This window comes from Melopsittacus undulatus, chromosome 5 (assembly GCF_012275295.1).
Source record: "Melopsittacus undulatus isolate bMelUnd1 chromosome 5, bMelUnd1.mat.Z, whole genome shotgun sequence".
In the NCBI taxonomy this organism is placed as follows: domain Eukaryota; kingdom Metazoa; phylum Chordata; class Aves; order Psittaciformes; family Psittaculidae; genus Melopsittacus; species Melopsittacus undulatus.
Window position 1 is genome coordinate 54882807 of NC_047531.1, and position 225935 is coordinate 55108741.

The 225935-nt window shown below is 42.8% G+C and overlaps 4 protein-coding genes across 10 annotated transcripts; 3 read left to right on the top strand and 1 right to left on the bottom strand.

Moving 5' to 3' along the window:
* The first annotated feature begins 3762 nt into the window (after positions 1-3762).
* Positions 3763-23584, top strand: AMN1 (antagonist of mitotic exit network 1 homolog). The gene is made up of 7 exons (XM_031044925.2): positions 3763-3893; positions 6769-6901; positions 9956-10100; positions 12167-12384; positions 20554-20610; positions 21759-21870; positions 22506-23584. Exons 1-7 carry the CDS (start codon positions 3832-3834, stop codon positions 22577-22579), a joined length of 801 nt encoding a protein of 266 aa, XP_030900785.1. The 5' UTR covers positions 3763-3831; the 3' UTR covers positions 22580-23584.
* A 2720-nt stretch (positions 23585-26304) lies between these two features.
* Positions 26305-34157, bottom strand: ETFBKMT (electron transfer flavoprotein subunit beta lysine methyltransferase). Of its 2 annotated transcripts, none has more exons than XM_034062884.1 (5): positions 33949-34157; positions 31599-31660; positions 30883-31311; positions 28102-28232; positions 26305-27225 (listed from the first exon to the last, which is right to left on the bottom strand). In XM_034062884.1, the coding sequence occupies exons 3-5, from the start codon at positions 31203-31205 to the stop codon at positions 26861-26863; spliced, it is 819 nt and encodes a 272-aa protein (XP_033918775.1). In that variant the 5' UTR covers positions 31206-31311; positions 31599-31660; positions 33949-34157; the 3' UTR covers positions 26305-26860. The 2 variants fall into 2 exon arrangements, with proteins under 2 accessions (XP_033918775.1, XP_030900781.1); XM_031044921.2 differs by having other exon boundaries at positions 33944-34157.
* Positions 34158-48714: 14557 nt separating this feature from the next.
* DENND5B (DENN domain containing 5B) lies at positions 48715-164684 on the top strand. Its single transcript, XM_034063027.1, has 21 exons — positions 48715-48826; positions 104072-104181; positions 108880-109546; positions 120126-120313; positions 123810-124346; positions 125721-125952; positions 128014-128164; positions 138891-138984; positions 142297-142428; positions 143224-143376; positions 143881-143959; positions 145168-145249; positions 149846-149974; positions 151255-151376; positions 153531-153676; positions 155358-155476; positions 156589-156776; positions 158429-158511; positions 158670-158796; positions 159589-159763; positions 160715-164684. The coding sequence occupies exons 1-21, from the start codon at positions 48715-48717 to the stop codon at positions 160896-160898; spliced, it is 3810 nt and encodes a 1269-aa protein (XP_033918918.1). The 3' UTR covers positions 160899-164684.
* Positions 164685-182477: 17793 nt separating this feature from the next.
* On the top strand, positions 182478-198955 carry SINHCAF (SIN3-HDAC complex associated factor). 6 transcript variants are annotated; one of them, XM_005144385.3, is made up of 6 exons: positions 182478-182577; positions 192643-192790; positions 194898-194997; positions 195937-196063; positions 197432-197582; positions 198263-198955. In XM_005144385.3, the coding sequence occupies exons 2-6, from the start codon at positions 192663-192665 to the stop codon at positions 198423-198425; spliced, it is 669 nt and encodes a 222-aa protein (XP_005144442.1). In that variant the 5' UTR covers positions 182478-182577; positions 192643-192662; the 3' UTR covers positions 198426-198955. The 6 variants fall into 6 exon arrangements, with proteins under 6 accessions (XP_005144442.1, XP_030900826.1, XP_030900822.1 ...); XM_031044966.2 differs by lacking the exon at positions 182478-182577 and adding an exon at positions 182625-182642; XM_031044962.2 differs by lacking the exon at positions 182478-182577 and adding an exon at positions 182938-183067.
* The last annotated feature ends 26980 nt before the right edge of the window (positions 198956-225935 follow it).

Genomic DNA, 225935 nt, shown 5'->3' on the forward strand with positions numbered 1-225935 from the left:
AAAAGAATGGCACCAACAAGCATGAGGGGGAATGTTTTCCCCACTGGACTTGGAAACTAGCCAGACTGTCAGGATGCCACAGCTCTGGGGTGGTAGCTTGTGACACCAGATGACAAGAGTCTCCTCTCATGAGGTGAAGAGAAGACCCTTTATTGAAATACAGCTCAAGTTTTATAGCCCCTGCCCCAGCCCCACAAAGTGCAGCACAGCAACTTTTGCTCCCCTTATTTCTACACAAAATATTGACCACAAGATTATGACATTATTCCTTTTTCTTTGCACAGGCTTATCTCACGTTAGTCTTATGATCACATTATTACAAACACAGTGTCTACACATTCTGTTTTTGCTCAGAGCCAGTTCCTCGTTCTTTCTCCTGGTTCCTTTATTTTTATCTCTCCCAAGGCCTGCCTCTAACCATCTGTATGAAGTTCCAACCACTGCTTGTGATGGAGACTAAGCTGCATCCATCCTCCACAGTAGCTATTGCTGTGAACTCTTTTATGAAGCCTTGGGTGATATGGTTTAGTGTGAGGTGTCCCTGCCCATGGCAGGGGGGTTGGAACTAGATGATCTTAAGGTCCTTTCCAACCCTAACTATTCTATGATTCTATGATTCTCTCCTCTTATTTTCCTTCTTTTCTCTCTTCATCTCTCTCTCTCTCTTTGGAATTTGCAAATTTGTTGTTGTGCAAATACAGTTCCTTGGTGCTTGACTCTGTTTTGAGTCTCAATTCTGTTCCCGAGAATATAAGCAAAACTATGCTCAGGCCTTTGACCAGTATGTGACACTTTCTCAAAGCCCAAGCCATTAGTGTGAGTTCAGTGGAGGTAGTGTAATCAGGACCAAAGCAGTTTTGCCTGGACAAGAGAATATGGAGCTAAGAAGATATTAGAAGTAATAATGGATCAAATTAGGACACTGATAATAAGAGAGCAATTGCAGGCTCATAGGAAGGAATTAGGCATAGAGTGACCTGTTTGTATTTTATATTACAACAATTAAGCTCTTATTACTCCAACTAGTTCTTCAAGCACTGCCTTACAATGATGTTTCTAAGAGTGGTGAAGACTGCCTTGTTGACTCATCAGGCCAACACAGCTGCAGCCATGTGATTTGCATTAACAAGAACTGTGATGAATTATCCACAGAAGCATCATAAATGTTATTTTCAAACTTAAATTATGCAGTGAGACCACTCAGCTTCAGCTTGACCTCAAAGCACATAATGGAACATATTAAACTGGCTGCATCACTCTGAAGAACTTGGAGCGGTTTTATATGGAATAATTCAAGAAAAATCTGAACTTCCATAGGAACTTAGGAACTCCTTCATACATGCTATGGGCTAAAAGGCATTATGTAAGGAGAATACTGCAATCTGTAGACAGTGAACAGTCACAAGATCTGTAGTAAAATAAATAAATAAATAAATAAATAAATAAATAAATAAATAAATAAATAAATAAAAGCCATTCTGAAAATTTCAAGCAGTGTATGACAGAGAAATAAGATGGGATGGATGAAGAGCTGACCAAGAGCTTATGGATCAGCATTAAAGGGAGGGCAGGGGCAAGGGATATTACAGTGGGGGTCTACTACAGGCCACCAGCCCAGGAAGACTGAGTGTGTGAGGCCCTCTATGGACAGGTAGGTGCAGCCTCACATTCACAAGCCCTGGTTCTCTTGAGGGGCTTCACCCACCCTGGCATCCCCTGGAGGGGCAACACAGCAGGGCACAAGCAACACAGGGGGCTCCTGAAATGCATTGATGATAACTTCCTTCTTCGAGTGACAGTGGAACGAACAAAGAGGAGGCCTGTTTCCTTTTGCTTCTTCATGAAGGGGTTGACAGAAAGCTAGTGCTTGAAGGTGGGATAAGAAAACTAAGGGAAATGTTGTGTGTTCTTAATAATTATTAGGAAATTGGTGCTTCCATAGTGTTAAAGCAGTGTCACCTCTTAAAAAGATGGTCATACAACAAGGAGAAGAGAGTGATGGGATATTTAGTAAAGGACTCCTGCATGTAGAATGGGAATGCTCCCAAGCAACTCACAGATGGCACACTAGGTTCTTGCTACATGTACCAGGCAGGGTGCAGCAACTAAGATACAATTAGTTACATTAAGCAGATGAGAACCTGGTCTCCAAAACTTGCTAACAGTTCACTATTGTGTCTTAACACATCCCAGTTTCCTCTCATCTTGCTTGCACTGCTACTTTTGCTTCTTTACCCACAGCTTTCTTCATCATACTGGAATTCATCACTACATTTACTTTGTTTCCCTGTATTTTTCTGTCCGAGAGCTGAATCAGCTGTAACATGTCGCTTTCTCTATGTCCTCGTTCACGTAGCCAGTCTTTAGCAATACTCTCCACACCAAGGCATTGATTACTTCTGAGGGGGAGAAGCAGATGCTTAGTTCTACTGATAAGGGACAAAAGCACAGATGTTTGGTCCTACTGAGAGGTGGGGGAGAAGCAGACTGGGCACAGACCAAACCTTAAGGCAATGTCTGAAGGTTAAAAGGTGAAAAGTTTAAGAAGAGGAAGACTCATTTACTTCATCTTGAAGACCCCTACCCACAGAAGGCAGACTCATTTACTTCATCCTGAGACCCCTGCCCATGACCAGAAGGGGCACTGCGCAGGTGCAAAGGACCTTCTGGCTCGTTATAATATGAAGCGGGGTAGATAATAAATATGTATAGGCAGATTGAGCAACTTCATGTCTATGTATACCTTAAGAGAATAAATGTAAAGGGAAAACAACCCTGAGGTGTGCATGCTTTCGAGGAGCTACCCCCATGCACCTCAGTGCTGAATAAAAGCATACCTATTGCCACGTGAAAACTATGCCTATTGTAATTGTGAGGTATTACCTTGTGAGTGTTATGATAAATGTTGGGATTGTGGAAAAAGGTTTGTTTGTAGTGCCTAGAATGAAAGCAGCATCTAATAAACAATAATAGGATAAAAAGAAAAGGGGGGATTGTAAGAAACTATGGACTAGGGTATTGTTTATTAAGATTGATGTTAAGCCCAATGTAAAGATAAGATAACCGCCAGATGTCCAGGAAATCGCTTATGCAAACAGCCAACAGACACTGCTTGTGCAAGATAAGATAACCGCCAGATGCCCAGGAACCGACAGAAACAGGAAGATGTACAAAAAGGGGCTGTTTGAACTGCTCAGTACGGCAGTTGGTGGAGCGCAGACTCCCCTGTCGTCCAGTGCTGTTTTTGCTCATATTCTACTTGCTATAATTAATAAAATTTTAATTGGATTATTATCCGTTGTGGTCTCAATTTATAACACCTACTTTACAACTTTAACTAGTTGTGGAGTCTATTCACGCATCACTATCGAGACAGAAATGTAAAAGACAGAAGGAAAAAGAAACTGAATTGCAAATAGCAAGATATGGCAGGCAGCAAGCTCTCGTCTCTGCAGATTAATGGAAGTTAGGAAAACCGGTGCTGTGGTATGACTGCAGTGATGTCAGCTATGAGGGAAACTGGTTGAAACAACTGCACCCCTTGCCTGAAGGCTGCTGATCGCCCCAAGTCCCCTTGTGCTTCTTCCCGATTCGGGAAGAACTCTGTCCCCAATACTAAGCGCTGGAAGTGGGGCGAGACTGACACTTTGTGCGAGTTTTGGGACTTGTCATGCTGCTTCGTGAGTCTCTCACGCCGGTCCTCGCCAAGACCCAGGGCGGGCCGAGAGCAGGACTACATCTCCCGTCATGCCTGCAAAACTGCTGCCGCCATTTCGGTACCGTCCCCCGGAGCCGTTGGGTCCGGGCGGTGCTGCGTTCCCCGCCGCTGCCATGAGCCGCCTCAGCGGCGGTTGGGAATGTGCCGGCGAGGAAGCCGAGCTCCTCCTGGACCTGTGAGTTCCGTCCCGACACCCTGCCCCTGTGCCCGCCGGCCCCCTCTCCCTGCGGGAGGCCCGGCGGGTTCCGGGCCAGAAGGGGGGGTTAGGCCGCTGCGCTCACAGCGGGGCCGCGGCCTCAAGTAAACGCTTCGCCGCTGAGGCAGACCGCGGGGCCTCCTGTGGAGAGCCCGGAGGAAGGGTTTGGACAGGGAGGGCAGGGTTGGGCAAACCTTTGGCAGGGGTGGCACAGTGGATGACAGGGTTTGGTGATGGCGACAGGGCAGGCGGCAGGGTTCAGTGGGAGTCCCAGGAGAGGGGACGGGGTTTGATGGAGTGCCAGGGTGAGTGATTTGGTTTGGCAGGGGTGACAGCATGGGAAGAGTTCCAGGACAGGTGGCAGGGTTTGACAGAAGTGACAGAGCTTGGCAGGTAGAGAATGGGATGATCCCTGGCAGATCTGGATGTGGAGGGATGGGTGAGGATCCCTGGCTTCACCTGGCCCTAGTGAATCCACTGAATGGTGTTTTCTTTGTGGTTCTCATTATGTCAGATTCCTCTGTTTGGGAGGGAGTTTGAGACAGCATAGGAATAAAGTATTTGATTTGACAACTGAAATTAGCTAGCAAATAATACAGGCAGACTTTTATTCATTTTAAAGCACTGGATATGACATTATAGTTCCTCTGGTGTAGCCAACAAGTGGTTTAGTTTCCTATAAAGTAGAATAACAGTGAAAACATTATTAAAATGGTTGTTTAAACTGTAGAGCAGTAATGTACCCTGAGAATATCCACCAGCTCTTTGAAAAATAATATGATTAGTCTTAATAAGCTTTTCTCAAGCTAAAATTAAAATTATGTGGCAAGAGAGTTAAATGTAACCGGATGATTTGGCACTGCTTACAGTGATTTCCATGTATCTGTATAGATTTTGAAGTATTTTCTGCAAATTTGAACCAAGTAAATAAGTCTGTTTGGCCCCTACTCAGTCATGGCTGTGTTAGCCACTTAGTTATCTTCAAGGGGAAGAAAATTAATCTAAATTTATACTGAGTTTTTAGATACCACAGTTTTTACGTACTACAGTATATGGTGACAGTTGGCCTCCTTCAGGATGAATTGACAAAGAAGTTCATTTACCCAGTGGCCAAAAGGTAGCATCATATGAAAATATGCATTTAGCATGTGACTGAAGTGTGTGCCCTTGTATGATAGAGGACTGCTTGCCCATTCACATGGTATCCATCATACAAGAGGGAACAGCCACATGGAAAGTGCACACATAGCTCCCCGAAAGGCTCAGAAACTATTATTTGACTCACCCTAGCCAAAGATAGGTGCTGTTTTAACACTGAGGAGGTGCTGGTTCATTTGGGATCCCCACAGGAAAGATGTGGGTTTTCAAGGCTAGTTAACTGGTTTATTACATAAAGGATAGTAGAAAACATGACAGCAATCTGCTGTTCCTTCTGGCACTGGGGACCCTGGCTATGGCAGCATGAGACAAGCCCTCTCACACTGAGCAGCATACTGTTCAGATCCCATCTGGGGTGAGGTTCACACTTCCTACAGTCTTTGGAGCTTTGATGAGATTTTCTTTTAGGAAGTAAACAGCTGTTCTTTATTTCTGCAGTTAAGCAAAGGAATGTTACATGTAGGTGTGCTGTTTAATTTCAAGACAAAGAACGTGGGTGGTGTAACTTGTTTGAACAGGCACTGACTCGGAGTCATGTACAGACTTCTCAGCATCAGTTAGCCAAGTTCATCCAGCAGTCACCACGGTTCGGTGAAGATTCTGCATTCTTACACATCTCCAGGGGAACAAGTTGAAGGCAGTCGGGGTGTGTGCTCAGGTTATGTAACAGCAACTCATGCTGATACACTACAAGCCAGGCTTGTGTTTACACTCTGCTTGGATTCAGCTTGAAATCAGTGTCTTCTAGTTAGTGTCTTCTGCAGTGACCTGCTAGAGGTGCCCTGACTGTGCTGTGCTAACGTTAGTGGGTTTTTAAATGTGCTTCCACACTGGAAATCTTGCTTCTTTCTTTGCCACACTTCAGACTGCAGAGCCTTAATATTTTGACCTCTCATGAATTTTCAATTGATATGAATTTAATTTGTTGTGATTTGGTGGCAGTCTGGTGCCAGACAAGGTTTTTTTGAAAAAAAAAATTGTCACTTGGGACTCCAGAGTTGTGGCTTGTATGCTAAATCTCGTTTGGCTTAACTCTAGGCTGCTGCTGCCCCCTGCCCTCAGCCACTTGTTCTGGCAGTACTATTTCTGTGACCTCGCAGTTTCATTATTAATACAAAAATTAGTAAAGATAATACTAAGAAAAATTTATATCTCAAGTGACAAACCTCTGTCATCAGATCTAGTTTTAAACACAAAGTTAAGAGAGCTGGGCACAAGGTTAACAGCACAATTCATGTTAAGAGTGCTATGAACTAGGCAGTGAACAAAATACTGTATCTGAAAATATCTCTTTAACGTTTTTAGCTGAGGTGAGTCAAAAGTGTTCCTTCTCTGGAACGACGTGTCCTAACTGAAGGTTGACTGCCTACCAAGTGGAGGCTTTGCTGGTAAAAAGGCTTTTCTTAGAGCTTGTGAACATATGACCAACAAACTCATCTTGTGAGCTGTGTTAGTGATTGCAGTGAATGAGGCTAATTTATGCCTAGAGTTGATTGGATAACACTTTCCACAGAAGGATCAGCTGATTGACCCCAAAGGGCAACAACTGAATTGGTGGTAGCATGGAGCAGCTGGAACTCATAAGGTTTGAAGGCAGCATAGCCAGATGCCGAAGATGACATCTTATGGCTTGATTGTTCTAATTCTAATATGTAATGCCATTTTTTTACTATACTGTAACTTTCCTTTATTTCAGATGCCTTCAGTGTTTGACAAAGAACCTTTCCAGATACGCTGCAGATATTAAGTCATTGCCACCCAACATAAAGGATAAACTGATTAAATTAATGAGTAGTCAAGGGCAAATAACTGATTCAAATATCAGCGAGGTAAGAACCCATTCAAAACTGTACTGTCTGTGCTAGTTAATACACAAGAAAGAACTGAACTAAAACTTTACATTAGACAACAGATAAATTCAGGCCTGTTTACTGTGTGTCTACAGTTTTTTTCTTAAACTTCATTAGCCTTCATTAACCTTTATTAGTAGTAATAAGATTATGTTTGTAGCGATAAGAATGTTCTCTGTTCAGTGACATGTATCATTTCTTTTCAGTATGGGAAACTAGACTGTTGCAAACTAGTTTCTGTTTCTGAATGTAGTATGTTTCAAGAAGCTAGTGCATAGTTTAGTAACAAAAAGATTTCAAGAACTTGTTAGATTTCTTTTTTATTCTATTGACATTATGCACATGATCTCCATATTTCAAAGGATTAAGATTTAAATAAATCATATGATGATGGTAGGGCTAGAAATCTACGGTCAAATTTTCTCATCTCTTTTGCTCACTGATGTATGCCAGTTTTTTTCAAAATGAAACCAGTTAATGACTTTTGTTTTAGCTGTACATTCAGGAGCACATCTATTTTGGTATCTCTCTACTGATATCTTGTTTAGCCTCAAAAGGAGGTGAGAGAATTGAGGAAAGCTAAAGGTTGGCCTTAGTGAAATGTAAAATGAATGACACCCTGTTCATCCCTGCTTTGACCTGTAACTTGGAAGAAGCAAATAATATCAGTTTCTTAGAGTCAGAATAGGGAAGCCAAGACTAGAGGCGGAATCAGAAGTATTGTGGAAAACTTACGAACAAGAAATTTTACCTTTAGTACACACTATTTTTGGATTGTACAAAATAAGTCTGGGTAAAAATCAGAGTCTTCTTCATTTATCTTATTTTGGAAGATTTGAATTGACACAATTTGGTTTAGGCTATCTTTTCAGTAAGTAATCCTTTCTAAGCATCCTAAGAGATACATATAATTAAAACCACATGATTGTGTGTGTATAAATGTGCAAAACCTATTAGGATATCCTTAGTCTGGAGGTAAACTAGAGAGTTTAAGATACAGTCTTTTCCTCAGTTTGTAAAGTCTCATCTTTCTTGTAATTCAGCTGTGCCTTCTTTGGAGGCTGTTTTCCATTCTGGCACTGGGATGCTCTGTGCTGGTTCCTTTTCTCATGTGTTTTTTCCTTTCTCTGTTCCTGCAATTTTCTGCAATTATATCCTTAGCTGTCATCACTTTTCTTAGACATGTTATACCTTAGCTCTATTTGCTAACAGTTTCCAGGTTTATTTCACTTGTACGTTTAAAAATACGCTGGCTGCCTCTTGAATTCTGAACTCATAGCATTTCTCCATTCCAATTTGCTCTGCTGTTTTCCTGTTCTTTCATCTTGCAGATATTTTTGCTGCTTAGCATAGCAAAAATGGCTTATGTTAATTAGCTCTTCTTACTATTCCTTGTTCACATCATGTATGACTGAAGTATTTTACATGTGACACATCTGCAATGTTTCAGTTAGTCATCCATACAGATACGGAATTTTCTTTCTTTGCTGTTACATCTATCCTGACCTTTTCTTTCATAATCTTCATGGTACTGTAGCTAGGTCTATTCTCTCGGAATTTTCCGGGCTGTGTTATCTCATTTGCTTTTATGTATGTCCTTTCTATGGTGTTTAAGTATTTTGCCTAAGGTTAAAATCTTCCAGTAGAAATTCTGTTAAGTTGCAGTTATGTATAAACTTGTATTTCATCTCTTACCTCCCTGTTCTTTCCCAGATTTGTGTTATCATGCATTTTTTTTCCCCTTATTCTGCTTTTTCCTTGGAGCAGCCTTTCGTGACACACATGCTCAACTCCTTACTCCAATTCGCTTTTACTATAAAGATCTATAAAGCCATTCAGCATGTGTCCACAAGATATAAGTCTATACTTCAATCTCCTGAACTCTGCATCCAAACAATCCTTATTCTATCTAAAGTTCCATTTTCTTTGAGACATACTAGATTTTAGCTGTCAAAGCTCTCTGAGGTCTGCCATTCAAAAATCAGAAAGTTTTGCTTGTTTTTCAAGACTTATTTGTCAGTAAAGATTTTAGCACCTTATATGTTGCAAAACATAAAATAAGTATTCCTTGTTATATCTTCACTGTGCCTCTTAGAATGGTGAACCCAAGAAAGAAATAGGCCTTTAACAAGCCTGTCAATTATGCTGTTACCTTTGCTTGTGTATGGAAATCTACTGTATGCTTTTACCCTTGTTAAGCAAGCTGAACGGAGTAATACAAAGTAATGTGAAAATCTGATTTAGTGCTTGCTTGTTGTTCTGAAAGACAGCTCAATGAAGGTATAGGTTATTTGCACAAGAGGGAGCTATGAATAGTATTTATTAAAACGTAGTGAGAATCCTTGAAAATTAAATTAGAGGTTATATATATGGTTATTGTTACTAAAATCTGAGGATTTCCATTGCTTTGGGTCTAAATTTCATAAATGTCCCCTTGGGAAAGATTTCACAAAATCCAACCTATGGTCTTATGGGAGTGAAAGAGCCTATTTGTTGAGGATTTGGTACCTCCTCATGGTATGATAATGGGATTGCTTGTTTATGAGAAAAAGAGCCTGTGTATAGGTGACAGAAATACACTGGGGCAAAATATCTTTCAAATTTACCCTTTACTGTTCAGCAGATGTAAGTTTCGATTGCCATCAGTATATTTTTACACTCAGATTACTGCCATCAAAATTGTAAGACTTTGAAGGTGTTACCCTCGGTAAACACAGGTGAGCTAGCAGAAGCATTAGTGATAGCAACAGCACCATCAAAACAGTATTTCCACTGTTTAAACAGTAGTGTTAATGTGCTCCTACTGTAGATATGATCACGGAAACTGAATGTTCATGCTGTAGGGGATGAACAGTTGTGGCAAATACCATATTTTCTTTAGAATTTTTATTTCCTAGAACTGATAACTCCATCACCTAGTGAATATTTTTTAAAAGTTCTATGTGATGTCTAACATTATGAGGTTTTTAGATAAAAATAGGTATGTTCTATGACATAGCAGAGTTTGTCTGAAACAGTAAGTTTTCATTACAGGTATTGCACCCTGCTGTAGAGTCTCTAGACCTTCGAGACTGTGATATTTCAGATAATGCATTACTGCAGCTTCATAACTGCAAGCAGCTGAAAAAAATTAACTTAAACTCCTGCAGAGAAAACAGATTTGGAATCACTTCAGAAGGTATGTTGTCTGTGCACAGGTAACAGGGATCTTAATTCTGTTTCATTTTTCTTGCTAGATTGGAGTAAGTTGCAAAAAATGTCTCGGGTAAATGTTGCTTAAAAGAATCCCCAGTGTCACACCAATACTAATTACACGGTTGTGTAAATTACAGGCCTGGAGCATTGATTAGCTTACAAAAGAGAGCTATCAGGTTACTCTCGTGATAGTTTTCTGGTAAAACTATGCTACGTTTCATAATCTGTTCCACTTCATCATAATTATTCCTTCCTCAAAACTTGTTTTAGAGCCTTTCCAATACCACTGGGATTGAAGTTTCATCAAATGTGTTTGTTATTAAATAAGCTTATAGTGTTTTCTCTGAGTTAAAAAGACTTGACTTGTTTTAGGACTTTAGGATTTCAGGTGTTACAACTTGGAAGTGGAGGTTAAAAGTACCAGGAGCTATTAGCTTAAAAGAATTAAGCTTGCTGAATTCTGTTTCCCACACGTTTTGTTTTGGCTTTTTGGTTAGACTTACTCCTTGCTCCATGATTTACTCATCCTTATTGAAAATTGAGGCAAAATACTCATTTACAGTTGAGCTAATGTATACCATACTTTAAATCAGTCCTGGTTTGTATTTTCTTACCACTGCAAACTAGTACACATTTTAAGTGGTTAAGCTTTTAAAAATGGATTTTGTTGATTTTCAGTGTCACCTCGTTGTACTTTTTGACCCCTGAGATGCAGTTTGTGATTGTCTTCCTCCATGGCTTCATCTATCCACTGATTTCTAATATGGTTCTTAAGGTACCAGCTAAACCTAAAGCTCTTTAGGTATATCTTTCATCTGTTTGGATAGAGGTTCCTGTTCACTTTGCAATTAAAACTGAAGTCTCATTCTTTATTGGCAAGTTCCTAGTCCACCAAATTTTACTAACTCTCCTTTTAAATTGAGCCCTTTTTAAATTGAGAGTCAGTTATGAAGCCTTTAAGCTGGAACAGTTCTTTCTCACTCATCTCAGTTTTCATAGAGAAAAAAAAAGAAATTACTTAAACCCACCCCATTTGCATTACCTTTCACTAATTTAGTACTAGGTGTGTGTGTGGGGGGGTGTTGGTTGGTTTGTTTGAGTGAGGATTTTTTGTTTGTCTTAACAATCCTGTTGCCTGTCACATGTACGAATATCTGAGCCCTGTCATTACTAGAAAAGATTTGCTCTGTAGGTTGCACATGGAATGTCTCATGTCCCTTAATACAATATTCAGTGGTATTTCTTTGTCAAATTCAGCTACCGCTACTGTCTGTTTTGTTGCTGTTTGCAAAGTGGTTCTGACCCAAGTGTGTGCTATTTTATCAATGCTTCTTTGGAGTTCTTTCATAGAAACATGATAATTATAGGGGTACAGAAAAATACATTACGTCTGGATAGATAAAAATAAACAGCTGAATGACATTAAGATATGTTAGTATCATCCTTACAATAAAAGTTCCTTTCACAGTTTGCATCTGCAGTTTCTGTACTTTTACTGACTACCAATATTTTGGTCATTACTGACTGTCTGGGCTTTTAGGGCACCAATGGCAATGACTGGTCTCACCTGCCAGATCTACCTGCACTAACTGCCAAGGGACGTCAAGTCCTGGCCTCAGCCATGTCATAGGTGTACCTGGTTTCTGTCCTATTTCTGAACTATTGTTTTGATTTTTTGAATTGACCTTTGATATAACTTCTTACCTCATTTTTTACCTTGGACCTAGCACTACCATTAGTCTGCTTTCAAGCTATTGGCCTTTTCTTGTGCACTCACTGAGTTGATACCTCATGTATGTAAGATCTCTCAGGTATCCCTCTGCACTACAGAAGGGAATTCAGAATTTAGAAATTTTAATCAAATCTGGCATTGTTTGTGGTCATTTTCTTATTCGTGAATTAAAAGAAACCAACTGCAAAACTGAGTCTGCTGGGGTGGCATGAGATGAAAGTTGAGCAGTCAATGACCAGAGGACAGCATATTGAATTCAGCATGGTGATTATGTAAAAAAATGTGTAATCCTTTAAATTGCTCTGTTTCTCTGACAGGTGTGATAGCATTGGCCTTATCCTGTCCTTACTTGCGTGAAGCATCTTTTAAAAGGTGCTGTGATATAACTGACAGCGGAGTTCTTGCTCTTGCGCTCAACTGCCGGTACCTACAAATAGTGAACTTGGGCAGTTGTTCAGGCATCATGGATGCATCTCTGCAAGCACTAGGAGAAAACTGCAAATTTCTTCACAGCGTGGATTTCTCATCTACTCAGGTAGCTATGGTGGCAATTGGCCAGTTGACTCCTATTTGTTTATTTTGTAAGATTGTCATGATAAAGTTGAAAAGGGATCTTTTTAGCTGTACTCTTGACAAGACTTAGGACCACAGGTCCTTCCAATTTCCTGCTTTTAAGGAAGAAGAAAGACACAGTTTGCATCTTGGTAACCACAAAAAAACCCCACGTTTTGATATTACAGCATGTATTGTGCTCCAAACATAAACTTTATATTAGACTCAACCTAATAGTGGAGATCTTTTTTTTTCAATATCTTTATTAAGAGCAATAATTTTTTTTCAAGTTGTAGAGTAATCCAAAATATTTCATTTAAAGAAAGTAGAATCTTGGACAGATTATCATCTGCTTTTAGTTAGAATAAACTGACCTGAATAATAATAATACAGGATATCAAACAATATAAGCCCCTAGTAGAAATAAACACTGTAATTAGTTCTAGTTCAGGAGTGACTGTGCTTTTTGAATGGCTTGTCAGAGTTACGGAGTTAACATGGAAAGAATGACATTTAAAATGTCAGAAGGGGCAGGTAAGAGAACTTTAAAACAGTATTCAGCATAAGAAGGGGAGCTCAGCTACAACAGCAATGCTGTAACATACTTTATAATTACAGTAAAATAATTAATTGAGGGAAAGGATTTTCTGCTGTAGGCATCTGATTGACTGTGATGGTGAGTGATTATGTTGAATGTGAGTCAAGCACAGAGAATTTGTAATGAAGTGTCAGATTTGGAAAAAATCTAACAGGTTCTCATTTTAGATGCTATTCTTTCTGATTTTGCAGAAGTAGGGCATCAAAAGTAGTTTTTATCTTTTCCTTGGTAATTTTTATTATTAACATTTAACTCTGTTTCTTCAGACTTTCTTCATTACTTTTTTGCTCCTTTGCTTCTCCTTCATAGGAAATAACTAAGTTTCCCCATTTTCCATGTTTTAAATGAGATTAGAGCTTCTTAACTAAACATTTCTACATTTTTAGTTCTTTTCTGATAATAATATCATGATGATACACTAGAATTCTGATTTTTATTTGACTAATAATAAATAGAAACATATACAAGATATAAATGAAATAAGTGTAAAATGAAGCAGAGAAACTATGGATGTTTCTTGCCTATAGAGATTGCGAGGCCTAACCATACTCTTGTGTCTGAGTGCCAGAATGCATAGTAGAATTATCAAGTCCAACTGGCAAAGCTGTATGAAAGAATAAGATAGCAAGAACATTGGAAATAAATGAACAGGTGAAGGAGGACACAGCTCACTTGTAAGAACATGGAAGCAGATGTGAGCTAGACCACAAAGGGACTAAATGCTTCAAGGTGATGTAACCATTTTTAAAATAGGTCTCACCTGGTGCCTGCAGAGATGAAGTACAGTAAGTAGAGGGTATGGAAGTGGTGCAGGGAAGGGAGGGTACTTTGTTTTAACACAAAACTGGTTTCATACTCTCATAGAATCATAGAATAGTTGGGGTTGGAAAGGACCTTAAGATCATCTACTTCCAACACCCTGCCATGGGCAGGGACACATCACACTGAACCATGCCACCCAAGGCTTCATCCAGCCTGGCCTTGAACACTGTGCCAGGGATGGAGCATTCACAACCTCCCTGGGCAACCCATTCCAGTGCCTCACCACCCTAACAGGAAATAATTTCTTCCTTATATCCAATCTAAACTTCCCCTGTTTAGGTTTTAACCCATTAGCCCTTGTCCTATCACTGCAGTCTCTAATGAATAGTCCCTCACCAGCATGCTTACAGGCCCCCTTCAGATACTGGAAGGCTGCTAAGAGGTCTCCACGCAGCCTTCTCTTCTCCACGCTGAACAGCCCCAACTTTCTCAGCCTGTCTTCATATGGGAGGTGCTCCAGTCCCCTGATCACCCTCGTGGCTCTCCTCTGGACTTGTTCCAACAGTTCCATGTCCTTTTTATGTTGAGGACACCAGAACTGCACACAATACTCCAAGTGAGGTCTCACGAGAGCAGAGTAGAGGGGCAGGATCACCTCCTTCGACCTGCTGGTCACGCTCCTTTTGATGCAGCTCGGAATACGGTTGGCTTCCTGGGCTGCGAGCGCACACTGAAGCCGGCTCATGTTCATTTTCTCATCAACCACCACCCCCAAGTCCTTCTCCACAGGGCTGCTCTGAATCTCTGCCCAACCTGTAGCTGTGCCTGGGATTCCTCCAGCCCAGGTGTAGGACCTTGCACTTGTCATAGTTAAACTTCATAAGTTTGGCATCAGCCCACCTCACAGGCATGTCAAGGTCCCTCTGGATGGCATTCCTTCCCTCCAGTGTATCAACTGAACCACACAGCTTGGTGTCATAGGCAAACTTGCTGAGGGTGCACTCAATCCTGCTGTCTGTGTCACCAACAAAGATGTTGAACAAGACCAATCACTGAGGGACATCACTCGTTACTGGTCTCCAGCTGGACATTAAGCCATTGACCACAATTCTTTGTGTGCGACCATCCAGCCAGTTCTTTATCCACCGAGTGGTCCACCTATCAAATTCATGTCTCTCCAATTTAGAGACAAGGATGTCGTGTGGGACAGTGTCAAACACTGCACAAGTCCAGGTAGATGACATCAACTGCTCTACCCCTGTCCATCAGTTCCATAGCCCCGTCATAGAAGGCCACCAAATTGGTCAGGCAGGATTTCCCCTCAGTGAAGCCATGCTGGCTGTCACCAAGCACCTTGTTGTTTTTCATGTGCCTTAGCATGCCTTCCAGGAGAATCTGCTCCAAGATGCCAGGCACAGAGGTGAGACTGACTGGTCTGTAGTTCCCCAGGTCATCCAATTTCCCCTTCTTGAAAATGGGGGTTATATTTCCCTTTTTCCAGTCATCAGGAACTTCACCTGACTGCCATGATTTTTCAAATATGATGGCCAGTGGCTTTGCAGCTTCATTCGCCAGCTCCTTCAGGACCTGCAGATGGATTTCATCAGGTCCCGTGGACTTGTGTACATTCAGGTTCTTAAGATGGTCTCGAGCCAGATCCTCCTGTACAGTGGGCCCAAGGTCTTCATTCTCACAGTCTCTGCATCTGCCTCCCAAGACTTGGGTGGTATGGTCAGTGCATTTGCCAGTGAAGACTGAGGCAAAGAAGTCATTCAGAACCTCAGCCTTCTCCAAATCCAGGGTAGCCAGTTCTCCTGATAGCTTCTGGAGGAGGCCTGTGTTGTCCCTAGTCTGTTTTTTATTCACTACGTACCTATAGAATCCCTTCCTGTTATCCTTAACATTCCCAGCCAAGTTTAATTCTGACTGGGCCTTAGCTTTCCTATCCCAGTCCCTAGCTTCCTGGATAACATCCCTGTATTCTTTGCAGGCCACCTGTCCTTGCTTCCACCTTCTATAAGCCTCTTTTTTCCTTTGAATTTTCCTCAGCAGCTCCTTATCCATCCAAGGAGGTCTCCTGGCCTTCCTGCTGCACTTCCTTCTAGTTGGGATGCAACACTCCTGAGCTTGTAGCAGGTGATCCTTGAATATCAACCAACAGTCTTGGGCTCCCCTGCCCTCTAGGGCTATATCCCATGGAACCTTACTAAGCAGGTTCTTGAAGAGGCCAAAGTCTGCTCTCTTGAAGTCCAGGGCAGTGAGCTTGCTGCACATTCTTCTCACTGTCCTGAGTACCTTGATTTTGACCATCTCGTGATCGCTGCATCCAAGGCTGCCCTGGAGTCTCACATTTCCAATGAGCCCTTTCCTGTTGGTGAACACGAGGTCAAGCATGGCACCTCTCCTCGTCGGCTCCTCTGTTGCAGAAGGAAGTTGTCTTCCACACAATTAAGGAACCTCATGGATTGCTTGTGCCGGGCTGTACTGTTGCTCCAGCAGATGTCAGGGTGGTTGAAGTCCCCCATGAGAACAAGGGCCTGGGAGTGTGAGGCTTTTCCTATCTGTCTGTAGAGTATTTAATCTACAGGTTCCTCTTGATTAGGTGGTCTGTAACAGATCCCCACAGTAATGTCTTCCATCACTGTTTTCCCTTTAACTCTGACCCACAAACTCTTTTAACTGTTCACCTGTTCCCAGACAGATAGTTCTAGCCTATCCTTAACATAAATAGCAACTCTCCCTTCCCACCTGCCAGGCCTGTCTTTTCTAAAGAGCCTGTAACCTTCCATTCCAACACTCCAGTCACAGGAGCCATCCCACTATGTTTCTGTGATGCCTATTATATCATACCCCCGTTGACGTACACACATCTCGAATTCCTCTTGTTTGTTCCCCATGCTATGGGCGTTTGTATAGAGGCATCTGAGCCGAGCTCCAAATGAAGCCGGCTCATTGGCTGGAGCAGCTGGAATATCACTACATTGTTCTGAGCATTTATTATAGGTGCTGGCAACTGACTGGGTGTGTTGGGATGGAATGATGCCCCCCTCCCTCAGCACATCTAGTTTAAAGCATCCTTGACAAGTCTGGCAAGCCTCCTACCAAAACAGCTCTTCCTCTTCGTTGTCAGAGCAGCTCCATCAGCCTCCAGTAGGCCTGGCCTACAAACTTGGGTCCCATGTTCATGACACCCTGTGGGGTTCTTAAAGGACCAGGGCCACCCGGTGAGCGATCCCAGTACCCTAAACCTCAGTGTGTCTCTGTAATTTTCCAGTAAGGATGCTAGTAACCAGACTTATGATCCTCTGTATTTCTGGCCAACATAGCCAAGGCCAGTTGTCTTGTTATTCATGATGTATCTCTGTAACTCTTCACCAAGGACGTGCGGATGTTGGTTTCCGCCAAGGTTGTAGTTCACCAGTGTATCTTCTAGAACAGGCTAATTAGCCACAATTATGACATATCATAAGTATTAGTTTAGCTTTGTAAACTGTAATAACCTCTAGGTTAACCAATCATATCTTGCTAACCGAGGCTGTTACATAATGTAAGGGTATAAAAAAAGCACTGCATCCAAATAAACTTTGGCAACTGCTTGATCACACTGATCGTTTCCGCGTTGTCCGTGACTCCTGCGTCTACAACACCCGAACCCCAAACTCTGGCACCACCCTTTTAACCATTTATTAACCTGTCCAATCCTCCTAGCTTTTTTAAGGTCCTCCCCTGTATCCTGGAGAATTGACAAAAAGACTCTCTGAGCTCCAGAGCCTCTAACCACCTCTCCCAGTGCTCTGTAGTCCTTCTTTATACTCCCCAGGCTACTACTATCTGTATTGTTAGCACCCACATGTATCACTAGAAGCAGGTAATAGTCCGTGGGACTTACTAGAGCAGGCAGCCTCTCTGCAACATCCCTGATCCGTGCCCAACGTAGGCAACACACCTCACTTGCGACCAGGTCAGGCCTACAGATGGGTGCCTCTGTGCCTTTCAAAGTAGAGTCCCCCATTACTACGATCTGCTGCTTTTTCCTGGTGGCACCAGTAGGGAACTTCTGTACCAGTGCACCAGCTGGCTGTTTCTGGTGCAAGTGCATTTCCTCATCAGCCCCCTGCAGGACAGCAAAGCGGTTCTGGGTGGGTACAGCAGATTTAGGAGGAAGCCCCTTGCTTTTAATTGCTCTCTTCCTCCTTTTGTTGTTTTTTTTTTTTTTTGTTACTAATTCCCAGCTTCCCGGGTTAATGGCTTCCTTCTTTCCTCCATGAGTTAGAGGGGAATCTTGAGGCCCCTGTGCTGTTTGGTCCTGGAGCAAGCAGTCCTGCTTCCTCTCAGCTTCCCTGACATCTTGCAGCTTACTGACAGCATCCCTCAGCTCAGCCACCTGCTGGAGGAGGACCTCCACCAGGGAGCACCGAGTGCAGCCCTGCCTGTTCTGCACCTTTCCCTCACCAGACCAGTGCAGGCACTCTCTACACTCCGAGCTCCGTGCTGCAGCCTCCCTTCTCATCGGCTCTGTCTGGGTGCCTATGCTGGCCATTGCCGGGGCAGCCAGAGCAGAACTCCCAGACTGGATCCTGGTCATACAGCAAGTGCTCACCATCCCGCTCACCTGCCCGTGTGAACTGCCACTGTTATAAAAATTTCGTCTTAGCCATGATCTAATCCAATTTATTTTATTTACAACTGATTCATATCGAGAGGCAATAAGCAAGCAGTGCTGGGTGTGCCTGGGAGTCTTCGCTCCACCAAGGATGCACCCCGGGATCTTTGGAGTACAGTCTCTTATACTTCTCAGTCTTGGTTTTTAGCCAATCCGTTGTCTTCTTTACCCGAATGCCGACGTGGCCCCTTCCCTTTGTTCTTTTCTTGTTTGCTGGGGTCTTTCTCCGGTGAAGACGTTGCTGAATTTTCTTAATAATGTATTAACAGAAAAATGCTTACAAGCTTAACTGTAGTCTTAACATTTTGTTCTATACCTCATATGGTTATTTGCCGAGTACCCAAGTTTGCAACATCCTGTAACAAAATGTATCTCTTGGTTATCTAACCTCCTTAGGCCAGTCAAACCGTTAAAGGGAAGCCTCCTTTGAAAAACAAAGCGATTGATTAGGAGAGATTATCCCCTTTGTTTCTCCTTATTGACAGGAGCACTTATGGTAATCACGGTCACAAAGGAGGGCTGGTTTCACACAAAGTGCAATGGCACAAGGACACCTAAATTCCTGACACGAATCATTCCTATATATTTCACACCACGCAAACTGCCCTGTTTGCCACGCTCCTGGTCGCTTGTGCTCCCTGGGGCAGGTTCTGAACCAGTCAGGGCTGGTACTGCTCCTCCTGGAGCTGCCCCCTTGAGCCCCTGCTCCCATCAGCTGAGCTGTCGGCTCCTGGGCAAGTCCTGTTGAGGACTTGAGGCTCTCTCAGTGGCTCTCACTGCTCCTGGATGCTGATCTCCCCTCAGCTCCAGTGCTGAAAGCGTACCATATACCCACAAGCAACAAGATGGTAGCATTCAGATGATCTCTCTGATGTTCTGTCTGGTCCAGGTTTGTTTTGGTGACGTGGAGATACTCAGGTTGGTCTTAGATTGGTGACCATTGGTTTTGGAAGTGTCATTTTATACCCTTTGGGAGCTGTCAAGTAATTACTCTCTCCATTCTGTCCCACTTGCGGGAATTAATAGAATTTATTGATTCACTGCTCTTTGTCTCCTGGTCTGGGTGTCTTGAGCTAAATGTACTGTCATCTTGATGACCTGCTAAGATAGGTATTGACAATACCTAACAGTTCTTACAGGTCTTTATATGCCTTCATGCTGGAACATTCCTGTCCTCCATTTGTACTGATCTGACCCTTTCTATTATACTCCTGTAAGGCAGACTGGTAATAGAGGGCCAGAAAGCAATTGCAGCAACAGGAATAACCAAACCTTTAAACAGAAATGGAGCCTGTGGTCTCTGGATTCTAGCTGTCCAATTTGGCCGAGCCTTGCTGTGTGTATTTGATGGCTACTATTCCTGCCCTCTAATACAAGCTCTGTGAAAAAGCCTGTGTGATGAATCTGACATCCAATCCAGCTTTCAGAGTGAAGAAGAAGTTTAATGAATTTGGTTCCTGGAAGCAATCAAATAAATTGCCCTTTATTGCCTTTCTAAGGAAAGGAAGGTCTTTTGTCTCTCTCCTTGCTCTTGCAGGTAATCGTTGTTCCATCAGTTAGATAAAACTTTTAGAGCAAGTGCATGATAACTGCTGTAAGGCTCCTTGTTTGAGGAATTTTCTTGTGTAACTGTTTTGCTTCAGATAACAAAGACAACAGATAAACGACTCCTGTGATTACTTTTTTGTCTTTTTTCCCAATCCAAGAAATTTCATTAGTATCTGCAGCAGTCTTGAAAACAGGAGAAAAATTAGTCTAGGTAGAGCACAAGCGCTTTAAGCCTTAAGAAATTAAAAACTGACATGTTCTGACCCTGATACTGTGGCTACTGTTCAGTGAGGCAAGGAGGCTGCAGGAACAGCAGTGGCACAGTTGGAAACATCTGTTTAGAAAGGCAGGCTGGATCACACAGCAATATAATACAACAGTAGGTAACAGACTGAAAAAGCCATACTTGGATAGTTTTCTCTACAAGCTTAGTTGGGAAGAAAATCCTGTAATGTTAAGTGTATTCAGTGACTGTAGGGAGAGAATAAATTAATAACATTTCCGCACACCCCCAAATAGCTGTGTTTGAAAAAATGAGCTTTAATCTGCTGTATTAATAACAATGTGATTTTTTTCTCTAGGTAACAGATGATGGCGTTGTAGCACTAGTAAGTGGAACGTGTTCAGAGAATTTAAAGGTAACCTAATAAGAAAGAAACTAATTAAAGCAATTGCCTGCATTTTAAAGTTATTATCAATATTACTTCTGAAGGATAGTTTTTATTGACTGATGTTTGCCTTTATGTACACACTTGGCCTGATCTTGGTGATGAATTGAATATTTTCAATCTCTGTCTCTCTGTAGCCATGCCCCAGACTAGCTTTTTGAGAAGCTCAGTCTTTTCAAAATGAGTTTTTTGCTGTTTAATGTAGTATGCTTATTTTAACTCACATTTCTTTCAGAGAGCTGTATAATAAATGCAAATGAATGCTTAACTTTTTCCCTTGATTTCTGTGTAGTTATTTCTTGATTCTGTTGAACACTAAGGCAGAATTTTTAATGTGAATAATTTCACAGATACAAGAAATCAGTTAGCAGCTCTGCACAGATAAGTCTCTAATTCGTGAAAGCAACTGTGAAAATGAAGTTGTCTTTGCACAAAGAATATCTGGACACTGAGACAGTGATAAAATGTTGAAGAGGCATCCCATACCTCTTACCATAAATGATCAACTTTTCTATGTAGTACATATCTCTGTATGTGTTTACTTTCATAAAGAGTGGTTCTGAATCCAAGCTATGCATTTAGAAGTTAAGATGGGAAACAAGTCACACTTACTAGCTTATAATAAAAAAAAATATAAAAAAATCCCAACCCAAACAAAATACCAAATCTGGGTCAACTGACAGTATTAATAACCTGGAAAAATAGAACTGTTACTGTTTTATTTGGAGGGCAAACAGTTAAATTTGTTTGGGTTTTTTTTTTTCTGGCTAATTTTGTCTACTTTGGACAGTCTTTTTAGTCTTGATTCTAGTCTTCATAAGTGATGTAGTACAAGATGATACTATCTTTCAGAAAATAGCAGTGAGATATTTTTATAGACTGGAATTGACTTGAAAATGTCTTTGTCTTTTAGCTGGTTATACCTTTAACTGTAGCAAAACATTGATTCCAGCTGTTCTAAACAACCCTGAGATTATGCAGATAGCCTTCATAAGAGGCATAGTAGGTCATGATTTCTTCTATGTGGGAATCTCTGAAAATGGTTGGACAAAGGAAAGGTCTGCCTCCAAAATGATGGCTGCCCTAACAGGCTTTTGTAACTACTATTTTCATAACAGGAGATCCACATGGAACGCTGTGTGAATCTGACTGATGTCGCTGTGGAAGCAGTCCTTACTTGTTGTCCGAAAATACACATTTTTCTGTTCCATGGATGCCCTTTGATAACAGGTAGGTCAAATCATGCAGGGAGCAAGAAGAGTAGTTACTTCCTGATAGTATCTTCTTGCTGTCTGGAAACACATGCTACACTTTGTAAATAATCCCAAACAAATAATAAATTAATAATCATACTGTGAGATTTCTCAAAGCAAGGTGAGAGTTTTGCTTTGATATATGGAAACCATTAGAGAGGGAATTTTTGTTGTTTTTGAATTCGGATTTTTTTAATTTCCTTCCCCCCTAGCCCAACATGCTGATGAAGACCCAAAGTTGATGATAAGACTTTGGAAACGTGTTAGCGTCTTAAACTCCTCTTCTATTCCAAAAGTATGCAACAGTATCCATTCTAGAAACAGTGGAATGGAGATGGACTGGTTGGCCTAAAACAAATTTAAGAGAGGTTATGATATATATTGAGTTTTTTAAGTTTGGTTGGTTGGTGATGTATTGCAATTACATGACTGGAGAGAAAATAGAGTAGTTTTGAATTACTACAGGTGTATCTGAAGTGCAGTATTGTAATAGCAAATTACAATAATAAGCATAAATGCAGATATGGCGTTATTCTGCTGTTAACCTAATTTCTAAACACCACTTACGTATATTCTGAATGAATAACAAGAAATTCCTTGATTCCTTTACAGATCGTTCCCGAGAAGTTTTAGAACAGCTGGTCATATCAAACAAAATCAAACAAGTAACATGGACTGTTTACTGATTATTTATCATGTATGTATGAGTGTAAAGTTTACAGCTGGGAGAGCTCTTATGGAAAACAAGCACCTTGGAGAAATAGCACCTTGGTGACTTTTGGACCATCAGATTGCTTCCCTCCTTGTTCCCGCCAGAGGTCTCCATCGCCATTCCAGTCCTTGCCTGTGAGTCTTGGCTTTCCCGTTGTCTCAACTTAGAGTCCCGTCTGTCTTTGCATTGCTACCCATACTTCAGTAAGAGGAAAGTTAAACTATAATTGATATTACACTATCATCGCTCAGCCTCCTTCAAGTATGAGATTTGGCTACTACTTTGTATCTTTTACCATGGCAGTTACATATACAAACCAAATTTAAGTAAGTCTGTGTTCTGAGTTTGTAGTCCGAGAGGGTAGTTGCAACTAAAAGTACCAACCCAAACATTATGCTGGAGTGTCTGTAAGGTTGGGACTGTAATCTGACAAAAGTCAACAGATCTAACTGGTGACCGGAGGTTGCATTAACAGCAATGCAAATGTATTTTTAGTAAGAAATAGTCTCCTTTTGCTGGGTCTGGAAAAAAAACTGTAGGTACCTTTTTTTTGATGTTACTGCAGGTTTCTGTTCTTATTTTCTAATACTTGCTGGATTTTTATACATCAAAAACTACAGTCTGTGAACATGTAAATGTAAATATAAACTTTGAAATTGTTGTGGTGACTTAATAAATTGCAAAGTAGTAGCTATGACTGATTAAAAAAATCTTGTATATGGGCAAGTACAAAAGCTCTGGCTTTTGCCTAAGTTGATTAAAATCCTTCTAGGGAACAAAATGCTGGTCCTCATAAGCATTGCTGTGAGTGAAATAGTACCAAACTGAATGCGTACATGAATCTCAGGATGGTAGAGTTCAGCAGAGTATGTGTTCTGCTGTGTGTGGTTTATTATCTTTCCAGTGGCCCCAGAAGCTGAAAATAACAACCACTTATATATTGTTCAGCTGTGGTCATAATAAAGAAAAAAAAATCTTAGAAGTGTAAAATGTGTTTGTTACATGATGACAATTAGGAGTCATGTTCATCGGCTTTCTTGGAACAGCATAACCTCTAGTGGCACTTTTAGGATTTTTTTACATTAAGCTTTAGAAAATGTTAGCAATTTTAGCATTATACAGGGCAGATGACACTATGTTGATATTCTCCATCTGGAAGTAGCAGGGTTTAGCTAGGGTGATCTTACATTGATCTGATGACACTTAGGAAGCCGCGAGTTTAGGCGGCCATAAGGAATATGTTTACATTATAACTGTCATAGCCACAGTTACTTAAAGTCTTGCAGAAATAAACCAATCTTCTACTAATATATTTAAAATTCAGGTCAAACTGCATGGAAGATAATAATATGTGTTGCATCTGGTAATATTAAAAGATATTATGATGTCTGACAATAATCTCTGTTCTTCTGTTGATTATATGGTTTATGGAAGAGCAAGTTCATGTGGCAAATTTGTTCAAGTGTAACTGAAAGCATAATTTTCAAACTCCAGTGCCTAAATGCCTGACTTCTGCTGCATGCAGTGCCATGTCTCAGCCCAGTGATGAGTACATTCCTATGATACCTATAGGTATAGTGGCATTAGTACAAACCATTCCTGCAAACAGGAGAAGTTGGTTTTGCTACATTAGCAACTCACAGCTGAAGGCTGTAATCGCAGTGACTCCTTGGACCAGATTGAGCCCTAAGAACCTAATCTGCCACATTTTATTCCCTTTCTTGGCTAAAGAGTACTTTATTGGATTGCCCAGTGGAATCCCTCTATCAGTCTCAGGGCCCATCATTTCTTTTAAATCCTGGACATGAGTTGGCAATAAATTTGTTTTGCACTGTTTTTCATATTGATCCATCTAGCTGATTAGGTGGCAGCAATGACACTCTCAGTAGTTGTGACAAGTAAAGAATAAGGATCATGCTGCCAGCCCTGGCTTCAAGAAAACAACGGCAAAAAAAGTAAAACTGTGAGCTAACTCAGGTGGGAAGGGGCCTAAGTTTTCTAGTTTAACTTCCTGCCCAAAGCAGATCCAGCTCAGAACTCAAATCTGCTTTATTAGGGCTTTATCCAGCCAAGTCTTGAAAAACTGAAGGTGACAGAGCCTTCACAAACTTTTGAGGCAATTTGTTCCATGGCTTGACTATATTCATGGTGGGAAGATTTTCCCTTCTATCCTGTTTTGACCCTCTTTTGCTTTAGTTTACAACCCTTCTCACTGGAAGAGCCTGGCTGTCATCCTGCCAGCCTCCTCAATAGGTATGGACAGGCTGCTTGTAGGTCCCTTGAAGCCTTTTCTTTTCCAAGCTGAAGAAGCCTGGCTCCCTCAGACCATTATTGTAAGATGTGTAACTACAACACAGTGTGGTAACTGTCATCAGACTCATCTCAAGTGCTGCATCCAGAAAGAAGATTCTAAATGGAGATGGTGTAAAGCAGATAAAGGTGTAAGAGCACCAAAATTTTTTATAGCAAAGGACACTTACAAAAAAAAATCTATCTGTGGGACAGTGCTACTGCTAACCTCACTGCCTGAGTGGTTCTTTTTCCCCTTGTTAATGTAAGTTTGGATTTGTCAGGTTGAAGGCAAATGCAGTTTACACTGTGTCCTTAAATGTGCATGTAGATTTACCATCTTCTCCTATCACCTCTACTAAATGTGTAACTTAGTGGTAGATTCTTATCTGTGCTTAAAAATCTGTACAACACTGCAATGAGTTACCAACATATTTTTAGGCTTGAAAGTTTAACATAAGTCATGTTAAATCCTTCAGTGTCAGAGCATGTCTGTCTGCTTATGTGTTTATTACTAGCATAACTACTGGAATATTTATTGATGCAAGTTAAATCACAGTCATTTTCAACAAATGTTTACAAGCATTGGGTGAAGTGGGAGAAGAACATCTGGTATGCACTTATCACTTCATATTCCCTACTGTTTGGATATTGTTACTGTTGTATGTTGTTGGGTGAGCACTGCAGAATACTTACTGTATCGAAGATTAAAGTTTGCAAACCTCCTGTTTGGATAGGTATGAAAACTTTTAAAATTATATTTTGTAACCATGTACATTGTGAATGTGTTCCTAAACCTCCTACTTCATAAACACCATAGTTTTCTGAGGGAGCACCACCTGCTTTTTTGTTTTTATAAGCTTCTATATCACCTGGTATTTGGATAGGTGTAGGTGCACTGTGTTCAACTCTGCAGTTACTAGTTCTTCATCACTGCTTGTCCAGTAATTAACTACCAAAGGTGACAGTTGCTGCAGAAATTCCTGAAACCTTGGTTCTTCTTCAGATGGCTGCAACCACAACCTCGGGCCTGTGTTTTAACCCTGCAGAGGGTTCTTCCTTGGACCTAAGAATGATTCTAAGGCTCCTTCTTCAGTATCTCCTCCAGAGAAGAGAAAAATAATTCTGACGTTTTAGTTCCTGTTTTTATTTAATAACTTTCTGTTAAAAAATGTCACAGAAGGAAAGATTTCTTTATCGTCACCAGCTTCCCATGGTGAGAGATTGCCTTTTTGTACCCCTACAAAGTCAGAGAATGTAGATCATTTGACCTACTCTCTAAAGGATAAAGTTACCCTATAGCCATTATTATTTAGTCACTTCCTACTTAATAAAAACTTCCAACTCTAGCTCCAGTTCAAGAAGCGTAATTTAGATTTGCATGCTGAATAATCACTCTGGCAGCTTAAATGAAGAGAAAACCTTTTATTATAGAGGGGAGAGGGGGAAAGAGTTAATAAGTTACTTTTGACATTCAGAAGAGACACCTCAAAAAAGAGCAAGGCACTTTGAGCACAGTATGAGCTAATACTTTAGTGGAGAGTTTTATGAAGAACAGCAATAATTTTTATTGTAATTAAGCTGCCGCAGTCTCTGAAAGCAGTTCAGTAATACTTCAGCCACCACCTTTTACGCCACAGCAATATGCTGACATCCAATGCATTTCACAATAGCGTCAGATAGCAAAACATGGATAGACATGAAAAACATCAAGCATGCAAACTCTTTCATGTTACTTGTCTTCGGATTTATACTTCAGAGCAGACCCCTTTGAATACAGTTTGCATGTAGTTTTTACCTCAAATAGAGCAAAAGCCTCAATGATTATGAGCAAAATCAATACAGAGAAGGTACAGTAATCTACTTTGCATCAACAGTTGTGCTCCATGTTGAATTCCTGGTTTCAGTTTACACACTTACAAAAATAAAAAAGCCAAGTGAGACAGAATTCATTAGAAAGCCAGCTTCAGCAGCTTTCCAAGCTATCTGAGGGCTGATAGCTCCAAACGATACTTGATGTTAATCCATTGTTCTCTTGTCTAGTATACTCGGGAAGTGAATATTCTATGACTTTGTGTAACTGACTGTGAATGCGGTGGCTTAAAAACTGATGCCTGCCAGGGTCACCAATCAGCACTTCAGTTTGCTGTATCCTGATGCATTTCCTCAGCCAGTGATGTAGACCATCAGCAAGCTGTTCATCGTAAAACATATCTCCTAGAACAATGAGGTCCCAGTTGCCAGCCTCTGAGTTAATGATGTTCTTAATGGTGATGGGGAAGGGATTCAAGTGGTTCAGTTCACAGTTCATGATCATTGCTATTCCTGCAACTAAAGATAAACTAAAATGAAAATTACATATTTGGATTCTTCCACTCACGCCCCATACAAATTTCCTTTACACATCTTTCGACTTCATCTCTCTAGTATATTTGTTTATCCTATCTAGGAACTTGCACAGTTTTCATTATCTGTCATAAAGTGATAGAATTCTACCCTCACTGCACTACGTCATGACGTAGGAAAGAATATTCCTGGAAAGGATACCAGTGAAAACCAATCACAGAATTGAAACAGAATATCCCAACTGCTGAACCCAGGACATTAAGGCAGGATGCTTAATTTATGTGTATACTTCCTCCCTAACGAATGTGTAGCTAAGTCATAGAATCACAGAATAGTTAGGCTTAGAAAGGACCTTAAGATCATCTAGTTCCAACCTCCCTGCCATGGGCAGGGACACCTCACACTAAACCGTATTACCCAAGGCTTCATCCAACCTGGCCTTGAATAAACTGAATTCATAAGTCAATAATGGGAAAACTAAATGGGGGGTGAAGGGGAAAGGCAAAATCTAGCCCTAAAACATGGAAGGGCAAGAAACTGCTATGGTCCTTCAGAGAAGCCAACTTGTCACCTGTGCTTGGAGTTCTCCTCCAACCCAGCTGTGATGGTGTACAGGCAACACTCAATCGGAGCTTTCCTGTTTGTTCACTCTACAGAGCTAGGGAGATATACTCAGTACAAGAGAGGCAGGTACAACCCAGCTTCCCATACTGGCAAAATCCATTCATCTTTTTAGCATTCTTAGAACTCTCCTTGGAACATGAATTTCTCCCCAGTGGAGGAAAGAAACTTTGGTGTTAAATGTGCTTTAAAAATTAACAAATATCTTTACATAGAGATGAAAACAAAAAAAGGCCTTACTAGGGTCAATGTCATTAGCAAGGACTTGGGATGCACCACTCATCACAGCAGCTATTGCTGTTGCTCCACATCCACTTCCAAGATCCAAAACTGATCGTCCTTTAACAACACCTGGATTATCTAAAATATACCTGAAAAAAAAACCCAAAGTTCAAGCACTGAATGGAATTATGCAGATTTCTGTTTTACGTTACACTGCATTAAGAGTTCTTGTCATGCATGTAATGAAGCATGGTATCTTAAGAACATGACTCCACAGGTGCAGCTGGTAAATGGCTCCTTCTTTGTAGCTACTGATATAAAAATCAAGACCCATCGTCTTTCTCCCCTACTTGTCCTCCCCAAAAAAAAACCAACCCAAAACAAACAACAAAAAAATCCAAAACCCAACAAACGCAACAACAAAAAAAGGAAAAAAAAAGAAAATAATTGATCCAAGTAAGCAACATTTTATTTCAATCAGCTCCTTCTCTGACAGGTGAGCTTATCTAATACAAGGACACAAACTGCAAGGTGACTAAAATGCTTGGCACCAGATTCAGGAAAGGAGGATCTGTAGAAATTAAAAGCAATCTGACTGAAGAAACATGAAGATATATTTGCAGTTGAGTATTGTACCCATCAAAAGACAAGGCCTACCCATTGCCCTAAAATACTGCTTATGCACCTTCTTGGAAGAACAAGAACTTACTTTTCCCAAGCCATGCAGACACAGATGCAAATACTTGTAGTCTGCTTAATGTTGCTCCTGAGTTAGGAGTAAGCAACTGAGATAAAGCAGCAGTGAGCAGAAAGGGTATCTTCACCCAGCTGCTAACACCTGCCAAGAGGAATCCACAAGCAAAAACTTCTGGGCTGGAAATGGAGAACTGACAGGAAGCAAGCAGCAGTTACTGCTAAGCACTATGGATCATCTAGCCATTACCAAAGGCTCACAAGTTAAACAACTGCTTTGAAATTCAATCTTCTGCAAAGGGGAAGGCCTTAAGTGAAGGGGGCAAGATCCCTAGGTGACAAGTCACTGCAAATTGCCATAAATTCACTACCAATTGCTGTAACTTCTGTTAAGGATTCTACTTCTGTGTTGTGTTCCAAGATGGAGGATTATAGCTGATTCTTTGCACAGGGCTATGGGTTTTGCTGTTGCAATGCAGAGAACTGTAATGGAAATGTTAAGATTGGTGTAAATGGCAAACGGATGGAAAGGTCAGAACCTAGAAGCACCAGCAGGAATGGCAGAAGGAGGCCTAGTAAGATTGTCAAGTGTTAATGTCACCTAATAGCTACAGCCTAGCACATCTGTATGCAGATTCCTAGGAACCCAGCTTGGGAAAACAAAAGACAACCCACCCTCATACTAAACAGTTCAAACCATTAAGGGACAACAGCAGGAAGGTCAAGACCAGGACCAAAGATACAGAACACCTAGATCAGAATAAATCAGGAGACATGAGGATGGCCTGACATCCTACACCTCTTGTCCTACGTGTTATCACAAGAAATCCTACCAGTGTAGATACGCAGAGCGTGGTGCTTTTGAGTATGTGGTTATAAATCTACTAAGTGAAACTGTCTCGGTTTTAATGAAAGTTACCTTCTCCCATGGCATCCACACAGCACATTATGCTGCCACTGGGGACTGCTGTCTGCCATGCTGAGTTAACAAGGTGCCTTGGGTTTCACCAAGAGGAATAGCTTGAAATGGGAGAGTCCTGATGCTATCGAAATGCCAACCGTGAAACCAGCACAGTTATGGAAGCAGCATGTTTTCAGGCTCCTTTTTTACTTTTCCAAATTATGTAGCTAGTTTCTGACATCTCCAGTACATCAAACGAGTGCTTAAACACAACGAAATGTCAGATAATTATTATTGCTACCCAAATGTCTGAGCATATGGATCATACAATGACAAAATGTAGATATTACCTTACCTAGTTTAATCATGCAATATTTAGGAGCACTCAGGTTCATCTACATGGCAGGCTAATCAAGTCACAACTTACCTGTAAGACTCCTCTTTCTCCTGGTTAAAAACACATTGCTTCTTATGCTTTCTGACAAAAAAACAGTAAAGCCCCAATTCAGATCCTTCTCTTTCATCTATGTGGGGGATGTCTGACAGCTTCTTTGCTGTAGCAATTATAAGGTTTTGCTGCTGTTCAAAGTGAGAGATCTGATTTTACAGCATAAAAGAACTCTAACTAGTTCCTGGAAATCAGAAACATTAAAGACATTTTGACAGTAAGCAGCCAAAACCGAAGTGTGGCTTCAGATGTGACTAAGAGACAGCTACAATAAGGATGCTGAAATCCTACATGAGGGTGATATAGGCTAACCAACACTCCAAGTGCATCAGCATAAACCTATTTTTCTCAACAGACCATACCATAAAAAATAATAATTAAAATAACCAAGCCCACATGTTATGACAAAACAGCAATCCTCCTGTTCAGAGTGACAATGAGTGATAAAATACCTTACTAGGTTTTGATTGCACAGCCCTCCACAGCCCCAAATTCAGCCCTGTTGTCAACACATGCATCGCCACTGAAGAGAACAGACTTCAACCCAAGAGCTCTAAATTATTCTATATACAGCAGGTGCTGAACCTTTGCCAACCAGCAAAGGCTGAGCCTCTCCTGTATAAGCAAAGGAGTATGGATAATGCACTCTCATGCAGGGCAAATACACATCATGAGGAATCACTACAAACACAGCTAGGTTTGACATCCTGGCCCACAGCAAACTGGACTTAGAACGTCAGTGGTGCATGCTGGTTACCTGGAGAGTGCTTGGCCTCCTGGCCAGTAAATTGCCCAGAATGGGTCCCCATAAGGCCACAGGTCAGGTTTTTCCTTCCAGAACCTGCAGCGAGGTGTGAGGAGGCGCAGACGTATTTCTGGTGTGAGGTGCCCACTGCTGGTGACCTCCGTGTTCTCCTCCAAAAAGGCTCTAACCTCGGGGTCCAGAGACTTGCCGGCACTCCAATGGCTGCAGCGCTTCCAGCGCAGAGAGGGGGCTCCTCCCCTCCTGCTCCTCCAAGCCTTGGCAAAGGTGTCCTGCCTGCCCAAGAGGAGGAGATGCTTCCAGCTGCGGAAGGCCATGTTTCCCCAGGACTGCTCAGAGCACAGCTTATCTGAAGCAGATGATGAAGCAGAAAGCTTGAAACAAACTCACAGGATGTTGTTTTTCATAGCAAGATGACAATTCCTAAAAGGAGAACAATGTCAGTGATGTTTCTTCATTCAAGGCTGTGCACCAGCAACATTTTAGGAAGGAGGTGCATGTGCTGTGGTATGACCATGAATGCATGCCTTGCCCCTTCTTAAAGAGCCTTTGGAGTTTGAAAGAAGGGCATTTAAGGAAGAAGGTAACAAGACACCCTTTCAGGAGTGTGCTATGAACATATCCAGTGAGAAACAAGCAGCAGGATAGCAGACAGAGCTAAAAAAAAAACCTTGCAGTCTTTTAACATTTCCCTGCACACAGCAACCTACCCCATTTAAGGTTGTTATACTGAATCTTAAGATTCTGCAGTAGAGCTCTGGCATTGCAGGACCTATGGACATAGCAAAAGTTATCAGTAGGTTGCTTGAAAGACACTGTTAATTACAAGTATTATAAAAACAACAAGTTTTTCAAATGAAAGCATCTTTCCAAAGGCAAGCAATTAAAAGATTTCCTCAACAGATATTCCTCTTTCTCTCTCAGATTTGGCAGGCTGCCAGCTCCTAAATGAAAAGTGAAAATAAATAAAAAAAACCACACCAAGAACTGATCTTAATCAGAATGCTCCTGACTTGTTGCATTTCAGTCTGTATTTTAAAGGCTCCGTTAGTCTTATGGAGCAATAGTCACGTGTGGATGTTCTCTGCTATAGAAGAAAGGATAACTTCAATCACTGTAGCCCACTCACTGTGGGGAACTATAGAAACATGCTCTGAGCTGTCTAGAGAGAAGATGAATCCAACATGTTTTTAAAAATTAAGTTTTTAGAAGGTGAGACAGACTGGATGAGCTCTCACTCAAAGGCCTCCTGACACCACTCAAGACCAGTTTTCAGGTCAGAAGCAGTGAAGAAAAGGAGAATGGAGGATTGGTATGTCAGAGTTTATACTAATTTAAGAATCAGGAGAATGGAGTGTGAAGAGCCACAGCTCTTGGCTGAGTGGCAGCACTTTATTACCCACCACCCCCCTGATCTTTCTTACACTGATCCTGCGACTGCTCCTCCCAAGGGGTGGCCTGAGGAGAGAGCAGCTAGTTTTCTGCCTTGCTGCTCACACCTCCTTCTTCACCCATCCTCCAACATTTACGTATCTTTTTCCTTCCTCATCTTGCTCTCTAATTTCTTTTCAGTCACTGGACTTACTTGCTCCAGGGCACAGTTTTTGAACCTCCCCCTAAGCTGATGACCAGAGCAGTATTTGAGGCCTGTACTTCCACAGCAGCAAGACTGTAGGTATAGAGACACAAGAGAAACTGCACTCGGTAGTTTGTGATTGTTTTCTCTCTCTTCTGCAATGGTTTTCATGAAAAAGCAGAATCATGCATCAAGAAAATCAACTTCAGCCTGCCCCTGCCTGTTTTTCACAACAGAAGAACTGTGGCCAGCTTCACCATCTAGAGCTATGAAGGTTGTCCTTAAAAAATAATGAGGCAAAGGGACAACAGGAAAAATATGCCAATAAAACAAAATCTTAACACTTCATGTTTCACTGCTTCAGTTTTTGTCTGTAGTAAAAGTTCATATGTATTTACTGGCACTTTTGCTGTGCACTGGCCTGTTTTAGGTACTGGTTTAGTTTGAGTGCTTATTGGAATGTTAAACCATGAACTTCCCTCCCGCTACACCTTGCTATTCAGGCTGGTAGTCCAGTTCAGTTTTTTGCTTAAGTCATTGGTTAAAAGCTTTATATTTTGATTATAAATAAATACATGTGACTGAACACTTCGCAGTTTTCCACACTGGAGAATGCCACTCCACAGTCCATGTAATTAATGAACATAATTAATGAATGCCTTCCTTCTTGAAAGCAGGGCTATATAATCCTCACTTGCTTGAGGGAAGCATGAAGTTAACTGAAATCAGAGCTGTAAATCCTACCAGCTAATGCTATATACTGTTTTTTTTTCTCCCATGAATTGTTACAAAATAGCAGGGCTGAGATTCAGTAGCACATTACCTTGCCTGTCACAATGATTACTCTTTTCAAATGAGTTTGCATAATCACAGGATGGTTTGGGTTGGAAGGCACCTTAAAGCTTATCCAGTTCTAGCCCATTTGCTACAGCTTCTCTGGGCAACCTGTGCCAGTGCTTCACCACCCTCACAGTGAAGAATTTCTTCCCAGTGTCTAATCTAAACCTATCCTTTTCAGTAGGGGTAGAAAAGTCCCTGCTAAGAGCTGCCCTCAAAATGCCAAACTGAGTTTATTCAGTGTAGAAAAGTGTCAGAACATATATTCTTTCATTTGACAGTCATGGCCTTCCCATCTTATTGGGAATGAGTGGATGAGTATAACACTGACAAAAGCCCCCCCCCCCCAAAAAAAAACACCAAAAAACAACCCAAAACAAACAAAAAACACACCCCAAACCAACCAAAAAATCCCCTCCTCCCCCCCAAAAAAACCCAAAACAAACAAACAAACAAAACAACCAAAACCCCCAACCAAACGCAAACCAAACACCACCACAAAACCCCAACCAACCAAAACCCTGTACAATTTAAGCTTTGAGCTTTTCCCCTTTCCTTCCCCCCCGGTCGGCAGAGCAGGCAGCAGGTGCCTTCCACACCATAACCACCCCAGCCCATGCTTCCTATTGGAGGCAGCCAGACCTAACCGAGGCCAAAGGCCTCCCGCTGCACCGAGGGAGGCCAGCACCGCGCCACCACGGAGCGCCGCGGCACCGAGGGACCGCCTGCGCCACCGTGAGGTCCCCGCTCGCATTCAGACGCCCGCAGCTTGTCACCCGGGCCGGGCACCCCCGCAAGGGCACGGAGAAGGCTGGCACAGAGACCGCGGCCTGCGCCGCCCCAACCCCCGCAGGCCTGGCCGCACCGCCAGCGCCACTCCCCGCCGGGGCGGGACCGCTACACGGGCCGGGGGGAGCGGCCGGCCCACACCTACCTGCTGCCGGCCGCCGCCGCTCAAGCTCCGCCCACTGAGCGGGGCCGGGCCGAGAAGGGGCGGGCTCCCGCTCTCCCTTAAAGCGGCAGCGCTGGGGAGCGGACGGTACCAGCTACGGCAGCTTCGCCTCGAAGCGTAAGCGAGTGCCTGGGGTTGTCCATTTTCATCCCGCAGCGATTCGGGCCCTGACCCTCCCTAAATGTAGGCCAGTGATGGGCATCATGTGCTTACTCTGCTCCTGCTTCAGTGAAAGTGCTTTTAAAAAGGCTTGTGTCAATGTGAACTAGGCCTGTACTTAAAAACGTTAATAAAAATACATGTGGGAAAAGGAGTAGCAACACATACTCAAATTTGACAGCAGTAAAAATGATATTTTATGTATTTTTCTTCCTTTACACATCATACCCGGGCCACCACCTCAGCTGGCATAGCCCAACTAATCTTCCCAATCTCTTTGAAACAGCAACAGCCACCAAAGGATGGTGCCGTCAGTGCTCCAAAGTCACTCAGTTCCTCAGGCAAGCTGGACGTCTCTTTTCCTCTCCCTCTACATGTGTCTCTCCCCCATGCTCCATCCATCCCATTAATATTTCTACTGCTCCAAAGATCCCTCCTCTCCAGTGTAGACAGGAGGGAAGAGTTCTCCCCAGCAGCACTATGGTTGTTACTTTAGAGGACACAGCCCTGCTGCAAGTCACTGCCTGGCAAGCCTCCAAATAGTGGCGGCTCCTCTGAGGCCACAAGATGCATTTTCACAAGGTGGTGGCTGCGACCCACTGGTGGCTGGACAAGGAACCAAAAAACCCTGATGTCCCCCCAAGTCCTCCACAGAGGGATCTCACCAGACAGATTTGTGGGATCTCCCCCATAGGTGGGCCCGGGGAGGCCATACAAGCACCTTCTTACACCAAGGGGACAAACGTGGTTTTCTCTGGCTTCCCTATGGGACAGTGTCCCAGATTTCACATGCTGCGTTCTTAAAAGGTTCTCGTACCCCGCCCCAGCTGACTATCCTGAATTCTGCAGCGCTCAGGGTGGCAGGGTTTAAATACCTGAATGTGCCCTAATCTCTGAGGTGATGAGGCCATCTAGTGATCTCTCGGCTTATTACAAGTCAAGAGTGCTCTCCAGGGTGTGAAAGCTGCTTGTAAAGCAGGAGCTTCTCTTTGAAGATGGGTGATCCCCAGCGTCCCGAGAGAAGGTGGTCTCTCCATGCTGGGCTGCAGAGGGGCCAGGATGGAGGAGGTGCACTGGGTGGAGGCCAGCGCCCAGGCAGAAGCTGGTGTTCACCTGCCACATGAAGGAGCCTGAAGTCCACAGACACATTAAGCTCTAGGGGTACTTGAATGCCTTTTACTCTTGTAAAGCAGGAATCGTGCTCAGTCGTCTCAGAAATGATCCCCCAGATTATATAAAGGTGCAGATATTTGTGGTTTAAGGTCAGGAAAGACATTATTTCTTGAAGCTCTTAGGGGAACCATGATGTTTCAAAAGTCTTGAGCCTTTCAGCAGCTCTTGTGGGTCCTCTCCAAGGAGGGAGACAATAAAAACACCATAATACCCAAAACTGTGCATAAAATGTGCAATTCAGGATGCAGGCCTTTGTGCCGTCTAAATACTCACCACCATGCTAGGGATAAAGAACTTGGTAAGGTAACAGGAAAATCTTATCAGCATCAGCTCAGTGTGCCAGGTAAGGTGTGTTAACAGCTTTAAGCATACTGACAGGTGATGATACACCTCTGCCTTGCACTTTTTATTTTGTGCCTGAGAAGGTTCTCAGAGAAACCTAAAAGGAAAGCTTTCACACCTGGGTCTTCAGCCTCTCTGACTGGGTATTTAACAGGTAACTTCTCAGGCCTGCTTTTTCTGCACTCCTGATCTGTGGTATTAGTTGGTAGCTATATACACCTCAGTGAAGTCCCTGCTCTCTAACACGGACCAACATCATGCTCAGGCAGTTAGTAAAAAAACACCATCCCTTAGCTGCTCCCATCTTAGGGATTGCTGAAGTTAAAAAGGAGGGGTGAAATCCTTGCTTCCCAGTTACATTGGCTGCAGTGTTAAAACCAGAAACCCACTCTTTCATATTTAACTACCAATATTTAGTTACTATTATATAGACTCCTAGCATGACATAAGAAAACTCTGACACCACTGGTAGCTCCCACCCCTCTTGTAAAAGCTTAAGTGAATCACTTAGACTTTCAGAACATGCTTTGTGTTGATCAGTTCTGCAAAGTATCAAAGTCCTTGTGAGAAAAAAACCCCTTTTAATTTCCAAAGGCTTTCTGCTTTAGGTGGGGACATACTGAGAATTTCTGCTGCTCAAATGCATAGTATATTGTGCAGACAACTGCCATCACTGCTGGAATTTGCTCTGAGGACAAGGACATCTTTGATCACAACATAACATTGATTTAGTGTATCATGGAGGAGTACAAGACGTGCAAGATGCAGATGCAGAATAGCATGCAGGAGGCTTCTGCGTTTCAAAGGGAATTAGCGGATTACTGGCTGATGGTAGGACTGCCCAAGTCTCTGGGGAAATCTTGTATGAACCAATTAACCACAAAGAAACAAAAGTACTCAAGGACAGAGAGAAGAGGAAAGCAGAGTGGAGCTACCTCCACATTAGTAATTAGCAACACACGAATCTTTATAGATATAAAAGGAGGAAAGCAGACCTGCAGTTTAGCAACCAGGTGATCATCCCAGTTCACCCTCTCTTCCAGCTGGTACAGCTGAAACTCTAGCCTCTATTTCCAGACCTCCTTTGTTTCAAGGCCAGCTGCCACAGTTTGCTTAGCAGAAATTCACAGAGCAGGGAGAGGGATGGGTTCAGAAGTTAGTAAAAAGCATCCCAGCAACTCAATATCCACAGTTAGGGTTTTCACACATCAGGATCAATTTGTGGTTGCCCAGAGGCTGCAGAAACAAGTCATAAAAATGTAGCTGGTGCATTAGCTAAGGTAAAATTGAAGATGAGAGCTCTGGCTAGGTGAGGGAGAGGCAATTCAATTATTCTGTTGTGCCTTCAGCTAGAATCCACACCTAGTCATTTCAGAATCACAGTACATCTTTTTTTAGTTAAGAAATAGATATCCTAACATAACAAAAATCACACATTACCTGTAATATCTGCTGAAAGCATTAAATGCATTTTTCATAGGATTATCTTTCCTGGCTGCCTTACCAGCTGTATTAGGTTAGGAGCAGGAAGAAGAGGCAGCTGGCAGAGATGAAGACATCAGGTACCTTCCAGCAATGAATGTAAGAAGGGGAAGCTGGAAGCTGCAAGCTGCAGATTATTTTGGGGGGTGGGGGGGTGGTGTTGAGGTGATGGAATGTGGAGAAGCTGTATTAATATGATCCTTGTGCTACAACAGATGCAGTCCTTTTGATATGAAGAGTCATTGTGAGAGCCTCAATGGTAAAGACCAAGAAGTTAAAAGCTATTGTCTCTCAGTATGTTCTTGATTCTGTTTGTTGTCTATATGTGCAATGTGCAATGATAGCATACATGGCCTTAGCTGGTTGCTTGTGCACAAGCAGACATGAGAGCCTTTTTATAGCACAGATGAAGATGGAAAAGATACACAAAGATGGTTTGTGCTTTTCTTTGGTGTACAGTTTGGATACTTGGTTTGTTAAAACTAGTGTTTGGATGCTTGGTTTGATGTTAAAACTATAGTGTGCATGTCTTCAAGATCCTTTTTTCCATAGTTGAAGTCTCTTTGAACTAGCAGGACTTTGGCTCCAATGTATCTGTTACAGTAATAACACTCTGGTTCCTAAGTTTCAGGTCTCAGTGACATCTTGCCGTGGAGGAAAACCAGATAGAAAGCAGTCCAGCCTGATGAATGTACTTGTAGCTAATGAACACATCCAGAGATATATCCTGTAAAAGCAGGTACTCTGCTGGCTTTACTTGCACAGTAAAAAGACTGCAGCACAGGCAGTGGCTAAGAGGAAGCCATCACATTGGCACAGCCATTTCTGGTGTTATTAACACACTGCAAAAGAGGTGGCGGTGATGGGCAGTCTGCAATGGGCTTTGTTTGTTGTTCTCTTCAATATTCCATAAGCTGAACTATCCCTGTTGTATTGTGCTGCTGTGATGCTGCTATTGTCATCTGTAGTAGGTTTCTGGATGCCAGTGTCCTGTCTTGGGGGGGTAGGGGCCTGGAATCATTGCAGTTTCCAGGAAACGTTTGGGTATTCCCAAGGTCTGGATTAGTTCTGGAGCTAGCCCAAGGTGGGACACAGCTTTAGGGGGAAGAAGACCTGTAAATGGAGTTGAGCAATGGCTGTGCCTGATGTCATAGCCTTTATCTGGGGATTTTTGTTTGGGTTTGGATTTTTTTCTGTGCTTTCCTGCAAAGTGCTGGGAGAGGATGATGGAAACTGAGTGAAAATGGGCAGCCAGAGAGAGGGGCTGCTTAAGCACTATGGAGTCTCTCCAGACAATCTGTAGCTGCCTAAGTTTTCTTGAATGAAGCAGAGACATTCTCCATGTCCTCATCCCTCCTAACTTCCTATGACAGGAAAATACATCCTGTTCACTTTCCCTGCGTGGCTTGGCTGACATTCCTTCCACATGTGACATACCAAGGGCGTTATGCAAGCCTTATGACTTGAGCATATTTATTAGACCTCAGCTTTTCCCAGACAGACAGAAACGATGTCAAATAACAGAGCTAAGACAACATTTTAGTCTGAAGCATGGCCACCAATTGGGACCCTAATGCAAAAGATGTTTCCCAAGCTTAGCTCTCTTTGTGGCCAGGTAGGCTGGATTCACTGTTATGTTTAAACCTATGATTAATTCCTTCTCTATTTCCCCAGGCAGAGCAATTCCTGCAGCTGAGTCCAGGAACAAAGTCTGCAGCTGTAGTATGTTTGGTTACCTGATTTTAATGCTCATGCCAGCTTGTGTCAGGGATAAAGTAAGCAAATCAAGTTTTCAAGGAGCTGCATCAGTTCACAGCAGCTGGTTGTTTTTGTAATTCCAATTTCTTAGTTTCCCACTGGTGCTCAGGGCCTGGCACCAGCTGGACTCTTCTTTCATATTCCATGTTGTAGTCTGCCAAATATTTGGATTCTTCCAAGGGACCTGGGAACACAGGAAACTATGGGGATTTGAGACAGACAAGATGGATAGGTGGTGCTCACTTGAGCCTCTAAAGGAAGCTGTTTGCCAAGGACCAAATACAATATGCCTTCCCTTTTGGCTGATGTTTGCTATTGCATCTTTGGAGGGTTTCAGGTTCCTCAAGCAACTTAGTTGTAAGTCAGAGTAATGCTATGTCAGGAAGTCTGCTCTTCACTATTTTGCACTAGTATTCAGAATACATGGAAAACAAGTGATACTGCTGCAAGGGTGCCCAGATGAATGTAAACAACTCCTCTGCAACACCAGACAGCACCCTCATATGATGAGAAGGTTGGAGCTCAAGTTCAATGTGACCACGGAAATAATGGTTACTATTTATGCACATGGAGGCATGGGAAGGTCACAAAAGTCTGGAATAGGATTCTGTCTTTGAACTTCTTACTAGCTTTCAAAGTGTTAGTTTCACTGCCTTTCCCATCCATACTTCTGCAGCATGTCCTCCAAAGGGGTCTTTGGCACACCTCTTCTTACAGGCAACTCTGTCACTTTTGTATCAGCAGGTTTGACCATACATGACCAATGGTTGGACTTGATGATCTTAAAGGTCTTTTCCAACCTAGATGATTCGATGGGGTTTGCATACAGAACAACTTAAACTGACATTAGCCCATGTATAATATTTTTGTGCATTTCAAGCTTTTCGAAGCTGGGAGCATTGGCAGTGCACTGCAATTTTCTTCACTGCAGCAGAAGACAACACCCAAGTGGTGCTCTGGGAGTAGGCTTGCTTCCAGATGGACCTGTTACCTGCAGGGCTCAGCAGGTTGTATGTGGGGGCTGCTTGGGTGCTTCCTCGTCACAGTCCAGGAGCTCCTGATAATGAAGGCAGTCTGATGAACCCCCAACCTTGTGCTGTGTGATCTCTCATCTCTGGTTTTATCGGCTCTGGTGTCAACCTTCACACAAGCAGCTGATACCAGCTGGAGTGGGAGCAGCAGTGTTGTTGTGACCCTACAGCATAACTCTGCAGCTTCAGCACTGCTAACTGTGATGGAGCCAGGGCAGGAGCAATTGCAGGCAGACTTATCCTCAGTCTGAATAAGTGGCCCAAGAATAACAGAGCAGACAGGCTGTCATCTTCCATACAAGAAAGTAAGCACTTCCATGACCAAAACCAGCATGTACCAGCTGTATGTGCTGGCTGTCCTTGAGGGCCCTGCCCACACCATGGGGCTCTCCCCACACTCCCTACAGTCCAGGACCATACTACAGCACCCCTGGGGCTGTCAGTCCCTGCCATAACAATGCCATATCAAGGCTGGTGTCTGTCCCCCCACAGGCCTGCCCTGCCCATCCATGGGCCCTACCAAGCCACAACTCTCTCCATGGCCACCCCAGGGCTGTGTTCCCATCCTGGTTACCCTGGTTCCTGGCCCCCACCCGTGGGCTGACATCAGAGTCTGAGAAGCTGGACACCCTGATGGTACCTGGCACCAAAGAGCACTGCTGCTCTCTTGCCTTCACTCCTGTCTGGTAGTACTGAGAACCAGGAAGCCGATGGCTCTGGTTTAGCCTGGGAAACACTTTATTACTGAGATTTCCCAATAATGGCTGTATTTCAGCCTGGAGGGAGGTACTGAGCTAGCCCATCACCACATCAGACAGTGCCAAATGCTCACAGCCCCAAAGGACATGCTTGATGGGAACTTTGGGAATTGCTCAGCATGGATCCAGGCTTAAAGAAGTTGTGGCTATTGGTTTGCAAGGAAGGCACTAAGAAACATGATCCTCAAGGAGAAGCGAATTGCTTTGATCTCTGTCCTGTTCTTCTGTTCAATGTTAGAGCTGATTTCGAGAAAAGCATGAGCCCAGTAAACAAATGCAGAAAAGCTACAATCTAGCTGTCGTCAGTAGGAAGTCTCCTAAAACAGCAAGTACTTCAAGGGGTGATGTGCTGTTATCAGGCATGAAAAATAAGTAGTAGAGAGATATAGCTGAATCTGTGGATGTATATGTTTAGACTTCTGCTAAAATCTCTAGGAGAGAAATTAAAAAGGACCCCTTTAAAGTGCTTTGATTAGCAAGAACTACTTTTAGATTCAAAATATAACAACATGGCAATGATGTGAACACGTGTTATGACAGAGCACACAGCAGAGCAGCAGTCCTTGCTAAATGACAAAATTCACAATGCATATTCATTGCAGGAAATACTTTTCATCTGTCCTTGATCTTATGTTGTATATTGGCTATGGATTTAGCGGATTTGGATTTCTTTAGCGTGCCCTTGGGCTTTCAAGAGTGTTAGGATGCATTGTAATGGAGATGTGGGGTGTGTGGCACTTCTTACTGAATAAGGCTTCAAAGGGAAGTTTGGAAATTGAAATCAGGGAAGCTGAAATCAGAATCTAATTACATTTTGTACAGAGGCCAAAGGCATTTTGGCAAAGAGCTTACCTGCTCTTCATGGTCAGACTTTGACCAGAGCATGTGAAAATGTGGGGTTGGCTCATGCTCCCACTGGTATCAGCAGACATGGGACTGCCTGAGCTTTGGAAACTGAAATATAGGAAAACAAAACTTGTGACTAGGCTTTGAACACATTGCCATTACTCATGTAGATGTGACAGCTTGAGTGCATCTTCTCTGGAAGCTTTCCCAGCACTAGAGATCAGCTGGTGGGGAGCACAGACCACAGACACAGCTCTGCCTGACCCCCCGACACCACAGACAATATTGCTGTGGGTATGTGGTCTAAGCATCTCACCAGGATCTCCTGCCTTTCTCCTTGCTACAATACATACCTATGTTATTTTTAAAAGAAAGAAACAAACAAAAGGCCATAGTTCTTATGCTTTACATGGGCAGGTATATTATGTTGCAAGTCTTTTACCTTCCTGGGTCTTTCACAAGCAGACAGATTGTAAGATACTGGTGTCCCAGAGCACTGTAAACAGAGGAACTGGAGTTTAGAGGCAGGGAAACAATCTTCCTCAGCAGAGAGCAAAGATTATTTCAAAATGAAGAACAGAGGCTTATTGTCTGCACTGAATTCCTACCTGATCTCAGGTCTGGTGTGAAAGGCATCTGTCAGTGGATAATGGCATTGGGATGTGTGGGCTGGAAGGACTCAGTGTCAGGGCTGCTGCCTGTGTAGAGTTGCATCTGCTTCTCGGTGTGACGCCATCAGGGCCAGCTTTGGGAACAACAGAGCTTTGTGCCTGGCAGATGTTTGGGCAGAGGAGGAGCAGTATTTCCTTTCTTTTCTGCGGGCACAAGGAGTGCACTGACCTGATTTCCAGGAGGCTGGTGCTTCTGTAAACCAGGCTACAAGTGATTTGGCCAAGGTCATGCAGTGAATGAGAGATGCTGTTGGAGATGGATGGAAATCTCTGTGTGGGTGCTTTGGCTTGCTGGTCCCAGTGCAACACCTCCATTAGTGTGTGACATGCTAGTGATTTATTCCAGCAGCATACTTTGCTGATTAGGTTTTATCTCCATAGTGGCTGGAACAGTCTGTGTACCTCCTATGTCCAAAGAGCAGAAGGTGTACCTCACTCTGAGCAAAATACAGTCTTTGACCTCAGGGTCTTGGCACTGAATCATACAAAAGGTAATGGCTGCATATGATCCTTCTCCTGACTTCATGGGGTGGGGGAAGGAAAACCTCTACCCAGTCAGTTGCTCAGCAGGAAAAGGCACATCTTGCAAGCTCTGTATAAAAGCATAGGCAGAAATGGAGTGAAATGGCAGTCTCCACCACAGACTTTTGCGATTCTGTGCCACTGAACACTTGGAGAGGAAAGGGCAGGGTGGCAAAGGGCACAAACCTCTAGAAACTGGGCACAGCAACTATGGAACTTGCCCGGGAGTTGTTTCTGAGGCAGTGTTCAAAGTCTATGTGCCCTATCTGCCTGTGGTGTCATTGCCAGTTCCTCACAAGAGCTGAACCCTTGAGAAAGCTGATTGAGGCTGAGGAAGGTTTGAAACAAGGAGGTGAGGTCAGGCCTGAAGAGGAAGGCACCTCCTCGGCAGCGCACTGAGCTGTGTGCTGCAAAGTCTTGCTGGCAGGATCACAGCCGTGCAAATAAAGACAGGCAATGTAGTTCCGTGCTTGGCCTTGGTTAAGGACCTGTTTTCTTGTTACCAAGAATTTTTTGTGAAGGAAGCAGAAAGAACATAGGGCCAGTCTTGGGAAGGAGAGGGGAAGAAGGTGATTGAATCATTTCAGTTGCCTCTTGAAACATCTCCCTCAAAAATCCTCTCTAATGAAAGCAGATATGAGTGGAATGTGTCTATATGTATTTGCAATGCAAGAGCACATGTAGGATGGATAAAAGGAATAAAATGCAATGAGCTACATTAGGGAATTAGAGATTTTAAGCATTTAAATTTTAAATCACTGGAAGCTTTAGAGATCCTATAGCAGAGATGCAGGAAAGTTGTCATCTTTTACACTGTTACAAGAGGCCAGTACAGAAGACGAGCTACTTCCTATAATGGTATTACAATTTGATTTAATATTAGAATATGTGCCTGTGGTACCTGCTTTCTAAGCAATGATGAATTGCACTGGAAGAAACAATCTTTGCTTTATGCCTTCTGGCTAGTGATTTGGTTTATTGGGTTTTAAACCCTAAGGCAGCCAATATTTTTACCAGTGATTTAAGTCGTCTTCTTGCATAAACTCAGAGAATAAAAATCGCTTTCTGTATGAGCCTTGCTGTAACATTTTCCATGGTTGGTTTTTTTTTTTCTTCCCTTTCTGCTATATGCTCTTCTCCACTTTGTGCCAGAATGGCTTCAATTTTGATCTTAAAGTCCATCCTTGTCCCATTTGTTTTAGCTGACCATTCATACTTCACACTACTCATATTCATACTTCATACTTCTCATTAAGTAGCTCACAGTGCTGTGAACTGCTCAACTGAAAGTTAGCTGGAAGTAGAAAACTGTTCTGAGTATTACAAACATTCATGTTGGATCTTAGTTGTTTTCTCTCTCTTCCACCTGGCAAGATCTCATGACACCATAGGCACTACAGCAAAACAGGAGAAGCTTTCAACAGGAAATCAATGTGGCTTGGCAGTTGGTGAAAGATCTTCTGCAGGAAGCTGTCGAGCTGTGTGAAGGAGTTGGGCAATTCATCACCAGGAGCGTGATTTCCAAGTCATTGAAGGAGGAAATAAAGAAGAAAATAAAAATTGATGCAACACCATCACAGCAAGGAGAAGGGATGTAACCTTTAAATAGCAGGTTTTCCCCACTTCTCAGAAGCTTTGGGCATTGGTTTCTTACAGAAGTAGGACAAAGAGCTTGACAAGCCTGTAGGCTGATCTTTTATGTCAGATCCTAAGGGCAGGGGGATGACACACTTGTTAGCATTTGACCCAGTTTAAACTAACAGGTTCTGAGAAACAAAGGCTCCCTGAGAGGTTAAAGAGAGGGAAAGCTGAACCAACTTGATATTGAGAGAAATATTCACCACAACTGAAGACATAAGTACCTGAGGAAGAAGAACAAGTCTGCCAAGCCACAAACCTTCCCTTGCTGTTGCACCACTGGTAATCCTGCTGGTAATGGGACAAAGCTGCTGCCACAGGGAAGCAGATGAAAGTGAAACGTCCCAGGCAGTTCTCCTTTATGCCAGCAAGTTTCTGTGCTTGTCCCAGTCTGAAATTCTCAATCCTACCATACATGTTCCTCCAAGGAACAGGGATAAGAAGCTCCTAGTGCTCTGATGGTGCTTTGTGGACTGCTGTGCCAGGGGCAAGGCTTATTTCCCCGGGATTATTGTTAATATGCTTTGAATAGGGGACATCCAGCACATCCATGCTCCTTGTGGAGTTTTAACACCCTTTGTTTGTAAAAGGAAAAAATACTCATAATCCCACCAGTTACCTCTGATCATGCCAGATGAGCCTCACAGCACAATCCTATCAGTCACTGCCTCTTCCCAGGCTGCAAAATGCTTTTCCATGGCATTTGGCTGATTAGGGAGCATGTACAGCAGTTCTTGATGCCTTGGGTCCTTGTCTTTGTTATCCTCTCTCTCTTGCAAGAAGCACCACAGCCCCTTTGTGGACCTGCCTGTGAATGCTGTAAAATTTAAGCAATCAACATTGCAAGCAGAGCAGAAGTGTTTGGTCTGTCCCTAAAGCTGGGCAGCCCTTCTAGAGAGGCACTAGTGACCAGTGCAGGATGATTTTGGATAGTGAAAAGACAACAAAAATGCTGAGATTCTGGAAGAAAAATAGTGCAAAAAATCTCAGTATGGAGAAGAGGCAATCATGGACATTGAGGGACTACTGCAGCGTTTTCCTGTGCTGCACATCATAAGATAGTGTTAGGTGATGGCAAATGATAGAGAAGGTGTCATTGCACTTTGTTCACATGACTGATGTGGGAAGACTTCAGGCCCAACAGAGCATGGGGTGGGCACAAAGCTCTCTCGGGTGCTGCAAACCAATATAACTCCGCCAGCTCTGCTGTGCTGTGCGCATTTCCTCCAGCCAAAGGCAAAGCCTTTGATGCCTTTTCCTGGGAGCAGTTGTTTATACCTGGACAGAAGAAGGAAGCAGCTTAAAACAGATCTGGCTGTATTCCTACACATTTTGTGCTGACATGAATGTAGGGAAAGAAGACCAGTGGAAAAATTAGATGTAAATGGGTATCCTGTCCAGTTCTTGGAGTGGAGGAAAGTATTGCCACTAGGCAGGAAGAAAAAAGTCTTGGTGTCATTAAAATCCTGCAGCTGAGCTCTGAAATTGTTTATTATAATCAATATTGTTGTCCAGTAAGCTAACTAAAAGCCTATTTTGACTGTTAAAGTCTCCTAAGAGTTACTGATTCCTTGGGATGAGAGCTAGGATGGAACTAAAGAACATGACAGTGAAGAGCTGCCCAATGGCAGCATGCAGTGACTAAAGTTAGACCAGCTTGGAGGAAAAGACTGGAACAACATAGATGGAGGAGTTTAGATGAGAAAAATACAGCCCCAGAGACATGGAATGATTTATCAGAGTCCAGATGCACTTGGCACAGCTAGGTCTACTGGCACTGCAATTTTATCCAAACAAAAAATACTGTCCTATGCAGAAGGCAGCTAAACCAAAACAATCTAGAACCACTTGCTACCCAAGGTAAAGAGGTCAGGACCATTGTGTTAAATTTTGGGTCAATGTTAGAAGCAGTCCTAACTCATACATCCTTCAGAGAGCCTGATGAAACAACTGTTTTGGACTGGCTGGAGACAACCATGCCATCAGGCCTCCAAAAAAGAAGTGTACGATAAGAGATGAAGAAGGTACTTCTCCACAGTAGGAGCAATTCGCTTTGAATGAGACTGACTTGTCATACTCTTATCATCTGACCTAGAGCTGAATAAGCAATTACATACAAGTTAATAAGCAAACCAAGCTACGTAAAATAACCTAGCCCTCAGTGCAAAGTTGAGAAAACAGCTGGTGTCCTAGCAAATTACTATGTGGATCTAGCAAGGTTCAGCTTGTTATGCCAAGTGCTGCAACCACCAGAATCATTGAAAGTGATAAAGTACTCATCTTCTTTTTCCTTGGATATTGGAGTTAGTTCTTGCCTGCTTTCAATAGAGCACGGTGGGAAGCTGAGAAATAAAAAGGCATAAAACTTGTTAATTCAAAAGACAGAAGAGAGATATATGCTGATCCAGGTGTACTGGATGAAATGCTGCAAGGTTCCTTGCAGCCATTTCTTTATAAAAGGTGCTTGTTAAATAAGGACAAGCATAAATCATAGACAGGAAAAATGTGGCTCACATTCCTGAGAGGAAAGAGAAAGAGGTTAAAAGAGTCCACAGTAAGCACAGAATGAGACTGGAATTATTACAGACTTCATGAACCAAGACTAGTAAACAGATAAACACCGAAGAATGAAATTGCATATTGAACACTACCCACAGCATCCTAAAGTACACATATGAAGGATCATTGTCATAAGCAGTGATCTTATCAGTTTGGGGAAGAAAATTTCAGAACTTCAAGAGAATCATTTTTGTCCCTTTGAAAGGAGGTGCCACTCCCAAATGGGTCTGCCTGTGCTTTGCCATCATAATGGGAGGAGTTTTAGCAACGAGAGTAAAATAATACTGATTTCTCCCTGGATGCGGCAGAGCAGGTAATAAATCTTCAATAAACTGTGAATGAAGCAGCGTTTCAGAATTTTGCTTTGAAACAGGGTGCATATAGCAAAGAAATAGTTCTCCATCCTAGTAATTAGGTCAATGCGATTGCCATCAGTCATGGTGCAGGGATGGAGACCCCACAAAAGCCAGCCCCCCTCCTTCTCTGTCAGCAGATCCTTGCCGAGGTGTGGTGCCTGGGGGGGGAGGGGTGGTGGTGGTTGTTTCAGCACTTGAGTCAGGAAGACAAAAAGCCATTTCCCCCTGCAGGATTCCCACAGAAAGTGGTCAGCATAGGGGCTGGCCTCTGGGGGTGGCCTGGAGCACAAGTCTTATGAGGATCGGCTGAGGAACTGTGGATCTTTAAGCTGGAGAAGAGAAGCCTCAGGGAGGAGGACCTTATCACTCTCTACAACTACCTGAAAGGAGGAAGGAGAGAGGAGGTGGCTGATCTCTCAAGTAACGGATGATAGGACAAGAGCAAACAGCCTCAACCTATACCATGGGAGGTTTAGATGGGATGTTAGGAACAATTTCTTCACTGTAGAGGGTGTTCAGGCGTTGGAACAGGCTGTGCAGGTCAGTGGTGGAATCGCCAATTCCTGAAAGTGTTACAAAATCGTGTAGATGAGGCCCTCAGTGACATGGTTTAGTGGTGGACTTGGCAGTCCTGGGTAACGGTCAGACTTGCTGATCTTAAATGTCTTTTCCAAACTAGGTGATTCTATGATTCTCTTTCATATTCAGACAAAAGCCATCCCCTCTGCTCCCACCTGAGGGGGGCGGGAGAAAGAGGCAATAAGCTTGAATCACATAACCCGAGAACTGTGCAAAAAAGAACAAAACCACAACGCCCCGCAAAGCCTCCCGGAGCTCTTCCGCATCCCTCACACCCAAAGTGCGGATAACCTTCCGCTAAGGCCCCGGAGCGGGAGCAGGAGAAGGCACCGCGACCGCCCGGGATTTAAATGCCCCGCGGGGGGCGGGCCGGCAGCGTGGCTCCGCCCGTTCCCCCCGCCCCGTTCAGCTGACAGCGGGGCCGCTCGCTGTCCGCCCGTCGCCGACGGAGCTGCTGCTCGGTGCCCGCCAGCTGCGGCCTGCGCGTCCCCGCAGGGGATGGGGGGCGGCGCGCCGTGACCGGCCACCCGGGCGCGTCCCCGCCGCGCAGAGCCGCGCTGCCGCAGGGAGCCGCCGCCGCCGGCGGGATGAGCGGGAGCGGCGCCCCGGGGCCCGGCGCGGCTCCTTGCCGCTTCGCCCACTACTTCGTGCTGTGCGGCATCGACGCGGAGAGCGGGCTGGAGCCCGACGAACTGGCAGGTGAGCGGCAGCGGCGGGGCCCGGCGCGCTGCGGAGGCCTCGCCGCACCCGCACCGCTGCGGCTGGCCGCGGCCCGGCGGGCTTTGGGGATCTGGTGCCTCAAGATGTCTGCGCCCCCCGAGGAGGGGCGAGGGGAGGAAGAGGGAGGAAGGGGGTCTCCGAGCCGGCAGGAGCCGCTGCGGGCGAGCAACTTTGGAAGACGAAGCGCTCGCCGGGTGGCCGGGGGAGCATCCACCGAAACGCAGCGTTTGCCGGTCGGGCGGCAGCCGGGATGCGCCCTCCCCGCAGGCAGGGCCCCTCCACCCGCTGTTGGCTCTGGTCCCTAATGGTGGAAGGGGAAAGGGAGCTCCCAGCGGTGGGCTGCGACCGGGGGGAGAAGGGTACCCGGGGTTACGGGATTGAAGGGAGCTGAATGACCGAGGTTTCTCTTGGGGCAGATGGATAGTCTTCCCTGTTTGTGCTGGAAAAGGGGAAGAATAGGATGTGGGATCTGGGAAGAACTGAATAAAATAAGAGAATCACGTCTTTAATTATGTTCCTTTATTCACATCTTATGTCTGTCCAGAAAATATTCTTCCTGCATCCTTCCTTCTTCCTTCACCCCTGAAAATGTTACTGAATCTAAGAACAAAATTATTACTATGGGATCTAGCACATTAACCAGAATGTTTATTTTTGGAGGGTTCATGACTGGATGTGAGCTGATTATGTTGGCATAAGGCAGTATTTCTTCCTAAATGTCACTTTTGTTTATATAAAGGGAACTGTTTAAGTCGTGATTTTACACAGAGAACTCGATTGCCTGTAAGTTTAATAACGAGGCTGAATGCATGGGTGCTGAATGTTTCCTCCTTGAGTTAGAAGTCTGAAAGCACGTAAATGCTTACAGTTTGCCATTCCTATGGGCTTGCACTGCAGGCGAACGGGTGAGTGTGGCCGAAGCTGAAAGCAGCGATGCTGTCACGGTGGACACCTCTGGGGGTGAGATCACGGTAGGGTCTGTGCTGCTGTTGGGTCAGGAAACACCTTGCCTTCTGGTTGTGTGAGAGAAAGGCTTGGTCTGTACTGATCATTGTACCCTGGTTGAAGTTCGTATGTTTGTCACCTGTAAAAGAGCACACACTAGAGGTAGCCCATGGATCTACAAGTTGAAGCATTGCTTTAATCTCTGCTTTCACACGGGTACTAGTGACTTCAATTGTATGTTTTCAGTTTTGCTGCTTTTAGTAGCAAACTCCTGCCTCGTGAGCCATCTCTCATCTGATGGCATACAGGGTTTGGTTTGCATAATATGACCTAGTGGGGTTTCAGCTACTTAATCTCTGAGTCATCTCAAACTCTTCTATCTGAAAATAAACTATTTTTAAAGCGGTGCTGACTGGCAGGCTGTGCCTTCCTTCATGAGTACCCAGACTTTCAAACTTGGCTTTTGCTATTTCCCAGCGAGATGTGCTGGTGTGTTCTTGGGGAGTGCTACTCAAGGATAGCCGGAATGTGGTGGGCTCCTGCTTGAAAACAGGACTCATCTTTTATGGTCATTCAGTAGGTTTAGTTGAACTGCTTCAGCAACACTGAAAAGATTTCAAAGCTAAAGGAAGTCTCCCTCTTCATTTTTCATTAAAGGAAAGACATTTTGGCACATCTGGGATACTCCTATTTATCAAATAGAGCACAACTGTGAATAATTTCAAAGAGAAATTGCCAGAAATAGTTGCTTTGGAAGAAAGGGGGGTTCTTTTTAGTCCTTCCTCCCTATAGGAAATAACAAGCAGAAATATTGTCAACTGGTTTAAACTAGGCAAGGTCCAGCAGTATGGCTTGAGCACACAATAACTGTTGATAGTGCAAATTTGGGAGGCACTCTCAGTACCTAGGAGTGTTGGGATATGATAGAGGAAGAAGTGGAATAACAGAAACATGATGGGACTTAATATCACCACTGAGCAATGTAATATTTTTAGGGACTCATGACAAGAGTTCCCTGCTATCAGCTGGGAGCACAGCAGTTGGAAATGTTAGAGAGGAACAGGGAGTGCTGTGAGCCACAAATATAATACAGCCATGGAAAAATTAACTCTGGTTTTAGATGTATCCTGAGGGGAGTATTAATGCCACTGTAGGCAGGCAGTAGCGAGATCCCTTCTAGAAATCTGTGTTACAGGTTTCAAAACCCAAGTTACTACAATTGAATTCATTGCCAGAATAGGTGGGGAGGAAGATGCTTGAGGAAACAGAAAGTCTATTGTATCACAGGAAACATGGAAGTGAAGGCAATTTCTTTCTAAAAGTGCTCTTACAATGTTTTGCAGAAAGAAATGATCCTGTTCTTTCAGTATTAAGCTGTGATAGCTTTACATCGTGCTCTCCTCATGCTTAAAGAATTTGTAGAGGTAAGTCACAGCATCAATGCAGAGTTGCTGTGACTTACGTCACCGTACAGATCATACCCGATTTAGCAAAAAAAGTAATCAAGAACCTGCTTACCTCCACACGTATGAATCCCTTAGCAGCTGGCATACACACAGCACCTTGCTTAAGCCAGGTCTGACCTAATGGAGCTGTGCCAGGGCTAAGCAAATCATGAGAGGGAATGAGCTGAGCATGAGAGGAGCTCTTCTGCAGGGCCTCTTCTGTGAACAGAGAAGCACAAGTTACAATATCCTCGAGGGATTTCCAGCTTCCAGATGGACTCGTTGGTGATGAGCTGAGGCACTGGCACCTCGCTGGGGTACGTGGTGTGCTAAGGAGCTGCCAGTGAGTCAGCTCTGGTGTCATCTGGAGCTCCCTGACCTGCGCCCTCCCTGCGCTGGGGACAGCCCAGGAGCCACCCCTTGTGAAGGGTTTCCATGCCTGATAGATTAAACACAAAACCTCTTTCCATGCAAATCCTCTGCAGTAAAAACAAAACCAAACAAACCCCCAGCTAAAAAGTCATCTACTGGGTCAGGCATGAAGTGAACTGTTTCAGTGATGCTCTTGGAGGCAGGGTGAAGAACTGTGTTTTTAATTCTTATTGTAGAGCTGTTAGGTCTATTTACAAATTGAAATAAAACCAGTTTTAAAGTTGCATTAGGTCTCGACATGCCTTTAGAGAAGAATTACTTGCTTTATACATAGTTTCTCGTTCCTGTGGATGCTCAGCACTTAAAATAAATTTGGTAGATGAGGATTTTCTACCTTTGGTTTTTAATGGGAAATTGCTCCACAGCTGACTTCTCAAATGGATTCAGTTGGGGTTTTAAAATTAATTAGTTTTGAAAAATAAAAAGCTGTTTACCTAATTATTCAACTTGGTACTGTATACAAGCATGCAGCAAAGTAGCGTATGGACTATAATACTGTCAAAACACTTGTGGAACCATCAAAAAGCTGTCAGTCAAGGATGGAAGAAAAAAGTCTCTGTAGGAACATAGTTTCCTTTCCTCTCTCATGTAAACAATGGTTAGAGAGGTCAGTAAAGAAAAACGGGGTTTTTGATATGAAGTATCTTGAAAAGCATGAAAATTTCAGTATTGGGCTTTGTGCCCTGTTGAACTCCACTAACATAGGATGAAGGGAGCTTTTCTCTCATATTCAGGGTTGATGGAAAATACATTTTGGTTCACTTTCAGCTTCATGCCTACTTCTTCCAGCCATTTTGAGGCTGTATCAGTCTTGGAATTGCATGAGCTTAAATGAACTCATTATAATAGATATGTAACATTGCCTTAAACAAAAAGACCTAATTGTTCATTAAATTGTTTCTATTAAATATTTTGTCATACTATATGAACTTTATCAGTGTATGTGCAAGGCATGAGATTTTTCTGACTGTAGTGGATTTTACATTTTGCTTTGAGAGCATGTTAAATTTTATAGTTTCTTGTTACAGAGTGTCACAAACTACAATTTAGCAAAATCTAGAATATATATGACTCAGTTAAGAAGAAAATTAAGTGTCTTTTACTGGGGAAATTATTTAGTGCTCTGGAGGAAAGTAGAGAGAGATTTAGGGATGGGAGTTCTGTTCCCAAGTGGAAGGTCTGTTCTGTGCTCCATTGAGGATGCTGTTGCTGGAGCAGTTTGGAAGGAAAGAGGATGCAGTAAGCTGGCATGGGAACTGGGGCCTGAAGGGCCATGTTGGATGGTGCTTCTGCATCTCAGAATGTGCATGTTGGTTGAGTTGTGGTAGCTCTCTTGGTGTGTGAAATGAAAAGGCTTATAGCTGATTTTTCATGCATAAAACATAAAATATTACCTTAAAACTCTACAGTGATGAGACATTCCATTGTCTTGTCTGGTAACATTTTGCATTGTCCAGTTTTAACCATTGCATAATATAAAAATAAGTTCCCCTATCTTATTGGCCTGACACAATGTATTCTTTAAAACTGTAGAGAGCTTCATTACTCTACTTTTAAGATCAAATTTATTTTTTCTTTTATTTCTGTTCCTTTATGATGAGCTAAGCTGAGAGTGCTTACTGGCCATGCTCATTGGAAATGCTGAGTGCCTTGGGGAAAATAAACCCTATTCCTGCCTCATGCTGTTTCCCTACCAATATGCAGGTATCAGGTATTAATTTTCCCCAGTGAAGCGTTACTTCAGTTCATAGTGTTGGAAGCCAAACAGGGCATGCTGCAGTCTGGCTAACTGTGCCTCTTATCTAGAAGGCTCTTATTTTTAGAAAGCTGAAAGACTTTTGTGTCCTTGTGTGCTCTTGGCACCTGTGTGCTCGCGCCTTGCAGAGTCTCCCCGCAGCCTGTGCACTTATCCATCGCGCTTCCTTCGTGCCGAGTCACCCTGCAGTGCCTGGTGGCATTACTACAGAGATACAAATTCTCGTGTAGGTGGCTTTTCTGAAAACAAGTGACCGTGTTTTTTCCTAGTTAACTGAAAATAGACTGAGAAATGTCCCTTGACAAAGGAATTTCTAAGCAGTTGAGGTTCCTGTTCATAAATTAGTTGTTGTAAATGAAAAGTGACTACAGGGGTTTTGGTTTTCCTTTTTTAAGTACAGTCCAGTGTTGCAGAAAGCATTTTTTTAGGCATTATCCAGGTTAAGTAACCTGGATGCAGGTAAGAGTGGTACAAGTAAAGAAGATGGCTTATAACATATGGCTTCACAAGACTTAACTTGCCCCTCAGAAGCAGTTGCAATAGATTGCTGAGAATTTCTGATCATTATAGGGCTTGTGAGAGGGATAGAACTCAAGCATTTTTCCTGCTCCCCTTGGGAAGCAGCTCTCAAATGCACCACTCAGTCTTCTGAATTCATGGCTAGAATAAGCAAGTCTTGTGGATGAAGGACTGGATGGAGTAGCTGTCTTATGGAAGTAACTGTTGTAAATTGTCATAATAAACAAGAAAACACTGGCTAAACACTTAGGAAACCTGTTTGATAAAAATCTAATCTGGGTTAATATTTTGTTCATGTAAAAACAGTCTGCTTAAGTGTTGTGTTTCTGGTTAAAGAGAGCATGGAGGTAATCCCTGCTTGAGTGCAACCTCAATGCTGAAGTGGAAATAATAGAAACAATGTTTTGTGTCTGCTTTCTTCAGCATCTTTAAAAGTGGTAACATGGATAGTTGTTGTAATGATTTACTTAAACATGGAGGATTTTGGTTGATTGGGGTTTTTCTTGCTACTGGGGAAAAATAGAATTCCATTGCAACAGCATACAGATTTTTTTTTTACAGATTTCTGAATTATACATTAAAGACTTAGCTTCTGTAGGAGGATTTCTGCAGCCAAAGGAAACAGTGCTTTCTATAAAGAATTGTCGATATTATTGACAAGTATGATCTCCAGTTACAATTACCTTTAACAAGGAGTAACTCTCTTGCCTACTTGGATAACAGAGTATTTGTGGAATTGCTAATGGCTGTGATGTGTTATGCTTTAGTAATAGCACTTTCATTCTCTGTATATGCCAGAGAGACACTGGGTGTAAATGCTCCCCCAGTCCTGGTGTGTCTATTCTGTTATACATTTGCCTTCATCTAATTTTTTGTTTTACTATATTCCTTTGAAAATAAGGTATTGATTGGGTTGGAAAACCATCATTATTCCTATCAATAGCACAGACTCAGTAATGAGAAACCAAAGAGCATTTCTTGTACTTTTTTTGCCAGGTAAGCTGCTGTTTTAATTTCCACTTAGAAAGACAACCCTCTTTCGCTCTCAGAGGCAGTTTCACTGTCAGCATTTGTTGTGGTAGCACCAAAGAAGAAGGTGTGACCACATGAGGGCTGTGGAAATCCTGGTAACTGGCCTGTTAGTATTGCAGTAGGTAGCCTTTTTCCTTAACGCAGTGTAAGTAGCAGTTGTAAGGAAAGTGCTGGCAGGCTGAGCTGCTGCTGTCCTTTACAAGAATGACCTAAATCCAACCCTAATCTTGTTCCTGCACATCAGTTTGAAGTTGCTGCTTCCATCCTGGTGGCTAGTGGTACAGTGGTGCAGTGACTGGTGAGAGCCCTGGTCCCTGGGACTACAGCTACCTGCCTCAGGCAAAGAGCATTAGCAGGCAGACATGTACGTGTCCTGAAGAGTATGGCAGTGCCAGATCAGGATCATTGCGGCTGGATGTTGGTAGGGTGTGTGAGGAGATGCGGTGATTTGAGCCTACGCTGGAGGGGAAAGTCCCTGTTGCCAGCAGAGAGAGGCTCCTGTGTTGATGTCCACCTCTACAGTGGTCCTAACAGTGCTGGAGGATGGTAGCATCTGAGGGAAGGAGATACCCACCCCTCTGAAAATGGAAGAGCAGAAACTGAATATGTCAGAATTGCTTGTGACAGTTTATGACTGTAATATTGATTTCTTTGCTGTTTGCCCCTGAAGCCTTTCTGTCCTCGCCAAAGAGATTTCCCAGCGCAGCAGGAGCTGTGCCAGCACCCTGACACCCTGCCCACAGCATTCCTATGCTAGCCTGGAGCTTGCCATAGGAATACCTCAAAAATAAGCTGCTTCAGGAGAGGCTGAGATGAATCCAAGCTGGCAGGACAAGGGTCTCAGGGCTCTCTTGACTGCCTTTTTTCACCTCCTAGTCATGCACTAATCAAGTTGTCCTTAATGCCAGCTTGTCCCTGAAACTTGCTGGCAAGAGTACAGCCCGCAAAGCCTTGGCGTGCGCTGACACTGGATATGTGGCTGGCACGCTGCTCCCTGCTGCAGTTGCTGATCTGTTGCAATGAAGGTTGGAGTCAATGAGAAATGTGAATGAAGGGGGGGGGGGGAACCCACTTTGGTCCACTTGATGCTATGGTGTTTGGCTGATGCTATCTGAGGTCATGTAGGACTGCTTATGTATGTGAGAAGAAGATTACAAGTAGATTGTTCAGCCATCTCTTGTGCACATGGAGAGGAACTGAATGTATGAAAGTCAATATGTGAACCTACATAAAGTCTGCGAGTGTAAATAACTTATTATTACTTCAGTATCTACCTCTTGACCAGGAATAGCAAATAAAATATGTATGGTGGGGAAACTTTCAAACAAAATTTCTTTGAATAGCAAATTTCAGTGTGGAAGCAGGAGGCCTTTACTGTGTTATTTGGTCACATTAGCCATACTGATAATCTCAAAAGTAATTAGGGAAGAAAGGGTGATGGATCATCACAATAAAAGGCACATACTGGGGAGATGACCAATGTGTGACAGACTGCTGAGGTGTCAGATGCTGGCATGGATGGAAGAAGCTTCTGTTACACTACCAGTATGAAAATATAAACAATTTATGCTCCTAGCTTGGAGTCAAAGGTAGTTTTACTTGGCTCAGATCATTATATCTTAGCTGAGAGCTTTCTCATCTTTCTCATTAGGGTGTCCTAGGCTTGATGAAGATGCCTGGTTGGAAATGTGAAGCCATGCTCCTTTGAGGTGTGAGGTTTTGCTTCCTCCTCCTTTCTCCACCAACCCAATCAATCCATAAAAAATAATATCAAATCATCCAAACAGATGCTGAAAGAGTGAAAGGGAAAGGGTATTCCCTTGCTAATACGTACTCCATGTAGTGCTGGTTGAAGGACTTTGCTAGATCTCAGTGACCTACTTTGAGTGATAGTATAAAAAATAACACTGAGTAGAATATAGGATTGAGAGGAGAGGTCTGGTTTTGGTGGATCTGTAGAGGAAAGTTCTCTCGCAAAAGAACAGCCTTCACAATTTCATACAAAAATGTCAGCAGTTCTTGCGCTCAGAGGCAATTTAAAAATATGTCAGTCTTGAAGTGTGAGCTCCCTTGCTTCCGCTTGGAGCATGAACTTGGCTTCACTTTACAGTCATGTTATTCATCAAATTGCAGTAATAATTCTGGGACCTAGTAGCAATCAAAACCCCAAACAAGCTTTATATCAAATGGAGTCAAATCATGCTTTGAAGGGGTGTGAGTGGTAGGTTGCCGAGCATGAAAGCTAGAAGAATCCTCGGTCCAGCCCCTTCTTGGTATTCTCTTGTCATGTTAAATACTAACATGTGGAAGGGTAAGGAGGATTAATCTGAAACAGCATTCTGTGTAAACAATGACAGGATTAGAAGGAAAGGGGGGGGGAAAAGTAAAGCTTAGCTGTCATGGGTGGGTAGAGGCTGTTGCTTTTCATGGGTGACTGAAATTATTTGTATAAATCTGCATTTTCCACTTAGCATCTCTATAAACCTATGCTCATTTCCATGCATAGCTATTTCCATGTACAAACTGATTGGCATGTGATGTAATGCAGTGTTACCTGTGTTAGCAATAACTATAATTTCAAAGAGAAAGCAAGTGTCACCATGGATGCTGCTTACATGGGGCTGTCCAGGTATAAGAATTGCTCCCAGTCTCTTGTCACAGAAAGACAAGAGACTGAGCTCTTTGTAATGGAACAATGAAACCAATCGCTCACTGAACTGGGAATTTCTCAATGAAGTATTGATCCAATAGGTCAACCAGTTTGCTTTGGACTGACTTGTGGATGGATTTTTAGCAAAGAATGGCCACGTTCCCAAGTCAGCAAGGGCCTACGTGGAGCTTGACCCGAACTGAGGATGAAGAAAGCTATGGGTAAAGAAGCAAAAGTAACAATGCAAGCAAGATAAGAAGAAACTGGAATGTGCTAAGATACAGAATAGTGAACTGTTAGCAAGTTTTAAAGGCTAGGTTCCCATACCCTTAATTTAACAAAGTGTATACTAGTTGCTATGTGCTACATTGTATATGTATCCAATCTTAATACTGCAAGCCATTGAATATGTATCCACTAATACAGCAAGTTATATTGTATATGTATCCAATATAATACACCAAGTATCCAATTATAATACAGCAAGCCATTGTAAGCAGATACAGACAGCAGTGTAAAAAGGATAGATGCTTTGTAATAAATGGCTTTTGTCTGATCACATTGATCTCTGACTGAGTCCATTTTTCTGTGGCACTGACTGAAGTTTGGGATGCAGCTGGAACCTGCTGGGAGAGGATACTGCCCTCATGGTTGAAATAGGTATTGCTTACACTAACTTTGGATGTCTGATGGGTTCTGGAGGCAGGTTCTTGCTGGCCTGCAGACCACCTGGAGGTCCAAATCCCTGTTTAGGAGCCTATCCTCTTTTTTCTCCAGGTTGCTGCTGAGATGAATTCAGTCAAATGGTGTAAATACTTTCTGCTGGGCCCTCTGGTCTCCCGTGAGATGCTTAGGAAAGAGAATTGGGATTTATTTTTTAAATTCGAACTATGAAGTATTTGAGTAAAGAATGAAATATACAATTCAAGAAATATTTGGCTTTTCATTGCTGAGGGAGGGGCAGATTTGCTGATTAGTTATTTATTCACACAATTGTGTTTTTTCATGAGCATTCCCACTGGGTATTCTTGATTGGTTTATGCACTGCAATACTCTGACATGAATTTAAAATTATGAACAATTCTGTGCTTAAAAACAAAGTGTCAGCTCTGTTAGCATAGACTTTCTCTCAGGTGTGATGCTGGCTGGCATGGGGAAAGATGAAAGGCTGTTGTATGGTTTATAGAATGGGACTTTTTGTAATGCAGATATTGTGCTTTCTCACTTTGTTTATTCTTCCACTATAACTATTTGAAAATAGCACCAAGTATCTGGGGAAGAATTCTCACCTTTTATAAAAAGAAACCCAAACCAACCAAACAAAAATCCAAACAAAACATGAAAACCACTCAAACCCCTAAAATGTTGTGTAATCATATGAAGACGAAATGGCTGGTTGTGACTCACGGTGCTTAAAAACTGCCAGGTGCTTTGTAAAATGACTGATGGTGGATGTATGCTCTGTCACAGAGCTTTGAAAGGGTGTATTCTGCTGTACCTTTTGCCCTGTAAACACTTCAAGAATGTCAAGGCCAGCAAGAATGGTACTATGGGGCCTTTAATGCACCCATTTTCAGGTTGTCAGCCTTTGTCTCTACTGACTAGTGTTATGTATCTATTAAGAGAGAGTATTACATCTGGAAAACAGGATAGCGGCTATTCAGTGCAGATGAATTACATCTTTAGCCTTTTCCCAAGATGATGCTGTTAGAGATAGGTTTGTCTTACTTGGCATTTGCAAATATGTTGAGTCTTTCTGGCTTTAGTGAGTGTGATAACAGATGTTGTTTGACTCTTAATTCAAGCAGGGATGTGTAGTCTAGTGTTTCTATCTCAAATCAAGGAATGACTAAGAGCTAAAGAATCCTGGTATAAGGAATGCTATTAAGTAATCATTTTTTTTTTCCTGTGTAAGTATGAACATCTGCATAGGGTGAAGCAGCTGTGGTCTGCTGCTGCATTTAGCAAAAGAGGAACAGTGATGGGAGATGTTAGCTTTAATAATAGCAGTTCTGGTTAATAACTTATTATCATTTCTATGCCTGTGTCTTTGTTTCCTTTCTTCCTAATGCTGCCTGCAGGGTGGTGAGTTGGGAGGGGAAAGAGCAAGCCCTGTTGAAAATTGCTCTGTCTAACACTGTTAAAACAGCAACAAAAAAAAACCCTTCTAGCTTAATGCAGGCTGAACTTCCCATGAAAACTCTGCCTTAATGAGCTCAGACCCTTCAGCCCTGCTTTGTCCCTGTCAGCAGGTGAGAAAGAGCTGAGGTCCCTGGCGTGGATGCCCTGGCTGTGACCCAGGGCTCAGGGCCCTGATTAGTTCAGCTCTTGTGCTTTCAACAGGAGTAAGAATGAGAAAACATCTTGTCTTGGGGCCTACATGTATTCATGTTCCCTGCCTGCAGGTCTGTGCTGGCACGGGAGGAGGCATTTGTCCAGGAGCTGGGAGAAAAGGCACAGATTTAGATCTGTCCCAGAGCTGAGAATGAATTGCTCGGAGCAGGTATCACAGTGGAGTGTCCAAGATACATCATATTTGATAGTGGTGAAGATCCAAAAATGATTTGCAGTTCAAAATCTGTCTTGGGTTTCAGTTATTGGTTTTTTATCAGCACTTCATGCCAATGACTGCTGACTGTGTCCCAGCTTTGCTTGTGGTACACTGGTAGAAAGCTGACGCTAAGCGGGAGACCATCTGTGTTGTTAATACTATAGTGTTATCACACTTGAAACTCAGCTTGTGATTGATAACATGATCACACCAGACTTGTTTTTTCTTAAAAAAAAAGTCAAAAAACCAATACTCCAAACCAGTCTGTATCCTTATCCACAAACTTCTGAGCACACAGATCAATTTAATTTTGTCAGAGGTGAAATTGTAAAGATAAAGAGTTGTGTTTTTTTTTTTTTTTGCTAAGTCCCTGCAGCTAGAGCAGAGATCCTAATTAACCTTCCAATAATACAAAGGCTGTAGGGAAAGCCACAGCACTTTATAAAGCAAGAGAGGCCCATCCACGTGTGTATCCTGGTAGGCTAATTGGCAGCCACGTAACTTGGATTCAGGCAGAGAGTGTGTTGTCCCATGCCCATCTGGTGGGTTGGGGAAGGAAGGGTAACTTGTGGTGCTGGGGGGAAGGAGGGGAGATCAGAGCTAACAGGCTTGTGTGAGCAAAAGGAGCTACAGATGAGAGGTCCTGGTGCCATGTAATTCTTAGTGCTTTTCACCCATACCTGTGAAACCATACAACTGTGTTAATGCCATCATTCTTAGTCTTTCCTTCTCAGTCTGGAAGAGTATTTGTTAGGGGAACAAATCCTGCTACAGCTTCTACAGTGTGATAACAGGTGGTGAAAGCAAAGCTACATCTGGTTGTTCGCTGGGTCCAAATCCTTCTTCAACCTAAATGGAAGGATATAGGAGCTTGGCTATGCTGGTGCTGTTGCATCCAAGAGATGTGCCTATAAAAAAGCACCTTCCCCACCGTCATTGCTGCCCAAATCCACCAAATGGGAGATACAGCAGCAGAATATGCTGGGGAAGGGTTTTTTTTACTTTTTTGTTCCTCCTTCATCTTTCCCCTTGCCACATTTAAAAATAAATACACTCATCCTCGTGCTTTATTGTTTCTAAAAGGTATTCTGATCTTTCCAATAATATTGTTAAGAACCAACTGTATTCTGATATATTAAAGTGCTAATGTTGCATAGGGAGTCGTAAAACTGTATCCAATGCATTAATTTTTTAGTAACATTAGTAAAAGGCAGTACAAGGGATGGCTAATCACTCTGCATATATGAGTTGTCTTGGAAGTAAATGGCAATATTCATTTGAATCTGGCCACTCAAGCAGCCTAGAAGGAGATGGCATTGCCCTGCAGTGTAGAGGGAGGTTGGCAATCCACGCATGATTAATTTGCTGATACCAAAGTGGCATCACTCTATGCTTCCAGCAAACTTGTAATAGATGAAAGCATTAATGAGCCCCTGGGTAACTGAGACTATGCTTGGGGGCTATGGGTGGAAATCAGAAAAGGTAAATGTTGCTGACTCAGTTTTTCTTTCTTGTGTTCCCTCTACATATTTTTTCAAGTATTGCTTAAGGAATTGCATGTTAAAGTGAGCATTTAAAAAAGCCTCTTCATGTCACTAGCAGTAGCAGAGCTGTTTTGTGTGGGTTTGACCGGCTGGGTTATTTAAGCCTTTTTTGTTTCTGTGGACTTTCTCTACCTGAAATTTGGATGCGAAAGAGTGACTCTTGGTTAGTCACTGGCAGGCTATGCTGAGTCTTAACGTGTTACAGAGAGAGGTTGGGGCCAAGCCTCCCTCAGGGTCGGCCAAGTGGGCTGCTAAGCCATCTTTTGAGCGGATTCAATTAACTGGCTAGTAAGTGTGTAGAGGTCTCTGAGGGCTGATGGTAATTTCCAGAGGGTTTGGAAATTATTGTAGCCTTAAGAGAAACCATTTCAGGAGGCTAACTTAGCTTTGTCAGGGTTGATTGTGTTCTATTTTCACTTTCTGAATATATTTTATAAGAAAGAGATTGCAGCTAAATTTAAGCAAATTCTTGCATTTGGGACTTAAATTTCTGCCTTCTTTTCTTGCTTACTGATAATGGTCTTGCTAATGCATTTACATTCTACCCCTAAAATTGTATTATCTGTTTCATTTTGTGGGAGGTCATTGGTTTCACAATATTGTGTAAAACTGAAACCAAATCCTCCTGTCTGCAGCTGCAGTGTTAAATAGAGCATCACTGTCATGTGGTGAGCATGGCTGTCAAAACACTTCGGGCAGAGTGGGTAACATGAGCAGTTCTTCTATGCTTAAATATTTATAGGAGAAAATGCAAACTCAGAATGCTGCCAGCAGACAGACGCACTGCTTAAATATATTGTTGTGTTGGTGAGGGCATGAATCTTTGGGCTGCAGCTTTAGGAAGAAGATAGTGAGTTGCTGCTCCTTGCACATGGGCTCAACGGTATATTTTTTTCTGCACATAGATATGTGAAGAAAAGGAACTGGGAGTTTAAAGCTTCAGAAGATAAACAATAGCTCTACACACAAGTGGTTTGCCTGCCAGCTCTCCCGAAACAGACTCTGCCTACTGGTCCTGTGCTACAACAGCAAAAGCTCCGCACAAGCCCTCTCTCGCATGCCTAGCCTTAAGGGCCAGCATGTCTTTATTTCAGGTCCTCTGGTGCAAACAGGTGTCGAACTGCAAGCAGCGAGATACTGAGGATAAAACCATGTAATTAAATCTGGCACTGTAGTATAGTAAATCTCCTTGGTATTCTTTAGCTTCCTAGACGCCTTTCGAGCAATACATAATGGCTGTGATTAATGACTATTGTATTGTCTTAAATAATAAGCTTGAGCCTTCAGATAGGTGACATAATTTAGCCTTAATGGGCTTCAGCATCATGTGTTTGATCTCAATGCTTTGAATTTCAGCATCCTTGTTGCCATGTCCTTGAGAGATTGTTTTATGCGGAAGAAAACAGCAAAGGGGGATGGAAAGCAATTTCTATGAGAGTGTGAAGAATCCAACCAGTCTGTTGCTCTGAGGACATTGACTTTTTTGTTGAATCTCATTTTTAAATATGTACAATAAGAGCAGTTGGATTGCTCATAAACTGGACCCATTCTTATTTAGAGGGATTTTGTCTTTGACAAAAGTATTCCTTGCTGGGAGGTGTCTGCTGACAGTACCAGTGATGGGTGTTTCCTTTTGTGTGTCAAGATGCACCGAATACCCATAGCCAGGAAAAAGCTTTTCAATCCTTTCCACACCATCACCCCATCCATCACCTCCTCAGCAGGCTTCTCTGTTGTTTCCTTCCTTGACTGAAGGCGTCAGTTCTTTGATATGAGCTCCTCTTTCTTCACATTTCTCTTTCCATTGCTTGGGTTCAGCTGACACAGGAGGAAAAAAAAACATCTTACTGTCTTCCCTGCAGCTACCTGTGAAGAGCTTTCCCTGTCTGTGCTGCCTATCTGCACAGCACTTCAGCAGAGCTGCGAATGGGGGGGCTGAGAAACTACAAAGCACAGCAGACCTAATTATTCAGCTAGCAGAAGGGCCTTTCTTTCCTGCTCGGGATATGTGCTCTTGACTGTGCGAGTAGTTGACTGACATAGCGTGCTGATTCCAGAGCCGTTGCACAGCACTGCATAATGCTTCAAACCCAAATCCATCCCCCTTTAGGCAGCCTGGCCCAAAGGGGCAGCCCTAACGGCAGATTTTGGTAGGGCTCATAAGTGAAGGGTCAGCGCAGACTCTCCCCCTTGTCATTATTTTTGTGAGGTTGGGTGCGGGAAAGGGATTTAAAATCCTTCACCCCTTTCCTATTAATTCTGAGTCATTTTGTATGGTTTTGCATTGTGGTAGAAAGAAACATAATGGATTTGTTAGGGTCAGTGCTTCACAATGTGACGGTTGACTTTGATGGGCAATAGGGCCTAGTTTGCCACTCCAGACAAAGGATCTGTAGGTCTTGCAGGCTGCCATCTGTTTCTAAAAGCAAGTTTTTGTGGAGAAGGGATGCAGCTTGCATGCTGAAAAAGTTGGTATTTTTCTGAGAATTGCTGAGTCTTTGTATTTGAGCTTTTTATTTCAAAACCAAGTACAGTTTATTAATAGCAGGATTCCCTTTGTGCTCTCCCTCAGGCAAGCTGGACATCCAAATAACATTAAGGACAGATTGATGTCTTGTAAATGACTTGTATTTTAGAACGCATGTTCTCATCCCCCAAGTGTGTTCTACTCTCCAGCCCCCACCCAAGCTCTCTGAAATGCAGTATCTGGCTGCATTCAGGTTGTTTGCATTTTGATTGTGCTACATAAGCATACAAGGCACTGATTAGATGAGAAATCATGTTCAGCCTTTGTCTGCCTCTTCACTTGTGCTAAAGCTTTGTCTTGTGCTCTCTTAAAAACAACAGAAAAAAAACAGCTGATCATATTCTGCCCCTATAATCCAGACTGAAAACTCCTACTTTCCTGCAGTGATTCCACTGCAGAATCTCTTAAATAAAGCAGTCAGCCAACCTGTAGGGCTTAGACATGCTGACAAGTACGATCTACTTCCGTGCCGTGCGTTAATCTGACTGTTAATGGATTGTTTCTATGTATAACTACTAGAGGTAGAGCAGAGCTGCACAATCCAGGTCTGGAGGGCAGGAAAACATCCTGCTGTAGGATTTAGCAAAAGTAATGAGTAAAGCCTCTGAAGTTTTTTTCTTTCCAGCTGGGGATGTACAGTACTGCCAGAACTGATAAAGAGGTCCTGGATTGCAGTCCTGTCCTGCCAGGTTTCCGTATACAATCTTGTCCTGATGCAACATAGTGGGAGGAGGGGAGTGTTAATCCAGTCCTTCCTAACACTCTTATGGTGCATTTTTCCTATTTTATTATGGAGAGTGACCGATGTGGCTGCTGTGGCTGTGCCACAGATATACAGATATACCACTGAATGCAGGACTGGAAGTGCAGCGCTCCCTTGTTGTGGCAAGTGAGCTAATATGCTGCTGATGAATATCACGTTAAGAGTGTGGTGGCTGCCAAAAGAAACTGGCCCCCAGACACAATAGCCTGCATACTGTGCCAGAAGGACCTGCCTCCATAGCCATTCCATGCATCTCCGCATCCTCCTGCAAACCAGCATTTGCCATTGACACTTGTTCTTTGTTCCTGACGGTTGCCAGCCACCAGCAGAAAGCTGGCAAGCCACGTGGGGACTCGTGCTCCCATTGTTGGAGTGCTGCATTTCTGGCCGTTCCTGGAATTAACCTTTTCTCCAAACTCACTCTCAGCCCTGGCAAGTAACATGGGGCTGGGGGGGTGGGGGGGCTGCCAGCTTGCCTGCACTGCCTGCCAGGGGGAGAAGGAAATACGGCCATCAGCTGGCAAGCAGCACCGCCAGCTCTGATTCCCTGCCCTGGCTTTCCTCACTGCTTGAGCAAAAAGGCTTTTCTTCCATGCACGCAGCTGTGAAGAGAGGAAGATTTTTTTTCTTTTTTTTTTTTTTCTTTTTAGGGAATTAAATGACTAAAATGACTGCCTTTGATGTGGTGGCCTGGTTCTGTACCAAGCTTTCTGCCAGATTTTCCTCCTAAGTCTGTTAGTGCCTCCTGCAGAGCAGCCGCTGACTCCTTGTGGAAACCGTGCCAGTGGTGTGGCTTTGCCTTGATCAATTCTTCACAGCCTCCACATTTATTCCTCATGGGTGGCACTCTTCAGGTTTCATCTTGAGAGGTGAAGAGAGCACCTATATTCCTCAGAGATCCCATGATCAAACAGGTCAGCACTATATTTGTGCTGCAGGTGGTGGTGTGGAGCCCTGATGTTGGAGGGAAGGCCACTTCCAGCTCAAGTCCCTTGCTCAGAAGTCTTGCTTCTGAGGAGTTGAGGTCTTCGAGGTCCAAATGGTGGCACAAGAAGACTGGAAAACACTCCAGATAAATACATGAGGCCCAGAGAAGCAGCATTCCTGACAATTAAGTTAGATGAGGGTGTACCCAGCTCTTACATAAAGAGCAGAACTGATACATTATAGGCACTCTGATCACAAGCTGCTTCTACTACTGGCTTCTAGGTGCTCTGCCTGGCTCTTTTGTGGAGCTCAAATATTTTGCCAAGGAAGGGCTTGTCAAGTCCTGCCATGTAATCTAGCCATCTGATATGCTAGATAGCTGATGCTGGTGATTTTCTTCGGAGACATGTGATGGCTCAGCTATCAAATGTATGCCTCAGGAGTGAGGCCATCCAGCTTACCACAACTCCTTTCAAATAACAGAAAAACTTCATGTCTGCTTTTAGGTGCAATAGTGCCACAGTGTCGAGTCCTAAGACCTGTATGGCATCCTTAGCAATATGCTTGAGGAAACCCAACGTTTTCATGCAGTATCACATTATACCAAAGCTGAGAATCTTTTGTTTTTCTTCCATCAAAACGCAGGGTGACACAACAAGCTTCACAGAACTGTCTTCAGCAGCTTAAGGATTAAAACTGAAAGGGTTTGGTTTAATTTTCATAATGGGATGCAGTAGTCAATGGTGGTGTGTCAAGTACTTCTAGGTGGTTATGAATATATTTTAAATGAGTGTTGAGTTTAAGAAGCCAACATGCCTTGTGTGGCATGCTTTAGTATGAGGTTTCCCTTCCCATGGCAGGAGGGCTGGAGCTAGATGATCTTAAGGTCCTTTCCAACTCTAACAATTCAGTGATTCTATGCTCTTTATGGTCCATTTATGGTCTCCAGCCTTTTGGCAACAAGAATATATACTGCCCCTTAGTAGCTGTTGAAGTTGCTGCCGTGGTAGCTGTATGATCCTCTGTATCTCCTCTTTTTGTGTGTCCTTTGTGTCATCTACATTTACAAAGGTGAGGGGTAGAGGAGAGGTAAAATATCTAAGAGTGGGGACAAAAATGATGGAAACATTATTAATAGAAATAGCAAATGATTTAGTTGGCTTAGCCAAAGTAGGTTTGGCCCTATTAGAGGAGAACTTTTCGGCTGTACTTAATTGAATTTGCCAAACTGGAACAAGCCCTGGCATAGCAGTTTCAACCCCTGCCTTTGCTAGTCAGCAGGATTCAGATCTGTGGAGAGGTGATGAAAAATGCTTAGCAAATGCCGTGTGAACTGGAGAGTCAGTACTGAAATGCCTTCTTGACCTGGTGTTGATGGTGGGTCATTTTCTTCTCCTGAGTCAGGTTGGGACATGTGGGCACATGTCCAGCACACGAGTGCATTGCGTACCTTGGGCAGTGTGTGTTGCCACTGCAGGGATTTTCTTCCTTGTGGAGGACTATGTATGTGATTGGCACTATCCTGGCAGGTGCCTGCACAAGCTGTGCTCTGGAGAATGCATCTGATCTGATCAAGCCTTTATGGAGATGGAAGACTGAAATTACTTAGGAGCTGTGAGAGGAAGCCAAGATTCCCATATCCCATTACATGGGAGCATTATTTGTCTCTGGAAGCATATGGGTATAGTAGAGGAGTCTGAATTCTAAATTTTAATCCTAGTGGCATTTTAATTTTAAGAGGCATTGACTGTAGGTCCCAAGGAGCTTTATGTTCTGTCTTTCCTGCAGTCTACTGGAAAAAATGTGTTATTTATACATGGCAATGAAAGCATTGGCTGTGAAAGCTGCAGATATTTACACATACAGTTGTGTGGTTCTGAACCAGCTCTGCGCTGAGTGGTTTCAGTCTGCCTACTGGGATGGCAGGGCACTAACATCTTACCAAATTAGTTGGTACTTTAATTGGGAAGAGGAGGAGCAGTGAACAAATGAATGCCTTCCATTTGAGTTCATTTGAAGCTGTGGTCGTAGGAGCTGTTTTGGTTTGATAAACTTGATAAACCTCATCTGTTGTAACAGTGATTTCAATTGGAGGAAGATAAATTGAGGTGGAGAAGGAAATTGGAGGGCACAGGCTCAAGCCTGAGCAGGAAGGTTGTTTTAATAACCTTGTAAAATGCATGTTGCTTTGGTTTGGGATGAATGCCAACTTTTCAAAGTTTTTAAGGTAAAAAGGAAGAGAGCTCAAGTTATTCAGGTATATTTTAGTATGACATTTGAATATACTTGAGATGCCTCTGAGAAGCAAGCCAAGTTTCCACCAACAGAGTAAGACAGAAGGCTGTGTAACTTCCTTGTGGAAACAGGCAGGCTCTCTGCTGGGTTTGTCTTCTCAGTCATAGAATGGGAGCTTTCTGTTTGTGCTATCCAAAATAGAGATTAGTCAGATGTGCTGACAAAAAGGAGGAATTTAATGCAGTCAGGGGAAGAGTGATGTAGTTTATCTGTGGGCATGGGTGTGCCTCTGTGGGTGTGTGAGATTCCTGCCATGGATTAAGTGAGATGTTGGACCCAGAGGAAATGACTTTAAGTGCAATGAATAATGTTTGGAGAGCTGAAGAATAGGAGGCAATGAACACAAGTCTCTTTCTAACTTAAGGTTATCTTTTAGGTTTGTTTTTTGCCTGGTGAACCACATTAAAATAGCCCAGATACAAAGCATGAGGTTAAAAAGTACGCTAAAACTGGAATACAGACTGCTCTTTGGAAAAGCAAACTTGTGGAAATTTGTAAAAGAGAAGTCTGTAGTCTAAGAAACAGGTAAAACCAATAAGAGACCTGATAGCTTTTCAAGGTTACAAGGGAAAAGAGATTATCAAACAGAAGAGTGATGAGTTGGTGATCCTGAAAGTCAAATAGTTTTGCAACACTGGCAAAAAAACCTTAAAGCAAATATGCACAATGCCTGGGCAGCTGAATGATGTTAGCTGTTCTTTCTCTAGATCAGTGGGGAAGCATGTGTGCACCTACAGATGCATGTGCAGATCTGGTTCCTCCCTTCCATCACAGCTGAAGGGACACCAGATAACCTGGGTTGTTAGAAAACGGAGTTTCTACTGACTCACAACTCTGTGACCCTTTTCCCCTTGCTAGATGAGAATTCAGCAGAGTTTTCTGGTAGTACTAAATGAGAGACAATGGCCTTAGGGGCCAACGGGTACAGCTTCAAGAGGAATCATGGAAACTTAATGGCTTCTGGTGTGTGTGTTTTCAGCACCATATCTGTATAATAATCCTTTGCATGGGATGTTCAGTCAGTGATATGAGCAAAGAAGTCTACTTCATTTGGTGCCAGGTGCCTTGCAGATGAAGAACATGCAGTGCCTTTTTTTTGTGGCACGTGACAACTGACTCTAATGATTGGTCATGAGCCTCATTATTCCAGGAATCCTGTTACTCCACTAGGAGTGGTTGCCTAAATTTCTTTGAACTTTTCACTAATGTAAAGAGTAGAAATTTTGATGCCTGGTTCCCTAATTTCACTAACAGTGAAGCACAAACCAAGAACTCAGTCTTTTGGGGGGTTTGTTTAGTTGTGGTTTGTTGGTTTGGGTTTTTGTTGGTTGATTGTTTTTTTGTGTGTGTGAGTTTGGGTTTTTTTTTGGTGTGTGTATGTGTGCATTCATGAGAAGTCAAGATTATGTTCTTAACTTCCTTAGGGCTCTGAATATAAAATCTGTATTTCAAAATCTGTGAGGTAAGAAGTAAAAAGACATAAATGGGAGTGATTTTGATAAATGTTTCTAAGAGGATTTGTTGAGATAAGTGATGTATAGGGGTTACCCCACATATGTGCATATACTTGTACTACAAGTATATGTTAAACCTCTGACAGACCAAATCACTGTATTTCTCAAGTGGGTACAGCATTTACGTTTTTCTTGCCATATGGCTCTGAGACAGAGTCATTTACAACAAGCTTGTCCAGAAGGCTTGGTTTGTGCTGTGAAAGCACAAGCTCAGTTACATCCACGTTCACTATAACGTTCAGTGATCTTAGAAACAACTAATGGCAGACAGCTGTCATTTTTCTTTCCTTTTGAAGTTAGCAGGCAGCATGTCATCAACCAAGATGGTGCTTTTCAGGGCTCTGTGTTCTTTGTGCAGGTACCACATAGTTCTGCAGGGTGATGAGTGGCTTCTGAAATGGCTGCAAAAGCTGTCCATTTATTGGAGCAGTGAGTGCAGACCAAGTTAGCTGTTTTGGTGCAGGGGTGATGGTTGCTGCAGCACTGGCGAAGCAGTGGTTGGAAGAAGAGGTGGCTTGCAACTGTTCATGAGGATTTTTAGGTAGATGTGTGGTTTGATGAGGACTGGCCTGCCTGGTGACTCTTAACTGCACAAAAAGCCTTAGCTGAACTACCACGTTTAAAGTCTTGTGGTGAGATCATGGAACAGATTTTGACAGTTTTCAAAGGCTTCAGTCCATTCCCCGATATCTGAAATTTTTTCCCTCAAAACCAATTTTCAAAACAAGTTTTTTTCAATCTTTGGCTCTTATTGGAGTATTAACAAAAAGGAGAGAGTTATCTGAGGGGCCTGTAAGCTTTTGTTTGCAAGAGGGAGTGTTGCAGAAAAGGCTTCAGGGGACTTGCTCTGACAGAAGTAGATACCTTTCAGAAGAGTTCTCTGCTCTAGAAGCTTTGTCTTTCTCTACAATACATAATACATCTAGTAGGAGAAAGGTCTTGCAACTCTCTGCCTTCTGTCTTACCTTGTTGAACCTCCAAAGAAAAGTAGTTTCCTTTTTCAAATGTACCAGTTTAAGTAAGACTGATCATAGTTGTTGCCATATGTTGTATTATGAGGTTAAATTTAGTTGGAAGCCTGAATTTAATTTAAAAGCTAGGTTATCTCATTCAGGCAAGTGTACATGTAGATTAAGTAGCTTGAGCTGCAGATGCTGATCCATGCTGTGTCTCAATGTCTACCTAGATCACCAAAGGGTCAACCTGATGCTAAAGAGGATTCAGAGTTCTTCCTATTACCCACTAATTGCATGTAGCTCATGTAGCAATTCGTTTCTTGGTCAGCTGTACGGTCCATCTTGTCTAATAGCTGGCATGTGCTGTTGCTATGGTGTATAATTCATCAACAGTGTTATAAAGTAACTCTCCTTAAGGGTGCACATCTTCATGGTTACCCTTTGGAAAGTTTGATTTACATACTGAAATAGCAGGGGGCTTGTATGCATGCACGTGCATCCTTCAGCTGAGCCCCGCATGCTGTGGTGGGCACACATGAAAAATGGCCAGTCAGCTTTTCATCCTCCATTGATATCAAAGGGAGGTTTTGTTTTGCTGTCTCCTATGTACCTAGAACTCTTCTTTTCCTGCACATCCCAGCCTGTGGAATAATTCAGGTGATGTCCAGTTTGTTTGATGGATATGGTTTATCACCATCCCCATATTACATTTCTATTACAACTTCTAGCCTTATTTTGGAAAGTCATGGGGGGAAAACATAGCTTGTTGAGACATGATATTTTTGGAAGCAAGAGAGAGAGGAGGATGTAGCTATTTGGATTGCTTCCTTGAGGCTGCCAGATTGTCTACACTAGTACAGTCTTCAGAAAGCCAGATTTGGCATTTGTGAAGAATATGCTTACTGCTCTTTTACACAATTTCAGGAAACTATTCCAGCTCAAGAAGGTGCTTGGCCCCTCCAGTAGTCTGAAGAGACTGCAGCAGCAGTGTGTGCATTGCCCCTGAGAAGGAGCCAGTGCACCCTGCCATTCTGGAAACCCATCTCACATGGTCCAGTAGCCTCTTAGTGCATGGTTACTCATGCTCAACAAGCGATGGTCCTTTAAACAGACGCAAGAACATGAAGAAATGAAATATGAAGCAGATTCAAGTTCAGTGTAATCACTGCGTTAATCAGAGCTGCCCTGCTATTTAGCACAAAATCAGTTGAAACAAAGTAACGGATTCATCAATATGTATTTCATTCATTTGCAAATGATTCCATCAGTATTTTGCTCTTTGATGTATTTATTTTATCCAGTTTGTTACATAGCTATTATATCTCACCAGGCAGTCTCAACCCTCCATAGGAGGCAACTTGCTATGGCAGGAGTCAGTTTATCAGTGTTTTTGCTCACCACAGGTCTGCCAATGAAGTATACAAATAGTTTTTATAGGCTTGCAGTTTGGACTTGCCTATAAAAATTCCTGGGAAAGCCCCCAGAATCCTTCTAGGAAGAGCAAAAGAGAGCTTCTAGGTCCCTTTTTAATGTGGTTTTACGTTGTGTTTGGCTGAGCATTCAGCAGATCTGCACCTCTGTGAACCTGGCAAGCAGTGGCACAGGCTGACAGAAGAGATTTGGGGGTGCTTCCCTTCAGAGTCCTGCACTCAGGCTACATGTTCTTTCCTGCCATTCCCTTCTTCCCCTCTCCTTTCTAGGCAGTATCCCTGAGCTGTCCCTGAAGAGGAGTAGTGATACTAAAATCTTGTTTTCTGATGAGAATTAATGTGTGGTCTCTGTGGGGTCAAGGAAGAAGCAGGTCCTCTGGCCAAAACTCTCTTCACAGAGGGGATATTAATAAGTACTTTGGCTATTTAAGGAAAGCTAAATGTCCTACTGGTTATGGTGGTTGCCTACAACAAATCTCTCATGGAAGAAAAGTAGAAGGGGAAACTCTTTGAAATTGTGTGGGCAACTGGCATGGGTGCGATTGGATGCTGTACAACTTCTGAATAGCTGCTCCTCGATTACTCATTGTTGATGACATTACATATCCTTGCAATTTAAAATATAAGTTGATGTATCTTTTCAGTGTCATCCTGGAGTTCATATTCCAAGGTTTTACCACAGCTTTGGTTTACAAGGACAAACCTTTTGGTTGTATTGCAAGGCCAGTGTAAGGTCTAAGGGGCTGTGTGAGGGAGTGCATTCTCCTAGGGCAGAACACAGGTCACTGCTTTGCTGTGTCTTGGAGAACTGCAGAACCTGGCTGAATAAAAAGCTTTTGCAGGTTGCATAACCTATTTGGTACAGCATGCCACAAGATAATGCACATAGTGAAATATTAATGTAGAACTTAAAAATCTTGCTTTAAAAGCTTGTTAAACTTTGATTACAACAAGCATGGTTTAGACACCTCATTAAAGGGTTAGAAGTTGATGTTCAATGTGCGAGTTCAAGCAGAAGATGGTTATCCTGAAATATGCATGCAAACAGGATTTCCCCTGCCCTTCTCCTTCAAAATAGTAGGGAGGAAGCATCAGAAAGTAAAGTATGATTTTAGCAGTGCCAGCCTCAGAAATCTGTGTGGATTTAAGTCACTAGGTTCATATTCATAAAACAGCTTGCCTCAGGAAGTAGAAAGCAATTGTTCATCACTTTCTCCTTAATAGGGCCCATAAATCTTTCTGACCCTATGAAAGCTGCAGAGCACAAAGGAACTTTGATTCTCTAACACAGTTACAAGGTTCAGCATGAGATTGAGGAAGTCCCTGTTCACAGTCCCAGGATTGTCCCTGTATTTTATCCAGCTGTGGATTGATCACATATTTCACCTGACATTAAGCTCATCCCAATCAGATGCATGATATCACCAGGGACCTATGAAGTTATAGGTACCCTACAAGTCTTGGCTTAGGCAGGAATGATATTTTTCCCTTACTAAAGTGTTGTCAGTGGCATGGCACCATTTGAAGTAAGGCATAATCCTTGATGTAGGCTCTGAAGTATGTATGTATTGTGAAGTATGAAGTATGTAGTGATTGATTTGGCAATGTTTTGGAGCACCCCATTTGCAGCTAGGTGGTCCATGTCTCCAATGTGGATAACCTGGGCACTACTGTATATATCTGTAAAAGGGCCTTTTATTCTTAGTTGTTGCAATTATGGTTCAGTGTTTCTGTAAAACTGGTAGTTCTTTTCATTTGATCCTTTATTTAAAAATAATAAATACTTTATATAGATATTCCTAGTATATTGCAGGGATGACTATTACAAAGCAGTGAAGAGCCTCAGGCTCTTCAGGTGCAAGCTTCTCTCACTGCAGTAGTTGCCTTGGTGTAAATTATAAATGCAGTCATGTTGATTAGCAGCATATTATTGGACTGCCTTGCAGTAGCATGTGAGGAGGAGAGAATGGGAGGGAGTGGTATCCGCCTGAGAGGAAGTTGTTGGCTACATATTTGGAAAACCCTGCAATTACCTCTTTGTAAGCCACCTAAGGTAGCTATGGGAACCCTCTTTCAAAAAGAGGTAATTAAATATTTTTGTCATCCTACATTTCAGGTTGGTTTTCACATATTTCATTCTTCCCTTCGTTTCTTCTGTGTCCTAACAGTTTTCTTTTGCCAGTTTGGGGTCTTTAAATGCTCGTGTCTGTCTTCTATTGTTTTTTTTTTTTTAATTGGTGCACATTAAAATCTCTTCTTTCTTTAAATAAAAATGGCCACTGTTCAGAAATTTAAAACTTTTGCCTGCGAAACCAGAGACCTTTTCCCTCAACTATTTAACACTGGTGCTGCTTGCTTCCTTTTCCCCATATCTTCCCCATCCTCCAGGTGTCTTTGTAAGAGAAGACACTGAAACCATCTCAGAGGTGTCTCTAGCCTACCATGCAATGTACTGGAGTTTGTGGAGACTTTTATATTGTAATTAACTTGTACACATTTAACATGAAAATTTTATATGTGAATCTGAATGTAGCATCATTTACCATCTGTAAATAAAACAAGGACAGGGCTTTGCAATAATAATGTGACTTGTTAGTCAAAAGAAAGGTGAAAATCTGAAACAGATGTCTGAAATCCTTTTGTGGCATACATAAATAGATTCAGCTGCACAAGTGCTTAGAACAACAAAGAGACAGGAAATAAAAAACTCTCTTAAAATAAACCCCAAATTAGCAACAAGCACAGCTTGTGGCATCAATTTCTAGCCAATGTAAACCTTCTTGGTAGACCACCTGTAGTCTCCTCCTGACAACAGTCCAGCAGTAAAGGCTGCTGGCTCTGGGTTGGATGTGAAGAGCGTAAAGTCAAACAAGCCTGTATTTTATTTGGTTTCTCTAATGCTACAAAGATCCTAATTCTGAATCTCTGATTAAAGCTCTGAGCCAATTAGAGGTGACCAACATTATACAGAGCATAAAAATACTGGGGTTTTTCCACATTTCTTACCGCATCAGCTGTACTTTTGTAGAGACTGATGTTGTCTCAAGCACTCCTGAAAATCTTGATTACTGCAGGCAAATCAGAGAGTGGCCTGTAGGGACAAAGCCTCAGCATTAGTTAAAAGTGGACGTGTGTAAGACAGACAGGAGAGCATGTTCGAGCAGTAGCGATAGATAGAAAATCATAAGTAAGCAGTGAAATGATAATGATTAAAGTTATGAGAAAAAGGATATGGATGTGTGTGATCCATGCTAAATGCTTGACAAGTATTTAAGGCATCTTGGAGAACAGAGTATTCATCTCTTCCTGCCTCCTCCCCAGCTGGAGCCCACTGAGCAGGGACACGGATGAGAAATTAAGTAGCAAATTCTGTTACCTAAAATGTATGTAGATGGTTACTGAAACTGCATTTTATATTCTGCTTCATCTCTGATGTGGCCTCACGGAGGTCCCTTAATTTTTGTAACTGCTTGGAATATTTCAACACCCCTTCTGAATTAAAGCAGCAAAGTGTACAGATAAGACTATTTATATTTTTATATATATATTTATAAATATAGTATATTACTTACAGACTGTACCAAAAGATTATTTACTTTTTCTTTAGATTGTGGCCATAATAGTTGACTAAAAGTGATCATATTTGATAATTTGTCTAAAAGGGATGTTACGCTTTCCTGTTATGTACAGGCCTGTCCCTTATAACAGATGCAACATGAACATGCTCCCATCTTTTCTTTTTGTCCAGTTGTTTACTGTGGTACAGTGTTTTAAATAGCTGTTACTGAATAATTGAATGTGTCTCCAAATATGCTTTCAGATGAGTCTTACTGCTAATGTGTGAAAAGTAACAGATGCTTAGGGTAGAAGCTATGTTCTCTAGGAGAAAGGTTTGAGTCCATAACTATACGGCATACAGGTGCACCCTTTTGATTTGTAATCTTTTTATTTCACTTGCTCCTGAGTGCTTCTTTTAGCATCCCTAGTCTAGTTGGGCTGTGTATCCAGTTGGCTTTGTTCCTGTGACTGGATTTCTTTTAAGATATCTGGCTTGTGGTTTTTGTATTTCTTGAAAGAAAGATGATGAGCCAGAATTGACTCATTTTATACTTTGAAGGATTAAGTAAAATCTGGGATATAAAATTTGCTGGTTTGGGTGAACATTACAGTGAAGCTGTTGTATTACTGCAGATCGTCACTGTTCATCAAGTAATCTTGTTGCAGTCCATTAAACAAAATGACAGCTACAGGAAACATATGGTTTCAGTTTTAGTGGCACAGTGTGTTAAGCAATCAGCAATTTGTGTTCTTAACCTGTTTATTGAGCCCCAGTTTTAGTAACCTCCATCAGTAGGGTTTGTTTGTTCTAGGGTGGCTTGTGTCAGGCTTCCCCTTGCCAATTTATTGGCAGGGCACTGCGTCTGTTTACAATGCAGATGTCTGTCTCCTACAATACAGTTGTACAGTTCCCATTCAAATTGAGCTCTTTTCTAGAGCCGTTTGAATGTTTTTAATATTCAAGCCCACTGCAGTCTCATAACTTAACCTACCAGCTGAAGTGAAGGCTTTTAAATGAGACTCTTCACTGCTGTTCCTATGGTTACACTGGAACAGAAACCTGCTAAATAGGAGCCAGAAGGGCACAGAAAAATCTTCTAGTAACGGTTGCTATCATTATTGCAACACTACAATTTCCAATTTATTCTTTCATTTTCTTTGCAATATTTTCTCTCTAAGTGGAAGCCTGTCTTTCTGAGAATTAGTGGCTGCTGCTGTTGGAAAACAGTAGCTAGAAGAAGATGGAGCCCCACCCCCTGGAAAGAGGTTTTTGTTCTGCTCACAAGTGGATTTATTCCACTCCCCTTCTATCAGTTAGCTTAATTTGAAAAGTGCTCTTTATGTACAGTTGTAAGAGATCATCCCTTGGTTAGCTGTAGGTGACTTGAATGCAAACTATGAACCAGCATCAATGTACAACTTCCTATCAGATGGTGGGAGTAATAAGGGTATGTTAACTGCTATTGTGGGGAAATAATATGTATTTAAAGCAAACAACCAGCAGTTCCTTGAGCGCTGGAACAAACAGAGCCCAAGTCTCCTGTGGATTTGCCTTGTGCATGATTGATTTTTACCATCTGAGAATGAGCACGAGCCTTTCCTTGCAGCTGGGGCATTTTGTGGTGTTTCCTTCACATTGTGTCTCCAGGGGGAAAGCACACACAGCAGTGCTATTGGGAGCTATGCCGTTCTTTTCCCTTTCTTATCTCCACCCTATGCCCACTTTTGGGTTGAAGCAGAGGGAAGTCTCCCCACTTACCCAGTTTTGCTGTCTACTTTTGCTGGCACAAGAGCATATCTGGTTACCACTGCAGTGTTTGTGTGCTCTTCCCTTGGGCTCCCTGGAAAGGCATGTTAGGAGGTTGGGGCACCAGGCTGCTCCTGCCTGGATGTTAGAGAGGACATATCAGGGCTCCTGTGGCTGCTGCAGACCTGCAGTGCGAAGATGCTTGGCAGTAAGCAATGGGACTGCCCCATATTCATCTTGGCCCTCTCCACATTAGTGAGAAGGTGGGACAGCCCCTCTCCATCTCTCCAAGCAGGCAGTTGGCTGCTCCTACAGCATCTGCCCACTTTGGGTCTGCCTTGAGCTGCCTCTCCCAAAGAGTGCTTTCCTTTGCCTAACTTCCCTTGGGCAGCAGATTGAGATGTCACGTCTTTTATCTCACTAACACGTTGAACTCAGTTTCCACGAGGGAGCGGAGTGAATGGTAGCTGTGGGAAGGCGTGTTATCAGCTTGGGAACTGACCTCTTGGGGCTTGTTCTGGTTCCTGTTTAAAAGCATTGCTCTTGTGAAAACGTCCTCAAGCCCTGTGGCATGAGAGCAGGCTGAAGTAAGCTTTTGTACTGCAGTTAATTAGGCATCTATATAAGTAACACTTGAGGACACATTAAAACAGAAGAATGTTTATTCTAGTTGTTCTCTGAATACATGAGTTTCCCTTGCTTTTTATATTATTGTAAAGGATGGATAGAAGATCATCATGAAAGAGGAGCAAAGCAAATCAGACCCTAATGACATAATGAAGCTTGCTTTCTCTTTTGTGATACTGTTTGTGACTCAAGCCACATGTAGTTTGGAAGAGTTGTCAAACTAAAGGAAAAATCAGAGTAAAGAAATACAGAGTTGTAACAGAGACTTTTGGGAGGACTGAAAGGAAAGTGGCAGGCCTACAAATGGTGATTTAGGGGTCTGCTTCCTTCTCTGAATAATTTCAAGCGGTGTTACATAGCATGGTGCCTACTGGAGCAATCCTTTCTTGTACCTCAGTGGTAAAGTGTCAAGAATAGCTGGGGCCAGTGAGCTTAGAAGTAGCAACAAGCTGTTGGGGCAGTGGGAGAGAAAGCACAAAGCAACAAACTGTAGTGATATACACCTATTTTTCAGTCGTGCTTTGTGATAAATGAACTGCTCTTAGTAGTAGACTCTGCCCTTTGAGTCAGAAGCTTGGCTCTGACCTGTGGATGTTACCTGGCAGTGGGGTTGGGGCTCCAAGGAGATAGGGGTGCTCTGATACCCCTACTGTTCTGCTGTTGCCAGGGAGCCAGCCTGGCCGTGGACTGCCATACACCCACTCAGCACCATGCTGTTTTCTCCAGAATATCCAGAGGATAGAAGGTTTGGCATAGTTGTGGTGCTCTGGTGGCCTCGTTTCTAGGATAGTCACCCTAAAGATAGGGAATATCTTTTGTCCATCACTTGGCTTGAAATCTTCTCTGTTGTGAAGCAGCTTGAGGTAAACACTGAAGATTTTTTTCAATTGGTAAATAAATCACAAGGTAGAAATGCAGTCCACACAATTGCAAACTTGAGTAAAACAGATGAAAAGAGATAAAAGGAAAAGTAGAGCTATCATTTCCTGAGCTACCTTCTGCCAACCAAATACCTGGCTGTCCCACCATGCTTTGGAGATCCTCATATTCCCCCTAACTACCCTGATCTCCCTAAGAACCAGCCAGCTGTGTGCTGGTCTAGTGCCTGGCTAAGCCTTATGTACAAGTCATTAGAGTTTTCTGTATGAACCTTATAAATGTGTATGGAGTGTAACCACGACAAATGCATCTTGTATCCTATGAAGTTTCACTTGAGACCAGCAGTGACTGTAGTCAGTCACTTGGGGTGACAATTGGTTTGAAGGTGACTTGTGCAACTTAGTCATAGGAAATAGCATGGGAAAGTTATTAACAAAACCTCATTTGAGTTCTCTGAGGGTCAGTGGCATGATGAATACATTACTTTTCCTGTGCTAGATCAGAGACTTCTGCTAAGCTTCATCTGTAATAATGTTTTAGTGGAGGTGAATTTCCAGCACTGGCGCAGTAAATAACTCTGCCATGGTAAATTTACTGCACCACTCAGTGAGGGATGCTGACTGCTGAGACTGACCTTTCTCCCCAGTCTGCTGCTTTCAGGGAAGTGAAATTATCATTCCAGAAGCTGGTAGCTTATTGGTGTTCGTCTTGAGATGCTTAAAATCTCCTTCAGTCTTTGATACAGTTATCTTTATGCAAACACAGTCTAAGTCTTGGAGATAAAATGGGGAACTTCAGAAAAGCTGTTAACTGCATGAATAAATTCTGAATTTAAAATTAGTACCACTTCTGCCTTGTCAATATACAGACATACACAAGTTCACTTTGTACATCCCCCTCCCCTTCTGTGTCCATTTTTGTCTTTTAAGAGAGTTTTTTTCTTCTCGGAGTCATGAGTAAGACTGGCATTTTCTTTTCCCTGTGTGTAAAAGCTCTCTGTTGAACAGCTGATGGAGGAAAGGTGTTTAAATTGTGACCTAGGGCTGGTTTCTGCATGGCCAGGTCCTTCTATACTGAGTTCCCCAAACAGTTTTAAATGTGAAGTTCCTATGGCTGACATCTAGACATTGACAGCTACTGAGAAATATCAATTCCTTATGTTTTCCTGCTGGGCAAGATTTAATTCTAAGGCAGGCCATCTGAGTTTAGTGAAATCCCTTCTCTTGGCAGGATTTTGATGGGAGTTGCTTGCAGGGATGATAAAGTAACAGCTTTAAGGTAGTAGCTCTGGGAACTGTGTTGTGATATTGAGACCCCTACTTTGCCCTGTGAAGGGTGACATGCTGCCGCCTTCTGTAGGTAGCCAGATAGGTGGAAGATACTGTTTATTGCCAAAGATAACTGCCAAAGTCCTTCAGGCATGTGCTCTACTTGTTCTTAATGAAGCGGAGAAAGGCACTACCTTTTTAGTCAAGGTGATACAGTTGTTCTAGAACTTGGGTACCATACCTGAGTGGAGAGGAGAGACATCTTTTATAAAATGGGTAGGATGTAAGAAAATAGGTTGATTAGACTTTGTGGATTTACTCACTGATGGTTATTAAGGAGCATTCCCATGCATGTGAAGCTGGACAGGGAGCAGGCTCCGGGAGTGTTGGTGCACTGACTGAAAATCCAGACCACTGGGATACGTTTGGGATCCTTCTTGCATGTCTCCTTCCAACACACTAATGGTGCACTTCTTTTTCTTGTGTGTTTGTTTTGTTGGTGCAGTATGTCATTTTTCTTCTTTTCATTTTCCTTCTGGGAGGTGGAAGAGGGAAATTTAGACCCAGTCACTCTCCACTCCAGCAAGGAAAACAACTCCAAACTGAACAAATTTTTCCTGCCTGAAGGCAGGTGTTCTACCTCTTACACCACGTTAAAGTGGATCTTTGCTATTCCCTTAAAAGAAGCTTGGTTTAATGCCAGCACCACACGGCCACTGGCTCACTCTCCTCCAGAGTGGTGGGGGAGAGAATTGAAAGAGTAAAAGTGAGAAAACTCATGGGCTGAGATAAAGACAGTTTAACAGGTAAACCAAAACAAGGAATTTGTTCATCGCTTCCCATGGGAGTCAGGTATTCACCCGTCCCCAGGAAAGCAGGTTTCCATCACACATAGTGGTGACTTGGGAAGGGTCATCACTCTGAATGCCCCTCCTTTCCTTCTTCTTCCCCAGCTTTATATGCTTGAGCATGATGTCATTTGGTCTGGGATGTCCCTGTGGTCAGTTGGGGTCAGCTGCCCTGGCTGTGTCCCCTCCCAACCTCTTGTGCCCCCCCAGCCTGCTCACTGGTGGGGTGGTGTGAGAGGCAGAAAAGGCCTTGACTCTGTAAACACTGCTCTGCAGTAACTAAAGCATCCCTGTGTTATCAACCCTGTTTGCAGCACAAATCCAGCATAGCCCATACAAGGTACTGCAAAGAATATTTACTCTATCCCAGCCAAAACTAGCACAAAGTTACAGCTGCATTTTGTGAGAGTACCATGCTTATAAAATGCTTGAAACTTGCTTGCTGGATCAGGCCATGCAGGGACTGGAAAATAGGCAAACTGGTGCCTAACTGTAGCTAACGTAGACAGAAGCTTTGTTTCTGGTGGCTGACGGAGGAAACGTGATGGGAAGGAGAATCCTGCAGAGCTGGAGGTGCCCAAGGGATTTTCAGGTCAAAGGAGGAGTTACTTAACAAATCCATAACCCCCCAATCAGTGAGCAGCCAACCCTGCAAATGCCAGAAGACAGGCTTTTCATATATATAGAAGGAAAATCCTGTGGTGCTGTATCTACTTTTGGATATGGATTTAAAGTTTTTCATAGACCACAGAGCTCAGTGGTGTTACTTTTCCATTAAATCCATTTTGTAAGAGCCTGAGTAATACCAGCCTTGCTGATGATTAGTTTGTGAAAGCAATTCACGTGCAATTGTTGCCTCTGTGCATGTGCTGTCTCTGGGAAGATGATGGATTCTGTAATTCATGTCAAGAGAGCTGTGTGTCATTCTGAAAACTGAAGGGATGCTCCAGATCAAATCAATAGATCACTCCTGAGCAGGAAACCTTGCAAATAGCATTTTAAAAACAAGAATCAAAGCTAATACTTGTATGCAGGTACTTACTGACAGCAGGCTGATAAAGACATCTTATTTTAGAAACTATCTTAGCTTTGTTTTGATGTTCTTCATAACATCCTGAGGTTGGTGAGTCTCCAATTTTACCTGTGGAGAGCTATGTAAAAGTAGCCCAAGGTGCTCCCCAAAGAAGTGTGTGTTTAAGTGATGATGGAAATTTCCCTTCATACTACACTAACAAACAAAAAGCATACCCTTAACCTCTTGCTATTCAGGCAGTTTCCACACCTATGCGTAATACAGTTTTAGCTAAACCAGAAAACAGGACAATGAGGAAGATACAAGCACCTTGTCAAAAAATAACTTGGTTGTTTTTCTTCAGATTGAATCTTTCTCAACTCTCCCTTCTTACCCTCTTTTTCTATCTCTAAACAAAGAACAGCAGTCTTCTAAATGAGTCTTTATTTATACTGCTTCTCTCAGTCTTGGTGCATCCTAATTTTGCTCATGTTGTGAGGCCTGAACAGTGTATTGTCAGTCTTAATGGTTTTGCACCTAAAGACTGTCTGTCTTTAAATATATACAGAGTGATTTTAGAAAACACGTTGAGTTTTGCTTTGGCACCAGCCTTGGAGATGCCTGTGTGCCTGATAAGCTTTATAGTGGTGCCCAATGCCATAATACAGGCATCTTAAATTAACTGGACAAATGCAGATTGATTCCAGTCTTTTGGTATAGCAAAAAATTGAATCGGGAGGAGAAACTGGTGGTGAAATTAGGGCTTGCTGCTTCCTTAAGGGCACTGGGGGTTGGGGGGCTTATGGAGGCTCAAGGCTTACCTCTTCCTAGTGCTGGGGGAAAAAGACATGGGGAATAATGTTCCAAGTATGCACTGTATCCCACTATCTGTCTGGCTGTGGAAAAGCCTCTGAGGGCGTTCTGCTTGTAATCTTCCCCTCCCGAATCCTTTCTTTTTAAAAATCTAGCTCTTAACCTGGGCTGGGAGGTTCACTTTACATAAAGCTTACACTTATTATACCATGGCTTATTTGAGCCCAGGCAATGAGGCCTGACCAAGTCACATTTGCTCCTTCAGAGCCAGGCTGGCATCACTGGCTTTTAGGATTTGCTCTGTCCTTCTGTCTCATGCTGGGCTAATTTAGCCTCATCTTGGTAAACAAGAAAAGGGTCCTTACTCAACAGATTTGAGCTGGAGTGACTGCAGCTGTCGTCTGGTCTGTGTGCAAACCAATTTTGTTCATTCCCTTGCCTGGCAGGAAGCCTGCACCAGAATTGTGTCGGGACTAATCAGCATTAAACCAGTGTCAGGAGGGCTGTGGCTCACTGCCCCGTAGCAAGGCAAGAGCAACAAGGCTGTGCAGGAGGGATTAGTGTAAGTCCTGCCCGGGATGCAGCTGTGCTAGGAAAGGCACCAAAACTGTAGGGAGTATTTTTCTTGGGCCTTGTGAAATTCCCTAGCCAACTGCCAGAAAAGTAGCTTCCCATTGAGCAATCTGTGTTATTTACTGTATGTGACCATAAATATGAAAGCCAGGAGGGAGAAGGTGCAGTGTCTGTGGAGCTGTAATATCCAGGAGATACAACTGTAGAATGTTGGGATTTCCTTTTCTGGAGCAGCAAGGTGGCGAATGAGTAAGTTCAGTGTGTGGTCTCCAGCCAAAAGATGATGTTAGGGGTGCTGCTGCTAGTCTTACGTTATACCATAATAGATGTGCTAGTATGAAACTAGTATGAAGGCTGGGAGGTGGAAATATTTCTGAGAGACCTGAGGCTTGGCAAGGGATGATTCATAGATCTTAATGCCTCACAGTCTCTGTTTTCCTGGCTGGTATTTATTTACACTGCAGGTTCAAGGGTGCCTCCTGGTTTGCACTGAAAGCATTAAATCAGAGAGATCCCAACTTAAGCTTTTTGCTCCCGAGATGTTGAAATGTTGATGTCTCACTTTGCTCTCCCCTCCCTGGAGTTATTGAATTGTCTTTGCAGCTTTTCATCTCAGGAATTATTTTTGTCTTGCTCTGAGAACCATGATGTAGCTTTGAAGTCGGCCCTGCTTTGAATAGGGACCAAATGACCTCCAGAGGTCCTTTCCAACCTGATTTTCTTCTGATCCCCTGCTTTCATAGGTACATGGTTTGGATGATCGTATACCTAAAATTCTCCAGCTTCTTTGACTTTGTTAGGGGTTCATATGCTTGTGTATCTGCTCAGCTTTAGTCATCCCTTCTCTGATTGTAGGTATTACACTTCGTTGTATAACCACATAAAATGAGTATGCACTTGTGTCATCCACAGCAGGCACAGCCATGATCTAAATGCCTTTTAGGCCTTCTAAACCTTTAGGTAAATCTGCTCTGCCTAAATTTACATGTCAAAACTGTTTTCTTGTGCAAAGCTAAGCCCAAATGAACTTTTGAACCGTGTCCCTGCCACATGTTATGTGTGTTTTTGTTGTTTAGGCAGCTCATTTAGGGGGAGCAAGCAGACCTTCTGGTCTAAGATGCTCCAATTAATTATAAGCTACGCAACATAAGAAATCCTCCTTCTTAGAGAAAAATCATTAGCAACAAACCTGTCTGAGATGAGTGAACTGAGACCCAGGAGCAGTGCAGCTTTGAGTACTCTCATCAGGAGAAAAATCCTTCAGGCTTTGGAGAGCAAGGGACCAAAGACCTCAGCTTTGCTTTGTGCTTACTCATATGTGAGATAGATAGCACCGGTGGGGATCTTGGTGAGATTCCTGCTGCTTTGGGTGAGAGGGTGTGACAAGATACAGCACTGTGCTACCAAAGCTCATGTAAAGCCTGAATGCCTCGCCATCGAGGTGTCCTCAGGCAGTGTCTGATGGCAGGGAGCATTTAGTGAGCGTGAGGTTATTAATTAGGCAGAAGACTATTAGCTACCAGCACTGCTTTCTGAAACAGAAAGCTTTCCTAAAGGGAGGTGAAATGGCTTGGGAGAGACTCTTCAGTGGGAGTAAAAGGTTAAAATAAACAACCAAGCAAAAAATCCCAAAACCAACCTGATTTTTTTGAAAGCATGGTATCCAGCTAGGTACTAACAGAAATGAATGGGATTTCAAGGGAGCCTCCAATGCACATCTTGACTAGCTGCTGAAATGGCTGTTCCTCACATGTGTGTGTAAAATACATGTGAACCTCTACAACTTTGCTACCTCTGATTTTTATTTTGTTTTTCCTCATGATGGTGGTGTTTTGTGGGTTTTTTACCAGTCCTGAGTGAGAGAGACCTGGCTGTTGTGAGAGGGCAGATGGGCAGGATCATGGTCCCTTGTCACTCTCACCTTTCTCACTGCAGGACAAACTAGACCATGGTGTGCAGAGCACTCCTCCTTTCAGGTTTTTCCTTTTTGTTTTCCCTTCTCATCTTCTAGCAATACCCTACCTGCCACATTCATGCTAATGATACATCTCATTCTTTCTCTGACAGAGGTGATTGAAAATAGCTGTTTACATTGAGGGAGGAGGGGCAGTAACAAACTAGATTTGCGGCAACCCAAGCCCACTTTTCTATCTTTAAAGACTGGAAAAAATAACATTTTTTCCTGAACAAGTTATTGCTTTTTCAGAGTGTCTCTGTTAGACTCTGGATCTTTAGAATTACTTTCCCCAATGCAGTTGTTACACTTGGATTCGGGGTGGGAGGGGGGCGGGGAGGGGGAGGCTGTTCTTCATTATAAATCATAAGCCCTGTGCTCTGCCGATAGCCAGTGGCTTCAGGCTATTACCCTGAAATTGCCACCTCTTGCCATTTCTAATGCAAGAGGTTGGGTTTTTTTAATTCAAGGTATTTGACAAGTTTGAGTCCCCTCCCTGGGGGAGCGCAGATGGCAGCTAAAGGGATGCTGGAACAATTCCACTCCTACCTCGCTGATGGCAAACCGGGTTTCAGGAGAGAGCCGTGAGACTCTGCAAATCTGTTTGAACAGATCCAGTGTCCCTGGCAAACATGGAAGGGATCTGATGCACCCTGTAATGCCTAGTGCTGTGGTCTGATATCCTGTCTGCCTACCCATGCTCTCCTGCTTGGCTGTTATGTCCAGGGCTCCCCTCCTGTCCAGATCTTATTTTCTTGATTTCTAGTGCTCTTATGGAGCACATGTAATGTTAAACCAATCTTAGTGTTGTAGTGTTTTGTTTTTGTCCTGCCCCACAACCTGGTACACATCTCCAAATATCATTATTGTCTACTACAAGGGTATTTTTGCATTTTGTGACCTTTTTGAAACTGTGAGAAGAGGGGAGAATTTCTTCCTATGGCATGAAAAGGTCTGCCTTACAGACCAGAAAGACACCTTGATATTCTAGGCTTGAGGCTAGGAAGGAACTGTCAGCTAAAACACGGCTGAAATGCTGTTGAGTCTGTCTGCTTGATGTCCCAGCTGGAAACGTCCTTTTTCACAGTACAGGTTTACCCTGCAGCAACTCCTGAGCAGGTCCTGGAGGAGCTGGAGCATCCTGCAGTGCACTGCTGCCTCTTCTGCCTCAGGGCATCCTGTGCAGAGCTGCTGTGCTTGTCAGGGAATTAATTATTAATCTTTGAGAAGGGCTCTTCAGGGAAATTCGACCTGGTGCAGCTCCTTTATCCATTTTAAGGACCATGTGTGCATTTCAAGTTTTGTGTTTGTCCAGCTCACAGAGATTAGGGGTTGGAAGGGGCAGCTTGGAGTTGAAACATCTTCAGGCAAAGCTATTTCAAAGTTTGCAGTCTGACTTGGGAGTTTTTCTTTATGAATATAATGCTGGGAAAAGAAGCTATGGTCAAAAGCTTTCCTTCTTAAAACTGTATAAATTGCGTAATATGTTAAAAAAATACACACACATGCACAATTATAGAATCATAGGATGATCTAGGTAGGAAAAGACCTCTAAGATCATCAAGTCCAACCATTACCCCAGGACTGCCAAGGACACCACTAAGCCATGCCACTGGGAGCATCATCTACACAGTTATTGAACGCTTCCAGGGACGGTGATTCCACCACTGCTCTGGGCAGCCCGTGCCAATGCTTGAGCACCCTCCCTGTGTAGAACTTGTTCCTAATATCCAATCTGAACCACCCTTGAGACAGCTTGAAACAGTTTCCTTGTCCTACTGCTTGTTACTTGGGAGAAGAGACCAATCCCTACCTCACTACAACCTCCTTTCATGTAGTTGTAGAGAGCAATAAGGTCCCCCCTGAGTCTTCTCCAGATTAAACATCCCCAGTTCCCTCAGCTGTTCCTCATAGGACTTACTCTCCAGACCCTTCACTGGGCACATTCCAGCTCCAAAATGTCTCTCTTGTAGTGAGGGGCTCAGAGCTGAACACAGGATTCGAGGTGCAGCCTCACCAGTGCCCAGTACAGGGGGATGATCACTGCCCTGGCCCTGCTGCCAAACTATTTCTGATACTGGTCAGGATGCCGTTGGCCTTCTTGGCTGTCTGGGCACAAGCTGCTCATGTTCAGCTCTGTCAACCAGCACCCCCCAGGTCCTGTTCCACCAAGCAGCTTTCCAGTCACTCTTCCCCATGCCTGTAGCACTGCATGGGGCTGTTGTGGCCCAAATGCAGAACCCAGCACTTTGCCTGTTGAAGCTCATACCATTGGCTACAGCCCATTGATCCAGCACATCTAGATCCCTCTGCAGATCTTCCTTTCCTCAGCTGATCAATGCTCCCAGCCAATCTGTAGACTTACTGAGGGTGCACTCCGTTCACTCATCCAGATTGTCAATAAGGTCCTTAAGGTCCCTTCCAATCCAAACCATTCTATGATTCTATGAAATAATCCATTGCAGCTTTTTCTTTGGTTGTAGCTAGTGCGGTTAAAGCTGCAGAGCAGCTCAGACAATTTTCTTCTACCTTTTTCTCCTAATTGCTGGTATAGATTGTTCTTAGAAGCCACTGCAGAAGTTTTGTGCTGGGGATCTTTGCAAAGCTTTGTGTTATTTTGTGATTGGAATGCACTTCACTGTATCTTGCTTACTGAGCTACATTCACATAGAATATGCTGTTTCTCAAAAGGGTACCATTTCCAAAATGTTAAGCAAAAGAAAGGTTAGGGAAAGGGAGAAACTGACCTTCTGTCAGGACAGAACATGTACTGAAATAAGTGCTTGTGCTTCTACAGGTCAACGCAAGGTTGTTATTAAATGCATTTTCAAAGCAGAAACTAAAAAGGCTTAGGAAACTTAAGTTATTTCAGATCACGTTGATTGCATGGCTTCTTCAACATGCCCTGACAGTTCAGTGAGATGAAGCAATATTGTCTGCCTAAGAAAGTGCAAACCTCTGACAGAGAGTCCCCCTGGATGACTACTGAAGAGTCATATGAGTATGTGTGTTTTCTTTTAGGTAAGGAAAATGCACTTTGTTCTAAACTGGGAAAGGAGCTGTACCTGTACAAGGATTGGGTTTTACAGCCATTGAGTCACCTGCTCAAGATTTATCCCTGTGGGTTGCATCAAAATCCACCATCTCTCTAGACATGGAGGAAGGGATGGAGAGGTGGGAAGGTGATGTGGGATACAGCCATCAAAAGACTGTTACAAGTGCATCCTCTGTCCTCACTGCAAATGGGAAGTGTTACTGTTCTGAATAAAACAGGGCTCAGTGCTACTCTGCAGCCTAAACCAGCTTTGTGGGAAAGCACCAGTATAAGAATGGGAACAGGAAAGGTGAGGGGGGTACCTGAATAAACACTCCAAAGAGTTCAGGTCTCTGAGACAGATGGCAAAGGAATGTTTCTTTGGGGAAGGATTAACTTGGGAAGGAGTTAACCAGCAGCACCACAAGAGCAAACAGTTCCTCAGGCTGTTTATAAATTGATACTCAGATGCCACAGAATACAGATTCAGGTTGAAATTTCAGATTTCCGTGTTAAAATTAGTCACATTCAGGCTGTCATACTGGTATAAACAGAATAAACCTTGCTGAATTCAAAGCCTGGGGTAGAGTCCTACTTTAACAGGCAGGCTTTTTCAGAAGCAAAAGGAGTGCATTTTGGAAGCTTTGTTGTTTTGGTTCATAAATGAGCTCAGATAGAAGTTTGAATGTTTTGTAATTATTTCATGACCCCAGAATTTGCAGCTGTAGGATGTATGTGAGTTCTCAGATTCCTTTAATCTCATGTACATACATAGTCTTTTTGATTTCAAAGAGGAATTCTGTTCCCCACATGCACTGCCTGTTGTGACAGCCCCATTGGACTGATTTTGCTGTATACACGTGAAGCCCTTGAAATATTCATTATGGTCTGCGGTAATCTAATATTAGTGAATCATCTTACAGTCCTTTACAAGAAGGTCTGTTTTTCAGCCTGATACTAAACCTGCAGGCTTTATTTAAGCAAATATACTTGTGCCCAGCTAGCCTCTGCTTAGCTTATTGCTAACAGCTGTGTAACTGCTGAGATCAGCATCTTTTATTGTCACAAATATTTATAGTTTTGGTCTTTCCTCTTGTGTGTGCTTCCTACGTAAGTGTCAGGAAAAAAATGTGCTTCCTTAATGTAAGTATTTAATGCAGCTCACACAGACCTGTTAACCTTTGTATTCAGAAGGTATCCATCAGGAATGCTCTCAGGGTGTTTGCATGTTGCAGAATAAATGACCAGAAACCTGCCAAAGCCTGAAGAGATATGCAAATGTCTGTGTCTCTTTAATCTGACATGTGTGTATCCTGTCTGATTGGAGATGGGAATTCTAATCCCGTGAGAGCCATGCAGAAACTCATGATGCTACGGCAGAGCTGTGAGGAATTATGAGCCAGCTGGTGTCCACGTTTGAGGACTGTCTCTATTTTAGCTTGGGCCACTTTGTGAAGCTGGAAAGAGCCCCAGGTGCAGGGGACAGCTTTTAAACCTGTAATGGAGCGTCCCTGCCAGTCCCCTCACTTTGGGAAAAAGGGAACGTGCACATGTTTGTGGTTGTGAATACATTATACATGTGCTCTCTCATGTTGAATAATGTTGCTTAGTTTAATAGGGAATGTGAGTAGCGACTACTGAAACCTATCCTTGCAAACCAGAAATAATGGTTTCCTGCCTTGATTTGAAAGAATAACAACTTTATTCAAAATGATTATGCTCTTGTTCTCTGTGACATGATGCTCAAATTCAGCTTTCCTACATTGACACACCAAGACACTGTCATTTTAAGTTGTGCTGCTATACCTATAAATTGTGTTAATTCTGTTTCCTTCTGCATGCACTTGCCTGCATTTATGACACCTCTCAGACCTTAGTACACACACAGAAACCATAAGCATTAAAGTATGTTCAGATATGGTGTGATCTGTTCCTAATCCAGCCTTGATCTGCTCAGTATGAAATACTCCATTTCTAATGTATATTCAAACAGTTGCTGAGGTTTCCAGAACAGCATGGTATGGTTTGCTTCGTTACATGAAGCATTCTATTTAACTCTGTAAAATTCCCCTTTGTGCAAAAGGAAAGTGTAAAATACCGTAACATATCTCATACAGAAATAACAGGAGTCTTGTGCAATGGCCAGGAGGGCTCTTGTGTCTGTTCAGGGGTGGCTTTAAATGCCTTGGGTTTGAAGTATCCTCTCTGTAGTCAGTGACAACACACGCTTATTTAAAAATCAGAGCAGCAATTACGTGCCTTCTACCTGTGTATCTTTATCATGGCAATCAACTTGGGACCCACGCACTACAAGATCAGCGGATTAGTGGTAAAGAGGAAACATTTGCTTAGATGCCAACTAATTTTAAGGTTATTTAGATCTCTGTTCCCTGCTGCTTGCTTCTCTCCTAGCAGGGTGCTAAAATAATAGACAAAATATATGCTTTGGGTGAAAGTGGACTTCAGTCTCTTACGCTCCTTTTTGTGCATTGCTCCTCTTTCACAGTCCCACTGGCTCTTTTCAGCCCTCTTTCAGACCAGGAAATGTGCCTTTTACCATTCTGTGGCTCTCCACAGTCTTCTTACCTTTAGGGTTTGAAAGCATCCCTGAAACGTGTGTTGTTTTTACATGGGTATCCACTGCCCTACAGAGGGATTTTTAGTGAAGTGGCCTTGGAAATTTGAGGGGAGATGGGGTGAAACACTGCTTTTCATTGCTGGGCTTTGACAAAGGAGAGACTTACAAGATACACAGCCCTTTGCACTGACCCCTTTTGGTTGTTTTGTGGGACTCCACCTGTGTTCTTTAAGAGATTGATGACACTGGAAGGTGTATCCCTGGGGTTTAAGGCTGGGTTGTTGGGAGAGGAGAAACTCCAAAATACACTGGGGAGCGTACCCGAGATAAGCCTTGAAATTGTATTTTTGGGATAGAAAGTTCAGGACCGCACCTGCAGAATCATCTCCACTTCCAGACATCTGGGGGAACAAATGGGACAAGGGAAGAAAGGGTTTGAGGTGTAGGGGCATGTGCGAGCTGAACCCTGAGACAATTATTTTTCTGGGCTTCTCAATGGAGATTCACCTTTACAGAGGTGCTTTGGCACCTAATACTCCGCAGGGATTTAAGGCTCTCCTTTTTAGGGAACTGAACTAAATTGAGAGGCATGGTGGAAACGCTGCTATGCTTTGAGGTTTCCATCTGGAATCTATTTTGGATCCAGAAATTAGTATTGGTCCATGCCTTTCGATTTAAATCCTGACACTTTACCATGGCATGGTGATTGAGTCCTGGTTTCAGTTTTCTGTATTTTCAATAGACTTGGAAACTGGCCACAAAATGGTCAGAAGTGATAAAGCATAAATCTGATTGTTTATGCTTTGTCTGTATTTAACTAGTCATGGTTTACTTAAGGTTTACTTAAACATAGAGAATATTTTTCATGTGGTTTAGATGTGCAATTACTGTGCACTGATGGCTTCTTAATGATCCCTTGTGTAAACTCACTGGCAGCAGCCTGTTCTTCAAACAGCTTCTAAATGCAGGTGGTGTTGATCAAGACATGTAGGTTCCTGCAAAGATGTTTGTGGCAGAAGAGGTATTTTAATTGAGTAGTTCCAAGATCTGATCCTTCTTTCAAGATGATGGTATTTTTGCCTCTTAATGCTTTTAATTGACAAAGCTTCATTGTTGTTTTTTTTCCCAAAGCTAATAAGAACTGCATCATACAGTATGTTGTATAAATGTCTTGTGCCTCCAGTGGCCAGTTTGCCCACAGTAGAACCATTTGCAGCAATATGCTGATCTCCAAGTATTGTAGTACAGCTGGGCTGAAACAGCTGAAAACAATCTCCAGATTGAAATGGTTCCTTGGGTAGCTCTTAAGTGACAGTATCAGTCGTAAGTACCAATACTGCTGTGTGGGCAGTTGGTACTTGTCTGCCTGCATCTTCATTCCTGCTCACCACCCTTCTTCATCCGGGAGCTCTGGTAACTTCCAGCCTTGCCTGCAGGTTCTTGTGACTTTTCAGCATGCAGAAAGTTTTTGTCCTTTCTTCTTCTGAAAGGATTCAGTTGTTGAAAACTGGCAGAAGATGGGCTCTTGGAGGCTGTCATAAGGACAATTCTATATTGGCAGCAGCTTAAACAGCAGTTTCTCAAAAAACCCAAGACAAAATCAGTTTGTGCTACACAAGGGAGTGTTTCTGCTTTGTGCCGATAAAAGAGCTTTCCTGACTACAAGAAGCAAAGTTCCTTCTTTGCCAGCCCCTTTTTCCATCAAAACCACATATAACTAAATTTTCATAAAACTTAGCAGCTGCAGCCTTTGATAAACAAGTATTGCCTTGCTGTAACCCTTTGCTTGTAAATGGTATGCAGAAAAAGTAACTTGGTACAGTGAGGAGATATTTCAGTGTCCACCCTCTCTAAATCCACCTCTTGCCCCACTGATAACACCAGCTGTTTAAACTTCACAGGTGTGGGCTGGCTCTTCAGGAAGTGTGAAGATGCTGTCTGTGCTCAGGGTATTTCAAGTAGCCAGCTTCAGTGCCACTATTGGGTTGTGTGAACTGTGCTGTTTGAAGAAGAGCCACCTTCTGAAACTGGGGATAGCTTCCTTCTGGTCACCACAGCCTGTGCTCCTGGGGAGTGCTGATTAAAAACCAGTCACAGTCCTTGGGACCCTCCTTGTTTCTCAGCACCGAGGAACAGCTCTTGGGGACATCAGGAAGCAAGGGTTTCCCTTAAAGCAGAGAAGTCTATTGCCCAGTGTGACAGTGCTAGGTTCAGGGAGCTGAGGCCTTAAGCTTGTGCAAGACGAATAAAAAGAAAGCTGCTAAAGAGCAGAACCCTAAATCAGGCACAGCTGACTATTCAAGCTGCAGTATGGGCATCTTTGTGCTCTGTTTATGTCAAAGTTGATTAGTGCTGAAAATTGCCCAGGCCAAATGAAGCTTCTTTCTTTTCTTGTACTGATTTGCAGGCAGAGCTTAATTAGGGTGGCAGAAGGTGTTATCAGTGAGTATATTCACACTCTGCTGTGATATAAACATAGCTTTGATGAAACTGCTTCTAACTTCATGTAACAAAACACCTGAAACTTGCCATCCTTGTGTGTGAGGGGAGACTGATATTGGTTCATGATGTTATGTGCATTGCAGAGATGTTTAAAACTATCTTAACACAGCCCCATTTAAAATATAACTGAGTGTGCTATAATTGTAAAAATAAAATCCCAAAGCAAAATTTACTGAAAAATTCCCCTTTCTTTCCTGCATTCTTACACACAAACCTAAACATTGATAGTACAGGGATTTTTAGGATGACATGTTCTGGTTGTGGTTTGTTTTGTTGGGATTTTTCTTTACTCATCTCCAGAAATACCAGCTGTAATAAAGCAGATCTTGGGACAGGACTGTTGTACTACCTCTGTCCCAGTGGAGTAGAGGACAACACCTGCTTTTAAGGTACATTTGCATTGAAAATCATGTTTGTGAGTGCCTGTTTCCCAAACTAGTCTGAGAATGCAGCATCTTGTTTTAACACAGAAATTTGGCACATTTGAATTAGATCCTGCCCTTGTAAATGAGTAGAAAACGTAAGTATGAAAGGGATCCTGTGCAGAAGGCATGACTGGATACCTCATTCTGTGTTCAGTCCATGTTCATGCTTTGGCATCCTGCTGTGTTTAAGAACCTGAACTGATGTCTTGCTCTTGCTTGAACACTTTTCACACCACCAAGGTTAATGTTCCTCTGGGAAATGAGAGATGGATTTCAAACCCTTAAGTTCCATGTGGTTATGTATGTTGCTCATTTTCTATGTAACTAAACAAAATGGTGTTAGGCTATCTAAGAAGAATGATGCAGTTCTGGTGTCCTCAACATAAAAAGGACAAGGAACTGTTGGAACAAGTCCAGAGGAGGGCCACGAGTATGATCAGGGGACTGGAGCACCTCCCATATGAAGACAGGCTGAGAAAGTTGGGGCTGTTCAGCCTGGGGAAGAGAAGGCTGCGTGGAGACCTCCTAGCAGCCTTCCAGGGTCTGAAGGGGGCCTACGGGAATGCTGGGGAGGGACTCTTCATTAGGGACTGTAGTGATAGGACAAGGGGTAATGGGTTGAAACTTAAACAGCAGGGGTTTAGACTGGATATAAGGAAGAAATTCTTTACTGTTAGGGTGGTGAGGTACTGGAATGGGTTGCCCAGGGAGGTTGTGAATGCTCCATCCCTGGTGGTGTTCAAGACCAGGTTGGATGAAGCCTTGGGTGATATGGTTTAGTGTGAGGTGTCCCGGCCCATGGCAGGGGGGTTGGAACTAGATGATCCTAAGGTCCTTTCCAACCCTAACTATTCTATGATTCTACATATGAAACTTAAATTTAAATGAACTTTAAATTACAGTTTGGACTGTTTTCTCCATTAGGAAAAATGCTTATTCGTTCCATATCAAGTATTAAAAATTAATAGCAGATTTGTGTATAAAGTGCTATAAGAAATAAAACATCTCACTTCCTGTATATAAACAGGATAGACCAAGGAGCTCTGGGACGTGCTTTCTGTATACCACCTAGTAGTGGTTTAGGAGCTCATGCTTGGAAAGACTGCATGGCAGCACGAACAGAATAAGTGAATTCCTTATACCCTAATTTCTAGAGAATATAAAAGTCCAAGGCATAAAAAATTCCCTGTAAGTATAGGCCCAGTCTTATATTCATTCCACTGCTTCCTGCTGATAAATCCCAGCCTTTGCAGACAGACTCCAAGGTGATTGTGTAGGATCACTGAACCTCGGATACCTATTTATCAAACTCCCCCCCACCACCACCACAAAAAATCACCCAAGCTGATGTAATTTAAGTCATGACTTTAAGGATTTGACAAGATTATGATGCAGTTTTATGTAAAAGGAATGGCGTAATTCTCACTTGTTTGCTAGAGTAGTGGGGACTCTGTCGTCTGTTGGCAGCTGGGACTTGTGGCTATTTTAAGAGCTGACATTGTTGGTGCTGTACAATGTTACTCTGTAGGCAGATAAGTATTTAATCAAGGTCAGAAGGAAGGGATCATGGCAAAATAAACTGCTCATGTTAGAGCCTTTTTCTCTTTATTTAGACTTGTGCAATATTCTTTTAGGTGAACAACTGTTTTTTAAAGGGTTTTTGAAATACTGAACCTTTTCTAAGTGTATTTAGTTTGTGGCAATAGTTATATTCCATTGCACTGTATTTGTATGAAGAATCAGGCTGTACAGCAGTGGTCATGGCTCTGCATTTATATCACTGTTGTCAATGATATTCTTTCATTTGACTCCTTGTGCAGAAGTTTTTGCATACCTTCTGTGACTGGTTAGCCATATGATTGATGATGATAAAGGGTCATAATACTGAAATGGGTAGCAAAAGCAGAACCCATGCCAGTTCATCTGGTTGTACATCCCTTCATGAGTTTTTCCATCTTTCATTTTTGCTCCTCCTATTGCAGAGGTTCTGGCTAAGTCTGTGGAAGCTTGGTACCAAATTCACTTCGAATGATAATGTTGTAAAGGACTTTTGGAGAGAGCTGTGAGGGCATCCTGCTAAATAGGCTTGTAAGGGCAGTGTAGGCATGGGCCATTAGCAAGGGAAGTCTTGAGCTTTGGCAATTGTTTGTTTTGTTTCCTTTAATTTAAATATTTATGCAACTTTTAAGTTCAAACAGGTCCAAAGTAGAATGAAATAGCCTGAGACACCTGGATTGGGAAAACATCATCCTGCACCTTGAAATGTGGGTTACCTTCAGGTGCCTCCTAAGGAAATGAGAAAATTATCCTAAAATACAAGTTCTCTTCTAAAAATCTGTATTGAAAGCACTCCTGTGCCCTCTCTCAAGGGCTGCCTTCACGGGAAACACACACTTGGCAGCGCTTTCTGGGTCCTCTGAACTGGTGCTTGGATTAACAGCTGAAGTAGGGGGTCGTGGTGGAAACACGCTGAATTCACACCTAGAAACTGAATGACCAGAGAGGCCAATGGTGTTGCAGCTTTAACATGTGTTTCAGGTTTATAAAAATAGGTTTAATTTGAGAAGGATTGTGTAATGCTGCATTGTGGAGTGCAAATGGGATTTGGGGGTTTTATTTTTTGACAAAGGAATGTCATGGTGTCTGTGAAAACAGTTTTGTTGTTTGGCAGGAGATGAGCAAACCAGTTGGAAGAAAACACAGACGTGTTAGTAGGATGCTTTTCTGTTGAAAGTGCCTACTGGGGTAGCTTTTACTGGAAGAGATTAGAATTGTTCATCCATGTTCTAAAGAGAGTTTATTTATTCAAATTTTAGTCTAAAACCAGCCTGTTATGATGAATAAGGCTATTAGGTGACTTCAGTAAGCCCTGAAAATGGCATGCAGTACAGCATGGAAGGTGTAGCAACACAGCTAACAGTGTGATACTAAAGAAAACATTTTATGTTTATGCCACAGTGTTCAACACCAGTTAAAGAGATGGTGTTTTTTTCCCCTGCATTTCACAGGCTCTGGAATGTCTCAATATATGAACAAAGATGTCTTTCATAATAGGGAAGCTGTATGGCAGCATGCTGTTTGAAGTAGCAGAATTTAATCTTGTTACTAATTTTGACAAGTATTTCTACAATGTCTGTCATTGCATTCAACACCTTTGTAGTAATACAGTTGTGAAGGGCTTTATTTATCACATGGGTTTACCCTTTGCCAGTAGTGGGGGGGAAGAAAAGTTGCAAGGGGGAGTGTTTAATGTCTGCTTCACATTTCTTCCCTTCCACAGTATATTTGTATATATTTTCATTTTGTTCATACTTGCTTTTTTTTATCTCTGTTTCTTATGTTGTGTAGTCTTGTACAAATGGCTAGAAGCAGAACTCCATGGCAAGAGCTCAGATACTCCAGACAAAACCTCAGGTAAAGAGGGGTTAAGGACAAAACAATCACCAGGCCCTCTCTATCTCTTTGTTTTCAGTCTTCCAACTCCCCTTGAATCAAATTAAGGATCAGAGTTCAAAACTGAAACAAAAATTCCTGGACTTTTTCATTCTTTTACCTAATTTAAATCAATATCTGGTAATTTTTGTTCTGTTTCTTGAAGCTGTCTTGGCAGATGTGCTTCCCCTTTCCAACAAAGTGCCACTACTGGTGTCAGGTGTCTTGGTGGCTATACAATATGCTGGATTTTTTTGTGCTCGATAAAGACTGAACAATACCTTGTGTGAGGCTGTATTGAAGGATACTTACCCAGCAATCCTACTAAGCTCAGTTATGTGCATTTGTGAACAAAGGGTACTGAAAGGTCCAGCTTCACCAGTTTCTGCTACAAAAACCCAAAGGTTCCTGACACCTCAAAGAAGCATGTTTTGCAGTCTAGATTTGAATAGCAATGTTAGTGGGGTCCACACAGACATACACCAAAAAAAGCCAAATAATTTAGATGTATTGATAGGGTACACAACCACTATGGCTGCCTGCTTAACTATGATCCATCAGTTCCTTTACATATTGACATGCAAGAGGTAGGTTAGACCCTGCTCCCTCCCTAACCCCTGCAAAAGCCACCACCATCTTACAGACAAATCAGATCTTTAAATTTTGGAATGAAAACTGTTTGTCTGCCTTGTCCCAGTCCTCTCTTCCATATAATTTCCCTCCTTTGCTGTACGGTTATGAGAATATGTGACCACAAATACTACCTTGAACTCCAACTAGCCTGCCGCTGCCACCTTGGTATCCTGGTGAAGCCCAGAAGAAAAACAGCAGAGAACACTTTCTGCACTCCTTAAACTAGCCAGTTCCTGAACCTGCCAATTAACAGCCTAGTCACTCCCCAGCCAAGCCCTGTTATTCCTGTTCCCACTCAGACGTTGTATATTACTTGATTCTAATGCAGGGTCATGCAGTTATCCCATAAGCTTAACCAAGTGCAGTCTTCAGGGAAAGAACATAGCTGGATGTGCTGAACACTTTTAATTAGAAATAGCTATCAAAGAGGCTGTCACCATGAGGTGCATAACTGTGCTCCCAGTACGCTCCTCTAAAGGAACAAAAGATATTTTTATTCCTGTAGTCACAAGCATTCCTCTCCGCGTTCCAGAACTTGGAAGGAGCAAGAGATAGCTCACATTCCCTGGACCAGAGGGTATGGGTATGGGTGGAGGAACATGTTGCCTATTTGGAACATGTGCTTGTATGCCTCTATAGCTGTGATAATTAGTTAAAATTTAAATATGATCACCCACACGAAAGCCATAGTGACTGACAATCTCACAAGTGTAGCTGCATTTCCCTAGTAATTGTATCCTTCATCCAAAACACAGATCAGGCTTGTTTTTCTAATTTTGAGAAATCTTTTCATTTTGGAATGAAATTAGCACAGTTTTCTTGATCTAGCATCCATCCCCATTTGCTTTTAATTTGAAACTAAATCTCCCTTTAAAAATTAGTGCTTTCAAAGGGAAGGCACAAGTTGTTTCAAAGTTCTGTCACATAGGCTGTAGTATCCAGTTGAAATGGAACTTGAGTCTGACACTTTCTATGCAATTTTGAAAAGTACTTGAATGACTTTTTATGTTTAATATTCTGAAAGGGAAAGGGTTTCATTCAGAGTTTTTGATTTGCCTTTGAGAGGCAGCTTCCACGACGAGACATGCTGTTTGCATGGAGGGTGGCCACACATCAAGTACCATGTTTCTCTCTGTATTCATAGTACCCTTATCTGGCCATGAATGTTTTAGAATACGGATTCAATTTGTGTTTGATACTTGCTTCATTTTTAATGTGCCTTGCTAGTCCTGTTTGGGAGGTTAGCAAGAAAGCACTTAAAAGCACATAGTTGATTTAATGGAAATTCACTGTTTGCCTAGAATAACAGCTAAATAAATGTTCTTTGCCACATGTGACTCAGCAGTTCACAACTACCAAAGCTGAGAGCTGATAATATCAGGTACCCTTCAATCCAGATCCCTTCCCTCATGTTTGCCAAGAAGTTTTGCTCTCTGTGGTTATCTTCCAGCTACTTCTCAGTGTGGAGCTGGCTGTCACAGTCCGTATCCCTCATCTCAGTATGGTGAGAGTTGGGCTATTTCCTGCTAGTTTGGCCAAAGGATGGCATTTCACCCTGACATGCAGGCTGCTTTCTGTCATATCCTTCTACTTCTTCTTTCCTGAATTATGGATCTCCTCTAAAAGCTTGCCCTGCCTGGCTTCCCAGGAGGCAACTGTGTATGGAGGTTGCCATGTTGTGTCCTTTCAAGCTAATGACCAATTGATTCACTCCAGTGTGGTTTCATGGCTCTTCCCTTTTGTTTCATGATCACTGATTGAGAAAATCATATTTTCTCTGTGTGTGTGTGTTTTATTTATATACTTTTAAAAACCACTGGTGGAGTAAAATGCAGACCCTGCAGAGACTCTGCAAAGGTGAGTTCTTTGTGCCAGTTACTTTTCTGGATAAAATGTGTCCATGTTGTCAGCCTACAAGGGCATTTTTTACTGCTGGTTTTGGGAAGCTGGGTTTCTTAAAGCAGTGCTTGTGCTTCATTAACAGAAGGTTTTAGCCGTATCTGTTGTTGAAACAACTGGATGGGTATTTTCAGCAGCATATAAATTATTGGTTATTTCCAAAAGCCAATTGAAAGCCTCAATTTTTCATTATTACAGTGGATTATTAGCAAATACTCCTTGTTCTCCTCCACTGGTTCCAGATGCTGCCAGAGTATTGCCTGTCAAAATGGAGGGATGCATTACAGGGAAAATGTGAGAGGAAGGCTATCCAATAACAAGAACTGCAAGAAATCAAGGCCTTCCTTGCTCTTACATCTCCAGAGATGTAGTTTTTGGTCCAACTTGGAAACAAGTACAACTTTCTCTACCAGATAAAGTTGTTAAGGGTTAATTACTAATTGAGCCACCAAACTAGGGGAGGATAGTTTCCCAGGGAGAAGCCTTCCAGGACCACTTCCCTAATGTCTCTGAGCACTCTGACACGCTTCCAGAGTCTGCCGGTGCCACTTTGATGCCAGAGGACAAGTTAAGGCAAGACAGCAGCTAGCACCATGCAGCAACTGCCCTCTATGCTCCGCCACAAGCTGAAGCTGTGCTACCAGAACAGATAGGTAACACTGCCTGCACATACCCCTCCACTTCTGGGTGCTTGTGGAAGTTATTTAGGAGAAAGCAGGTTTACTGTCCTACTCAATCTAAGCACACAGAGCCACACTCACTGAAATGCTGCATCTTAGGTGTGCTGAAGGCAGGGCTCTCCTGAGCATGACCAGAGCACAGGGCAAAACCTTCCTCAGTTTCTGTGGTGCCTGTGAGTGAGTGCAGGCATTATAAACAGTAAATGACATGATTAACGTGCATTGCTGCTGCAGTCCCAATTACAGTTATGTGCTAATGCCAAGGTGATTAATCATTTAGTTGTTGACTGTCATCACTGGGAGCTATTTTTCAAGCAAAAGGTGTTTTTACAACACCCAGAAGATGTAGGGTCAAAAACTGGCCCCCACAGCACCTGTGAAGGGCTCAACCAGTGAACTGCAGCTGTGATGAGTGCCTCTGAACCACACAAATTACCCAATTAGCATCCACCAGGTTACAGTAATGGTTTGTCACAGTAAAAGAAACCTTTAAAGAAATTTGGACTCCAGCAATTACTTGCTGTTAGTGGTGCAGGACTTAATGAAGTTATCCACATGCTCTTCGAACATTTAATAGAAACATCCAAACAAATTTAGCATCAAATACCTGCCTGTCTGCTAATTCACAGTCGTCAGGTAAACTGTCAGATGTGAGAAAGATTGAAGATCTAATTGGGAAGTAACCTCATGCATATTTATTTGATTATGCAAGCCCATTAATTACTGTTTGATATTAAGAATTAAAGATGTTGCCAGGTATGTTAAAGTGTATACCTGGAGAGAGAGAATTTTTGCTGGCTTTGCTTGTTGGTTTCTATTTTGTGGTGGATGACATTATATCTTTATCTTTAATGCCTCCACAAAGAACATCCAGACCAAAATAAGAGGTTGTTCTGCTGTCATGTTCTGCCAGAGTAATGATCTCTGGTGTTCTATACTTCAGTCTGAGCTTTGTAATGGAGCATGGAGAAGATGTTTGTGGAGCTTGTGCTCTGGACTGCCATAGCAGCTTATAGCAAGTCTGGTCCAGCCTGGCAGATGTTATCAGCTAAACCCTGTCATGTCTTTTAATTTGGTCCAGGTTAGCTGATACATCCAGTTTTCTTTATTTCTGTGATGCATCAGCTTTTGCTAGATTCCTGGTTTGCCTCAAGCAATTCCAAAAGCAGGCTGGATTCCCCCGTGAAAGCTCCTCACATAGAATCACAGAATCACTTAGGTTGGAAAAGACCTTTAAAATCATTGAATACAACTGTTAACCTAACACTGCCAAGTCCACCACTAAACCATGTCCCTGTGTGCCACATCTACATGTCTTTTAAATACCTCCAGGGATGGTGACTCAACCACTTCCCCGTTCCAATGCTTGGCAACCCTTTTGATGAAGAAATGTTTCCTAAAATTCAATCTAAATCTCCACTGGCACAACTTGAGATCATTTCTTCTTGTCCTGTCACTTCTTACTTCAGAGAAGAGACCAATACCCACCTTGCTACAAGTAAGGTCTCCCCTGAGCCTCCTTTTCTCCAGGTTAAACAACCCCAATTACCTCAGCTGCTCCTCATTTTACATTTCCATTTATTCCTGCCCAGAAAATACGGGTGCAGCGTTGCATCATCTCGAACTTTTTCTCCTCCCAAGCAGAGAATATTCTTGCAGAAGCTTATTTACTTTTCTCCCCCATGGTTACGCACCAAAATCAAGCGAGACCAATGCAGTGCTACGAAAAACTAATGCTGCAATGTGCCCGAATCCTGTGTTAAAAATGAGCTGTTGTATAAAAACACCTGTATCTTTAAAATCTCAGCGATGCCTTGGAAAGAGAAAGATTTTAAACCCTTTCTCTGAATTCATCTGAGAGCGAGTGCTGTTGGAAGGGCTGTTTACCTCTTCTCCACCTGGCTCGTGAGCTCACTCAGTGCAGCCGCTGATACATCAGGGAGACGTGCAGTCCCAGCACAGCTGAGTCATTCATCTCCAGGAATTTCTGCCTGCCTACACAAGCCCTCGTGGAGGGGAGCTCCAGCACAAGCCTCTGCTTCCCCTTCCTGGCCAAGCGGGTGGCTGGCATTGCTGTAAGGAATGCCTGACCTTCACCTCCTCTTCCTCCGCCTGCCTCTTGTGCAGACACTGCCGTGATGTCCCTGGCATTGCAGCCCCTGAGGGACAGCACAGATTCTGCCCTCTACATTGAACATGTGTTAAGAGATTCATGCAATGAATGGTTTTCATCCCTCCTAAAACTTTGCCTAGATAATTTTTGCCTTCTGAGCTGCCACTGTGTTTTTCTGTTACCTTTTGTTCCCCACAATTATCTGCAGATCCTAAATTCTGCCAGGCAAAGACTGAAGCTCTGCTTTCAGGTATCAGTTTGTACAGAAATTTCCTTGTATTAATTCACTCTGAGCCAGACTGTGCTTTGCAAGGAGCAAAGGGCATGTGCCAAATGGCTTGTGGCCTCGGAAACCTTCGGGTAGCTGCTGAGCTGTGAATCTTGCAACATCACTCAGAGGCTGCTTGCTGCCCAAAGGTTGAGTTGACATATGCAATTCAGCAAGCACAAATTGTACTCCTGCAGTCCGTTACCTTCAGAGGGGGGTTAGTGAGATTAGTGGCTTGCAGTTTAGCTTTTCTGCAGGAATATTGCCTTTAGAGCTTGCCAAGTGATTATGTTTTCATCCAAAATAACCTCTCATTAAAAACCTTTCATTCATTCATTAAAGAAATACATAATGAAATATAGAGGGGGTTTTGTTTGTTTGTTTTAATTTTTAAGAAAGGAAATTTGATTCTATTTCAGTAACATTTTTAAAGTGTTGCATGCTGTAGGCTACCCAGTGGGGGAAACTCCATTAACAATATCCCTGTGAAATACATTATTTGTATGCTGATAACTGGATGCATTTCTGCTTGAAGTCTAATTTCAATCTTCATCTTTGCACTTGCTGGATTCTTCGTGTGAAAAAGTCTGTCCTTGGAATTTGATGTAGAAAAAAAGAAATGTTTAATCTGCACCCAGGACTTGTGATATAAAAAAGATGTATAATGAATCCTTGAATAACTCATACCTTTTATTGACCCTAAGACAGTTTCTAACAAACTTGAGGGAAGTGTCTCTTCTGGCACAGTAAGTAAAGCCATCGCTAGATATTCAAGCTTTCTCAAGGGGTCTTTCTCAAGAAAACTCCACCAGTAATTTTTCTCTTAACAATAAGTTTCCATACCATACGTACTAAGCTGGAAGCTGTTTTGTAGCTGTAGTAAGATTTTTTTGGGAAAGAGGGTAAGGTCAGACTGAAAGCGCGTATTTTCTCTGTTCTCTTTTGGAAAAAAGTAATACATCTGTTGGGAGTGAAAATGCCCACCAGATTTCACACAAAAAAACACCCTAACCATGAAGTGAAAGCAGCTGCCCAAGCCAGCTCCCTCTGAAGCCTTACTGCTATGACAAATCATTCTTTCTTCCTTTGTTGCAGGAGAGAATTTCGACCAGAGTCCCTTAAGAAGAACCTTCAAGTCCAAAGTTTTGGCCCATTATCCGCAGAACATTGAGTGGAACCCCTTTGACCAGGATGCTGTCAATATGGTAGGTAGAGAAACTCTCTTCTTAAGGTGTTTCCTGACAACTTCAACACTGAAGTGATTCCTGGGTTGTTTGCAACCAGTCCTTGTGATGTGATGAACAAGGTGCTTCTGCTGGGACTAAGCGCACCCACTGGGCATGCTGGTTGAAAAGCTGTTGTGGAAGAGGTAATACGAAAATACAGAATACTTTCAGGCACAGCAAATGTTAAATGCTGCATTTCCCTCTTTAGTTCAAGTTTCCTACTGTGTGATGAAACAATTCTAACCACCATCTCAATGACTGGGTGAGAATGGATGTAGTCACCCAGGATACGTATCCATGGGTGGGAAGGAGGCTAACCAAGGAATTTTTAAGATACTAATACCCATGTGAAAATTTTGAGTACAAAAACCTTGATGCTGTATACAGCAAGGGAAAGAGGAATCTTTATGCAGAAGCTGGAACTTACAGAAACCCCAGCTTTTATTGAGTAGTTGGTTTTAATGGCACCTCTGCACCAATACATCTTCTTTACGTATCTTTTCTCTTGGCTAAATTTGATGTGTCTGTGTGGCTAAGTCCCGTGAATGGGGGACAGAGGAGTGGGGACAGTGGCAGCTGAAAGAATGATGATCCATGAGACTACATCCTAGCTACTTCTCAACAGAACCAACCTCATTGTATGGTGCAGGTATGAAGTCCAGAGACTCTCCTGGCCCTCACCCAGGAGATGGAGAGACAGGGAGCACATAAAACCCACAACAAAATGGCTTTTGCAAATGCAGAAATGCATTTGGAACTTCACTGCATTCATTAAGGTGTAGAAATCTGAAGCTCTTCTTGATTTCCACTGGTTGGCAGCTGGGGATTTCTATCCTCTGCTTCCAAATGTGCACTGATGGTGAGGTATTTAGGCAGGTCTCCACATCACTTTGCTGAAACAAAGCATGAAGGACTTAAAATGATGCTTCATCAGCACAGTTCAGATGCTACTAAGGCTACTTATGCCTTTTAATTCTGCCTTTGAATTGGGAGCGTTTAGAGAAGTGATGTGAGAGGTGTGCAGCAGGAATATGGCAGCAAGAGGTAATAGCTGGAATTGCTGCATTATTTGTCTCACACGTTACAGCTGAAAATGTCTAGTATTCATGAAGTGTGATCATATTATTGGACAAAAATGGAATACTAAAATCAGCAGGAAACCTATTAAAATAAAATAATTGAACTGAGCTGCATTCAGCTGAAATCAAATAGCTGAAGAACACATCTTTCATTTGCAGTGTGTCTTGGAGGAAAAAAAAAGGCATTTACTAACAACAGCAGTATTTAATGGTCTTTTAAATCATCTTTTGGAAAACTGCTTTATTGTTTTGATCTGAAACATCATTTAAAGTAATATCCACCTCCACAAAATCCCTTGAGGCAATTATTGGCCTTTCTGATCTTGCCTTGCTGCATTAGTTCTGCCTATGTGTTTGCTTTATGTGAGTTTCCAGAAGCAATTTTCCTCAAAGAAGAAAATGCATAAATCCTTGAAGGTTAACTTGTGAGAATTCTGGCTTTGCTGAATGCCTAAGGAATTTCAATTGCCTTCTGAAACCATCCTGTCACTTTAAAAATAACCCCTGAAGTCCCAAGAAATCACACTGACTACAAGTCATGTTTTCTCTCCCTTTCAAAGTATATATCAAAGTACAGAGTTCTCTTTAATAGGGAAGTATTTCTTTCCACCCCACACTGCTTTTTTGTGATTATCCCTGCCTAATGTCACGTACTATCTCCTGTAGCTACTCTGAAAGTAATGTGTTGTACCAAACTGAAGTTCTCAGTAGAGAGCAAATAAACCTCTTATTTTAGTCCTATGGTTCATCAAGGTATATAAATCTCTGACTGTATTTCTGAAGTCCAAGGAAGCATTTTCTGTTTAACATCTCATGTACTGAAATAAAAGAATTAGAGGTTCCTCGGTGTAATTTGAAAGAGCAGGCTTACAAACAAAAGCATCCTTCACTCTACCCTCTCACCCATGGTGCAGTTTGGGTATGGAGCTGGCTGGTGTGGCATATTGTGAACATGAAAAATATACAGGGACTTTAAAAGTGAAATAGAGGATCTAATGGAGAAGAGGTGAACCAGTGCTAATGGGCAGTGGGTCCAGAAGAGCCTTTGGTTCAGAAATATCTGCAGTGGATGATGGCTGGGAGGAGGAAGGAGGGAGAGATTATAGTTTGTGTTTGTCCTGCCTCTACATTTAGGAAAAGGGTATCTCCTACTCATCACTGCTAAAAACAGGCTATGGATTAGCTGATATCTTTTTGTCCAACTTTGTACACCTTCCTTTTGTTTTTGCAAACCCATCTTGATTATAAGCCTTATTGCAAGTATGACTTATTCCACATTTTAAACACACGTGGATGTGTTTAAATATAAATAGTAAAATGCTCTGAAAACCAAAATCCTTTCCTTTAATCAATAATCTTGGATAGTTTTCTGTCATTATATAAAGGTGCAATAAAGGTGGGCGACTTTCTGTGACTGCCTTCTCGGTGTTAGTCAGCCAACTTCACCAGCAGGCAAAGCTTTTCAACCTTCTTAGCACGCCCCACTCTGCTCTTCCCCAACACTGTCCTGTGGCACATGTGACAAACAGAGACGAGATGGGAAGTGATTGATGTCCAAGGCACTAAGATGAAAGTTTTCATGCATTAACTGCAAATTTGAAGCTTTCCGTATTGCTGGAAAATGAGCACAGGCACTTCCTTTTGATCTTAGCTTCTTAAGTGACTCTTGGTTGTTCTTCCCTTCCCATCTTCTTTCTTTCTTTGCCTTTCCCTTTGTCCTCTAACAACAGCCTGTGCCAAGGTTTGCAGCAGGGTCTTAAAATGGTGGTAGTCTGCATATGTGTGGCTCTGGCTGAAACGTGATAGATGGGTGTCCCTTTGTGTGTGTATGCACAGTGTATAAAGCACAAAGGAATAATAATTAAGACTTGGAGGAAATTTATTTAAAACGGCTTTCTGAAACACTCTCAGCAGGTCTGAATTTCCCTGATGCCTGTCTGTTCTTGATTGTATCATTATGTACAATTCCCTTATCCACGTATTTTTCTATAAAGAAAGAAAATGCAGTCTTTGATAGTGTTGAGATTAAAACCTATGATTTCAGTCTGATTGGATTTGATAAAGCTGTGGCTGCATTTAAATGCCTACATTCTAGAAATAAATTTTTGTTAAGCAAGCTTGCCAAAAAAGAGACTTAAATATTTTCTTAGGCAGAATAAATTTAAATAAAGTGCAAAACAAGGAATTTTTTTTACTACTTCTTTATTTGAGAAGTCTTAACCATGGGACTGCTGTTAATGCCTCAATAAAAACGATAAACCTTTTCAATGAAAATGTGGCTGCTCTTCAGAAATGGTTCAAGCTGCAATTTCATGCTTTATGTAAGCAAAGCCCATCAATTGAATTAAATTCTACCAACTCCAGGCTATTTATTTCCTGTAATGTATACATTACCTTTTAGAGCAATGCATGTGAGCTACTCCAGATAACTTAGGGGCTCGCTACATGTCATGGAGGGAATCTGGAGTGCCTAAATCCCAGGTGGGCTGGTAGCAGCTTTATCAGGCTGTCAAATGGTCTGTGCAAGGTGTGCTGGTGAAGTTCAGGGTAGGATGTGCCTGAAAATGTATAACCATTTCTCTCGATCTCTTCCACCATCAGAATCATTTACTTTTGGTCAAGGTGAGACATTAGGGGATGTACTCAGTCATGGGTAGGTTCACATCCCTTGGGAAAGCTGGCTTCTAATGTTGCCTTTTGGAACAGGAGGAACACTTTGAAAGCTTTTTTTTCAAAAAGCAAGCTCTTTCCTTTTATTTCTTCAGATAGAAGGTACAAAGGAAGCTTTAGTTCTTAGTTTATAAACATACTGATTTAGCTAGAACAGAAAGAGTTTCATGCTGACGCACATTCAAAACAAGTTTGCTGCGTGTTTGTTATTTTGTATTATATGGCTGATAGAATTCCTGAGGAATGCCTGGAAAAATGCCTCAAGTTATCACTAAGGCTGTATTTCAGAAAGAAACCCAGTGTAGCAGAATCACTGCAAAAGATTTTGCTGAGTGGTAAATAAAAACCAAGGCTTTCATAGATTTTTGGGTGTTCCCGCATACACACACTTCTTCTCATCTAAGCTTTTTTTTGCATTTAAGGAAGAAAGTAAATGTAATATCTGTCAGGCAGTTGTTGGGTGTTTGGGAATTCATTTCTTTCAAGAAAATTAAGGAAGATGAAAGAATTTCAAGAAGTCCGTGTAATTTGAATTCAGTGGTATAAGATACTTCCTTGGCTCTCTGATTTGAGAGAACTGTGAGCACAATATATGCAAATAAAACCAAAACTGGATGCTTTCTATGATGCTTAAGTAAATAAAGACTATCCAGTAGTGGAAAGAATTTCACAAAGTAATGAAAATTAGTTGTAATGACTTAATAGATGGGTCATTTTGGAAGGTGTTTTCCTTTCTTCAGTCATGTCTACCTCTTGTTTTAAGTAGCATCAGTTTGAGGCTGTTTGTTGTTGGGCTTCTTTTCAGAGGAATTATATTTCATGATACATGGCTTTTATGGTAGATAAGAAGAACATAGTTGTAAAGCAAAAATAATGAAATAAAATTGTAGCTTTGATAATTGCATTTATTCCTTTTCTCTTTTCTTAGCTGTGTATGCCCAAAGGGCTGTCTTTCAGGACACAGGCAGATAACAGAGACCCACAGCTCCATTCGTTCATCATCACCAGAGAAGATGGCTCTCGTACATACGGGTTTGTGCTCACTTTCTATGAGGAGGTCACAAGCAAGCAGATCTGCACAGCCATGCAAACACTCTACCAGATGCATAATGCAGAGCAATACAGCAGTGTCTGCGCATCTTCCTCATGCAGCATGGACTCCCTGGCCAGCAGCATCGATGAGGGTGATGCCACGTCCCTTGCCAAGCTCCAGCGGTACAATTCCTACGACATCAGCAGAGACACACTGTACGTCTCCAAATGCATTTGCCTCATCACCCCTCTGCCCTTCATGCAAGCCTGCAAGAAGTTCCTGATACAGCTCTACAAGGCGGTGACATCCCAGCAGCCACCTCCTCTGCCCCTGGAGAGCTACATCCACAACATCCTCTATGAGGTGCCTCTGCCACCCCCAGGGAGGTCACTGAAGTTTTATGGGGTATATGAGCCCATCATTTGCCAGAGACCTGGGCCCAATGAGCTCCCGCTCTCTGACTACCCACTGCGGGAGGTCTTCGAGCTGCTGGGCCTGGAGAACCTGGTCCAGGTTTTCACCTGTGTTCTGCTGGAGATGCAGATCCTTCTGTACTCACAAGGTGGGCATTCGTCTGGTGATGCATGTTGGGTCTGTTCTCTGGGCAGATGTAGCCATAGGAACTAATATAAAGCTGTTGATTTTTCAGTGGATTTGTGAAAAAAAAGTGAGAGAAATGAGACTGTCCTAATGAAAGCACTAAATAATTGTTTCCTCCAGGCAGTCTAGGTGCTGCTTGTTTAATTATGCATTGTATTTATCACTTGTGACAGCTAGCAATAGAATTCACCTAATTATTATCCTTACATTGCACTTAATCGTGCTGCAAGACAGCATGAAACTAATCCTACCTTCTCGAAAATACCAGCAGAAAGTGTCTTTCTTTTTCAAATTTCAATGGCAAACTGAAGTTTGGTGAGATTTCCTCTCTCCTGCATGATAGATATGTTCTGGTTAAAGCACTGAGAGTTGGATGTCCATGTTGAAGTATGGCAGCAAGCTCTTGAAAATCTGGCCTGTACCTTTTCTCTTCTGGTTGTGTCTTTCTGCAAAGAATGACAAGTTTTGGGAATCCTGAGTTGGTGCTGGGCATGCTCTGGGGTTTTACAACCCTGTTACTGTTTCCTGTATGTTGTTGGTTACTGTGAGTCTGGCCCTGGTGATATTTGGGTGCCAAAAGGAATGCGCTGCAAACGCAATACACCAAAGTCCCTGAACAAGTCAAGTTCAAGAGTTGCTGACTTTCAAGGGATTGTCCAGACTTTCTGGAGGTACCTCTAAGTCTCACTTGGATGCCTGTCCATATTATCTCAGTTCCCAAATGGCTTCTGTGATGCTGACCCTAAATTAGTAAAATATGCCTGAGGGAAAAAGTAGTTTCATCAGCCTAGAATGAGCAGCATGAAGCTGGGAGGTGCACACAACTTCTACCAAAAAAAGGAATATATGAATACCTGGACTTCTCAAAAGATGTGGTTCAAGCACAGCCAACTCAAAGTGGGGAGGAGACGGGAGGTGGGAAGTCACCTAAAATGAGTACAGTTAATGAGCCTTCAGGCTACAAAACTGAATGCTCCAGTTTGTCATAGAAAAGGTCAGTAAGGGTGTAATAGCAGTACTAATGAGTAAATGACTGAGAATGGGAAATGATGTTCAGGGAGGTGGAAGGAGGTTAGTTCTTCAACAAATGACTGAATTCAAAGGATTGATAGTTCTTTGCAGAACACTTCTCCACATGAACTCCAGGGGTTTGCTTTCAAGAACTGAAAATGAAGGGTTTTATCTGCTCTCAGTTTGAAGTGCGAGCAGAAATCCTGCTGTTAGTTTTGATTAGGCTGCTTTTCCTCTCCTTTCTGCTTCTGTGTGTGTGTGCTTATCCCTTTCTTCCTCGCCTTGAATCATGCTGTCTTTGCCACTTCACACCAGGGTTCAACTTTAAGCAGCACCACCACTGAAATACCTCCCCATCCCTGCTCATCATTCCCACTCTGGTCCCTGCTTATGGACTCACTGAAAACTGAGATTCTTCTTTTTTATTTTTATTTTTAGTTATTTTTTACTGCAAGCTAGTAGCATTAGGAAAAAATTTGCTTTTCAGATTACATTTGGTAGTATTTTCTGCATATGCATTACTTTGTAATAGTCCTTCAGACAGATACAAAATGTCTACTAAATAATTTTGATTCCATTTTCAGTGCCACCAGCCATTAGATAAGTAAGTGGTTTTCTTCCAATTACTGGCTATAATTTAAGGGTTTACTTGTTCCGTTTGTTTTCACTGTGGATTTCTTTGCAAAGAAAAATGAGATAGTGAGAATTAATCCTTTCCACCCTCCAAAATTCAGATTTCTTTGTTTGTCTCCTCTCCCTCTATTATTAGTGTATCTAGGTATGTCCTTGACATGGCCTTTACTTCTCGATCTAACATAGGCACAGCTTGATGGTGCGTGGGGAAAAGCATACAGTTGTACTAGGGAAATTCTGTGATTATGTAAATAACATCGTAATTCTGGTTCCCAGAGGTGAGGAATGTGGAGTGGAAGTCAATTGCAAAGCCTCAGTTTTGGCACATCCTGATAGCCAAGTGCTTGGCTAATTGTGCACTGTGGCTTCTTTTAAATGTCAGTCTTGCAATTTCAGAGAAAGAAAACAAAGTAGCTCTTTCCCTATTTGAGATACAACCAACCTAGATACTACTGAAGTCTCCTCTCTAAGCTCAGGGCAAATGATTTCTTAACTCCCAAGCTCTTCCAAGGCAAAAGATGAAAAGTTTTGGGCTTATCTCTTATTTTGTAGTAACAAATGAAAGAGTGATTTTGCAAATGCATCCTTCCTCCCCTTTCTGCTTGAACGACTGTGTTTCCAATGGCCTGATCTTGCTGCAATCTTCCCAAACTCAACAACAGATTAGTAGAAGATGTTCCTGTGTTCACAGGGTGCAATTTCAAGCAAGCCGGCATTATTCACCCAAAGTCAGAATTCACTGAAATGCTGCAATACTCAAGGAATCGGAGCACTGGGCCAAAACCTACTTCAGTTCACTAAACTCTTTCAATGAGAGAGCTGCTAATAACATGCATGGGAAATGTAAGCTGATTTTTTTGTGGTTCTCCTAGCCCTGTTGCAAGGAAGGCTTTCATTCAAGCTTGCCAAAATAAATTGTTTTCTTATTAAAAAATTAAGACTTATTTTAGGAAGTTGAGTGAAAATACAAATTGTTGCACAGCCCTGATCACACGACAAGCCTGCTGGCTGTCCACTGAGAACCTTCAACTTCTCACTTAACAGCTGTCTGCTAAAGGCAGATTACATTTGCAGCCAAGAAAGAGCTGTGGGGACATGAAAGCTGCAAACGTTGAGAGCAACTGGTCAAACACTTCAGTTCCAAACTTCATAGGCAAGCATGAGCAGTGGGCTGCCTGTGGGAAGGATGGTGGTCAAGGGGAGTTGCACCTGGTTGGTGATAACAGCAGCAAAGTGCTGGCAGAAGGGTTGCACGGAGACGGTACTGGCTTTTCTAGGGTGGTTTTCCTCTACTGAACTAGGAGTCAGTGATGAAAGCATTTATTTTTAACCCTGTAGTTGAGGCATAATGTTTCCAGCAGCCTGAACAAAATAATCTAACTAAATGAAGAGGTGAAGGTGTGGCGTGACTTTACTCAGTTTGCGCTTAAAGCTTTTCCAGCTTGATATGGGAGTCTGGTACAGCTCTGCAGGGCGACAGGGCCTGTAGCTGTTTATCCCATGGCTGCTGTAGTCAGCTTTGGCTATCTAGTTGTTCTATTCATGGTGTTTTACAGGTGAGTGGTATCCCGTCATTTGGGAAAATGCAGGGGTGGAAGTGGACTAACTTAACTTTGCAACTGTGATGGTTAAGCAGAGGGGTGGAGAGAATGACATAAAAGAATGATGAGCTCATTTTTGAGCTCATTTCTAAGTTGCTTCATTCCCAAACATTTTGGACTACAGGCAACTATCTTAATCCTCCATTTCTCTCAGGTCTATAGTTTAAGCTTCAAAGTAGCATGCTGCTACAGAGCTCTTACTGGCTTTACAGGGCACAGTTTGGGAACTGTTGGTGTGTGGATAATTGTGTCCTTCTGGGGCAAAAGCCAGTATGACCAAAGCATTTCAGTCTAAAGCTGTGACACATCTGTGCAGCTTAAGAACAGCAAGCACTACTGTGGAAGCGTTAGGGCAAAACACAGAACAAGGCAAGGATAGCTGGATAACAGGCAGAGAGCTGTGCTCCTGCCTAAACAGCAAGACTGAAAAGACAAGCCCTTACTGTTCATGAAGACAGCATGGACTTCAAGGGAATTAATCAAAATCACTGTTGGTGGGTAAATGTAATAGACTGCTCTAAGCATCACTTTGGCCAGCAAAGGCGATGCAGAAAGCTGTACCTGAAAGCCCTAGAAGGAAAACTCCTTTGGATTCAGGTTGTATCTTCCTGCATATAGCAAATGCTTTTAAGTTTAAATAGGACCAAATTTTAACTTTGGAGCTTTGAAAACCAAGGGGAGGGATTAGATATTTTTCCTTCATAATTCTTCAGGTTGCAGTCTTTGCAGTACTCTTGCAAGTGCCCTTTATTTTATTCAGAGCACAGCTCTCCTGTGTGACCATGGAGGTGTAAAGATATTGTGAATGTCCAAGCTTCCAGCAATGTCCAAACTTCCAGCTGTGGTAGCTGCTTCCCAAGAATCAATAACAAAGCACTGGCATGATATGTCTGCTGGAGAGAGATGAATTAAACTATGAGTTCTGCAGAAACCTTGGCAATCCGTTTCGCATGTCTGCATTTCTAGGGATTTAAACATGAGAGGAAATGTGTGGATGAGACAAAGATAAACTTCTTAGAGCTTAGGCTGTTTCTACTCATTATAATTTGAGCATTTCCCAAGTTGTTTTTCAAAGGGTTTGAGTAATTGCTCTTCAGAATTCTTTGCTTTTCTTTTTTTTTTCACTCTTAGAAATTATAATACAAATGATTGCATATAGAGAGTCATTGCCTTGCAAAAGGTAGTGTTTGAAAAGTCTTTTTTATGAAGTCTGTTTTGGGGGAGATTTTTTTAAACAAATACATCCATGATGTACTTGCTTTTTAAAACATTTTACACCAAATAGTTACATAGAAAACCTTTGCTCTTCTGCTCATTAAGTGAACGTGGTTGCACTCCATACTAGTATTCATTTAAAAACAGTGGAAAGCTATTGGAGAGGGTAACTTACATGGGGATAAAATGCTGTGAAAGAGACCTGGGTTTCGGGCCTTAGCAGCACGACAGTTAGAAGAGACTGCAGTGTGTTTTCTACTGGAAAGAAGACAAGTAATTGGATAGAATAATCAACTCAACTCTTCATTTTTAGCTTAGGTGAAAAGGCAAAAACATTTTTTAGTTAGAAGTTGCTCAGTTTTATTAGCTGAGGTCATTATGGCCTGAAAAGCCAAGTTTTTAAAGCATCTGGAAATGAGGAGAAGGAGCTAGTACAGGTCTGTACCACAACCCTACTCCTGTTCATATTCACACTGAACTTTAGGGAAAGACTAGGCAACTGCTTTTAACACTAAGCACACACACACTCCACCACCTCTCCACTTTTTTAAGTGGAGTCAGGCCATCCACACCACCCTGCTGCCCTGGTGCAGAGCAAGGGGCTCCCTGTGTCATCAGGGGCATCTTCATATGTCCTGCTGCCCCCTTGCCAGCTTTATCACAGACTTTGCCCTGCTCTGGGAGGCTTAACCATGCTGGTAATAGGAGCTAATTCAAGTTTTCCTGTGAATTAATTCTTAAGGTGGCTCTTAATCATAAGCTAATTTATGCTGAATCACTGATGGCAAGCTGTGACATGGATAAATGGAAATTTATTGAAGTGGAAGTGATTTTTTTCCATTAAGCATTTGCCAACACGGCAAAATGAGAAGAATTGGCCCCAGTGAATAGTGGTCTCAGGATGTTTCCCTTGAGGCAGAGCTGACCCCCAGTCTCAGAGGGTTCAGGCAATTAGATGCAGTCTCATCTTGATCATCGTGTATAAGAAAATATGTATTTTCAGATTTGTATAAATTGCTGCTCTGCTTTTAGCTTGTAACTCATGTGCTATATCACCCATTGGTAAATCTACTCATCCATCAGGGATGAAGGGCATTGAGATGCCATGGATTGTTTCTTCAGGATGGTCTGCTGATTATAACCCTATGTCACTGACCTGTACAAGCGTCCTGAAGGCAGCATTGGTGCAAGGTGCTTTCTATGGAGAATCCCTGGCAGTGTTCAAGGCCACGTTAGTCAGAGCCTTGGGTGACATCATGTAAGGTGAGGTGCTCCTGCCCATGGCAGGGGGGTTGGAACTCAATGATCTAAAGGTCCTTTCCAACCCAAACCATTCTATGATTCTATGGCCAACCTTTCCTGAAGTCTTTTTGTGCATTTTATCTGAACATCTCTTGAAAATCACCTGGTCTGGCTCATCTGTCATCACAGCTGCCAGTATACAAACCAGATGAAAGATGGAAGCTTCCAGGGCACTTTGAAGTCTGCAATGCTTTATATGCATTGATGCTGTGGAGCTATTGAGACCTGATTTGAAAACCTTTGCTTTCGTAAACAATTTTTGTCTCAGATATGAATTTCAGAGTCCCCTTTTCATCTTCATTATGCTATATATAAACATTACAGTTCTGAAGGTGCCAAACTCCGAGACAGGCTTCACTGTGTGCCATTTCTGACTCACACTCAGAGCTCAAAGCAGAATATTACCTTTTCCTTTTTTTCCCAATATACCTGGTTCAGCTAATCCCTACTTGTTACAAAAAAGGAGCAGTTCAACAGCGACTGCTTATAATATTTTGACTATAAAGGTAGCATGTGGAAAAACTTATAAATCAAAAGAATGTTTTAAAGCCAGTTCAGGTGTTTCCTTCTAAAGAGTTAGCTCTTTCTCATTAAGGTTCATTGGTTTATATTTTTTTCTCTGTTGTTGGCTTTGTTCTGTTTGAAACAGTTGCTTAGAATTGTTCCCTTTGATAAGGGAGAAAAATTATTCTTTGGGATTTGATTATCATCTTTCAGGATGCATATTTAAATACATGGCTTTGTATGTATTCGTAGGTATACTTTATGCATGTTCAAAAAGCAGTAAAGGAAATGGTGTCCAGGTAACCCATCTTTTCAAATGCTTCCAAGTGCTTTCAAATTAAATGTAAAGCAGGACTTAAAAGGGGAAAGAAAGGAAGCATGGTCTATTTTTAAAGCATTGTACTGGATTTAGAAGATTCAAGCTGAGACTCCAGCTCTTCAGCAGCTTTATACCTTACGTTTGGTAGGTTACTGGAAAAGAGAGCTGGAAAACTGCCAAATTTTCATCAGGAAGGCTGGGTATATTGCAACTGTAATAACAGTGTACTGATCACAGCAAGAACGCTGTTTCTGGTTTGAATGAGTGTGTGTGTACTCTTATACTCAAAAATTCCATGGTTGGGCCTTTGCTGAGAATGTCCCAGGTGAAATTCTCTTCTGTTTGATTATGATCAAAGATTCCAACCTGTTTTGGAGGTAGCACTTGAATGAGGGAGGTCTTAGTTGTTCTGGGCAGGGTCATTCCTTTCCTCTCTTAAAGAAACTTGGTTACACTTTGCTGCAGCATGGTAAGGATTTTGAGATATCAGATTCCTTTGTATGAGGAAAAGTAATTTTTTTGTTGAGCTTTCTGAATTGCCTAAGATCTTAGAGCTTCTATCCCCAATCTGTAAAATGAAAGGAGAAGGATTATTTTGTCTTGTTTTCTCAGTCACTGCCTGTGTTTGGACTTCAAACTCTTCGGGATAGATATTTCTGCATGCACAGTATCTGTTGTAATACTGTACTGATTGGTTATTGTCCTATTATTGTATTACGGAGAATCTGCATCAAGCCAAATATTTGCCAAATTTTGTCCTCTTTCAGAGTTACAGTCATAGTGAATTGGTGTTCAGAATTGATGTTCAAATGTCAAAACCATTTTCATCTCCATGCTCATGCAGCAGAACTGCCAACTCGTGGTGGAGCATACCCCCACTGCAGTTATTTGTCCTGCACAAGAAGTGAGATGCAGGGACTTGGCCAAGGGCCCCTGGCAGATGCTGCCAGAAAAAGGGGTTGGATCCAGACTCCTTGAACTCAACCCTTTTGCCCTCTTCTTCAGTTAGGGGGAAAGTTAAGTGTGAGAGACAGACCTGTGCCAAATCCTGATAAGCAGCTGGTAGGAGGTAGAAGTTGCAATAGAAGCCATAGGAGCCACTCTGTCCTGGGATTATTCTCCTTGAGCAGTTTCTTTTGGGAAATGTCCTGTGTACAAATCAGAGATTAGACCCTGAACACGAAGAAACATAGAACTGTAGAATCATTCAGGTTGGAAAAGATTCTTAAGATCATCAAGTCTAACCATTGACCCAGCGCTGCCAAGTCCACCACTAAACCATGTCACTAAGTGCCACATCCACACATCTTTCAAATACCTCCATGGTTAATCACTCCACCACTTCCCTGGGCAGTCTGTTCCAATGCTTGACAACCCTTTCAGTGAAGAATTTTTTACCAATATTCAATCTAAACCTCCCCTGGCACAACATAAAGCCGTTTCCTCTCACCCTTCAAGCAGTTGCAGAGGGCGATAAGGTCTCACCAGAGTCAGAGCCTCCTTTTCTTCAAGCTAAACAACCCCAGTTCCCTCAGCCGCTTTTCATAAGACTTGTTCTCTAGACCCTTCACCAGCTTCATTGTGCTTCTCTGGACACACTCCACACCTCAATGCTTTTCTTGTAGTCAGGGGCCAAAAACTCACCAGTGCCTAGTACAGGGGGATGATCACCTCCCTGGCCCTGATGACTACACTATTTCTGACACAGGCCAGGATGCCATTTGCCTTCTTGGCCACCTGAGCACTCTCATGTTCAGCTGGCTGTTGACCAACACCCCCAGGTCCTTTTCCATCAGGCAGCTTTCCAGCCACTCTTTCCCAAGCCCGTAGCAAGCGTTGTCGCAGCTGTAGCTACTGTCTGTAGCAGTATTATTTCGGGCTATGTAGATCAGAACAGACTTTGAAATGGTCTCATGCAACCACGACATGCAACTTTCTATATTTGATGTTTTTTGGTTTAAACTTTTAAAGCTTTCAGAGTTATGGAAGGTTATGAGGTGCTTAAGGTTCACCAGCAGTATTGTTTCAGTTTGTATAGGTGCTCCTCAACAAGACAGCACATGGACCTGTGTAATTATAGACCATTGCACAAGGAGGGGTTCATAAATGGCTGATCTGTAGCTAGGAATCGCTTTGAGGTGTAACCTTGAGACTGACTTTTGCGCATGAAAATCATTTTGAAGACTGAGTGACTAGCTATTAGTAAGACAAGATGAAAAATAGTTTTGCCTGCCCGGCTGACCTTCTGCAGATCGAGGCTGGTTTTCCACAGAGAGGTGCTAGCAGAAAGGAGAATTTGTTGTTTTAATTTGCATATTTATTCAAGTGCATCTTGCCAGTGACCTAATAGTTGAGTCGTGTCAGATGGCAGTGATGTTACAGATGTCTGCCAGGGCAACAGGCTGGCTTGTTCAGGACTGGGTTCCTATGCAGACAAAAGCGGACAGTGGAGCTATAGGAAAAAAGCAGCCTTAGCAGACTCAAGACCAGGTTCATACATATACCCTTAATTTTATGGAGTGAGGCAGAGGGGCTAGGAGAGATTGGCAACAACCCAACTGTTGCCAAGGATCTGGGTCTGGCCTTGGTGAGAGTGAAAAATCCTTCGTTTTCTCAATGAGACACTGACGAGAGCTTGAGAACTGGTTTAGGATACAGCCATAGAGGAGACATCCCTTCTGCTGCTTTTGGTGGTTACTGATGATGTACCGCACACTGGAGCTGCAAATAGTAAAAAGAAGCTTTCACAGGTAGCAGAGGCCCAGGACAGGAGCTGGAACTGACTCCTTTTCTTGTCTGTGCCATGTACCTTGTGCAAGTTCAAAGATACTTATGAACATTTGCTTTGGTGTTCCTGTGTTTAACCAACACTGTTAAATGAGGTGTGCTGCTGCTTCATGGCAAGCTAAGATTCCTAGGGAATTTGGGTTTAAGTACCTCCATGTTCTTAGAAATTTGGGGGGAGTTGTTATTAAGGCAGAAGCTGCTGTAAAGTGGAGTAAAAAATCATCTGCTTTCACATTCACCAGCAGCTTACAAGAGCCAGGGCCCTTTACCTGTTTCCTGATGGATTGCCTGCAGTTTACAATTCGCTGTAAGGATGCACTTCTCTTTAATACCAACATGTGATGGATTTATTTATTTAAAGGAAAACAAAGAAACAAACCCCAAAGTGTTCTCAAATTTAGATTTCCTCATGTTAATAAACAGGCTTTGGTATTGCATCATGCCAGCTGGGTAGTTGGAAAAGAATTTACTCATATCCAAATATTCTTGCAGCTCAGCTGGATCAAATTAAGTTTTAATTTAAAAAGTAAAGCCTGAAATGTTTATTTGAGCCAAACATTGCAAAGCAGTGAAATAGTGGATTAAATACAGATTTGGGGAAACAATAGAGTGTAAATATGGTAGCTATACAGAATATTTTTGACAACTAAATTTCTGCTAGGCTTCTGTTTGGGTTTTATTTACAAGCAGTGCTTTTAAATACTTACAGCCTGTAAACTTCTGCTGGTATGTAGCCAAGGCAAATCTGAAACTTAGTAGTAGCAAGTGAAGCAGAAGCAGGCAGACAGGAGCAAGTAAGAAACCACGTTTCCTTCGATTTCACTTCTTTCTCCTCTTTTTTCCTTGTAAAAAATAGATGCTTTTTATAGAATTAGAGTATTATTATCCTGTACTAGAGAGAGAACTTTTGGTATGCTTTTAATAAATGAATCTAATGATATAATAGATCCAGATAAGATATGAATATTTATGCTCAGCAGTTTCTTCCTGGGGGTAATGAGTTTTGACAAATAGTGTGTAAAGTTTTTAAGTATTGTCTTATTTTCACACGTCTTATCACATAAACATGGTTTCTCTCTTGTTTTCTCACTGATGTCCTTGCCAACTGGATTTCAAAAGTGAAACACAAGGATAACTCATTGTCTGTCTCTCTCTCCCTCCTTGTCTAGATTATCAGCGGCTGATGACAGTGGCAGAGGGGATCACAACACTGTTGTTCCCGTTTCAGTGGCAGCATGTGTATGTCCCCATTCTTCCTGCCTCTCTCCTGCATTTTCTGGACGCTCCTGTTCCCTACTTGATGGGGTTGCAGTCCAAGGAGGGAACCGACCGCTCCAAGCTGGAGCTGCCTCAGGAGGTCAGTCTTCACCTTTGGGGAGGCAATCTTGGAATGCATTGTTAATATTTGTTTGGATCCCTGCTGGAAAATGCCATGCCTGGTCTTGGGAGCCTTCTCTGGCACTGTGAAGGCTGTTTGCCAACAGGAGTGAGATAGTAGGGGAAGTTTCCAGAGCCCTTCTCAGTCCATTGCTGAATTTAATGAGTACCACTAAGTAAACTGACTTCTAAATGCTTCTGCTGCTTCTTCTATGACACTGAAAGTTTCTATGCTTTCCCTACATCACATGCTTCATCAGGTTTTGTTGCTCTTTGTCACTGTCATAGTCCTATTGACAGAGGGCTAAAGAGCCTTTCATTTGGGGATGGTCTTCATGAATCTGGATCTCAGGTGCAGTTGCTAGCTGGCATAAACCTGTTCCCCTGCTGCTGATGAGAAGTATCACCGTGTCCTGCTGGCCTTGTCCCACCCTTGCATGAGCCCCCAGGTTCCTGGCTGGGTTGAGGTTCATTACAAACAAGCCAGATTTGCATTAATTCCATGCCTGTGAACCACCTATTGGCATACATGTATGCTTACTTCTGTAATACTGACTCGATCCAAGGGTGGTCTTTTGGAGATCTTCTGTCCTCCCATGCAATGGGAAGTGGAAACTTTGCCTGGTCTATCACTTTTTCCACAGAGGAAAAAAGGATGGAAAGGTTGTCCTCCTAATCTAGATGTTCAGATCACTGGTGGTAGGCTGAAATGGAGATCCTTCTCCGCAAAATTTCACCAAAATGATTAAAACTTCTTCACATTTTAACCTGGCCACTGATCACTCTCCACAGTGCAAAGTCTTTGCGATATGGCTAGCCTGTCTGCATTTGAGATAGTGACTGGAGCCATCTCTAGACCACGCTATGCATTTTAACTTGGGCTTACATGGCTGTGACATCTCATGGTGGTGACAGTACTATGCTCAGCTTCATGCACAGGTCTTTCCTTGGGGCAGGGTCCTTAAGGCTTGCAGATAGGTGCCCTGACTGAGGAGGCAGCTTGAGAGCAGCAGCAGGGGAGAACACGCAGGAGGGGGAGTGAAACTGGAGGGATAAACACAGGGCAAGGATAATATGGTTTTCAATAAAGGTCTATTTTAAGTATTAAGTGGAGGTGCCTGATTGTTAGCATCAGTGGCATGTAACAGTGCAAATCAAGTCTTGCCTCGTGGATACAATGACCCAATTGCATGAAATTTGCATTTGTGTGGAAAAGAAGCTGGTATCTAGCTACGCTTTTCAGTAAAACCATGCTAATATTACATAATTACTGTGATTTTAAAAATTATTAGTCATGTGTTTTAGCAGATTAAGCTGTCATTTTGCTTAAATTAAAGTTCTAGTGTGATGGGTTTGAAGTACTGCTGGAATAACAAATTAAATATTGCCAGCGAGGGAAGAGTAATAGTGGGGTGGAAACACACACACCCCCCACTATGATGTATAACAAATGAGTGAAAAATATTAGTATTTATGAACACCACAAGTCCAGTAACTGTGGGAGAGGGAAAGAAAGAAGGGGAATTGAACAGGGAAGATCTTGGATCTCAAATTCCTCTAGACAGTAAAAAGAAATAGAAAATCCTTCAACATGCAAGCAGTGATGAAGTGCTGTTTGCTTTAGCATTCCTTTATTGTTCAGGCCAGGGGCTAGCTTTTCAAGCTCTTGCTCTAAATATAAGCCATTTGTTTGCTAGAGATAAAAATTCTAACAACTGGCCATCGTGCTGTTTTAAGGTTACTAATCTGCCTGCATTAACTTTAATCATCGGGTGTTTTTGAAGAGAGAAGTGAGACCAATTCCCTAAGGGTTTTCTGAATCCAAATCTCATTTTTCAAATTTTGTAAATTATATGCAGAGCTGAAATTAAAAAGCCTTTGAAATGAAATATTGATAGATAAGAAGACAGTCCCTGAGCTAAGGAACCGCACCGATGCATACCACAACTCTTTAAAGCTGTATAGCTAAGTAAAGCAAATTGTTTTGGATGAAGATACGCTTTCCTCTGTACAATCCAGATTTATTATGAAAAAGTGAGCTGAAAGGACCCTTCGCTTTACCAAATTAAAGCTAATACACTTCGAAGTATCTGTGCGAAAGGTGCTTAATGTCAAACATGTCCCTAAAATATCCAGTATATTATAATCATGTTTGCTGTGGAATGCATTGTCCTGCTGAAAATTAACCTTTTCAGAAAAGGAGGAAAATCAGTCCTTTCTGTTCACATAATCTGAAGATTAGTCTACAGTCTTTGGTGAGAAGTCAAGAACAGCACAGGCACCTTGGAGCAGGCAGAGGAGCTGAGCTAATGGCCAAGTAAGGCATAACAGAGATCTGCTGCTGCTGCTGTCCCTGCCCTGTGGGTTTCTGCATCTCCCGTTCTGCAGCTTTGTGCCAGGGTAAAACCCATCAGAGCTCCGCACCTTAGGAATCTTACCTGGTTTAAGATTTATTCAGCACAGTGCACTCAGACAGTGAATTTCAGAAATAAGCCGCAGTCCAGGAGATCGATTACTGTTTTTCATTCTGCTATTATTCCTGAGGGTGCATTTGCAATGTAATTAATTTTTATGTAGGGTTCTTCCATCCCCCCATTGACACTTCCCTAGCAAATGTATCTGCTCTGCTAGATTAATGTCTTCACTTAGCTTTAATCTTACGGGCTGAGATCCATCTCCATTCGTAGCAAAGCTGTCTTAAGAGCACTGTGTTTAAATCTCTGGCAGAGGAATTGCCAAGATTAAAAGCCTTCATGGAAACAGGGGATAAGGAGAGTGGGGAAATGGCGCTTGACCACCAGTGGACAAGCTATACTCAGACATGATCCCAGTGGATTTGCATGGGACCCTTTTTTGCAGCTTTGCTTGCAGCAATGTAATTTTTCTCATTGAACATCTCGTTCCTTGGTAGCACAGCTACATAGTCCTCTTGCTGATGGATCCTGGTAAAATAAACATGTCCTTGAGATGTGATAATTCAACATACATAGTTTTTACATGTGCTGAGAAATGGCACTGCATTTTGTGCTTGCTGGTGTGTCCTTGGCCGGTCTGGGAGGGGGCATCAAATCTTTGCAGTGGGAAGTTTGGAATCTGCAAGTCTTGAGGGAGCAGGAGAGGGCAGGATGCTTTATTTATTCATCCAGTTGCCATCCACTTGATCTTCAGCTTTACTGAAGTGTCATAGGCAAGACAACACAGCTAAAGTCTCCTGCACATGTGTGTTCTTAGCTTTTTGCTGAAAGCTCTTACCCTAGGTAAACAGGGCTACTTATTAGAGGATCATAGAATCATAGAATGGTTTGGGTTGGAAGGGACCTTAAATCTAATATAGTTCTGACCTTCCTGCCACGGCCCGGGACACCTTATATTAGGCCAGGCTGCTCAAAGCCCCATCCAACCTGGCCTTGAACACTGCCAGGAGGAAGTCAATTCTGTGCTGAGCATTCATTTTGAAACTTTTATTTGTACTTCAGGCAAACCTGTGCTTTGTGGACATTGATAACCATTTCATCGAACTGCCAGAGGAATTCCCCCAGTTCCCCAACAAGCTGGAGTTCATCCAGGAAATCTCCGAGGTTCTCCTGCAGTTTGGCATCCCACCGGAGGGTAACCTGCACTGCAGTGACAGCGCCACCAAACTCAAGAACCTGGTCCTTAGTGACCTGGTGAACGACAAAAAGAACGGGAACATCCCCAGCAATGCCCTCAACATGTATGAGCTGCTGAAGGGCAATGAGACGATCGCCCGCCTGCAGGCCCTGGCCAAAAGAACTGGCGTGACGATGGAAAAAATGACCATCACGGCTCCCCTTGCAGAGAAGGAGAAGGATGGAAAGTTGCCCTGTGAGGAGGTGGAGCTGAGGGACTACAAACTGAACGTGCAGCTTCGCGAGGTGTTCGCCAACCGCTTCACGCAGATGTTCGCAGACTATGAGGCTTTCGTCATTCAGGCTGCCCCCGATATGGAGTCGTGGCTGACAAACAGGGAACAAATGCAAAACTTTGACAAAGTAAAGATAGCCGTGTATTCATTTTTCCATCTGAAAGTGCTTTTGGGAGGGAGGGAGAACAGCTATGTAATGTGTGTATATAGCATAGGTACTCTTTAATCCCCTGTTCTTCATCTGCCTCACCGAGAGATTTGTCTGGTTTGATTACACAGGGCCAGATTGTCTGCCAAAGTGAGTTGGTGCAGATCCACTGAGCTGGTCAGAGCTATTCTGGTGTGTATGAACCAGTCTGGCAGGTTTCTGCAAAGCTGATGGGGTTTGGTGGAAAGGGTAGCAATGGAAATGGACTTTTTCTTCTGTCTTTTTTGTTTGGTAAGAGGAGAGGTGCACACACAAGGCAAAAAACCAAATCCGGTCCTTCTTGTTTCCTAATCTCACAGTAGAGCTTTTTTTTAATGGGTAATGTTGTTCTGTAGAAGGTTATCACATCCCTATGGCAGAAGAGTACTGTTAAGACCCCATCGTAGTGTGTACACTGGAGTGAAAAGAAATCTGAGATTACAAATAGGGGAATAAAGAGACTGTAGGCTAGCAAAAGGAATGAGAAATCTTGGGAAGTGTGCACAGTTATTTCTGCGTGACCTTGCAAAGTAGTTAGCTCTCCTAGCCATCAGCTTTTTTCAGACACAATTTCTCTAAGGAGAATAGTAGAAGGCTAAAGAGGCAGGAACAGACTAAATACTGATTTGAGTCAGCTTTTGATCAGAAAAATGCTGCCATGCTTTTTATTGATCTTGTTTGCATTCAGGCATTGAATGGTGCAGCATTCATAAGACAAGTGTTGTTTAGGCAATCTCTGCTGATACTTCTGCAATAAAATGGGCTATTAAGGTTAGGGTTTTCAAAGCTCAGTTAGAGACTTGGGCACACACTCAGTTTTTATTGGAAATCCATGATTAATTTCCCTGAATGACTTCACAAGAGAAAATTAGCTGTAATGCACTGCACACCCCTTGATATGTACTTAATAAGTGATTTGGTCCCAAGCAGGGATGCCAGACCAGAGGTCCCAAGTCAGCTCATCTGGTGGTGGTCTGCCATGGGTGGCACAGGGCTCGTTCCTGCAGGTTGCAGCTGCCAGGCTGTTTTGAATAAGATGGGAGTTATGCTTCAATAACTCCATATTCCATTTATGACAGTCTACCTGTCACAAAGTCTCCACAACTACTTATTTCTCACAGTTGCGACTGAAGAGGTGACCCGTGAACCAAACTGCTTTGCAGATGGATTCGCAATTCTGAGAGATGTTTTTGTGGTGGGGAAGCCTTGTCCGAGCCTTCCCATTGGCTGCTGGATCAGTTCTCTGCTGCAGGACAGCTCGTCATGTCAATAGCAGGTGGGAATATGGCACTAATGAGCTGTTCTGTATTTCAGGCTTCCTTCCTTTCGGACCAACCTGAGCCTTACCTCCCATTCCTTTCCCACTTCATCGAAACACAGATGTTTGCAACCTTCATAGACAATAAGATAATCTCCCAGTGGGAAGAGAAGGACCCTTTTCTGCGAGTTTTTGACTCCCGAATTGAGAAAATAAAGCTATATAATGTAAGGGCCCCTGCACTGCGGACATCCAACTATCAGAAATGCAGCACTTTGAAAGAAGCAGGTACGTTCAGACAGGCTGGTAAAATATTCAAAAGTACAGTGTCAGCCACAAAGAAATATAGGTCCTTAGTCATCTGAGCATTGCAGCCAGCAAGGAAGCCCTAAAGCTACCTGAGGATGACTCAGCAGTGTCCTTATTTTCCCTAGGCAAAAACTTCATCATGCTTTTAAACACCCAGAACAGTGGGAGCCTCTACATTCCCTTTGAGCTCTGCTGGGCTGGTGCCTTTAATAAACACAAGCCAAACCATGGAGCTGGGCTCGCTGTTTCTCATTTAAGCAGCTTCTGTTCCATTGCCAGGAGAATTTTCCTTCACCATGGTGGTGGGACCAGCACCAGTGGCACCAAGGAACCAAGCCCCAGTGTCTGTTCCACTGGCCTCATCTGCCCCTTCCTGTAAAAAGACCTTCTTTTGCCTTATGCCATTTGGGTAGAGCAGCAGGGGATGCTGGGGACATAAACCTGTGTGGCATATATGGTAGCTTCAGCAATAGTGTTCATGAATAGCATGCCCATACTAAGGTCTTTTTTCCATTACAGTCACAAGAGGCATTTTCAAATTACCCTTGAGTTTCTTACTGTGAAAGTATTTATTTCATTTCTAAGTAATACAGGGAAGTTATGCTCTTAAATTTATTGGGACACACATTAATGAACTGGGGTAAACACACACTTCTCATGGGATTTTTTTTGTGTAATACTTTCTGAGCATTTTACTTGGTACAAATGTGTCAGAAATAGAAATCCTGTGTCTACTTAACTATCTAAAACCAATTCTAATTTGCAGGTCGACTGTCTATTCACCGTCTAGTTTTGGTAGATATTGTGGCACCGGAACCTCATTTGCTGTCTTGTGAAATGCAGCAAACGGATAGTAATACCAACTTTCCTTCATATTTCCCATTCACAGTATACGTGACCCTAGCACCTATCCTGCACCTGTTTGTTTAACTTCCTATTTTTGGAACCCTTCAAACCCTCTGATCCCACACTACCCGGCCCTTTTTTCCGAAAGAAAACCTCATGAAGGTTATTTATTATTTGAGTGGGGAAAAAATGTTGCTGAGTTTCCAAGGGTAATGTATGTAAATCTCCTGACAGTTTCTTTCCCATCACAGTTTTATAAAATAGGAAATGAGTTCTGTGTTGTTCCTGACAAATGGAAAATGGATTTAGCTTCCACATTCTGCATATTCAGTAGTTGCGATATGCTGAAAAGAATGGGCCTGCCTGTTAATGGATGGGCTATAAAGAGTTGAATATTAAAGTTGCTAATTAAATGCTGATTTTCCCCATACACCTCCTTTCCCCTTTCCTTCGCAGTGCATCTGACTCAGTGTTGAGAGGGTGACAGATTTCACCCTGCTTGAGATTTGAGATGGAATCCTCATGTTCTTAAAGTAAATGACTGAACTACATGAGTCTTAGCAGAGCTGAAATTCCTCTCTGATCTTGCCATAGTTTCCTCCCCTCTTTCCAAGCATCTGTTCATCTTCTTGATGCTGCTCAGGCCTTGTTACAGTTAGCTATGCTTTTTGAAGGCCTGTCATCCAGTAGTGGCATATCTAATTTCGGAAGGAGGATCATGATAGGTGCCAGATGTTTGTAAAACTCAGGTATTGCCTCCTGTACATCTGCCCAGGCAGACATGTCTGGGGAAGAGCAAGGTGTCTGATCCCATAGAGATTTGCAACCAGCCTTAGAGGTCTCCATTCTGCTGAAGGAGTGTTAAAACTAAACAGTGAATTGCAGGGAAAGACTCGACTGCTCTTGCCAGTTCATAACACATCTTGTAGGCTCCTGTGAATCCTTGCTCATTTAACAGCTAACTTGCTTGTGCTATTCCTACTTGTGGTGAGTGAAGAAACTAAAAGCTAAATAACAACATAACAGCACAGATGCTCCTTCACTTCTGAAAGTGACAGAATTCTGGGTTTAAAGCCACTCTTTAACTTTTATAGAGTGTTTTCAGGGATCAGAGCATGACCACTTCTGTTGTCATAGCATGTGTCTTCAGGTGGTTTGCTAACATGGTTGTTCCCCTGTGACTGTAACTTGCAGCTCAGTCCATCGAGCAGCGGCTGATGAAGATCGATCACACAGCTATCCACCCACATTTACTTGATATGAAGATTGGCCAAGGGAAATATGAACAAGGATTTTTCCCAAAGTTGCAATCAGATGTCTTGGCAACAGGACCCACCAATAACAAGTAAGCACTGCTTTTATGCTCTGGATGTGAAAGTGAGTTTCTCATATAAAATATTCACATCAGTGGACAGAAGTCCTGATTTTGAATGGCTTTGACTAGTCTAATGAACCCCTAGTAACTCCTTCCATTTCTGTTTGTATGGGCTGCAATTATTGAAGTTATAGCCATGGTTTAGGTTATGTTAGAAAGTTTTAGCACTGGTTTTGGGAAGATTTCTCAGTACTGTTTTCTACTGAGTGGTAAGTACTGCCTCTTCTCATACATACTTTTAATTTTATCATTGCTATAGTAAGTTTAAAATTAACTTCTTTGATGTTTTTAGATTCTGATAGGAATTTTGATATTGAAACCTCCACACCATCATACAGAATTAAATTAATGCCCACTCTCTTTCTCTTTTTTCTTTAGCTGTTACTAAGTGACCTAAAGATTTTTATAGCTTTCTTTCAGTTTCCACATTGGAATAATCAGGAAGAATAACTTCGTGAGGGTGGGAACATATGCAGTTCTGTACCTGGGTTTCTTGTCTGAGTCTGATAGGGTTCTGTATTGCTCTTTAATGTGAAGGCAGGGGTATCTGTAGATGTGGAATTGAGCATGTCATTACATAGTTAATTTACCTAATGTAAAATAAGAACCTGGAGTACTGACACACTTTACATTTATATGGTTATAGTACAAAGAGAGTGCTGTAAGTTACTTTTTCCCTTTTCTGTCTTCCCTCAAAACCCAGGAATGAGGGGTTTTCTCCCCCTTCAAAAATGGTAGATTTGTGCATCAGTGATTACTGCTTCATTAAATTATTAGCTCAAGCCCTCACTCCCAGTTTCTGTGGTAGGTCACAGATAAATCTGAGATCTCCAATAGCTATGAATGTCCGAGTGTTAAACCTAGCTCTTGTTTTAGACATGTGCATGCACACACACACATACTGCTCTGAGCTCCTGTATGAGGTGCCCACTCAGTTCTATTTATACATCTTTTGTGCACCCCAGTGCTAGCTAACTCCTTTTTTATAACCTACTAGGAATAACACTTGCAAATGGTAATAACCTTAAGCATTCAGGGTTTAAAGGATTGAAGTTGTCTAAAAGAAATTAAAAATACCCACTGAACAACCGAAGGGAGGGATGCAGATTTCCAAGTTCCTTTGTTTGCAACTGAGACAGAAGTTTAGGGGTAATGCTCCCTTGAGGAATGGAGGATTTCTTCATTTTGTGGGATGCTGTGTTTAGCAGTCTGCCTCTTATCCTTATGGTGGGTTTCAGTTTTACAGTGTCAGCAACAGTGTGAGCGTGCCCAGCCTGCTCAGAGTGGCTTGTATCTTCTGGCTCTATTGCAGAATCTTAGTGAATCTATGAATAAGCATCAAATTAAAAATAGTTTTCCTTATGTCTTTTGAGATGCTTCTCTTATATTGGTGCCTGTTCTAAAATGTGACTTTAACTCCTTGAGTAATGATTTTGATTTAGGTAGCTGGTTTTGGTCTTCAAATTGCAGCATGTTTCAGAATTTGTAAGTACCAAAATCCTATTACTTACCTCAAAGCGATGTCAAAGTGACAAATGTTTGGAATTCCTCCAGTTATATATTGCCAAAAAGGTTTGTAATTGGAAAATCTCAAGACCATCTGTTTCTATCTTTCTGCTTCCTGGCTTTCTATGTGAGCAGCTGAGAGGATTCTTTCTCTCTCATTCAGGGTATATAATTCTGATGAATTTACACCCACATAGAAAATAGATAGCCTTTTCATGCTCTTTGCAAATACACTCAATTCTTATGACCACAAAATCAGTTGAAGTATGGCATTACTTTAATTTGATTTTCCAAGTGTGTGTTTCTTGGAGATATCTTATACGTACATATGGGACTGGGTCTTTGCATATGGGGATGGGAGAAGAGAACATTTCAGCTACATTCACAGGCACTTCAGATGTAGCTAATTGTGTGTTTCATAAAGTTAATGCAAAGGATATTGTTATGTAGATGAGAATTATTTTTGTATACTTCATTCTGCTTAGCAAATTTTGTCCTGGATGTTGTAAGTGTATTTGGGAGGGGGAGGGGGGAGGGAGAAGAAAAAGGCAAAGAAAAATCATTCCCATTTACAGTCAGTTGTTGTTGGACAGTAAAATAAACCAATTCAAAGCTGTTTTGATGAAAACCTGTCCTCACTGGCCCACAGTCAGATTTCTGTTGCTTTTCTTTCTAGGCAGATTAGCTAACAAATATGTAACTAGAGCTCATAATGTAATCAAGCTATTTCCTTCCTGTAACCAGGCAGAGCACTGACAGTTACTGGGCTGTTGTATGTATATCTAAATCAGAAATATCATGCAAACGATAAACAGTTTTAGTCCTAGGTCCTGTATGTGATCCTGGAAAACAGCATTGCCTAGACATGCAGAAATTGGTGTCTGGGAGAAGAGGTGTCTGCCTCTTGTTTGCTAGGCATGGAGAACAGGGCTTGGGGAGAGAGGAAGGGCTGGCAGTCATGTTGGATTGCTTCCACCTAAACGCAGCTGGAAGCGAATGTTGAGCACATTATCATGTGTAAGTGTTAAAACACCAAAGTCTGTCATACAAATGAAGTCTGATAATGTTTCACCTGTCAGCCCGTGGCCATGCTCAGCAGCATGCTTTGTCCCATTTCTGTCATTCTCCTGCTTCCCCTCAGGGTGTTATTTAAGAGACTGGTCGAGGGGGTGAACTAGTGCTCCTCTGGCCCCAGTTATCGTCACACTGCTTGCTGCTTTCTCTCACCTGCTTGGTCATTTTTAGGTCAGTTGAACAACTCCTCTTACATTTGCTCCTACCCTTACCAGCATGCAGACTGCACATGCACGTTTGATATCATTGGGGCTGGTCTTCACCTCTTCCCTCGGGGTGGTCAGGAAATATGGACTTGCTCAGCTAAGCAAGAACTTCACTAAACATAACCTCAAACTTGAATTTACTGAAAAGAAATTAGAAGTTGAAAACAAGCAAGTAAAACCCCACAAAGCAAACCCCAAACAAACAGAAAGCCCCACCGCAAACCCTCACCTCCATAAAACTGGAGGCTCACAGGTATAGTTTCCCTAATTGTCTTTTTGATCAAAACTGCCAGAACATGGAAAGACAGTAACTGCAGAATATGCAGACCTAAACTTAAGCAAAATAGGATAACTGCTGTATCTAAATTATTTCTAAAAATTAAAAGAAATACTATTTTCTGTAAAAAAAAAGAGCAATTAATTACAGCTAACAGCAACCAAAAAACCCACAAAACCACAGCACCCCCCAGTTCTGTCCTCTTACCCATCAGGAAACAACATCCCACTTGAGGGATTCCCCCTGCACTGGTTGCATTCGATACATACCCCATGTCATGGGAAAACCTTCTGAATCTACAGAGAGCAGCTGCAGCTTCCTCTGGGTACAAAAGCAGCTCATCCATGCTGCTCTAACCTTGTAAAGCAGTGGCTTCTGCAGTAGTCCTCCTAGAAAGTCTCCCAGAAGAAAACAGACTGCAGTCCCTTAGGCAGTTTGCCATGATTCTGGAAAAGAGCTGCAGCTTCCTGGGTCCTCCTTCCTTTTTTCAAACCCTAACACCACATTGTGGTTCCTACATGTTCCCCTTCTCCTTCCTCATGTGCATTTTCTGCCAGGCTTTTAAAGTTGTAGCTGGGACTCCACTGTGTGATGCATTTGCAATGATTCAGGAGAGAAATTTGAATGATAAAAAGCCAAGCAACATAAACACTTCATGGTTTTTCATTAGCTAATTGTTAAATTAGGGTGAATATGCTTACGGTGCAAAATTAAAACAATGAAACAAGCTGTGTTTTCAATCTAATTGATTACCTTGTAACTTAATTTGTACTAAGAAGCTTGATAAATGAGATTAAGTATTGCAGAGGAAACCATTGATTGCACACCAAGCATGGGAATATATTTGCATTCTGTGAATTTATAGTGAATGCCTGCAGAGAACTGAACTGATTTTTTTTATCCTAGTTTCTTTTGGCTTTCAAAGGAAGGTTTTGCTTTGTTACACATTTACAAAATGGCTTAAATTATACTTTTTGCCTTTGTCTTTGCTTAGCCCTGTTTTTCCCACCTTCTTTATCTGAGCTCCACTTTCCTCTTCGCATTCTCTGATCAGCCTGTTTCCTCTTTCCATTCCTGGCCACTTCACTCTCCCGGGCTCTCTCACTTGTATGCCTGCTTCCCGTGAGCTTCATGCTTTTGTCTGTCCTCTGTACCCTGCTGACCTGCAGCAATCCCCAAAGGAGGGTGCAGTCCAAGCCTCCAAGCACAGAACTTGCTATGCGTGGCCTCCTAACCTCAGGCTTCATCAAAGTGATGTGTTGCTCTTACCCAAGAAGCAGAGTTCAAAGGCATTTCTTTGCTTTCTCCAGGCGTTTGTTCCTGTGCTGTGTTTTGCTGACCCCACCACTGTGTCAGTGTCTATTTGTAAAAATCATGCATTAGGAGTGTATGACATTGGCTTATTGTTGTGCTCCAGTTTATGGCATGACTTGTATGGGCACTGTTCTGCGGCCTTCATCACCAGTCCCTGCTTCAAGTTGTGAACTGCCCAGAGTTTATCTGCCTGGGGCTTTGGTTCTTGTCATTTTTAAATAGGATACCTTTTGCTTAATCACTAACATTTAACATTGGTTAATGTTTTTTTAAAATATGTCATGAATATAATGCAAAGTGGTTGCTGAATCTCTATATGATGATAGAATTCATTCTGGTTTAAACTACAGTATTTTTTTATGGGAAATGGTCTGGTTTTTTGTAATGTGCGCTTCTTATTATGTGGGCTCTTTCTACCTCCTTATCTGTTGGGTGCTGTTTTAAGGCTGGCTTCCATGAGGCTGTTTTTTTAATCAAGCCAAACAGTTGCATTTTCAAGTAGTATAGGCTTGCATCTCTGCAATGTACCTAAATTAGCAAGACAAGAATCAGCAATGAGCCATCCATGCACAATGCTGATGTTATGTAAACTTTGCAAGTAGTAAAAGTTCACTTTTTATGTATGAATATCTGAAATAAGCAGCTCCTATCTATTAGCACCTCTCCTATGAAGACAGGGCTGAGAGAGTTGGGCTTGTGCAGCCTGGAGAAGAGAAGGCTCAGGGGAGATGGTAGCGCAGCCTTCCAGTACCTGAAGAAGGCTACAAGAAATCTAGAAAGGGTTTTTTTACAAGGGCCTGTAGGAACACTACAAGGGTGAATGGCTTTAAACTGAAAGAGGGGAGATTTAAATTAGATATTAGGAAGAAATTCTTTACTAGGAGGGTGGTGAGGCACGGGCACAGGTTGCCCAGAGAAGCTGTGGCTGCCCCATCCCTGGCAGTGTTCAAGGCCAGGTTGGACAGGGCTTTGAGCAAGCTGGTCCAGTGGAAGGTGTTCCTGCTCATGGCAGGGGGGTTGGAACTGGATGATCTTTAAGGTCTCTTCCAACTCAAACCATTCTGTGAATCTATGATTAGGCAACCTAATATAGCAAACTACTGTCAGGTGCAATGAAAATATTAACCACTTGTGTTCAAGTACATTCCTTTGCAAGAGTAAAGTATGATTGACAATCTGTGCTTAAGAGTGGTTTCTGAAATAGGAACTATGTGCTATGGGAACATGGAAGCTGATGTGTGAGTCTTCAAAGTGCTCCTCTGTTCAACTGGTGCAAGGTGGTCAAAGGACAATTAACTTCTTTCAGTTAATATATAATTTTAAAATAGCTGTGCAGAATTAAAGCTCACCAGGAAAAATGTGTGTCAGATCCTTGCACCCTCTATTCTATTTACTCTTCCTTGAACAGCATTACTGTCTCAAGGGAGTTTGCAAATTAAATACAACTTCTGGCAGTGATTTGTCAGGGCTTTAAGGGGTGATGCTGGCAAATTACTACTGCTGTTCCTTGCAGAAGATGGTGGTTGTGAGTGTCACCTCTTTAAATCACTTCTTTCCATACAATCTGAGAAGACAGCCTGTTAGTGCAAGATCACTCTCTGCAAGGCATTTTGCTCATTTTTGTCCACTCTTCGAGCTGTTTAAAAGCTTTATCGTTCAGCCCTACAGAAGAGATGGAAAGGTGTATTAATCTGTATTTGAGCCTTCATTCTCCTTACTGTGGAGCACTGTGTGCAGAGCAGATTCACAGTTCAGAACCCCTCCCCTGTCAGCCCATCTGTCATCAGGTGAAGCTTGGTTTCAACCTCCCTTTTAATTTCTCTGGTCCTATTTGTGTTTGGCTTGGAATCTCTATCTAGACCCATGCAAGCTACATGTGAACCCAAGCAGATTACACCTGCAGTCTGTGTGTATTTAAAATGTGCAGGCTGCATGCATGTTTGCGGGGGATTTGATGGAGGGTGTAGTACAGATACATGCTAATTTGTAAACAGAAACACAGTTAACTCCTTTGGTGGAAGTATATAGGTAAAAGGGGTGTTGTCATGATTTGCAGACTTAAATAACAGTCTACCTCAGGAGATGGTCTATATGTAAGGAGATTTAGGTTCTGTCCTGTAGACAAGTGTATTTGTCTTCTTCCTTTTTTTCTGTTGTCACTTTAAATAGCTTGTAAATTACAATAGTGATTTTCATGGTGATGGCAATATTGGTTAAATCCGTCTGTGAATGAAATTCTCTAGCAGCATGTTGCATGTGTTGCAGTATACATCCTATCTACTACACCCATGTCTGGTTTGGGTAGACATAACTTCTTCATTTCTCCGTGGATCTTTTGTAAGTGCTGCAGGGGGGAAAGGTAGGTGGGGAGAGAGAGGTGTACATATGGCTGCAGTACAGCATGGCCAGTCCTTGGTGTGAGGCTGCTGTTCTGCTAGCCTGGTTTCTGTCAGCTCAGCTGTGATGCTGACTACCTTACCATTTTTCTAATAGAAATTAGGCATCACAGGTTAAGTATCATCTTTTCCAAGTGTCACCTTTACATTTCTTCCTAATCTCTACAAACTTGTTCCTATGCTTGTAGGGTCTAATTTGATCTTAAACAATACTGACTTCACTGTCTTCATGTTAAATAGGTCTTAGTTGGAGGTGCCTTCATTTCATTTCTCTATATTGAACACATCAGTTTTCCCTGGTCCCTCCTCTGAAATATCATTGCTTTTTCACAGTCCCTGGAAGTAAAGAGCCTTCATTTCTGAGCATGGGAGTTAGATACAAATTGGCAACTTGAAATGACCCTTTTCTCCCTTTATGTAGGCAGCTTGTTCCTGGGGGCTCTGCAACACAGCACCTGAGCTGTGGCTGCTTCATCCCCAGAGACTTGATGCTCATAGCAAAGCTCCTCCTGTGAAGAGTAAATGAAACACGCCAGTAGTCCATGCTTGTGGCCCTACAGGCAAAACATAAAGGGGAGAAAGCATTTTTGAGGGACAGGGAGGACTGCAACAGTATGTAGTTTGGCAGCAGTGCTGATGGAAGCACAGGGACCAGCCTGGAGGGCTTCATTTCATGTGCTGCACACGGTCAGAGGTGATAGCAGTTCAGCTCAAAAGCCCCAAACCAAGGGACAACAGCAACCAGGTGTTTGCTCGTGTGAGTACAGCCTTCCTCACTGCTTCAGCAGCACCAGTGCTGAGGTGTGAATAAGGCAGCAGCCGGCAGCAGCTCATCCCAGCAGGGCCAGGAGAAGCACCCACATGGGATTGCAGCAACCCAAAGGAAGGGTTATGGCCACTGGGGAGGTCTTTCACCCCCCTTAATTCCCTGTTAGTGACAGAAGGGAGAGGCAGAGAGTAGTGTAAAATGCAATCTCTGCTGATGATGGGAGGGAATGGCTATTGCAATATTGAAGAGTTATTTTGGGAAAATTCTACATGGCCCAGTAAAGAAAAGGCTTTAAAAGATTTAGCTGCTTAATCCTGTGTATCTGCTGTTAGATCTTCACAAATCTCCTGGGGAGATTCAGAGCAGCATCTGAATGCACAGATCTCACCCAGCGCCTCAGCAGCAACTCTTTCTAGCATAGAGGTTGGGGAAGAGGGAATGCACAGCTTGCTGTGTGTGTAATTGCTCCACTTAATGAGCAACAGGGTTTTTTTCCATAAGTGTCCAATGATCTTTACATTTGTATATATAGTTCTGATTAATAATCCAGAGAATGGTCTGTGCCTTCTCCCAGGTGGAGAACAGGGCTAGAATTAACCAAAAATACTTTAATGATGGTGTATTTCTGTGGATTTCATTCTGCTTTTGCCTTCGGTGAGACGTGTTCCCTCAAAGGATGCTTCTGGCAATTCTTACATCTTCCAGTAACTGCAGAAGTGCCCAGACAAGAGGGATCCAAACTTTGTCTAGAATTCAGAAAATCGTGTATAAATTGGAACAGAAAAATATGATGTGGGTTATATTTGATCTCTAACTTAACTTTCCAATGTATTACTGGCATTCTGTCATGTGAAATGTAAGCGTTGTACTAACTCACAATACATGGAAGGTCTCCAGAGCCAGGTAGCTAAAGTCACTTTTACTGTGTTTGGGGGGCTATTCATTGTGCTGCATTTCTACTTGTTGAGATTATTAAACTGTAAGGGTTTATTTCCCCCCTCTCAGTCATGCAATGGGGCATTGGGTATTGCTTCTGAAAAAAAAAAGCGGTGACCTATTAAAGTCACAGGCTGTGTATTCTTAAGACTTCTGAGGAGGTGCAAAGACACTTATGTCAGTAATGTATTCCTCTGAGAAGGGATCAGCGTTTGCTGTGCAGACACCTATTGGGCTGTTTTGTTTAGTTACCAGAAACTTGAGGCTACATTGCTTTAAAAATAAATTTCTTGTCATATGGGATGGTGAGGTGCTGAAACACATTAAAACACAGACCCAGATGTTTGTTTCTTACTTTGTACTTGTTTCCTTGGTGCTATTTGGGAGGTAGGAAGTGACTTAGATTTGACTATAAAAACTGTAGATCCTGTGACTTTTTCCCCTTATTATCTGTGTTGTTAGTCAAAATCTGGTCTTCAGTTGACCCACTGGCAGAATTGGTGGAGACAGTTAGGTACATATATGTAGTCCTTCTCTCTGGAAAGAGGAGGATTTGTTCTCCAGGGGTTACATCCCTGCTATTCTCTTGAATCAGTTTCCCTTCCCTTTGCATCCCCAGCCACTTGCTGGACATGTCAGGACCCTAGTCCAGCTCTGTGCAAGGGTTTCCTCCTCCAGGTGTACATCTGTTTACATGTCACCAGCTGAAAGTCCTTGCCCACATAATTCAGATCTCACATCCTATTTGTATGTAATCCTGTTTGGGTTGCATACAGAAATAGGTGGGTTTGGGAACCAAAGGCTGCTGCTGTCCTTACCTGTGTGGAGAGGATCACCAAGCAGACACTTCTATCTTTGATGTGGATATCTCTAGGTTTCTTTCTGTATAGATGTATCAAAGGAAGAGAACCCAAATCCCAGGGGCTCTGCCTGTTGATCACAGGTCCTGTAGAAGAAGCCATCTGAGACCAGTTGCTTATTCATATATCCTGGCAGGCACTGGAGCTGGATGCTGCTCTGGGCAGGCTTTGTGCTCTGCTTCGCCTTGGTTTTGCTCTTTTAATTCTGAGTGCAGGAGAGAGGCAGCTGACTGCAGGAAGCAGCTGAAAAGATATACGCTTGGAGGCTTTTTTTTATCTCTATTTGAAAGATATTTTTTATTTTAATAAATGCAACCACAGTAATTAATCTTATTCTGAAGATACAGCCTTCCTGTCCATTAAGATACTTATTCTTAATGCTCAATATGTTGCTTTTTACAGTGTTATTTCAGCTTTCTTTTATAAATAATGTATTAAGTTCTTTATTCTCTGCATTAGTTGAGCATTTGTGCTTTCAAGGATTTGACAGAAGGCTGTGGTATCCTTAGGAAACCTACAGTCAGACTAGAAAGTCCTTGGGACAGAATTATCTTGTTTTGGCATAAAGAATTTGGACACTTGGAAGCTTGGGCACTTGTAGCCTTAAGGTTGCTTAGTTTCAAACCTGTTGCCTGAAAGTGGCTGTTTTCAGGAAACAGCTTCAGATGAGGGAAAAATTCAATTGGACATACATGAATATGTAGAAAAAATAAATGCTTTCTGTGGTATTTTGAAGCTCTATGTAATAAAGATATGGTGGAGATAGCAACGTGATTAATCCCAGGAACACCAACATTGTTTATGGTCTTTAGACATAGGTGCATCCAATATCCCAGTAGTTCTCACTGCAAGAAGAATATGCTCTGAAATTATTCCTGGGAGTACCACGGGAAGTGGAGAAAGGAGAAGAACCACCTTCCGTAAAAGTGGAAAATCTCAGAAGTTGCTAAAGTTGTTTTATTTTGTTTGTTCCTACAGGCACCGTTTTTATCAAACTTCAGCAAACACAGCAAACAATGGTGGTGCCACATAACCAAGTATAACCGGTTGCATAGTGGTGGCATCAATGTTGTGGTATGACCTGCGTTTGAGTAGCACAGGAGCTCTCACTGGAGACCCTGGCAGGCAGCAGGCATGATTCCATCAGGGCTTTTGTCCCGTGGGTGCATGCTGGCTGTCACCAGCCAGGCGATTTCCTACTGGGAGGTCAGACGCTAGCTTGCACCTGCATCGACTACAGGTCCAAGTTTGTGCTTTCACTTCTCTTGCTGCAGTCAGATGTCCTCTGGCTCCTGACCCAGGCTTTCCCTCCTGATACGTCTTCCTCTCACATGTCTTGTCTCTCTCTGACTTGGCAGCCGCTGGGCCAGTCGCAGCACCACCACGCAGCGGAGGAAGGACCGCTTGCGGCAGCACTCGGAGCATATTGGGCTGGACAACGATTTGAGGGAGGTAGGTGGCATCTTCTGCGAGTGGCATGAGCTTGGGAGCCAGGAAGTGAGGTTTGTACTAACAATGCGTTATTGCTTTGGGCAGTTTTATGGCAGTCCTAAGGTTTGTATGGGTCTTTGTGGCCATTTAGATGCTGCTTGTTGCAGATGCTTGTGGATGTTATGCAACTTCAAAGCACACAGCATAAATAAAATGCTTTTATGATTTTGGAATAAGGCAGTCCCTTTACTGTCATGAAAATGGCTTAGTCATTGATTTGGTTGTGTTACTGCATGTTACTAGGTGCAGCTGCTGGGTTCTTGCTACGGTGAAGGTCTCTGGAAAAATCAAGTCCTTGAATAAATGTCAGTGCTGTGAAGGTGAATGAGGCAGGGCTTCTTTTTTTAAAGGAATTTTTTTCTCTGTCTTTCTCACAAAGATTCCTGACATGAGTAAGCCTATCTGAAAGGTTAGGACTTTGGGGCTTTTTATGCCTAAAGCTTGGAAACTGCCATGCATCTTGTAAATGTCATTCACATGAACTCATTTCCTTCTCATCTTTTCAGTTTCTTCTCCATCATTAAATATTTTCTGCCATACTATTCCATTTGATGTCCATGGGCTTCTTCTGTATGGCACTAGCAAAAATAAAGCATTCATGCTGTTTTGTGGTAAATCTTGTTGCATTATGTTGGCCAGTACTGGCATTTGCCTTCTGAAAGAACCCGAATGGGTGAGTGGACTCTTGAACCACAGCTTTGAATGATGTTTCATGGAAACTCAGCAAAACAGCACTTGTATGTTTGTTGCTATTTTTGCTAACATGGCTTTGCAAGTGTATTTTAAACATTGCCTTATGTGTTATATCTCAGAAGAGACTTTTCAGTATTTTGTCATGTATTTACTTTGTTCCTTTTTTTGGCTGTGGATCATACGCATGCCTCTTCTGCTTTGTCTCTTGTTTCTTTCTGGCTATTCTGCCATTGGGGCATCTGCCTCCTCTTAGCCATCGGAGGAGCTTTTGCTTCGTCAGAACTCAATGGCCTTCTGGGAGTGGGATCAGGGACCACCCCCTCCTGCACGGCCTCCTAAAAAATCCTTCTCTGAGTGCTGCCTGGTATGTTTTAGTTTTTCTTTTGAAAGCTGCTTTTGAGATGTTGTTAGCATGAGGAACTGCTGTCTTCACTGTGTCTCAAACTGCTCCCTCTCTCATAGAATATGAGCACATCCCTGTAGCACTCAGAAGTGTGGTTATAATCAGAAAAGTAGCTGGAAATGAGCTCTAGGCTTCCACACCAGTTCCCTGGCAAACAGGAAAGCTCTGAGGCTGAAAGGCAAGAATTTTGCTTTGCTTCATTCTTTCCTGTTTCCCACCTGGCAATTCAGCTTAGGGTGTCAGGTCCTAAAAACACTGCTTTCTGGCTGCTGGATCATGACATCCCAGTGTGGAAGAGGACAGTGTTGTGCGGATACTGATGAACAGACAAAGGCCAATCAGTTTCTTCTCTCAGCCCACCCTTATTCTTCTCTGGAACTTACAAGAGTTAATATTTTTTTGTATTTTTTGTATTGTAGCATAACAAGACATACAATGAATGAAGTAAGGTTATCCATGTTTGGTACTCTTCAGAATATAACCACACTTTGCATTTTACTTTTTCCGTTACATTTAGAAAGAAATACTAGATTTCCTAATTATATATTCCCTGTATCTCTCTTTCACTGGTTTTGCTGCTAATTTTTTTTACTGAGTTAGATGGAAATCACTTGTGATACTGCTTGCTGTACAATACGCTGTGATTTTTCTTTTAAATTTATTTCCATATGTAGTTTTTAAACTATTTTTAAGTCCTTACAGTATTGGTGAAACTGCAATTACCTAACTGAGCATGTTTGTCAAGCAGTTTTCCGTGGCAGAACCCTACATGCTTGTCTGGCCTTTTGGACTGATGTTAAGTGGTTCTTGTCCAAATTTTGTATTGAAAAAATCCAGTTGTGTCAGTAAAACTGTACTCCTCCATAAAACAAACTAACAAACAAAAAAGAGTGAGCTGTTTCAATTAACTTCAGTATGTTTGGATTTTTCTTTTGCTTTTCCTGATCTAGTGGAAGGTATCCATGCCCATGCAGGGGGTTGGAACTAGGTGATCTTTAAGGTCTGTTCCAACCCAAGCCATTCTATGATTCTATGAAATAAATTGCTTTCTACACAGAGAAAGCTCTAAGTGATGCAGCAGACATAGTGATCTCTCAGTTCCCCAGAAACCCAGCCAGCAGCAGTGCTGGATCACTGGAGGGATGCAACCCACTCATCTCTGGGGGAAGAGCAGTCACTGTCACATGCCATCCCGAAAAGAGGCAGCATTAATTGGATGAAAACACACTATAGAAATGGAGCATTCCTACACCAGGCTATGAGTGTTGGGTTTCAATACTTTTATTTGGCAACATTCTATAATTATATTGCTTATTTTAACAAAAACTTTACAAATAATGCTTGGACAACTTTTTGATAGGCTTCACGTTTGCACACCTATATGAGGCCAGCTTCTTAGCCTTCCTCAACATGTTGATTGGTTTGGGGTTTTTGGCTTAACAAGAAACACCCCACCACTGAACAAGAAGGCAGTGGAGCAGGAAGGTTTAAAAGTATTTTATTATAGCTTGGATTTGTTTTATTTTTAATAATATGCTAAATTTTGTCCATACTTCTCAATTACTACCCCACAGTAAAAATGTGAATGATTCTAAATGTCAGTTTTGTTTAAGATGAGCTTCACTTGTAATTAAGAAGTTAATTGAGAATAAAACCAAGTCTCATTTTTCCCACATAAACTATCCAGATGAAAAGTAATGGATGAAATCTTTCTCATTCAGTAAGTGTGTTTCTGCTTATTGTAATTTATTTTCAAAGGATTTTTTTCAGTTCCTGCCCAGCCTGGTCACAAATCAGACAAATGGCTTTTAATTTATTTTTTTTTAAGTGTGAATCAAATAACAGTGAACAAACCCTTGTTGTTTAGACTTTATTGCTGAATGAAGGTATTGCACTTTTATGCACTTGCTATGGCTAACCTTGTGCTAGTGGCTAACAGCACAGTTCACTAGCTAACATTGACTGTTTCAGTACCAGACTGGAAAATACCTTGTTTTTTCTGTTGTCAGAAGGGAGCATTCCACTTCTCCAACCTGACAATTAAACATCAGGCAAATCATGATTTTGTTCCTAGATTAACACTAGCTCATTCCTTTTCACCAGCATTTGCTTGCCTAGGATTAGGACGAGGAGAGTCCCTCTGACTTGTAATACCTGAATGTTCTGTTTATTTTTAGAAATACATGCAGGAGGCAAGGAGTTTAGGAAAAAATTTAAGGCAGCCCAAACTCTCAGACCTCTCTCCAGCTGTGATTGCACAGACCAACTGGAAATTTGTGGAAGGGTTACTGAAGGAATGTCGTGTGAAGGTAAGTCCTCTTCATCTGCTCTCCCCTCACTTAACACTGAGCCTGCATAGCATCCACAAGTGGCATCCTCAGAGTCCTTCTCAGCTGGAATGGCATTGGTGTGTTGGTATACCAGCTTGCTGCAGGGTGAATATCCCTTTAGTGTTGTATCTTTCAACTGCTAGGAAAGAAAAGAACATGTTATCACTACTGGAAACAGTAAAAAGAATAGGAAGGAGAACCAGCATTATCAGATGTCTTAGGGAGAATTTCCTTTAATTATTCATATTTACATCTAGCCTAAATATAATTCGAGGGCTTGAGACCCTAAGTCAAAAGGGAAGCATTCAGTATGTGCAACTGTTGTGCATGTTGTTTATACAGAGCAAATTAACTACAGCACTTTCTAATGTTAAAGAAACTTGTATAGCCATGGAAATACAACTTTTTTGTGTCTCTGTGTCAGTTGCAGTTGAAACTCTAATAGCTGTAACCAAGTACTGAGTAAGGCTGAAAATGTATCTAGTCTATATTCTAGTTTTGATAGTGATCTATTATAGATCAGCAGTGTAGGAATAGGGCAATAGATAAAGGGTATAGAAATAGGACTGCATGGAGTAATCATGCAATTATTTTGTTTATAATTCTTTTTTACTTACTACCTCTGTAAAGAGATTGAAAGTTTCTCTGGTCAGGCCATTAGCAGTGGTCTCTGAATTAAGCTGTTGAAGTAACCATAATCTATAAATTCTTCCCCTTTTTGGATAATAATTTTAGAAACCTTTGGAGATTTTCTTTTCTTTCCTTTTTTTACAGACTAAACGTATGTTGGTAGAGAAGATGGGCCATGAAGCAGTTGAGCTGGGACATGGAGAAGCCAACATAACAGGTCTGGAGGAAAATACATTGATTGCTAGTCTCTGTGATCTGCTAGAAAGAATCTGGAGCCACGGTCTGCAGGTCAAGCAGGTTGGTAACTGGAAACTCGGGGCTTTGTGTGTACAGTACTCTAGCAAATACTAAATACCATCTCTACTTTTTAAGCTGCTACTCAGTAGTATCGTTCCAGCATAAAGTGAGAGTCATCTGTGGGCTCACAGTCCCTGGTTCGTATCCTGTAAGGGTCTGGGGTCTTGTCTGGGGCAGGTTGCTTTATTTTTCTTCTTTTAATTTGATGAGTACCTCTGGCAATAGCAATGATGATGTCGAATAGGTGTTTGGTTTCTTCTCTTTCAACCTTCACATAAGAAACCCAGGGACAGGACAAAGAAACAAAGTGGGAGGTGTGACTGCTAGGGCACTGGGGTGGTCCTGTACTTTTCCTGAGGTTTCACGGCCCAAGAGAGAAGGATTGGTTGCCATTATGGAACTTTTTACCCACTGAAATGCCATCCTGTTATTTTGCCATGTTCATTGGCCTGTTTTCTTTCGCCTGATCTATTTAAAGCTATGTACTACATATTCAATTTGCAGGGAAAATCTGCTTTGTGGTCCCATTTACTTCAGTACCAGGAGAGAGAAGAGAAGCAAGAGCATAGTGCAGAGTCTCCAGGTGAGTACTTGGCAACTGACTCCATGAAGGGTCCATCACAGCAAATGAACTTGGGCCTTGGAGGAACTGTGCAACCACATGAAACCCATGCTGGATTTTCAGTGTATTTGCTTGCTAATACCACATTTACATTTTGAGACCTTTCATAATCATTGTGCAGATGCCTTGATGTCTGAACAAAATAGGTTGACATTGGAGGCAAAGGAACTACTTATTATCCCTGTCTTGAAAATCACTTGATGTCTGCTCGCTACCTGAATTCCCTTGTAATCAGCATTGAGTGAAGTGTGAGAAGCAGTGCTTCCATGGGAAATGATTTCTGAAGAAGCTGAGAGTGTGGAGCTGTGTCTAACACAGCTGACATTTGTCTTTCACTGAGCAAAATCTGTCTCAAATCCCAATATGAATAACTCCATGTTTAACAAATCCTTAGACTGGTGGATGGTACAGTTCAGAAGTGGTGTAATTAATCTCTATCCATGAGTCTAGGTGCTCAGTTTAAGGCTTGGCCCTTTGCAGTCACTAAATCACTTCTGTGCTGTGAAAGAGGTTGGTTTTCTGATGTTCTCAAGACCCCCCTGCCCAGTGGGTGCTGTTGGATATTATAATAAAAGTCTCTGAACTTTAGTGGGTTGTTTTCCAAGGATTCCCCAGTTGTCCCAGTCCTGCAGATGGGACCTTGTATGATCAGTCCTCAAAGACACATCTATGGACAAACTAGTCTCACTCATGAAAAGACTTTTTAATAAGCTTCAGTGACTAATGCACTGAGAAATCTGGCTGGCAGGCACAAATTCCTGAGAGCAAAATGTGTCACCACAAAGCAGTTTGATCCCAGTAGTGGAGCACAGAAATGCACAGCATTCTTAGCATCAAATATGCTACTGTAGCTTCATTCCATCACGTCCTTCTCAGTTGTGAGCTTTCCACAGAAACATATTACTAGTAAAACTGATTGTCATGCAGACTTATATTAATGTATTTCACATACACAAAAGGAAACTAAATCTGCAACTTCGGTGGTAGATTAAGGAAGGAATATATTAAGCATTTTTCATTTTGTCTATTTCTACACTTCCAGGATAGAGTTAATGATAATAGACAGAAAGATTGCAGTTACCAGCCACTTAAGGTTGTTTTGTAAAACAAATGCATTGCAGACCATTACTGTAATTTTATATTAACATCATGTATTTTCTCCACTGCAGTTGCTATTGGAACAGAAAGACGGAAGTCTGATACAGGAATTATTCTGCCTACTTTGAGGGTTTCCCTGATACAAGATATGAGGTATGCACTTTGTTTCCTAAAACATTAATTGTAGTTTTAATTGTGTAGCATAAGGTAAAGATTCTCACTGGCTTTGGGTCTACAAAATCTACAGAGAATTAAACCTTATTCTCAGCCTGCATTAATATCTACGAAGTGTTGCCTTCTCATTTTGCAAAACTTTTTTGCATGTGCACTTGATTTATTTTAGTAAAAATCCAATGAAAAACACACAAGCAGTATTGGTTGGGAGTCAGTAAGAGTAAGGAGTAAAAAATGGTGGAGGCCCATTGATAGTACCTGGCAGAAGTTCTTCAGGGCATCTCCTTGATAAAGCTGCTGCCAGGTCAGGCCACTGTTTGGACACTTCACTTGTCCTGGCTAGGGATGGCAGTGAGGTAAAAGTGCCATGGGAAGTGGGGAGGAGTGATGCGATAATGTTCATCTGTAAAAAGCTGCTAGCAAATGCTAGCAATCTGTGAGACGAGTATTGTTTCTTGTAATACAGCGTACTTCTGCCACGTAAAATATGGCAAAAAATCTGATGGTAAAAATAAGATTAGTTGTAGTTAATTCACAAAGCCATGGTTACAGTGATCTGATCTTTGCTTTGTGTGTTGTCACATCAGAAAAATATGTATCTGTAATATCACACAGATTAGTCAGACTTCTGAAAGAAAATAACTGTACTTCCCACCTGCAGTGTGCAACCTGTTAGTTTGACGTTATGTAGTCTGAGTCTTGTGCTCTGTCTGAAGAATATGACATGCCACATAAGGCTAAAATTGCATGCAAAAGAGGGAGGGGGAATATGTTGTGCAATTAGGAGTATAATGCTAAGAGGTCATTTTGAATGTGTGTCTGTCATTTTAGCATCCCTCTCGTGGGACATGGCAGCTATTTACTTGATTCAGTACTCTGAGGCTGATGGGCATGTAGAGGGTCAGGCTGAAGAAAGGATGAAGGAGGATCTGGAGCGGAAACTTGTGTGCTGGGTGGGGATTCCTGACAGAAGCCCATGTGTGCTTGCTGCTGTGTGCATGGGGTTTTTCTTCCATGTACTACCACTTAAGAATGAAAGCCCAGCACAGAGCAAAGCTCTTTTGCTTAAACTGAATAATTATTTCTGCTGCTTTTTCAGAGAAACTCTGTTCTGCTTCTGTGAAGAGTTTCTGTTCTGCTTTTCACAGAAGCAGAACATTACCTTTTATAATACATTGGGTATTTATGATTGCCTACAAACATGTCTGGTCATAGAAAATGCTGGGCAGATGGTGAGTTGAATTTGTCATCTATAATCTTGTGGCATACTTTCTTCTGCTTGGAATGAGTGTTGCTTAGTATTTGTTTGCACACACAGATTCGTGCTGAAGATAAAAGGATGGGTAACTATTAAATAGCCAGGGTTGCTGTGCTAACTGAACTAACAGCTAGAGGATTAAGCATTGCCTTAAGCACAGCTTGGTTTTGATGGCTCATGCAAGGATATGTGAACAACAAAAGGAGTCACTCTCTGAATGTGCAATGGGCCTGTGCTGCAGGCAACCTGCTGTGTCCTCTGCCCCCCTCACAAAGCCAGGCATCTTAGATGTGGTAAGGAAGATGCTCAAGATGTTTATTTTGGTGTTTATTTTGGTTCTCTGCATGGAGAGTCTCTGCACAAGTGTGTTTGGGGGTATGGCCTTCAGCCCCTTCACTGGATGAGGGTCTGCAGCATCTCTCCCACCCCTGCAGGCTCCTGCTGCAGCCTGCCTCCAGCATGACCTCACCCCTCAGGCACATTGCTGAGTGTCCAGCTAGACCAGTCGGCACCAATACAACTCCCTGATACCTTTGGTCCAGCTGGGCCTTCCCCATGAGACAAGATCTTCCTTTCTGTCAGCGCTTGCCTTCATGCCTGTGTTGTGCCTCCCCTCCCATGTTGAAGTTGCAGCAGAGGATGCGGGCCCCAGGTGCTGGGCCCATAGCAGTCATGCTTAACCTGTTGCAGTTAAAAGAAGCTGGGTTAGAAAGGACCTGCTACCTACAAGGGACAAGCTAGTGCAGCTTGTTTCTCACTGCACTGGGATGGGGAGCATGCACACCGTCCTCAGGGCCATGGTGATATTGAGCAGCTGTAGCCTCTTCTGTCAGCACAGCTATTTGCAGAGGTTACATCTCACCATTCCCCAGGCTTACATTTGACAGGGTAAATAGATTTTTCTTTATTGCTAATGGGATTAAAAGCAAGTCCCAACCTAGGGAGTTGCATGGAAATTGCTGTTCAGTACCCTGACAAGAAGAGTTTGCTGTGCAGTGGTGAGCAAACAGTGCTAATGCTTAGGTCACTGATAAAAATAGAGCTGTTCTGACTCTCACAACTGAGAGTGAAATAAATTTGAGTTCCCGAATGCTCTGTTCTGTTAAACTCTGCTTTGCTGACACCAAGACTGATAACTGAATCTTTTTTATGTCTCTGTCAATCTGCATGGTTGCAGAACCTTATTTTTCCCAAATGCACAGTTATTGCCAATCTGGTCTGAACCAGATACGTGTAATGAAGAGGTACAGAGCATGCATGGAATGAGGTTGAGTCCATCTGTACTTGAATCTTCTCACAGCAAAATAACATATTCAACTCAGTGTTTCATCTTAGATGGTATTCAAGCGGAGCACTGGGGTGGAGGTGTGGGAGGGAGATGATAGTCTGTGCTTTGATCTTCCTATTGCAAAAGACTTGAAATGTTTGAGGTGAGTGTCTCAATGGATGTAGTTGAGTGTACTGTGCATCCTGTTTCTCAAGGACTCACGTGCCCCGCTGTCTGGGCTGGAAGGTCGAGCACTGGCTGCTAAGCTCTGAGCCAGGAAGGGCTTTCCAACACCAGTAACAAGGCTCTCAGTAGTGATTCAGCTCATAGGCATTGCTGCTGACAGAAAGAGGCTGCCAAGCTTGCTTTTATAAGGGCAAGGACTAGTACATGAGTGTAATGTGCCCTCCTGCATTTGTTTTACAGGTCAGTAAAAGCCAGTACTTCTCACCCGGTCCATCAAAGATCTATCTATGTGTCATGTTAGGAAACAGGAGAAAAGTTTCTTTAAAAAGACATCTGGGTTTTTTCTTCCTTTTTTTTTAAGAGGAGTTTTAAGTAACCTAGGTTTTGCCACTGGCAATCCGCCATTACTCTTATTGATTGTTCCTTCCTGATGGTTCTTCTGATACATACATACAGCACAGAGCTGTGTGACAGAGACAACTCAGCTTGGATTTGCAAGGGTAGACCTGCGTTTTGAGGATTCGGGTTAGGTCAGCCTGTAGAGAGCGGTGTTGCTGAGCTAAACCTGATGTATCCACTTCATTTGTGCACAGTGAGCTGTTATGTCTGGACAACACTAAGTTTCAGTTTGCAAATTTGCCCTCAAGGTCCTGATCGTGCTATGGTAAAGAAGCTCTATAAACAAGAGAGTGTTTTTCTCAAATAATACAGGGTCCAAATATAACACAAAGCACGTGTTTGGTGTAACAGATGGGGGAAAACACGAGACAGTGAGACTATGTTAGTGATGTAAAAAGCATCAGTAACAGCATGACTTTGATGGATTTTCCTTGGTGTAAATATTGCCACATTCCTTAACACCCAGCAATGCATGGAGGGCCTTCAAGGAAGATGCAGGAGTTGGAAAGTAAGTCACAACAGAGATAGGTGAGGCTCAGCTAGTGGTACTTGAAGCCTGCCACGGAGGTTTGGAGGGCTGAACTGCCTGAGCACTTAACATGTAAACTGCATGAAAATTAAGAAATTGCAGCCTTTTCTTTCCCCTGCTGGAAAATGTTACTCTTGGTTTTGCTGTTTATATAACCAAGTTGGGGGGTTTTGCAAGTAACTTCGCCCTGACTTCCTCTTCTAAAGCTCCCTGCGCTCTAAAATTGGGTTTCTGGCATTCTCCAAGCTGAAATAAGGGAAGGTTAAAAAAGAAAAATAAAACCATAGAAGAAAGCCCCTATGGAACAGTTCTGCTTTTCTACAGACCAAGCATGAGGAGGGCTAGCCAGACTGTCACTTAAACAAGGACCTCATATCCCTGAAAATGTGATACTGCTTGTGAGTGCCCATCACTCGGTTTACCCCAGTCCTCTTTTTCTCAGGTTTCCCATTGCAGCTGCCATCAGGGGATTTGTTAGAACCTTAAGAGTAAATTGTGGTTTGAAGAAACTCTTAATATATGTATTTCTCTTTTGTCCTCCCAGACATACCCATTCATGTTGGCAATTTGGGGAGCAACTGTGGCAATGTAACTGGGTCTCACAAGGTGGCTGCTTGTTTAAAGTGTCAGCAGTGTCCATGAGGACATCTACTTCAGGCAGTGCAAGGACAAGCAAAACTACCCCTGCTCACCTTGGCCAAGCAAATGGCAGGACACAGAGCAGCTGATATGGGCTGTAGTGTGCCCAGGTTGCACTCTGCTGTGCCTGGGAAGGGCTGCCCATGTCCCCAGGCCAGTGCTGCAGTGCAGGGCTTTGCAGAGCCCTGCTGAGTGTTTTCCAGTTCAGTTGCTGCATCACACTGGATGTTGCCATTTAAAGCATGTGGAATTTTTATGATTCATCTGTTATTATTATTTCTTTTGCACCTGTTTTAGGCATGTTCAGAACATGAGTGAAATAAAGACTGATGTGGGACGAGCCCGAGCCTGGATAAGGCTTTCTCTGGAGAAGAAGCTTTTGTCTCAGCACCTGAAGCAGCTGCTTTCCAACCAGGCTCTTGCCAAGTAAGCTGGCTCTTTTCTTCAAGCTTCACTTTCACATCTTCCCTCAGTGGTGTGTCAAGGTGCTGTGCAGGTTTGGGGTGCAGCCGGGCACCCTGTTTGGATACTGTGGATTCCAGCTAGAAGTGATTTAAAGGCAGAAGTTAGCTGGGGGAGAAGGTTCTGCCCACCCAGCAGGGCAGAAGTTGCTCACCTGCATGGAAAACATAATTTTCAGGAAGGAGGCGTTAGGTGCTGCTCGGATCAGGGTTTTGACACAAGCCACTTTGCTACCCTACAGTCACTGTATCTTGTGCAAATGAAGCAGCAGGCACAGGAACGCCCCTTTTCTCACAGCAGCCCTGTGTTCAGTCGGCTCACCCTCATCCTGACAGCCAGGAGCTAGGTTAGAGGCCAGCTCTCCCAACCACTCAGCAGTTGCCCCAGCTCTGCCTCCTCTTTCAAGCACAGGCACTGCCTGTGTTGATGTTCCTTGACTTTGTTTTCCCAAAGCAATGTGTTTAGAAAAAAAGAACCAAACAAAACAGTATGAAAAGAAAACATCCTAACTACTACATGCAGTTCTGGGTCTGTGATGAGTTATATGGCATGATTTATGCCAGAAACTACCAAATGGGAAGAAAGACGAGTAGGTGGAGACAATCACCTCTTGGATTATCCACTTAAAGGTATGGTGGCAGGCCTGTCTTTTCCTGAAGTTTCATCTACATCTATCTACCTCAGCAGTTTTTGGGGAGTCTGATGCCTTCAGACTGCAGGCACAAGCTCTGCTTGTGAAAACACAAGCTCTGTGCTTTCTTGGAGCAGGGCCAGGTTATCTCCTGGTGTGTCTTTGCACTGGTTTGGGCAGTTGGTGATGTACACTAGGTTCACTGAACTGAAAGAGTGTTGGGAGCGCTGCTGCAGCTGCTGATTGGTGCCTTCTCTGGTTTGGTGCCTTTTGCTTAGTTTTCTCTGTTGCAGGATGAAGCAGGAGGAAGATTAGGTTATGAGACAAGGCTATTCCACAGTGGGAAGATATAGGGAAGAAAGGAGGTTGCTGTATGTTGGTTCAGGTCTGCTGTAGGTGGGTAGTGTTAGTTTACATCTGTGCTTTGCAGCAAAACCTGATCCTTTAATGAGATGAATCCTGTAGCCTTGCTATGGTAGCATGGAGCCAAGAGTGATCTGTGAAACACGCATGTACCAAATGCTCCCAATGGATTTCCAGCAGCTTGTGTTAGCTGGGGAATCTCACTTTTCATATCTCCCATTAAGATCAACTCTTCATTTGTTTCTACCAGGAAGCTTTACAAGCGTTACGCTTTCCTGCGCTGTGAAGAAGAACGGGAACAGTTCTTGTATCACCTGCTCTCACTCAACGCTGTGGATTACTTCTGCTTCACAAGCGTCTTCACCACAATCAGTGAGTTGGAGAATCAATTTTTTCCCCCTGAATAAAAATTAGTTGCTGTCATGATTTGTAAGGGATGATGGTGCTGGGCCTGAGCTGATGAGCTCTTATCTGGAAACCTTGGTTGTTGCTGCTGGGCTCATGGGTGCTAGGTGTTGCTCTGGGAAGCCAGCTGGAGAGCCAAGGTCATGTGGGAGTGCTGTGGATAAAAGCATTGCACAAAGGAGAGCAATCAGCACAGAGTGCCTGTATAGGGCTTGATTTTCCTCACCCAGTTGTATAGGCTCCTTGATCTTCCCTCCCAGACAAGTACATCCTAATGCTTCTTTCTGGCCTCTGCAGACTGAGGAGGTGGAAGTCTTGGAGGATGAAATACAAGGCACTTTGTGCTCTGATGTATATTTAAAATCTCTTTTTGTCTCTCTTTAAATGCTGAAAAGATTCCCTCTCCCTTCCTGTCTTGTAAGGAGAGCAGAGTTTGGATTGAAGTCCCAGAATGAATCTTTGTCTCTCCAGCACTGGGCACTGCAGAGAAGGCAGGACCCCATCAAATGACCTAATTATTTGGACTGACTTGGCAGCCCGTGCTCTTCATTTTGCTGCCTGCTCAGAGTGAAGCGAAGCAAGTTTTAGGTGGCTGTCAAAACAGGCACTTGTTCTACTTTTTCTCCCCTTAAAGCAGTAAATCTCCTCAGAACTAGCACAGCGCAAAGAGATTCACTCATCCTTTATTACCTTACTTCTGTGGGGCGTCCAGCTCGACAGCTTTCCCCTGTAGCATCAGCGCTTGGAATTTGAGGGTATTTTTTGAGTGCAATATCATTATATGGCACACACAAAAAAGTAAAAACCCTGCCTTATCTTCCTCAGTCAGAAAGGCAGCTTGTGAAACATACGGAGGGCGAGCCTTGCCGTGCTAATGTGTAGTATTTGAGTCAAATCTGAATCCACGGGGATGGCAGTCCCTGTCTTGAAAATGTTATGGGTGGTGCAGATTTAAAAGCAAATTAATAATTTTTTTTTATATAATAACAACAAGAAGCAGCAACATAAAATCATAGAGTTAACAAAATCACAGTCATGGAATGGTTTGGGTTGGAAGGGATCTTAAAGATCATACAGTTCCAACCCCCCTGCCAGGGTCAGGGACACCTTCCACTAGACCAGGTTGTTCAAAGCCCCATCCAGCCTGGCCTTGAACACTGCCAGGGATGGGACAGCCATATACATGCATAAATTATAACAGTGGTGATGATGTTTTTGAATGGGTGGATGTCCACAGAGACAGATGAGGCTTGAGGCTTCGGCAGTGCCGTTGCCAGCCATGCCGGCATTTCTGACATTCCCTTTCCCCCCATAACCTTTCCCTTCACCCGCTGAGCCCGCGGGCCCTCGCCGCAGCCGGGTTTACCCGTTAGCCCGTCAGCCTGCGGCCGGTCGGTCCTTGCTCCAGCCGTGCTCTGCTGCAGAGAGGCCGGTTCTGCCGCGGGGCTGCAGCTCCACCGTGCGGCGGAACCGGGCCCCTCGCTGGGGCTGCTCGCGGTAACGATGCCGGTGGGAGCTCCCCAAGAGCCGGGCTGCAGAGCCGTGCTCCGATTGTACTGCGGCTGCTGCTGTGACCCTCGGTGAGACGCACTCTGCGTGCTTAGTTCTGCCCCTGTGGGAGGAGTGCTCCCCGTTAGGTTGCTGAGGCATAGGGCAAGATTTTAACCTTCAAGGGAGAGCCTGGAGAAGAGAAAGCTGCGTGGAGACCTCAGAGCAGCCTTCCAGTATCTGAAGGGGGCTTACAAGGACTCTTCATCAGAGACTGTAGTGATAGGACAAGGGGTAATGGGTTCAGACTTAAACAGAGTAAGTTCAGGTTAGATATAAAGAAGTTCTTTACTGTTAGGATGGTGAGGCACTGGAATGGGTTACGCAGAGAAGTGATGAATGCTCCATCCTTGGCAGCGTTCAAGGCCAGGTTGGATGGGACCTTGGGTGACATGGTCTAGTGGAAGGTGACCCTGCCCAGGGCAGGAGGTTTGCAACTAGATGATCTTTAAGGTCCCTTCCAACCCAAACTGTTCCATGATTTTGTATGAGATGTGGTTTACTCAAGAAACTGTGTTTACTGCAGGAGGGAAAAAGGTCAAGAATAACTTATTTCCCCCATTCTGTTCTTAGTGATCCCTTACAGGTCAGTGATAATTCCCATCAAAAAACTGAGCAATGCAATAACCACATCAAACCCATGGATATGTGTATCAGGGGAACTAGGAGATACAGGTGTAATGCAGATTCCCAAAAATCACCTAGAAATGACCTTTGAGGTGAGTACCCACTCTGCATTTTACTTTTCAATTTGAAACATGCTTCCAAATAAGTGTTAATTTGCTGAGAGTTTATTTTCTTAAGATCACAGCATTTCAGATGCTGTCCAGGTTTTCAGGGTTGCTGTACATACAGGTATGTACAGGCTAACAGCACTGCCTGTCCCTCCTCTGCTAGATGAAAGTCGAGCATACACTTTTAACTACAGGCTTCACTGCTCTCCTTGTCCCAGCCCAGCCCCTGTCTTCTCAACTAGCCAATATATTTCCATATCTTATTCCCTTCCACATTTCCTTGTCCAGTTTTCCCTTTCAGCATTCATTTCTGACTCCTCCTTTCCCTTGCAAGCTGCTTTTACCTTCTTTCAATGCGTCTTCCCTGTTAAGCATCACCCAGGTCCCTTTCTTCCTCTGAAGAGTCCCAAATTTCTTCCTTGTCCAGCATTGCTGCTTTCCTTCCAACCAGCCCATTTAACCCTTGAGTTCAACTTCCCGGCCTCAGGTGCTACCCCCTCAAGCCATAGACATACCCACCATCTCCATGGGCTCTCTTCTCCATGCTTGCTGTGGTTTTCTTTGCATTTAACTGTCCAGTGTTCCCCTCTGCTTTCCCACCTGTCAATTACAGGTTGGCTTAGTGCCACTCAAAGCAGCTGGTACCAGGAGTTGCAGGGAAAGACCTGTCAGGCTCCTGCAGCTCCAGGCTGTACAATATCCAGTAAGGATTGATTTTTTTAGGAAAATCTGCTACTAAAATTAAAGTTGTGTCATTTGAGCACATGCAGACTGTTCTTAAACAACAGTAAAAAGAAAACGTCTTGCCAAATGTAGGTAGATTTTGACATGGAGAGGATATTTTCATGATACAGTGGCTGCCTTTCTATTTCATAGAAAAAATCCCCAGGCTTGTAAAAGGCAAAATGACATTTAGACATTTCTAAGGACCATACCAAGACTATTCTGGATTATTCCTTTGGCTGAAGTTTTCCTAAAATATCAACTTGAGTAGCCACCCACTATGGAAAATGTCAGCCCAAGCTGCTTGTTTGGCAGTGTTAGAAGCAAAGAAAACCAAGTTCTTGCAAGGGAAATGTTTAGGTGACGTTAATAGATGTTGCTGCCAGCCCCACCTACAATTACATCTTGCACTGGAATTCACAGTCCCTTGTTTTCCTTGTTCTGTATCTTTATGATAAGAGTCTCATGTTAGTGATTTTGATCTTGCCCAACAATAAGCAAATTGATCTTTGAAAATAATAGAGGATCTAGGGACTGCTTTGTAACATAGAGTGACTCAAGTGAAGGTCAGTATGCTCAAAATGCACTTTTGAAAAGCTGTTTGTACTAAACATCTATTTCTTCTACAAAAGCATGCCTTTCTATCACCTTAGCTCAGAAATGTGTAATTAATACTCAGGAATAGTCAGTGAATGTTCACAACAAACAAAGAATGTAATCTCTTCACAAGCTCTTAATAGTTGTATTTCAGGTTATTTCTTTTCTCCTGCCTTAATTATTCTGCTTTTCAAAATGCTTTGCATGTTTGATTGAAAATCCTTGCTGTATAAATCGAAGGAAACTGAATAAAAACATACATTTGAGACCATATGTGTGCATGTGGTGGTGGTGGGGATGTGGTCTGTTGTTTTTTAAATTAAGTGAAAACTGTTATTCATTTCAGTGCCAGAATTTAGGGAAGCTGACGACCGTTCAGATTGGTCATGACAACTCAGGGCTACTGGCCAAGTGGCTGGTTGATTGTGTCATGGTCAGAAATGAAATAACAGGACACACGTACAAGTAAGCAGCAAGTTTTAATTTTCTTTGTCTGAAATTCTTACTTGTTAGATGTAGAGAAAGCAAGAAGGTTTTTCCTCAGTTGATGGAGCACTGTGGGCTGATTTAGGTACCTGGTAAGGTTGGGCTGGTCTCCCCTACCCCAGTTCTCTCATTTCAGAAGCCCTAGTTGAAGTCAAATAATCTGATTGAGACAGGAACGTAGGATTTTCTTTGCATCTCTCTGAGACAGGACAGAGTATGGATACTGTTGAAGTGATTCTTATGCTTGTGTCTAATAATTAAATCTCTTGATTTAAAGTAGTGTGGTAAATTCTGCACAGATGAACTCTTTAAACCCCCAAAAGCTGGATTTATAGTTTAGGGCAAATCTTTTGTTTCTTTTTCATTTAAAAAAATATTCAAATGTACAGAAAGTCAGATTGCAAGAAAATAAAAGGGTTTGATGATTTCTTTATCTTCTGTTGAGTTCATACCTCTTGTATTGAAATGATCTAATTCACCGTTGGTGTTACAAAGCATTTGGCTAAGCAGACTTAGGTTTTTTATCTAAATGTAGATTTGGAAAACTATAATTCAGAAAGATGAGCTCAGGGTTGCCCACAGGGGGAAAGTACAAGGAAACTGGGTACAAAGACAGGGGGTATGGACATGTGCGCAGCTTTCATTAGGAATGTGGACTGGGTCAAAACATACAGCAGTAGAATGTGCTGTATGAGATTTGAGTATGAGGAGATGTCACAGCTTCAACTGGGTGGGAACTCTGTCAGGGGAATTTAGTTGTTAATCGTGACAGTATTTTTAAAGGCAGAATATCAGTTCTGATTGCAAGTGAAAAAGAACCTGGCAGAAATCAAGATGTGGACCATAAAATATACATATAACACTTTGTTGTCCAGTGCTTTCCTGCACACTTTGCATATTTCCCTTTTCCTAAGGATGATTGGTTCTGCAGGGAATGCTGCCTGTTGAGCTCTAGTTTGTGAAAAGTTTCTGGCTACAAAATATTTCCTGCCTGTTAGCAGTGTTCATTGGGTGCTAGCTGTTCCACTAGCTTTGAGATGAAGCTAGACTGCTTGCATGGCTGACCTGTGCTTGTCCTGGGTGTGTGGCAGGTTTCCCTGTGGGAGATGGCTGGGGAAAGGTGTTGATGATGGCAGTCTGGAGCGAATACTCATTGGAGAGCTGGTGTCCTCCACATCTGATGAAGAGCTGGGAAAACAGTGCCGTACCCCACCGCAGCAGAAATCTCCTACCACAGCTCGACGACTTAGCATCACGTCCCTCACAGGGAAGAACACCAGTAAGTCCTTTCTTATCTCCCCAGGGCCCTAGACAAGGGGGCAGCAACAGCTGAGAAATAAAGCTGTCGTGAACAGAATTGCTCCTACTAAAGAGAGGCTTGGTGCAGAGGAATAGCTGCAAGCTGATGAGTTTTTCCTGCCCCAGTTTGTGAGTCTGCAGCTTGTTCTGTGGCTGCACACACTGCCTCTTTCAATGTCCCCCACTTGACACTTGAGAGATAATAATCTTTCCTTGGAGCACAGAGATGTGAGATGAGGGAGGAGGAGGCAGCAGAATTTGCAGTACCTGATACTGCTCAGCTTCCCAGCTCACTTTGCAGTCAGTGGGAAGACAGTCTTCTCTCGAGGGCAGGTCAGAATTTGATATGGATACTGTGAACTGCCTTCTAGAGGAGCACATCTTTAGGGGGACCATAGGGGACATCAACTTTGCATTCCTAAAATTAGCTTTTATGAGTAACTGCAGCTGGCTACTTCAGGGCATGGGACTGTACGGGCCATGTGAGGCATTCTCCACTAAAGCAAACTGATGAGCACAGTGTAGGTTCTGTTCATAAATCTGTCCAGCTCCTGTAAAACTAGAGGACATGACTGCTGAAATGTCAGGCTAGGAAAGAATAGCCTCCAAGGGCAATGCAGCATCTAAAAACTAACATGGGGCCACTGCAGCTTTTCACACAAGTCCATATTAGCTGGAGAAGTGGGCACCAGAGCATTTCCTTAGATCTGAGAACACTAAGACCCAGTAATTCATTTGTCTTGAGAGCTAGATGAGGTTCTGTGTTAGACCTGCCAAAGAATGTGAAGATCCTGATGTACTAAAATTATGCTGAATTACTCCATGCTTCCAGAGTAACAATTGTAAGGCAAGCTAATAACAACCTGCGTATGTCTGAAAAATAAGAAAGGACTCTTAGAAGAGCCATGAAAATCTGGCAAACATCTGCTTAAAATGAAGTTTTAAAAGTTCAGTCCATTTTAATAAGAAAGTGAATGAGGGACTAGATAATTTTCTGCAGGTAGGTAATTTTCTGCGCAGGAAGATGAGATGTTTGCAGGTGGAAGGATAGCATGATTCAATAGTAGAGGCATACAGCTAAACAGATTCAGAGTAGGAATATGGCATACATTTTAACACAGAAGATAATTTATTCTTGGAACTATTAATAAGGAATATTCTCTCCCTGTGGCACCTCACATTGGTACAATGACTAGAGATGTGTCTAAACACTTTTTTGGGCCCAATAAAACATTACGGGTTCCAGTCAGGAATTAATGAGTGCTGGTTTTTCTGACCTCTGTCATGTAGAAGTGAGCCAAATGACTGGGCTACAGCCTTTCAGCCTGTGTCTCCTCATGTGAGGGTTGCTGTACTCTATGTAATGAGAAAGAAGTGATTAATTCAAATAAAATATTTATCAAGCCAGATCCTTGGGTTGTGCATTTTTAAGTAAGGCAATTTATTTGACCATTCCAGGGTTGCTCATCAGTTGCTTGTAATTCAGGCTCAGGATTACACAAGACAAATGATTGTCTGAACTCTGTTAAAGACACAGAATAATTCCTGCAGTTCAAGCTATGTCATCATGAGAGTTTGATGAATGTTTTAAAGTTGGTATCTTCAGCTAGTATGCTCTCCATCATTTCGCAGAACCTAATGCGGGACAGATCCAAGAGGGAATTGGAGAAGCTGTGAACAATATTGTGAAGCACTTTCACAAGCCAGAGAAAGAGGTATTTCCTATTTTTCATTACTTGCCTGGAACCTACAATCCATGTAAATATTTTTATAATGAGAAATGGAACTGAAGTACTAGTAGAGACTAAACATTAAAATTTGAAGGTTCTGGCATGCAAACAAGTTGTACCTACAGACTCTCCCTTCCTCACAGAGAGGGAGCCTTACCATTCTGCTGTGTGGAGAGAATGGCCTGGTTGCAGCTCTGGAGCAGGTCTTTCACCATGGATTCAAATCTGCTCGCATTTTTCATAAGAATGTCTTCATCTGGGATTTCATAGGTAAGGTGGTATGTGATTTGGAGGCAGAAGAAGAAAGATAATTACAAAATGACTACTCACACACAGATCTTGGGTTCTCGTGAGCTAAGGTGTCATTTGTTCCTGCCTGGCCCCTGTTCCAGGTTGCTTGAAGTCGATGAGAAACAAGATAGAAGATGAGAAATACTAAGCTCTGTTTAAGGGATGAATGTGAATCTGGGCAGAACTTTAAGAGCACTTCAAATTCTAGTCATTTACTCATAACTGAATGTTCGAACAGCCAATTTTCTACCCAGAGAGAAAGTAGGCTGGAGGTTGGGGTAGTGATTGGTGTTATGGGGAGATTTAGGAAAGAGCAGGGAGGGAAAGGTTTATATTTGTAGTTGTTTGTGAGAACTCCCCTACTCACTGCACTGGTCTTCTGTGATGCTTATCTGTATGCCTACATTGTGGTAATTTAAGATGTACTTACTCCCTTAAAACATACAACTTGAGATATTTAGCCTGAGGTAAGTGCTTACTCAGAAAATATGAAAAATCAAAGCTGATGGTATCATTCAGAATGAAACCACTGACAGGCACTCTGGTGCTGCTCCCTGATGTTACCTAACTGTATTAGACATCAACCAGTCCGCTGACTGCTGCTATGTAGCAAAGGTGGAGATCACAACTTACCTATGTTCTTGAGAGTGAGGAATCTGTATATAAACTGCGTACTAGCTCTCAGCAAGCTGTTTTTCTAAGGATTCCCTTGTATAATTCTGTCTTAATGAAGTTACATCCCAGTGGGTTCTGATTTTCTCCCTTCCACAGAGAAAGCTGTTGCTTATTTTGAAACCAGTGACCAGATTGGAGATAATGAGGAGGCCCTTTTGCTTCAGAGATCTTCATGCAAAACCTTCTGTCATTATGTGAATGCCATCAATACTGCTCCAAGGAACATTGGAAAGGATGGCAAATTCCAGATTCTGGTTTGCCTGGGGACAAGGTACCTAATTGCTCTTTGATATATGTGTCCTCTTGCATAAGACTAGAAGAATATTTTTGCACCATTGTTATTACCTTTAGTTTTCCATTTTAAGACATCTCATACCCATCTATTACCCAGTACCTATTAAAGCTGCTTTAGTACTACATGAAAAATTGGATCAAAGAAGCAGTGTCTAAACTGCTAAAAATGTTTTGAGCTCTTTTATAACTGTTAGCTTGACAGTCATAGGTATGAAGTCTGTCTTGAAACTGTATTTTTGATGAAGTGATAGCTATGTGAATGCAAAATTCTCTTGCAAGAGCTGGTGCATTTCTAAAGCCTCATTAAATCACTTTGCCTATGAAAATGGGATGTCTGTTACAATTTTGACAAAACTATTCTAGTTCAGTTTTTCCTCACTTTCTGTCTTGCACTTTGGGAGGGAGGTGGGGCTTGGTTATATTTCGGAAGGTGGAAGTTGGTATGTCTAGAAATAAGTACCACTTTTGTCCTGTCTGTCTGGGTATGTGGAAATTCAGTTGGAAAACAGTCTATTGGTTTTGCATGAGCTTTATTTTCTCTCTTCCCAATCTGAAAATGTTGCTGAATTATTCCAAAATCAATTGTCCAGTTCTGCTGATATCCTTCTCTCTTTGTTCCTACAGTATGCTCAGCTATACGAGTATACATGTATTCCTACATGTATGTTCATCCAGTATTCATTTAATATACATGTATATTCATTCAATATACTTGTATTCCTACATGTATATCCCTATATGTATGTTCAGCTCCCTGTGTTTTATTAACAAAATCAAGGGTTATGATTACAAAGAAAACTTCTATGTCCAAACAACATGCACCACCCTCAAAAAGAGTCTGCGTATTCTGAGTTGTATTCTTGGAGAATTTATGATGTTTGAGATCTGTTTACTTGGTGCTAAGTAATTTCCTTCATCCTCTTCGCAGGGACCACTTGCTCTCTCAGTGGATCCCACTGCTGGCAGAGTGCCCGCCCATTACAAGGATGTATGAGGAGAATGCTCTCCTACGGGACCGCATGACTGTCAACTCCCTTATCCGAGTCCTACAGACATTGCAAGATTTCAATATCATCCTAGAAGGATCTCTCATTAAAGGAGTGGATGTTTAGCATGGCTTTGCTGAGAACTTCATTATTCCTTTCCCAAGCAAGCAAACCACAACTGGAGACCTGTCAGGACTTGAACACGATGGTAGTGCACCACTGTAAGGCAAAGCTGCCAGCTGAAGCAGGAGTGGGAAGCCCAGTTTGTGCCTGATGGGGACTGTCCTCTAAAGCTGCAGAAAGCTAAGATGCAGTATTGTAGTTTATTTGAAACAGAAATTTAGTATAAAATAGAGTATTTTCATGTGTTAGATGTGTGTAAATATGCTATCTTCTTTAAGAAATTATACTACTCTATGAAATTTTTCTTAGACTGAATGTTCTTGTTCTGACTATGAGTAGCTTAAACCCAGGGAAGGACTGAGGGGAGGGAAGGACCGAGGTGGGAAGGGATGCCGCTACTTGCTTGCAAGGAAGAAGCCAATTAATGTGTAAATACAGCGCAAACTCAGCAGGGCTTTTTTCAGGTATTGCAAATTAATACAGCAAATATCCTTATGTAGCCATTGTGATTGTCTCACTCTTGGAAATGTTGTAAGCATATATGCTGTCTTACCCTACTGTACATGGGCTCTCTTAGTTCTTTGTTTGTTCAAAGACTCAAGCCATTCCGTGCATGGAAGTTGTGAGTTGTCATGGGGTTTTTTTATTAGGTTTTATGTGTCACTTCTGTTGATCTCCGAAAAGGGAGACAAGTATTGAAATGTTCAAACACTGGCGAGGAGGACTGCTGTCAGCCTCAGAGCCTGAGAGTATGAGAGACCTGTGTAGGGGGTGCTGCTGCAGCCTGAGATGGGGAACGATGGCTTGCTTGACTCGCTTGGTGTATCCCTAGCCTATCTAAATGTTCTGATGATTCCCCCTCACCCTCAGCCAGTTTGTGTTGTGGATGACTTTTTTTTCCCCCATGTTAAGGAATTTGGTTCATACCAAATTCTTGCTGTACTTGAGAAGAATCATTGCTGTAGAGCCACAAACACCAATGTTGCTGTGCTACTGAACTATATCAGCTGGTTTTGAAATGCTGACAGATTACAAGTCTTCCTTTATCCCGCAGAGTAAGTGCTCCTAGGAAGTACAGGGATCTTTGATTGCTACTTTTTTTCTTTTTTCCTTTTTTTCCCCTAGATTATCCAGCTAAAAAAATAGATAGGGAGGGGGAAGAAAGCAAAAGGAGGGGAAAAAAGAGTCTTACTTTTCTATTTTGTGGCTCTTCTCCTACACTCTTTCCAGTTAATGTGTTACTAATAAAATGTGTATATATAGATACAACTCTTGAAGAGGAACTGGGATCAACTGAAATCATGTATGCTAAATATTTAACAAGAGATTACATTAAAATCATCTTGAGGATACCATGCAGGAAATGCAGGGTATGTTTTCTGTCTTGTGGATAGGAGTTGGAAGGATCTGAGGGCATAGTTGGCTTCATCTGGTTTCAGTTTTTGGAGGTTAGTTTAAATGTAGGTGTTTGTTTCACTTGTTTATTCCCATTTTGGCAGCAGATTTCTGTGGATGTCTCGCTGTCAGCTGTGGATTGGGAAAGGCCCTAACTGGTACTGTGAGGTTATTGCTTTGCGCTGTGCTCTCAAGCGGCATTAGGAGGGGAATGGTGGGCAGTAGCAGGTCTTGATACAGTTTGCATGTGTCGGAGAGCAGAATAAGAGCTAACAAAAAGGAAAGAGGAAGAAAATCAGGGTTTGCTTTCTCCCCAGCCTTTTGCCAAGCTTCTCTGTTTTCCTGTGGTCCTTCTGCTGTCCAGTTCTTACAACAGCACTTGCTTTAGTGTAAAAGGTTCACGTCATATTCCCAGCCAGAAGAAAACTCTTCATGTGACTTTGTTTCATTAACAGGGAGAGTTTTATGCTATAGAAGGGGTTTTTATTTTTAAGAAAGAAGAAAAACAATACTGTCAGGGAGTCATTGAGTTTTATGAGGGTTCCACTTTTTAATAACCATTCTTTCCACCTGGGCTTGTACTTCCTTAAACTGACTGAATTCATCCTAAATACTGTAGGCAGCACTGCCATGTCACTGCTGTGGGTGTGAGTAACTAATGTAAAGGCTGTGAATGGTGTCATGAGTTAGAAGCCAGAGCCCACAGATGTGTGACATCTCTCTTGCGTTTCCAGAAATGTGAAATTTGAGGTGTGAGGCTTTTCAGTGTGACCAGGCAATTCTGCTTAAAGTCAGCAGAAGAGACATGACAACCTTTCAGCAGCAACTGAAAATGTGTCCCTAGTACTTTATCAATAAATTACACATTTAGCACCAGAAACCATGTGGCAGCATTATTTGGTAATGACTACTTAGGATGTTTTGATTTCTATTGCAACTCAGGCCTTTCATGTCTAATTACTGCTATACATGATTTTTTTCAAGCCCAAACCAGTCTAAGTGACTTTCATTTTACTGAAATAACAACCTCTTTAGTCTTGGATTTCTTTGCAGCATCATCTGCATTTGCTAGCTGGATACTTCTCAAAAGTACACGGCTGCATACTTCTCCAAAGACTATTTAGGTCTTCAGCAGTTGTAACATTCATCTGACATGATTCAGTTTAAGTGCAAGCAGGATAAAGTAGAAATACTGGCACCTCTAAAGGTCAAACATAGATGAACAAACCACACACAGAGAAAAGGGCAATAACTAAATAAAGTGTTTCTTAAGCTAAAACAAGTCAAAACCTGAGAAATTTTCAAGTTCAAAACAGGACCTTCCCCTCTTTCAAGCTACATTAAGGAACCTTTAGCACTTAACTTTAACATAACTTCACGTCGGCATTTTCAGCAAGTATTGACTTGTTTGGTTTTGTCAGGTTTCACATCATTTACAATAAAAATTATGTATGTTTAATATTTCCCTGTAGGCAATAAAACACACCCTAAGATATGTCAAAAGGGGCAGAGCTGAGTGCCTCAGATTCCTAGAAGACTTCTTATTTGACAACTTTGGAAGTACGATTCTTCGTAGTGAATTTTTATTCTACCCTGTATTTTTTTCCTTAGTAGACCACTTTTGTTTCTTGGAAACCATGAATTTTCTTCTCTAAGGTTTATGACTTAAGGTTTTTCTACCCACTAGGACGGTGAGAAACCCATCAGGATTCTTCTAAGCTAACAGTTTTTACTTCAGTGTTAAAGCACCTTCTTTGGTTGAGAAAGGGAAACTTGGAAAAGACCAAAGCTCTCTGGTGTCTGCTTTTTCTTAAAGAAGAAAAAATCCTATCCAATACCCATCTGCAGGTGTCTGAGTCTGCATCGTCCTGTTATACTAACATCCAGCATGGTAACTTGAGGGAGTCAGAGAATCAAATGCCTCACTATGTACAAAATGTGTATTTATAATTCTCTGAAATGAATGAAATTCTACTGTTTAGTGAGAAATCTACTCATGTTTATTCCAAGTTGGTTTGTGTAATTAGATATCATTGTTCAAAAATGTCTTTTTAGAATGGTTGCGCAATGGCACATTTGAGAAAATTCCTTCTTTCAGTCAAGTGAAGGTGCGCATCTTAAGGGGAAATATTGTATGTTACACTTGAAATGTACAAATGTGCCCTGTATAGCTTAAAATGATCCTTAAATGTCTCCATTAAGTATATTTTGTCTTTACATTATTACTAACTGAATAAGAACTGGGTAATTTTCAAGACGACATGAGTAAAAGTATTGTTATATCAAGCACTTTAACGTACATACCACAAACTGACATGAGTTTTTCAGGTTTTGAAGTACATTGAAATACAGCTTTTCATGCTATGTCCTTTACAAATAAAACTGTGAGAATAATGGTTAGTGTCATTTTCTCCTGAGAGATTCGATTCTCAGACTGAAGAGTTGAACTGAGACTCCTGGCAGTGGGAACTTGCTGAAGCAAAGAAGGGGAAAGAGAGTGTGAGGGTCTGCTCTCAAAACCTGCCCTTCTGCCTCCCCTGACACAAAGTCTGATTGGGCCAAGCCTGACCAGCCCTCCATTTTCAAGGCTTAGGTGGAAAGTGTGGCTGATCAAAGGGAAGAATTGGGATTGCAGTGAAGTTTAGCTCTTTCCAGGGTGGCATTTGCTAGGCAGCCTGGGTTGCTCTCCCTTGGTATCTGCATGGGGAAGAGTGGAGAGAAGGGGGTGGGATCCTATTGGCAGCCAAATGGGAAGTGTGAGATCAATTGCAGCTGAGGGTCTCTTTCCTCTCTTGAGATGAGGTGCTCTGATATTTAAACTCAGGGCTAAAAAGCTGGAGTGAAACTCATGCCCTCCAGCCTGTCAGTTGGCATGTCCCATAAGAAGAGAGGTTGGTAAAGAAGAGATGGGTGCCTGCAACAAAAAGGTGCAAAAGAATGGTAGTGAAATGCTCTGCTTGGTAATTAAAGGTTTTTCTAAGCTGGACTGGATTTTCAGAAATCCTCCCCATGCTGTCCCTCCCAGCTCTAGTTCTCCTGGAATTGGCAAAAATATGAGAATTTTTGAAAGCAGCACTGTAGAAATACAGTTCCTTGTATGTGTGTGTATATAGTGTCTGTGAAGTCGGCCATGTCCGTTCATTCATTTTAACTCTTGGTTTTGAAAAGGCAAAGAATCTTAAGAGAGGACTGAAAGTTTCAGAGTCTGGGACCATGTATGTGGGAATCCTGAAATATGTAATTTCATGATACTGATATTTAGCAACAGTGTAGCAGCAAAATTACAGAATCCCATAAATGTGAATAAAATCCATAGAGCTGCTTGTGGTCAAATTTCAGTAGGAGGAGTGGCCATACATAGTACACCTCCTTACTTAATGTGTTAGGCTTAAGTATGTAAATTCGAGATAGTGGGATCTGGTATCTTAAAGGCAGTAAGTACTTGAAGTAAAGCAGGACTGAACTTGTCCAGATGAGGAAGTGCAGATAACTTCCTCTCCACTGCACTGTCATTAATGTGGTCTGGGAACACTACAGTTTTCTGCAAAGGCTAAGTAGAAGAAAACTGAGAAAACTTGCATGGGTAGAAGCTGAGATAACTCACCCATCTAGTTTGTTCCTTTCCAGCATTTCAGGTGAGCTTGCTGGAACAAATTATGCTCAGTTTAAGAGCGGAGCTGCTACCCTGTCTGTCACCCCATCAGCTCAGGGATTGAGGCTCCTGTGATTGCAGTCAGGGAGCATTTAATTGCTGACATTCCTGTTTTCTCTTGTGCTGTTCCATCAGACACTATAAGCTGGTTTGAGCTCAGCACATGATGTGAAAGGAATGGGAAAATCTCTGTATGGGTCTGCTATCTGGTGGCTGGTTAAGGTAAACTGTCTGCTGAAGGCACTGCAGAGCTGATTTGTCAGTGGAAAGCTGTAGATCTGCAGGAAAGCTTGACACTGTAATAGGCCCATCTGTATTCCCTGCAGACCTCACAGGGCGTCTAGGCTCTCTGAAAGAGCTACTTCTGTCAGAAGAGTATGTGACCAGACAAATTATTTTCTCCTTTAACCAAACCCACCTTTGTCTCAAAGGGGGAAGCAGGAGGAAACACAGCCAAAACCTTCCTGATCCTTACCCAGGGCATATTTATCATAAGACGTTGCTGTAAAGGACCTCATTGCTGTGTGATCTGGTGACAACCTTGTTATCATTCAAGAAGTAATTCAGTAGGATACATAAATGTCAAATAATTGTGGTTTATATCAGAAAGACTCAAGTGTTCATACCAGGTACTCTGAGTAATAATCAGTAAGATACTCTTCCTCCTGCTTGTAGGGATTATCTTAAGTCTCATGCAAGTCTATATGTCTTGCTCAAGGGATAAACGTAGAAGATAGCCAAAACAATTCTTTCTCTTTGTGGAAAATAATAGTCCTTTGCCCAATACAGACTTGTTAATTTTATATTCTCTGAATGATCCATTTATTTTTAGACCTGGCCAGAGCAGCAAGTTAAAATGGGTCAATCGTAGAGTGGTCTGTTCACCCACAAGTGAATTTGGCAAGTGAACAATTGAGTTTTATTTGCAAAGTGCATTTGGCAGCACTGTGCAGCAGATGTAATTCCCAAGGAGCTCAATCGCTTACCACAGGGCATCTATTCTCCCAGCAAGAGGCAGGCATGAAGAATGCAAGAGACATCCCAATCTTCACATAGTACATTCGGTGCCAGATTCTCTCCCACTCCCACAGCCAGGTGATACAAGCCTAAACGAAAATAAACTCCTCCATCAGTAGCATCCAGATGTTACTTTTGATGCTGTACAATCCTTGCATTCTCCTGCTTTCAACAGGAGGATTTCATAAAGCCTGGTGTTAGCCTGGGGAAGCCTTTTTCCTTGCCCTGCCTCTGCAGCCAGAGGGAAAAGATGGGCTCCTTCAGTAGGCCTTCCGAGGAGAAACCTCACTTGGCTGCTTTTAATTATGACTAGAGAAGTCCAGCAGAGGCAGCTTATGGAGGCTAAGCTAGCATTAATGTTTATGATTATCCCCCCCAGCACTGTCCTCCTATGCTGAGTTCATTTCTTCAAAGGCATTCAAGTGATATATTGGCATGTTCTTTACACATCAAAACCCAAAGAGTTTACAAGAGCGAAATTCAAGGGTGGTGGAAAGAGGTAGTTGCAATTTTTACAATATATTAATAATTTAGATACAGAGTTCCTTATCTGTCTTACAGAGGCACCGGATAGAGATCAGAAAATGTGGCTTCAATTTCTAGGTCTCCCTGACTTCCACCAAGACCTTTTAGCAATTTGCTTATGGCATATTCCATTTTGCAGCCAGGGAGCTGAGGTACAGAGTGGTGAGACTTTGTTTCAGCCAGTCTCTGCCTTGCCAATCTAGGCTGTTCAGCCTTTGGGTTAGAAACTGCTCATCCAGAATCCATTGGTGTGTGACCAAGAGCCGCTTTTCAATGTTACTGTGACAGAAGTACCCTAAGGTCTCATCTGTTAATTCCACTTTAAAGGCATTGGTAAGACCTGTTGATTTGTGTTGTTGTGGGTATGTGTAAGACTGTTTAGTTGTGTATGGTTAGAGAGTTTTGTAATTCTTAGGACAGAAGAACAGGCTTTCTTCTTACTTAACTACAATACAGTGATTATGGTTACTATCTGCAACATGGTTAAGCGCTCCAGAAATGCACACAAATACTTGCTTTGCTGTTGTGTGAGGATGGTGACTAATTCCCTACCAAAAGGGAGGAAGAAAAAACAGATGCTTTGCAAGAGCAGTTCTCTACTGCTTTTCATCTTCAGGCCAAAGCTCTTCCATTAACATCAAGTTAATCTTGTCCCGTCTCTGCCCCACAGTCTGTGTCTGCTCATTGGAAACTCAAATAAACCATCACTCACATGGGAAAATGCATGGTGAAGGACATATAAAGTTCTGGCAAGAGATTTCCTATAGTAGTCAGAAATAGTCAGTACAAATGAGAATCATCTTTGTTATTGTTTGTTTGGGTTTTGCTTTGGTTTTGTTGTTTGGTTTTTTTTTTTTTTTAGGCACGGAATTAATTTTAAATTAACTGGGAAGGCAGCCCAAAGACTGTGCTTTTGTTCTTGAGATGGCTGTGAACTCTTCCACTGAGTGTCCTTAGTCTGTTTCTTCTACTTTGTGCTCTCACCTGAATTCAGTTTACCTGCTTGCACATACGCAGCTTTTGAACTGTCATTATCCCATGGGATAAAGAAGATGTGCTCTAACTCATACTGTGCAGTATGAATCCACCCGCTTGGAATTACTGTGGCTATTGGCTTGCCTGAGATCTAAGCATCTTGCAGATGGTCTGTGGTTCCTGACTGTATAAATAGTATGGAGCTAGCTGAAACTGGGTGGGGTGCACAGGACAGCTCCCCCCACTGCCACCACCAAGATGACTTTGAGAAAAACTGCACCCCATACCTCTACCCAGCCTTCATGTTCCTAAAGCTGTGGAAAAGGTTTGCACTCATGGTAACAGGAGCACAGGAGAACTAGGAAAACCTTACAGACCAGAGAAGCTATTTAATTCACTTTGTTAAAAGAGAATTTCGGATGTCAGCAGGAATTTGTGCTAGACAGGGGTAGTGTGGGTAGCTGTGATCAGTGAGAAATACGATAGCTGTTCTGGGCTTAGTCATTCGTGTTTAACTGGCACAATGCTGAGAAGGGAGGAATGAGCTAGTTGATCTTCAATGGAAATGTGTGCCCTAGGAAGTGCAAATACAAGTTGATCCACCATGTCTTGCTGAAGTCAGTGGAAGTTCCTAAACCCGATGAGTTTAGACAGGCATTCATGAGCACTATAGTCTGCTAAGCTACTAGTTTGTGCACAGAAAAGAAGCAGCTCTCTCTTGGGAAAATAATAAAGCGACTATTGCTGCTTTCAACTCATAATGTTTAAGCCAGTCTCACTCTTACACATAAGAGGTTGCTTCTGGGTGATCTCAGCATTCTAAGTAGAAAAGTTTATCTCTGTGAAAGGCCAGGCTTGTGCTAATGAAGACATTCAAAAGCCTTGTGTTCATCTCTTCAAGATTTTTGGTTAAGATCCTGGAAGAGAGTAGTGGCAATACAGTGTCTGACAAGCAGGATATTGAATGTGAAGATTGCCAGTATTGACTCCAGGTAGAGCTGTGAACAGCATGAATTGTCTTGCCGGATGTCCTGGATAGATCCTGCCCAGCCCAGTATCAGAGATCATGTTTGTAGGCAAATCTGAGATTCTGTTCCCCATGGTAAAGCAGCACCTAGCAGTACAAGGCAACAGTATAGGCATGCTCCTTTTCTCCCCTCCACCACTACTCCCAGCTGTAGCTACCCAGAAGCACTGTGCCAAATTGAGCCTGGATGCATCAGTCTTTTACCCACTTTTGGCCTGTAACCAAATAAAGCCTTCCTTTGACATTGAAAGATAAGTCTGTTTGCAATAGAACGAGCTCCTGCAAGCATCCAAAGCATTGTTTTCATTCAAAAAATGATGCAGGGCTACTAGCAAGCACTGCAAGCCTAATGCCTTGTCTGGTTATACTGCCATCCAAGCTAGCTACATTCCTGTTGATGTCCTAAGCTGAGCAACTCAGTGAGGTCCCTCCATAAAGAGCTTTCTAGGATGTTCCTCTGTCCCTTGGACTTTGTTCCTTTCAGGTTTCGTAAGCAGGGGGTGTTCTCATTTATTTTTGTGCTGAGAATAAGGGTTAGGAAGGGATGGAGAAGGAAGCAGCAGCAAGATGGGGGAGGAAGGAGCCTTTGTAGTTCATTGAAATGGTTCTCAGCAGGCAGTGTTTCCATAGAAGAACCTCCCTGGCTTCTCCCTTGCCAAAGTATTGCTTGGGGGAGGATAGCAGGAGGGCACTCTCTTCACTCCTCCCAAATCTAAAAGAGACTTTCTGCCCTTGGCTGAGGCAATTCATCAGGTAAGGAAAAAAACTATTGAGGACTCCAGACACAATACACACTGCAACAGTTTAACCGATTCCTCTTTCAAAGAATTTTTGCCTGCAAGGGCCTAATGTACTATTTTCGCCTTGTTTTAGCAATGTTGGCACAAGAGCCATGGGTAAGAATCTAGGAGATGATGGTAGCAGCTCTTTATGTGTCTGTACAATCACTCATGGCTCTCTTACTCAGCTAATTAAAACTAAAACCCCCTCTAGCTACCCTGAAAAATGTAAATAACATTTATTAAAACAATGTTCTGTGGTAGAACCAGCACCAAAGTTACAGAAAGGCTGTTATGCAACAGGATTATGGTTGTGAAGAAGTGAATGGCTGCAAATCAAGCGAATGCCAGGCTTTCTTCATGAAAGAATGAAGCTGGGGACAAACAGAAGTGTGTACAATTAAAAATATATAAAATACACAAACAGCTGGCAGAGGCCAAAGCTGCCTGAATACCTTCACGTTGTGCTTTGCCTGTCTCTAGAGTTAGCACAGATACAAAGGGTGTGGTACATGCAGTGAAACAAGATTTTTTCTGAGGGCATTGTGTTCTTAGCACAAGTAGCAAGAAAACAGGCAAAGCACAACAAAGCAGGAGAAAAAAGTTCTGATGAGACAGGACAGCATTAGTTCCTGTATCTCTGGCTAAATGCACAATGTGCATTCAACAGGAGATATGCCATAATGTAAAGTAAAGGGACACAATGTGGATACGAAGCCAAAAACAAAGTTGTACAAGCACAAAATGAACCCTTGGTACAAAAAACAAGCCTGGTTGTTCCCTGCACTTGATAAAGAAGTTACAAAACAGGCCTGATTTAATTCTTCTCCAGCTGTGGTAATGCTAGAAGTTGGAAGTGACTTTACAAGTAACTAAATGAAGAACTCTGGAGCTACATGAGCGTGTAAAGCCAAGTTCCAGCCTTGCTGAGCTAGGGCTGAACAGCATGGGCTGGAGTGTGGCAATCCTAAACCCCCATTCCTTAAACAGAGATCATGAACACACGTAGAGAGGTGGTTCTGCTTTTATCAAATCTGTACAGATAAGAATGCCTCACCAACAAAGTTACATACGAATATGTTGCCTTGTTCTCGTTGGTTTCTCAGGTCTGCAGTTTTAACTCAGCATGGGCAATGCCAAACTTTCAGCCCTACAACATGCTCAAATGTATATTTGGATATTTGCAGTCAATCCAGCTGTGCTAGAAAAGATTAACTTTCCCACTTTTTAACTCAGTGTAGGAAGTGAGGACTGGCCATCCTGTACTGCCCAAAGAATCTGCTGGAGCTAAAGCATCCTGTGTCCTGGCTGACGCTGGCAGCTGCCCTGAGGAGGAATCTGACCAGAGCTGCCATGCTGAGAAGGGGGCAAAAGCAGCCGAATGGCTTTATTGAAGGGTGTTATTGAAGGTGCAAAATACAATTTACAAAAAATATATAGTAAAAGAGCAGGAGTGCAGCATTCAAAAGAGAAGGACAGCTGGGGAAGCCAGGATTTGAGAGGAGCACGCAGGCTCAGCGGGCAGCAGCTCCGGGGCCTTTTGAGCAAAACTACAAATGGAGCACGAAGAATTTGCCTCTTTCTTCTCGACTGGCTGCCTTGTGAGGCCTCGCTTGTGCACACCACCAGCACACCTCAGCAAGCACCCGCAGGAAGCCAGTGGACACCTGCAGAGATTCTAAAGGGAGGTGGCAGGAACCATGTGAATGCCTGGGGGAAAGCAGAACCCTAACCTCTTCAGGGTAGCAAAGGAACCATTGCCTTGATGAATCACAAGCCCTCAGGGAGAGGAGCTGGCAGTGGCCAGGCCCTGCACCAGTCTGAAGAAACCACTGACTAACCCTGTCAAACTGAAACAAAACCTTGCCCTTTTGATACAAGGACCTGCCATCTCATGTTATAGTAGGAAAGGTGAGCCGTGCTGCAAACCCCACAGTGCAGCCTAGAGATCAACATGGCTGCCAGCCCAGAAGCAGCCTGTGTAAGTAGTATAGATGAGGCTTGGGCTTGTGGAGGACTGACATTGGCAGGTGGACAGCCAGTGCCCTCCCACAGTGCTTTTGAAGTGAAGAAGGCAAGGGGCATGGAAGTGGTGCCCAGGCAGTGGGAGAAGTGCTGGTGCTTACTCCCCGCTTGGAGCATGAGTTGGAGACCTTGGTGAAGGCAGAGGCCTGGCTGCGGGGAAGAAGGGTCTGTCATGGCAGCCCCATGCCACTCGTGCTGCAGTACTGCTGAGAGCTGCAACAGTGCAGCAGAGACCACGACAGCGTGTCAACACAGGTGTCTGCAGCCCTGAAGAGGAGGAGGGAGCTGGAGTGAGGACTTGCCTTTGTATTTCTTTCCCAACAGCTGAGCAGTGGAACAGCGTGTAAGGAAAAGCTTTGAAATGCAAAGATCAAACCAGACTTAAAAGTCTGCCAAGACTGTAGGTAACTAAGCAGGAATCTTGTGCACTTTGGCTCAATAATGTAGTCTAGAGAACAGTCTCTGCTGAAAGGCCAATGTCAAAACCCTTCAGTATAGACAGCTTACATAGGTTCTTTCTTTCTTTTAAATGGCAGTCACATTATCAGTGAAGGAGAAGCTGCTCTGAAACCCACTACCAGCTGGGAGGTGAGAGAAGACTGACAGCTCTCCAGCTGTGGGCTTTTTGGGTTAGACTGCTTTTACCATCCTCAGAGGTTGATTCAACTTCATACCATTTATTTTGAATAGGAAGCACTGAATCCAGTGAGAAGCACTGGTTTCCAAACCAGCAGCAGACAACTAGTATCAGCTGCTGTGGCATTAAAAACCATTAAGCCTACATGTTCATTTAAGAAGCACCTTTTGCTTTCTGTTTTAAGTGATGCTGCAGGATTTGTGCAGGCAATTAAATGTGAGACTATGTATTCCTATGGTTGGTGAGCTTCTGGAAACAAGTAATTCATAAAGGGTTTGGAAAAGTTAAACATAAGAACAGATGTTTTAATACTTACTTTCTTTGATTCATCTAGGAGTTCATCTCATCATATGATCTCAGTTTAAGTTACTTGTCCCAAAGTATCAGATCCGGAGGCCAAAATGTCCTACTGAGTCAATATCTTGCAAGTAGACCACAGCCAAAGATATCACTATACTCCTTTGTCAAATCAAAAATCATAGTTTCTGTCTTGTTTTTAGTGTTGGAAGAAGATTCTGTCTGTGTCTAGCGAAAAACTTTGGTCCAAGATGTTGCTGAATCCAACCTTGCCAGTGTTCAGAATTTGTATTACAACCAGCGTGAGTTCATAATGTAGATGGCTACTCTCAGTGTTTTCACTAGGACTGAATTTCACACAGAGAGATGACATTTTCTGTTCCAGCCTACTTACCATGACAGACTTGGAGAATGGAAAATGAGCAACTGCTATCATAACAGTTGCACTGTAAAGGGGCCTGGATCATTTAGTGTCTGGCTTGACTGAAACATGACTGCAGGTACCTGCTGGAGGGATGACTGTGTCTTTGTCCGTGCATTTAAAATATGTGGAGCAAGAAGCAGTGACAATGATGGATTATATAAACCCAGGAGGGAGATGTTCTGTTGCAGAGCAGAAGCTGGCCAACATGGAGACACACCAAAATATTTAGAAGGCAAAAAGTTGTGGAGGCATCCCTGAGCCCTGCTGTCTCCCAGAAGGTGGGATGGCGGTAAAAGCCAGCATAAGGGCACCACAACCTTAAGACAAAGGGCAGTGAGAGTTTGGGACCATGAGTATGGGAGGGGACTGTCATGGCACAGGGATTACAAAGCAACATGGCATTTACCAGAGCTAAATAGTCTGCTGTTAAGGACACAGAAATCTATGCAGCAGGCTTGAAGGAAACTGGCAGTAACCGATTTCAGTCAGTTCCCAAGAAGCTGAGTCTCTGGCATTCTGCACCTGCACCACTTGATATGTGATATCCTAATCTCTCTAGGGATAGATAGAAAGGTGACACCAATTTTAAGTGGACTGTTGAGTGTAGCAATTGGTATCTGTCCCCCAACCCCTCAGCACACCCTCAAAATGTTGTTTCCTGTGCCCCAGTCAGCATCTACATGCTGACTCGGTGTAAGGAGCATGCTGGGAGCCCATTTGCCACAACTTATAAAAGAGGCTTTAAAGCGCTGCTGCTGCCTTAAAGAATGGCACATACAAACCCCTCCTGTTTTGCAGTCTGCCTATGAATAGCTACTTATTCTAATTTACAGCAGGATGTGTTTTATAAGAGTAAACTTGGCCTATTTAAGTGAAAAGCATTTGAATGCTTACACACATGCAAGCACACACACAAGCACACATGTGCAACTGGTAAGGACCTTCACAACACGAACACACATCTCTGTTTAATGGGCACCACCATCCTTGCACATGAGATTTGCAACTGAGCCACTCCTGCTTCCTTCTTTGTGTGTCTAACTGTGTTGGGCCTCTCTGTTCTCAAATAGCTTGAGGGTCTAGAAATAAAGGAAACACCAGGCTGGTCAGACCTGCAGTCTGGGGTCTGTCTGGGACCATGGCTGGTACCAGATGTCACAGAGAAAAGTGCCTGAAACCTTGGACTGTTTTCACTTGCCATCAAGCATTTAGTGATTGGCCAAAATGGGAGGATTTAGCCCTTGCTCAAACTTTTCTTTTTTCTATTACATGGTGTGAATCAGATGTTTATGATTCCCCAGTCAACCCTGAGTGCCGGTACTCAGCCCTGGCATTAGTAGGACAAAGAAGGATCATTTCAAGAGGTCACTTTCATATCTACCCAGTCTTTCCACTCTCCTCCTACAGATAAAGCAAATCAAGTAAATATTGCTCTTGTTTTTGAAACCTTGCATTAGGAGTGGTTCAACCACTGCTAAAAGGGTAGTTGTCCTGACAAGAAGAGTCAGTCAGTTCATCTGTGGATATAGATTTGTTTTGACAGCATGCTCAAAATAGCACCTCAGAAACCACACTCCTAGCTGGTTTTAGAAAGGCCAGTTTTTGAAGTGTCTTTAAGTGACCAGCTTACTCTGTATATAGCAATCACTTTGTTTAGTTGTTCTTTAGAAAGTGACCATGCCTGAAGGACAATGCTACCCTGGGGCACCTCCTCACAGCCTGGCCATCCCTGCAAGCTGCTCTAGTTTAGCTTCCCCAGGAGCCCCTGGGGCTTGTAAGAGGAGCAGGAACCTACCTGGGGATGCCATCACTCACAGAGCCATGCTACACATGCTCACCCGTGTTTCTTCGGGGAGACTGAGCTCTCCATACATCCCACATGCTTCAGGGCACTTCTGTTCTGCTGACCCCACCCAGCCTGCTATGTGAGCTCAATCCCAGCTGGAGTATCTCCCCTCCCGTAGCACCTAATCAGCCTTAATCCTGCCCCAATAAACCCAGTCATCCCAGTGGGAAAGAAAAAAATACAACGGTGACTTTAATTGAAACATTTCTTCTGAAGCTAAAAACTATGTGACATGGAAGTTCTAAACCCTTCTGCTTCACAAACTGTTCTCTTCCTGCTGAGAGGCTTTTAAAATCTTTCCTGGAGATGTAGATAAGTTGAAAAATACCTCTTCTGGCCCTGCAGGGCCAGTACCCCCTTACATCTCTTCTCTCCCATACCCACATGCCACTTCTTTGGTGGTCTCTATATCACCAGGTCAGTGAAGATACAGGAACTTTTCCTGCTGGCCCTAAGATGTCTATCAGATCACTTTGTGCCTATGTAGTACAGAGCACATGATGCACACTAGTTGTGTGGCTCAGGCTGTGCCACTCTTGCCCTGGAGGCTGCATCTTGGTCCCTTCACTGCTCTGCATGCTGTAATTTGGAATATGAACAGGCAGGCAGACCTGAGGGGAGTCACTAAGGTCAGATGAGTGCCCTTCATTTTGGGTTTATTTAAGTTTCTCATCACCCTCTAGAGTTAATTTCTGAGCATGAATATCTGTGATGGGACCCAACGTACTTTTGGAGATCCCTGTGATGGACATTTGCTCAAATTTTGCCTGAAGTTTCCCCACCCTACTTCTGACCTCCCCTTAGCTACATGTCTTTCTGAGTGAAGACTTCCTCCTGGAAAGTCCTTCTCTTTATTTTCTTTTTATTTTCAGTATGGGATGCCTCTACTCTGAGGAAAGGGGATGTATGTATCCTACTGCCTCCTCTCTTCATGTTGCTTTCTGTTTGCCTACCCTTTTCCTCTCTGCTCTTGGCTTGCTTTACATGGCTCAAGCATTAGAGGATGTTAAGTGTCAGGTTTGGTTGATTTGTTGCAGCCTAATTAGCTGATTCAATCCAGTTAAACTATCTGAAGTTATGTGTGTAATGTGGTGGCTTTGTTAGAAAAATGTTGCCTTCAGCTCCTCCCTCCAGATCTCCAGTGATAGATTCCCATATGGTTCTTGGCTGTTTGTTTAATGCTTGTGATTGGAACTCTAAGTTCTGCGGATTTCCTTCAGGGACCATCTTTCCGCATCCATCCTTCCCTTGGTTAGCCAAATCTGCCCACAACTCTTCTGCCTTGCCAGAAGACTTGTAGGTACTCTGTTTTTAGCAGCTTGGCAATAAGGTCAGCAAGATGCTATAACCTCATGAGACTAATCACTTGTACTTGAGCTCACTTTTCTCTGCCTTCCTTTGGCTGAGTAAAATCTCTGCCCACAGAGAGACATGTTTTCTCCATAGTATCAGTGCAGTCAAAATCTTAAATCTGAAACTGTCACCTCCTCCAAGTGCTTTTTTCCTTTCCTAGGATATCTCAGTTTTAGCTTGATGTCATTCTTCAGCTAGCTTCTCCTTGATCTGGGAACATTTTTTTTTTCTTCCCTAAAAAGGGAACCTCTGGACCTTTGTTGTGTCTGCTGGTGCTGTAGATTAGAAAGCAGTGCCACTGAGAAGAGACCTGTAGGCTAGAAAAATCTCCAGAGAAAGAATGGTGATGAGTGAAGCTTTAACCTGGAAAGATACTGCCTCAGGTTGCTTGGTTTTATTTAGCAGAGTTCTGGGTATGAGCCTAGAGCACTGACACCTGTAAGAAAACCCTTTTCATGGCCCCCCATGCTGACTGCTCCCCAGCAGAGGATTTTCAGGCATCAGGGTATGACCTTGTTCCTGAAATGTGACAGAAAATTATTAGCTTCCCTAGATCTTTCTATTCCCAAGCATCCCTATTTACCTGCTTAATTCCTGTTGAGAGAGAGGTCCAGAAAGAAAGCCTGCTATGCCAAGTGTTGCTTTTAGCCACCATGGATGCCCTCCCAACCACATCCCACAGCTGCAACTTGCTTTTCATTCTTCTCAGTCACTTCTGCATGTGTTCAGGGAAGTGCAAGAAGAGGGACATGCTTAGTCAGGAGTCTTAGGCTCAGTGAGAAGCTTCAAAGAGCAAATTCTGTCCCCTAAAAATGATCCTGCTTGAGACCACAACACTCTCTGAAGAGTTCATAACTGTGTTCCCCAAAGATTACTCTGAAATAGTCAGTATAAAATCTGGAACTTGTTGTTGCTGAAAGATGGGAGTCTCTGTTTGGAGGAGAGATCTCCTTTGGGTTTCCAAATACTTGGTCTTTGTTTTCAAAATTGCCCCAAATGACAGGATAAGGTGGGGATAACTTTCTTGACAGGAAACAGCCTGGCAGGCATAGAGGTCTCATCTTCTTAAAGGCATCTTTGAATCAACTTAATATAAATCCTCATGGAATAGTCTTATTGGCTTCAACAGGGATAAAAGTAATAGTGCTGCAAAGAAATGAGTAGCCCTTGAGAAGCTCCATTAAAGGTATTTAAGTGGTAATGGAAAATTATCTTTTTACTACAGAATTTGAGCAATCCTTAAGAATTTAAGAGAATTATCTTCCTCTTAAGCAATTTGAAATAACAATTAAAAACTCTTTAGAAAGGTGACTATTCTCTGTTAAGCCCTGATGGATTTCTTACTTAGGCTGGGCTATAAATGATCTTGTTCCTAGGAGTAAAATGGTTCAGGGTCCTGTCTCTGAGGCACGTAACTTGCATGCTTCATTCTGGCAGCATGAATATCATAATATCTATTCTTATTATCATCAAACTTTACTGTCACTGTTTATTTGTAGCTATCTGGCATTTGGCCTGAAACATAAACCAGAGGGAAATACTACATTTCTTTATTAACCTGTTTGCTTTAAATTACCACTTCTGTGAACGTTTTCACCTTCAACAAATCAATATACTGTTACTCATAGGGACAGCTGGTGTAAGCAAGAGCTAAAGAACTGACCTGTTGATGATCCTGATCAATTATCTCTTGATCTCCCTCTGAAATCATACTCCTTGGCAAAATCTTATTTACAACTCTAAATCAACCAACACTTTTCTCTTTTTTTGCTTGAAAGAACTCCTGGTAATATTTTTTTTCAAAATCCCTTGGTCAGGCATTTAGCCAAGAAGGCAAACTTTCAAGTTGTAAAAATACATTTTACAGTGAAATCTCAAAGCAGAAACAGCTGCCTAGGTTCAGTTTTGACAGCTGCTCTTCACCTAACAACAAGTAGCCTATTTGTGTTTGCTTATTCATTAAAATTGAAATATAACACAATAGGATCAGGTGTCTTAGCTGGCAAATGCTCACTTGTTCTCTGTGTTGGTGCCTCTGCCTCAGTGCTCATGATACATATATGTTTTATATTATAAACCCCTTGTGATTAGCTTTATTGTTACACCATCAACATACTTCCGCTTCCCAGATAAAACAATTAAGAACGCACCCAGAAAAGATACTACTGATTGGAACACAAAAACAGTCCCATTAGTTTTCCAGAGGCCACAAATGTTCTCAAAGTAAATGTTTCTTAAGAGCTGACCTTGTTGAGAACAAATCCTCTGGTCTAAAGCTCATATTTCAGGTCACCTATGATCCTCATGAAATCCCATATTCCCCCCTCCACTCAGACCAAGCTCTGAATGGAAAGGAAAATGCTTAATTTTTCAAAGCAGAGTCTCATCAAATGAGGCTTTACCTATAGTGTGGAGGTGAGTACACTGTTTCAGATATATGCATTTTCCAATTTAAACTCCTTCGTCTTGTTCCAAGTTTGCAGCTATTTTTTGTGTTCCTCTTTCCATACAGTGAGGTCAAACAAAGTATCCCTCTGGTGTGGGGAGCACAGGTGGCTTGCTCAAGGGGAAGGGGCCAGAGGAACATCGATGGAAGCTTTTTAGCTATTGAAGTGTCTTTTACTTGCAAGCTGGCTGTCACCCAAAAATGAAAACTCAAACCACTGTCAAGTTATAGGGTGGCCCTGAAATGTCATCAGCAAATGCTTCAGGGAAACCAGAGACATTTGAGAAATGAAGGTTTTGACCACATTTTTCATTTATGCATTGTCATTGGGACTCACATGGCTGGAAGCTGTTATGCTCTGAGGGCAGGAATGGCAGTGCTAGCTGTTCACAGGCCACAGCAGTACAGGGTTTGCGAACTTAAATCCTCCGCGGGTTACAGCATCAGCTCTGTTTGCTACTGTCAGTTAGAAGCCTGTATTCTCCACTGAGCTTTGGGGCTTGCGTGAGATTTGGAGCGTAAGGGCATAAAGCCATGAAATAAATACCTAAGCAGTTGCCCTGACCCTGGTTTGTATGCAGCCAAAGCCTAGGCCAAGCCATTCCATGAATGTTCAGCGTGGTGGTGAGGGAGGGCAGCCAGCGACAGACACCAAGGGGCTGTGTTTGTTCAGCTGGGCATTGAGAGGTAGCACGTTGTTTGATACCTACAAGGATCCTCCTTGAAAATACCATTTCATTCTCAGTGGTGGATTTAAATACTATACTAGATGTCATTGTACTAAAAGCAATGTCACTGGGGGTCTTTGAGAAGAGCAGAGAAGAAAAAAAGAGGAAATAACAGGAGTAAATCTGGGAGAATCACTCCCTCCAACCACAGAGGCACATAAAACTACACACGTTATTTAAAACAAAAGTTGCCAAAAGAGCTGGTAGAGTTCCCCAGACTAGTTAAAACCAGTAAAATCTTACCTGCATTTTGAGAATTTATCCAGCATTAGCTACACTTGTGCCTCACAAGTTGAATGTGATTTGGAAGCACCAGTATGGAAGTCAGCACGCTAGGATCAGTTAAAAAAAACCCTAAACAACAACCACCCCACAGATAAACCTACAGACTTCCTTGTGAGAGAGAAATCCTGCTGTGCCTCATGCCCAGATGGACCGGTTTTGCCGTGCTGACGGAGGAGGTGCTGTAGAGTTACCAAGGATTTACAATCAGGTAGAGATGAGGTGAGGTGCTCCGACTCACTTAAGGAAAAGCAGATGGTCCTGCTCTCCTGGAAACCTGCCCCCCTTCTCCCACCAAGGTTAGCTAGTGCTGCTGTGGGGAGTAAACAGATCCTTTCAGCAAGAGCTCTCCATGAGCTGCTTAATCTGTGCCTGAATTAGGGTTAGACCCAAAAGGTCATTACCAGGATAAAAATTTGTGATAGAAACACTCAATATTTTTAATATTTTTGAGTATTGGTCAACAACTGCATGTAGTGTCTGTGCTGTTGTTTATTCTGTGAGTAACTTTTTATCTTTTGAATAGTTGGAAATGCAGCATCAAGGCAGGGTTGGACAGGGCTTTGAGCAACCTGGTCTAATGGAAGGTGTCCCTGCCCATGGCAGGGGGTTGGAACTTGTTAGATTATTTTAAAGATTATCTTTAAGGCCCCTTCCAACCCAGACCATTCAGTGATTCTATGATTCATGCTCCCGTTGGGTTTGACCAGAAGCTTGGGAGGGAGCAGTTTACACTTGTATTGTAGTTACAGGCTGTAATGGTGCTGTTGTTAACCAAGTGTTCCCTTGTACATCATGGCCTAATCCTTCTGACATTGCTAGTTTTTAAAGGAAGCCTATTTCAACGTACCCCATCAGCTGTTTCATGAAGCAGCTCTTCTTAAACCACACCAGAGAATGGGAAGCAGAGGTTGCAGTGATGTGAATTTTTACATCACTCATTCTGACTCAGCAAGAAAAACTCCCAAGAACTGCTGGTGATTTTTTAAAGTACATAGAATGAACCATATGTGGAGAAGAAATCTCCCAAGACCAGCACAAAACATTCCCTCTTGCTGCCAGAAGCTATGAGCCACCGCAAAGGTCAAGCGCTGGTGCCTCTAGTGTGAGCCCAGACACACTTTGCATAGAAAACGCACTAGTTGTTGCTATTGGGTGATGTTAAAAACAGCAGTTGGGCCACACTTAGAAGAGTGCTGCCTTCATGGTGCTGATGTTTCACAAAATCAGCTAGGTTGAAATAACCTCTAAGATCATCAAGTCCAACTTTTACCCCAGGACTGCCAAGTTCACCACTAAACCGTGTCACTGATGGCTTCATCTACATGGTTTTTGAACACTCCCAGGGATGGCAATTGCACCACTGCCCTGGGCAGCCTGTGCCAATGCCCAAGCACCCTCTCTGTGAAGAAATACCCAGCCTGAACCTCCTCTGGCACAGCTTAAGGGTTACCCCTTCCTATAGCTTGTTACTTGGGAGAAAAGATGAGCCACCTCCTCTCTCCATCCTCCCTCCAGGCAGCTGTAGAGAGTGATAAAAACCCTCACTGAGCCTTCTCCAGATTAAACACCCCCAGCTCCCTCAGCCATTCCTCATCACAGTTGTGCTCCAGACCCTTCACCAGCTTCCTTGCCCTTCTCTGGACCAGCTCCATCACCTCAATGTCTCTCTTGTAGTGAGGGGCTCAGAGCTGAACACAGGATTCGAGGTGCAGCCTCACCAGTGCCCAGTACAGGGGGACGATCACTGCCCTGGCCCTGCTGCCCCGCTACTTCTGATACAGGTTAGTGTGTCGTGTGCCGCCCTGTTCCCTGGGCTGCAGCGCGCCTGACGCCTCGGGAGGTGGCCGTTGTAACCCCGCCCCGCGCTGCTCCTCCCGGCAGGCAGGTGCCCGGGTGCCGCCCACCGCCGGTTGGGGGCGGGCCGGGGGAGCGGGCCGCGTGCGTGAAGTCATCGCTGCCGTCACAATGGGCAACACCCCCGCCCCCTCCTCCTCCTCCTCCTCCTCCTCCCAGGCTTCCCGCGCGGCCTTTCTCCCTTAAAAGGACAATGGGGCGCGCAAAGCGAGAGGGCTTGATTGAGTAGAATGGAGCCGTGGGAATGGCGCATGCGCAGAGTGGCGGCTGCCGGCGGGAGGGGCGGAGACAGGAGGTGGCGGGGGGGTGGTGCGCTGTCTCTCGCGCGCCCGCCCGCTCGGGCTGTCCGGTAGAGTTCGGAGAGTGAGGGTCGGCCGCGCACCGCACAGCACGGCTGTTGGTGGACGCAGGAGCGCGGTGAGTGGCTTCTTTCTGCTTAAGAGAGAAGGAGAGGAAAAAGCAAAGCTGAGAGCGAACGTGAGGTTTGAACCGCGATTTTGTGTTTGTTCGCTTGGTTGGGGTTTGGGTCAGCACTGAGGTGTTTGTTGGTGTTTTTTGTGTTGGGTTTTTTTTTGTTTCCCTAGTAGCTGGTGGTTTCTGTTAAACATAAGTTAATCCCTCAGTCTGCGCGCAGTTCTGTAGCGGCAAAAAGACTTTGCCTCCTGAAACAGTTTGACACGCATGGCTCCCGTGAGCGGCGTTTTCCATCTTTGCTTCAGTTAGTGGAGTTTAAAGGAGGTGCTTGGGTGGCCGGGGGAGACGCCTCCCGCGTTGTTGCGGACTCTGCCTGAGAACTCTAACCGCCGTCATGTCCCGTCCTCACGTACGGTTAAAGCCTTAAGTTTCGAGGAAGACGCATAGACCGGTACCTGGCCATTTAACTCCAAAAGTGGATACTAGCTGTGGGGTGCGTTAAGTAAACGGGGCCGCCCGGCGGTGGCGGGGCTGCACGGAGCCGTGCCCGAGGCCTCGCCACGCGGTCCCACTGGCCGGGTTCCACCGTTGCTACGCGGGTGTCGCAGGTGCGGCTCCGTCGCGCCCCGCGCCGCACACCTGTAGCACGGGCACGCACGAGTTGCTGCCGGCAGGGTGGTGGAAGGAGTGGGAGCACGGCAGTGCCCGCTGTCCCTGCTCTCCGTGTTGCACGGAGAGGGAGACGCTGGTTTTAGTTCTCGTTATCGCTAGTGTTTGCGGTCAAGCGCCGTGCGCGTCCGGAGACGGGGAAAACGTGCGGCTGCAGCCTGGCGTGACACGTGCTGCCGGTCGCATCGGTCGTGGTGTGGGGCCTTCTCCACATCAGCAGGCGCACCGCCACCGGCCCGGTGCGCGGCGTTGCCGGTGTGGGGACGCGCGGCGGGCGGGCGGCGATGGCGTCCTGTCGCTCACGCCGCGCGGCGCGAGTGGCAGCCGCTCCTGGCCACGGCAGGCGATGCCCGCGCCCGGCGCCAGCAAGTTTTAGCTCCCGGCTTCTCCGGGGCTGCGGCTGCGAGGCTGGGGCTGGAGCTGCCGGCGTGCCCCCGGCGCGGCACGTAGGCAGCGCCCGGCTGCAGGGAAAACAAAGGGCTCGCATGTGCTGCGGCGCCCAGCGCGCCGGGGACAGGGCTTCTCTCTGTATGGGGGGGGATGGACCTCAGCCCGGGGGGATGTCGGTGGGATAAAACTCGTCCCGTGGTGAGAGGCGGTTTTTAGCTGCTGGTTGCCGGTTTTGGAGGACTTTTGGAGGAGCGGTGAAACTTTGGGTGCATACACGTTCTCCTGCACACAGCGATGCAAGCGGGCGGGCGAGCCTCGCTGACCACCCCGGGGCTGCAACAGGGTCTCGGGGGGTGTCCGTGTTGCCCGCGCCGCGGCGTGCCCGCGTTGCTGGGAGGTCTGCGACGGCCCTTTGAAGTACAACTGTTGCCATGTTTGAATTACGTCAGGGCCGAGCCATGAGGAACCAGCGCGGAGTGAGGCCGGGGAGACGGGTGGCAAGGGGACGGGACCGGTCCCTGAAGGGGGAGGTAGTGGTGGGAGGCCTCCATCAGCTGCCGGGACAGGGGGTCGGGGTGCCCTGCGGGGCTGTTGCTGCTCGATCCCTGCTTACCGCCGGATGGGGCGGCTGCACCGAGACCGCGTGGTGGGGCGGCGTCTGCAGCCCGGGGCCGCCTCGCAGCGCCCACCTCTGCTCCGCGCTCGGGGCTTTCCTCCCCTTCCTACGCCCTTTTAATTCGCTTTTAATTATATTAGTCTTTCGGCAAGTTGGGCGCTTGGCAGCCCCGCCGATGGGGGAGGGCTGGGGCCGCCAGCCTGTGCACTCCCGCCGCTCCACCTGACCGGCGGGGCCGCCCACGAAAGTAGGTCGTCCGCCCCGGGAAAGAAGAGGGGGGAGTCTTTGTTCCCGATGCTGCCGCGCCTCCGCCAGCCGCGGCCCCCAGCCGGCGGTAACGGGCGGGAGCGCGGCCCCGCCACGCGGTGCTCTGCTCCCGGAAAGCGGCCGCCGCCTCCCGGCCAACTGCGCTGCGCCTGTCCGGGCGGCTGCGGGAGCAGCGAGAGCAGGCTCCACCTGGAGCCCGCGTTCATCCCTGTCTCGGAGTTATTTTATCCTTTGTTAACTTGCAGTTTTGAGGCAGCGGAATGCTCCCAGTCGCGATCTCCCTTTCATGAGATAAAAGTTGGCGTCTCTTCTCGTACACACAACTCCGGATGCGTGTAGCTAAAGGGATTTAAAGAGACCTGCTAAACCTGTTGTTCACTCGTCTGTGCCTTAGCGCAGCGAGCTGGTCTGAATCCTACCTGTCCCGGGGCTCCCTCAACTCCTGCGCGGGAACGTTCCCAGTGCGTCCTGTTGAGAGCTTTGTCCCCAGCAGTCTGCTGGTCGGCAGTCCTTTCGACCCGAATTATCCAATAATCATTAGAATTGTAGGAAAGAAAAGTAAGTTTATAGCTGTTCCCCGCTCCTGTTGTTCTTTTGGCAGCTGGTACAGGATGCTGTCTTTCAACCTGCAGCTGTGTGCTTCTTGCTCTGCCACCCTTCCCTTGTGGGCAGGGAGAGGGGAAGGCCTAGGTTCCTGAATTCTGCTCAGAACTTCCACGGCATCGCATCTGTGGTGGAGGCTGAGCAGCGTACTTGAGCACAACCCGACTATAATGCTCGCCTGTTTTTCGTTTTGAATTTTAAGTTGGCACTCGTGGAAGGTGGTAGGTTGACAACCATAAAAGCATCTGCTTAACCCTTTTAGAAGGCAAGCCAGGAGGGTGACTGTTGCTCAGCAGATCCCTTCACTACTGTGTGCTTGCTTCCAAAGGTGAGACTGACTGTCAACTGTGCAGGGTAAGTGCTGTGGAAACCCCTTTTCTCCCCAGTCTGCACAGGGTTAGATTCACCATGCAGTTCACAGCTGTTTCTTCAATGAAGGGGAAAAGGTTGCACAAAGCCTGCAGAGTAAGGACAGACAGTGAACTGGATGCCTTTCTGCTCACATCAGTGGAAGCTGAGCTCCTTTGGCATCCAGGTAAATTCCAGGTTTCTTGGGATCTGTGATCTCTGGTAGAGAATCAGCAAGTAACAAGTCGTGGGATATTCAAATACCCCCACAGGCATGCAGCATCCAGCTCCCACTGAAGTAGGTGGGATTGAGTGCCAGAGCCTCTGGGAAAAATTCCTCCTTGCTTCTCCCAGCCCAGAGATTCCCAAACAGAAGCTGATTGCCTACAATTTCAGTCTTTCCTTTAAAAAGAAAACATCATTTATTTCTCAGAAGGTATTAGATGAGCTGATAAGTTCACACAGGTTAAAAATAAACAACACTTGCTGAACAACTCTGTGTCACCAAACTCTGCTTTGCATTTATTCTTAGCACCTGATGCTTTGTACCTCTTTCATAACAACATGACACACAGACAGTCCTACTAGACAACCAAGTTCTTCAGACTTGCACTCCTTGTAGCACTTGCTTTTTAGCAGAAAGCAGCAGCTAGTGAGCTGGGGCTTGAAGATTGAGTGGTTAAGCAGAATGCATGGGGTGGACTCCATTTCATAACTTGTACCTCAGCATTTCTGTAGAACGTGCTCAGTTTAAGTGAAATGATCAATAATATTACTTAAGGACATGGAAATATATCCTTTTAAATGAAGTCACTATAGCTCTTCTGCCAAATAATTACTGCTGCTTCTGTTTGAATCCCCATCAGGTATGTTACTCTCTTTAAAAAATGAAAAGCCCCCAAACTGTTTAGTGTCTCATGATCTCAAGTGTCTATGATGCTTTTTTAGTAGCAGGTGGTTGCAGACAGCATCATAACAGTTGCAGTGACTGCACTCAGACAACACAGACTGAACTCCATCACTTGCTTGAGAACATCTCAGGTTTTCCTCGCAGGTCTTCTGCTCAGGCAGAGTGGGGTATTAGTAGGACAGGACTTTTTGGGGGGAAGCCCTCTTTCAAGATGGAATGTCTGCAGCTGGGACTGGTTTGGGATTTCCCTTCCCCCCATGCAAATATTACTGATTACTGTTTTCATGCTTTGGCCTATCCCTTTTGAAGCACTAACCACATGGCAGTTCGGAGGAACACCCAAGTGGCTTAGCCTTTCACTTCTCTTGTCTAAGTGGTTTAGGTACTTATTTCCCTCTGAAGATCAGCAGGTAGGTAGGTTCCTTTGTGACTTGACTGCTTCTGAAAACTTCACTCAGAACAGCTTTGTGACCCAGCCAGGATGCTGTGGAGACTCAGACATGTGACAGAAACATCCAGTTTGACTTTTTTATATGCTTGGTAGTTGCTGCCAGTTGCTAAGATTGCACTCTAGCACTGAGCACAAAACAGTGGCTACAGACAACTACCAGCAAAGAAGTGAGTTACTTACTTTGGCAGAGAGAAAGATCCCTGAAGATGGAGTTTTGACCTTTAACTGATTTTGCTCAGCTCATCAAGTGAAAACTCCACAGGATACTGCTTCATTCAGATGTGTCTGGGCTGTAGTGGCCAAATACAGCTTTCCCACAAGTAACGTTGTTCTGGGTGGAGAAAGGAAGGGAAGTGGAAGGAAAATTTGAGGATAAAGGGGATCAGAATAGTGTACAGTGTACACAGTTCCAAGGTTCTGGTTGTTGGAAATTAGTCCGTGTTTTGAGCTATAAGGACAGTTGACAGTGTAAAAAATGTGGGGTTTTTTTTGTGAATACTGAAGTTGCATTTTCAGGTTACTCCCTTTAGCTTGTTATGTTACTTCCTTGGAGCATTCTGGCTTTGGGCATGTTCAAATACACTTTTCTGGGGTCCAGTTTTAACTTCTATGCCAAAGTTTTTTGCAGCATGTAAACTCAAGGGGAGGTATGTTTATATTCAGTCTCTGGTATAGATCAGCTCCTCTGTTGATGTACATTTCTCTGTCCTACAGTTGATTTTCAATAGAGGTGTTGCAGTTTATTTCAGCAGAGGGGCAGGCCTAAGAATTTATTAGCAAGACCAGCAACTGCTTCTGGCGCCATAGACAGCTCTGGAAGCATTTTTCGTGTGTGTGCATGTGCCTGGGTGTATGCACTTGCAGATGTAAAAGCCAGAGCCACGTTTATTCTTTGTATATTAAGGCATGTCTGTTTTTTCCTTTAAAAGAAAATAAAGTACTGGTTTGGTTATGTTTCTTAGCTCCAATGCAATGCTGGAGAGATGAACACTGACATTTTTACTGACAGGAACTTGGTGCATCAATGTATGCAGGCTAGATCATATTTTTCTGTGGCCCAATTTCAGGGAGGCTGTGCCAAGGCTGTTTTGTACACAGAAGGAGAAATCAAATTATTTGCAGGGTTATCTTCCTCTCTGGTGATACACTGACAGTTTTGAGTTGCACAGAGAGTGAATGATCCAGGGTCAGAGGAGATGGGAAGAGACAAAGGTACCGAGTAGTCGAGTAGTCAGGCTGGCATCCTGCTCTCCCATAACTCCAGGGAAAATTTCTCTTTCAGCTTTGCAAGAAGCAGGTGAACATGTTCCTTCAACTGGCCTGATGATTGTGTTATAAATGCAGGCATGCCTGTCTTCTAGGAATTTCTTCCTTTCCATTATAAAGGGTTTTCATTCTTCTTGAGTGATCAGAAAGAATGCAGAAGGAATCTGGAAAAGCAAATGAAAGGGGCTCACCTTTTCTTACTTTAAAAGAGTTCACAAGTTCTCCCCTAACTTGAAAACTTAATTAGCATCTGAAGCAATACCTCTATTTAATTTAGATCATCAAATTAAATTTGGAAGGAAAGCTAAGCACCAAATTCTAGTCCTGACAGGTAACAAAAGCATGAAACCATTTTCACATGCATATGATGCATGCTGCTTTATGCCAGCCTTTCAGAAATGTAATAAGCAGGGTGTGTTAGGTTGGGTTTTTTGTTTTGTCTTTTTTGTTTTTATTCACCACCTGCTTTACTGTTGTCTGACTTTTTCTGCAAGACAAATCTTTTTGATGCTGCTTTTCCAGAAGTGAGAGGGCAGAGGGATGGAGAGAGGTTTTTCCTGCAGTCTTTTCTGAGTCCATTTAGCTTGCTCTAAAGCAGTTGTTTGCTAAAGCAGTTGTTTAAAGCAGAACCTGGGGGAACAGAAACTTCTCCTTTTGCAGGGAGACCGGGGAAGAAGGGGACCACTTTTTCCTGACTTAGGGAAATCTGCTCCCCTCCTAGTGCAGGTGAATCTTTGCTTCTGCAGAATGACAAATAGGCTCCCTTGGATTTCTGATTATTTGCCGGTGAACTGTCCCTTTCACTTCCGTGCAACTGCTGATTTAAAAGAAATCATGTATTTTAGCAGCATGCATAAATTTGTCAAAATTATATAATGTAACGCTCTGACTTTTATGGCCGTTACTTCACTCCAACTTGCCATCTTTTCTTACATGTCCCGAGTTTCACGTGGTTAAACTTCTGCAGCTGAGGTTCAGGTGTTGGTGTTGATGGCCAGTGGTCTAACTCCCTCATTCTAATTTGAGATCTAAATTGCAAAGATTTCAAGTAAAACCTTTTAAAGAGCACAGTCATACATACTTCTAAGTACATGCTAGCTATTAAGCTCTCCAGCTGACAGAATATTTAGTGTATAATGGTCAAATGGCAACTGTTTAGGATTAAATGTGTTACTGGACTGACGCCTTCCATTTATAACTGCACTTAGATGCAGTTGTTGGAGAAATGTGTTTTACTTGTGGTTTTGCTACTAGCTCTTCCCCATTCAGGCATGATATATGTTAATACCATTGCTGACCATTCATCAAGTGGGAAACAGATGGCACTAGTTTCCCTTCTATTGAAAGATGGTGTTGAAAGGCTGCTCCTGTGAGAATGGCAGCAACGATGCAAAACAAAATATTTTCAGAATATAAGTCTGATGCCAGTCTTTGCCAGAACATTACTTGTAAAACATGCATCTTGTTCTGCTGTGGTGTAAATACCAGCTGGTGACAGAGATCATCTCACCAGTGTCTGGATTTCTGGAAGAAACAGGGTTAGAAAGTAAATCACATTGTAAATATCAGTTCTGCCTCTTGCCCTGTTACAACCAAGATGTTCTTGCTGTCTAAGTTTTGTAGCACTGATGAACCTTGTGTCTGGAGCTCATCTCTTAACTTTCTGAAGTACCAGACTGTGGACCTAACATTGGGATGGTCAGACAGAATCTCAAGGTTCTGTTTTGTAGTTGAAAATTCCCATGTGAACATGCTGTTGGATCTCTAAAGGCTTGTTAAACACAGTGTCCTCAAGAGACTGTCTCTTGAAGAAGCGCATAGGATGCTAAGAAACAAAATACATACTCTTAATTATTTGCCTAGACATTCTGTTGTTTATTTATCTTGACAGCCCAGGGATACTTACCTGATTTGCCTGTGTACTAATTTGCTACATGTCCCTGAAAACATATCCAAATATAGTTCAGAGTCTGTCCATTCCTCAACAGGCCCATTCAGCATCTGCTAAGAAGTCTGGCAACATTCGGGATAACTTTGCTGGATATTTGCACAAGTCATTCCTGGGAAAACCTAGCCCTAGATGAGCTACTCGCACTGCAAATGTGCACAAAGGAGAGAGTACAGTACTTGAAGCCTCTGCAAATAGTGTGAGTTGGGACAGGAGGGAGGGGAAGATAGAGTCCCTCTGTCTCTCTCTCCTAAGCCTGGAGGATCTCCTTAGTGATCAGCTTGCATATGTCCTTTGCTGTCAACAGGCTCTGTGAGGGGTTTGGTCAAGACAAGCTATTTGGAGAGTTGACTTGTGTCTTTCCTATGTGTTTGTGCAGTGGTAATTGCAAGGAGACACAGCCTTAAGTGGGCACATTTAACTACATGCTAGATGGAAATGTAAACGTGTACACTTTCAGATGGATATGGGTTCCCTCATGGATCTTGTGTGAGAGCATTAACCAACAGTATTTAATTTAAATAAAATCTTTGGTTCTCTGTTCTCAGGAGCCTGGGAACCTTGTCTGTTTATTTTGCAGTGCTGTCATGCTTTGATCTTCCTCTTTGGAGTGTAGTTTCACTTTTGGAGGACAGTGACTAGGCTTGGGTTGTTCACTAGCTTTTGCTGTGGTGCTGTGCCACAGAAATATGAGGGATCTTCTTCCTCTCACACCCCGTGTCTGTCAGTGGGGTAAGCACAGTGGTAGCTACAGTTGTTTTGTGGAAGCATGTTTTTGGCCTCAGTTGAACCTGCTTTTCAGTTTATTTTTTTCTCTTTTGTAATGATGTGGCAAGTCTTGGGGCTGTATACTGAAGATTTCAGGTTAATTTTCTCTGTTCTTCTGGAGGATATTGGAATTGCATCCCTTGCATTTCTGCAGGTGGAAGGTACCTATACCCAAGTTGAGTTGCTGGCACCTCAAAGTCCCTGGGACTAAGAATGACTAGGAGCTCCCTCTGCCAGACTTACCTACAAGCGGTGGAGATGCTGCCTTCTAGAAAGTCCTGCCTGACCTACTGGGTTTTTCATTAGTATTTGAGCAGAGGAGAGGTGGCTTTCTGTTAAGTTTTACGGGAACATAACAACTTGGCCTTTTGTTAAAGGAAGAGGGAGAAACCTTGTATTATTTGTGTGGCTTCATCTGATTTTGCTTCTTTTTAAAAGCAGAAGTTCTCAGCAGTGGGAACCTAATTCTCATAGAACTTCCTTTAGCAGGTGGCCTGTTCCCTCTCTGAGCATTAGTGTGTGATAAGCAGCAGCGCTGGCTGTTTGCTCCCTGCAGTGGGTGATTGAGGCAGACCTTGCGCCATGGTCTAAGAGACATCTTAGAATGGTCCCTGCCTATGTTATGAGACAGATGCTGTGTGGCATGTGAGGACTTGCTGTATGCCCAGGCTCAGTGCCAGGAAAGCACCAGCTTTGCTTGGTTTTTGAAGCGCTGTGGGAGCTCCGTTTGCTCTGACAGCTTCTTGCGCCATGTCAGACTGTGTCTGCACTGGGGAGTGACGGATGCCTGGGGAGAAGCAATTTGGTGCTGGGGACACAGAATCGCAGAATCATGTGTTGAAAGGGTCTTTGTCATAATGGCTGCGGTAAGTTCACTTTAACCAGCATTAAAAGTTTTGGCCTGGAAAACCTCCACTGTATGTTACTGCTCTGATGGCAAATCCCAGCTCAGGTACCAAAAAGGATAGGCAGACCTCTAAGAGCAGCATGGCTTTTGGCTTTGTGACTGGCTTTGCGGAGCTGGTGATTAAAAAGAAACAACTTCCCTGTAAATGGGAGTACCTTTTGCTCCGGCATCACTGGCAGTGGCTGGGATGTGTGGTAGGTGCATGCTGAAATGTGCCCCAGGGTCCTGCTTCCCAACCCTTTTCTAGCTAGGTTTCCTTCCCATGGAAAGCAGGGCAGGGAAGGTGGGAGGGCGAGAACTGAGCCTGTGCTGACATGGAGCCAGGCCTGAGAATGGAGAAGTGCTCCTGGGTCCTGCAGTGCAGACATGGCCACCAAGGCCTGGGTGGGACTCCACGCTGCTGTTTTTAGAGCCGCTTTTCAGGTATGTCTGCAGCCTGGAGGTATGGCTGCAGCTCTACTCCTACTCACTTTCGACAAAGTTTGGCAGGGCTGTTACCACCAAACACCGGTGGTGATGATGAGGAAGTTCCAGTGACCCAGGGCTTGGGCAGGATCACATGGCCTGTCCTGCAGCCTGTTTTACCACGTACATAGGGCTTTCATTAGCCAAGTCAGCTGCGCTCACACCTCTGGGTTGTGCTGTTGTAGATGTGCCCTTAGAGTAGAACTGTGCAGTGATGAGCTTGTCATGAGTCTTGCTGGCTATTGCTTAACACTCCAGCTGATGTTAATTATTTTTTCTTTAATAAGACAGTACATTCCAGGTACATCTGCTATTTTAAGGCAGTGCAGGATAAAGTTATGGCCTAATCTATCAATTTCCCATCCCGAATAATAATTTACTTTTGTCCAGTGAACTGCCAAGGTTTTTCCTTCAGTACCTAACAGTGATAAGTAACACTAGCTCCTTTTTGTTTTCACAGGCTACAGCTGGGAGGAAAAGATGTTTGGCTTTCACAAACCGAAGATGTATCGGAGTATAGAGGGCTGCTGTATTTGCAGAGCTAAGTCTTCAAGTTCTCGTTTCACTGACAGCAAGCGTTATGAAAAAGATTTCCAGAATTGTTTTGGGTAAGATTATTTCTTTAGTCAACATCATGGTCAGTTATGGTGTAGATCCCCAAGCTATGAGCCTCACATGCTGTCTCTCTTACTCTGGAAGACTGAAGGGTTAAGTTAGCAGAGGTGTGTAATTGGGAAAGTCTGGCTTCAACCTCTTCACAACTTTCCTGGGCAGGCCAGGAGGGGCTGCATCTGCTGCTGTGTATGGTACCATTTGGTTCTTGATTTTACTGTTGCTGCCAGTGATGAGCTGCTGTAGTTCCTAACAGTGAAGGGTCAGTCTCGTGCCTCTCCCATCTTGCAGCACATGCAGGGACTTATTTAGACTTCTCTCAGACTATGCATTTTGCACTTGTTCCTTAGGAAGGTGTAAATTCCCACACAAGGTGGTAAACAACACGGGTACCTGGGGATTTTCTGTGGCTCTGAAGATTGAAGGGTGTTAGGCAAAGCTTGGTGAGTAAATGTTTAGCAGTTCCAGCAGGGTTTATGCAGGGTGCCCTGTTTAAAGTGTCACTGTCTTTGCTCAAATAAGGCATATCAACGTGATATTAAACTTCCCATTGGAAATGCATTCTGATGGAAAGTGAGCATCTGATAATTAACTTTCCAATTAGCTAATGCTGCATATGATGTTACTTGAAAGCATCAGTAAGAAAAACTGTAAATACCAGTGATTTCTTTTACCAGCTCTTAGGACTACAGGTCATAGCAGCTGGTAAAATAAGAAAGTATTTAAACTTATTTGACATAACCTTCTAAGAACTTTGGAATTCCATATAAATTTGTGTCCCTGAATGTCAGCAAAGCAAATTCTTCTGTGATAGCTTGTGATTATTTTTTACTTTGTTTATTAATTTCTTTTTCCCCCTGAGGTATAAGAATTTCTCCTACTTGAGCTGTAATTTTCCATGAAACCACTTCCCTTGGAAGAAGTCAGTGTTATCAATAGCTATTTTCTGCTTTTTCTTTCCAGTCTTGTTGCATGACCTTTCATCAAAATCTTCAGCCCAAGAGGAACTTTCATGCACTGTATTAAAAACTATATATACATGCCAATATTGCTTCTCTGTCTCAAGTGCTTAACTTTATGTATGTAAATCTTTGCAATCTTTAGAAATATTTCTCTCTCCTCCCTTTTTCAAGAAACGCTCCTTTCATGTGCAGCTTTATAGTGGTTTGTATTTACCATGGATTTTGTACATAAAGCTAGTGCTGACAGTTTTCCTTATCATGTTTCTTTGCTCCTGTCCTTGACAGTGGAAAGGCTGTGCGAAGACTCATTGCTTTTTTTTGTTGTTAACTATAACAAAGAAGCTTGCAGTATACCAGGGCCTTTGGTCTTGTGCTATCTGAAATATGTTTGCCAAGGTAAAAATGCAGTCTTAACACTGAGCAAATAATGGCTTATCTGAGCCTGCTCCATTCATCTATAAATGCTTCAAAGTCTTCCCATTTAAATAGCTGAAAAATTCTGCAGTGTATCCCCTTCATATTCCTTTTAGCATGGATTAGCAGTAGAAATGGTTTCTGAAAAAAGCTTGTTAAAGGGAACAAGTATTGCTGTCATTCCAGTGACTGCTGCTTCTGAAACCTTATCCTACGCTTATGCGGGAGTGTGTTAGGTGGTATTTGTTACTCATCCGTGAGGCTATGTGAGAAAGTTAAGAGCTGAATAAGCTTTTGTTGGATCTCTGAAGTCTGTTTCCAAATGTACATTCAAGGAATATGATTATTCCTCCTCCCTCCTTCTCCAAGCCAACCAGCCAACCCACTGGAACTGTTGAGTGGGTGTTTTTTTGGGGGGTGGTATTTTTGGGGTTGTTTTTTGGATTTGGTGTGGAATGTTTTTGAAGGGTGGTGAGACTGTTGTTTTTAGTGCCCTTCTGGAAGCAGATTACAATATCTTTTATTTCTGTATGGAAGAGTGCTTTGAAAGTGAAGCTTGGTCTTTAAACTTCAGTGTTTGAGTATCCCAGGTGAATTACCATGCCCAAAAATGAGAACATGAGAACCCCCTTCTTGTCCAGCAATTTTTATGCTGCTTGCTGTTAGCAGGCGGAGGTGTGCGTTTATTAACTGTTGTTAAGTGGCTTTTGCTTTTTTCCTTTACCAGGCTCCACGAGGCCCGCTCAGGAGACATTTGCAATGCCTGTGTCCTTTTGGTGAAAAGATGGAAAAAATTGCCAGCAGGATCCAAAAAAAACTGGAATCACGTTAGTCATTTATTTCTTCTCCACCCCAAAACTAACTAGTCTGTGCTTTAGTCCATCCTGTTAGAGAGGGGAGGTGCTAGTGAGAATTTGGTGTTTCCTGTTTCTCCTCCCACCCTCAGCATCTCAAAAGTCATTTCTGGAGTATTTCCTGTTACATGGCTCTTACCTGTCTTTGGTTTACGTGCAAATGGTGATTATGCAAGCCTGGGGTGGAGTCACAGACTAACTTACCATGTAATTCCTTGTTTTCACAGGCTCACAACTTGGTCCAAAAGTCTCTTATGACACTCAAAACATTTCAGATTTGGCCTCTATCCAAAATTGGTTGCTTTTTTAAAATAGTTTGAACAAGCAAGGTAACTTGCTTGAGCAACGCATACATCAATGTCATTTAGTCAGATGATTACAATGACTAATATCTTGCAGCTATTGCCACTCATATATTCTGTTTTGATACAGCTAATTCAGTTTGGGCTTAAGGCTGGGAAGATCATCAGAATTCTTTGTGTATGTTATAATCTTTATTCAAGAAACCTTGTTGGGAATGGGAACCAGAACTATGGTTGTTGCTACCACTGCTTTTATTCAGAAGTTACATTGATGATTTCCAGGGCAAATGCTTGGCAGACACTCTTAACTGAACCTGCATTGGCTTAAACAAATGTTGTCTAACTAAACTGAATTTTCCAGAAATAGGAGAAAGGCTGAAGTTGAACTGAATGTGCTTTTTAAGCTAAAGCTAGCTTACTGCATTTTCCTACAGACTCAGCCTCTTGCAAAGCAGATACAAACAAAACATGTGAGTGTGGGTGCACAGAACTGCTTTGGTTTAACTAAATTGGTTTTGAACATCTTCAGCTAGGTCAGTGCATGTATTTTGATTAGGGCAATATCTGGGCATGACGCAGAAGTGTTATGCATGCATTTTCTGTGTTCTAGGTGGTAGATGCCAGGGCTGGACCCAGTCTTAAGACAACAATGAAACCAAAGAAAATGAAAACACTCTCTGGAAGCAGAATAAAGAGCAATCAAATCAGCAAACTGCAGAAGGAATTTAAGCGGCACAGTAAGTGGATAGAAATGGATTTTGGCAATAAACTTTAGCCTCCCCTAGTGTAGCTTACTGTTAACTGGCTGAGCTGAATCACCACCTAAATTCAGTTGTATGCTTACACATTTGGACACTCACTGTTCTCACACTCTCCTTTACTCCACGGGCTCAGGAAGGGGGTGGAATGAGGAGGAAGAGCTGGTGTGCAGTGTGGGCTGTGAGGCAGAAGTGGGGAAGCAGTGGGGGGAATGGTAAGCCAGGCGTGAAAGTGTAGGCAATTGTAGGCAATAAGCTTATGCCCCACGGTTAAATGATGTGTCTCTAGGAAGACCTTCTTGGGCAAGACTCACTGAAACTAAAGTTGGAAGAGGCTTCCCCCTGCTCTCAGTAATGCACTATGGCCATTTCAGCTCTTTTCCCAAGAAGCAGTGTTCTGTTCCTAGCTCTATCAACCATTTTCTTCAAAACATGTTTTCAACCAGGGCTTTCTATTTAACCCAGATTTTTCCCTCTGGCTTCAAATTCATGCTATGTTTCCTCTCTATAGTTTCCTTACACCTTCCTCTGCCATTCTTAGTGATTTCCTTGCACCAGCTTTTAGGCTCTTCAAATAGTTTTGGATTCATAGCTTTCGCAAAGCCATCTGCCAGTTATGCTCTAAATACATGCTAGTACTTCAGGTTTTTCCTCTAAAGCAAACCTTCCAGCCTCTTACCTGTTACTGACCTGGTCTTCTCTCTCTTCCAATTATCCTACCTGGCCTGAAGGAAGAGTGCTCTAAAGAATCAGTAAAGGTCCTGACCCAAAGGGCTTGTATCTCCTCATTCAGTGTGTTGTACTTGATCTACCTGTGTTACCAGGGATAATAACTGTAAAGGTAGGCAAGTAGACCCTCTGTTGAGCTGTGTGTCTGCACAGAGTCCGTAGTTCATAGTCTCGATCCAGCAAAAGCTCAACCTGTTGCATTAACGAGAAGAGCTTTGCAACTGGATGGGTAAGAAAGGAGATTTACAGTGAGAAAGTACTAGGTCTGAAACACAGATCCTCATCCTCTTCAAGGATCTTCAGTGATTCCAGAGCGAGAGTAGGATCTTTTCCAAAGGAAGGCCAGCATAGGTTATGCTTGAGAGCCAGGAACTGAAGCCTCATCCTGAACCTCTTTTTCCCTTGTGTATGGGTTGTGTGCTCTGTCTCCCAAATGCTGATAGTCTCTACTGAAACTGGCAGGGGCAAGTGAAAAATGGGTTGTTGTTAGGTTTTCCTTATTAATTAAAAAAAGTCTGTCTCTCTGTTCCTTATTTACATGTGACTTGTTAATAGTCAGGAAAAGGGTGAGTCACTGGGTGCCTGTCCTGATTCTTGTATTTATTCTTTCCCCTGCAGATTCCGATGCCCACAGCACCACCTCAAGTGCCTCTCCAGCTCAGTCACCCTGTTACAGTAACCAGTCTGATGATGGTTCTGACACAGAGATGAGTGCTGGGTCCAGCAGAACACCAGTTTTCTCCTTTTTAGATCTCACATATTGGAAAAGGTAAAAAGCAGCACAATGTGTGCTCTGTGCAGGTAGCAGTTCATGTATACAGCGCTTGATTCTGCTGAACTTCATTGGTTTTAAGGATATATTTTAAGTTGCAGAGTATTATATAATGTCTGTCTGTCCGTGGAAAGAGATGCCATGTGTTTAAGGCATTTTTCCCCATCTCCTTCCATGTCCCTAAATACTAATACAATTGCACTTAAGAGGTAGGAAAATCACAAGATTTTCTGGGAGCTGATGAACTTGTTACCTTTCACTGCTTGTTGTGACACAGTAAGCCCTTGTTCAGTTATTGCTTTATTGAAATTGTTGTGACTTTGCTGCTTCCTCTCAAATCATGTTTGCAGGTGCATTGTAGTCAAGGTTTGTTCAGCTCACATAGCTGGGTATGTGAAACTTCCCTGGGAAGCAAAATGGGAGATGTAGTTTTCTATAGACATGGGTTTGGATTTGGATTATTTTGTTGGTTTTTATTTTTCTTAAAACAGTGTTGCGAATTTAGACACAGACTTGTTTTCTCTCTGAGTAGCTTTTTCCTTATCTGTGAGCAGGAGGCTCAGGAAAGTTAGGGTTTGGGTCAGACTGTTTTTTTTATTTCTGTAAATCCTCTATATTCTAAACACACACATGCACACACACAAACTACCTGTGTCTCTCCCTGCCGTTTCTTCCAGGCAAAAAGTCTGCTGTGGAATTATTTACAAAGGGCGCTTTGGGGAAGTTCTCATAGACACTCATCTCTTCAAACCTTGCTGTAGCAATAAAAAGTCCGCTACTGAAAAGCCAGAACAAGAAGGACCGCAATCTCCAGCAATCTCCACCCAGGAGGAGTGGTGACTTCCTTGGATAGCTGCAGAAGGTTATACAGATCCTCTTTTTCTCTGGAAACATACTAGAAAAGTGACTGTTGACTTTGGACACCTGCTATGCTGCCAAAAGACTATTCCTTAGAACTGTTTTTTGGGTTTTAGTGCTACAATTCCACAAACTCTGAAGCCAGTTTATATCCTTTCAAAAAGACTGTATATAATATTTAAGATTCTATGGAACACTTAGCAAAGCTGAATGCTGCTGCAAGGTTGTCGAATCTTTTCTCTCTTTCTTCCCCCTCGCTTCACCAGTGAATTTGAGGGTGGAGTTTTGTATATTGAAAGTATATGTAGTTTGTGTTCCTGTATTGACAGAAGCAGTGGTTGTAAGGCATTTTTTTAAAGTTGGTTGGTAACCTCCCTTAAATCCCCAAGAAAATATTTCATTCTTAGACATGAATGAGTCAATGAGATGAACTAATACATAGAGATGATATGTCACCTCTCTAGTTAAATAAATATATATTTTTAAAGGTGTGGAGATCTCACCCTATACTACTGACGTAACAAAGACAATTATTTCATCCCTCCTATGTGACAGACTGGCAAACTGCAGACATCTCTACTACAAGTGGTATCTGTCTCAGAAGGCCCCCAACATAAAGTGCTCTTCAAGAAGGGGTAGGAGGGAGATTTACCCAAGGCCTAAACATAGGGAGATGGGAGGCTACTTTGCTTTAACCCAGAGGCAGACACCCTGGGCTTCATGCTGTAACTGACTGATGATGAGAGGTGGACCAAGAAAACATCTTGATGCCCAAGTTAAGTATAAGTGATGGCCAACCCTTAGTAATTGCTATCTGCTGGCACAGTGCAGCTGAAATGTGACCACAGATCAGACTTTCTGCTGGTTTAGGACCTGACAAAAGAGCCAAACCCCTTGATAAGCAAATCAGGCTCTGGTCCACAGTCTGAGTGCAGCTTGGGGTCTGGATTCATGATTGCTGTTTTGGAGCCCTTCCCCTGCAGCACTTCTCCTTTCTGGGGTTTGTTTTTTTGTTTGTTTGTTTAAACAGATCAATTCCTTTGTGAATACTGAGTATGGAAAGTTGTGTTAAGAATGGTGCTGTGCTGAGTTGAGGCAGCTTTGTTTGCATACATGATCAAAAGGTAGTATTTCTTACATGATTCCCAGACAAAGTTGTGTGCAAACCATTGTGACACACCTTCAAACTCCACTTTGCCTGTAGGGTGGAAGCAGCTTCCTGAAGAGTGTGCTGCAGATTTAGCTCCCAATTGCTTCTGATTCGGGGAAAACTCCAGGAACAAACTTGCCAACAAAGTTTTCAAGCTGACAAGCAGGTATTCTTTATTGCGGTGCCGGGAGACACCGGGGATAACTCCTCCTAACGTGTGTCTCCCTATTGCTACACAAGCCATCCTGGGCATACATACATATTCATGAGGCTACGTATGGATTACATCACTTTCCAGAAAGCTCCCTGCATGCGTACAGAATTGTGGTGGTGGTCTCTGAGGGTTGTTTACTTCTTCCAACAATCTTCATCACTTCTGGCAGCCTTTGAAGCACGCACAGTAGATGCTTGTACCAGTTTAATTGGTTCGTTAGCACCAGAGACATCATAACCCTCCTATTCTACTTATGAGTTAGTTTACCCGTAGCCTATCCTGGACACCTGCTATTCCCAGATGCTCCTTATCCCTGCATCCTGATTTTCTAGACTGTTTTTCTTAAGACTACACCAACTATAACGATTTATCTTGTGCCAGTATGTGCTCTATCTGTACTCTAGTTTTTCTATGTATTATGCACCTCAGTAATTTTTCACTGCTACTGTTACAAAGTCATCAAACTTAACATTGCTTAAAACTAATTCTAAAGGTTTATATATTCCATTTTGTGATTTTGTGCTCCCCTTGTTTCAATTCCCCCCTTTTTCTGCCCTTTTGCAAATTCTTTTGCAACATTTTATATATTACCATTACCATCAAAAGTCCTTTGAAATAATTTCCCATTTCTGCTCGGTGCTTAATTTCATTCCTTTTCCAATCTTCATAATTTATCATAGATAGTTTACAACACCAGAGGGAACATTGTATCATACCACAAGTAATCAATATTAAAATAATTAACATCAATATTCTTGCAACCAGTTGCCTCAACCAGGAGAGATTAGGTAACCATGAAGTTAACTTTTTCCATATTTCTTCGAAACCACAGGAGGTGTCATCCACAGCCATCTCATGAAATATCTTCGTTTGTTTCCAAATTTCCTCCAGATGTGTTTCAATTCTGCCACTTTGGTCTATGTAGGAACAACAACTTTCATTGGTTATGGAACAAACTCCTCCTTGTGATGCCAATAACATGTCTGGAGCCACTCGGTTTTATACCACCTTAGATAGGCTGGTTATGTCTTGTTGTTCTGCCTGCATTATATCAATGTCTTTACTTTCCATTTCCTTTATGGTTGCTGAGATATTTACAATTGCTTTCTCTAATCCACTTACTCCCAAAAATGGAATTAGCCCTCTCACAAAACTATGAAATGCAGTGTGCCGTTCAATAATATGGTTAAACCTTTGCTTAATCCATTTAACGAAACTTCTAATCCAGGTTCCGGAAAGATACCTGTCGATAATAGTAAAATTGGGTATTATAGCACCTAAGGTGCCTGCCCCTTTCCAGTTGGGGGGTACAGTCTTATAAGCATTTTCTCCACATAACCAATACCATCCTTTCCCTTTAGGAACGGGCCACCACTAAACTACGATACCATCTATATCAATAGTGTGATTGCAATTTGAATGGTGACCTACATCTGTGGCATTTAAGCAAGTATAGTCTCCTACTCTGGTTCCTGGTGTAATACATCTTTGTGCACAGGTGTAATATTTATTGCCTGGATTAGGATTAACTATTCCAAATTTTAACCTTTCATTTGAATACAAATTGCTAGTGTTCACCCACAAATTTGTCCATGAAACAGTGTTAGGAATTGGAACTCCAATTAATGGGAGTTCCAGGCTTTCTCCTGATTTAGGCAACTGTGCACACCCCCAACAGTCACTACGATTAAAGACTTCAGTAACATTTTGCATTAATTTCAGGTATAAGTTCTGGTCACAAGCTTGTGCACCAGTTATCATATGAGTCCAAATTATGACCGATGCAATTTCATATGTAAGGGTCCTGAAGGTTCAATCTGCCATGTCTTCTCTGGTTCTGGTGCTTTCTTTATTCTTGAATAATGTATCCAAGCAGGTTGTTTCTTTATCTTCCCTGCTGTAAAGGTGGTCAGTAATATCTGGTACAGTCCACTCCAGTTCCCCTGTAGAGGATCTCCTGAAAAATTCTTAACATAAACCCAGTCTCCAGATCTGAAAGGGTGAATCGGATAGTCCAAACCTCTTGCTCTTGTCCCTACTATGGTCTTATTTATCTCCTCCAATTCTTTTCCCAGATTGACCAAAAACTGTCAGAGATAGCCTTCCCCCACTTCCTGAAGACTTCCTCCTTTAAACTGGGACTGTTATGGTCTTCCATATAAAATTTCAAATGGGCTCACCTCTTCTTTCGACCGAGGTTTAGTTCAAATTCTTAATAGAGCCAGTGATAAACCTAGGTACCAATATAATTTCATTTCCTGACATATTTTACTAATTTGTTGTTTGATCAGATGGTTCATCTTTTCTACATGTCCACTGGCCCGAGGCCTCTATGGAACATGTACTTGCCAATCAATTTCCGATTTTTGCTAATTTCTTGTAACAATTTCGCACTAAACTGCAAACCTCGGTTGGAAGAAATTGCCAATAGTACTCCAAAGCAAGGTATTATCTCATTAAATAATGTTTTAATCAGTTGTCTTGCATTATTTATCCTACAAGGGAATGCTTCTGGCCAGCCAGAAAAAGTATCTGTTAACCCCAACAAATATTGATAACCCCCTTTTCTTGATAATTCAGAAAAATCTATTTGCCAGTGCTGTCCCAGGTAACTTCCTCTCACAGTTGTCCCAATTTGATTTCTATTTTCAGTTTTATGCTTATTCTTAAGACATAGCTGACATTGTTTTGTCACTGATTGAACTGTGATGTATAGATTTCTTCCTACAATTTGTTTGTCTATATATTTATATAAAGAGTTGCTACCTCAGTGAGTTTTATTATGTTCTCCCTGAACTAACTTCCAGAGTTGGTTATAGGGGATTACAATTCTCCCATCAGGTATCTGAACCCAATCCTCTTTATTTTACTGTCCTTTTAGATCCTCAATCAATTTTCTATCCTCTTTTGAATACCTAGGTTTAGATTTTTCAATTGTTAGTTTGCTGTCAGGGATTAAGGACATGATTTGTGATTGTTCAACTGCTCGTTTGGCTTCAAAATTGGCCAAATTATTTCCAATTTCCTGATCAGAGTCACCTTGTTGATGTCCTTTACAGTACATAATAGCTACTTCTTCAGGTAGCTGAACAGCCTCCAGTAATTGTAGAATTTCTGTAGCATGTTTGTTCAAAAGTTCTCATTCTTTCCAGATAGCACCATGTGCATAATCAGTCCAAATATTTATCCTTTTATCTTTAGCCAATTCCAGGGCTCTCGTTAATGCTATTATTTCTGCCTTCTGGGCAGAGGTGTTTGAGGGTAAAGGTTTAGCCCCTGTTACCTGTGAAGTGGTGTTAATGGCATATCCTGCCTTTTGTTTACCATTCTTCATGAAGCTACTACCATCAGTAAACCAAGAATCAGCATCTTCCAGAGGTTTTTCTTTCAAGTCTGGTCGGCTCAAATACACAGTCTCTATGGTGGCCAAGCAGTCATGTGTTAGTGGTTCTGTCAATTGTTCCTGCAAAAGGATGCTGGATTGACAAACGTTAGTGACCACACTTTCTATATCATATTGTTCCGCAAGGGTGGCCTGGTATTTAAAAAAACATGGAGATAACCAGTGGGCTCCTTTCTGTTCCAGGACTGCTGATACAACATGCGACATTAGCACAGTAATTTTTGTCCCAAGGTGAATTTGCGAGCTTCTTCAATATTCATGACAACGGCTGCCACAGCCCTTAGGCATCTGGGCCATCCGTTGCTCGCTTCATCCAGCTGTTTTGAAAAACACATCACTGCCCTTCTGTAGGGTCCTAGTTTTCAAGCAAGGACCCCCAAAGCTATTCCCTGTTCTTCATAGGAATATAGCCAAAATGATTTAGTTACATCTGGAAGTCACAGAGCTGCAGCTCTCATTAGCTCTGTTTTGAAATTTCTAAAGGCCCCCTCTGCTGAATTAGTCCATTCTAAAGAGGGAGAGTTTCCCTTCAACAGTTCATATAGTGGTCTTACCAGAACACCGTAATCATGGATCCAAAGTCTGCACTATCCAGTCATTCCCAGTAATGTCCAGAGCTCCTTGCCGGTTGATGGTCATGGAGTCTGACAGATAGCTTCTTTTCTAGCAGCTCCAAGTTCTCTCTGTCCTGTTATGTCATATCCAGGTAGGAAACTAGGGTTTGGAGCAGTTGGGCCTTTTGTCTGGATACCCAATAACCATTCAGTCCCAGAAAAGTTAATAATTCCACTGTCCACTGGATACATTCTTCCTTTATTTTTGTAGCAATTAATAGGTCATCCACATATTGTAACAAAGTCCCCATCTGAGCAGGTGGCTTCCATGATCCTAGTTCTTGTGCTGATTTCCAGAAATTGTTGGACTGTTTTAAACCCTTTAGGTAATACCATCCAAGTTAATGGAGTTTCCCTTCCAGTGTCAGTATTTTCCCCTTCAAAAGCAAATAAATTTTGTCTTTCTTTGGCCAATGGTAAGCAAAAGAAAGCATCCTTTAAATCCAAGATGGCAAACCATTTCTGATTATTATTCAATTTAGTCAATAAATCATATAAATTAGCTACTACTGGACAAATATCCTCTGCAATTTTGTTGACTGCTCTGAGATCTTGAACCAGTCTGCAACTTTTATCATCCTATTTCTTCACTGTCCAGAATATTATATTCCAATTCACATTCCATTAATAATATATATTTTAAAATTTATCAAGGACTTTTTTTTTATTCCCTTTGATCTTCTGATTTTCAGGGATATTGTTTTATTCTAATTGGGCAGGCCCCCCTTTTTATTTCCACTTTAACAGGCAAGGCATTTTTCACCTTACCTGGAACTTCAGATGCCCATACTCCCAGATATACCTGATTAAGGATTTCTTCTATTTCAGGGAGGTCCTCCTATTGCTTTTCTGTTGAATTAAAGATAAACTCAAAACTGCAATTAGCTGTTTGTTTTTAACTCTAAATTCCATTCTGCCTTCTTTAAATGTTGCTTCTCACCCTAGGAAAGATTTTAGAGAATTTGGCATGCATAAAAATTTATGCATTCTGATTTGTTTTCCCAATTTGTACTTTAAGGGTTTCAGAAAGAATGCCTCGGGTTGTTTGTGGTTTTGTTTTGGTTTGTTTTTTTTTCTTTCTTCTTGGTGACCAGTAGCTCCCACATCTGTAACAAATTCCTTTCCCTCAGATTTAACACCGAATAAGTTGCTCCTCTATCCACTAAAATTCCACTTTATTTCCTCTAGTTCCTACTTTTAATTTAACCAGTGGATCTGCTAGGGTAGATTCTCCAGGTCCCTGTCAGTCTAGTTTCAATTCAGTCGCTGGAGCCACACCATGGCACTACCACCCCCCCCCCTTCAGGGCAGTCTCCCTTCCAGCGTCCGAACTCTCCCCCCCAGTTTGAAAGCAACCACCGCAGCCGTGGCTATAATAGGCACAACCCAACTTTTTCTTTTCTACCTGTTCCCGATTCCTATACGCTCTCCATGCTTCCTCCTGTCCACTTTTATTCAACAACCCCTCAGTCCCGTCCGTGAACATGTCTGTTCCCACTGGTTTGCCTGCCCCAGCACCCATCCCATGCTCAAACACAGGAGCTGCACGAGCTCCCCTCCTTTCCCCCTTGGTTTTCCTTTTTTTTTCCCCTCACAGTTGCTCACCCTGCTCTGCAGGGGCTGCAGATGCCTCTGCAACAGCACTGCTGGTTTAACCCTTTCTGAACTCAGAATGTGCATCTGCCGCTTGGTGCCAGTGCCAGGGATCTCTGGCTCTTTATGAATATCAGATAGGACAGATGCAGAGGGTGCTCCTCTCGGAGGTACCTGTGAGAATTTTACAGCCTATCTTCCTGATTACTGTTTTTAACTTTAGACATCTTTCCCCAGTATCACAGGCTGAACATCATCTCTCCATCTTAACTTTCAGGTTTTCCCTGTCCTTTTCCAAAGCCAAAATTAAGGGATCTGGCAGAGCTATATTAATTTTGCATTGCATCTGTCACTCCACGTGGTCTCTTAAAGTGAAGAAGGTATCAGCATACATTACTTCATGCCATTTTCCTTGCAGCCTCAAAACAACATTAATTGTAACAATGTATTATAGTTCAGGTTCCATTTTTTTGGCCATTTTTCCTGATCCTCCAAAGTATACAAAGGCCACCATTGGTTACAATATTTTACCAACATTTTCTTATTTCCTGAGCCCCGAAGAGACCCTCCCAGTTCTTTCCAGTGTGCCAAAATGCACCCTAAAGGACTCTTTTGCATGATCTCTTCACTCTGCTGATTTTTCCATTATCAATCTCTCACTCACACACACACGGGATCCCACAAACACACTCCACACAGTTACAACACTTGAAACAGACAGAGACTAAAATTCTATCAAACAAACCACAATTAATAACACAGTTATCCTGTCACCAATACCAAAATCACAAGACCAAAATCCTTAATGTAACAAGCCACAGCAAGATCCAAAACCATTTCCACGAGACACCCCCTGCATCTTGCAGGCCCCAAACCACAAGAAGCTCCCTGCTTCTTGAGGGTGTATACCAGTAAAATCCAAAACCTTTTCTACAAGACACCTACTGTGTCTTGCAGGCCCCAAACCACAAGAAGTCCCCTGCTTCTTGTGGGTGTATACCAAACGGACACTAGCAGCCGGGTATACGCCTTTACCTACAAGATTTCTTATCTGGATTTACGGAAGGCTTCCAAACCTTGCGTACGCTTACCAACCCAACCCAATGACCAATGTAGTCCTTATGCAAGATGCCCCCTGCACCTTACAGACTATACAAAAGAAAAGAATACCTTTATGAAGATGGTCCTTGTCTGCTCCCGCAGCGATCCGAATGAGTCAAGGGGTCCCTCCGGGAAAAATTCCCGAGGGCTCTAGGGAGCCCTGTCCTCAGCGGGTCCTGCAGCCGAGCAGAGAGGGTCCCATCTGGGTTGCCAAATTGATTCAGAGAAAACTCCAGGAACAAACTTGCCAACAAAGTTTTCAAGCTGACAAGCTTCTATTCTTTATTGCGGCGCCGGGAGACATGGGGGATAACTCCTCCTAATGTGTGTCTCCCTATTGCTACACAAGCCATCCTTATATAGTCCCTGGGCATACATACATATTCATGAGGCTACGTATGGATTACATCACTTTCCAGAAAGCTCCCCACATGCGTACAGAATTGTGGTGGTGGTCTCTGAGGGTCGTTTACTTCTTCCAACAATCTTCATCACTTCTGGCAGCCTTTGAAGCACGCACAGTAGATGCTTGTACCAGTTTAATTGGTTCGTTAGCACCAGAGACATCATAACCCTCCTATCCTCCTACTTATGAGTTAGTTTACCCGTAGCCCATCCTGGACACCTGCTATTCCCAGATACTCCTTATCCCTGCGTCCTGTTTTTCTAGACTGTTTTTCTTAAGACTACACCAACTATAATGATTTATCTTGTGCCAGTATGTGCTCTAGCTGTACTCTATTTTTTCTATGTATTATGCACCTCAGTAATTTTCCACTGCTACTGTTACAAAGTCATCGAACTTAACATTGCTTAAAACTAATTCTAAAGGTTTATATATTCCATTTTGTGATTTTGTGTTCCCCTTGTTTCACTTCATGTTCTTTTTATGAAGGTTTAATTTGTATAAGCTGGGAATTCTGCTTTTTTGTTTGTTTGCTTCTGTTTTGGGGGGAGGGAGGGATTTTCCTTACTGTTAATCTCTTGGGATATTCTATGATGGATTGTTACAAGCTTCCCTTTCCTGCAAGAGTTATCAGCATAATACTGTGGTGGGTAGGGCTTAGGACTGGATTTCTATGTAGTCTTGCTTCCTGAAATGGGAATGATTAGCAAATTAAAATATAGGTAGGGAAAGATGATGTGCAGGTTTAAAGAGAAGCCTCTACCCTCAAAGCTTTTCCTTAATTTTCCCTCTTTCCATTGGCTAAGCCACCCTCAGAAGAGAAAGGACAACTAGCGGAAGCAGGGTTTTGGCATATCACAGCCCTACAGCTTTCATTGGTGCTACTTTGCTTTTCCTAACCCCCCTGAGATTCTGAAGGCAGGACAGAACTGCCTGCCTTGCTTTCATCTGCAGCCAAATAAAACCATTCAGGTTGGAAAATACCTTTAATACCATTAAGTCCAACCATGGATATAATGGCTACTTGCTTGAACAATGGCTTAACTGGGTTGGTTGTGTTTATTAAGGGCTTGAGCAAGAGTTCTAGCTGTTTTTGCAGACACCTGCTTTCATTTCAGTTTGTCTTTTCAGCATCAGTAATTCCATACACCTAAAGCTGCAGTGTTGGTGGTAGGATGTGCCCTGATATGGATCATCTCTTCTGTATTTATTTATTTATTGCTAGGTTTCTATCACCAACTGCTTCCCCTACTCCCTCCCACCTCTTCCATTCCCGGTAGTAATGCAAACATGAACTGTATGTAGTCATGCACTTTGTATTAATGTATTAGAAATCTATGGAACCTGTTTTGTACTTTTATACTGTTCAGACACTTGTAATCCAAACTTTTTTTTACTAGGTTAATGAATAAATTTAGACTTATTTAGAAAATAAAACCATTTCTCTGTTTATTTCAGCTCTGTTCCATTACTGAGACTAGGTGTTTCAACCAGCTTGGGCAACCTGTGTTTCTGTTTGAACAAGACTGTTTTTGAGGGGGCAGGAGGGCAAATTCTCTTCCTATTTTATCTGGAAAGAGGAGCAGAGAAAGGGAAGGAGATGGTGTTTATTAAGATAGACAGCTGTCTTGGGGCAGCATCACAGAGCTTTCCCTTGGCACTGCATGTGTCAGGCATTCCTTTACTGGGAATGGGTGGTGCTTACATTCCATGTTCCCAGGGGGCATGCTCTCTGTCTAACTCATTGGCCCTCAACAAAGGCCAGTTCAAGCAATGGTGTTCAAGGGTTGGTGCTGACAGTATTTGGAAAGGTCTCTTTCCAGATCCAGCCTAGACAGTGCAACAGACTTGAGTGCTCCTTCCCACGACAGGCGTAGTCAGCTGGATAGGCTCCAGCAGACTGGTGGGAGCAAGGTTTCTGGCAGGAGGTGGCAGTGAGTAACTATGTTTAGAAGATGAGGCTGTTCCCTGATAATGGGGAAAACACTGCAGCCTTAAGCACAATGGCTTGTTCAAGGGATTATTTTGGACTTTGGTGGAGACACTGATTTATTCCTGCTGATTTGATGGTGGTCTTCTTATAAATCAAGCACAATGATAGCCAGAGGTTCATGTAGAAATTATACTGGGGAAAGCTCTGCATGGACTGCAAGGCTGTGTGGTTTTGTTACAGTAGTATCTATTTCAGTTATATTTACATTATCTGCTGTAGATGCCTAACATGCCTTGGGTGAGACTGCATCCACCTAAAATGAAAACCTCTGTAGAGTTACTGAAGAGAAGCAGTTGCACCAAAACGTAGTTTAAAGCAGGCAAACTCTTTGTGACTTCCACCCTTTTTCACATAATGAATTCCTTTTCCTCCTCTTCTACACTGCTGCTGCATGCCTGTGACTACAGGTACTGTCTGGGAAACCTCTGGGTGCTGAGAACATCAGTGTTGATGAGCAGAGGGGCAGGTAACCTAATGGAGGGGTACAGCTGTGGAGGTACCCCACCTGTGGAGGAGGAAGCTCCTGTGGAAACACTGGGGTGGCAGGACTTGCCATCTTCAGAGCAGTGTGAAATGAAATCCAGTGGCAAACTGCTTCACCTGAATCAGCTGCCACAATGGCAAGTGTGATGTGCTAAAATACCTGGCAGTGCAAGCATTGTAAAGGTGCTTTACAGGGGATTGTATGACACTCCAAAGATGAGAAGAACAAGGCAAATGACAAGAAGGTATTTTGTTGGAGGTCACCAGTGGACAGGGAGCAGCTCCACAATTTCCGGTGCCTGAGCTGAGCACCTGGTGCTGCTGAAGAGGCTATGGCAGGTTCTCTCCTTTTGTAACGGTGCTGCATTAAGAGTGATTTTTCTTCCTCTGTGACTTCTACAGCACTGAACCTCTCGTCTCCTTTCTGAGCAGATTGCTGTGTGCCAACCAGCCCCAGGAACTGAACAGTTCCAACTCTTCCAAACTCATATAAATACAGCGTGCTGGGCTGCATCAAATGTGGAGGAGCCTGGCCAGCAAGTCAAGGCAAGGGGTTCTCTCCCTCTGCTCTTGTGAGACCCCACCTGCAGTACTGCACTCAGCTCTGGGGCTTCCAATACCTGGAGAAGAGAAGGTTCCTGGGAGACCAATACTTAAAGGGCAACCTACAGGAAAGCTGAAGAAGGACTTTTTACGAGGGCCTGTACTGACAGGACAAGGGGGGATGGCTTTAAACTGACAGAGGGGAGATTTATATACTAGGAAAAAAATCTTCACTATGAGAGTGATGAGAGACTGAAGCAGGTTGCCCAGAAGAGCTATGGATGCCCTGAGCAACCTGGCCTAGTGGAAGGTGTCCCTGCCCATGGCAGGAGGTTGGAACTAGATCAGCTTTAAGGTCCCTTCCATCCCAAACCATTCTGTGATGTAAGTAAAAAGGAAAGCTCCTTCTAAATGGTTCTTGTGGCACATAATGTGATTTTTAGGTTGTCCAGATGAGGGTAAGAACAGTTATGCCATTTCTCACAAAGAGTTTAGGTTCAGCTTTTATGCTTACTGAGTGTTATTTGGAGGATATTTTCTAATGTGTCTGAGGGTAAGGTTATCACTGTAGGAGATGCTGATGTTTTGCCCTAGCCTCCTCCCCAGTATGAGACTGACTGGGAAGGGGCAGACTGCTGGCTGCCCTAAACCTTCCACCCTGGGCATGGCAAAGGACTGCCGATGATCCTGCTCAGCCTGTGCCCTCCCCGTTGGCTGTAGGCTTCACCACAGACACCCCTTCAAGCAGTTCAGCAAGAACCTGGCCCAGCTCTCTGCTGAAGCCCAACACAGGACAGGGAGAACTGGAAATGGACGGGAAACGGTTGTTGTGAGTGAGACTTCTTAGAAACCTGAGGTGGGGAATCGGGCTCTTTGGCGGCTGCAGAGGAACGTGGCGCAGGTGGCTCTTATCGCTGACCTTGACAGCGTGCGGGATGATACCGGTGAAGATACGGCCGCTTATGAGGCGGTTTAAAGGCCTCGGTACCAAGGACAGGAGGCTGAGCAGCTCACTCGGGAGGTGGGGTCCGTCCGCGGTGCGGCGGCCGAGCCCGGGGGTCCCTCCGGCTGCACCCCCTCAGGCTGCCGGCGGCCGCCAGGTGGCGCTGCCGCGCCCGGTGGCGCTGTGCGCTCGGTGGTCAGCGCGGGTGCCGCCGGTGTCAGCCCCCACCGCCGGTGTCAGTTGGTGGAGCGCCCTGTGACCCCGCCGGTATCCGGCGCTGCGCCCCGCCCCGGCCTGGCACACTCATAGAGGGAACGAAACCCTCCTCCTCGGTCATGTGTGGAGGCAGGACCGGGGCACAGCGAGTTGCGTCCTTCGCTTCTTTCCATCTCAGCGAAGAGGTGCAGTCTGAAGTGAATCGGTTGGCAGGTCACAGATTCATACAATGGTTTGGGTTGGAAGGGACCTTTGAGATCACCCAGTTCCAACCCCTGCCATGAGCAGGGATACCTTCCACTAGACCCATCCAACTGGCTGTATGGGTTGTAGTTGCAGAAAGCTGGTTGTTCATAGCTCTTCCTTGCTGACTGGGTTCAGAAAAAGCATGTGAGTGCATGATGTGCTTAAAAGGAAGGCATGGAATTTGGGCAAACAAAGCTGGCTACTGGATGTGGGGCCCATTTCTGAGGAGGAGCATCCAGAGGTCTGGGCACACAAGGAGCAAGGGCAAGAGGACAAGGAAAAGAGAGAGCATCTGAGCCTTTTTGTCCACAGGGAGTTTCAGAGCACTTGTAGCTAGAGTACCAGCCTGGTCCAGGAAGGCTCCACTGTGCCTGTAGGTAATACTTCCAGAGTTACACATAGACCTGTGGTGGCTATTAAGGCGCTGTGACAGAAGCTTCAAGGCTCTGGGAAGTGCTTTTTTGTTGCCTCAGAGATTTTACCTGACATCAGGAGCATAAAGTAACTGTTCAGGTTCTAGTTTAATTGTTGTTTGTATTCTGGTTTAATAATGGTCCTTACATGGCTCTTCAGGTGAGCATCATCATGGCTCCAAAGCTCTTGAGAAGAGGTGCAGAGGGAGCAGAAAGCATGGTGAGCCTCAGTGGTGCTTGGCACACGTCAAGGGCTGATCTCAGTTAGCCAGCATGAGTCTGGACACCGTAAGATGTTGTCTGTTCAGTCAGGCCCAGTGTTGTATGCTCTGAATGATGTGCAAGAGTTTAGAGTAGCGGTAAGCAGGCTAGGGAATCACCATGCCTTGTTGAGCATGCTGACTTGGTGTTGCCTCTGTCATTCATACTTCTACAGCTTAAGAATCAGGCTGTGGTGAGGAGGGAAGGGGCAGTGCTTCCAGTCTGTTGAAATGATCATGGAAAGCTTATGTGGCAGGGAAGGAAGTGGCTGGGTATTTTGTCTGGATAACTTGAGCTGGCCTGTGTGCTGATATGGAGCAGCTTCTCCTCACTCCCTCTCTTTCTCTCCCTGCCACCTTCCCACTTCTAGAAGGCAGTTTGGGGCAGAATGAGACAAGCTTAATAACACTTTGGGGAGGTGGTGTTAGTGTTTTTTATGGAAGTGGAGATGCCTGTCATTAAATACCTTTTAGGAAGGGGTGTTAAATGGTAGGCTATTTCTCCACTGTGGAGCAGGAAAGTAAAACTCCAGACTTCACACCTCCACAGGCCCTTTGCTTGGGCATTGCTTGTTGTCCTCTAAAAGACCACTTAAGAACCAAGAAGAGCAAACCAGCTGAAACTCTTCAAGCACTGTTCCCTGTGCCCTCCCCACCCTGCACTTTGATGTCTAAGTAGGAATGAGGTGAAAAGTAAGAACATGGAAACCTCAGTAGTATTATTATAGCAGCATATATAATAATGTATATAATATTATATGTTATTATATTTGTTGCCTGGTAATAACACCTTTGTGAAGGATCTCTTGCATGTTTTCACATAAACTCTTATTTTCAGATTGTAAAACTCAGCCATAAAGTTCACTTTCTTGCTGATACCAGGGACTTAAGGTTTGACTCTCAGCACTTCAGTCAATCAAATTTCCGGTTAAAGCAAAGCCCTCGAAATCTTCCTTACATATTCTAATTCTGATTTGCTTTTTCTACAGTCTCTGCACTTGAAACTACAGAGTAGCTGTGTGAAATTATAATATGCATGCTCTATAGGTTTCCAAATGAAATTAAATGAAGTGAACAACTAAAAATATTTGCAGCGAGGTGAAAATCCATTGCCAAGCCGGGTTTGCACACTTGCTCACAGCCACAGATAAACCTTTCCTGGCAAATGTTTCTATTTGCCTCCCTCAAAAGCTCCTTTTAGGAAAGGTCAGAGAATATGGAGCTATGAGGAAGTATGAAATAAAAGGAGAGCTGAGAAATACTGTGACCTGAACAGATTTTCAGTGGTGTTAGCATACAGTAACCATCTATTGTCTCTTTTGCTTCTGGAAGGCCTCTGTCAGCAGACAGGAAGCCGGAGCTTCGCCTCATCTGTTTTACCAGCTTTCCATGTGAGACAGGCTGTTTGCTGGGCAGGCACTTTCTCCTCTTTTGAAGGCGTGCGAGTGAAGAGCCCATCCCCTCTGCATCACCTCTCATCATTTATACAAGCTAACCCTCAGCTATTGTTTGTGCCTGTGTGAATAGTGCTCTGTGCAACACGATGCATGGCTCTGAGGCTTAGATGGGAAGCTGGTGAGCTGCAGATGGCTGCCTGGTGACAGTATGGGGTTGAGGAGAAGGCATGCAGCCAAGCAGAGATATGCTGGTGTAACAGCATGGAGACAGCTGGCTTCCCGCATGTCATCCCTTGAGCAAAATACCAATCTGCAGTGACCTCAGACACGTTTTTACCTGCAGGGAAAACAGAAGAAAAACTCAAACTAAATAGGAACTATTTAATATCCAAGCAGGAAAATGCAATTCGAGCTTTTGTAGGTTTTGAGGGGCAAGGGAGAAGTTACGGAGGTGGAATTTCTGCCATGGACTTTAGAAGATAATTCTGGCAGTCTAAGCTGTAGTTAGATTAGATTTGATTCTCTAATAAAGAAATCTCAGGAAAGTCAAGACTCTTCCTTCCACATTAGTTCTTTATTGTTTCCTACATTGCTTCAATTAGGTTAAAAGCAGCAATGGTTACAAGCTGTAAACCATGAGGTAGATTTCTCTTAAATTTCTAACCAGATCATACATCCATGAGCTGGCCAAAATAAAAGGACAGTGTTTATATGAGGGATTAGGCTTTCTGGCTGCCTGTGGCTGCAGGGGAACCAATTCCATGACCCAGGATGAGTCCCCTCTCAGCTCTATATTCTATAATGAAAATAGAGGCAGGATTTGAAACTGTGTAAATTATTACCTGCCTCCTTGTTTAGAATGGTTTGGTCAGTTACTGGTAGATTATTGGCCAAACCTGGTGAAAAGAGAGCTCAAAAATTATACTGTCACCTCTGCTCTGTCTAAAGTGGAATGAAGTGAAAATTGCTTCTTCCTGCTTCACATTTTTCTCTCATTTCATAGTCTTTGAAGATGAGTAGCTATTTCAAAAGTTAAGAAAGACCAAGAATCTGATTGCTGTTTACACTCAGGTCACAATACCCTGTGCTGATAACATAAATGGCCTTTAAAGTGGCTGTAAATGTCCATGTAAAATTGACAGATGGTACTCCAGTATTTCTGTGCACAGTGCCCACTTGCAATGGAGCAACAGTGTAAGTCATATGCACATGTGTACAGGATGGGGAGTTTACTCAGAACCCTTGCTAACTTTAAAGCTGTCCCCTGACTTCAAACTGCTTTCCTCTTTCCTCATTAGTTCCCTTGTCCTTGACTACATCTATGTCAGAGAGCATGACTTATTCAAGAGTTAGGATACTATATCCAAAACACAACAGAGTTACAACAATATCACATTTCCTACTGAAAGGGCATTCTTACTGTGCTACAAAAATGAGTTATTTCAATTTGTCTTAATCATGTCTATAAACGATATCCATGCAGACAAAGCCCACCATAACACAGAAAGCACATACTCGGTGGGTTGTAAGCTGTAACTATTTTCACTTTTACAACTTTTTTAGGGCTTAGGTGCATGTGCATTGGTGAAGAGATGAATTGTTTGAGATGTTGCTCTCTAGGAAGTCCTTACAAGCTTGTTACAAGCTACTTGGCATGTTTTATCTGATGGAGGTGGGGCTGTTGAGGGAGGAGGATGTGGGAGGCCAAAGCCAGTGATGGTAGCACACACACAGAAGGTCCTATCCCAGCTCTAGCTTGGTAAACCATAGGGCTGGTTGGTGCTGTACTGCTACTTCTGCTCTGTCTTTTCCAGTGTTTCGCTCATTACAAGCAGTAACTTTAAAGCTACTAAATTTAGGACTTGGATTTGGAAACACATCATAACCTCAATGTGTAGCTATTTGGGGGGATGGATCAGGCCACATATCCAGTTCTCAGTATCTGCAGAACTAGAGCTGTCTAGCATAGAACTTTAAAATATCTTAAAATCAACATAAGTAAAATGGCTTGTCAGTAAGTGGAGTAGTGTGAGACTAAAGAGTAAAGGATTATCCAGTCCTTGAGATCCTCTTGAACCCTTGGAAGTTCTACCTAATTTCAAAATTAATTTTCTATTTCAGGTTTTCTAAAAGCTTGTTTGCTTTTTTTTAATAACAAAACCCCCAAACATACAACAGTGGAAAAACGACGGGAGACAAGCTCATCCGATGATGATCCACAAGCCTCGTTTATTGCCAGGGTTAACAGAGATTATATACCTTTTTCTACTGCCTTACGTCATTCTTTGGCATAGTAACAATCATTCTTTGGTTAAGAGTGCCTGTGTCTGCTTACAATAGCTTAGTGTATTATGCTTTGATACATACACAATAAATGGCTGTATTAGTATTGGATACATAATCAATAGCTTGCTGTATTAGTGGATACATTTAGCATGCAGCAGGCAGCAATGAAGATACAATTAGTTACATTAAGCGGATGAGAGCCTGGTCTCCAGCATTTGCTAACAGTTCACTATTGTGTCTTAACCCAGTTTCCTTTCCTCTTGCTTGCACTGCTACTTTTGCTTTACCCACAGTTTTCTACATCCTTGGTTCATGCTTCACGTACTTTGTTCCCTTGTATTTTTCCATCCGAGAGCTGAATCAGCTGCAGCATGTCACTGTCTTCATGTCATCGTTCACGTAGCCAGTCTTCAGCAATACTCTCCACATACAACTAAATTGTGGATATTAGCTGACCACTACTGCATACTCTCAGCCACAGTCCCTTTAAAAACATGGGTTGTTGTGAGCAACCCAACACAAGGGAAAATGAAATTTCTGGGTTTAGGATTGTCTTTCTGCCATCTGTTGAAAGTTCTAAATTCATTTTAAATTTCAAATTAGTTGAAAATTTCTGCCCAACAAAATAAATAAAATGTTAGGTTTTACAAACCCCCCCATACATTCATCATCACTTCTACCTGCCTTAGTATCTACATAGCAATAAAAATAAAGAATGATTCAGTCTTTGGTACATTCATTTAATAATTATAATCATTCACTGGGCTAAAATGATTCAAAGGAAATTAAATGTGCAAGTGACAGACCTCATGACTATGCAACCAAGTGGGAAATTTTCAGATCACAGTTTTAAAGCATGTGTGCTAGGTCACTGCTCTCTATTATCTATTTAGAAATCACTGTCATAGCTCTCTTATTAATGTATGAGGCAGAAAATAAATGTATAATAATTTCAATCAACTTCCTAATTTTTTAAGACATTGCTTTCAAGCTCTACATTACCATATGCAAAATGGCACAGTCAATTCCACTTAATTTATTTCATACGTTATTCCAACAGCATCACAAATAGTTCATTATTACGCACCTCTCCAAATAATGAGTTCAAGACATTCTTTCCTTCACAACATTTCAGCTGCACACTACATGCTACACACTTCATATTGCCTAATTGTCTGACGAAGAAGGGAAGCAGGCAGCCCAGGGCTATTGGAAAGAAGCAGCTCAATGAAAAAATGTTGGACACAGGTGACACCGCCTAAGAACAATGGAATATTTGGAGGATGAATAAAAAAGGAAACATGATGAAACTAATCAGCAGGTGATTAAAAACCAGTTTAGGTTCCCTCCCTCCTCCGGACTCATCACCACAAGCATTCTCTCCCAGGGTGGGAAACTTCCAGACAACCATAAGATTCCCATAAAAGGTGGTGGATAAATCTAACTGAGCTCTGCCTGAATGCTGCACTTACAGGATTTGCCGGAATGATTAACATAAGTCCAACACAGCATTCGGTGGCTAATCAGTACACTTCCAAAATGTCAAAAGAAACAAAAAATTTACCAAAAAAAAAAAAAGGTGTTTAAATTGGAGTCAATTGATTTCGTGTGTCTTAAAGTCTGTGCTTTGCTGGCCTGGCAACATAGTAACCACTCATGTAAATTCCTCATAGTAATTCCTCATGTAAATGAGGAATGTGAGGGGTTTTCATTTAAAATGTATCCAAATATTCAGTTCCTTGGATTTGTTTTCCTGTATGTGAACACGAGTCACATTTAGGCCTCCACTGAATATAGTGGGAGTGAGGAGCAAAATACCTCTGAGAAGCCCATTGTTTCAGTGAAGGCTGGATGCTGTCTTGCAGGATTATTTACATACTTTAAGATAAACCTGTGAAAAACTATTTACAGATCCAGGGCTTTTGGTTTTATTTTGAGAGTGTCTGAGCATTTCTGGTTAACACAGATGTTGGAGCCGGCTGTACGGTCTTAGCATTTCTGGAAGTGGAGGCTTTTAGCTACAGAGTTGTCTGCTTGGTCTATGGCTACCCAGAGTCCTACCTACGCTGGGGCACTTGAGGGGTGTTAAGCCAGGCTTACTTCTGGTTCTGCATCTGAGATCTGATCAACCCACCAGTCACATAGCCTTTGTGCCTAGCCTCCACTTTGGTGCGTGCAACCAGCTATCTTGGGATGCAAACTCAAAAGCAAAACAGGCTCACGTTCATGAGCTCACATCCCTACATGTAGCACTGAATAATTCAAGTGGTTCCAATAGTCCCTGAGGCCTGAGAAGTCATGACCATGATCCAGGCTTCCAGCTTGGCCCAGGGTTTGTGCTCTTGCTGACGGGCTAGTGGCAAAGACAGTGTGGCCATAACATAGACGTATAAGACAGGGCAGCATTCAAAACCAATGGTTTTTAATTTGTGTTAACGATTCTGTGCGTCGTGCTGTTGATGTAGAGGTTCAATCTAGATCACTCTAGTCTGTGAAATGAGTGCGTATTTATTTATCACTGAAACATGAAGACAACCACATCTGTTTGTGCTGCCTTCCAGCATTACAGTGAGAGAAGATTTCAAGGTTGTGCTTTCTTGTGTTTGTTATAGTTTTCCTTCCACACTGTAGGATGGTCACTAAATCTCTCTCTCCCTCCCGGGCTCACCCCTGGCTCTTTGTTTTCTTATCAGCAGTGGGAATGATGCAGGAGTATAATACTGATCTGCTTTTCCAAGGATCTGAAAGCACTCTATTGCCCTTGACTGAAGGCTCTGATTATTTCACAGGTTTTTGTCTTCAGTTGTGCTAGTGTAGACTTGGTTGAAAAACAGGAAAATTGAAAATATTCTCCTATATTCTGTCGAGCTTCAGAGCTGGTTTTGTTATTTTTTTACCAGAAAATGTTCCTCATATTCCATTGGCTCTAGGAGGTATAGCAGCAGCGTGGTTTTGACAATGTTATTTACTGCTTTTTCATAACTATGTTTCTGCATGTTTGAAGTGCTGCAGAAACAGTAGGGTTTTGTTTCCCTCTCTTTTATTACAGCAGGATCTCTGAATTGAGCAATATTCATAACTTTTAACACAGAATAATACGTATGTATCTGAATTATATAAATAATACAGAGAATAAACAATTATTCATCAACACCTTAAGTAAAGTTCTTTCTTGTCACTTTTCCATTAGCATATCAATACTGTTCTGGAAAGCTGTCAAGATTTTTACCTCAATGAAGCACTTACTGCTCCTTTTTAAGAAGACAAACCAACCCATTAAGATCACAGTTCTTGTGAGCAGGAAAATCAGGAAATACAAAGAACCCCCCGTGCTTTTCAATATGAATTTTTAATAAAAATGAAATTTGTAGAGTATGTTGTTTTACTGAAGTCAGTTGGAAGAGGCAAATGCTCAAATTTAAGCGTGGGCTTATCTACATGTATAATATGGGTCCTGAACAAAAGAAGTAAGTTACAGGCTTCAACAATTATGGAATTGCTGGGGTGGTTTCAGCCCTGTTGTAAATCATCAACAATATTCCTATTCCTGATAAAGATCAACTGCTATTTTTAAAAATATATGGATGAGCAATTTATTTGCTGGTGAGTCTAAGAAAGTAATGGTTGCAATAGAAATATACGATCTTTTTAGAATGCAAATTACTAAAGAGCCTGGATTTTATTAAAAGGTAGGAAAATGAAGGACTATGATCAAAGCTGTTTTTCATATTTTGAATTCTACAAGGAATCATCAGAGGTCTTCAAGAAATAGAGGCCCTACCCTGTAAATACTTAAGCTCGTGTTTATTTGCATTCATGTTATCAGTATTGTTTTATTTTGTGAGGTCTACTGTGAGGTGTCCCTACCCAAGGCAGGGAGGTGGAACTAGGATCTCAAGGTCCTTTCCAACCCAAACCATTCTATGATTCTATAAAATTGACACTGTAAAATTAAGCATATGCATGTACGTTTTTAGAAAACACCTCTCCACTTTAATAATGCTGTCAGAGGGATGGTTTGGGTCTAGGCTTCATTAGTTTCTTCTCTATTATTTTTATTTACCACACATTTTAAACTTTTGTTAACATCTTCCCCACATAAATATGATATTATTTCATGTAAATCTGACTGAATCTCATAACTGTACTTTCAGAAGTTGCCAAATTCTCCCTTTCTTTTTCTTCAGTTACATACAGGTTGATAACATTTTGTATATGGAATTGCTCAGAACCTGCACAAGACAAAAAAATAATAAAAGGAAAAAAGGAAGCCATGGAAATTGAGTCCTGATTTCAGGTCACAGATACATTTCAGGAATGTCAATTTGTCTGCCGCTCATCCTTTCTTTCTACTGAGAAAAAGAAAGTGGGGCCTTTTTTTTTCTTTCCTTGCAACATACTGGGTAATGATGCAGAGAAAGTATCAGATTGCAGGGATGGGCTGTGATGGTCTGAAATCAGACTTTAAAATTAAGTTTAATTGAGTCTCCAAATGCAGCTATGACATAGAAAGATTCAAAGGGAAATACAAGTGAAAGATTTTCTACGTGTCCACCTGAAAAGCCTGAAATCAAAGGTGTGTTTAGGTGGCAATAAGATATAAATCTGTCATTAGTATTTCCCTGGGAATCATAAAAAACCATTAGCTTCTCTGCAGGAGTTAGGGTTATTGGTCATAAGATGAAAGGCATGAAAGATGTCCAAGTCATTACTATGATTACTGCATAACTGTACCTAAGATGACCAACTGCATAAAGAAACAACCAAGTCAGGCTGTTACATTTTTAAGACCTATATGACTTAAACATTTTTGAGCCACGCACCATGATCATAAGGGCACAGCCAGCCAGAGATCCAAGCTTGTGAGATGCCAGCAGACACTCTGCTAGCCTGAGGCTGGAGCCATTAGCGATTAATGATCCTGCAGCTGAGTCAGTGGACAAGTGAACAATTCTGTGAGAACAAAACATGTTCAGGTAAGAATTCAGAAAGCTGAAAAACGACCCCAGATGTTTGAGAGCAATTGCAAAGCTGCTTACAAAAAAAGTGCTTTAACAGAGAAATACAACATAACGGTATAGTATTTTAATGGAGTCCTGCAGCATCAAAGGGCTCTTCAGGGCTGTTATTGAAGGACAGGGTCACTGAGCAATTTACAGCTATTTCTTGGGAAGTGCAGAAGCACTGGGCTGTCTGGGCTCTGCCAGAGGAGCAGATGAAGGCAGCACAACTAGCTCACTGTAACCCGGTATTTAATCCCTGTGCAGAACGGTGAGCATGTGCTGTTCTACAGTTAGTATTCAAAAGAAACTCTTCCCATCACAGAACTGCCTTTTACGTTTAGAAAAGAAAACATTTTTCTATAGATTACCAACTAAATAATACAGGTCTGTTTTGAAAACAGCATGGGTTTTGAATGGGGAAAATACCCTGGGCAGCTTTTTCTCAGCATTCCTGTGAATGGTGAAGGCAGGATTAACTCCCTTATGGCAAAAGTCACAGATGCTACTAACTGAGAGTGTAATCTGAGACATACAATGTCTCATTCTTCAGAATACTTTGTATATAAAGGATTATATTGTGTTGAAAGAATCCACCCTGGTTTTGCTTATTGCAGTTGTGATGCTCTAGAACCATATCCTAAGCCATCTAGAAAAAGAAGATCATATCCATGTAAAGTTCTCCAGAAGTTTATAGCAGAAATAGGGTTAAGTTTAACTTAAAATCAGTGTTTACTTGTATTATCCATTAAATCATTTTTTACTGCAGTTATTTTGCTCATTCACTGTAAGTCTGGTAAGTAAGGTGCAAGTCCTGAACTCATCAACTGTTTTAATGCACAATCCAGTTTTGTTCTAAGGCCACATCCATGCCAAGCACCAAATGAAAGAGGGGGAAAGGAGTGGTTTCATGGAGAAAATAACACTCCAAATGTATTAACTTGTCAAAATTCTGACAAGACGTAAAATGAGCTGAATTAATATTGGTTTTAAAGGAAAATTTACTTCTACTATTTTCTAACTTTTCAGTGCCAAATTTTACAAGCCTACTCCAAATTTCCAAGGTTTTCCCAGTAGTCTATCACTCAGACTACTCTTATGTCCCATATATATGTCCCTTTTATGTCCTCTGCATCTGAGTTAAGCATCTTCTTGCCCATGTGCTCAGTAGCAGAAACACAGAAAACATTGAAGCATGATTTAGAAACTGAACATGAGAGCGGTCCTCACAGCAGAGTGCCACGGCCATTCAATGCTTTACAGCCTGCATGCTCTCTGCACATCAATTCTGGACAGACTTCAGCTGCCAAAAAAGCTGAACAAGCACAGGTGTGAGTTTCAACTTCCAAGATGTATAAGTAGGCAAACTTTTTTCATGGGGTCAATAAAAGAAGTGATTCTGACAGAAATTACAAATGCACTGTCATGTGTCAGTTCCTATTGCAAAGCATTTCTTGGGCAAACTTTCCCTTTAATCTCACCCTTAGAAATTGGTTGATTTCTTTTGAAACTTTCACTATGCATGCACACAAAAGGAATCCCTTTTGACTGCCCTATCTGCAATATTTCCCCTTTTGCAACTGAGGTTTGATGATGTCCTAAGTGAGGACAGAGAAACTAAGAGAAGCAGCTGCTATTGCTTGGAGCACAGCTTCTCAACTGGTACCCCTTATTACTAAGGTTGTCCAGCACTTTCCAATTTATTTTGTTTAAATTTGTTTTTGCTTTAACAACTTTTTCTGTTCCAGATGAACTCTTTCATTCCAGGTATCTGCCTCTAACTGAATTGAGACCTACTGGGTTAGCCATTTCCAAGAATGTGACCAAAAAAAGACAAGCAGTTGACAGGGTTCCTTCTATGGTTTTACTGAAGTTCCAGAAACCCACAGCCTGGGAACAGGAATTTCAACTTTGCTGTCAAGGAGTGGCTTTTGTGCAATATACCTATATGCAGGCAGCTGGCACATACTCCACAGAGAGCTCTTTCAGCTGAATTTGTGTATTCTCCAAAGGCCTTCTGCCAGGGAGGTTAACTCAGTTCCTTTGCAGATCTTTACAGGTGTTAACGTGGGCTTTAATTGTACACACTGTGTTTGGCCTGGAGCTACACAGGTGAAATTTGGCTAAGTTTGTAATTGCTGTTCCCAGGCAGAGTAACTATGTCTATTTACGTTTACAGCTCCCTCTCCCTTGAAAATCATGTAAATCATAAAATATCAGATGAAAATATAGAAAGCTGGGGCTGGGGGTGGGGGAGAACAAAACGAGAGGAAAGGAAAGGAGTTAACAGAATCACGAATTCTGGCAAGGTAAGGACTGAGTGAGGAGACTGAAACAGTCTGGGAATTGGAAGGGGTGCCTGGCACTTTTGGCAATGAGAAGAGCAGGAATATGAACCACTCTGCTAGGCAGGATGGAGCGTGGAGGTAAAAAAGGAGGAAAAAGTTTCTATACAAGTACATGGAAACTGGGATCCTGTGAAGAAAACACATAGGACAAGGATCTGGAGTGTAAAGGGAGAACTTGATCCTTAAAAAGCATTTGCAAAAGTTGGTCATGTGGTGTGCAGCAGCTTGTGTAAGGCAATGCTGGGCACTGAGTGAAACACCCTTTCACCAGACTCCTTGGCTTTGGTTCTGAAGAGCGGACATGTAGCCACAGGATATATATGTGAAAAAATTCCTTGCAGCATAGCATAGCCCCGCAGCAATGTATTTCCTAAGATCCTCCAGGTTCTTCCAATTAATTGGGTGTCATTCTAATATTCCTCTTTGTGAGATCTAATGTATCCTTTGTTGGTTACAGAATTCCTCAGCCCTCTTTCCTGAGAGATGTTCCATGAGTAAAGCAGGCTTCTCTAGTCCATCACTATGTAATCTTTGCTACACATTTACCTGCATTGTCTTTCTCTCCTATAGTTAAGAAGCAGCTGATCTTATTCTACACAATCGTTTACTTTCTGGAGTTTCAAAACAATAATAGGGATGGCAGGGAATCAAGGTGGAAACCTGGTCTCATTCTTTGCCATGGCTGCCTGGGGGGGAGGCAGGCTGGCACTGGATGTCCCTAGGATTAGGGAGGGTTTTGTTAGGCTGCATGAAGAGTCAGGTGTGGAAAACTGGAAGTGACTGGGCAAAGGGGCCTGTGACTCGGACAACATGCAGACTGGGGCAGAAAGACCAAGCCTGGGGGGATAGGCATGCAAGAAAAATGAGTGGGATAAACTGCTGGGACTGGGAAAAAATCAGGGCAGCCCCAGCTGAAGGGGATAAGCAGAATCAGTAAAACATGGGAAAAATTAAGAGTGTGTTTTTCTTCAGCCATTAGAGTGCAATCCTCTTCTGATCCTAGAGTAAAATGCTCAGGTCTCTGAGTTGAGGATGCTGAGTGTCTAGGACTTCATGGCTGTGATCAGTGTCTGGCTAGACTGTGATAACCTGTCATATGATCATCAACTTAAAGATTATCTCGCAATGGATCTGCAAAACGGCATTAAACTAATTAATTTAGGCTGCACTCAATCCTGGCATTTTCTAACTTTGGTTATATTTATATACTATAAATGTATATAGCATCAGTCTCAAATAGTTATTCTGTATTTGTTTTAAAAAGAAGTGCGAATATATTTTGATTTTAAATATGGATTTGGCTTATATGAATCTTTCTTTCAATTTTTTTTTCTCTTTTATACTTATTTTTTAATTGTAAAAGCACACTATAAAGTAGCTTTCAATATGTAATTATGATTTATAGAATAGTCCCAGGTGTCTGCACATTAATTATGACTTATTATTAATATATGCATTAATTGATCATTCATTTTGTAATTACTTTGCAAGGATCTAGCCCATTAGTGCTAGCTTTGAACAAAACCACACAAAGAACAGAAATCTACTGGAAGGACTTGCAGTGTATGTTGCTTGTCCTATACACAAGCTATGTTGAAGTCATTATAATTTATTCTTTGTCATGAAAACCTGCCTCACAAACTGACCTCATTCTAGGAGCCAGGGCTTTAAGAAAAATGTCGTATTTTGAGACCTGTGATTAAGCTGAGAAAAGTGGCAAGATTGTGCATGCTACAGGTGGTTCCATATGGCTGAATTTGATTCTGCGCTTCTCTGAATCCTTCTCGTTGTTTGACTCACTTATTATTTGCTTGGGTTTACTGTTAAACACAATCTTACTTTGGTGTGAGCCTTTCCTCTCCCAGTCTCTCATCCATGCTATGTACTATATAAGCACCTTTGGTAATCCATAAAACCTCTTTGCAATCCTTCCATACTGACTAATTTTTGCCTCTTTCAAAATCACAGAATCACAGAATGGTTTGGGCTGGCAGGGACCTTAAAGCTCACCCAGATCTGACTCTCCTGCCATGGGCAGGGACACCTTCCACTAGCCAGATTGTTCAAAGCCCCATCCAGCCTGGCCTTGAACACTGCCAGGGATAGGGCAGCCACAGCTTCTCTGTGCACCCTGTGCCAGTGCCTCAGCACCCTCCTAGTAAAGAACTTCTTCCTTGTGTTTAACCTGAACTTCCCCTGTTTAAGTTTTAACCCATTGCCCCTTGTCCTATTGCTACAGTCCCTGACGAAGAGTCCCTCTCTCCAGCATCTTTGCAGGCCCCCTTCAGATAGTGGAAGGCTGCTATGAGGTCTCCACACCACCTCTATTTTCATGTCTCTATTTTCATTACTTTCACAACTTTCAGCATCTCTCTGAAGCTGCTATATCACATATTAAACATATTTAGCCTATTAGGCCATTACTTTAGACATAAAAAGAGAAATACAGAAAACATAGCTTCCACTTAGTCCTCTGATCTTGTAAGATCTGCTTTCTCTGGTTTTCTGGCCATTGATACCTTGTGTGCTGCTGCTGATGTTCTTAGAGGTTAACAGAAGTCTGTGATCATTTTATTATGTATGTTCTTTGCACTTCAGTGTTTTTACTAGCTATCAACTGTTCATGTGACTGAGCTGTAGTTATAGAGGACACACACATCTTTGGTTGTGAAGAGGACAGGGAGACTGGTCAAGTCTCCTCAGAGGGCTCCATAATGGCACAGATGAACTTTTCTGCTGGTTTACACAGGCACAAACCAACATTTCTTACTGTTCCACAGCCTCCCAGACCCAGGGCTCACAGAATGCTAGTGAAGGGTGTGACTGGGCCCTGCGTGGTGAAGAAGAGCAGGCCAGGATCTCCTTGCAGTGGGGTGACAAGAC

What these genes read in the sequence shown, in the direction of transcription:
- AMN1 (XM_031044925.2), top strand. Translation starts at nt 3,832, where the DNA reads ATGAGCCGCCTCAGCGGCGGTTGGGAATGTGCCGGCGAGGAAGCCGAG. An exon ending in CGTGTTCAGAGAATTTAAAG is followed by an intron (nt 20,611 to 21,758) that starts GTAACCTAATAA and finishes TTTTCATAACAG; the next exon opens with GAGATCCACATGGAACGCTG. An exon ending in TGGATGCCCTTTGATAACAG is followed by an intron (nt 21,871 to 22,505) that starts GTAGGTCAAATC and finishes ATTCCTTTACAG; the next exon opens with ATCGTTCCCGAGAAGTTTTA.
- ETFBKMT (XM_034062884.1), bottom strand. Translation starts at nt 31,205, where the DNA reads ATGGCCTTCCGCAGCTGGAAGCATCTCCTCCTCTTGGGCAGGCAGGAC. An exon ending in GGAGGCCAAGCACTCTCCAG is followed by an intron (nt 28,233 to 30,882) that starts GTAACCAGCATG and finishes TTTTTTTTTCAG; the next exon opens with GTATATTTTAGATAATCCAG. An exon ending in TGCTAATGACATTGACCCTA is followed by an intron (nt 27,226 to 28,101) that starts GTAAGGCCTTTT and finishes GTTTATCTTTAG; the next exon opens with TTGCAGGAATAGCAATGATC.
- DENND5B (XM_034063027.1), top strand. Translation starts at nt 48,715, where the DNA reads ATGAGCGGGAGCGGCGCCCCGGGGCCCGGCGCGGCTCCTTGCCGCTTC. An exon ending in ACGGTCTGCAGGTCAAGCAG is followed by an intron (nt 143,377 to 143,880) that starts GTTGGTAACTGG and finishes TTCAATTTGCAG; the next exon opens with GGAAAATCTGCTTTGTGGTC. An exon ending in ATAACAGGACACACGTACAA is followed by an intron (nt 155,477 to 156,588) that starts GTAAGCAGCAAG and finishes GGTGTGTGGCAG; the next exon opens with GTTTCCCTGTGGGAGATGGC.
- SINHCAF (XM_005144385.3), top strand. Translation starts at nt 192,663, where the DNA reads ATGTTTGGCTTTCACAAACCGAAGATGTATCGGAGTATAGAGGGCTGC. An exon ending in GAAGGAATTTAAGCGGCACA is followed by an intron (nt 196,064 to 197,431) that starts GTAAGTGGATAG and finishes TTTCCCCTGCAG; the next exon opens with ATTCCGATGCCCACAGCACC. An exon ending in GATCTCACATATTGGAAAAG is followed by an intron (nt 197,583 to 198,262) that starts GTAAAAAGCAGC and finishes CGTTTCTTCCAG; the next exon opens with GCAAAAAGTCTGCTGTGGAA.